At 37.3% G+C, this 288,358-nt stretch overlaps 1 protein-coding gene across 4 annotated transcripts; it reads right to left on the bottom strand.

Moving 5' to 3' along the window:
* Window positions 1-82,217: 82,217 nt before the first annotated feature.
* On the bottom strand, window positions 82,218-258,157 carry RP1 (RP1 axonemal microtubule associated). Of its 4 annotated transcripts, XM_036264024.1 has the most exons (16): window positions 258,052-258,157; window positions 252,001-252,624; window positions 251,077-251,245; window positions 199,510-199,673; window positions 192,876-192,962; window positions 190,043-190,175; window positions 171,485-171,636; window positions 161,309-161,387; window positions 143,799-143,874; window positions 142,652-142,728; window positions 142,516-142,547; window positions 142,218-142,347; window positions 124,366-124,469; window positions 116,109-116,285; window positions 99,948-100,160; window positions 82,218-82,664 (listed from the first exon to the last, which is right to left on the bottom strand). In XM_036264024.1, the coding sequence occupies exons 2-16, from the start codon at window positions 252,610-252,612 to the stop codon at window positions 82,446-82,448; spliced, it is 2,424 nt and encodes an 807-aa protein (XP_036119917.1). In that variant the 5' UTR covers window positions 252,613-252,624; window positions 258,052-258,157; the 3' UTR covers window positions 82,218-82,445. The 4 variants fall into 4 exon arrangements, with proteins under 4 accessions (XP_036119917.1, XP_036119916.1, XP_036119914.1 ...); XM_036264023.1 differs by lacking the exons at window positions 82,218-82,664; window positions 99,948-100,160; window positions 116,109-116,285; ... (8 more) ...; window positions 192,876-192,962; window positions 199,510-199,673 and adding exons at window positions 243,173-249,170; window positions 255,998-256,021; XM_036264021.1 differs by lacking the exons at window positions 82,218-82,664; window positions 99,948-100,160; window positions 116,109-116,285; ... (8 more) ...; window positions 192,876-192,962; window positions 199,510-199,673 and adding an exon at window positions 243,173-249,170.
* Window positions 258,158-288,358: the final 30,201 nt, after the last annotated feature.

Here is a 288,358-nt window from a genome sequence, read left to right as displayed (position 1 = left end):
AGCCAGCCATGTCATCAGATGTCGTCAACTGCAGTACTAGCTATCTAGCACCATGCGTTTCCCAGCAAAAATCACCCAGCTGAGCCACTTCAATGCACTGAAATGTGAAATATAATAATAAATTATTGTTTCGAGCCACTCAATTTTGAGGTGGTTTCTTGTGCAGCAACAGAAAACTGGACTAGCCACCAAAAGCATTTCATAGATAAGACCTCGCTATTGTCTTTGTACTTAAAAGTATTTTTACCAGGAGGTCTGGCTAGTAGCATGTATGCCAGGGGATTTGACAGATGCATTGCTTTTATTTCCCAGGTAAATGGGAAAAAATAGATTGCAGGCCTGCTGTTAACCTTTTCCCTTCCAAAGTTTTTCTTATTATTGGTAGGTTTATTTTCGGGAAGGCACAAGTGATTTGTTTTGGTGAACAAAGTCTCTATACATAGTGACATTAAATAGCCCCTTTCTTATTTCTTAACCTTTTTTATCTTCACCTATTCTGTGCAGACTTCTGTCATAGAGTTGGCATGCATTTGACTCTGTAGCTCAGAAAATGGACCCTGTGGTTGAATATAGAAACATTTGTGTCTAGACACATTTCCAGTTACTTGGCAACTGCCCGTTGAATACAGTGCTCAAAGAAATGTAGGAAAGATGCATGTAAATTAAGCTCTCACAATGTAATTGTTAGTTACGCAGACTGAAGAAAAACTCCACAACGCACAGTAAAAGTCACCACAACACACAATATAAACTGTGGGACGGGCACACTGCTTGATGACACACCAGACAGCAAGCACATTCCTTTATGTAAGAGCAGAACACAGTGAGATGCAGTGAGAGCGGAAAGCCCCCTCCTCTTTTATAGATCGCACCCCTCTAGTGCTCGGACTGCAAGCAGGAGTAGACTGAGAACCTGAGAAGACCAGCACCACTATGCATTAAATGTGTTTTCGACTCCTAGTAGAGAAGTTGTGCGTTGTGACAGAGGAAGGTGAAGGAAAAATGAAGCAGCAGAAGACTCAGGAGAACAAAGGCTCTAACATTAACCAGATCCTCTGCCTTTCCCAAAGCTCTGTGAGGGTCCTCCAGATTCCAGGTGGTGAATCTAAGAATTCCTTTCATCCACATTCCCTTTGCTCCAGAACAGACCTCAAAATAAATAAAATATTCTCCATCTTTATATTCATAGTGATAGGTTCACATGATCCATAGATTGACATGCCTGTCAAACACTGAATTCAACTCTGTTCATGATCCTGATGTCCCCTGCCCGTAGCACCCATCAGGCAGCCTCTGCCCCCTCTGAAGCTCCTTCTCACACAACTGATCCTAACCCTAACCCTTGCACCATCCTTCATCTATCTTAAAGGGCTCATTCTCACCTCCAGGACTTTGCCTGAAATACCTCTGCCAGAGTGTTTCTCCTCCTCCCATCTGGTGAACATCTTTGTCTCCAGGCTCAGCTCACAAGTCACCTTCTCTAAGAAGCATTTCCAGACACTCCTCCCAATAACTCGAATGAACCTTCTCTCTTTGCCTCTGTTGGACCCTGTGTGCACTTCAACTCTTAGATATGTGAATAGGCTCCATCAGTCTGTGCCATCTTACCCCTTTCAACCCACCTAGGTTATAAACCACTTGATGGGCAAGTTTGGATCTTAAATGTCTTCATAGTCCCATTGCCTGGTACAATACTTTATATATAGTAGTAGCCTCTCAAAAAATGAGTGTAGAATTTTTGAGGCTCATTAAAAAGTAGTTTGAAAAGACTGCATGTGTGAGAAAGAATGTTTGGGCCAGACTTGGCACAGAAGGATCATCTGTGCTTCACACGGTGTCAACTGGCGTGACTCAACTGCAGACCGCAGGGTCTGCTTCCCAGGTGGCCCTCTCACATGGCTGGAGAGTGGGTGCTGGCTGGAAGCTCAGCCAGGGCTCAGGGAAACAGCCGTTCGCCTCTCCATGCAGTTCTCTCTGTGTGGTGTGCGCTTTCTTGTGGTATGGAGGCTAGGTTCTAAGGACAAACAGCCCCAGAGAGAGAAAGAGAGAACCAGGCAGAGCAGTATTTTGTTTTATGACCTACTAGCATATAGCAGAAACATCACATAGCATGACATCTGCTGCACACTCATGGTTGAGGTGGTCTCAAAGACCCACGCAGGCTGATTCCACCTTTGATGGGGAATTGACAAAGTTCTGGAAGAGCACGTGAGACAGGAAATGTTATAGTTATAGACACTTTTAGCAAATACAGTCTGCCACAACTACCTTTCCAGACTGGCCACTCAACACTTCCCAGCCCCTCTCCTGTAAGGATCACTATTCTCTAGGTCAGTGGTTCTCAACTGTGGGTGATTTTGCCCCCAGGGGTATTTGGTGATGTTGGAGATATATTTTGTGGTCACAAGCTGAGGAGTAGGGTAAGTGTAATTAGCATTCAAGGATGATGCTAAACATCCTATGATATACTTAGTCTCCTACAAAAAAAAATTATTCAGCCTAAATGTCAATAGTGTTAAGGATGAGAAACCTTGCCTCACATTAAGTCTCAATCAATCTATTTTATCCCAAACTGTACTATGCTTTCTGTGATTTGTCTCTAAACACAGTTGGTTGACAGTAGGTTCTTTTGGCATAGCTGTTGGACATTCAGAAAAAGCTAAGATCACAGTATTATTGTTTTAATGTCAAATCCATTCCATTCAATAATTATGTTGAATTACGGGTATTTTGCCTGTCAGGGAAAGGTGTGAAACAAGGTTCTAGAATCAGTGTAGCACGAATGACTATCCAAATGCTGGTTATTTAATGCCTGGAGAGAATGAAGCAGAAGCCAAGCAGGGGCATTGGAAGCATTGCATCGTCGCACTGGCTGCTCACTTAACTCTTCTTGGCAGACCCATGCTGAAGGCTCTGGGCCCTGAACAGTAAGTCACAGGAAACATCTGTCTTCTGCTGAAAAAGTCCTGTGAGCTCAACCTCTCTCCTTTTGGTTCCACACTTGTTTATCCATTGACTTCAGTCTTCCCATTTAGCACCAGTGGAGTTTGTTAACCCAGTTTCAGGCAGTGCGTATTGGGACAGACGAGGGAATCCCAGGGACGGTTTCTCTGGCATATCTGCTATACACATTGTGGGCACTTATTTGAGCCACTGATCCCTCCAACCCACCCAAGTTCCCAGGACCCACAGGGTATCTTTCTATCCAGGAAATAAGACTAACACAATAGGTAGAATGTTCCAGCATGGATCTCAGGTGACCACCTCATTAATATTCACACAGCTACAAAAATTTGTGGCATAAATGATCATAGCAGGGGCAATCCAAAGTCAGTGACTAGATTTTGGATGCATGATGATGTTATAAAATAGTTTATGTACTTTTTTATGTTTAGCAGAGACTAATAATTAAATTTCAGTTTCTTTCCTGGAATAGACACTATTTGGATAGTGAGGCCAGTAAGCATGTACAGAAAATGGAATTAAGAAGAGAGAGAAAATATTTTAATAATATTTACCATAGACAATCCACCAAGGGGCTACAAAGAGTTAGCATTGCCTGTAAATAAATGACTAAGTCCTCTAAGAATTTTACAGCATCTCAAAGTCAGAAGCCCTTGAGAGCATTAGGGAGCTGAATCATTTAAAGTGACACAGTTTTGTATGATAATTAAGAGCTAAATTCCAATACCAGTTATTTCATTTACTAACTGGTTGACAAGACAATTTTCTAATACTTGTGAGCCAGTTTCCTGGGATAGTATTTCTAAAGCCCTTTTACTATACCAACATTAGATTCTAGATAAATTGCAATATAACAATCCCCAAATTTTTATTATAATACTTCATTCCCAAGAAAGTTAAAAACCACAAAACCTGCTCACTACTACTACTACTACTACTAAAGGGGCCATCAGCAAAAACTGAGTGGTGAGCAGTCAGTGGCCAAGAAGGCCGTGGTAAATGTTAGTACTCAGGCCCGGAGAATGGGAGGCCATAGCCCACACAAGGGTGGGAGCTGGAGCTGAGACTTTTGAAATGAGCCAAAAAGGGCTACACCCCTAAGTGAACATTTGAGCTCCACATAAATGTCAGCAAAAGAAGTTTAGCAGAAACCTAATTTATTTCCACAAAAGTTCTGGGTGAAAAAGATTAATGAGAATAATGACTAGAACAATAAATAATAATCTTCCAACAGTTAAAAGCACCCTTCCAAATGCAGATGGGATAAGGTTGAAAGCTAAAGACCTAAAAATATAGCTTAAAAAGAAAAATAACACAATAATGCAAAGACACACACACACACACACACACATTCCCAATGACTGAACAAAGTTACAAGAAGTTTCTTAAAGCAAGAACAGACTCTGAAGTCAAACGGTTAGTATTCAAATTCTTAATCTGCTATTATCCATTTGTGTGACTTTAGGCAAGTTTTAAAAGCTTGTTTCCTTTAGTTTCATCATCTGTGAAACAGAACAATGATATCATGTGTTTCATTGGTTAGTGTGAGGATTAAATACGTTAACGTATCTAAAACACTTAGACAATACATAGCAAATACTGTGTATGTTCACTGTTAATGTTACCAATACAGTCGTCCCTCACCACTTTCTCTCTGACTTTTGCGGCTTCACTCTATCACAGTTTTTTCAAATATATTCATTAAAAAGTTGATCAAGACAGTGAAAATTATACAGCGTGTGCTCAGTTGTCTGAGTCAATTATACACCTCTGTATTACAATTAAAGTTAAAATTACTGTACGTAAGGACTGTAGGCCTATGTATTCGAGCACTCCAGGGATCCTTCAATGCAAGGTGGAACCGCTAGAGTCTGGAATGGATTAACCATGATAAATGAGGGATGACTGTACTGCTCTATTCCACCTTGTACCAGGGACCTAGGTAGTAACTTAGGCCAAAAAAGATGTGTCATTATTTACATACGATATGGCAACCTTCACATATATAGACACACATCTACATACAGAAACATCATTGTATTTATTTTTATTGACCTCAAAATGAAATTAACTCAGTTGATTCCTTCTTTTATCTTTCTACCATTACACTAAAAATAGCATTTTGTCTACTTTCTTTCAATTGCAGCTACATAGAAAGGCATGAGTGACATAAACGTGCTTTATATAGTTTCAAAATCTAAGACTCACGTTTGCTCTTCAACACCCCAACCACAATGTACACTAACTCGTTAGAGTAGACCACTTAACTTCTCAAGTTTCTTACCACACCACAAATTAGTGTATTGATATAACTAGAAGACTACTAATGTATCTCTAGAATCATATACCAAGAAATATTAACAATCACTTCTTCAGAATTTAAAAATGAAATAAAATAAGAGTGCCATTCACAAATAATGCTAGTGTCTCATGAGCTAAGGTCTATGATTAATCTACATCTGTACTATAAAAATTAAAGACATTTAGCCATAAAAATAAGCTAAAGCCACAGGAAGAATAACAAGAAACATTTAATGATGGTTTATTATAATTAAAATTATACTGATAAAGTGTACCTAACAAACTCTTAGGTGTTTAAACACCTCTATTGTATAATGCAACTTCATTATATTTAGTATCACTGAAACTAATTACATGCCTAATCTTATTTTTAAAAGACTTTCAACATTTTCATCCTTAATCAGAATCTTTCATTTAAAACAATTAAACACTGTTATTCATATATACCTCACCAACTTCTGGACTCAACTGACAATTTTTCTACTTTGAATGTCATTTCAAGCTTTATTACTTAAGGGCTTATTGTAAGACACAGACCTTTTGAAGGCCCTTAAAACTACTGAGATTCTAGAACATTAGTAAAAGTATGTCCATGTTAACATTCTGACACACATTCAGCTTTTACCCCATAAATAACTAAGAAAACAAAAAGTAAAATATAAGCCTAAATACAATGTCTAATATCAATAAATGCAAATGCTACCTATCAGCATGGACATATTGTTTGCATCTCAGTGGCCATCCTAATCAATACAGGATTTTCTGAATATAAAAATGTTAGTACTAACTCTTGCCTAGTTTCCCATTACTACACCTAGCACAAACATTTTGAAACATGGAGGTTTGTTAATTGCTTAGAATATTGGTTATCTGCGTTTATCCATCTCATTCAGATCAGCTTTGAAATGTAAACATATTAATAACACAGTTGCAGGTTAATTTAAAGAGGGCCTAATAGAAAAGCTAATCTCAAAAAACTTTAAAAGAAAACTGAGAAATCAAGATACAAATTTAGTAAGGAAAGTGCAATTGATAGAGATTAAGCATTTAAAAAATAATTATTTCTCCTATATTGAAATTATTGAAAGGAAAAAACATTTGGAGCTAAAGTTATTTATGTTATTTTCTTTATAAATCAAGCAATAATTTAATGCCTATGCCTATATTTATTTTAAATATGTAAGAAATTGGGCAGGTCAGGTGATCTTGAAACAGAAATAGATTATTTCAGATGATTAAAAGATAAAAAATGGCCCTGGCCAGTAGCTCAGTGGTTAGAGCAGCAGGTCCTAGGTCCCAAGGGGTTGCAAGTTTGATTCCCAGTCAAGGGCATGTACCTGGGTTGCAGGTTTGATCCCTGGCCTCAGCTGGGGTTGTGTGGGGAGCAACCAACTGATGTGTCTCTCTCACATAGATGTTAGTCTTTCTCTCCTTCCCTTCCACTCTATCTAAAAGCCAATGGAAAATATATATATTTGGGTAAGGATTAACTAAAAGGAAAAAAAAAGATAAAAAATGGCAATAGCCATTTGTTTACCATTTGCTTCCTCTTGTATTTTAAGTTGATGATTTATTTGCATTTCTGCAAAAATAAAAGTGAAGTGCAGTTAATAATAGATCTGATAACATAAGTGGAAGAAAAAGAAGTTTAACTCTTTGACATAATGAATCCTTAGATTAATTTTTAGCTTACATTAGGGAATATAACATTGCAAAGACATATCTTTACATGTGCTTTTATTTTCATTGTGAGAAATAACCATAAATCTGATGTAAAGGGTAAACTATCAAAGGGGACATTCCGGGGGCAACTGGAGATTGTTCCATGACATCCAGTTGATCCAAATCATCTTGTACTTTCTTGTACTGAAAGTTTTATTTATCCTCACCTTGAAGATAAAGTTCAATTTCTGAATGAAGTATGCCATAAGACATAAAGGGAAACCATCTGAAGAAAAGAAAAAAGAAAAAAATATAAAATTAATTTTAAGGCTGGTTTCTGCATTGATTTTGAACATTAAAATGTACTGTTAACATAGTTTAAGTCAAACACAATCTTGTCTAGTTCCTCACTTGGATAAGAATGATATCACAACTGTGGCTTAGAGAATAAAGTATATAAATTGCTAAACCTGCTCACCATCTACCTCTTCAGGTTCGCTGATCCTCCATCACAAGCACTTGTAAATACACTGTGGTTCCAGTTGAGCATACCCCCATACAAAGGAAAGCCAAGCAAAAGGTTGAACCTAATACCTGGGTTAGGTTGGAAAGTGTGGCCTACTCATTGGTTTGAGGATAATTTGTCCTCAAACCAAAAGGCTTCTTACCCTCCTGTGCTTAAATGTTTGCCTCACATGCTTGCAGGGTAGATATTATTTTAATGTAACAACAGACCTCCTTTCAAAAAATTTGTAAGACAATGCTGGGGATTATAAAAGGGTGAGCAGTGGATCTATAGTGGAGGAGGGGCAGTCTACCTTCAAAAAGTATCCAGGATTTGCTGGTAGCCTATTCTGTCTATGAAATAGACCTTTTAAAGTCTTCTTTTACTACATCTTTACATAAAGAAAATGATCTCAACTTAAAAAAAAAAGTAAAAAATAAAAATGATGCCTGGACAGTGTGGCTCAGTGGTTGAGCATCAACTCATGCACCAAGAGGTCGCTGGTTCTATTACTGGTCAGGGCACATGCCCAGGTTGTGGGCCTGAGTCTCAGTGAAAGACATGTAGGAGGTGGCCAATTGATGTTCTCTCTCTCTCTCATCGATGTTTCTATCTCTCTCTCCTCCTTTCCTCTCTTGCTAAAATCAATAAAGAGGGGGAAAAAAGAATAAAAATGAGGCTGGAACATTTTGCAAGCATTAGCCGCAATATCAACTCTAAGGAACACTGAGCAGCATCCTGTTCTTACTCCTAAGTGTAACATGCCTCAGCTCTGCTCCACCTAGCTGACCAAGACTTTGAGAGGACAAAGCTGATCATGCTGCTCTGCTTGACAAGTCAAGTTAGTAGTCTTAAAATATCACTTATTCATATTTTACTTTTCAATTCCTGCATCTGTAAATGTCTTCCTATTTAAAATTTTTCTAGGTAGGCCTGTATTTCCAGTAACCTGCTCCCACCAGCTCATGATAATGTTATTTCCCAGTGAGTCTGGAGTGTATTAAACAGTACATCCTAACTTTTTTTTGATGATGTCCTGAATCAGCTTTCTGGTTTTTTGTTTTGTTTTGTTTCTTAAGTTTTGAAGATAGAATTAAACTAGGTCTATTATGTATGTTATTACCTTTTGATTACATTGCTGGACACTTTGAGGAGAAAAGGCCAACAACCAGAGCAATTAGTGACTAATGATGTGAGTTGTGCCTGGTGTGAAATTATTCTGGTGATAAACAAAAAAGATTGTTGCCACAGTTTCTTGACTGCAAAATTCTTGCAATCATTCAACATTTCCATTACATTCTAATCACCGAGGAAAACAGAAAAATGTGAGACCTGTAATGAACCAGAGAAGAAAATGTGTTTATATATCTGCTTTTAAACTTTATTTTTTTTAAAATATGTTTTTATTGATTTTTTTTTAGAGAGAGAGGAAACATGGAGGGAGAGATAGAAACATTGATGTGAGGAACATCAATCAGCTGCCTTCTGCACACCCCCCACCGAGAATTGAGTCCACAACCCAGGCATGTGCCCTGACTGGGAATTGAACCAGGACCTCTCAGTCCATGGGACAATGCTCAATCCTCTGAGCCATACTGACCAGGCTGGTTCTAAACTTTAAAATTATGCTACTAAACCTACATTGTTACTCTTATTTATGCCCTGAATGCAATTTTAATTTCAATATAATCCACCTTCTCCACTTTGTGGTAATTATCATTCACAATGGAACTGGAAAAGATTAACTGAGGGAGTGAATTGTCAAATCTCACCATGTAACTTCACACAATGCCGTATTCTGGCAACCAGCTAGCAGGTGGCCAGAAGAGAAGGAGGCTTCACCATTGATCGCATCGTGGTAGGGTAAGACTCTGGGGCTGATGGAAATCTGGGATGATTGTTCACTGATCTCTTGGTGTAATAGAAATAATAATATTATGACATCTAAAATTGTCTTTCTGTTCCAAATTAATAATTTATTTTGATATAAAAAATTGGGCACAGTTTTGTCTTTTTCCATCACCCACAGCAGTTCTAGCTTTCCTCTTTATTGTGATGAAAGTTTCCATATAGTAAAAACTCAGGTGAGCTTTAACATATCTGACGTTTCAAGTATTTTATGAACTACAACTATAAACAAATATGAGAAACAGCTTTCTCAAACTGGGTTGGGAGGCTTCATTTAATAAAATATACCCTTAGAATCCAAAAACATGAGTATAGTGTAAGGAGCCTCTTTGACAACTTCAAGCATACCAACATTCGCATTATGGGGGTGCCAGAAAGGGAAGAGAGAGAGCAAGACATTAAAAACCTATTTGAAATAACAATAACAGAAAACTTCCCTAACTTGGTGAAGAAACCAGACACAAGTCCAGGAAGCCCAGAGAATCCAAACAAATTGAAACCAAAGAGGTCCCCACCAAGAAACATCATCATCAAACTATTAAAGGTTAAAGACAAAAAGATAATCTTAAAAACAGCAAGAGAAAAGCAGTTAGTTACCTACAAGGGAGCTCCCATAAAACTGTCAGCTGATTTCTCAAAAGAAACTTTGCAGTCCAGAAAGGAGTGGCAAGTGGTATTTAAAGTGGTGGAAAGCAACAACCTACAACCAAGATTACTCTGTTCTGCAAAGCTATCATTTAGAATTGATGGACATATCAAGAGTTTCTCAGACAAGAAAAAGCTAAACGAGTTCATCACCATCAAACCAGTATTATATGAAATGCTGAAGGGTCTTCTTGAAGGAGAACAAAAATATGAACAATAAAATGGCAATAAATACGTATCTAGTAACAATGAAATCTACAAACAAAATGAGCAAGTAGAACAGAAACAGACTCATAAACACAGAGAACTTATTGTTGGTTGTCAGATGGGAGGGGGCTGGGGGAATGGGTAAAAAGGTAAAGGAATTAAGAAGTTCAAATTGGTTGTTAGACTGATGAACCTCAAAGGGAAGGGGGAGGGAGGGCGAGAAGAGATAAACCAAAGAACTTCTATGCTTATATGCATAACCAATGGACATAGACAATAATGTGGGGAAGGCAAGAGGGGGTGGGAGCAAGAAGGAGGGGGTAAATGGGGAAAAAAAGGGGGACATCCATAATACATTCAACAATAAAGATAAGTTTTAAAAGAAAAATATACCCTTGGGTTACATAATCTCTACTCTTAATTTCAGATCCCTCAATAGCACTTTCTTTCTATATACAACAAAATAACTTTAAAAATTAAAGGTGACTTAGTTGGTAGGAACATTGTCCCATACCCCAAAAGACTGTAGTTCCAATTCCAGGTCAAGGCACATACCTAGGTTGTTTGTTTGATCCCCATTCGGGGTGTGTACGGGGGCAACCAGTCAATGTTTCTTTCTTACATTGTCATTTCTCTCTCGTGTGCTCTCTCTCCCTTTTTCTCTCTAAATTTAATTTAAAAAATATATCCTCAGGTGAGGATTAAACAAATGAACCAAATCGGTTATATATCTCACCACAACACCTCAGACATCTAATACATAGAAAGATTCACATACATATATATACATATATAAAGGACAAAAGAAATAGTAAAGAACTTTAATGTGTAAAAATGATATAGTTGGCTCCGTTGCAAGATGTTTTAAAGAAAAACTACTGTATTATTATGAGAAATGTACTAGAATGACTTTTCCATAACCTTACCTTTTAGAACAATACTTTGTACCTTTCAGTCTCAACAGAGCATGCTCATATATATATATTTTCTCTAATATTACCTCAACTTCTCTTTTTTCATACTGGCACTAATATTTAGTGTCTTTATCTTTGTTCTGTTATTCAAAGCTGGTAGAATGTGTCCCACTTTTCTGTTCCAGAACAACTTCTAAAACAAAGCACACAGGAGGTTGGGTCAGGAAACTCTGTTAAAGATATCTTAAAATGAAAACCTGCAGGGTTTCAGGCACCTTTCCATTTCAATCATATGCAGCCACCTTCAGAGAGATTGCTAAGAACATGGGAAGTTATTTGTGCAGACTTGCCTGTGCTCTTTGAAACTTACTAGCATGTTGGATTTGTAGAGTAGTCTAAGACCAGAGTCTCTCTCTCCCCATAGAGACAGGGAAACTCCAGAGTCCGTTTGCTTGCTTCAGTTGTCAGTATTGACATCAACATGGACTCGCACTACTGGCAAAGCAAAGAGGAGAGAAGCAAGAGGAAACCCATTACGTGGGAATTTATACAAACAGAACCCAGATTTATTGGTCAGGCTACAGTAAAAAAAAAAAAAGAGAGAGAGAAATCACACAAGAATTCCTTTATTATGGACTTTCTGTATCTATTGAGAGATTTTGTATCTTTCAGTTATTAATTTTAACTGTAAATAGGTGTTTTCACATAGTGAACACATGCTCAGGGGACTTACAGCTTTTTCAGAAAGGGAAATAATAGATTTTTCTAAAAGGATTTTTTTATGTATAACATAGGAAAAGATTGCATGCTTAGTATTTTAGCAGCAAGGGTGACAATGTCATTGTACATGATGCTCAAAGTTTAGAATTATGTAAGGGTTGAAGAAGAAATACATCATAAGTGAGGTATGACGTCAGGTGGCCACTGGCCCCAGGCAAAGTCAGATGAAGCGCAGACATAACATTTTCCTTTGTCACAGCCTTAGCCCCTGGGACTATAGATGGACAGTAAGAACTTCTTTGAGATTACGTTTAACCCCAGATCCACCAGTGATTCATGCTATGATGTTGAAAAAGTCACTTTTCAATGGGGAAAACAACTCCCTTAGAAATAGAGAAAATATTCTGTAAATGAATAGTTCAGAAGTAAATTTAAGCAACTATAAAACAATTTGTATATGCAATATATGCTACTGGAAATTAATAACACTCATGGAAAAATAGCATGTCCTCCTTTTATGACAGGAAGCTCACAAACAACATCCCCATCTGCTTGGATTCAAGATAACCACACATTTGCTGCAAAATCTGTCTTCTTTCTCTTCACATGCTACATGGTCACCTGAAAATAGAAGAAACAATAACCAGATTGTGTGATTTCCAATTTCTCATAAACTCAGAATTTTAAATGCAGCCCAGAGATTGCCAAAATGTACTGTACACTCTGGTGGTGGTGGTGATTATCATTAGTAGTAATAGTGGTAGTTGTTGATTATTAGGTAATATTATTTGCCAGGTATTATGCCACATGCTTATTTTAATTATGTCCTTTAACCATCACCAATTAGAATTTATAAATTCTTATACTTTTATAAATATGAAAATGGAGGTTTGAAGACTCAAAATGGACTGTCTCTTCTAAGAAGCCTTCTGTGAGATCCTGATCTGAGTTAGCCGACCTTATTTTGTGATCCATGGCAACCTACTCATTCATGACTATGGCCCAACACCTAATATCTGACTGACTTGATAGAAGTAACATGTTCTCCTTAACTTGGTACTTCCACTAGCTTTCACAAGGCAGTCCTTAAACTGTTGAATGAATGATTCATGAATGAAATGTGTATTTGTCAACACAGGTAACTAAACTAAATAATACACCTCACCACTAAGAGGCACCACTGATTGTCTCTTTACTTGGTCTAGGCAAAATGACATGAAAAGAACATTGGATATGGAGTCAAAAAAACTGAGATCAAAATCTAGATTTTTATTTTAGTTTAGTTGTTTGAGAAATTCACATAACCATGTTGAGTACCAGGTTTTCATCCTTAAAATAATGACAATCTCACATGGTTGCTGTGAAGATTAGGTGAGAAATGTGCAAAACTTTATATAAACTGCAGAAACTCATTAACCTTCACTAAATTTATATATAAATGCATTCATAAATATAGCAGATTAATCTATTCTACCAAATTTGGAAATACCCATCTCTCTGTACTATATCATGCTTTATTTTTACAGAAATTAGATGGAAAATTCAGGAATGCTAAGAGATAGAGACCAGTCATAAAGATTCCTGTTTTTAAATCTACATCAGATACAATGTTAAGATAAAATTATTTTCGGCCCTCAGCGCGAGGTTTGGAAATTTCAGCGGCCTCAGTGGTCCTGAGCCTGAGTTGCTTACTGGTCACTGAAGAAACAGACGTGGTGGATGAATGACAGCTCCCCTCCCACAGCTGCTTTATGTTCTGGGACATCTTGTCAAACTTCCAGCAGAGTGAGATGGTATTTAATCTTTTTATTTCCCTCCCTGAAACCCATTTAACAAGTAGACTCTTTATTTGGGACAAAAAGAGATAAGTTACACTCTAAGCTATTTAGCAGGACATACTCCTCAACAGAGCAAGCAAACAGAATTCCTAAACAAAAAGATCTAACCAAGTGTGCTGGTAAGTTTCAGCTCCCCCTACTGCTTGCATTCAGATGATTCCAAGAAGTGGCACATAGACCCTTGGTCTCCTGGCAATGACAATTTTTACAGGGGATATTCACAGCACTGCACTGGGCATTGCTGGGGGCTCAATAAAATGAAACTGTCACTACCATCAAGAAGATTTTATTGATTATCTTGAAGTACAGACCCAAAATACTTTAACTACACAAGACTATATTACAGTAACATATTAATAAACACCAATGAAAACAGACTATGGTCTGTGGGGATTTGGCATAATGCAAAGATCAGGATACAATAAGAATAATTTTAGATGGAACCCAGCAGATGTTTCAGATAAACATGGGTCATAAACAGGTGAATGGAGGTCTTCTAGACTTAAGCATTCTCTATGAAGTATAGTTTTTTTTTGTTTTGTTTTTTTTATCCTCACCCGAGGACATTTTTCCATTTTTTGTTCAGATAGAGCAGGAGGGAGAGAGAGGAAGAGAGAGAGAGAAACATCGACATGAAGGGACACATCGAGTGGCTGCCACCCTCACGACCAACCAGGGGAGGGGACAAACTGCAACCAAGGTACGTGCCCTTAGCGGGAACCGAACCAGGGTCTCTCTGTACTGCAGGCCGATGCTCCAACTGCTGAGCCAAACCGGCCAGGGCTGAAGTATAGTTTTTATAAGGTCAATGAGGTGCCACTGTTTCTTCATCTTCAGAAGTACCCACTGATGAGAGAGTCTTAATCGTTTTGCTTAAACAGCAAAATCTTACTAACTTCGTTAAAAAGCCTTTGGGGCGAGGGCTCTAAATGAGTTTCATTTACCTTCAAAGTCATGATGCCTCAAAAAAAGCCAAGTTAATTTGTCTGTTTGTATCAGCAATTAGGAGTTGTAGCAGTGGTTCTGCATTGAATGAGATTTTTGCCCCTCTGCCCCCGTAGACATATGGCAATGTCTGGAGACAATTTTGATAGTTATAACTGGGGAAGCTGGGGAAAGTACTAAGCATTCTACAATATTCAGTACATACGTGCCCCCCCCCCCAAGAATTATCCAGCCCCAAATGTGAATAGTAGTGCTAAGGTTGAAAAGTCCTGGGATAGAAAGATAAATAATTGGTTTGTAAAAAACTCCATAATTAAACAGAGTGATGTTAATCTTGTGTTTGTTATTATTTTTACAAAAACATTTTTTTATTAAAGTAATAAAGGGTGCCTGGCCTGTGTGGCTCAGTGGTTGAGCATTGACCCATGCACCAAGAGGTCGCCAGTTTGATTCCTGGTTGGGGCACATGTCCACATTGTGGGCCAGATCCTCAGTGGGGGCCATGCGGGAGGCAGCCAGTCGATGTTCTCTCTCATCGATGTTTCTCTCTCTTCCTCTTCCTTTCTCTCTCTAAAATCAATAAAGAAAAAAAAAATTTTTTAAGTAATAAAAGGGGTCAAAATTTCTGGAAGACCACAATGAATGAAGGACAAGTGGAATAAACCTGGACTTGGATCAAAAGACCTTGATTTATGTCTGGCCCTGCTGCTTACTAGGTATTTGACCGTGGATAAAGGTTTTACACGATGACCTGTGATCTTCAGGTCCTAATTGGAAAATTCCGCATCATACTTGTCTCGCCAGGTTGAAGGCTGAATATTTTAGAGCAAGATTGTAATGAAATGAGATTGAAAACACATTATGGAAAACACAAATAGGAAATTATTTCCCAAAGCTATCTCAAGTGTGGGTTGCAACACCAAAGAATGTTGTAACAGAGATTCATTTTAGACATCTGATTTTGCCAGTTAATAAGTGGGTGGTATGTTTACCCAAGGGTCAGACTACTTTTTTTCACATCCATGTGACAATTATGTGGTATTGAGAATTGCTTATAATCAATTCAAAAACAAACCACAATATCCTCAGTCAGGATAATAACTACCTTGCTGTGTTATAAATGTTAAAACTGATGATCTACACCCTGAGTACTCAATAAATGCTTGGTGGTGATGGTGGTGGTGGTAGTGGTATAGTAGTAGTATCAACATTAATCACAGAAATTAGAGATCAGAATTCGTGTTATTTGGGATTGCTTGTGGTTGCTCACTCTAATATCCTCCTAGAGATGGCACAAGGAAAACCTCAGCCAAACGCTCAGTTCTTTAATATCAGAAAGAGAAATTCTATTCTAAATCCCCAAGTCCTAGGTAGAATGACCTGGACAATTTGGGAAGACAAAGAAAGGCCTCCTTTGCCTCTCCTCCCCAAAGCCAACCTGAAGGACCTTCTCCTGCTTCCTCTCCCATGGGCCCTCCCCTGAACTCTCTGCATCAGTCAGGAAAACCCCAGAGATCTCCAAAGTCTTTGAGAATACAAAGCTATCCTTTAACCCTTCTCTTTCACTTATCCCATCTTCCCAACCCCCGTAAAGCTCCCTGACACTTCTAGTCTCCTACAGTCTTGGTTGTATAATCCTTGCATACTTTTCCTGATGTGGCTGCCAGTCTCATCTGTCACATCAGGGAGGAACACATCAGAGAAAGGATGTCCAGGTCTCTAAACTGCAGGGACCAGCACTGTCCCTACTCCGTTCTATGGGTTTGCCTCTTCTGCTAATGTCTGCCCTGCTTATCCCTTAGAAGGTGGCCCTGCAGCCTTCCCCTACCTGTTCTTAGTGCCTATCTTTCATGCCAACCAGGACTCTCAGTGGAGTAAGGGTCAGGCCTAGAAATTTTGGAGAGAGGGCCATGACTGTGGCTGGGACACACCAGCCAGATCATGAGGGCAGAGTGAGCCGGCTGCTCTCCTCCTCGGCCCAAGCTCCACATCTTTCTTTTCTGCCTGTTAGGACTGAGGCTCAATACAATTAAGAAACAACAATAACTACCACCATTTATATTCTAATATACTGCATTTATATTCTACTTTGATTTATGAAATACTCTTTACTTATGTTACTTATTCTAAATTTAGTCTTATTGTTTCTTGGAGGAGAAGTAATCTAAAACCAAATCAACCAACACGTTCTGATAATTAAACTTGTGGCTCTTTGTCTCTGGACACTGGATATAAAAATAGAGTGTACGAGGATGAGAAAAGTTGAGAAAAGTGCTTTTAGAAATGCTACTCTGAAATTAAATAAAGCTTTGTTTTATAAAACAAAAATGTGTAATATTTCTATTCTTATTGTACATTCCATTTATCCAATGCTGCTTTAAAAAATAATAAAGGCAAACAGCCCCCAACACATTTGTTGGGCACTTAAAGTGTTTAGAGAATTATTACTATATCTGGTACTTGGGTCAGGCGAGCAAGCACTAATGTCAATCATTAGTATTTTCTTTTTGGAGTTGGAAATATGAAAATAAAATAAGGTTTAAGTTCTCAGAGAACACTCTAAGTGTTCTTACAATAAGATACAAAGTCAAATCTTGACTCTGAGTCTCCTTATTTCAGGCACTTTTCCTTTGATTAACACCCTATTTGTTACAAGGACTGTACAAGGGGATCAATTATGGTATTTACGACTGACTGAAGGAGCAACAAATGAAAGAATTTATCTTTGATTCAAATAAGCTGGCACAAGTTTTAGAATATTTTTATAAACTGCTGGAGTCTTTTGAGATTATACATTTGACTGGAGGTTTTGTAAGAAAAAGAAACAGATGCTTCTTATGTTCATTGAACTAGAAAATCCTCAAAAACAAACTATTTTCTTACTGCATTTTAGAACTTGCTTGCTCCTTTTCCGTGGTTCTTTCTAAAACCCTAAAATGAAGAAGAATTGAAAATGAAAAGAAACTGGAAATATTTATAAGATGCTTTAAAACTTCAAAAGTAATATCTTACCTAGTTTTGTTAACCTCAAGACTGCATGCCCATATCAAGTACGTTATTATATCATATCAAAAAGTAGTGGTTTAAAAATAACAAATGCACCAAAATTTATTTCTCACTTCCATTCAAAGGCTCAAAAGAATCAAGACGTTTCTTAAACATTCATATTTTATTTGAATCATTTATCCAAGTAACGTGTAGCCGGACACTTGGAGAGAGCACAGGGCTGAGAGTCAGCAGGTGCTATGGCCTTCAATGGGTTAACTCTGTGAATTGGCCCAGCCTCCAAAGCTCTCCAGGCGTCTCTTCTTTATACACACCAAGGCTCAGCCATTGCAGTATCTCCCGTTCCTTAAACACCAAGCAAGATGGGACGATTCCCCTTTAGTCTGCACTTTTACTTTACAAAGTCGTTTATGTCAATTATAAATATCTGTGAAATAAATAAAATGTGTTTTATTAATTAACTCATTCTACAAATATCTATCCAACATCTACTACACAGTAGGCCCTATTCTAGGAGTTGGGATTATGTCATTGAATAACAAAGCTCCTGTTCTCATATTGCTTAGCTTCTAGTAGACACACAGTAAACAAATAAAAAATATCAGACAAGTGATATGTTATAAAGAAAATAAACGAGGCTGATGTGATCAAGAGCAACACAAAATCTAAAGCTTATTTTAGATTGTGGCAAAGACCACAGTGAGGCAGGAGACCAGGGTGGTTTGAGCATAATGAGCAGGGGCACTGTGGTTTAAAAAAAGTCAAAGAGGTGGGCAGGGTACAGATTAAACAGAAAGAAGATATTCTTAAAAGATAAGTCTGGCTGCTCTTTAGAGACTAGATATTAAGGGGAAAACAGAAGAAGCTGGAAACCTGTTTTAGGAGAGTTTTTCAATAAAGAAGAGAAAAATGTGGCTGCATGGACTAAAGTGATGGTGATAAGATGAGGAATAACAGACAAACTCAAGGTATGTTTCAGCAATAGAGTCACCGGGAGATTTCGGAGGGATTGGATTTCGGGGGCTAAGAAAACAAAATGGTGCAGACACACGTGTTCAGTTCTCGCTTGGATGGCTATCTGAATGGTGATGCCATATACTCAGACAATTAAGACTGAAGGAGGGGCTGACAGGGTTGAGGCGATAAGAGCTCTGATGAAGCTTTATTTAATTTTTTTACTTTATGTTCACAGCTTGTGAGATAGTCAAGGCAAGTATTGTTGAGCCCTAATTTTTTTTAGTTGTAATTTTTATTAATTTATTTTTGCTACAGATGTGTCTGCTTCTTCCCCCCTAGACACTCTCTTCCCCATTTCGCTCTCTCCTCAGCATTGTTGTCTATGCCCATTGGTTATGCACACATGAATATAAGTTCTTTGGTTTATCTCATCCATCCCCCGCAACTTCCTCCTCTGAGGTTTCTCAGTCTGAACCGTACCCCCTTTCTTTTTTTTTATCTTCACCCGAGGACATTTTTCCATTTTTTGTTCAGGTAGAATGGGAGGGAGAGAGAGGACGAGAGAGAAAGAGAAACATCAACGTGAAAGGGACACATCGAGTGGCTGCCACCTGCACAACCAACCAGGGCCAGGGACAAACTGCAACCGAGGTACGTGCCCTTAGCGGGAACCGAACCCGGGTCTCTCTAGACCGCCGGCAGATGCTCTAACTGCTGAGCCAAACCAGCAGGGCTGAGCCGTACCCTTTTCTATGACTCTAGGTCTATTGTGTTAATCAGCATATTTTGTTCATTGTATTCCACAAATAAGTGAGATCATGTGGTATTTGTCTTTCACTGAGTGGCTTATTTCAGTTAGCATAATGTTCTCCATGTCCCTCCATGTTGTCTCAAAGAATAAGAAAGCTGCATAGTGTTCCATTGTGTATATGTACCACAGCTATTTTATCCATTCATATATTGATGGATACTTGGGCTGTTTACAAATCTTATTTATTTATTTATTTATTTATTTATTTATTTATTTAATTTTTATCCTTACCTGAGGACATTTTTTCCATTTTTTTGTTCAGATAGAGTGGGCGAGAGAGAGAGAGAGAGGAAGAGAGAGAGAGAGAAACATAGCCGTGAAAGGGACACATCGATTGGTTGCCACCTCATGCCCCAACCAGGGTTGGGGACAAACTGCAACCGAGGTACATGTCCTTAGCGGGAACTGAAACTGGGTCTCTCTGGACCGCAGGTAGATGCTCTAACCGCTGAGCCAAACCGGCCAGGGCTGTTTTCAGATCTTAATGATTATAAATAGTGCTGCTATGAACATATATAATTTCTGATTGGTATGTCAAGCCTCTTAAGATATATTCCTAGAAGTGGGATCACTGGGTCAAATGGCAGATCCCTTTTTAATTTTTTGAGGTAACACCATATTGTTTTCCATAGTGGCTGCACCAGTCTGCATTCCCACCAGCAGTGTACCAGAGTCCTCTTTTCTCCACACCCTCACCAGCACTTGTTCTTTGAAGTTTTGTTGATGGTGGCCATTCTAGCAGGTGTGAGGTGATATCTCACTGTTGTTTTAATTTGCATCTCTCTAATGATTAGTAACACTGAGCATTTTTTCATATGTCTCTTGGCCATTTGTATGTCCTGTTTGGAGAGGTGTCTCGTTAGGTCCTCTGCCCATTTTTTAATTGGTTTCTTTGTCTTTCTTTTGTTGAGTTGTATGAGTACTCTATATATTTTGGAAGTTAACCCTTTATCTGATGTACTGTTGGTGATTATCTCTCTCATATACAGTTGTCCCTCGCCATTTCATACTTCAACTTTTGTGGCATCACTCATTGTGTTTTTTTTCACAGGGAATGACTGTATATAAATAAAGAATCCTACTTTGCGGAAATTCATTTATCATGGTAGAGTCTGGAACTGATTAACTATGATAAACAAGGGCCAACTGTAGTGGGTTCCTTTTCTATTTTGATGCTTATTTCTTTTGTTGTGCAGAAGCTTTTGAGGTTGATGTAGTCCCATATGTTCTTTTTCTCTTTTGCTTCTGTTGCCTTAGGCATTGTATCAGTGAAAATTCTGCTGTATGTGATGTCTGAAATTTTGTTGCCTACATTTTCATCTAGGATTTTTATGGATTCACAGGTCACATTAAGTCTTTTATCCATTTTTAGTTTATTCTTGTATATGGTGTAAGTTGATAGTCTAGTTTCATTTTTTTTAATGTAGTTGTCCAGTTTTCCCGATACCATTTATTAAGAAGCTGTTTTTACTCCATTATATGCTCTTGCCACCTTTGTCAAATATTAATTGAGCATATTGTCTTGGGTCCATTTCTGGGTTCTCTGTTCTGTTTCATTGGTGCAGCCACTATGGAAAACACTGTGGTGTTACCTCAAAAAATTAAAAATTGAACTGCCATTTGACCCACTGATCCTACTTCTAGGAATATACCCTAAGAAGCCTGAAACACCAATCAGAAAGAATATACGTACCCCCATGTTCATATCAGCATATTTACAATAGTTAAGATCTAGAAACAGCTCAATTGTCTATCAGTAGATGAGTAGATAAAAAAGGTTTGGTACATATACACAATGGAGTACTATGCAGATGTAAGAAAGAAAAATCTCTTATCCTTTGAGACAACATGGAGGGACCTAGAGGGTATTATCCTAAGCAAAACAAGCCAAGCAGAGAAAGACAAATAAAAAATGATATCACTTATTTGTGGAATATAATGAACTAAACAAACTGATTAACAAAATTGACCCAGAGACAAACCTCAGAAGAGGGCATGTTGGGGGGGAAGAGATAAACCACAGAACTTATATGCATGTACGCATACCCAATGGACATAGACAACAAAGCTGGGGATGGGGCAGGGAGATGGGGAGGAGGGTGTCAATGGGGGGGAAAGGAGAAACATCTGTAACAAAAACAAATTAATAAAAATAATCTTAAAAAATAAAGATCAACTTTGATGTAAAAAAATAAATAAATAAAATAAATGCAGAAAAATTGCAATAGAAAAGACTTTAGAAAATGGTTCATATGACAGATATATGAAAAAAAATAAAAGCTCAGCTTCACTAGCCATAAGGGAACTATGAATCCAAACCACAATAAGATACCACCTCATACCTGTTACCATATCGATAATCAGTAAGACAAGGACTAACTACTGTTAAAAAGAATATGGAGAAAAAGGCACCCTTGTACACTGCTTGTGGAATGTAAATTGATACAAAACCATGAAGAACAATATGGAAGTTTCTCAAAAATTAGGAATAGAGTTACCATATGATCCAGCAATCCCTCCTCTGGGTATCAACCTAAACCTTTTAAAAATATTTCTTCATAAAGATATATGTACCTCTGTGTTCATTGAAACATTATACACTGTAGCCAAAACATGCAAATAACCTAAGTTTCTTTTCAGTAATGATTAGAAAAGAAGGTATAGTGTGTGTGTGTGTGTGTGTGTGTGTGTGTGTATGTGTGTATATATATATATAATGGAATACTACTCAGTCATGAAAAGGATTAATGTAGATTGTATGTGAGTTTATTCCGCACATGGATGGACTCACACAAGGGTTAACAAGGACATTCTGCACACAGATGCCTTGGAGTGCTGCTCAATCCTTGAGAACAATTCAGAGCGAAGTCCTGCACACAGGCTCACTCCTCCTTGCCTGCAAACAGGAAGGATGAGATATTCTTAAGAGCAGCACTGACCTTTGAGCAGGGGAAATAGATTAGTTATCTTGATAGGAACTGGGACCATGGCAACCCCTTTGGCTATAAAAATAAACAACTGCAGGACTTCGGGGCTGGAGTCTTATCTGTCTTTGTGTGTGTTTGTGTTTTTTGTTCATTTCACAGATCACAGACCCTCACTGCAACCGATTAATACTGTCATTTGTGGCAACTTGGATAGATCTAGAGAGTATCAGCCTAATTAAAATAAATCAGATAGAAAAGGATAAGAACCATATGATTTCATTCATTCATATGTGGGATATAAAACAGAGAGCAACAGGTCCTCCTGTCAAGATGGCAGAGGAGATAAATGTTATGCTTGCTTCCTCTTCTCCGGACCACATCAAAATTACAACAAAATTATAGAACAAACAACCTTGACAAGTACCTGAAGACTTGTTGAACAGAACTCCAATAACTGAGGATATTAAGAAGCCATGTTAAGACTGGTAGGAAGGATGGAGATGCCAAATGGGCTGGTCCCACTCCCATGTGCAGCAGTTAGGAATCAGCAGGAATATCTCATCTGTGGAGTAAACCCCTGAGGAAAATGGTTTCCAGCCCCACACGGGCTCTCCAGCTGAGAGCACCAATGCCAGGAACAGAAATCCCTACCACATCTGGCTGTGAAAATTGGCAGGGAAATCATCCAGGTGAGACAGAGGGTGGCTGTAGTCCCAGGCATCCTCTTAAGGACTGAGAACAGACTTATTCAGTAACAAACACTAGCTTTAAACTCCAGAGAAGGAACAGCAGCTCAAAAAGTGCCAGGGATATACAGGAGGAACTGAATTGTCTGGTTTGGGGCAAGTCCTAGAGAGCATCTCTCTCCAGTAGTTAAAGTACCAGCAGGAGCTATTGTCCCTTTGTTGATCCCTCCCCAACTCAGACCGCAGGCACAGGTGGATGCCAAGGCTGACTATCCATTAAACAGCTAATGCTACTCTCCTTTCACCCTGTTGATTCTCTGAGACCCTGTGCCACCCAGTTCACACACCTGGTGGTAACCTCTTTCTAAGGCTAATTCACACAAGAGATCAACCAAGGCATGTATTAAGGACTTTCCTAAAATATCTAAAAGGACCACAAACTACAAACAAGCAGTGGCTTGCCTTGGTGTGCTCTGTATACCTTGCTAAGTGGCCCCCAAGCCCAGCGCTAATGGCAGCTGACCTCAGTTCATAGCATAACCACAGCTGAACTCGGGCTGCACCAGAGCCACTGCCAAGAGGCCCCAGAACTAACACACCTGCTAGCCAGCTTCAGACCACAAAAGAGCACCATAAAATTAGTGCCACAAATGGCACACCCAAAGGGTAGACTTGGCAGGCACTAGGGCTCTGCTAAAATGAATCTTGCCCTGTGTGGTCAGCCCCCTCACAACAGCTTGTCAACTATAGTCACAGCCAGTCCTCAGCCAGTTTAAGAGACCTCTGTGACAACATTAAGCATAATAACATTCACATCATAGGGCTACCAGAAGGAGAGAGTGCTGGGATTGAGAACCTATTTCAAAAAATGACAGAAAACTTCCCTAACCTGATGGAAGAAATAGAGCAGGAGAAACAGAGTCCGGAGATGAACCCCAAGAGGCCCATACAAAGACACATCATTAGTAAAATGGCAAAGGTCAAAGACAAAGAGAGAATTTTAAAAGTGGCAAGAGAAAAGCAATTAGTTACATTCAAGGGAGCTCCTATATGTTTCCTCAACAGAGACTTTGTAGGCCAGAAGAGATTGGCAAGAAATATTCAGTGATGAAAAGCAAGGACCTACAACCAAGATTGCTTTATCCTATAAGACTATCATTTAGAATCAAAGGAGATATAAAGAGCTTCTCCGACAAGAAAAAGCTGAAAGAACTCATCACCACTAAACCAATAACACAAGAAATGTTAAACTTCTTCAAGAAGATTAAAAAATATTAAAAATATGAATAAGAAAATATTGCAAAGAAAACAATTCTCACTGACAAAAGCAAACATATAATAAAAGCTATTGAACAACCAACAAACACTAAAGCTAGTACAAAAGTTAAAATACACAAGTACAAAGATCATATGTAATTACAACAGTAAATGAAGAGATACACACAAACATACACATGTAAAAATAAAAAATAATGACAAAACCATAAACGTGGAAGGGTTGAGTAAAAATGGTAGTAATTTTAACATGTGTTAGAACTTAAGAAACCATCAACTTAGACTGCTATAAACATAGCTTGGTATATATTAAGTAAATAGTAACCATGAACCAAATAGTAACCATGAACCAAAAATCTATAAGAGATATACAAGCAATAAAGAGAAAGAAATCTAGCCCTGGCCGGTTTGGCTCAGAGGTTAGAGCGTCTGCCTGCGGTCCGGAGAGACCCGGGTTCGGTTCCCGCTAAGGGCATGTACCTCGGTTGCAGTTTGTCCCCGGCCCTGGTTGGTCGTGCGGGTGGCAGCCACTCGATGTGTCCCTTTCACATTGATGTTTCCCTCTCTCTCTCTCCCTCCCACTCTGTCTGTACAAAAAAAAAAAAAAAGGAAAAATGTCCTCGAATGAGGATAAAAAAAATAAATAAATAAAGAGAAAGAAATCTAAACAGAACACTACAGAAAGTCATCAACAAGCAAGAGAAGAGAACAAAAGAATAAGAAAGGAACCCAGAATTACAAAAGCAATCAGAAAACAATTAATAAAATGGCAATGACTACATACTTATCAATAATTACTTGAAGTGTAAATGGATTTACTGCTCCAATCCAAATGAAGTAAAGGTGGCACATATACACAATGGAATATTACTTGGCTATAAAAAAATAAAGATCTATCATTTGCAACAACATGGATGGACCTAGAGAATATTGTGCTAAGTAAAATAAGTTGGACAGAGAAAGACAAATACCATATTATTTCACTTAAATATGGAATCTAAGAAAACAAACAAGCAAGACAGAGGCAAACTTTTAGATACAAAGAACAAACTAATGGTTACCAGATGGGAGGGGGGTTGAGGGGATGGGTGAAAAACATGAAGAGATTAAGAAGTACAAATTGGCAGTTACAAAACAGTCATGGATATGTAAAGTACAGCTTAGTCACCAAGAAAATTCACATTCTGCTTCTCCCTCACCTCCATCGCCACCATACGGGCCCCATCATCACTCCCTCCTCTCCCTGCATCACCTCATTCCTTCTTCCTGACAGGCTCTGTAGCAACCAATTTCTGTTTGGCTTTGGCTTTGGCTTTCAAATGTTGTTAAGGGTCCAAAAGGCTGAAATGACCAAACACCTTGGTTCTGTTTCCTCATTCAATAGAATTTCACAACTCCATTTTAACCTTAAAGAGCTCAAAAATACAGTGATTGCAGTACAGTTTTCACTAGTTGCTAAATTCATTATACCTACTTTCATAGGACAAAGTTGTTAGATTAGATTTCCTTGCAGAAAGGAAAATTTTCTCAAGTCAAAGTGTTCATTTCACTGTGTGGTATACTTCCATGGAAATGAATCCATGTATAGCTTTCACACATGAGGATAATTTCATCAAAGTATGGATCATCTGCTTTTCTTATATTCCAGTACTCAATAGGAGTATTCTGTGGCATAATTTCACTTGATCCAAGACTTTATCATAAGTAGAATAAAACTGTTCATACTGGATCCAGGAGAAATAACTTATAAACTGGGGGGGGGGGGGGTTGTTGTTTTTTACCCCATGTAGTGTATATATTATATCTATGAACTATGATTTTAAAACAAAATTAGAAAAAAACTTTGATACCAGTTTGGTACCAAACCGATACTTAGGGTGGTGATATTTCTATGTATTTCAGTATTAGGTTTGCTGAAAAAAAAAGTCTAACACGCAGCTCACTTTAGCTGACTCTGCACTGTTTCTGCCATATGGAAACAGACAATTCCTGTCTATCCTCTTTATAGGAATAGACTTGCCTTGCATCTGTCAAACCTTATCTTGTTAATGCCACCCATTGTCTTAATTCATCAAAACTATCTTCAATTCTAGGTATTTCCAACAAACTGTTGACATTATTAAGCTTAACAAACATTATTATAGCATTAAGGTCACAGATACAATGAAACCATTAGGACAAATCCTGGAGATATAGGGGTGGGCAAAAGTAGGTTTACAGTTGTGATTATGAGAAATAGTTTATTCTGGTATTATTTATTTAATTATTGTATTATTTTCCATATAAACAATTGAAAGCCTACTTTTGCCCTACCCTATATATTTAATGTGCTAGGATGGGCAATGCACTGATGTTTGTTGTTTCAGTCAACAACCAAATCAGCTGTGTCTTCCTAAGATTTTACTACTTTTTACATAGCTAAAATTGTCAAAATATATTGTGTCCTTTGCTTTTGATTAAGTATAAGATTAGATTATCATAGAGTCAATGAGATAAACCCGATAAGAGTCAAATAATATGTGTTGTTGATACTACAATAATGTTTGCAATAATATTCTAAATGTTAATAAATTGACATCTTGGTGGAAACTAAAAATAAATAAAAATTTTAAAAGTATAACAGAGAATATAGTCAATAATTTTGCAATAACTATACCTGGTGTCAGGTAGGTACAAGACTATCGGGGATCTCTTTGTAAGTTTATAGTGTCTAACCACTACGCTGTACACCTGAAACGAATATAATATAGAATTTTAACTATAATTTAAAAATAAAATAAAATAAATTAAGCATTGAAAATAGATAGATAAAAGCAGAAATCCAACAAACAATACAAATGCGTAGATTAGACAGCAGGAAGGGTGTTACCGAAGGGGAAGCAGGGAAGAGAAGGAAGAGGTGTATGTAAAGGGAGGCAAATATATGACGGTAAAAGTAGAGTTGGTGGGGAGCACACAATGTGATATACAGATGATGTATTATAGAATTGTGCCCTTGAAACTCATGTAATGTTATTAACCAATGCCACTTCAATTAATTCAACAGATATTTTTAAAGAGTTAAAATAATTTTTTAACAACAACAAAAATTAGCCCAAAGGAGCAGATCTTCCATCATTTAGAGCCTGCCTGCTTTCCATGTCCCACAAACACCTCACCCAACAGCTGTTAACCTTTTAATAGGACAAGGACTTATAACTATAAGGCCCCAAGCTGCTGATCTGTCCTTTGGAGCTCTGTGACACAGGGACTTCTCACTGTGCTGCTCAGAGACATCACCTAGACACATAAACCCCTCTCCTCAGATCTTCTCCCCTGTGGGTTCCCTTACCTTCCTCCCCTTCTTAGCAGCAACCCATACCTTAGCCTCTGGACAGACTCCTGCCCTGAGGGACTTTCCTCACACGCACACCTGCCAAGGCATCACACAACACAGTATGTAAGTGCTACTGCTGCTGCCTCCTGGTCATGTCATTTTTTTTTTATTGGCCCCAAGGGCCTCAAATCTCTATAGTAATGCACAATACTCATTTTAAGTGATGTCAGATTTTACCTGAAAAATATAGTCCCATGGTATTTAGTTTGGAAATGCTGTTACACAGATTTCTTTACCACAGGGCATCTCAGAGCCTTATTAACATGAACTGCAATTATCCAAGACAGGAATTATAAACTCAGTGTTTCACAAACTCATTTCATCATGGAGCTATTTACTGGGAGCATCTTGTGACAGCAGAACCAGGGCCTGGTTTGCACATCAGAAGAAATGGCTCTGGGATGAGGTAGGAAAGCATTATAGTGGGGAAAATAAATTCTCTGTCTGTTTCACACAAATACTAGTTTCTAAATGCTATTCCCCATTGAAAAGGAACCAGGGCTTCTTGTGAAATAGCTATTTCCAGGGCTGGGGAAATGAAAGTGTTAGATGAGCCTGAAACATCTTTTTGTTCTAGACAGTAAAAAAGTCCTCAATGTATGGATGGTAACATATCAAAAGGAAATAGGAGCTGGCCAAATCTAGGATATTTTGGCATCAAAATAAATGATAATTAAAAACAGATTAAATCCTCAAATAACATAACCCATTAAGTTCATGATGGTATAAATAAAGAAATTAACTTTTTAAGTGGGGGGAGAAAGAAAAGTTCCATCTTGTAATATAACACCAATTAATACATGGACTGAACCACAAAGTTACCATTTGATAACCATCATAGTAATAATTAATTCTGGCAGAAACATCAATGGATGCTAAAATTAACGAGTGAAAATTTTATGAGACCTAAGTGTCTCCCCACATTATACTATTAATTAATCATTAATTAATAAAAACAAAATATGTCTGATTTTACGTTGAAGAATTGTGATAGACACCATAGCAACCGACTTACTGCTCAAAGGGAACGTCACCAGTAATGAGACAAAATGCCATGTGTATCTCTTGATACAATGCATTAAAAAGAACACACCATCGCTTCTGTGGAATGATCGCCTAAAATGCATAATTTGAACCTAATAATGACAAAGAGATGATTTTAAAAATTGAAAGGCATTTTACAAAGGAATAGACCTGTACTCTTCAAATACATCAAAGTTATGAAGACAAGGAAAGACAGAAGAATTCCAGACTGAAGGAGGCTAAGGAAACAAGATGACTCCGCCGCTCACCATCCTGATGGAATCCTTGGTTTTAGAAAACAAATATTTAAAAATGGGTGGGCAATGGGCATCATGCCTATAACTATCTCGCAACTAATTAAAAGCTATACACATGCATACATACACTTATATACATATATTTAAAGAGAAAATAATAAATCAAATGTGATACAGTGTTATTAACTAGGGATCTGGGTGAAATCAGTTCTATTCATTCCATTCTTAAAATGTTTTGATAAATTTGAAATTACTTTAAGGTAAAAAGTAAAAATAATTAGGCTGTAAGAAAAGTCCCTATTCCACATCACTTTGGTTGTTTAATTACAACTCTAGTTGCTCAATGCACTTGTAGAATTAGCAAAGTAATATTCTACCCACTTTGCTCTTCACTAAAACCTTTATTACTGACCTGAGGACAGAATATGCCTCCCTTGACACTGAGGGCTGAGGACTCACTCCTTTGAGTGCTTCTGCTAGAAGAGTCACTTCATAGTGATATTATTTTACCCCTGCACACTCTTCTCACTCAAAGGCCCAGAGAAAGCACAAGCGATGCTAGTGACTATAGACCAACTTGACTCATGGTCATGTCTTTTCTAAAATGTTCTAACTCATCTCCCCCAGTAAAGAATGTGTCATTTTGGAGATTCCTTAAGTTTTGCATGATCTTCTAAGATTATGTTTTGTTTCTCCTTTGATTCTTTCAATACTTCTGAATAAAACACTTTAAAGCTCACATATGATTTCCTCCCATTCTTAACAGCAGTTACAACAATGAAGGGTGAATATTAGATGTTCAGAAAAGACTTCTCACCTGCTGACTAGAACATATGACCTGTTCTCATACTATAATATTATAAGTTTTCATTATATCAGTTTTGTGCTAAGAAATGCTGCAATAACCAATTCAGCAAATTGCCCGACTCGGGTGTCATAGTGGTTGAGCATCGACCCATGCACCAAGAGGTCGCTGGTTCGATTCCCAGTCAGGGCACATGGCCAGGTTGTGGGCCCGATTTCTAGTAGGGGGCATGTAGGAGGCAGTCAACCAATGTTCTCTTTCATCAGTGTATCTATCTCTCTCTTCCTCTCCCTTCCTTTCTTTCTATAAAATCAATAAAGAAAAAAAAATTCAGTAAATTTAACATGTTCTCATTTACTTTCATTATATAATCAACATAAAGAATAAAAATTACACATAAGATTAAGAAGCATTTTAAATGAAAAATAATAAATCTGCTACATTATGTTAGTGGTATTCAAAATTTTTAAAACTCAAACTTTATTAAAAAATTATTTGTATTTATGTTTATAGATGTTTCTCCTTTTCCCCCATTGACACTCTCCTCTCAATCTTCCCCCCAGACCCGTCCCCAGCTTTGTGGTCCATGTCCATTGATTATGCATACAGGCATATAAGTTCTGTAGTTTATCTCTTCCCTCCCTCACACCTACTGAGGTATGTCAGTCTGTAGACTACTTCTATGTCTCTGGGTCTATTTTGTTCATCAGTTTGTTTTGTTCATTATATTCCACAAATAAGTGAGATCATATGATATTTGTATTTCTCTGCTTGGCTTGTTTTGCTTAGGATAATACCCTCCAGGTCCCTCCATGTTGTCTCAAAGGATAAGAGATTTTTCTTCCTTACATCTGCATAGTAGTCCATTGTGTACATGTACTACATCTTTTTTATCCACTCATCTACAGAAGGACACTTTGGGCTGCTTTCAGATCTTAGCAATTGTAAATAGTGCTGCTATGAACATAGGGGTATATATACTCATTCTGATTGGTGTTTCAGGCTTCTTAGGGTATATTCCTAGAAGTGGGATCACTGGGTCAAATGGAAGTTCAATTTTTAATTTTTTGATGTAACTACATATTGTTTTCCACAGTGGCTGCACCAGGCTGCATTCCCACCAACAGTGTACTAGAGTCCTCTTTTATCCACACCATCACCAGCACTTGTTGTTTGATGATTTGTTAATGGCAGCCATTCCGACACGTATGAGGTGATACCTCATTGCTGTTTTAATTTGCATCTCTCTGGTGATTAGTAATGTTGAGTATTTTTTCATATGTCTCTTGGCCATTTGTATGTCCTTTGTGGAGAGGTGTTTACTTAGGTCCTCTGCCCATTTTCTAATTGGATTTTTGTCTTCTTTTCGTTGAGTTTTTTGAGTGCACTATATATTTTGGAAATTAACCCCTTATCTGATGGTATCATTGGCAAGTATGGTCTCCCATATAGTGGGTTCCCTTTCCATTTTGATGATTGTTTTTTTTGTTTGTTTGTTTGTTTGTTTTTTTGCTGTGCAGAAGCTTTTTCGTTTGAAGTAGTCCTATGTGTTCATTTTTTCCTTTCTTTCTCTTGCCTTAAGCATTGTATCAGTAAAAACTCTGCTGCGTATGATGTCTGAAATTTTGTTGCCTGCATTTTCTTCTAGGATATTTATGGATTCACGAGTCACATTTAAGTCCTTTATCCATTTTTAGTTTATTCTTGTGTATGGTTTAAGTTGGTTTTTCCCCCATTTAATAAAGAGGCTGTCTTGACTCCACTGCATGCTCTTGTCATATTTGTCAAATAATAATTGAGCATATTGTCTTGGTCAATTTCTGGGTTCTCTGTTCTGTTCCATTGATCTATATGCCTGTTCTTATGCCAGTACCAGGCTATTTAGATTACAGTGGCTTTGCAGTATAACGTGATATCTGGTATTGTGATTCTTTCTACTTTGTTCTTCTTTTCCAAGATTGCTGAGGCTATTCAGCATTTTTTTTTTTTTTTTTTTTGGTTCCATATAAACTTTTGGAGTATTGTTCTAGTTCTGGGAAATACGTCATTGGTATTTTGAGGGGAGTTGCACTGAATTTATAGATTGCTTTGGGTAGTACAGACATTTTAATGATGTTAATTCTTCCAATTCGTGAACAAGATATATGTTTCAACTTTTTTATGTCTTCATCTATTTCTTTTTTCAATAACCTGTAGTTTTTTGTGAAGAGATCCTTTGCTTCTTTGGTTAAATTTATTCCTAGGTATCTTAAGTTTTTTCGCCATGATGGTAAATGGGATTGTTTTTTTAGTTTCTCTTTCTGTGAATTCATCATTGGTATATAAGAATGCTGTTGATTTCTTGATGTTAATTTTGTATCCTGCTACTTTGCCAAATTCATTTAATAAGTCTAGTAGATTTTTGATGGAGTCTTTAGGGTTTTCTATGTACAATATCATGTCATCTGCAAATAATGACAGTTTCACTTTCTCCTTTCCAATTTGGATCCCTTTTATTGTTTCTTCATGTCTAATTGCTATGGCTAAGACTTCCAGTACTATGTTAAATAAGAGTGGCGAAAGTGGGTATCTTTTTCTTGTTCCTGTTCTTAAGGAGAATGCTTTTGGTTTTTGCCCATTGAGTATAATGTAGGTTGTAGGTTTTTCATATATGGTCTTTCTTATGACAAGATATAATCCCTCTGTTCCCATATTACTGAGTGTTTTTATCAGAAATGGGTTTTGGATTTTGACAAATGCTCTTTCAGCATCTATTGATAAGATCATATGGTTTTTATCTTTGATTTTGTTTATGTGGTGTATCACATTTATTGATTTGCAAATGTTGTACCATTCTTGCATCCCAGAGGTGAATCACACTTGGTCATATGAATAATTTTTTAGCTGCATTCTGGATCCAATTTCCTAATATTTTGTTAAGGATTTTGGCATCTGTGTTTATCAGGGATATTGGCTTATAGTTTTCTTTCTTTGTACTGTCTTTATCCAGTTTTGGAATTAGGGTTATGCTGGTCTCATAAAATGAATTTGGAAGTATTCTGTCGTCTTGGATTTTTTTGAAAGAATTTGAAGAGAATGGGTTTAGATCTTCTTTTAATGTTCAGTAGAACTCCCTCATGAAGTCATCCAGGCCCGGGCTTTTGTTTGCTGGGATTTTCTTAATTACATCTTCAATTTTTGTTGTTATTATTGCTCTGTTCAAGTTTTCTATCTCTTCCCAGTTCAGTTTTGGGATACTGTGTGTTTCTAGGAATTTGTCCATTTCACCTAGATTGTGCAATTTGTTGGTGTATAATTGTTTATAGTGTGTTTTAATGATTCTTTGTATTTCTGTAGTTTCAGTTGTTACTTCTCTTCTTTCATTTCCGATTTTGTTTATTTGACTCCTCTCTTTTTGTTTCTTGCTGAGTCTGGCTAAAGGTCCATCAATCTTGTTTGTCTTTTCAAAGAACCAGTTCTTTGTTTCACTGATCTTTTGGAATTTTTTTACTCTCTATCAGGGGTTCTCAACCTGTGAGTTATGACCCCTTTTGGGGTCTAACGACCCTTTCACAGGGGTCGCCTAAGACATAACAGTAGCAAAATTACAGTTATGAAGTAGCAATGAAAATAATATTATGGTTGGGGGTCACCACAACATGAGGAACTATATAAAGGATCATGGCATTAGGAAGGTTAAGAACCACTGCATTGCTTATTTGTGCTCTAACCTTTACTATTTCTTTCCTTCTACTTGCTCTGGGTTTTTCTTTTTGTTTATTTTCTAGTTATTTAAGTTGTAGGGTGAGAAAGTCAATTAGAAATTTTTCTTGTTTCTTTTTTTTTTTTTTTTTAATCCTCACCCGAGGACATTTTTCCATTTTTTGTTCAGGTAGAGTGGGAGGGAGAGAGAGGAACAGAGAGAGAGAAACATCGATGTGAAGGGACACATCGAGTGGTCGCCACCCACACAACCGACCAGGGCCGGGGACAAACTGCAACCGAGGTACGTGCCCTTAGCGGGAACCGAACCCGGGTCTCTCAGGACCGCAGGCCGACGCTCTAACCGCTGAGCCAAACTGGCCAGGGCTTTAAACAATTTTTTTTTTATCCTCACCCGAGGACATTTTTCCATTTTTTTGTTCATATAGAAAGGAAGAGAGAGAGAAACATCGACGTGAAAGGGACACATCGAGTGGCTGCCACCCGCACAACCCAACCAGGGCCTGGGACAAACTGCAACCGAGATATGTGCCCTTAGCGGGAACCGAACCCGGGTCTCTCTGGACCGCAGGCCCACACTCTAACCGCTGAGCCAAACTGGCCAGGGCTCTTGTTTCTTGAAGTAGCCCTGTAGTGTTATGAACTTTCCTCTCAGGACTGCTTTCATTGTGTCCCATAGATTTTGTATTGTTCTGTGTTTGTTTTCATTGGTTTCCAGGAAGTTTTTAATTTCCTCCTTGATCTCCCTGGTAACTCATTTGTTGTTTAATAACATGCTATTTAGCATGTAAGTGTTTGAATGGTTTTGCCTGGTTTTGTTGTAATTGAGTTCTTGTTTCATGCCATTGTGATCTGAGGAGATGCTTGATAATGATTTCAATTTTCTTGAACTTGTAGAGACTTTCTTTGTGCCCTAACATGTGGTCTATCTTTGAGAATGTCCCATGTGCTTTTGAGAAGAATGTATATTCTACAGCTTTGTGGTGAAATGTTCTGTAACTATCAACTAAGTCCAACTGATCTAGTTCATCATTTAAGAACTCTATATCCTTGTTAATCTTTTGTCTAGAAGATCTATCCAGTGGTGTCAATGGGGTGTTAAAGTCACCTACTATGATTGTGTTCATAGTGATCTCTCCCTTGAAGTCCTTGGGAAGTTTTTAAATATATTTTGGTGCGCCTGTATTTGATGCATGAATGTTTACCAGGGTTATATCCTCTACTTGGATTGATTTTTTTAATATTATGTAGTAACCTTCTTTGTTTCTTATTATGGCCCTCATTTTGAAGTCTATCTTATCAGATATGTATATTGCTATACCAGCTTTATTTTATTTCCATTTTCTTGGAAAAATTTTTTCCATCCCTTCACTTTCATCCTGTGTGAGTCTTTTGTTGTGAGGTGGGTCCCTTGTAGACAGCATATATATGGGTCATGTTTTCTTATCCAATTGGCTACCCTATGTCTTTTGATTGAGGTATTTAAGCCATTTACATTTAAGGTTATTATGGATAGATACTTATTAGTTGCCATTTTTATTTTATGCCTGTTCCTTGCTATATATATAGATAGATAGAGATAGAGATAGAGATAGAGATAGAGATAGAGATAGAGATAGAGATAGAGATAGAGATAGAGATAGAGATAGAGATAGAGATAGAGATAGAGATAGAGATTTATTCTTCTCCTTATGACAGTCCCTTCAGTATTTCTTGCAGTGCTGATTTGGTGCTGTTAAATTTCTTTAGCTTTATTTTGTCTGTTAAGCTCTTTATTTAACCTTCAATTTTGAATGATAGCCTTGCTGGATAGAGTTGTCTTGGATTCAGACCCTTGCCTTGCATTATTTTGTGCACTTCATGCCGCTCCCTTCTAGCCTGCGGTGTTTCTATTGAGAAATCAGTTAACAGTCTAATGGGAGCTCTCTTGCAGGTAACTTTCTGTCTCTCTCTTGTTTCCTTTATGATTCTTTCTTTGTTTTTAATGTTTGCCATTTTTATTATGATGTGTCTAGCTGTGGGTCTTTTGGGGTTCATCTTGCTTGGGACTCTGTGTTTCCTGGACTTGTGTGACTTTTTCTTTCACCAGTTTAGGGAAGTTTGTTGCTATCATTTCTTTAAACAGGTTCTCTACTCCTTTCTCTGATTCTTCTCCTTCCAGTACCCCTATAATGCAAATGTTGTAATGTTTTGTATTGTCCCAAAGTTCCCTTAAACACTCTTCCTCCTTTTTAGTATTTTTCCCCATTTGCTGCTCTATTTGGGTGTGTTTTTCTACCTTGTCTTCTAACTTACTGCTTCAGTCTCCAGCTTCTTTTAATCTACTACTGAACCCTTCTAAGGTATTTTTTCATAACAACAATGTCATTCTTTATTTCCTGTTGATTTTTATGCATAGCTTTTACCTCTTTTATTAAGCTGAAGTAGTTCCTACTGAGCTCTTCATAATTCCTATCAAGTTGCTTGTAGTTCTCACCAAATTGTTTGAACAGCCTTAAAATCATTGTATTGAATTCTTTATCTGACAAGTTGCTTTCTTTCATTTAATGTAGTTCCTTTTCTGGTGATTCCTCTTTTTCTTTCATTTGGGTGTTGTTTCTTTGTCTGACCATTTTAGCAATCTGGTAGTTCTAGGCCTGGTGAGGGATGTTGGAGTGTGTAGGCTGGTCAGTGTGTATCAAATAAGGCTGCTGTGCCTCCCAGACTGTTTTGTTGTATGGTGACTCTTGCTTGTGTGGGTCCTGGAGGATTGACAGCTGGTGGCTAGTATTGGTCTGTCACACAGGTCTCAGCTCCCCAAGTCTTGCTGCTGCTTGGGCTGGGGCACTGCTCCTGATCAGCTTCTGCTGGTGCCGCTGGGGATGGGTCTCAGCTGCCGATCTGTGTTGCTGCTGCCTGGGGTGCTTGGGTCCCACTGGTTTGCTTCTGGATACCTGCTGCCTGGTGGGTCTCAGCTCCTGATGTATCACTGCTGGGGGCAAGTGTCAGCTCCCTGTGTGCACTGCTACTGCTGCTGCTGTTGCTAAGGTGTGCTCTCAGGTCCCAATTTTCTGCTGCTGTTGGGGGCTGAGTATGCTAGCTCCTAGAACTTTGCTGCTGCCAGGGAGAGGGGCTCCACTTCAAATTTGTTGCTGCAGCTGTCAGGGGCAGGTCTCAGCTGCCCATACCTTCTTGCTGCTCAGGCTGGGGCACAGCTCCTGATCAGCTTCTGCTGTTGAGTTTCCTCAAGATCATGGCTCTGAACTCTACTTCTGATAACTTGCTTAATTGCATTTCATTGATCTCATGTTCAATAGACTTCTCTTTTTCTTTCATTTGGGATTTGTTTCTTTGTTTCCCCATTTTGGCAATCTCAGTGGGTTTTGGAGCCTGCCAAATTTTCCCTGTGGGTGTTGGTGTTCTCCTGTTTGTGGCTCCCTCCGCTGGGTTTGGATGGGCCTGGGTGGGCCTGCGTTAAACACCACTGTCAAGTCTTACTTCCCTGGGTAGATTTGCAAGCCCAGGAAAAGTTCAGTTATCCTCTAGCTTGTTCCTGGTGGCTGGTAGTCTCAGTTACTCAGTGCCTTGGAATGTAGCCCTGGTGTTCTGCATAAGAGGATTTCCAGAGGGTGGGATAGATGCTGGTTGTTAAATAGCCTCAATTTGCATTTCTTTGCCTCACCTGGGAAAGGCTGAATCTCTGAGGGGGCAGTGCTGCTTTTCCCCACAGCTCTGGGAAGGAGCACACTGGCCACCATCCTTTATGGCCACAACTCAGCAAAAACTCTGAGTACCCTCTAAATCCCAAGTGTCCCCACAGAGTTCCAGCCCAGTCTGCCCTCCCTCTGCTGTAGCCCCCAGGTGAGTGGCTGTGGCTATTTTAGAGCTCTGTCCTGGCTCTCTGGGCTGTGGAGTGGGCTCTGTCTTTATTCCCCAAGGGCACTGCTCACAGCTAAGACAGCTGCTGTCCGTGGGCTCCCAGCCCGCCACCCTCTTGTATCTCCGCAGATCCTACCAGTGTCCCTGGTTATATGGTCCTGTCCTGCTGCTTTTCTGTTGTTGTTTTTTTCTGAGGATTTGTCTTTATTTTAGTTGGAATTCCTATTTGGTCCTGGGAGATCATCTGTGTAGATTCTATTCACTCTGTCTCCATTTTCACATCCTCTATGCCTATCTCATGCGCAGCTGGGTTGCACAGCCCTTTCTGGTGCCCCTGCACCCTGCAGGTCCCACGGGTAACTGGATAGCACAGTCCCTTTGGGAACCTGGCTCTATGCCTATGTTATGGGCTGCTGGGTCGCACAGTCCTCTCCGGTGCTTCAGCACCCTGCAGGTCCCACGGGTAATTGGATGGCACAGTCCCTGCTGGGTCTCACAGGCCTCTCTGGTGCTTCAGCACCCCACGGGTCCTGCGGGTAATTGGACAGCACAGTCCCTGTTAAGTCGCATAGGCCTCTCTGGTGCCTACGCACCCTGCAGTTCCCGTGGGTGGGCAGCTGGCTGGCACCAGTCTCTCTAGGGCTCAGGCTTCCCACTGCTCTTGTGGGCTACTGGACTGAACAGGCCTCTGTGGAGCCCTAGGTCCCACTGCTGATGGCTGGGGAGTGCTGCTGCCCCGTGGGGCTCAACTCCTGCTCAGCTTTTGCTGTAGTTTTTGGAAATGGTTCTCAGCTGCTGATCTGTGCATCTGTTGCCTGGGGATGAATATCTGCTCCCCAGCCTCTGTTGCTCGGGGTATATCTCAATTCTTATCAGTCTGCTACTGTGGGGATGGTGCTGGGCTCCAGGCTGTCTGATGCTTCTGCAACCAGCACCTTGGCAGCTCCTCCACTGTGCACTGGTCTGTGTTGACACAGAGTGTCCACTGGTCCAATGGTGCCAGGTGCACTGGTGGGCTCAGGTTGCTGGGTTCTAGCTGCTCCCACTGCCTCCTCCCAGGGAAGACCCAGGATCTTCCAAAATGGTGGGACCTCCCCGTGGCGCAGGGAGAAGCACCCTGAAGGGCCACTTACCATGGTAGCCAGCTGCTCTGTCCACAGCACAGGAACCTTCTGCTCCGCGTCTCTGCACTGCTCGAGTGTGGTCATCCACCTTCACATTCACTCATACTCTCTCACACACTGGCTCACTTTCTCACACACTCATCCTCCCTCCGTTCCTGCCCACCACCATCTCCCTAATTGGTATCAATTTTAAAAAATAAATTTATGATCCAATAACAGTGCTTAAGACCTCATTCCCTGGACTCCAACATACAATAACCATTTACTAAGTGACCTCAGTGTAATTATTTAACTTTACTGCATTCCAATGAAGATGGTGGAGTAGGTGAACACTCTACTCTCTTCCTCCCATGACCACATCAAAACTACAAATAAATTATAGAAAATAAACCTGGAGAACTATGTGAAGATTAGTTGAACAGAAGTCCTATAACTAAAGATATAAAGAAGAGGTCATGCTGAAACTGGTAGAACGGGTGGTGGTGTGAAATGTGCTAGCCCTATACCCACATGTGGTAGTTGTAAATCAGGAGGGATATTTCAGCTGCAGAGGTTCTTCCCTTAAAAGTGAAGGGACCCAGCCACACACCAGGCTCCAAAGCACCAGTGCTAAGGAGAGAAGCCCCCAAAACATCCGGCTATGAAAATCAGCAGGGATTCTGTCCATCCAGATGAAATAGAAGGCTACTGGAAAACCCAGGTGTCCTCTTATGGGGCCTGCACATAATTTGGCTCACTAGCAGGCACTCATCCTGAGCTCCTGCTGAGAGACAGCAGCTCAGGATGTGCCAGAGACATGCAGGTAGAAACTGAACTGTGTGTTTTTAGGGTGAGGGCTGAGGGACAGCTGCCACTCTACCTGTGTTCAGTCCTCTTCCCACATAACCAGTGGGCAGGTGCCATCTTCCTGGCATCGAGGCATTCCTTCCACACAGCCAAATCTGAATCTGCATTAGCCTGGTAAACTTTACCCCCTCCACCCAGATGACTCCTTGAGATCATGCCTCACCCAACTGCCCAAGGCTATTTCAAAAGCAGGCAGTCAGCCTCAGCCCACACTGCAGTCTTTCTTAAAAACTCTCAAAGGTCTGCAGGCCCCAGGTGAATAGTTGCTGACCTCAGTATGCCCCGTGCCTTTTGCCTAGTATCCCCAGTTGAGTACTGATGCCAGATCTGAATCTGCATTAATCTGGTGAACTTTACTCACCCTACTCTGGTGACCCTCTGAGACCCTACCTCACTCAACTCACATACCAACTGAGGCCCTTTCTACAACAAGCAGCAATAGATCTCAGGATTCCCTGTGCCTTATGCTGAGAAGCTCCATAGTACTGGTGGCAGCCAGCCTCATTTTATACCACACAACTCCAAGTCCAGCACAGGCAGCTACCAAGCACAGATAGCTTTGTAGCTAGCTCCTAAAAGGTGGCCCTGAGTCAGTCGTAGGTAGTGGCTGACTTGAGCCTACAGTGGAGCCCCTCTTAAAAGGCCTCAGGATCAACACACCTGGTGGCTGGTTTCAGACCACAACAAAGCACTGCTCAATTAGCACCAAAAGCAGCACACCCAAAAAGTGGTGTCAGCAGACACCAGAGCCCACTGGGGTATGAATAGTAGTTCATGCACTGTGGTCATGGCCAAATTTCACAGCCAGTCAGTATGAAAGTAAAACCTATCCACTGCAATGTGAACAGCAACCAAGGCTCAACTACAACATTAGGGCACACACAACTCACACAAGGGCGACTCCTGGAGAACCCATCTCAGTTGACTACACCACTGGGCCCCAAAGGACACCTACTACATAAGGTCACTATACCAAGATTGGGAGACATAACAGATCTAATACACAGAAGAAAAAATACAGAGAGGCAGCCAAAGTGAGGAGACAAAGAAACATGTCCCAAATGAAAGAACAAGAGATAATAAATAAATAAATAAACAAACAAACAAACAAACAAAATGGAAGCAGTCTGTCAGATATAGAGGTCAAAACACTGGTTATAAGAATGCTCAAGGAACTTAGCAAGAACTTCAACAAAAATGCAATAAGCACTACAAGAAACATAGACCATAAAAAAAGAAAACCAGTCAGAAATAAAGAATAGAGCAAGAATATATTAGAATCAAAATAGGCTAAATAAAGCAGAGGATCAAATTAGCAATTTGGAATACAGGGTAGCATAAAAATACACAATCTCAACAGCAAAAATAAAAATTAATTTAAAAATGAGAATAGTATGAGGAGCCTCTGGGACATCAAGTGTAACAATGTTCACATCATAGGAGTACCAGAGGGGAAAGAGAGAGTACAGGAATTGGAAACCTATTTGAAGAAATAATGACAGAAGAATTCCCAAACCTAATCAAGAAAATAGACACACAAGTCCAGGAAAAGCAGAGAGTCCCAAGATAAACCCAAAGAAGCCCACACCAAGACACACCATTAATAAAATGGTAAAGGTTAAAGACAAAGAAAGAATCTTAAAAACAGCAAAGAAAAAAGCAGTTAGTTACATTCTAGGGGCTCCTATAAGATTTTTCAACATAAATTTTTCAGGCCAGATGGACTGGCAAAAAATATTCAGTGATGAAAAGCAAGGAGCTACAACCAAGATTACTCTACCCAACAAAGCTATCATTTAGAATCGAAAGACACATAAACAGTTTCCCAGATAAGAAAAAGCTAAAGGAGTTCATCACCATAAAACCAGTACTAAATAAAATGTTAAAGGGTCTTCTTTAAGTAGAGGAAGAAAAATAAAGATAAAAATATGAATAATAAAATGGCAATACAAACAAATCTATCAACAATTGCGTCTACAAAACAGAATAAACAAACAAGCAGAACAGAAACAGACTCACAGATACAGAGAACATTATGACTGTAGACAGATGAAAGGTAGTTGGGGGAGTGGGTGAAAATGGTGATGGAAATAAGTATAAATTGGTAGTTACAGAACAGTCACAGGGATGTAAAATACAGCATAGGGAATATAGTCAATAATATTAGAATAACTGTGTATAGTGTCACATGGGTACTAGATCTATCGGGATGATCACTTAGTAAGTTAAAAATGTCTAACCACTGGACTGTACATCTGAAACTAATATAATATTGTATGTCAACTGTAATTGAAAAAGAAATTATATATTTTTTAAATTTTGTTCATATTAATAACAACAATTAAGTCATTATGTTATCTTTCTCATTGTTTAAGAATCTGCTTATTTTTTTTCATAATAACTATGAAGCATAAAGTGAAAAACATTACCCTCGGTAAATTTTGTTCACTAGTCCCATCATATCTTATCCTTATTTTATATCTCTCCAATGTTTCTTATTTCAACCTGAATAAAACGCAAAGAAGAAAAAGTTAGCAGAATGTTTTAAATTAAGCACATTACATTTTTTTCCTTCAGACCAAATGCTTTTTTGGTTCCTAATAGTTAAAAAGCTCTCAAGGACCCTTTCCGAGTCTAAAAATTAAGCCCTCTCAAGAAGCTATCATTAGATTCCATAGTCACGAAATATAAGGCAGAAATATCATGGAACTTGACTAAAAATATGCAGATGAAGTCAGATGAAAAAGTAGAATAAAGAACAAACATATGCTCAGTATTCTGACTACATTTCTCACTAGAAATCAATCTCTTTTTATCTGAGTTCCAATGACATAAAGATGAGTGTTCATGTTAAGAAAATAAGCAATTTTCATCAAAACTAAATGCAGTGAGTTCTACAAACTTAAGGAAAAGTACCAATAAGTCTAGAACTTCCTTCTACTCTGAAAATCCTCATTTGTCTCATAGGCTAAAACACAGATGTATAAAGTTCATGGAAGAGAAACAGACCTGCCCACACAGTATGCAACACTTGGCTAGTTTTTGATATAGTCCAAGAGTATTTGTAACATTGTGGAAAACTTACTTTGGAATCACTTTGAGTTCAATTGGTATCCTGGCTGTTTTAATTTGAGTAAAGGGTGATTTACATCTCTGGCCCTCAATTTCTTTATCTGTTGAGTGGACATAATGTCTACTGCATACAATTTTCAGTTCAACTAAATGTTTGTTTATCACAATAATGTAAGCATTGTGCAAGGCCACAGATATACAAAGATAAAAATAATGGCACAATCTCTAACTCGGAAATATTTATAATCTAGTGAGGGAGACAGATTTATAAATTGACATGTTCTGTATTGTAAGATATGTCTAGGACACGGAACTGTGAGATTAAAAAGGTGAAATGCCACCTTATTATTTAACAGTTTAAATAATAGTGAAGCCATCAGAATTCCTCTTTCACATGCTCATCACTACCACCATCACTTCCTCTATGGCAGTAGAATAAGAGCAGCCCTGGGACTGTTACACCACCAGGGATGGAAGGAATACACTGGCATTGACTGGGAGGAAGAAACAGAGGGCTCCTCATCCCCCAGAGCCAAGTTCCCCCTGCCTCTTTCTTATACCCAGAGTTGGGCTCAGCAGAACTCAAACTAGCTCTTCCAGCAGATGTAGAAAGAAGTAATCCCATAGTCTGAGCCTGGTTTCTCTCTGAAAGGTAAGCCAACTTTTAGATATACAATTTTGTCCGAAGATTCTGTTGGCACTTAAGGGTAAACTTACTCTTTTTACACATTCTAAGTAAAACAAATAAAAGGATAACTGAACAGTCAGGTGACTAAGTATATGTGACTTCATGCCTCTCACTCTGGGGAATGGAACTAGCATGCAATGAGCTCAGCTATATGCCAGACAGGGGCAAGTGCTTGACATGCATTGTCTCTTTCAATTTTCACAGTAGCCCTGTGAAGAATGAGGCTTTTGAAAGAGTCTAATTTAAAGGATGAAGAAACTCAAAGAGGTTAAGTAATTTTTCTAAGGATACACAGATGGATACATAGCTGGTAAATTCCAAAGTAAAATTCAAATCCAAGCTTGTTTGATCAGAAATATCCCGCTGTCCTAAAAAATGGCTATGTTCTTACTTCAGGATTGGAAAAAGGAAGAGATTCAGAAGTGGAAAATGATATGCTGAAAAAAATCAAAGGAGTCACTGCCCCCAGAAGAGAGAGAAGATAAGAATGAGTTGTCTAGTCCTAATTTAGAGTTCTCAAATTATCCAGAGGTCCGAGTTGCATTGTGCCTTAAACCCTAGACTGTGCTTCTCACACATCAGTGTATATACATATTACATGGGGATCTTGTTAACATGTAGATTAAGATTCAGTAGATCTGGTGTGGGGTCTCAGATTCTGCATGTCTAACCATTTCCCAGGTGATGCCCATGCTGCTGGCCTGAGGTCCATTAGGTCCTAAACCCTTAGGGGTCTTTCATACCCATCTCTGATCTCTACCACTAAGGTAGTAGCTTACAGCTGAGTATGTCCTTGCTTAGTAAGTCTTCTAGGAGAAACTAGAGGAAAATACACGCTGATGCCACTGACCAGGGGAGCGAGTCCTCAGTAACCGGCATGTTCATAGCACACTTTGCATCTACCAAGGACAGTGCATATCATATATATTCCCAGACATTATTTTAAAATTACAAGCCATTTTAGTAACTATTTTATGTCTCTCCTTTTACTAAAAAGGAAATTAAAGATTAGTGAGGAAAAGCAGTCTAAGTTCTCAGAACTAATGAGTAGATGATCTGGCTTTGAACCTGATCTCCATGACCCCAAGACTTCTGTTCTTAACCATTTGCTATATTCCCTATATGTCAATAGGATTTTAAAAATGTATATATAGTTTCTCTTTTGGTTATCAGACTACTCCAAAATTTAGAAAAAAGAAACAGGTACCAGTGCCTTTATATTATATATAAAACGAATGCTGGATTGGGGGAAAGAAGTGATGTATTCAAGGTCACAGTGAATATACGGAAAGCTGGAACTCCAATCCTCTTCACTTGATTTGCAGTCTAGTTTTATAACTGAGATTCTCAACCTTGATTGCACTTTAGAAACATGTGGGGAACTTCTAAAAATCTCAGTGCCCAGGCTGTTCCCTAGACAAAATAGATCAGCATCTCTGGAGGTGGAACCAGGCAGCGGTTGTTTTTAAAGTTCCTCAGGAGATTCCGATGTACAATCAACACTGAGAATCTGTACCATTCTTTCCGAGATTAGACCCTGGGTAAATTATTCCAGAAAAACATTGACAGGATTTACCAGCACACAAATATGTGTACCACAAGATATAGTATGTGTAATTATAGACCTCCGTAGCGTGGCCTAGTGATCTAACCACAGCATATGTTTAATGAATTCTAAACAGTCACCTTCAAATAATCTTTGGAAATGCATATGTGCATTAAGTGCTCCTTCATGACTGCATGACAGCTTCTTTTTTTTCCCACTAAAAGTTGAATGCAGAAGTAAAATGCCAGGTTCTAGTCTGAAGATCTAAAAGCCATGTGGGTAGCCCTGGCCAGTTTGGCTCAGTGGTTGAGCGTCAGCCTGTGTACCAGAGAGTCCTGGGTTCTGTTCCCACTAGGGGCACGTACCACCAAAAAAAAAAAAAAAAGAATATTTAAAAATAAATAAAAACCACGTGGATAGTGATTGGTAGGTACTGCAGCCTCAGACAGCCTTGGCTTCCAGTGACTTGAATTGGCCTCAATTATTGTGAATCCAGTCTTATGATACAAAGGAATATTCTCCAGGGAGCATAACTGCTGTTTAACAGTTTTTGCCCAGTTAGGGGTTGGGGGTGGTGATTAGTGAAGTGGAATGTAATTATCCTAATTAAAGTCTGTCTAAAACCCTAAGGAACTAGGCAGCCAGCGATACTCAAAACAAGCAGCCCTGTGTTCTCTGATGCTAATTAAAATAGAAAGATATTCAAATGGACATGGGCAGAGATTCAAAATATGGCCTCTAAAGATGCCAAAAAAAATTATTTCACACCATCCAGCTCAGCTGAGCAACATCCAAATGTATATGCAAGTGTACAGAAAAAAAGAGATTTCATTATCAGAAGAATCTCTAAATCTGGTTATAATTTGAGTTGAAGTTGATGGTTTGTGGGAGCAATTTCTAACCAATGGCCTAAAAAAGTTATCTTTAAAGAATGCAATTTCTTCTACAACTTTCCTTGTTTGTATAAGATATGTGAGAAAAAAAATGTTTTCTTTGATGATCAAAATAGGCATTAAGGAATAATTTATGGGAATTCTAATTGACCAGAAATTTATTTTATACAGAACAAACATGCGCACACAACCACACATTCTGTATTATAGAAATACCTTTGAAATGTTTAAAAAACTATATTACTGCTGATATTGTTTACCTGGAATTCATCCTCCTGTCTTGGAAGGTAGAGCTGCTCTGGGCTATTCCTGTTAAGACTTATTGTTCCAATGATTTCATCATCTCCATATATCCAGGGTGTGACACTGGCTTCAGTTTCTGTGTTTCCTGTCAGCACTAACACCTTTCATTCATCTTCTCATAGGAATGAGTCTCACTGCTCTGGGAAGGTCTGATTTCTTCTATGAGGGTAAAAAATAGCACTGGTGGCGGATCAGATGTGATGTCAGGCTGACAGGATTCTCTGTCACATGGAGCCCAAGGACATCAAAGCAGAGCAGGGAGGGGTGGGGCATGCCGGGAGGCACTGAACTGCTACAACTACAGAGAGCTGATTTGTGCTCATCTCCTTTCAACCAGGCTCCGGTCAACTGAAACGGACCTACTAAAGAAAATTCAATTATGACAATAAACATCTGAAATGCCTGGCAATCTCTTAACACTTGAACATGGATGCATACTGGAATTTGCAGTCTGTGTCCATAGATTTGTCATAGAGCTGCCTGCCTGGCTTACAGGATTTTAGACAGAGCTACTGCAATATAAAATAACGAAGAAAAGTGGAATTAAAACACATTTTCAGTGTGAAGGCCAATGCTCTAACCGCTGAGTCAAACCAGCCAGGGCTAAAACACATTTTCAAATGAGATGTAAAAATAGCAATTTGAGGAGACAGAAAAATTTTCTGGGGGAAAAAAAAAAGCCCTACTGAAAAAAGCAATGAAAGGATTTGAAACCACAGATAAAATTTTCACAAACGCAAGTGGTTTCTGAAGTGCTTAGAGTGTGCTAGTCTGTAGGGATAGGGACCACACAGCTGCAGCGTGTCCCAAGGCAGCCTCCATCAGCCAACAGGAGCGAACAGCAGCTCTGCATTTGTAAAAGATGCTATAAAGTGAAGTTGCCAACTTGCTGTCTTCTTTGGACTCCCGTTAGCCTATAGCCTCATGAAGGAGATACTGCGAATGCAGTGTTAGGAGCATTTCCTGAACTACACTGCATTGGTTGTCTACATTGCCCCAACAACTACATGTTAATTCTTAACTAGGATTTCCAGGTAGAAATTTATTACATACTTAGGTAATGAAATAAGTTTCCTCATGTCAAATGGCTAAAAGGAAGCCAAGACTCTTCATACATTTAATTCTGTGGATTGAAACAATAGGCAACCTTCGGAAGCACCCAGGGTCATAGTATAGCATTAACAATGATGACAACAAACCCAGTGAGTAGCTAGTTATTTTCTGTTACAACAAACAAATTTAAAAATTTAAAAACAAATTTAAAAATTTAAAAAAAACTATGCCCCCAAAAAATGTATATGCTAAAAAAAAAAAGGACTTACCTTTAATTTTTAAAGTTGCCTACTCTTTACTGTCCTACATTATCTTTATTATTAAATAGCAAGCATTTTTTTCAATTGTAATAATAATCACCATTTATTAAGCTCCTACTATATGCTGGGCTCTGTGTTGAATGCTTCATATTCATTTTTCATCCTATGAAGTAAAGTCAAATTAAGTTGTCCATTTTAAGATGAGTAAAAGAGGCAGAGGCTAAGTAATATTCCCAAATCATATAATAAGTAAATAATAAAATGTCTAACTCCAAGATCTTTGTACTTAAACAGTTTGGATGCATGTCTGTATTCATCTAAACACAATTTTGCAGGACACAGATTTTATTCAGTGCTAAGCACTCTTAAAAACTTAACATTCATTATCACGTCAACTTTATTCAATCATCACACTAGTCCTAGGAGGTACTGTCCCCTATTAAACAGGTAAACAAACCAAGACTCTGAGGTTAATTTGCTGACAGCTACACAGACAGTAACAAAAAAACTAAACTTCAAACCAGGCAGAGCAAATTTAAATCCCATGCCATTCTGGATGTTATATCAAAGATAGCTGACTTAAAAAGGTAACAATTTTTCCAACAAAATTTTATGGCACAATTTCATTTTCAAAACTCAAATATTTTATATGAACACCTGAGAGCCACGATGGCCATTTGTATTCAAATTCAGTAAGGAGGCTTGCAAACAAACTTGAAACTTCTTCAGAGAACAGTGCAATCAGATCTCTACTGATGAAAACTCTGTAGCACACCCATGAGTCCGTCCCAGAGAGCAATTGGTGATCTAGGTCAGTAGGATGCTAATTACCTACTTAATGTCTTGTGAATATTTTACTTTGCTTAAAGGATCATTTTCATTCAATTCAAGAAAACTTTTTTAGTCCCTATTATTTCCTAGGCACTGTGTTAGGTTCATTGCTCTCTCAATATTAATGGCAGAGATTAAAAGTTTGAAAGATAAGCCCACCAGTGTGGCTCAGTGGTTGAGCATCAACCTATGCACCAAGAGGTCACTGGTTCAATTCCTGGTCAGGGTACATGCCCAGGTTGTGGGCCCAATCCCCAGTGGGGGGGCATGCAGGAGGGGGCCAATCGATGTTCTCTCTCATCAATGTTTCTATCTCTCCTTCTCTCTCTCTAAAATCAATAAAGAAAAAGTATTTTAAAAAAAATTGAAAGATAAATAATGACAGTCTCACTCTGGACATTTGTACCTAGTAGGAAAGACAGATATATAAATATTTGGATTTCAAACATGCCAACACATGTATAGGAACAGTGGAAATACAACAAAGTTCAGATATAGTAGAGAATATAGGGAGTGGTTAACTATAGAGGGTGGGCGGGAAAGGCTCATAGAGGGAACCGTGGTTCTGGATGTAAAAGGATGAATTAGAATTTTTCATAAAGTGGAAGGGAAGGGTATTTCAAACAGAGGGAATAACGTGTCCAACATATACACAGGCTTGGAGTAGCAGGCATTATGGATGAACTACACAAAGTGATATGTGCTTGAACATGACAGTGAGATCATGAAAGGCACTGTGCAAGTTGAAAGTTGACACACCTTTTTGCAGACAACATGGAACAAGACAAGATTCTAAATTATGGTGGTGATATAAACTGAGTATTAGCAAGATCAGTCTGAAACAGGGTGAGCTGTATGTAGCAGGGAGAGATCCAGGCAGGAAGACCAGCAAACAATGTACAATGAACAAACCTTGGAATTGGTCAAGACAGCATGGTTGCTTGGTTTTAGGTTTTGGGGTATCTAAGTATGAACAGATGCATGTGTATGTCTGTTTTGTTTATTTGTTTAATTAAATCTGCAAACATATTGATGGTCTCTAAAGCCTCTTCTTCCTGCTCTAACATTTTCACAAACATAACACATTTTCACAAACATCACACATCATCAGGGTGCACTCATATTTCATAATTCATGACTTAATGTTGTATAATCTATAACATAAAACAATGTATTAAAGTTTGTGCTGTTATTAATTAAATATGAATTCCATCTAATGCCCTGATATTTTGGAAATGAATCAAAATCCATTAGTCTCAGATCATAAATTTATCCATTTGAGAACCATAAAAGCAGTTGCTTTTGTTGACTAGAGGTTTAAAATATTCTAAACTGGGAGAATACTTTATGGGGATTCTGAATTAATTATCTGACTCATTCAGGGGCTCCCTAAATAAAATCTGAAGTACCTAAATCTTATTCAGATGACTCAAAAATGTTATTCATGAAGGTGACAGAACATCTTAATGAAGCACCACTCAAGTTGACTCAGTCAAAATAAAATAAAATAAATCTAAGATACCTTTGTGCTGTTGATCTCCCAAAGCTCTGAAGAAAGAAAACAAAACTATACACAGGAATAAATAACAAATTAGCTGATTCCATAGTTCATGGGTTTATCAAAGTTGAGGTCAACTAAAGGCATGAATCACCATCAGAAAGTGAGGGTATTAAAAGACAACTTATATAAAGCTTTGTGTGCTTTTTCAGGACAATGTTTAAGAAAGCAGCTTTATACTAAAATGTAAAGCAAAAACAAACTAAATGTCCCTTAATTTTGATAATAGAGTATCACAAAAATGAGTATTATTTAATCCCATTTTTTAAAATGTAAAATCATCTGGAAAAAGTAAGTTAATGCATTGTCTCTATAGGTATTGTGAAATTTAAAAGTATTTATTTCTAAAAAATTAACATGAAGAGTCTTAATTTTTTCATTAGTCAGTTTCTTGACGTAGGCATTTATATAGAGCACAGGGAGCACAAAGCTGGTAAGGATAGCTAACAAACAGAAAATAAGATCAAATACTCAAGGTTATCTCAACATGCTAGAATATTGCACTGATACTAAGAAGATAAAAACCTAACTGCTATCAAAGTAAAGGCCTACACTTGGTTAAAAAAATCAGTTATATATTTTTTCAATTAAAGAATATTTTAAATACAATATCCTAATGATCTTTGTACATATCAAGGGTATAATAAAGATGTCTAAAGCATGTAACCCAAGCAAGATTCTATGATCATACATATGGAGTTCATATTAAAGAAATATCATTATTAGCCCAGCCGGTGTGGCTCAGTGGTTGAGCATAGACCCATGCATCAAGAAGTTGCTGGTTTGATTCCCAGTCAGGGCACATGCCCAGGTTGTGGGCCTGATCTCCAGTGGAGGGCATGCAGGAGGTGGCCAATCAATGCTCTCTCTCAATGATATTTCTATCTCTCCATCTCCTTTCCTCTCTCTCTAAAGATTAATAAAATAAAATAAAATTTTTTAAAGAAATAATGCCCAGGCCAGTTTTGCTTAGTGGTTAGAGCATTGGCCTGTGGACCAAAGAGTCCCCGGTTCAGTTCTTGCTAAGGGCAAAGACCTCAGTTGTGGTTTGTCCCTGGCCCTGGTTGGGGTCATGCTGGTGGCAACTAGTCAATGTGTTTTTCTCACATCAATGTTTTGCTCTCTCTCTTCCTCCCTCTTTCCCTCCCACTTTATCTGAAAAATAAATGCAAAAATGTCTTCAGGTGAAGATAAAAAAAATAAAAAAAGAAGTAAATAAAAAAAGAAGAGTTAATCTGGATTCCAAAATGGCAGCAGAGTGAATGGAAGCTACACAGACCATCTCCCAGGACCAAACTGGAATTACAACTAAGATAAAGACAAATCATTGGGAAAAAGCAACAAAAAAGTAGCTGGAGATGACCCATATAACCAGGGACAGGAAAAAAGAACACTAAATCAAGCCTGGTAAGTCTGTGGAGGCAGGAGAGGATGGGCTGGGAGTCCACAGACAGCAGCTGTTTTAGTTGTGAACAGCTTCCTTGGGGTTAAAATTCCAAGCTGACTCCTCAGTGCAGAGAGCTAGGACAGAGCACTAAATTAGCTAAAGCCACACACCTTGGGCTCTGGGAGAGGGAGGGCAGACTGGACTGAAACTCATGATATAGAGGCACTCATAGTATATGCTGAGTCACAGCCACACAGGATGGTGGCCATCTTACTTAGAGAGCTCCTTCCCAGAGCTCTGGGGAGAAGCAGTGGCCCCTCCCTCAGAAAATTAACCCCACCCAGCTGGGCCAGATAAATGCAAATTGAGGCTAATTAACAACAAACATCTGCCCCACCCTCTGGAAATCCTGTTATGCTGAACACCTGAAGCAGTTTTTCATTCAATTGAGGGCTACAACCAAAGGCTCATCAAATAACTGAGACTAATAGCCTCGAGGAAAAACCTAGAGGATAATTGAACCTTTCCTGGGCTTGTAAATCTACCCAGGAAAGTAAGACTTGACAATGGTGTTTAATGTGGGTCTTCCCATGCTCATCCAAACCCAGTAGGGAGAACTACAAACAGCAGAACACCAACACCCACAGGGAAAATTTGGCAGACCCCAAAACCCACTGAGATAGAAAAAATGGTGAAAAAAAGGGAACAAATCCCAAATGAAAGAACAAGAGAACTCTACTGAAGATGAAATAAATAAAATGCAGTTAAGCAAGTTATCAGAGGTAGAGTTCAGAGTCATAATCTTGAGGAAGCTCAACAGCATGAGTAAGGACCTCAACATCATGAGAAAAGATATAGAAACACTAAAAACCGACCAAGTGGAAATGAAGAATGTCATAGCAGAAATTAAGAACACACTGGAAGGACTAACCAGCAGACTATAGGAAGCTGAGGACTGGATCAGTGAATTAGAAGACAGGGTAGAAAAAATCAACCAATCAGAAAACCAAAAGGAAAAAAAACAATTAAAAAACAGGAAGACAGTTTCAGAGAACTGAGGGACAACTGGAAACATAATATTTGCATCATAGGAGTTCCAGAAGTATAAAATAAGCAAGGAATAGAGAATATATTTAAAGAAATAGTGACAGAAAACTTTCCTAACTTGGTGAAGGAAGAAGGCATTCAAGTTCAAGAAGCACAGAGAACCCCAAGTAAGAAGGATCCAAATCGGCCCACACAAAGACAGAGTAATTAAAATGCCAAATATTGGAGACAAAAAGAGAATCCTAAAGGCAACAAGAGATAAGCAACAAGTTATTTACAAAGGAATCCTCATAAGGCTATCAGCTGACTTCTCAACAGAAACACTACAGGCCAGAAGGAAATGACATGAAGTAATCAAGGTAATGAATAACAAGGATCTGAATCTAAGATGACTCTATCCAGCAAGGCTATCATTCAAATAAAAGGGCAAATAAAGAAATTCCCAGACCAAAAAAAAAAGATTAAGGGAATATATTTGCACCAAACCAGCACTAAAATAACTGTTAAAAGGACTGCTGTAATTAGTAAAAAAAAAAAAAAAGAAAAAAGAAAGAAAGAAAAAAAAAAGAAAAATATAAACACATGAACAAAAATGGCAACAAATAAGTACATATAAAAAATAACATTAAATGTAAATGGATTGAGTGCTCTGACCAAGATTCAGAGTAGCTGATTGGATAAGAAAGCATGACTCATATATATGTTTTATAAGAGACCCACCTCACAACAAAAGACTCACATAGGTTGAAAGTGAAGGGATAGGAAAAAAAAACAAAAAACTTCCAAACAAACGGAAAGGAAAAAAAGCTAGGGTAGCAATACTCATATCTGATAAAATAGATTTCAAAATGAAGGCCATAACTAGAGACAAAGAAGCTCACTATGTATTATTGAAAAGATCTATTTAACAGGAAATATAACCTTGGTAAACATATAGGCACTCAATGAAAAAGCACCAAAATATATTAAAAATCTTCTGGAGGACTTCATAGGAGAAATTCACAACAATACAATCATAGCAGAGCACTTCAACACCCCGCTGACATCACTGGATAGATCCACTAGATAAAAAATTGACAAGGAAACAAAGACTCTAAATAATGCACTGATCAAATTGATTTAATAGATATCTACAGAGAATTACACCCAAAACTGCAGAATTCACATTCTTCTTAAGTGCAAATGGGACATTCTCAAACATAAACCACATGTTAGACACCAACTAAGTCTCTACAAGTTCAAGAAGATTGAAATCATATCAAGCATCTTCTCAGATCACAATGGCATGAAACAAGAAATCAACTGCAACAAGAACATGCAAAGACATTTGAACACATGGAGGCTAAATAGCATGTTATTAAATAATAAATGGGTTACCAAGAAGATAAGGAGGAAATTAAAAACTTCCTGGAAACCAATGAAAATGAACACTCAACAACACACAAGCTGTGGGATGCAGCGAAAACAGTTCAGAGAGGGAATTTTATAGCACTACAGACCTACCTCAAGAAACAAAAAAAAAAAAATTTCTAATTGACTATCTAAACTCACAACTGAAAGAACTTGAAAGCAAACAGAAAAACCCAGAGGAAGTAGAAGGAAAAAAATAGTAATGATCAGAGCAGATATTAATGGCATAGAGACCAAAAAAAAAAAAAAGAATTGAAAGGATCAATGAAACAAAGAGCTGGTTCTTTGAAAGATAAACAAGATTGATGGACCCTTAGCTAGACTCACCAAGAAACAAAGAGACAGAACCCAAATACACAAAATCAGAAATGAAAGAGAAGTAACAACTGACAACACAGAAATACAAAGATTGTTAACAAACACTATGAACAATTCTACAGCAACAAATTGAACAATCTAAGTGAAATAGACAAATTTTTAGAAACACATAGTCTCCCAAAACTGAACCAGGAAAAGATAGAAAACTTGAACACATCAATAACTAAGGAAATTGAAGATGTAATCAACACTCTTCCAACAAACAAAAGCCCAGGCCTGGATGGCTTCATGGGGGAGTTTTTCCAAACATTCAAAGAAGAACTAACACCCATTCTCCTCAAACTATTCCAAAAAATTCAAGAAGAAGGAAAACATTCAATATTATTTTAAGAGGCCAGCATAATTCTAATTCCAAAACCAGAAAAAGACACTACAAAGAAACAAAACTACAGGCCTATATCCCTGATAAACATAGATGCCAAAATCCTGAACAAAATACAAGCATATCGCATCAAATAATACATTAAAAAATTATTCACCATGAACAAGTGGATTCATCCCAGGGATGCATGGCTGGTAAAATATTCAAAAATCAATAAATGTGATACACCACACAAAGAAAATGAAGAATACAAACCATATGATCATATCAATAGATGCTGAAATAGCATTAAACAAAATCCAGCACACATTTCTAATAAAAATTCTCAGCACTGTGGGCATAGAGGGATCCTACCTCCACATAATGAAGTCCATATATGAAAAAACTACAGGTCATACTCAATGAACAAAAACTAAGAGCATTTTCCTTAAGAACAGGAACAAGACAGGGATGCCCACTTTCGCCACTCTTATTTAACCATACTGGAAGTCTTAGCCACAGCAATCAGACATAAAGAAACAATAAAAGGGATCCAATTTAAAAAGGAGGAAGTGAAACTGTCATTATTTGCAGATGACATAATATTATACATAGAAAACCCTAAAGACTTCATTAAAAATCCACTATATTTAATAAACAAATTTGGCAAGGCAGCAGGATACAAAATTAACATAAAAAAATTGAAGGCATTCTTATGGCAATTATGGTCTCTTATATAGTGGGTTTCCTTTCCATTTTGATGGTTGTTTCTTTTGCTGTACAGAAGCTTTTGAGTTTGATGTAATCCCATGTGTTCACTTTTTTCTTTTGTTTCTCTTTCCTTACATGTTGTATCAGTGAAAATTCTGCTGTGTATGATTTCTGAAATTTTGTTGCCTACATTTTCTTCTAGAATATTTATGGATTCATGAGTTACATTTAAGTCTTTTATCCATTTTGAGTTTACTCTTGTGTATGGTGTTAGTTGGTGGTCTAGCTCTATTATTTTGCAAGTAGTCCAATTTTCCCAACACCATTTATTGAAGAGACTGTCTTTACTCCACTGTATACTCTTGCCACCTTTGTCAAATATTAATTGAGCATATTGTCTTGGGTCCATGTCTGGGTTCTCTGTTTTGTTCCATTGATCTATCTGCCTATTCCAGTACCAGGCTGTTTTCATTACAGTGGCTTTGTAGTATAACCTGATATCTGGTAATGTGATCCCTCCTACTTTGTTCTTCTTTTTCAAGATTGCTATGGTTATTCAGCAATATTTTTGGTTCCATATAAACTTTTGGAATGTTTGTTCTAGTTCTGTGAAATATGTTGTTGGTATTTTTATGAGGATTGAATTAAATCTATAGATTGTTTTGGGTAGTATGGACATTTTAATGATGTTAATTCTTCCAACCCATGAATATATTATATGCTTCCACTTTTTTATATCTTTCTCTATTTCTTTTTTCAATGACCAGTAGTTTTCTGCGAAGAGGTCCTTTACTTCTTTGGTTAAGTTTATTCCTAGGTATCTTAATTTTTTTGCTGTGATGGCAAATAGAATTGTTTTTTTTAGTTTCTCTTTCTTTGAGTTCACCACTGGTGTACAAGAATGCCATTGATTTCTTTCTTTCTTTTTTTTTAGTTCATTTATTTCTGTTACAGATGTTTCTCCTTTTTTCCCCATTGACACCCTTCTCCCCATCTCTCCCACCCCATTCTCAGGATTGTTGTCCATGTCCATCAGTTATGTGTGCATGCATATAAGTTCTGTGGTTTATCTCCTCCTTCCTCCCCCCTCCCCCTCTTCTGAGGGTTGTCAGTCTATACCCTACTTCCACGTCTCTGGGTCTACCCTGTTCATCAGACTGTTATGTTCATTATATTCCACAAATGAGTGAGACCATGTGATATTTGTATTTCTCTGCTTAGCTTGTTTTGCTTAAAGTAATACTCTCCAGGTCCTTTGCCATCGATTTCTTGACATTAATTTTGTATCCTGCTAATTTGCCAAATATATTAATTAAGTCTAGTAGATTTTTTATGGAGTCTTTAGAGTTTTTTATGTACAATATTATGACTTCTGCAAATAATGAGTTTCACTTCCTCCTTTCCAATTTGGATACCCTTTATTTTTTCTTCATGTCTGATTGCTGTGACTAAGAATTCCAGTACCATGTTAAATAAGAGTGGTGGAATTGGGCATTCCTTTCTTGTTCCCGTTCTTAAGGGGAATGCTTTTAGTTTTTCCCCATTGAGTATGATGTTGGCTATAGGTTTTCCATATATGTCCTTTATTATGTTGAGATATGATCACTCTATTTCCAAATTGCTGAGTATTTTCATCAGAAATGTGTTCTGAATTTTGTTGAAGGCTTTTTCAGCCTCCATTGATATAAAATATGGTTTTTATCTTTCATTTTGTTTATGTGGTGTATTACATTATTGATTTGTGAATATTGTATCATTCTTGCATTTTTCGGAAAAACCCCATTTGGTCATGATGAATAATTTTTTTGATGTATTGCTGGATCTGATTTGGTAATATTTTAAAATTTTGGCATCTGTGTTTATCAGGGATATTAGCTTATAGTTTTCTTTCTTTGTAGAGTCTTTATCCTTTTTTGGAACTAGAGTTATGCTTGCCTCATAAAATGAGTTTGAAAGTGTTCCATCTTCTTGGACTTTTTGGAATAGTTTGAGGAGAATGGGTATTAGATTTTCTTTGAATGTTCAGTAAAAGTCCCCTGTGATGCCATTCGGGCCTGGGCTTTTATTTACTGGGAGTTTCTTAATTTTATCTTTAATTTCCTTTGTTGTTATTGGTCTGTTCAAGTTTTCTATCTCTTTCCAGTTCAGTTTTCGAAGACTGTGTGTTTCTAGACATTTGTCCATTTCACCTAGATTGTCCAATTTTTCAGTGTATAATTTTTTATAGTATGTTTCAATGATCCTTTGCATTTCTGTGGTGTCTGTTGTTACTTCTCCTCTTTTGTTTCTGATTTTGTTTATTTGGGTTGTCTCTTTTCATTTCTTGGTGTGTCTGACTAAGGGTCCATCAATCTTGTTTATCCTTTCAAAGAACCAGCTTTTTGTTTCATTGATCTTTTGAGTTGTTTTTTTAGTCTCTGTGTCATTTATTTTTGCTCTGACCTTTACTATTTCCTTATTTTTTGACTAGTTCTGGGTTTTACTTTATGTTTACTTTCTAGTTCTTTAAGTTGTATGGTTCAAAAGTCAATTAAAAATTTTTTCATGATTCTTGAGGTAGGCCATGTAGTGCTATAAATTTCCCTCTCAGGACTGCTTTCATTGTGTCCCATAGATTTTGTGTTGTTGTGTGTTCATTTTCATTGGTTTCCAGTAAGTTTTTAATTTCTTCCTTGATCTTGTTAGTAACCCACTCGTTGTTTAATAACATGCTATTTAGCCTCCAAGTGTTGGACTGATTTTGTGTGTTTTTATTGTAATTGAGTTCTAGTTTCATGCCACTGTGATCTGAGAAGATGCTTGATATGATTTCAATCTTCTTGAATTTGCACAGACTTAATTTGTGTCCTAACATGTGGTCTATCTTTGAGACTGTCCCATGTGCACTTGAGAAGAATGTATATTCTACAGCTTTGGGGTGAAATGTTTTGTAAATATCAATGAAGTCCAATTGATCTAGTTCATCTTGTAAGGACTCAATGTCCATGTTAATTTTTTTTCTAGATTTATTCAGTAGTGTCAGCGGCATGTTAAAGTCACCCACTATGATCGTATTGTTATTGATCTCTCCCTTGAAATCCTCCAGAAGTTTTTAAATATATTTTGGTGCTCCCATATTTGGTGCAAATATGTTTATCAGGGTTATATCCTCTTCTTGAATTGATCCTTTCAATCTTATGTAGTGACCTCTCTCTCTTATTATGGCCCTTGTTTTGAAGTCTATTTTGTCTGATATGAGTATTGCTACACCGACTTTTTTTTTTTCATTTCCATTTGCTTGAAGAATATTATCCATCCCTTCACTTTATCCTGTGTGAGTCCTTTGTTGTAAAGTGGGTCTCTTGTAGACAGCATATATATGGGTCGTATGTTCTTATCCAAGCAACTACCCTATGTATTTTAATTGGAGTATTTAAGCCATTCACATTTAAGGTTATTATTGATAGATAATTATTAGTTGCCATTTTAATTTTATTCTTGTGTTCCTCTCTGTCTCTCTGTCTCTCTCTCTCTCTCTCTCTCTCTCTCTCTCTCTCTTTCTCCTTCTCCTTCTCCTTCTCCTTCTCCTTCTCCTTCTCCTTCTCCTTCTCCTTCTCCTTCTCCTTCTCCTTCTCCTTCTCCTTCTCCTTCTCCTTCTCCTTCTCCTTCTCCTTCTCCTTCTCCTTCTTCTTCTTCTTCTTCTTCTTCTTCTTCTTCTATAATCCCTTCAGTATTTCTTGCAGTGGTGGTAAATTTCTTTAGCTTTTTTTCCTTTTTTTCCATGAAGCTCTTTATTTCTCCTTCAATTTTAATGATAGCCTTGCTGAATAGAGTAGTCTTAGATTCAGATCCTTGCCTTGCATTACTTTGTACACTTCCTGCCACTCCCTTCTGGCCTGCAGCATTTCTATTGAGAAATCAGCTGACAGTCTAATGGGAGCTCCCTTGCAGGTAACTTTCTGTCTCTCTCTTGCTTCCTTGAAAATTCTTTTTTTGTCTTTAATGTTTGCCATTTTTATTATGATGTGTCTAGCTGTGGGTCTTTTGGGGTTCATCTTGCTTGGGACTCTTTGTGTTTCCTGGACTTGTATGACTTTGTCCTTTACCAGTTTAAGGAAGTTTTCTGTCATTATTTCTTCAAACAGGTTCCCTATTCCTATCTCTGATTCTTCTCCTCCTGGTACCTCTATATTGCAAATTTTGTTATATTTTGTATTGTCCCACAGCTCCCTTAAACTTTCCTCCTGCTTTTTAAACTTTTTTTCTATTTACTGCTCCATTTAAGTGTTGTTGTTTTTTTTACTTTTTTTTCTGTCACTGATTCCATCTTTAGCTTCTTCTAATCTACTATTGAACCCTTCTAAAGTATTTTTCATAATAGTTATGTCTTTTTTATTTCCTCTTGATTTTTATGCCTAGCTTTTACCTCTTTATGCATAGCTTCTACATCTTTTTTTAAAAGCTGAAGTAGTGCCCAGTGAGCTCTTCATAATTCTTATTAAGTTGCTTGTAGTTCTCACCAAATTGTTTTAGTACCTTTAAAATCATTGCTTCAAATTCTTTATCTGAAAAGTTGCTTTCTTCTATTTCCTATAGTTCCTATTCTGGTTATTCCTCTTTTTCTTTCCTTTGGATGTTGTTTCTTTGTCTCCCCATTTTAGCCATATGATAGCTCTAGAACCAGTTAGGGATGTTTGGATGCTAGGTAGTTCACTGTATATCAAATAGGGCTACTGTGCCTCCCAGACTGTTCTGTTGTGTGTCGCCTCTTACCTGCTGTAGATCCTGGAGGGTTGACTATTGGGGGCTGGTACTGGTGTGTCCTGATAGGTGCTGCTGCTGGATCACACAGGCCCCTCTGAAACTGTGTTCCCCACTGATTGCTGGTGCCACCTGTAGCTGTATCTATCAGGCCCTGCTGGAGCTGTGCTCCTTGCCCACACCATGGGCAGCTGGGTCACACAGGCCCCTCTGGAGGCCCATCTTCCCGCTGGTCCCATGAGCAGCTGTGTCTCACAGGCCCCACTGAAGCCCTGGCTCCCTGTTCATCTTGTAGGCAGCTGGGTTGTATAGGCCCCGCTGGATCCCCTGCTCCCTGCTGATCCCATGTGGGGCTGGATCACACAGTCCCCTCTGGAGATCCAGTTCCTTGCCTATCTTGTGGGTAGCTGGGTCGCACAGGCCCCTCTGGAGCCCCAGCTTTCCCTGCTCTTGTGGGCAGCTAGGTTTCACAGGCCCCTGTGGAGCCCCAGGTCTTACCGCTGGTGACTGGGGAGCACTGCTTCCCAGTGGGGCTCAGCTTCTGCTCAGCCTTTGCTGTAGTTTTTGGGGATGGGTCTCAGCTGCTGATCTGTGCATCTCTTGCCTAGGGATGGATGTCTGATCCCCAGCCTCTGTTGTTGGGGTATATCTGGACTCTGATCAGGCTGCTTCTATGGGGGATGGTTCTGGGATCCTGGCCGTTTGCAGCTTCTGCAGCAGGCACCTTGATAGCTCCACTACAGTGCACTGATCTGTGTTGACACAGGGTGTCCACTGGTTCAATGGTGCACTGGTGGGCTTAGTTTGCTAGGCCCTAACCGCTCCCACCACTTCCTCCCAGGGAAGACCCAGGATCTTCCAAAATGGTGGGACCTCCCCACGGCACAGAGAGAAGCGTCTAGAAGAGCCACTTACCACGGTAGCTGGCTGCTCCCATCCACAGCATAGGAACCTTCTGCTATGTGTCTCTGCACTGCACGAGTTTGGTTGTCCACCTTCACATCTACTCACACTCTCTCACACACTAGCTCACTCTCTCACTCACTCACCCTCCCTTCAGTCCTACCCTCTACCATCTTCCCCCAGGAGTTGCACTTTAAAAGAAACAGCCATGGCTTCCACTCAAGATGGCATTGTAGGTAAAAAAAAATAAAATAAAATAAAAATAAATCAAAATTGAAACTAAACTACAGAACAGCCATCATTCAGAACCACTGAAAATCTAGCCAAAAAGAAATCCTAAAGAAGCCACTTGAAGACTGATAGGATGGGTGGAGACCCAGAATAAACTGGTCCAATACCCACACGTGGTAGATAAATATTGGGAGGAATATTTCAATTGCAGAGGTCCTCCCTTAGAAGCGAGGTGTCCCAGCCCCACAACAGGCCACCCAGCCCAGGGTTCCAGTGCCAGGAAGAGAAGTCTCCATAACTTCTGGCTGTAGAAACCACCAGGGATTGTGGCTGAGTGTGATGGAGGCTTCTGGAGCCCCAGGTGTTCCACTTAAAGGGTCTACACATGGACTTACTTATTCTAAGCTCCAGGGCTGAGACAGCAGCTGGAAGGACAACAAGGACATAGAACTGAATTGTCTGGTATCAGGACAATATCTGGGGGTAGAGTGGGGTGGCAGCTTTCTACCTGACAGAAGTGATGGCAGAGGCCATTGTTTCTGTTCTGACCTGTTTCCCCACAGAGCTGGCAGATGGGCACCATATCTGAGTCTCCATCGAACTGATTCACAGTGTTATTTTTGCTCTAGTGATTCCTTGAAGTCTTTCCCACCCAACTTTCAAGCCCACACAGGCTGTTTTCAGTGCTTTTCTATATAGTCTTCAATCATGCTTCTGACTTTCCTAAAATCTCTCAAACAAGTAGCATCTAGCTTCAGTGTGCCCCCAAACTCTTCTTAAGTGGACCCAGGTCCAGCAATAGTGGTAGCAGGCCTCAGTTCACAACTTGGCTCCCTTGGGCACCTCTAAGACCAGCACAAGTAGCAGCCATCTGCAAATGACTTTGTAGCTCATGCTGAGTAGCCCCAGGAGGAACACAGGTGGCACCTGACCTTGGTATGCAAGCACACCCAGTGGATAGCTTCAGACCACATCAAAAAACCTCCCAACCACATTAAAGTGTCAGACTCACTGGACACCAGAGCCCTGCTGAAATAAGTCCTGCTCAGTGGCATCAGCCTCTGCATAGCTGATCCTCCATTATGGTCATTGTCCTTGCACCCAATTGGCTTAGGGTGAATTCATCGCATTGAGGTGCCAACAGTAGTCAAGGCTCAATTACAACAGGAAAGTGTACATAGCTCACCCAAGGGTCAGAAGGGTGAGGGTATGCACCCTAAAAGACACCTACTACATAAGGCCACTTTACCAAGCCCAGGTGACAGAGCAACTCTAATTAATACCTAGAAACAGACACAGGGAGGATGCCAAAGTGAAGAGACAAAGAAACATGTTCCAAATGAAAGAACAGAACAAAACAAAACTCCAGAAAAGGAACTAAACAAAATGGAGACAAGCAATCAATCAGATGCAGAGTTCAAAGCACTGGTTATAACAATGCTCAAGGAACTTAGATGAGGAGTAGATGAACTTAGTGAGAATTTCAACAAAGAGATAGAAAACTACAACTGGAACTAGAAAACATAAAAAAGAACCATTCAGAAATAAAGACTACTTGAACCGAAATGAAGAATACATTACTGGAATCAACAGTGGAGGTGATGGATCAAATCAGAGCAGAGGATCAAAGCAGAAATTTGGAAGATAAGAAAGCAAGAAACACTCAATCAGAATAGCAAAAATAATCCAAATAAATGAGGATAGTGTAAGAAGCCTTCTGGAAAACTTCAAGTGTACCAATATTTACATCATGGGGGTGCCAGAAGGAGAAGAAGAAGAGCAAGAAATTGAAAACCTGTGTGAAAAAAAAATGATGGAAAACTTCCCTAACCTGGTGAAGTAAATAGGCATACAAGTCCAGAAAAAGCAGAGTCCCAACCAAGATTAATACAAAGAGGCCCACACCCAGACACATCAAAACTAAAATGCCAAAGGCTAGAAACAAAGAGAGAAAATTAAATGTATTAAGAAAAAAGCAGGGTTTTTTTGTTTGTTTTTTGTTTTGTTTTTTCAAGGGAACTCCCATAAGACTGCCAGTTAATTTCTTGACTGGAACTTTGCATGCCAGATGGATTGGAAGGAAATATTCAAAGTGATGAAAAGCAAGGACATACAACCAAGATTACTCTATCCTGCAAAGCTATCATTTAAAATTGAAGGACCAATAAAGAGCTTCCAAGACAAGAAAAAGGTAAAGGAGTTCATCACTACCTAACTAGTATTACATAAAATGTTAAATGGTCTTCTTTAATAAGAAGAAGGGGCCCTGGCCGGTTTGGCTCAGCGGTTAGAGCGTCGGCCTGCAGTCCTGAGAGACCTGGGTTCGGTTCCCGCTAAGGGCATGTACCTCGGTTGCAGTTTGTCCCCGGCCCTGGTCGTTCGTGCGGGTGGCAGTCACTCGATGTGTTTCTTTCACATCGATGTTTCTCTCTCTGTTCCTCTCTCCCCCTCCCACTCTATCTGAACAAAAAATGGAAAAATGTCCTCGGGTGAGGATAAAAAAAATAATAAAAAAAATGTTAAAAAAAAAAGAAGGGAGGTTAAAATATGAAAAATAAAATGGCAATAAATACATAACTACTTACATTTGAATCTAAAAAACAAAATAAATGAATAAGCAGAACAAAAACAGATTCATAGACACAGAGAACATTTCCATGGTTGCTAGATGGGGGTAGCAGGGTTGGGGAAATGGGTAAAAAAAGGTGAAGGGATTAAGAAGTACAAATTGGTAGTTACTGAATAGTCATAGGATGTAAAGTATAGCATAGAGTATATAGTCAATTATATTCTAATAACTATGTGTGGTGTTAGATGGGTACTAGATTTATCAGGGTGATCACTTAGTAAGTTATATAATGTCTAATTACTGGGTTGTATACTTGAAACCAATATATGTCAATTGCAAAAAATTATTTAAAGTAAAACAATTAAAATTAATAAATAATAAACATTCATAAAGATAAAGAATTTAGAAAAACATACATTAGTAGGAACTATAAATTATATTCAACATAAGAGAATATACTAAAAAGAAACACTAATCCATGTTTTAGCATATTTATGTAATGAAAGGTTATACTAAGAAATGAGAATATACTAAGGAAAAAAAAAAAAAAAACAAGGAGGATGTTGACCTTATATAGGTCTAAAGAATTTATAGAGTAAGAATTCTGCACAATATTGAAATGTATTTTCAAGCGATTAGGATTATTTGAAATAAAATGGCTTATTTCTGCACTCTTCTTGTAAACTTCTACATTGCTTTTGCCAGACCAAAGGTCCCTTCAAATCTTCATTCTATGATAAATGAAAGCTTACACTACCTTCACATTGTAACTTACCACAATAGCGTGACACCAAAATATAAACCTATACTCCACTCTGGATGCTGAGTGCTATTTAAAAAAATTTTTTTTTTCCTTTATTGATTTTAGAGAGGAAGGGAGAGAGAGAGAGAGAAACATTGATGAGAGAGAACATCAATCAGCCACCTCCTGCATGTCCCCCGCTAGGGATTTGGCCCACAAACTGGGCATGTGCCCTGACCAGAAATTGAACCGGTGACCTCTTGGTGCATGGATCGATGCTCAACCACTGACCCACATGAGCCGGGCAATGAGTGCTATTTTTTAAAATTTATATTTATTGTTAAAAATATTGCAGGTGTCCCTTCTTTTCCCCTCATTGACACTCTCCTCCTGGCTCCCACCCCACCCTCGTCCCTTGGTTATGCATATATGCATATAAATTGTTTTTTTTTTAATTAACAAGAAACAGACATTAAAATCACAACACAAAGAACAATTACTATAATCCATTACCTAAAAATTTTATTTATAAGAATTATTCTACAGAAATAATACAAAATACAAATGAGTATCCTTACAAGTTATACTTGAAAAAAAGAAAAGAAAAATAAATGACTGGTAGTATTTAATGTTATTAAAAATGCTTATAATGCTTACTATCTTCTATTAACTAAAAGCAGATTATAAAATTTTATACCCAACACAATCTATGTGTGTGTATTTATATATATGCAAATATGTATGAATATTTAAAATATTCTTTGGAGGGTATTAAGATTAATTTTAAGTTTTTCTTTTATGCTTCATGTGTTTTATATTTTTTTCAGATTAAACACAATTCACTGTAACTATTTTTAAGGGAGACTTACTTCAACATGATAACAGATTTCATATTATTTTGCTCATGTATCTTTATTTCTTAAAAAGTGTTGGCATCTAAAGGGTTTAAAGAGAGGCTTTAAACAGAGACTATGCTATGGCTGAGAGTTTGGCACAGATAAGGCCTTGCAGGTAACGCCAATGAGACACCACAGGCAAAGGACTGGTTTGGCTACCACACTGCACAGCTCAACTTCCCTTGCATGGAGCAGCTCCGCCTCAATTTAGAGTTGAGACTTCAACCACATTCATCTTGCTGAGTCTAAGTTTCCTCATTAGTGAAAATAAGAGGCTACAGCAAAGATTTCTAAGACAAGTTTTAGTCAGAGCATCAAATTATGTCTTCTTTTTTTTTTTGGTTCCAATGTTTTTAGATGTTACGTTTCCAAACTTAAAATTATATCCCATTTTAATAATTTTAAAAATATTATTCCCCATAGAACTTATGAATAAAATGATATGGTGCCTTGGATGTGCTTTAATCCAATGGGGATGGTGTGAAGGACCAGAATGGGAGCAAGATTAAGCATATATTAATCATTTTTGAAGCTACATAATGGGTACATGAGACTTCCTTAGTTCATTCTCTCTACTTCTATATATGTCTTAAACTTTCCATAATTAAAAAATTTATTGTCATAGAAAGATTTCTTCCTCAATCTCTAAGAAAACTAGCATCAAAATTCAACTTGGTCCTAAGTAAAACCCTGCAAACTTAACGACATATACCTCTATTTACCTACAACAAAAGCACTATTTATCATATGTGTGTATTATAAGTTCTAGATCTTTGTCTCCCTTTGATGTAGATGAGAAAGGTTCCATCTTTCTTTTCTAATGCATGAGCATTTTGAATGCAGAGGACAAGTTTATTTTATCTATAATATCTAATCCCCCAAACTGCATACATCTTGCTCTATCCTGAAACTAGACTGATAAACATAATCTCATTCTTCAGAAAAGGATAGTTGGTTTTGATGACTTTAAAGTATAAAATAAGTTTTCTAAAGTAATTTTTAACTAATTTAATTTATTTTAATAAGAATGGCTAATTAACACAAATCTATCTCATATACAGCTAAATTGCGAAACAAAGAAGGTATTCCTCACAATTAATTACTGTAGATGTTTGATAGAAGTAAAAAGAAGAAAACTAGAGTCATGATCTAATCACTCAGTGATGAATCAGTTTTCTAAGTAATATTAATATGTGAAAACAGTTTTTCCTCTTCTGAAGGATACTTAGCAAAAAAACTTTTCTACTGCAATCTCAGAAGGCAAAATTGAAACAAATCATGGTCATTTTGTAGGTGGCATTTGCAGTAAGAAAGCTTTATCTAGCTTTCCAGGATTTAATGTCTAAACACAAAGTATATGCTATATCAATGCTTCAAATAGCTTAATAAATTAAACAGCTTAATTAATAAAGTTAAGTCTCCCTTTTCTCAGTTTTTGTCCCACTCTCCATTTCCAATGTCATTAATTAGTAATGTCATAACATGTATTACTGCCATTAACCACAATAAAAAAAAATTGTCTTTAACAATGAATTAATGACTTAAATTTTATTTTATGCCTACTATGCCCTGGGTATTTCCTCCACCTAATTTATTCGTTTTTAACCTTCCCTTTTTGTGGAAATGTTTAATATTTATCTGGCTCACTAGACTGTAAACTTCAAGAAGGCAGAGACCAAATATTTTTTGTTTGTCATGATATTTCTTTACATCTGACATTTAGGAGACACACAATGCATATTTGATGATTTAATAAGTAAAATAATAATTTGAAAAAGTCTATATTTATCATGACATCTACTTTTATCATTTTTGTAGATTACTTGGTCTGTCCTGCCTCAATCTAAAACTTACACCTTTGAATACTTAAAAATTTAACAATGGTATCTGATAAGTGGTTAATATGCAAAATATGTAAAGAACGCATATAAAATAATAACAAAAAACAAACAATCCAGTTAAAAATGGACAGAAGAACTACACAGACATTTTTTCTAAAGAAGGCACACAAATGGCCAACAAGTTATTGAAAAGGTGCTGAACATCACTAATCATCAGGAAAATACAAATCAAAATCAATGAGAATACATCACATCTATTAAAATGGCCATCATCAAGAAGACAATAGATAACAAGTGTTGGCAGGATTGTGCAGAAGAGAGAACTCTTGTACACTGCTGGTGGAGTTATACATTACTTCAGCCACAATGAAAAACAGTGAAGGTTTGTCAAAAAATTAAAAATAGAACTACCATATGATCCAGCAATTCCACTTCTGGGTATATAAAGAAATATTATTCAGCCATGAGAAAGAAGAAAATGTTGCCACTTGTGACAATATGGATGAAATTTGAGGATTATGCTGAGATACAAAACAAATACTGTATTATATCACTTATATGTAGAATCAAAAAAAGCCAAATTTGTAATAACAGAAAGTAAAATGATAGTTACCAAGGGCAGGGATAGGGAGTGGGAGAAATGAGAGAGATGTTTAACAGTACAACTTGAAGCTAGTAAATAAATAAGACCTGGAGCTCAAATATCTAGTATAGCAATTATAGATAACATCTTGTAAATATCAAATTTACTAAGAGACTAGATCTTAATAATTCTCATCATAAAAAGGAAATAATTATGTGACATGATAGAGGGTCTAGCTAACCCTACAATGGCAATCACAGTGCGATATATAAATGTATCAAATCAACATGTTGTGCACCTTAAATTTAAACAAAATTTAACAATAGTAACATTTTTAAATGTTTTTTCCAGAACAGAAAAATTTTCATAAAATACATACATTTTTCTTTTAAACTTTTACTCTTCATAAAAAAGTATGTACTGCCAGAGATTTCAGCCAGCACTCTATTATTAACCAAGTCAAATTAGTTGAGGTGTCCATCCTAGATAGAGGTACCATTTCTCCTGACACAACATTGAATTCTCCTTCCGTGAAGAATTTTAACTAAGCATGTGTTTCTCATGCTGTGTGATCTGTCCCACTGTTCCATGGCATGACATGGAAATATAAAACTGGGCCTTGTCCATGCAGCACAAATCAAATGGCTAATTTTTCTTTTCTCTGGTTGATAAGATAGTATCATAAGGTTCAGAAAGAGACATCTATTTTCTGCTGCTACCTGAAAAAAAAAGGAAGCACACCTAATAACTGATGTTCAGAGAGCACCTTTTTAAAGGTAACATTATAATTTATCTATATTTCAAGATGGGTTTTTTGAAAAAAAACAGTTCAGAGACAATGGTCACTATGTCAGTTTACCTAAAGATAACTAGATTCTGATGCACAGAATTTGTTAGATATAATTAATTTTATTTCCTAGCTGGATAGAAAGTAATACACTTAAGAGCAAGAAAAATTATCGAACAGACTAAGAATAGAAACTACAAATTCAAACCTCTGAGGCGTCGAGTACTTTACTTCCTCAGAGAAATGGAGATTTTTTGTTGTTGTTGTTGTTTAGACTTTGGTGAGAATTTGTTATTATTTATAAAGTATATTCATAAGATATTTTGTAGGTAATAGTGCAATACAATGTCATAATTGAATGCTACCTTCTTTTCAAGTCATGATTCAGGAGTGAACACTGAATTCAAAGTAAAGAAATAAACACATTTTTAAATATACTTATGTTCTGCAATACAAAACCAAAGCATTAAAAAAGTAAGATAACAGCTTAAAAGCAAGTTTATGGGGTATAATGTAACCTATTTTATAAAAATAATTTGGTGTGTTCTTCTGGAGGTGTTCACAAAGAACCAGTGCAGACAAACAAACCGAAAGAAGAAGGAGGAAGAGGAGGAGGAACAGAAGGAGGGGAGGAGAAAAAGGGAAAAAGCTCTTGCTTACTTGCCATTGAAGAAAGCAAGGGACCTCTGGCCTCAGATTCTGCTGGTATTTCTTGCTCGTTTTTCGACTCAATCTTTTCTTCTTTTTGGCTGAGTGTTGCAGACATACCCATTGGGTTTTCTCTGCCAACTGAAATTAAGATTTTAAAAGATGCCATCCTCTCAAAATCACTCGTTTCTTCTCAGAAAACTCACCATATGTTCAGCTATGCAAGTTTAAGATTTGCTATTGTTTCCATTTCAATGCCTAGTCAAATCTTTTTATTCTCTATCACTGTTGCCAGAAAATGACGTTTTATTCCTAGCAGCAGGCTGTGCATGAACAGTGATCCTATAAAATCTATTCACTGCTTTGTAAATCAAAGCTATAATTCAGAGTATGAATCAAATGACTTATTCAAGATATTTTTCTTATAAATTCTAAACAGAGTCTCTTTTGATAATCTGGTACTTTGCCTTCAAGAGGGTAAACTGACTAAAACATCATTTAAATAATACTTCATGTGACTTTACTAAAATATGAGAATCAAAGAAATATACCTACACCTATAAATAAAAGAAAAAGTTAGCTATTTTTCTGCCCTTTATTTAGAAGCAACTTGTTTTGGTGTCTTGTTCAGGAATAGATTATCTCCAACCTAGCAGAGTAATGACTCCAATTTGATAGCACGTGCTCACAAGTGCTTTTTGTATTTAGAATTTCAAAATTTAAGTTATTTGTGTTTTATTCTTAAGGATCAGTCATAGTACAGCCACTTTTTTTATCAGTTGAATCATGATTGCTTTCTTTTTGGCAATTTTTACTATTAATTAAAAATAATTGATTTTTGTTATACATATTTCTCCTTTTCCCCCCAAAACACCCTCCTCCCAATCCTGGCCCCCCTCCCGCCAGCATTGCTGTCTATGTCCATTGGTTATGCATACATGCATATAAGATCTTGGTTTATCTCATCCATCCCACCCTTCCCCCTCCTCTGAGGTTTGTCAGTTTGAACCATATTCCTTTCTATGTCTCTGGATCTATTTTGTTAAGCAGCTTATTTTGTTCATTATATTTCACAAATAACTGAGATCATGTAGCATTTGTCTTTCTCTGATTGGCTGATTTTGCTTTTACAATTGTATAGTGTTCCATTATGTATATGTACCACAACTTTTTTATCCACTCTAGTAATGGACATTTGGGCTGTTTCGAGATCTTAGCAATTGTAGATACTGCTGCTATGAACATAGAGGTACATATATTCTTTCTGATTGGTATTTCAGGTTTCTTAGGGTATATTCCTAGAAGTGGGATCACAGGATTAAATGGCAGATCAATTTTTAATTTTTTGAGGAAATACCATATTGTTTTCCACAGTGGCTGCACCAGTCTGCATTCCCACCAGCAGTGTACTAGAGTCCCCTTTTCTCCACACCCTCGCCAGCACTTGTTTGAAGATCTGTTGATGGCAGCCATTCAGGCAGGTGTGAGGTGATACCTCATTGTTGTTTTAATTTGCATCTCTCTGATGATTAGTGATGTTGAGCATTTTTTCATATGTCTTTTGGCCATCTGTAGTCCTTTGTGGAGAGGTGTCTATTTAGGTCCTCTCCCCATTTTTTTAGTTGGGGTTTTTGTCATTCTTTCATTGAGTTGTATGAGTATTCTATGTATTTTGGAAATTAGCCCCTTATCTGATGTATCATTGGCTATTATACTCTTCCAAATAGTGGGTTGCCTTTCCATTTTGATGGTTGTTTCTTTTGCTGTGCAGAAGCTTTTTAGTTTGATGCAGTCCTAAGTGCTCATTTTACCCTTTGTTTCTATTGTCTTAGGTATTGTATCAGTGAAAATTCTGCTGCGTGTGATGTTTGAAATTTTGTTGTCTACCTTTTCTCCTAGGATTTTTATGGATTCATGAATCACATTTAAGTTTTGTATTCATTTTGAGTTTATTCTTTTGTATGATATAAGTTGGTGATCTAGTTTCATTTCTTTTGAATGTAGCTTTCCAATTTTCCCAACACCATTTATTAAAGAGGCTGTCTTTACTCCACTGTATGCTTTTCCCACCTTTGTCAAATATTAATTGAGTATATTGTCTTCGGTCAGTTTCTGGGTACTCTGGTCTATGCCATTGATCTATATGCCTGTACTTATGCCAGTATCAGGCTGTTTTGATTACAATGGTTTTGTAGTATAACCTGATATCCGGTATTGTGATCCCTCCTACTTTGTCCTTTTTCAAGATTGCTGTGGCTATTCAGGGTGTGTTTTGTTCCATATAAACTTCTGGAGTATTTGTTTTAGTTCTGTGAAATATGTCACTGGTATTTTTTAAAATTCCCTTTCCACTTTCTTGGAAGATTTTTTTTCATCCCTTCGATTTCACCCTATGTGAGTCTTTTGTTGCGAGGTAGGTCTCTTGTAAACAACTTATATATGAGTCATGCTTTCTTATCCAATCAGCTACTCTGTGTCTTTTTTTTTTTTTTATCCTCACCTGAGGACATTTTTTCTTTTTTTGTTCAGATAGAGTGGGAGGGAGAGAGAGGAAAAGAGAGAGAGAGAGAGAAACATCGACATGAAAGGGACACATCGAGTGGCTGCCACCCGCACGACCCAACCAGGGCCAGGGACAACCTGCAATGGAGGTACATGCCCTTAGCGAGAACCGAACCCAGGTCTCTCTGGACCGAAGGCCAACGCTCTAACCGCTGAGCCAAACCAACCAGGGCAGCTACTCTGTGTCTTGTTGGGAGAATTCAATCCATTTACATTTAAGATGATTATTGATATGTACTTATTTATTGCCATTTTTGTTTATTTTGGTTATATTTTTCTTTCTATTTCTTCTACTAATTACAGCAGTCCTTTTAACATTATTTGCAGTGCTGGTTTTGGAGCTAATATATTCCCTTAGCCTTTTTTTGTCTGGGAAGCTCTTTATTTCAACTTCTATTGTGAACGATAGCCTTGTTGGATAGAGTAGTCTTTGATTCAGATCCTTGTTTTTCATTACTTTTATTACTTCATGCCATCGCTTTCTGTCCTGTAGTGTTTTATTTGAGAAGTCCTCTGATAGTCTTATTGGGTTCCTTTGATGGTTACCTGTTGCTTATCTCTTGCTGCCTTTAGGATAGTACAGCCATTTATTTATTTATTTATTTATTTATTCTTTATTGATTTTAGAGAGAGAGAGAAAAACATTGATGAGAGAGAACATCAATTGGTCATCTCCTGCATGCCCTCCACTGGGGATTTGGCCCACAAACTGTGCATGTGCCCTGACTGGGAATCGAACCAGCGACCTCTTGGTGCATGGGTCGATGCTCAACCACTGAGCCACACCAGCAGGGCAGTACAGCCATTTTTAAATGGTAGTAATTTATACTATGATTGTCAGATTTTAGAGGGATCATCAGCAACAAAAAATTATACAGATGTCTGATTCTACTTGATAATAAACCATAGCAGCTATTTCTTGGTACCACAATTGCAGTCAATAATTTAAGATGACTCATAAAATATATGTCAGAATGAGAAAGCATAACAACCTCATAGGTATGGCTAACAAATTAACAAAGCAGTCTTACGGAGTAATGGTGCAGACTATTATAATACTGGTGTCTGAAGAACTGCTTGAGACCATATGGTCATGTATATATCCTTCAAGGATTATGAGACACAGTTTCAAACAATAATAAGCTTTTAAACACCAAATCCTGTAAAAAAATGTTTTTCTGTATGGTTTCTTTATAATGCAGTGCTTAGATACTAGAGATTGATGCTAGTAAAGAAACTTTAAAACATTAAAAGGAAAATCAGAAAATTAGAAGTATGTATTCTAATGGTAAATTTTCTCTTAGATGGAAAGAAAAAGTATAATTTAGCATACATTTTATTATTATCCAATCAAAAGATCCATAATGCCCTGGCCAGGTGGCTCAGTTGGTTGGAGTGTTGTCTCATACACCAAAGGGTTGTAGGTGTGATTCCCTGTCAGGGCACATGCGTGGGCTGTGGGCTCAAGCCCCAGTTGGGGTGCATATGAGAGGCAATCAATGAATGTTCCACTCTCACACTGATGTTTCTCACTTGTTCTCTTTCTCTCTCTCCTTTTCTACCTAAAAATTAATAAAAGGATTTAAGAAAAAAAGAGAGATCCATAATTAAGGGTCTTTATTATTTACTAATAATATAGAAATCCAGGATTTACAAACACAAGACAAACTCTCTTCCAGTCACTGCCATCAGCATAAAAAAGAAATCAATGAATAGGACATGCCTCTGACATTAATGGGGCTTAGCGCGCAGAGGGAGAACACATAAATAATGGTGTGTACTGATGAGTGCTGTGACAGACACATGTACAGGGAGCCGAGGGAGCACAGAGCGGAAAACGATGTTCTTGTCTAGAAATCAGAAACAAGCACAGACAGGGCTGCATGACAGGTAAGCCTAAGCAAACTGTGAAATGGGAATAAGCATCTCTCATCTCTCTACCCTCTCACCACCGGCTTCTGAGGATTCTACCTCATCCTCAAAAACAATGTCAATATTTTTGTAAGTATAATAGTTGCTTTCATAGTAGGAGTTCAGGGCCTAGACGCCATTTTCTGGAAAAGTCATCTAAGATGTTCCTGTTCTTTGTACAGTAGGCTGCCCACTTTGTCTTCGGGCCTTGTTGTACACAGATGGAGGTCCAAAATCCAAGTATCTAATGGACCTCTGATGGATTCAGAACCTACTCTGAGTTGGAGTAACTCTTACCATTGTAGTCTCTTTGTCTCACTTTCGCAGTATAAAAGAAATGTGAAAATTATGAACCACAACATAAAATAAAACCTGTGATGAAAGGGAAAGAACCAGAATTGTGTAGCTGGAAATAGTACTGAAAGGCATGTATGATACATATAGCTATAAGTGAATGATTATTTTATTCACTGCAGACAGTGTCTCATTATAACCAAAAGTTAGCAATATAAAGATCCACCAGACAGAAGGGCTATAACTCTACAAAATAAATGAGAATACATTTTTGTGTTATTGAACATCAGCTATTTAAAAAATAAAACAACTAAAACTTACACGAGAACAATGTGTCATGTTATTATGGAATGTATATTTTAAATCCATAAAGTCTATTTTATTATCTAAAACATGTTTTGTCTTATTTTTTCTAAGTAATATCATAATATACACATTCAGGACCTGATGAATTGGGTATATGACAATATTTTATTTATATTTTAAAACCTGAAAAATCTGTTGATAAGTATGAAGCATAAATACATTTTCCAGCCTGGACTTTGTGGCTCAGTGGCTGAGTGTCAACCCAGTCACCAAGAGGTCACTGGTTAGATTCCAAGTTGGGGCTGAAGCCCAGGTTGTGGGCCAAAACCCCAATGTGGGGCATGCAGGAAATGGCCAATCTATGTTCTCTTTCATCGATGTTTCTGTCTCTCTCTCCTTCTCTCTCTAAAATCAATAAAGAAAAAAATTAAAATAAATAAATGTTCCAAACATACTTTAATGAAAACTCCCATAAGACCTGAACCTGAAATACCCCTAGTTGTAGTAAAAATGTTAACACTTGAACCATTTCTCCAGTCCTGCATTTTTTCAGGTTACCGATACCCCAAGCCTCATGATTTCTATACATAAGATGGCTGATACCATAAAACTGGGCTGGACTTAAGGCAAGAGAATTATTATGCATCATTATAGTACATAATTAAAATCTCTGTTATGATACTTATAAAACTTGGATATGTTCAGTGTTACCCAGATGGTCTAAAAAAGTAACAGTACATTGAAGTTAATGAAAAGTCACAAGTTATCTTGATCCAGTGTTCTTTAAATAATACCTAGCAGAGTGTGGTCTCATTAAATAGGATTCTAAAGGTAGGTTTATTATCTGGAACAATAGAAAGATTAAACTTCCAATCATCCATATATCCAGATAATCCAATGAGAACCTTCTCCACAGGCTCTGTATAGTAACTGATCACATAAGCAAATAAAGTCTAATCTCTTTATACTTTCTCCTATATATAAGGTTCATAGTATTTACTGTAAATGTGAATTCATGAACAATAGGATGAAGAGGTTTTGCTGCACAAACTAGCTAGCACAGCTAAATGTTGGTGGCATAAATGACTTTTATTATAACTTCCCAATATACATTTAATTCATTAAACCAAATCCTAACCAAATTGTAGATAAAGAAACCAAGTCACAGAGACGTTAAATGATTTGTCCAAAATGATTAAAAGAGAAAGTGAGCGGTGTCGCTTCTTTTCCAGGAATCTATCAACTACTTAAGTTGTGAAAGATACACCACGATGAATTAGAGTAGAAACCAATAAAATTCAAAACATAAAATCAATAGAAAAAAATAATAAAACCAAAATATGGTTCTTTTTTTTAATGGACTTTATTATTATTATTAATTATTATTTATTTATTTATTTTGCATTTATCTTCAGATAGAGAGGGAGGGAGAGAGGAAGGAAGAGAGAGAGAAACATCCATGTGAGAGAGTCACATTGACTGCCACCCACATTACCCCAACCAGGGCTGGGGACAAACTGCAATTGAGGTATGTACCCTTAGCAGGAACCAAACCCAGGATTCTCTGGTCCACGGGCCAATGCTCTAACCACTGAGTCAAACCAGCCAAGGAAAATTTGGTTCTTTTAAAAGATCAATAAAATCACTAAGACTATAATCAGGCTAAGAAAATAAACAAACAAAAATTACTAACATCAGAAATGAAAGAGGAGACATCACTACATATCTTATGGACATTAAAAGAATAATAAAAAAATACTATCAAAACTTTATAAGAAATAATTTGCCAAAACCCACACAAGGAGAAACAGACAATCTGAATAGGCCTATATCTATTTTAAAAAAATAAATCAATACTTAATCTTCCAAAACAGAAATAACCAGGCCCAGATAGTTTACTGGAGAATTCTACCAAACATTTAAAGAAGAAATTATACTAATTTACTACAATCTCTTTCAAAGCATAGAAGCAGAGGAAATGCTTCCTAACCCATTCAATGAGGTCAGTACTACTCCTAATATCAAAACCAGACAAAGACATCACAAGATAATAAAACTACAGACCAATACCTCAGAGGAACATAGATATAAAAATCTTCAACTAAGTATTAACATACTGAATCTCACAGTTTATAAAAGAATTAATACATCAAGACTAACTGGGATTTATGCCAGGTATGCAAGGGTTGTTCAACATTCAAAAGAGTGAACTATAATGTTACTATGGATTTTGAGTGATTATGATCTGTTATACAGGCTCATTAATTGTAACAAATGTACCATCTGATGGGGGATTCAAAAAAAATTCTCACCCAAGGATATGTTATTACCGATTTTTAGAGAGAGTAGAAGGGAGGGAGAGAGAAACTTCAGTTGGTTGCTTCCTGTATGTGCCCTAAGATATGCACCCCTGTCAGAGATCAAACCTGTAACCTAGGCATGTGCCCTGACCAGGAATTGAACCCACAACATTTTTGGTGCACAGGATGACGCTTCAACCAACTGAGCCACCCAGCCAAGATCCATTTGGTTTTTTTTGTTGTTGTTTGTTCGTTTTTATTTATTTAACTTTATTTTTGTTACAGATGTTTCTCCTTTTTTACCCCATTGACCCCCTTCTCCCCATCCCCCTCCCCCTGCCCCATTCCCGGCTTTGTTTTCCATGTCCATTGGTTATGCATACATGCATATAAGTTCTGTGGTTTATCTCTTCCCAACCCCCAGCACCCCCTCTTCTGAGGGTTGTCAGTCTGTACCCTACTTCCGTGTTTCTGGGTCTACCCTATTCCTCAGACTGTTATACTCATTATATTCCATATATAAGTGAGACCAAGACCCATTTGATGCAAGATTTTGATGGGGAAGATTATGCATTTGTTGGGGCAGGACGTATATAATCTTAGTGCCTTTCCCTCAATTTTTCTGTGAACTTTAAACCATTCAGCAAAAAAAGTATTTTTAAAAAATCTCACTAAGAAAAATTTATCACCAGAAGTTCTTCCTTTCTTTAATTATTGTAACCGTACTTAACCAGACTTGGCTAGCACTTACTGAGTACCAGACACTAGTCTAAGCATCTAAGATAGTTGAACTCATATAATTCTCACACCACCACAGAATCAAGGTACTCTTCAGTCTCATTTCATAGAGGATAAACATATTTGTGCAGGTCTGTGGGACTGTACAGCAAGCAATAGGCCAGACCGGGATATGAACACTGGCAGCCTGGCTCTTAGAGCCTATGAGCTGAAACTCCACATTTGCCTCTTGCTGTTTGGTGGGTGAACCTGGTCAGCAAGGCAGCATCATCACGGGTGGGACAGAGCAGTGCCCTCCATGTGCTCAGACACTTACAGCAGGAAAGGGGTTTCTAAGGACGCCTGGGAAAACAGGCACCTACTCCACGCGGAGGTCTCCACTGGAGTCTCTTGAAATGCTACCTTACTATTCTCCTCCGACCCCTATCTCATCCCTTATCCAGGTCCCTTTATTGCTGAAGGTGCCTGGCAGTTTCAACTCTGTCTTCCTGAACACTCTGAGGAAAAGTGACTGCTGTTAAAAAATAAAAAAAAAAAAAAAAAAAGCTGTGGAGTTGGACTGTTCTACCTTTGTATTGAAATACAGACAACTCAAAATTTTCAACAGTTTCTTCAAGGGGATTTTTGTTTTGTTTTGCTATGAGGCAAGTTCAATCTATCATATATAGTCTAATTGGAAAAGATTCTAAAAATAATAAAATGAACTTTTAAATAAACATTCTATCACTCTTCACAAAGTCCTGTAAGACGGAGTTCCTTAATACTTCCGAGTCATTGATCCCTTTGAAAATCTAAAGATCATGAGCTTCTTCCCATCTCAAATGCACACTTATGTATGTTTGCACACAATTTATTTATTCAAAATACACTTATAATTTCAAAAGGTTCACAGATTCAAGCTAAAAATTCCTACTGTAATGCCATGTTATTCTCATTTACAGATGACAAAAGAGAGGTTTAGTTATGTTAATTAACTTAGGGACATACTACTGCATATGAAAATAAAACCCAGATGTTCCTGACATGAACTCGCAATGACTTTATACTACACCATTCATTAATTCAACAACTTATTCTGCGCAGACATTTTGCTGCCCACACACATGGATAACCTTCCCCATTATCTCGCATCAGATGGGCCCTAGCTGGGTGGCTCAGTTGGTTGTAGCATAACTCATTTTTAAGTAAAAATCAGAAAGTTATTTCTATATATAGAAGACTGCAGCTCATTTTTTGTTTAAAAATATACTTTTAGTATATTTAGAGAAAAGGGTAGATAAATACGTAAAACACAAGCTTTCATAGAAAAAAAATAATGAAAATATATACAGAAAAATATAGTTTTTGTTTCTGTATAGATTACATGCGTATATTTTCAAAATTCTCCACAATTACATGTATTTTTATAATAAAAATAATAAAGAGAAAACATTATATAAACAGTTTACAGATGCCTATCAACCATTTTAATCAATATAAAATCAGTCCCAGCCCTACTTGTTATAAGATTTTAAAGTTAATTCAGTCACTGGAGATATTCAATTCTTTTTTAAAAAACATTATCAAATTAAAGGGATCCAAATTGGAAAGGAGGAAGTGAAACTGTCATTATTTGCAGATGACCTGATACTATACGTAGAAAACCCCAAAGACTCCATCAAAAATTTACTAGACTTAATAAATGAATTTGGAAAAGTAGCAGGATACAAAATTAACATCAAGAAATTAATGGCATTCTTATAAACCAATGATGAACTCACAGAAAGAGAAAATAAGAAAACAATCCCATTTAACATTGTGGCAAAAAAAATTAAGATACCTAGGAATAAACTTAACCAAAAAAATAAAGGACCTATTCGCAGAAAACTACAGGTCATTGAAAAAAGAAATAGAGGAAGATATAAAAAAGTGGAAGCACATACCCTGTTCATGGATTGAAAAAATTAACATCATTAAAATGTCCATATTATCCAAAGCAATCTATAGAGTCAATGCAATCCCCATCAAAATACCAACGGCATACTTCACAGAATTAGAACAAGTACGTCAAAAGTTCATATGGAACCAAAAAAGACCCGAATAGCCACAGCAATCTTGAAAAGGAAGAACAAAGTTGGAGGGATCACATTACCAGATTTCAGGTTATACTACAAAGCCACTGTAATCAAAACAGCTGGTACTGGCACAAGAACAGGCATATAGACCAGTGGAACAGAACAGAGAACCCAGAAATTGACCCAAGGCAATATGCTCAATTAATATTTGACAAAGGTGGCAAGAGCATACAGTGGAGTAAGGACAGCCTCTTTAATAAATGGTGCTGGGAGAATTGGGCAGCTACATGCAGAAAAATGAAACTAGACCATCAACTTACACCCTAAACAAGAATAAACTCAAAATGGATAAAAGACTTAAATGTGACTCATAAATCCATAAAAATCCTAGAAGAAACTGTAGGCAACAAAATTTCAGACATCATATGCAGCATAATTTTCACTGATACATCACCCAAGGCAATAGAAACAAAGGAGAAAATGAACACATGGGACTACATCAAACTCAAAAGCTTCTGCACAGTGAAAGATACAATCATCAAAATGGAAAGGCTACCCACTGTATGGGAGAGCATAATTGTCAATGATATATCAGATAAGGGGTTAATTTCCAATATATATAGAGTGCTCATACAACTCCACAAAAGGAAGACAAAGAACCCAATTAAAAAATGGGCAGAGGAACTAAATAGACACCTCTCCAAACAGGACATACAAATGGCTAAGAGACATATGAAGAAATGCTCATCATCACTAATCATCAGAGAGAAGCAAATTAAAACAACAATGAGGTATCACCTCACACCTGTCAGAATGGCCGCCATCAGCAAATCATCAAACAACAAGTGTTGGCGAGGGTGTGGAGAAAATGGGACTCTAGTGCACTGCTGGTGGGAATGCAGACTGGTGCAGCCAGTATGGAAAACAATATGGTGTTACCTCAAAAAATTAAAAATTGAACTTCCATTTGACCCAGTGATCTCACTTCTAGGAATATACCCTAACAAACCTGAAACACCAATCAGAAAGTTCTGTTCATAGCAGCACTATTTACAATAGCTAATATCTTGAAACAGCCCAAATATCCATCAGTAGACAAATGGATATAAAAGCAGTGGTACATATACACAATGGAGTACTATGCAGCTGTAATAAAGAAAGATCTCTTATCCTTTGAGACGACATGGAGGGACCTGGAAAGTATTATCCTAAGCAAAACAAGCCAAACAGAGAAAGACAAGTATCATATGATCTCACTTATTTGTGGAATATAATGAACGTAACAGCCTGAGAAATGGGGTAGTCCCAGAGATGTGGAAGTGGGGTACAGACTGACAATCCCCAGAAGAGGGGGTGGTGGGGGAGAGATAAACCACAGAACTTATATGCATGTGTGCATGAACAATGGACATGGACAACAAAGCTGGGGACAGGGCCGGGAGGGAGGGTGAGGGGGAATCAGTGGGGGGGGGGGGGGAGGAGAAACATCTGTAACAAAAATTAATAAAAAAAAAAACATTATCAAATAATAAGAGTGCAATCTCTAAAGACAATATAAAATACTATGTCTACTTTTCAAAGTCCTATTAAATGATGTAACCTGTGCTTTGCAGTACCTGACACAAAATAACCGCCTGTAAATGTTAGCTATTAGCAATGAATCAAGAACTTTCATATACACTTAACTCACTTGATCCCTAACAGCTCTGCTGGGTGGATAGGAGAGATGTTACTATTACCCAGCTTACACAGACACAGAAACCAAAGCTCTTTGATGTTAATATAACTGGTAAGTAGAGAAGAAAACTAGATCATCCAACCTGTAGTTATAGAACTACATTGTAGAGCCTGTAAAAAAGAATACTTTTGTTTTTACTGGTTCTATTGATACTAATATTCTCGGTTGACAATCATGGCCTTCTGTTATCTCTCTCTTGTGTATTGACACAGATTATTTTTTCCTGTAATCATCTTCTTTTCTAACTATTGCTATCTCTTTTTTTTCTCATCGTTGCTTCACTATCCTACCCTTTCCTTTGCATTAGTTTTCCTTTCTTCCTGTGCTTTTCCTACATGGTTGCTGTCCTCTGTTACCTATTTCTCACTACTTTTTCTTCTACTCCACCCTGTATCTTTTTGCTTTCTTCCACATCATCTGTTTTCCTCTAGAGCTCCTGAGACAGATGGCAAACCCTTTTTGTCGGGTAGGAGTACAACTCTGTGCCAGTCAGTGGAAAAACAGCACGGAGGGAGTGGTGGTGTGGATGGCAGTCAGTTAAGATGTCCTAGCCCAACAATTCACAAAATTTTAAATGTGGCAACTAAAAGCTAAAAAATAATTGATGCAGATAGCACAAAGAATGGGACCAGGTCATGTTAAATCAAGCTCTTATTTATTCTTATTTTAAACTATCTTCTGTAGTATGTTTTATATAAATATATATTTATATATTGCTGTACACACACGCACACACACACATACAGGGGTGGGCAAAAGAAGGTTTACAGTTGTAGTACAAATAAATAATACAATAATTAATAAATAACAATACAAAATAAACTGTTCCATATACTCAAAACTGCAAACCTACTTTTGCCTATGCTTGTATATACAATGCCATATATATATATAATACCCTACAGATTTTATAGAAATATATATACATATAAAGAAATGGTAGACTTTGTCTGGCCAGTGTGGCTCAGCGGTTGAGCGTCGAACCATGCACCAAGAGGTCACCAGTTTGATTCCCGGTCAGGGCACATGCCCAGGTTGTGGGCCCAATCCCCAGTGGGGGGCATGCAGGAGGAGGCCAATCAATGTTCCTTCTCATCGATGTTTCTGTCTCTCTCTCCCTCTCACTTCCTCTCTCTAAAAAATCAGTAAAGGAAAAAAATATAAAAAAAAAAAAAAGAATAGGTAGACTTTGATCAGAAAAGAGAAATTAAATAAAGTTCAGACAAAGAAAATCATCTAGATTTTGATTAAACCCAAATCAATGGAATTATATCAGGGAAAAATTAAACTGCAAACAATATTTTTGAAATAATTTAAGAATACAAGAGAGTTACTTTATTAACCATGGTGTTCAGCAAATACATTCTAAGTTTAAATTGTTTGTATAAAGACTTCAGATTCTTCAATTTGCTAGAGGGCCTAAACTTAGATATGAAAAAAACAGTTTAAAAATAGTCACGTTTTTGTCCTTTCCTTAGATGTGTTTTCTAAATCCTATTTTTAATTCAAGTACCATTTGTGTTGATCTTTTCCCCATCTCCTTTTCTACTGATTATTAAAAATTTATAGCAATGAAGCTGAGAATGTTTCTAGCAGCCCCATCTCCTCTCGGTATATATGGAGATATCCTTAAATATCAAAATACAAGCACACACACGTGCACACACACACACACACACGTGCACACACACACACACGTGCACACACCCAATTTAAAAAATTATAAAGGAGCTTGATGTAGCAAAAACTTCATACCTAACATTAAATATCAGAATTTGAGGTAAATGGTCTTTATTATGTTTTTTTTTTTTTAATGCTTCTAGAATGACAACCATAAAAAACCTAACAGCAAAAATTTGGTGAGAAAAAAAACATGATGAAATTATCAGTGTACATAAATCATCAAAAAAGCAAAACAACAAAATATTTCAGAATAAACGTACATTTGATGACTTGTGGATAGAAGAAAACGTTCCCATTCTTGTTATAAATAACTGGTTTCACCTGTCCATCTGATTGAAGTCCAACAAACAACCCTGGGCTCTTTGTAGATTCCAGGCTTATGGATGCATTTTGTAAGTTCTTCTTAATCTTAAAATGACAGTCAATATCTCCTGTGCCCTACAATCAATATAACATGATTTCATAAATATGAGCAAACAATGAAGGACAGAATTTAAAACCAGGCACTTCACAAAAATATATTTTGCTTCATTTTCAAATTCTCATGACAAATCTGGGAATTTTGCATAAATTGCACGATGCACTTCACCCTGTTCCATAAGATCCAGAGACAGAGCCATGTGAGTGGCTGAAGCAAGGTGCACAGCTTGGACAAAAGAGCTCGGAATGACAGTGGGCTCTGCTCAGGGGAGTGCGGGGCATGCTATATTTTGTTTCAGTGTTGCCATTTCTGAAGGGGAATAGAGAACAGTGAATTGTAAAATTTTCCTTTTGGAAAAATAATATAATGATAGAAAGAGGAAAAAAAGATAAGTAAATGCACAAATATTCCAGTTCATGTATAGGAAGACTTAATGTTGTTGGCAGTCCTTCCCCACTTGATCTATAGATTCAACACAATCTCAATCACAATCCCAGCAAGGTATTTTTTGGATATCGACACACCGAAGTTTATATGGAGAGGCAAAAGGTCCAGAATAGCCAGCGCAATACTCGATGGCAGGCTCAAGTACTGAGAAAACTAGTGGTTTGGAAGAGGACTAGACTTGCTGTAATTTGGCCATGGAGTTGGGACCAAAGGCTAGGTAGGCATCTCAAGACCCATGATAGAGCTCAAAATGCTCAGACAACAATATCAACCTCATTTGAAATTATACAATATAGAGATGTCCAGGAAGAAACCAAATAAGTTACACTGTCCAGTGTTCTTTCCCCAATGACCTTTTTTTTTTTTTTTTTTTTTTTTAAGGTTGTACACCTAGATAGGATCCAAAGATGAAGAAAAAAGTAGAGAAAAAAAATTAAAACCCTGACATTATTCATCTGCAAGAAACTGACCTTTGTATTGGATAGAAACCAAGATACTTATAAGCATTACTCTGATTAATTAAAAAAAAATTTTTATCATAATATGTTTAAATATTCATATTTAAACATAAACCAATTTCTGTGCAAGTCCACATTTTCTGGATTGAATTGCCATCAGTAAATTGAGTTCACATAAGTTACTCAAAGACTGTTATCCGGTTCTTCCACATACTGATCAACAATGCTCACTGTGTCATGGTAAGTAGAATGCAGCCTAGAAAAAATAAATCTTTGCTCAACTTTAAGTTTCCAAATTCAAGGCTTTAAAGAAATCTATTCCAAATAAGAAATCATAAGGAAGGTATTTTTAATTTGCAAAACCAAGCTTTTTTGAGAGATAAAATAGTTGCCAAAAATAATTCCAAAACTGTACTTTATGTACCTAGAGCCAAGACTAGAGAACTAGACACCATAGAATTCAAGTGATAAAGCCACTGAAAAGGTAGATACCATCTATGACACAGAAAATTTCCACACTACAGAAAGAAGAAGAGCCCATCTAGTGCTAGGAGAAGGAGGCCTGGGGTAAACATGCTAGAAAAGAGATGGGATGTCCTTATTCACATCCCACTTGGAGTTGATCCTAGGTATAGCAAAGAAATAAGGAGTAATGAAATAGTCATATATTTTAGGGTAGAAATTCAAGAAGTGAGGGGATATTTCAAGAAATTTATAAATTTTCCTTAGAGCATCCCAGTACTCAGCATATCATCAGAGCAACATGATAATATTCTAATTCCAGGATAATTGGAAATGTCTAAGAGAGAATCAGAGCAGATTATGCTGATATAGCTTCCTAGCTTTTCCATAGAAAAACCAGGGGATACAGAATCCCATGCCTCAATGGCAGGCTCAAGTACTGAGAAAACTAGTGGTTTGGAAGAGGGCTAGACTTGCTGTAATTTGGCCATGGAGTTGGAAACCTTGGGACCAAAGGCTAGGTGGGCATCTCAAGACCCATGATAGAGCTCAAAATGTTCAGACAACAATATCAACCTCATTTGAAATTATACAATATAGAGATGTCCAGGAAGAAACCAAATAAGCTACACTGTCCAGTGTTCTTTCCCCAATGATCTTTTTTTTTTTTTTTTTTTTTTTTTAAGGTTGTACACCTATATAGGAGCCAAGGATGAAGAAAAAAATAGAGAAAAAAAATTAAAACCCTGACATTATTGATCTGCAAGAAACTGACCTTTGTATTGGATAGAAACCAAGATACTTATAAGCATTACCCTGGTTAATTAAAAAAAAAATCAATCAACTAAACTAAACATACTAAAACATGCTAGAATTTCTAGGCAAACTGTGTGCTTTTGAGTAAAATTGTGCTTCATTACAGTAATCTCACAGTTATTCTTGTAAACTTTAGGTCTTCCATAAACTAGACCATATTCCACACAGAGGTCAGATTTAAGAACTCTGATATTGTTACCAGCACACCATCTCCTCCGACTTAGGATGGATATCCCATTAAAAACGGATGGTATTTTACATTAAATATCTTAGGCAATTGCCCATGACTCCCACAACTGAAAACTCTTGCCTGGACACATTTCTTCCTTGTTAACATTAAACTTGATACTAAACTCTAGTGGCACTTTCACTATGGAGTGTAATTATTATTTCAATTTTTCTTTTTTTTTCTTCTAGATTGCAACCTCCCTGAGGGCAGGGGGAAAGTCTTCCTATATCAACTGAAGAATTAGCAATAGATAGTTTCTGCCTCTCAGTAAAAACTAAATAAATGTTACTGCTAAAGGAAGCTCATTTTTGCTAATTTTTAAAAATATGTTTTTATTGATTTTTTTAGAGAGGGAAGAAAAGAGAAATAGATAGAAACATCAATGTGAAAGAGAAACATTGATTGGCTGCCTCCTGCTTGCCCCCAACTAGGGATCAAGCCTGCAATCCAGGCATGTGCCCTGACCAGAAATCAAATCAGGATCTCTCAGTCCATGGGACGATGCTCCATCCAGTGAACCACACTGGTGGGCCTTTTTTGTTAATTTTTGTCCTTATAATGTGTTCATGTTCTTTCCCTCTTTATTTTGATAATGGAAAGTGGGATTATTCCCTCTAAAATTCACCATCCCAGCTGATGGGGTTGAGGACACACTACTCTAAATATGACACCTCGGTATATTGAATATATCAAGCTAAAAGAAGTTATAAATCAGCAGGTACAGAAAGTATTTTTCTCACCTTCCTCTGAAGTAGGTGTAAAAACTTCATGTGAGAAGTACCCTTCCTATACCATGAGGAAAGGAGCAACCTTATCTCAGAAGACAGAGAGACACTGAAAGAAATCTAAATAAACAGGACTTTCTGTTTCACCCAGTTTACTACACTTAGTTCAGATCCTTTTTGTCCTCACATTTTTCTACAACTCTCCACTCTTCATCAAACCTAGCATAAGGTTTAAATAACTCCTTTAGTTTTTCACTTCCTTAAGAAGGTTCCTATGTCACATAAAACTTATATTACATAAGTTTGCATGATTTGCTCTTGTTAATCTGTCCTTTGTCACAGGAGTCCAGTCAAGAACTTAGAAGGGAGAGATACTTTTCTTTCCCTACACAGGAAATTTCTCCTGTTTCACTTACTATGCTCAAATCAATGTGCTTCTTCTGAGCCCTCACATAAACAGTTAAACTATACTTGGAACTGGATTACTAATTTGCTGTTCTTCTCTAGCTGACTGATGTGTGCATATTTGTACCTTCCAATACATTGTTAGAGCCTGAGAAGTGATATTTTTAACCTTTCATTAATTATAATTAGTAAAAAGAATGAAAATAAAATTTAATATAACTACATTTCAAAACAATAAGCCTTTAGAGTAGGGAATACTCTTTCCTTCTTTTATTTAAAGATCTCTGCTTCATCACTAACCCAAATACAAACTAATTAATTAGATGGAGATGGGAAGTTAAAAAAAAAAAAGAAGAGGTGGATTCTGGACGCAGAGGGTCATGTTGTACTGTACATGTTTGTTCTCTATACATCAACAACAAACACCGACTGACAAACCCGTGCTGGAATGCCTGATGCATGCTGGCACCATTGAAAGTGAAAATAACACCTGTACCAATTTCCCTCTATTGGTTCTTCTGCAGAAGGATTGCCTTCTAGTTACCATCAACAAGTGATATTTTAACTTCTCATTCATTCAGCATTTGTTGAGCACCTATCAAATGTCAAGACCAGTTGAAGAGTTTAGGATATTTTAATAAAGCAAACAAGAATCTCTCTTCTATGGTACCCACATCCTAGTAATAAATATTCCATGTACTGGATCACTACTATTGCTATTGATCAGCCTTCTCTTTTCCAGCATGAATCCTTTGACGAGTTTTTCCTATCATAAGCTCATTTGCTCCTGAGAAGGAGAAAATCTTTGTTGCTATCCTCAAGCCCATGTGTATATTCTTCAAATCATGTTATAAATATCAAAACTAATGCATAGACTATGGTCTACAATAACAGTGGAACGTAAAATCATTTTCTAGAGAAGTCAAACAAAATAACTCATTTCACAATTTTATTAAAATGAGTTTCTTTATCATTTTTTTATTAAGTAAAACATGACTTAGACTTCCAGTTCTCAGTTCTGTATGTAAGAAGCTTAGAAGTCACCACTCCCTCTTAACAAGTAAAAGCTAAAGAGACTGAAAAATCAATAAATATTTTTAAGATCTGCAAGAAAAGTGAGAATACAGGGCAAACTGCAGCCCCTAAGACTGGAAAGACAGACAGGCAAATACAGGGAGTCACAGCTTATTGGAGCAGAGACTCACCAGCAGAAACCAATAATGGAATCAGTACCTGGTACAAAATCTGAACCATAATTGATGAATTGCTGAAGGCTCAGTATGGATAAGTCTGTGAGTTAAAACTCTGGGGGGACCTAGTCATAGAGGGGCCCTCACATTTTTGTGAGTTTTACCTCTAGGAGCACAAACAGGTTCCCACAGTAAATATCAGAGAAAAATCCCCTCGTGAGAAATAGGAACCATTTTGAAATACATCAATGTGCTCTGTTCTTAGCAAGGACTGCCCATAGGAAACACTGGCCAACCAGAGCCTAGATGTTTGGAGTTTTACCACAGCCTAACTGGCCTGGAAAAAGGGAAATATCTGACTCCAGCCTACTCTAGTCAACCCGGAACCACGAAGCACTTATGAAATTCACAGTCCAGAAGCATAAACTCACTAAAATTTTTTTTTTTTTTTTTTTTTAATCCTCACCCGAGGATGTTTTTCCATTTTTTGTACAGATAGAGTGGGAGGGAGAGAGAGGAAGGGAGAGAGAGAGAGAAACATCGATGTGAAGGGACACATCGAGTGGCTGCCACCCGCACGACCAACCAGGGCCGGGGACAAACTGCAACCGAGGTACGTGCCCTTAGCGGGAACCGAACCCGGGTCTCTCCGGACCGCAGGCTGACGCTCTAACCGCTGAGCCAAACTGGCCAGGGCTAAAATTTTTATTTATCATTATTTATATAAAACTAAGTAAATTTTGCCCAGATGGTGTGGCTCAGTGGTTGAATGTTGACCCATGGACCAAGAGGTCATCGTTCAATTCCAGGTCAGAGCATGTACCCAGGTTGCAGGCTTGATCTCCTGTGGGGAGGGTGCAGGAAGCAGCCAATTGATGTTTCTCTCTCATCAATATTTCTCTCTCTCTCCCTCTCCCTTCCTCTCTCTAAAAGTCAATAAAAAACATATTTTAAAAAAAACTAACTAAATCTTTTGTCAGCAATGATAATGGGTTTTGGTTCTTCAGTTTGGCTAAGAATTCAGAGCCCAAAACTCTAATGCAAGAGAAAGTTTATTCAGCAAGCAAAGCAAAAGTACACTGGAAAGAAAGAATGTGTGAGCAGTTCAAAAGGCTGCTTTAGCCTTTTAGAAAGAAAGTCACAAAGGCAAAAGAAGTGAGCCAGCTGGGCTACATGGATTCAGGAAACAAGATACAGAGGCAAAAGGAGGGTCCTCAGAGCTTAGGAGAAGAAAAGCAAAGATACACACCTAAGAAAGAAAGAATGAAGGGGGAAGGTATAGACATCAGAGAGAGAGAGAGAGACAGAGAGAGAGAGAAACAGGGGGAGAGAGAGAGAAAGAGAGGAGAGAGAGAGAGAGAGAGAGAGAGAGAGAGAGAGAGAGAGAGAGAGAGAGAGAGAGAGAGAATGCCCTGGGTCCTTCATCTTAAGGGTTTTTATCTGTTTTCTAAAGGCAGAAATTTTAGGGAAGGTCTCAGGGGAGAATCTCAATAGAATACTCATCAATTTTCTAGGTGTGTCTTTTCAGGGCTCTGGTCTCTACTGATTGGTTGGTGCTAAGGTAGGGGGTCATTAGTCATTTCATATTGTCCTGATGTCAGTCATGGGGTCCCTTGGTTTGGTCTTGTTTTACTGCTTTTCTGGGCCTGGAGCTGAAACACAACTGAGGCTTAAATGTTATCTCTAGTTTAAGCAAACCTCTGTCTCTGTGGTCAACAGACCTGAGGTTGTGTTCCTAAGATTATTTGATGCTGATCAGAACCTCACTGTCCTGCAGGCTTAATGCTGAAGGGAGTGGTCATTGCAAGGGTGAAGGAGGCAGGTGGGTCAGGTTGCTGGATAAGGCCAGTTTAAATCAGCTTTCTGTCTAGGTTTCCCCATTCCACTTGCCAAAGAATTTTCCTGACTTTTTACTACCCTGCCTCACTTTCACTAAATTTTATATGTTTCAACCCACTGCTCTAGCATTGTATACACCTAGCCCATCCAAAAGTCATTCATATATGACTTTTAAAAACATGATTATCTTTAGGTTCAGTTATCTGCATGTGTAAAAATATATTTAGAGTAAAGAGGCTGAATAAGATAAATCTGTGATGAGAATCTTTTCTCATTTCTACAAACTAAACTCTTGTCCATAAACAAGAATCCTACTAGTGAGTGTGTCTGTTTGTCTGCGAGTGTCTTCAGTATGCTGATCACTTTTTAGCTTGTTTTTCCTATAACTCATACATCTTTTTCCCTTTGCATTCATGTCTAGTGACAAGGTACACCAATGTTACTTGGAGGCTTGTTTTCTATTTTTCTTTTTTTTCTTTATTGATTTTAGAGAGAGAGAAAGGAAAAGGGAAAGGGAGATAGAAACAGTGATGACAGAGAACATCAATTGGCCGCCTCCTGCATGACCCACACTGGGGATTTGACCTACAACCTGGGCATGTGCCCTGACCAGTAATCAAACTGGTGACCTCTTGGTATATGAGTCGATGCTCAACAACTGAACCACACCAGCTGGGCTTGTTATTCATTTTCAATTTAACAACCTTACAATTGTTCCTAGCAAATTGCATGCTATTTGTTGCGCACTTGAATCTCTACTATTACATCAAAATCTATTAAAGTGATTTATTCTTAGAGCATAACAATTTCATGGTAACAGAAATGGACATAATTGTTATAGGGTCAACATCATTTGATTTGAACATGTGTTTGCCCATATGAAATGTTTTTATATATACAATGGAAGACATCCTGGAAACTAATGCTTTTATTCAATTTAATTTATATAATAAAATGTTTGTTGAACAGTTCGCTGGGCTAAGGTTCTTGAGCATACCTTACCATTCAAATTTGAAGGCATCTTAAATGCCTTTGGAGACTGTGAGCATGCCTTACTATCTTTAAAACATATGCAAATGAGACAAGAAAGGTGAATGTTATCTTCTGTTTTCACATAATATTGTCACTCTAGCCTAGAGATTTCTGGTCTCTCCATGTCATCTCAAAAGATAAGAGATCTTTCTTTCTAACAGATGGATAGTACTCCATTGTGTATTTGTACCACAACTTTTTTATCTATTAGTGTCTTGATGGACACTTGGGCTGTTTCCAGATCTTGGCGATTGTAAATAGTATTGCTATGAACATGGGGATACATACATTCTTTTTGATTGGTATTTCAGGCTTCGTAGGGTATATTCCTAGAAGTGGGTCAAATGGCAACTCAATTTTTAATCTTTTGAGGTAACACCATAGTTTTTCCATAGTGGCTTCACCAGTCTGCATTCCCACCAGCAGTATACTAGAGTCCCCTTTTCTCCACACCCTCGCCAACACTTGTTGTTTGATGATTTGTTGATGGCGGCCATTCTGACAGGTGTGAGGTGATACCTCATTGTTGTTTTAATTTGCATCTCTCTGATGATTAGTGGTGTTGCGCATATCTTCATATGGCTCTTCCCCATTTGTATGTCCTTTTTGGAGAGGTGTTTCTTTAGGTCCTCTGCCCATTTGTTTTTGTTTTTTTTTGGTATGTACCCCTAGTGGGGACTGAACCCGGGACTCTGTGGTCTACAGGCCGACGCTCCAAAGCTGAGCCAATCCAGCCAGGGCTGCCCATTTTTTATTGGGGTTCTTTGTCTTCCTTTTGTTGAGTTGTGTTAGTATTCTATATATTTTGGAAGTTAACCCCCTATCTGATCTATCATTGGCAGTTATGCTCTCCTATACAGTAGGTTCCCTTTCCATTTTGATGGGTGTTTCTTTTGCTGTACAGGAGTTTTTTAGTTTGGTGTAGTCCAATGTGTTCATTTCTTTCTTTGTTTCTGTTGCTTTAAGTGATGTATCAGTACAAAAATTGTGCTGCGTATGATATCCAAAATTTTGTTGCCTACATTTTCTACTAGGATTTTCATAAATTAATGGGTCACATTTAAGTCTTTTATCCATTTTGATTTTATTCTTGTGTATGGTGTAAGTTGATGGTCTAGTTTCATTGTTTTGCATGTAGCTGTCAATTTTCTCAATACCATTTATTAAAGAGGCTGTCCTTACTCCACTGTATGCTCTTGCCACCTTTGTCAAATATTAATTGAGCATATTAATGGGTCCATTTCTGGGTTCTCTGTTCTGTTCCACTGGTCTATATGCCTGTTCTTGTGCCAGTACCAGGCTGTATTGATTACAGTAGCTTTGTGGTATAACCTGATATCCAGTAATGTGATCACACCTACTTTATCCCTTTTTCTTCAAGATTACTGTGGCTATTCAGGGTCCCTTTTGATTCCATATGAACTTTTGAAGTATTTGTTCTAGTTCTGTGAAATGTGTCATTGGTATTTTGATGGGGATTGCATTGAATCTATAGATTGCTTTGGATAATATGGACATTTTAATGATGTTAATTCTTCCAATCCATGAAAAGGTATGTGCTTCCACTTTTTTATATCTTCCTATATTTCTCTTCTCTATTTGTATTTTTTTTTTTTTATCTTTCTCTATGTCCCATAGTTTTTTGTGAATAGGTCCTTTGCTTCTTTAAGTTTATTCCTAGGTATTTTAATTATTTTGCCGCAATGGTAAATGAGATTTTTTGTGTCTTTTTCTATGAATTTATCATTGGTGTATAAGATGCCATTGATTTCTTGATATTAATTTTGTATCCTGCTACTTTACCAAATTTATTTATTAAGTCTAGTATATTTTTGACGGAGTCTTTAGAATTTTCTATATATAATATCATGTCATATGCGAAAATGACAGTTTCACTTCCTCCTTTCCAATTTGGATCTCTTTTATTTTTTCTTCCTGTCCGATTGCTGGGGCTAAGACTTCTAGTACTATGTTAAATAAGAGTGGTGAAAGTGGACATCCCTGTCTTGTTCCTGTTCTTAAGGGAAATGCTTTTAGTTTTTGCCCATTGAGTATAATGTTGGCTTTAGGTTTTTCATATATGGCCTTTATTATGTCACGATATGATCCCTCTATTCCCACATTATTGAGCATTTTTATCGGAATTGGATATTTTTGAATGCTTTTTTCTGCATCTATTAATATGATCATGTGGTTTTTATTCTTTATTTTGTTTATGTGGTGTATCACATTTATTGATTTGTGAATATTGTACCAGCCTTGCATTCCTGGGATGAATTCCACTTGGTCATGGTGAATAAATTTTTAATGTATTGCTGGATCCGATTTGTTAGTATTTTGTTAAGGATTTTGGCATCTATGTTCATCAGGGATATTGGCCTGTAGTTTTCTTTTTTTGTAGTATTTTTTTTTTTTTTCATTTTTGGAATCAAAATTATGCTGCCTTTATAAAACAAGTTTTGAAATCTTCCTTCTTCTTGAATATTTTGGAATAGTTTGAGGAGAATAGGTGTTAGTTCTTCTTTGAATGTTTGGTAAAACTTCCCTCTGAAGCCATCCAGGCCTGGGCTTTTGTTTGCTGGGAGACTCTTGATTACCTCTTCAATTTCTGTAGTTGTTATTGGTCTGTTCAAGTTTTCTATGTCTTCCAGGTTCAGTTTTGGGAGACTATGTGTTTCTAGAAATTTGTCCATTTTGCTAAGATCGTCGATTTGTTGCTGTATAATTGTTCATAGTATTTGTTAATGATCCTTTGTATTTCTGTGGTGTCAGTTGTTACTTCTCCTCTTTCCTTCCTGGTTTTGTGTATTTGGGTTCTCTCTCTTTGTTTCTTGGTGAGTCTAGCTAAGGGTCTATCAATCTTGTTTATCTTTTTGAAAACCAGCTCCTTGTTTCATTAATTATTTAAATTGTTTTTTTGGTCTCCATGTCATTTATTTCTGCTCTGATCTTTACTATTTCATTCCTTCCACTTGCTCTGGGTATTTCTTTTTGTTTGCTCTCTAGTTCTTTATGTTGTGAGGATGGATAATCCATTAGAAATTTTTCTTGTTACTTGAGGTAGGCCTGTAGTGCTATGAACTTCCCTCTCAGAACTGCTTTCACTGCATCCCATAGATTTTGTGTTATGTGTTCATGTTCATTGGTCTCCAGGAAGTTTTTAATTTCTTCCTTGATCTCCTCGATAACCCGTTCATTGTTTAATTACATGCTATTTAGCCTCCATGTTTTCAAATGTCTTTGCATGTTGTTGTTGCAATTGATTTCTAGTTTCATGCCATTGTGATCTGAGAAGATGCTTGATATAATTTCAATCTTCTTGAACTTGTAGGGACTTAGTTTGTGTCCTAACATGTGGTCTATCTTTGAGAATGTCCCATGTGCACATAGAAGAGTGTGAATTCTGCAGTTTTGGGGAGTAATTCTCTGTTGATATTCATTAAATCCAATTCATTTAGTGCTTCATTTAGAGTCTCTTTTTCCTTGATATTTTTTCTGCCTAGAGCATCTATCCAGCAGGGTTTTAAAGTCCCCTGTTATGATTGTACTACTGTCATTTTCTCCTTTGAAGTCCTCCCGAGGATTTTTAATATATTTTGTTGCTTCTATATTGGGTGCATATATGTTTACCAAGGTTATATCTCCCCATTAGATAGATCCTTTCAAAATTATATAGTGTCCTTCTTTGTCTCTAGTTATATCCTTCATTTTGAAATCTATTTTATCAGATATGAGTATTGCTACCCCAGCGTTTTTTTCGTTTCTGTTTGCTTGGAAGATTTTTTTCCATCCTTCGCTTTCAACATATGTGATTCTTTTGTTGTGAGGTGGGTCTCTTGTAAACAACATATAGATGAGTCAGGCTTTATTATCCAACCAGCTATTTTGTGTCTTTTTATCAGAGCATTCAATCCATTTACATCTAAGATGATTACTGATATGTACTTATTTACTGCAATTTTTGTTTAGTGCAGTTATATTTTTCTTCCTATTTCTTCTATTACTTACAGTATTTCTTTTAACATTTCTTGCAGTGTTGGTTTGGTGCTAATGTATTCCCTTAGCCTTTTTTTTGTCTGGGAATCTTTTTATTTGACCTTCTATTTTGAATGATAGCCTTGCTGGATAGAGTAGTCTTGGATTCAGATCCTTGTTTTTCATGACCTTGATTACTTCATGCCATTCTCTTCTGTCCTATAGTGTTTCTGTTGAAAAGTCAGTTGATATCCATATGGGGTTTCCTTTGTAGGTAACCTATTGCTTATCTCTTGCTGCATTTAGGATTCTCTCTTTGTCTTTACTTTTTGACATTTCACTTACTCTGTGTCTTGGTGTGGGCCTGTTTGGGTTCTTCTTACTTGGGGCTCTCTCTGCTTTTTTAATGTGAATGCCTTCTTCCTTCACCATATAGGGAAGTTTTCTGTCACTATTTCTTCAAATATATTCTCTAACCCTTGCTCATTTTCTTCTTCTTTGGGGATTCCTATGATGTGAATATTATTACATTTTCAGTTGTCCTTCAGTTCTCTTAATCTGTCTTCCTGTTTTTAAATTGTTTTTTTCCCTTTGGTTTTCTGATTGGTTGATTTTTTTCTACCCTGACTTCTAATTCATTGATCTGGTCCTCAGCTTCCTCTACTTTGCTATTTAGTCCTTCCACTGTGTTCTTTATTTTTGCTATGTCATTCTTCTTTTCCACTTGGTTGATTTTCAATGCTTCTATATCTTTAGTCTTGGTGTTGAAGTCCTTAGTCATGCTGTTGAGCTTCCTCAAGATTATGGCTCTGAATTCTACTTTGTTAACTTGCTTAACTGCATTTCATTTATCTCATCTTCGGTAGAAGTCTCTTGTTCTTTCATTTGGGATTTATTTCTTTGTTTCACCAGTTTGGCTATCACAGTAGGCTTTGGAGTCTGCCAAATTTTCCCTGTGGGTGTTGGTGTTCTGCTGTTTGTGGCTCCCTCTACTGGGTTGGATGAGTGTGGTAAGACCCACATTAAACACCACTGTCAAGTCTTACTTTCCAGGGTAGAGTTGTAAATCCAGGAAAGGTTCAGTTATCCTCTAGCTTTTTGCCTGGAGGCTATTAGTTGAGGTTACTTGAAGAGCCTTGGGTTCTCAGTTGAATGAAAAACTCCCTCAGGTGTTCATGGTAAGGGGATATCTCGAGGGTGGGCAGATGCTGGTTGTTAATGAGCCTTAATTTGCATTTCAGTGGCCCACCTGGGTGGGGTTGGATCTGCATGGGCAGGGCCACTGCCTCTCCCCAGATCCCTGGGAAGGAATAAGATGGCCATGGTCCTGCTTGGCCACAACTCAGCAAAATTTCTGAACACCGTCCAAATCCCGAGTGTCTCCACACAGTTCTAGTCCATTCTGCCCTCCCTCTGCCAGAGTCCAAGGTGAGTGGCTGTGGCTATTTTAGCACTCTGTCCTGGCTCTATGCACTGTGGAGTGGGCTTGGGTGTTAAACCCCAAGGGTGCTGCTCACAGCTAAGACCGCTGCTGTCCATGGGCTCCCAGCTCCCCTCTCGTGCCTCCACAATCCTGTTTTTCTGTTGCTTTTTCCCAACTATTTGTCTTTATTTTAGTTGTAATTCCAGTTTGGTCCTGGGAGAAGGTCTGTCTAGCTTCCATTCACTCTACCACCATTTTGGAGTCTCTAGAAAGGCTCTTTAAATTTTCAAATTTTTTTAGGAATAACAATCCAATGCAATAATTTCTAAGAACAGGGGTTTAGAATTTTAAACAGAAACACTGGGAAGCCAGAGACCACTACAGAATATTTGAGCCCCAATTTTAGAAGTCAGATGGACAAAAGTATGTTATAAACCAGGAAGAGCCTTCTTTAAACTGAAGATTTTCACTGATGTTAAGAAAAAAAATAATAAGATTTCTTTTGCAGCTCTCAAAGATTACACACATCTCACCCTCTGTGGTGGAGTTGATATTAGACTAGTACATATTTATTAATTACTGAAATACTTCTATTTCAGATGATAAATATCTGCAGTCTGAGCCCCCTAGTTCCTCCCTGGTACTCTGGCTGCTCCTGCATGGAACAGAGGTCACAGCCCACTGCTGGGTTGTTGGCTAGGGACTGAATCCCAGCACAACAAATTGTATCCTGATAACATGGCCAACCAATGCCTCACTTCCATCTTACACCTCCAGTTGTCCTTTGCTTCTTGTTCTTCCTCAAAGGTGCACTCCTAGAAATTACAATGTACTGAACCGGTTGCTAAATGTGGAATTTTGACTTATGCAAACCTGTTGTTTCTGGTTTACTCTTAGGCAGTTTCCATCCCTTACCAGTCTCATTTTCTTTCACCTCATGCTTCTGTTAACCAAAGAAGAGGTTTAGGCTGTGATAAAGAACAAAAAACATTTATTTGAGCAAAAATGATTGCAATCTGGAAGTCACAGATTCGGTTAGTAATATAAATTGCACTCTGAAGAGAACAAAAAAGACAAGGTTTTATAAAGGTGAAATCTAAAGTGTGACTCTCATTTAGGTCCCCCATGCAAATAAAGGATGCTGGCTAGGTGAGTCTGGATTGGTTAGTTCCAACATGCAAACAGGGGAAGCCACAACTACAAGGAGAAAACAAAACTATTATGACCATGAAGCAGTTATTCTAGGACATTTATGGCTCAGCCTTGAGCTGAGTTTAATAACTTAAAAGCACAAGACCTTCATGTACTTCACTTTTTAATGGCTTCCTGATTATTTTAAGTGACTTTCTTAGCAATGTTTATTCCATTTTATTTTCTCCATTTCCACTTCATGCATGTGTGTTGCTTTACAAGGCTTTAGAGGCATAACCTTAGCCCCCTGAATAAATTACATGCAATGAAGATATGACATGCTCATTTCAAAAAAGACCTAGAGAATCTCTGCATTGTGCTCTGAAATGTTCTAAATTCCTTATCTAGACATTCCAAATATCAAATTACATGTAATCAAACAGTTTATGCTCCTTCACCTTTATCAGCAGGCCTCACTGGATTTTCCATCCAAAAGTAAACTGAACAGATGCCTCTGCCTTTTTCAAGTTATTTCATGTGTTTAAGAAGTGAAATTTGGGTTTGAAATTCTAATACCTGATTTCCTGTTTCAGTTCCAAAGTGCAGAGGAAGTCTGAACCTAGCTTTACACCCAGAGATGTCCATCAGGAAAAAGAAAGGAAGGTGGGTTCTTAATGTTGATGTAAAGCCTAGCACAGACTGAGAAGACATGATTTCAGACCCACTGATTCACCTCATGAGCTGTCACAAAACTGGCTCTAGGAAAATTGCTGAAGAATATAATTGTTTGTTTTTTTTTAATGTCCTTAGCCCTGTGTATCCTGACCCTGGTCTCCTCATTGTGGTCAACCCAGTTTCTCCATTCCATTACCATAAACCCTCCAATACATGGGGTTAGGAGGTAGACTAATCTGGACTGACAGTTCTGAACACTGCCTCGGAGGTTTGGGGTAACTTACTTAACCAGGATCACATTTTGCTTTCTCATCTGAAAAATGAGCATACTGACAGTTTTCTGCGGCAGCGTAACACTTCTATGTATTAATCTGTAAGTTTCAACCTATCTTTCTGTGCTCACAAAGCTCTTTCAATTGAATGCCAAGGACGTTCCATTATCTCAGCCTAATCAGAGCTGAGTCACCTGCAGCACCAACAGGAAGAAGGAAAAGAAAAAAAAATATGAGTGTTTCGGGTAGGGCAGAAAGATTCAAGATTCTGCTATACACTTGCAGAGGAAATTTACTCACTTGGAGGGACAAGATAAACATCACACGCAGAAAGAAATGGAAGAGACAGACGAGGCCCACGGACTGGTAAGGGAGAAATGAAAGAACCATGAAAATCACCAGTAGACTTGAGTATGAGGCAGGTAAATGGAAGATCACTAATCACTGACCTGTCCCTTTGGTTGCCATCTAGGGAAGATATAAATTTCCAATGTTGGTTTATTTTCACTTTGGAGTGACACTTACCTGTGCCTCTACAAACTCTTCCTAACAAATTCAAAACACACACACCTTAAAACACGTCATAAAGTAACACACTATCTGTCTCATGGTTCTGAACTCTCCTACGACTCCCAGAAGAGAAAGGCTTGTATACTTTGTGGATGCTGGTGATATGACAGAAAAACTACTTCCTAATGTTCCTCCTTTAGGGTGACTGCATACTAATTATACTCTCAACTAGGCTGGCCATGATAATAATATTATCTGTTTATTTATTTATTTATTTATTTATTTATTTATTTATTTATTTATTTTAGAGAGAGAAAGGGAGAGGGAGGGAGATATCGATTTGTCATTTCACTTACTTATTAATTCATTGGTTGACTCTTGTATGTGCCCTGACAGGGGTCAAAACCACAACCTTGGTATATTGAGATGACACTCTAACCAACTGGGCCACCTGGCCAGGGCCTGTTACCTGTTTTTAATCTCACCAGTTTAAAGACCATCAGCCTAACACTCTGTTTCTTAAGCATGACCTTCTCTTCTGTGAAATGGGATATAGCCCACTTTACAACGCTCTAGTGAGTCAAGCAAGAACACTAATTAAATGTGTGTGCATGTGCTTTTACTCTTTTGCCCTGTGAACATCAAGGCAGATTCACCACAAACACAGGGACACAGAACCACGAATGACCTAAGCCTTCCCTCTTCCCCCCTCAGAAGCTCGTGCCAACCCTCCCAAAGAGCCGGAGCCACACTGGTGAGGTGAAAGGCGAGTGGAAGCACCTCTGAGTTTATCCAAAAGACACAGTTTAAACTAAACCATTTCAAATGAGAACAGATATGGAGATGGAGATGAAAAGAGACTTTACAGATGGTGTTTTGTTGAGTTATACACTTAAACAGAGCATTAATAGATAACATAAATGTATAAATTGTATTGCTGCTCAACTTATAGGAAAATTATAAATATATAAAAGACGTTATGTTAGTTGCTTCTCACATCCCCTCTCAAGTCTCAAGGTATTAAAGAAGAACCCTGAATATTTAGAATTTAAAATTACTTCCTTATTCAAAGTACAGGGTTTCCATTGATGGTAATTCTGGCACCAAAGGAAGCAATAAGGAAATATTATTGTACTGAGACTTTTTAGTACCGTGGTTCTCAAAGTGTGGTTTGCAGACCAACTCATCAACACCTGGTTGTTATTAGAAATGCAGGCACACAGCCCCCTGCAGTCTCAGATGGAATATGCTCTGACACAACGCCCAGGTGACATGTATGCACATTATCTTTCAGAAGCAGGCAGGGGTGGGGAACTTGCAGCACGCAGGCCGCATAGGCCCTGGAACTCAATACCAGCTAACAGCACACGCCTCACCAAATTAGCCTGACCGGATATAGCAGGCTGATTTTGAAGTTGATCATTTAGTATGGCCTCAGAATGATGTTATAAATATCCAAATGACCCTTGCCAAAAAAAGGTTCTCCACCCCTGGACGGGGCATGATTCCTCTCCAATCATATCAAGCATTCAGCTGCCCTCCCCACTCATTAAAAACATTAGTCTAGAGAAACCACGATATATAACATCCAATTTCCAGAATATTCATAGATTAAAACTAAAAAAGAAAATATTCAGAAAGTGCTATTCTCACATCTATTATTGGCAAATGTCTTAAACCTTTACTGAGAAAAATAAGAGCAGATGCTTACTGTTCCATCACACTGGCCATCCTTAATCCTCAGATACATGTGTGCATTTTTCACACTTTCAAACATGCAAATTCCAGCACTGATTTTATGCACTTTCCAGTAGGATTTTTCAGACCGGTTTCCCACTCCAGTGCAGCTGCCATCGGGCCGGAGACACAGGGCTTGGCAAAGGCTCGTAGCAAGTAGAACCACAGCACTGTTGAGGAACACACCCTTCAGAGCAACAAACAGAATGGAAAAGCAGTAACAAGCTCATGTTTTGCTAGATAAATATGGCAATAGAGTCCATTCTCTTACAGAAGCTGCAGTGATCAGGATCTTACCAGAAGCTTGGTGGTTAAAAATGAGGAAAAGAAAATAATAATAAAATCAACTGCAATGAAAAACTGAACAAAACTAAAGGAGGTTATCTGGTAAACTAATTTACATCAATCATTATTTATTGAGAGTGTATGTGTCAGTCAGATGTGACAGAGATTAAAAAAAGATACAAAACATATATATCACATAGAAACAGACACAGTGTGGTAATAACCAAAGGGAAAGGGGGCAGTGATAGGGGGAGGTGGGCAAACGGGAGAGGCAGGGGTGGAGATGGAAAGAGACTTTAGAGATGGTGTTTTGTTGAGTTATACACTTAAAATCTATATGGTTTTGTGAACCAATACCACCCCAATAAACTCAATTAAAAAAAAAAAAAAGATACAGCCTTGGACAGTTTGGTTCAGCGGTTAGACCATCGGCCCATCGACCAGAGAGTCCCAGGTTCAGTTCCTGCTAAGAGCACATACCTTTTGCAGTTTGTCTCCAGCCCCAGTTGGGGTCGTGTGGGTGGCAACCAGTCGATGAGTCTCTCTCACATCGATATCTCTCTCTTCCTCCCACTCTCCCTCCAGCTCTGTCTGAGAATAAATGCAAAACTATCCTTAGATGAGGATTAAAAAAAAGATAATAAACACAGACACTTCCCTTAATAAATTTACAATCACTATTTAATTTTTTTTTTCTTTATTGATTTTTAGAGAGAAAGGAAGGGAGAAGGAGAGAGAGATAGAAACATCAATGAGAGAGAACACTGACTAGCCTCCTCCTTCATACCCTAACTGGGGACTGGGCCCACAACCTGAGCATGTGCCCTGACTGGGAATTAAACCAGCGATCTCTTGGTGCATGGGTTGATGCTCAAACAATGAGCCACACCGGCTGGGAAACAATCACTATTAAAAGTAGTTTTAGGAGGTAAAAAATGGCAGTGGAGTGAATGGAAGCTACACAGACCATCTCCCAGGACCAAACTGGATTTACAATGAAAATAAAGACAAATCGTCAGGAAGGGGCAACCGAAAGGCAGCTTGGAAGACCACATAACCAGGGACACTGACTCAATCCTGGTAGGCTTGTGAGGACGCGAGAAGGGGCCGGGAGCCCATGGTCCGCAGCGGCCTGGGCTGGGATCAGCAAACACGGCTGGGACCACGGGACTCAGCTGGAAGCTGCTGCTACCTCGGCTGCGTCCAGAGACCACGGCTGGGTCCTGTGGCCTCGGCTGAGTGCTACACCCTCGGCTGGTGCCACAGACTCGGCCACCCTTGGCTGGGAGCAGTGCCCTCGGGTTAAAAGTCCCAGGCAGCTCCACGACGCAGAGTCCGGACAGAGACTAAATTGGCAGCAGCCACTCACCTTGGGCTCCGGCAGAGGGAAGGCAGACTGGACTGGAACTGTGTGGGGACTCTTGGAATTTGGAGGGTGCTCAGAGCTTTTGCTGAGTGCAGCCACGCAGGACTGTGGTCATCTTACTCCTACCCAGGGCCCTGGGGTGAGGCGGCACCCCTCCCTAGGAGATTCAACCCCACCTGGGGGCCATTGAAATGCTAATTGAGGCCCATTAACAACCAGCATCTGCCCCACCCTCGGGAAATCCTCTTACACTGAGCACCTGAGGGAGTTTTTCAGGCAACTCAGAAACCAAGATTCTTCAGGTGACCACTACTAATAGCCTCCAGGCAAAAAAAGCTAGAGGATAACTACCATTCCCTGGGCTAGCAACACTAAGCAGGAAAATTAAGATTTGACAGTGGTGTTTAAAGTGGGACCTCCCTGCCCCATCCAAACCCAGGAGAGGAAGCCACAAACAGCATAACACCAACACCCACAGGGAAAATTTGGCAGACTCCAAAGCCTACTGTGATAGCCAAACTGGTGAAAAACAGAAACAAAAGAACAATAGTCCTCTACCAAAGATGAGATAAATGAGGTGCAGTTAAGCAAGTTAACAGAACTAGAATTCAGAGCCATGATCTTGAGGAAGCTCAACAACATGTGTAAGGACATAGAGATGATGAAAATCAGCCAATTGGAAATTAAAAACCTCTGACATATCAGAAATGAAAAACACATTGGAAGGCCTTAAAAGCAGAGTAGAGGAAGCTGAGGACCGGATCAGTGAATTAAAAGACAGGGTAGAAAAAATCAACCAATCAGAAAACCAAAGGGGAAAAAAAAACAATTAAAAAACAGGAAGACTGCTTAAGAGAACTGTGGGACAACTGGAAACATAAATATTTGCATAATAGGAGTCCCCAAAGAAGAAGAAAATGAGCAAGGGATAGAGAATATATTCAAAGAAACAGTGACAGAAAACTTCCCTATTTTGGTGAAGGAAGAAAGCATTCAAGTTCTAAAAGCACAGAGAGCCCCAAGAAAAAAGAACCCAAACAGGCCCACGCCAAGACACATACTAATTAAAATACCAAAAATTAAAGACAAAGAGAGAATCCTAAAAGCAGCAACAGATAAGCAACAGGTTACCTACACAGGAAACCCCATAAGGCTCTCAGCTGACTTCTCACAAGAAACACTACAGGCGAGAAGGGAATGGCATGAAGTAATCAATGATGTGAAAAGCAAGACTCTGAATCTAAGACTACTCTACCCAGCAAGGCTATCATTCAAAATAGAAGGTCAAATAAAGAGCTTCCCAGACAAAAAAAAAGGCTAAGGGAATACATTAAACCAAACCAGCACTGCAAGAAATATTAAAAGGACTGCTGTAATTAACAGGAGACATGGGAAGAAAAATAGAACCACACTAAACAAAAATGGAAATAAATAAACATATCAATAATCACCTTAAATGTAAATGGATTGAATGCTCCCATAAAAACGCAGAGTAGTTGATTGAATAAGAAAGCATGACTCATCTTTATGTTGTTTACAAGAGACCGACCTCACAACAAAAGACTCACATAGGTTGAAATTGAAGGATGGAAAAACTCTTTCAAGCAAATTGAAAGAAAAAAAAGAAAAAGCTGGGGTAGCAATACTCATATCTGATAAAATAGATTTCAAAATGAAGGCCATACCTAGAGACAAAGAAGGCCACTACATAATATTGAGAGGATCTATCCAACAGGAAGATATAACCTTGATGAACATTTATGCACCCAATATAGGAGCATCAAAATATATTTAAAATCTTCTGGAGGACTTCAAAGGAGAAATCAAAAGCTATACAATCATAGCAGGGGACTTCAACACCCCGCTCACATCACTGGATAGATCCTATAGACAAAAAATTAGCAAGAAAATAGAGACTCTAAATGAAGCATTATACCAAATGAATTTAATAGATATCTACAGAAAATTACACCCCAAACCTACAGAATTCAAATTCTTCTCAAGTGCACATGGGACATTCTCAAAGATAGGCCACAGGTTGGGGCACAAACTAAGTCTCTACAAGTTCAAGAAGATTGAAATCATATCAAGCATCTTCTCGGATCACAATGGCATGAAACTAGAAATCAATTGCAACAACAACATACAAAGATATTTCAACGTATGGAAACTATATAGCATGTTATTAAACAATGAATGGGTCACCGAGGAGATCAAGAAAGAAATCAAAAACTTCCTGGAAACCAATGAAAATGAACACACAACAACACAAAATCTATGGGAAGCAGCGAAAGCAGTTTTGAGAGGGAAGTCCATAGCACTACAGGCCTACCTCCAAAAACAAGAAAAATCTCTAATAGACTAACCTCACAACTAAAAGAACTAGAGATCAATCAAAAAGAAAACCCCAGAGCAAGTAGAAGGAAGGAAATAGTAAAGATCAGAGCAGAAATAAATGACATAGAGACCAAAAAAACAATTCAAAGGATCAATGAAACAAAGAGATGGTTTTTCGAAAAGATAAACAAGATTGATAGACCCTTAGCTAGACACACCAAGAAACAAAGAGAGAGAACCCAAATACACAAAATTAGAAATGAAAGAGGAGAAGTTACAATGAAAAACACAGAAATACAAAAGATCATTAACAACTACTATGAATAATTATATGTCATCAAATTCGACAATCTAAGTAAAATGGACAAATTTCTAGAAACACATGGTCTCCCAAAACTGGACCAGGAAGAGATAGAAAATCTGAACAAACCAATAACAACAGAAGAAATTGAAGATGTAATCAAGACTCTTCCAGTAAACAAAAGCCCAGGCCCGAATGGCTTCACAGGGGAGTTTTATCAAACATTCAAAGAAGAACTAACACCCATTCTCCTCAAACTATTTCAGAAAATTCAAGAAGAAGGAAGACTTCCAAACTCGTTTTATGAAGCCAGCATAATTCTAATTCCAAAACCAGAAAAAGACACTACAAAGAAAGAAAACTACAGGGCAATATCCCTGATGAACATAGATGCCAAAATCCTGAACAAAATACGAGCAAATCAAATCCAGCAATACACCAAAAAACTTATCCACCATTACCAAATGGGATTCATCCCAGGGATGCAAGGCAGGTACAATATTCACAAATCAATAAACATGATACCCCACATAAATAAAATGAAAAATAAAAACCACATTATCATATCAATAAATGCCGCAAAAGCCTTAGACAAAATCCAACATCCATTTCTAATAAAAAGGCTCAGCAATGTGGAAATAGAGGGATCATATCTCGACATAATAAAGGCCATATATGAAAGACCTACAGCCAACATCATACTCAATGGGCAAAAATTAAAAGCATTTCCCTTAAGAACAGGAACAAGGCAAAGATGTCCACTTTCGCCACTCTTATTTAACATAGTACTGGAAGTCTTAGCCACAGCAATCAGACAGGAAGAAAAAATAAAAGGGATCCAAATTGGAAAGGAGGAAGTGAAATTGTCATTATTTGCAGATGACATGATACTATACGTAAAAAACCCCAAAGACTCCATCAAAAATTTACTAGACTTAATAAATGAATTTAGCAAAGTAGCAGGATACAAAATTAACGTCAAGAAATTGATGGCATTCTTATACACCAATGATGAACCCACAGAGAGAGAAACTAAGAAAACAATCCCATTTAAAATTGCAGCAAAAAAATTAAGATACCTAGGAATAAACTTAACCAAAGAAATAAAGGACCTATTTGCAGAAAACTACAGGTCATTAAAGAAATAAATAGAGGAAGATATAAAAAAGTGGAAGCACATACCCTGTTCATGGATTGGAAGAATTAACATCATTAAAATGTCCATATTATCCAAAGCAATCTATAGATTCAATGCAGTCCCCATCAAAATACCAATGGCATACTTCACAGAATTAGAACAAGTACTTCAAAAGTTCATATGGAACCAAAAAAGACTCAAATAGCCACAGCAATCTTGAAAAGGAAGAACAAAGTTGGAGGAATCACATTACCAGATTTCAGGTTATACTACAAAGACGCTGTAATCAAAACAGTCTGGTACTGGCACAAGAACAGGCATATAGACCAGTGGAACAGAACAGAGAACCCAGAAATGGACCCAGGGCAATATGCTCAATTAATATTTGACAAAGGTGGCCAGATAATACAGTGGAGTAACGACAGCCTCTTTAATAAATTGTGCTGGGAAAATTGGACAGCCACTTGCAGAAAAATGAAACTAGACCATCAACTTACACCCTACACAAGAATAAACTCAAAATGGATAAAAGACTTAAATGTGACTCATGAATCCATAAAAATCCCAGAAGAAACTGTAGGCAACAAAATTTCAGACATCATATGCAGCAGAATTTTTACTGATACATCACCTAAGGCAATAGAAACAAAGGAGAAAATGAATACATGGGACTACATCAAACTCAAAAGTTTCTGCACAGCGAAAGATATGATCATCAAAACGGAAAGGCTACCCACTGTAGGGAGAGTATAACTGCCAATGATATATCAGATAAGGGGTTAATTTCCAATATATAGAGAGTGCTCATACAACTCCACAAAAGGAAGACAAAGAATCCAATTAAAAAATGGGCAGAGGAACTAAATAGACACCTCTCCAAACAGGACATACAAATGGCTAAGAGACATATGAAGAAATGCTCAACATCACTAATCATCAGAGAGATGCAAATTAAAACAACAATGAGGTATCACCTCACACCTGTCAGAATGGCTGCCACCAACAAATCATCAAACAACAAGTGTTGGCGAGGGTGTGGAGAAAAGGGGACCCTAGTACACTGCTGGTGGGAATGCAGACAGGTGCAGCCACTATGGAAAACAATATGGTGTCACCTCAAAAAATTAAAAATTGAACTTCCATTTGACCCAGTGATCCCACTTCTAAGAATATACCTTAAGAAGCCTGAAACACCAATCAGAAAGAATATATGTACCCCCATGTTTGTAGCAGCACTATGTACAATAGCTAAGATCTGGAAACAGCCCAAGTATCCATCAGTAGATGAATGGATAAAAAAAAAGCTGTGGTACATATACACAATGGAGTACTATGCAGCTGTAAGAAAGATCCTTTGTCCATTGGTTACATACATGCATATAAGTTTTTTGGTTTATCTCATCCTTCCCACCTACAACCCTTCTCTTGCCTTAGGGGTTGTATCAGTAAAAATTTGGCTGCATGTGATATCAGAAATTTTTTTGCCTCCATTTTCTTCTAGGATTTTTATGGATTCACCAGTCAAATTTAAGTCTTTTATCCATTTTGAGTTTATTCTTGTGTATGGTGTAAGTTGATGGCCTAGTTTCATATTTTTGCATGTAGCTGTCCAATTTTCCTAATACCATTTATTAAAGAGGTTGTCTCTACTCCATTGTATGTTATTTCCACCTTTGTCAAATATTAATTGAGCATAATGTCTTGGGTCAATTTCTGGGTTCTCTGTTCTGTTCCATTGATTTATATGCCTGTTCCTGTACTAGCACCAAGCTGTTTTGATTACAGTGGCTTTGTAGTATAACCTGAAATCTGGTATTGTGATCCCTTCTATTTTGCAATTCTCTTTCGAGATTGCTGTGGCTATTTGGGGTCTTTTTTGGTTCCATATAAACTTTTGAAGTTTTTGTTCTAGTTTGTGAAATATGTCATTGGTATTTATATGGAAATTGCATTGAATTTATAGATTGCTTTGGGAAGTATGAACATTTTAATGATGTTAATTCTTCCATTCCATGAACAAGGTATAATCTTCCACTTTTTTTGTATCTTCCTCTATTTCTTTTTCAATGTCCGTAGTTTTCTGTGAATAGGTCTTTTACTTCTTTGGTTAAGTTTATTCCTAGGTATCTTAATTTTATTTGCAGCAATGGTAAATGGGATTTTTGTTTATTTTCTCTTTCTGTGAGTTGATTATTGGTGTATCAGAATGCCGTCGATTTCTTGTTAATTTTGAATCCTGCAACTTTGACAAATTTGTTTATTAAATCTAGTATATTTTTGATGGAGTATTTAGGGTTTTCTATATACAATATCCTGTCATCTGCAAATAATGAGTTTCACTTCCTCCTTTCCAATTTGGATCCCTTTTATGTTTTCTTCATATGTAATTGTAGTGGCTAAGACTTCCAGTACTATATTAAATAAGAGTGGTGGAAGTTAGCATCCCTGTCATGTTGCTGTTCTTAAGGGAAATGCTTTTAGTTTTTGCCCATTGAGTATAATGTTGGCTATAGGTTTTTTATATATGTTCTTGATTATGTCAAGATATGATCCCTCTATTTCCACATTGCTCAGCATTGTTATCAGAAATGGGTGCTAGATTTTTTCAAATGCTTCTTCAGCATCTATTTATATGATCATATGGTTTTTATCTTTCATTTTTTTATGTGGTGTATCACATTTATTGCTTTGGTTAATTGTACCAGCTTTGCATTCCTGGGATGAATCCCACTTGGACATGGTGATTAATTTTTTTAATGTATTGCTGGATCTGATTCGCTAATATTTTGTAAAGGATTTTGCAGCCATGTTCATCAGGCATATTGGCCTATAGTTTTCTTTATTTGTAGTGTCTTTATCTATTTTTGAAATTAGAATTATGCTGGTCTCAAGTCTTCCTTCTTCTTGAATTTTTTGAAATAGTTTGAGGAGAATGGGTTCTTTGAATGTTCAGTGAAACTCCTCCGTGAAGCCTTCTGGGCCCAGGCTATTGTTTGCTTGGAGATTCTTGATTACCTCTTCAATTTCCTTAGTGGTTATAGTTGTTATTGGTCTGTTCAGGTTTTCTATCTCTTCCTGGTTAAGTTTTGGGAGACTATGTAGTTCTAGGTATTTGTCCATTTCGCCTAGATTGTCTCATTTGTTGGTGTATAATTGTTCATAGTATTTGTTAACAATTTTTTGTATTTCTGTGGTGTCAGTTGTTACTTCTCCTGTTTTTGTTTCATTTCTGATTTTGTTTATTTGGGTACTTTCTCTTTGTTTCTGGGTGACTCTAGCTAAGGATCCACCAATCTTGTTTATCTTTAAAAAAAAAACAAACAGCTCTTTGTTTCACTGATCTTTTGAATATTTTTTTTTTTTTTTTTTTTTTAGTCTCTATGTTGTTTATTTATGCTCTGATTTTTACTATTCCTTTCTTTCTACTCTGGGTTTTTCTTCTTGTTTGCTTTCTAGTTCTTCAAGTTGTGAGGTTAGAAAGTCAATTATAATTTTTTCTTGTTTCCTGAGGTAGGCTTGGAGAGCTAGGAACTTCCCCCTCTGAACTGCTTTAGCTGTGTCCCATAGATTTTGTGTTGTTGTGTGTTCGTTTGCATTAGTTTTCGGATATTTTTAAATTTCTTCCTTGATCTCTTTTTCTTGTTTGTTTTCTTCAGATAGAGTGGGAGAGAGGGAGAGAGAGAGAAACATCGATGTGAAAGGGATACATCGAGTGGCTGCCACCCGCACAACCCAACAAGGGCGGGGGACAAACTGCAACCAAGGTACATGCCCTTAGCGGGAACCGAACCTGGGTCTCTCTGGACCACAGCCAACGCTCTAACCGCTGAGCCAAACCGGCCAGGGCTTCCTTGATCTCTTTGGTTACCGATTCATTGTTTAATAACATGCTATTTAGCCTCCATGTGTTTGAATGTTTTTGCAGTAATTGATTACTAGTTTTATGCCACTATGATCTGAGAAAATGCTTCATATGATTTCAATATTCTTGAACTTGTAGAGATTTATTTGTGTCCTGACATGTGGCCTAGCTTTGAGGCTGTCCCATGTGAACTTGAGAAGATGTGAATTCTGTAGGTTTGGGATGTAATTCTCTGTAGATATATCTATTAAATTCATTTGATTTAGTGCATCATTTAGAGTCTCTGTATCCTTGTTAATTTTTTGCCTAGAGGGTCTGTCCAGTGATGTCAGTGCAGTGTTGAAGTCCTGTGCTATGATTGTATTGCTGTCAATTTCTCCTCTTAATTCCTTCTGAAGTTTTTAAAATGTATTTTGGTGCTCCTCTCTTGGGTGCATATATGTTTACCAAGTTTGTATCTTCCTGTTGGATAGATCCTTTCAATATTATGTAGTGACCTTCTTTGTCTCTAGTTATGGCCTTAATTTGAATTCTATTTTATCAGATATGAGTATTGCTACCCCAGCTCTTTTTTCCTTTCCCTTTGCTTGGAAGATTTTTTTCCATCCTTAACTTTCAAACTATGTGAATCTTTTGTTGTGAGGCAGGTCTTTTGTAAACAACATATATATGAGTCATGCTTTCTTATCCAATCAGCTACTGAATGTCTTTAGATCAGAGCATTTAATCCATTTATATTTAAGTTATTACTGATGTTTACTCGTTTATTGCCATTTTTGTTTATTGTGGTTATATTTTTCTTCCTATTTTTTCTACTAATTACAGCAGTCCTTTTAACATTTTTGCAGTCCTGCTTTGGTGCTAATATATTCCCTTAGCCTTTTTTTTTCTGGGAAGCTCTTTATTTCACTTTCTGTTTTGAATGATAGCTTTACTGGATAGAGTAGTTTTTCATTCAGATCCTTGTTTTTCATGACCTTGATTACTTCATGCCATTCCATTCTGGCCTGTAGTGTTTCTGTTGAGAAGTCAGCTGATAGCCATGTGGGGGTTCCTTTGTAGGTAACCTGTTGTTTATCTCTTGCTGCCTTTAGGATTCTCTCTTTGTCTTTAAATTTTTGTATTTAAATTATTGTGTCTTGGTGTGGGCCAGTTTGGATTTTTCTTATTTGTGTCTCTCTGTGCTTATTGTACTTGTATGCCTTTTTCCTTCACCAAGGTAGGGAAGTCTTCTGTCACTAGTTCTTCAAATATGTTCTGTAACCTTTGCTCATTTTCTTCTTTTTCTGGATTCCCTATGATGTGGAAGTTGTTACATTTCATATTGTCCCACAGTTCTCTTATGCTGTCTTCCTGTTTTTTAATTGTTTTATCTTTTTGATTTTCTGATTGAGCAATTTTTTTCTACCCTGTCTTCTAATTCACTGATCTGATCCTCAGCCCCCTCTACTCTTCTGGTTATTTCTTCCAATGTGTTCTTTATTTCTGCTATGTCATTCTTTATTTCTAATTGGTTAGTTTTCAATGCTTCCATATCTTTACTCATGCGATTGAGCATCCTCATGATTATTATTCTGAACTCCCCCCCCCCCCCGATATATTGCTCAATTCCCTTTCATTTATTTCATCTTCAGTTAAATTATCTTGTTCTTTCATCTTGGATTTGTTTCTTTGTTTCACCATTTTGGCTGTCTCAGTAGGTTTTTGAGCCTGCCAAATTTTCCCTGTGGGTGTTGGTATTCTGCTGGTTGTGGCTACCTCTACTGGGTTTGGATGAGTGTGGAAGGACCCACGTTGAACACCCCTTTCAAGTCTTACTTTCTTGGGTATATTTGCAAATGCAGAAAAGGTTCAGTTATCCTGTAGCTTTTTGCCTGGAGTCTGTTAGTTTCAGTTACTTGATGAGGCTTGGGTTGTAGACTTTAACTGAATGCAAAATTCCCTCCGGTGTTCAGGGTAAAAGGTTTTCCAGAGGGTGGGGCAAGCAAATGCTTGCTTGTTGTTAATGAGCCTCAATTTGCAATTCTCTGGCCTGGCTAGGTGGTGTTAAATTCCTGAATGAGTGACTGTTGCCTCTTCCTGGGCTCTGGGGCTCTTTGAGTAAGATGGCTACTGTCCCATGAGGGAGTGACTCAGCACAAAACTCCCAGTACCCTCCAAATCCTGAGTCTCTTCACACAGTTGTAGTCCAATATCCCCTCCCTCTGCTGAAGCCCAAGATGAGTGGCTGTTGCTAATTTAGTGCTCTGTTCCAACCCTCTGTGCTGTGGAGTCAGATTGGGATTTTAACCCTGAGTGAGCTGCTCAAAGATAAAACAACTGCTGTCCCAGCCCACCCTCTTGCACCTCTACAGTTTCTACCAGGGTCGATTTAGTGTCCTTTTTTCTGTCCCTGGTTATATGGGTCCTCTCCAGCTGCTTTTCTGTTAGTCTTCTCAATGATTTGTCTTTATTTTAGTTGTAATTCCAGTTTGGTCCTGGGTGATGGTCTGTGTAGCTTCTGTTCACTCCACTGCTATTTTGGAATCAGAAATTAACACTTTAGAAAACTGAATCAAATATATACTTAAAGCATTGGCCTGTGGACTAAAGGGTCATGGGTTCCATTCCTGGTCAAGGGCACGTGACTGGTTGCAGGTTCCATCCCCAGGCCCAGTAAGAGTCAGGATCATGCAGTAGACAGTCAGTTGATGTGTCTCTCTCACATCAACGTTTCTCTCTTTCTCTCTCTCCCTTTCACTCTGTCTAACAAATCAGTAGAAAAATATTCATGGGTGAGGATTAATAAATAAATAAGTAAACAAATAAAGCTGAAATTATATATTTATTTCTCTAGAAAATTGTCAGGTTTTTTTGTTGTTGTTTTTTTAGGATCCATACTCAACACTGGGTTAAATGTGATGGATATTTTCCTACCCTGCTGAAGGAAGTTTGGTGGTAAAGAATTTAACATTACACAGAGGTTTTCCCTGGCCTTCAGAAAGTTAATCTTGAAACTTGACATAATGCCTGATAGGAGAGTTCTTATTTATTTGAGGGTCTATAGTAAAAATGTGATTTAGGGTAGGAACTTTGAGTCACAAGGTGCTAGTTGACTTCCTGAGAGACTGGAGACTGAAACCAGCTACACGAATTCCCTAAATAATGGAACCCCCTTAACGACTCTCGGCACTAAGGATCAGGTGAGTTTTCTTCCCTCATTGGCAATGCTCCATGCATATGGTTACATTTCAATGTTGAGAAAGTATTGTCTTGACTCCATGGGAAGAGGACAAAGTTTGGTACTTTTTCTAGACTCTGCCCTATGTATCTATTGCCTCAGCTTATTTTAATCTGTTATCCTTCTCTGTAATAAACCTTAACCATGAGTATAACAGAGATCAGTGAGTTCTAGTAGACTTAAGGACCCCTGAGCTCTAAAGTTTGTATTAGTAGTGAAAGCGGTGTATGAACTGTTCTCTCTAACTTCACAGTTGATTTACACTTCCCTGGATTAAAAATTAGTACAGTTCTCCCTGAATAGCCACAGCAATCTTGAAAATGAAGGACAAAGTAGGAGGGATCACAATACCCGATATCAGGTTATACTACAAAGCCATTGTAATCAAAACAGGTTGGTACTAGCACAAAACAGGCATATAGAGCAATGGAAGAGAACAGAGAACTTGGAAGTTGGCACAAGACATTATGCTCAATTAATATTTAACAAAGGTGGCAAGAACATACAATGGAGGAAAGACAACCTCTCCAATAAATGGTGTTGAGAAAATTGGACAAATGCATCCAAAAAAAATGAAACTAGACCACCAACTTACATCATATATGAGAATAAACTCAAAATGGATAAAAGATTTAAATGTGACTGGTGAATTCATAAAAAATCCTAGAAAAAAATGTAGGTAACAAAATTTCAGATATCACACACAGCAGAATTTTCACTGATACAATGCCTAAGGAAGAGAAACAAAGAAAACAATTAATGCATGGGGCTACATCAAACTAAAAAGTTTCTGCACAGCAAAAGAAACAAGCATCAAAATGCAAAAGAGAGTACCTCAGGGAAGATATTCCTGTCCATTTGGAAGATTAAGTCTGCTTAGCCGCAGTTTCCTAGAGTGTGTGAATGAGCCTGTTTACCAGTGAAATAGATCCCCACCTGCTTCAGCTTACCAGATAGATGAGAACAAGTGTATACAAATTCTGATTTACAAAATGGAGATAAGCAATTCATCAGATGCAGGGTTCAGAAAGCAGGTTATAAGGTTGCTCAAGGAACTTGGTGAGATATTCAAGGGACTTAGTGAGACGTTCAAGAAACTTATGGAGACCTTCAAGGAACTTAGTGAGAACATCAACAACATAAAAAAGGACCAGGCAGCATCAAAGAATGCACTAACTGAAATGAAGAATAACTTACAGGGAATCGATAGTAGAGTAGGTAAAGCCAAGAAGCAAACCATCGATTTGGAATATAAAAAAGCAAAAAACACCCAATCAGAACAGCAAAAAGAAAAATATCCAAAACGATTAGGATAGTGTAAGGAGCCTCTGGGATTACTTCAAGCATGCCAATGTTCACATCATAGGGTTGCCAGAAGGAGAAGAGAGAGAACAAAAAATTGAAAACATATTTAAAACAATAATGTCAGAAAATTTTCCTAATTTGGTGAAGGAAACAGACATACAAGTCCAAGAAGCACAGAGAAGCCCAACAGAGATGAACCCAAAGAGGTTCACACCAAGACACATTATCATCAAAATGCCAAAGGTTAAAGATAAAGAGAGAATATTAAAACCTACAAGAGAAAAACAGTTTGTTACCTACAAAGGAGCTCCCATAAGACTGTCAGCTGATTTCTCAAAGGAAACTTTGCAGGCCAGAAAGGAGTGGCAAGAGATCAAAGTGATGAAAAGCAGTGACCTACAACCACGATTACTGTATCCTACAAAGCTATCATTTAGAATCGATGGACATAGCAAGAGTTTCTCAGACAAGAAAAAGCTAAAGGAGTTTATCACCATCAAACCAGTATTATATGAAACGTTGAAGGGTCTTCATGAAGGAGAATAAGAACAAACATATGAACAATAAAATGGCAATTAATACATATATATCAACAATTGAATCTACAAACAATATTGAGCAAGCAGAACAGAAACAGACTCATAGATACAAATAACTTTTTGTTGCTTGCCAGATGGGTGGAGGTTGGGGGAAGGGGTAAAAAAGATGAAGAAATTAAAAAGTACAAATTGGTTGTCAGACTGAAGAACCTCAAAGGGAAGGAAGGAGGGAGGGTGGGATGAGATTAACCAAAGAACTTCTAATGCATATATGCATAACCAATGGACATTGGCAATAGTGTCGGGAAGGCAGAAGTGGGGCAGCACTGGGGAGGAGAGGGGATCAATGGGGAATTAAAGGGGGGACATCTATAATATATTTAAGAATAAAGAGCTCTGGCTGGTTTCGTTCAGTGGTTAGAATGTGGGCCTGTGGTCCAGAGAGACCTGGGTTTGGTTCCTGCTAGGGGCATGTACCTCAGTTACAGTTTGTTCCTGGCCCTGGTTGGGTCGTGCAGGTGGCAGCCACTTGATGTGTCCCTTTCACGTCAATGTTTGTTTCTCTCTCTCTCTCTCTCTCTCTCTCTCTCTCTCTCTCTCTCTCTCTCCCACTCTATCCAAACAAAAAATGGAAAAAGTGTCCTTGGGTGAGGATTAAAAAAAAAAAAATGAATAAAGATAAGTCAAAACAAAACAAAACAAAATGCAAAGGGAACCTACTATATGGGAAAACATAACTGCCAATGATACATAAGATAAGGAGTTAATTTCCAAAATATATAGAGTGCTCATACAACCCAACAAAAAGAAGACAGAACCCAATTTAAAAATGGGCAGAGGAACTAACTAGATACCCCTTCAAACAGGACATATAAATGGCCAAGATACATATGAAAAAATGCTCAACTAAGCATGAGAGAGATGCAAATTGAAATAACTATGAGGTATCACTTCACACATGTCAGAGTGGCTGCCATCAACAAATCATCAAACACAAGTGTTGGCGAGGGTGTGGAGAAAAGGGGACACTAGTACACTGCTGGTGGGAATGCAGCCCAAGTGTCCATCAGTGGACAAATGGATAAAAGAGCTGTGACACATATATACAATGGAGTACTATGCAGCTGTAAGAAAGAAAGATCTCTTATCCTTTGAGACGACATGGAGAGACCTGGAAAGTATTGTCCTAAGCTAAACAAGCCAAATAGAGAAAGAAATATCACATGATCTCACTTATTTCTGGAATATAATGAACTAAACAAACTGATGAACAAAATAGACCCAGAGTCATAGAAGTAGGGTACAGACTGACATTCCTTAGAAGGGGGGGGGGGATATACCATAGAACTTAATGCATGTATACATAACCAATGGACATAGACAACAAAGCTGGGGACGGAGTAGGAGGGGATAGGGAGGAGGAAGTCATTGGGGGGGGGGAGGAGAAACATCTGTAACAAAAATAAATTAATAACAAAAATTATCTTGGAGAACCCCATTAAATAAAAATGCTTTGAAAAAAAAAAAAAAAAGAATCCCCACATCCATAGTTCTAACCTCCAACTTCAATTGTCTATAGGATGTTACTCCCATCAGTTTCATTGCTGCTGTTATGATCCCTATTGCCTTTCAGTCTGGGTAAATAAAGGTAATAGGCATTAATGTCATTTAGTGGGAAGATACCTGATTACCCCACTTTGACTCAAGTCGAGGTTTTCTTCAACAGAGCAAAAGAAAGTAGCTATTTAGCAATAACAATTTTAATGACTTTTCTCCATTTACCTTGACAAAAACCACAAATTCTTTAGAAAGGTTTGCGTAGCCCGTTGACGATTCACCAGCTGTTTTGCCATGAGAATCAAAGATAACTGTGAGCCCACGAACCCGTGCTGACTCAAGGAGTGCACAGTGGTTGGGCTGATAAAGCACCCGCAGCTCAGTGGAGGCCTCACCTCTAGCCTAAAAGAAAAGAGGGGAAGCCTTTTGCATTAACAATAGAAAATAAATTTAAAATGTTTTGACATTACATGTATGTAGAGGTTTATTCCACTGTATAGAACCCTTGAACTATTTGTATAATTTTATGTTTCTTAATTCAATTGGTTTTATTCCCGAGCATAATTTCCAGTGTCCTTACCCAAAAATTTTCTTCTTCTCCTGACATGGTAGAGTGTTAGGTAACAATGAAAATAATTCCAGTGGCAGGATCATTTAATGAGATGTTTATATGTACCTTATCATTATTTATTTTTTATTTCTTCCTTTGTGTCTTCCTAAATCAGGACTATTTAACACCAAAGCTGAAATTAATGCACATGTAACACTAGGGTTTACTTTATAAAACTAAACAAAGAGAGGAAGTTATGCTACAAAAGACATTCCTGGCTTGGGGTACTGTTTGAGATCTTACCCATCTCTCCTCAGTGCCCCCAAGAGGCATTGGGGCCTGAAAATGAAAGAGTGTTGGGTGCCCCTTGAATGGTTTGACCCATATCACTAAGACTACAAACCTCGGCAAAGTTCCCTTGTTTAAGTGTGGTCGACAAGCAACAGAGCTATTCACTGACAAGAAACTATCTTGTGTTTGATAGTACATTACAAGTGACCGGTGGTTTGAAGCTAACAAGACTGTCCAGATAGTCTGAGACCCTATACCAGGTGAAATCATGTGTCTAACAAGAGAGTTTCATAATAACTAAGATGGACTCTCTCACCAACCATTGTCAAATAGGGGCTTGGAGATAGAGTTAATTTGATTTTAGAAAAATAAAGCAATGGAACATTTGTTAAAACTTTTTTTTTATGTATATATTTATATGTGAAGCGATTTTTAAAACATGGATTCTTTATGAACAGGCTCGGGTTAAACTATTTAATGATTAGTTGTGATTAGCATTAAACACATTGGTTTATAATTTCAGAAATTGACCATTTTAAAAGTGGGGGGAAGCATTTTTAAAATTATGAGAGATACCAAGTGAAGAAATAGACTTGTATTTCTGCCAAGTTTTCTTAGACACTGAGAATAAATTTTAATTGTAGTATAATTATAACTTTTCAAATTCACTGATTCTGGAATTTCCATCCAGGGATTTTAAAATACATTCAGTCTTAAGGACTTTGCTTCCCTGGGACAAATTAACAGTCCTATTTTCTACCTCTCAGCATTCATAGGATGATTTTGGGCAGTCACAGTCCAGAAAAATATACACAGTGTGCCTGGCTGAGCAAACAACTGAAAATGAAAACCAGCGCATGTGGCCATTGTCCTTGTGTGTTGGTTTAGAGCAGCAATTTTCAACAGGTGCGCCGCAAGAATTTTTTTTTTTTTAATTAATTTTTTTTTTTTTGTTACAGATATTTCTCCCTTTTTATCCCATTGGCACCCTTCTCCCCACTCCACCCCTGCCCCATCCCCGGCTTTGTTGTCCATGTCCATTAGTCATGCATACATGCATATAAGTTCTGTGGTTTATCTCTTCCCACCCCTGCCACCACCTCTTCTGAGGGATGTCAGTCTGTGCCCTACTTCCATGTTTCTGGGTCTACCGTATTCCTCAGACTGTTATGTTCATTATATTCTGTATATGAGTGAGATCATGTGGTATTTGACTTTTTCTGCTTGGCTTATTTCACTTAGGATAATACTTTCCAGGTCCCTCCATGTCGTCTCAAAGGATAAGAGATCTTTCGTTCTTACCGTTGCATAGTATTTCATTGTGTATATGTACCACTACTTTTTTATCCATTCGTCTACTGGTGGACACTTGGGCTGTTTCCAGATCTTAGCTATTGTAAATAGTGCTGCTATGATCATGGGGGTACGTATATTCTTTCTGATTGATGTTCCAGGCTTCTTAGGGTATATTCCTAGAAGTGGGATCACTGGGTCAAATGGAAGTTTAATTTTTAATTTTTTGAGGTAACACCATATTGTTTTCCATAGTGGCTGCACCAGTCTGCATTCCCACCCGCAGTGTATTAGAGTCCCCTTTTCTCCACACCCTCGCCAACACTTGTTAGATGATTTGTTGATGGCGGCCATTCTGACAGGTGTGAGGTGATACCTCATTGTTGTTTTAATTTGCATCTTGGTGATGTTGAGCATTTCTTCATATGTCTCTTGGCCATTTGTATGTCCTGTTTGGAGAGGTGTCTATTCAGCTCCTCCTCTCATTTTTTAATTGGGTTCTTTGTCTTCCGTTTGTTGAGTTGCAGGAGCACTCTAATGTATTTTGGAAATTAACCCCTTATCTGATACATCGTTGTCAGTGATGTTCTCCCATACAGTGGGTTGCCTTTCCATTTTGATGATTGTTTCTTTTTCTGTGCAGAAGCTTTTTATTATGATGTAGTCCCATGTGTTCATTTTTTCCTTTGTTTCGGTTGCCTAAGGTGATGTATCAGTGACAATTCTGCTCCGTATGATGTCCAAAATTTTGTTGCCTACAGTTTCTTCTAGAATTTTTATGGATTCACGGGTCACAATTAAGTTTTTTTATGCATTTTGAGTTTATTTTTGTGTATGGTGTATGTTGATGGTCTAGTTTCATTGTTTTGCATGTAGCTGTTCAATTTTCCCAACACCACTTATTAAAGAGGCTGTCTTTACTCCACTGTATGGTCTTGCCACCTTTGTCAAATATTAATTGAACATATTGCCTTGGGTCTATTTCTGGGTTTTCAGTTCTGTTCCACTGGTCTATATGCCTGTTCTTGTGCCAGTACCAGGCTGTTTTGATTACAGTCGCTTTGTAGTATAACCTGATATCTGGTATTGTGATCCCACCTACTTTGTCCTTCTTTTTCAAAATTGCTGTGGCTATTTGGGGACTTTGTTGGTTCCATATGAACTTTTGAAGTATTTGTTCTAGTTCTGTGAAATAAGTCATTGGTATTTCAATGAGGATTGCATTGAATCTATAGATTTCTTTGGGTAGTATGGACATTTTAATGACGTTAATTCTTCCAATCTATAAACAGGGTATGTGCTTCCACTTTTTTATATCTTCCTCTATTTCTTTTTTCAATGTCATGTAGTTTTCTGCAAAAATGTACTTTACTTCTTTGGTTAAGTTTCTTCCTAGGTATCTTCATTTTTTTGGCACAATGGTAAATGGGATTGTTTTTTCAGTTTCTCTTTCTGTGAGTTCATCATTGGTGTACAAGAATGCTGTCAATTTCTTGACATTAATTTTGTATTTTGCTACTTTGCCAAATTCATTTATTAAGTCTAGTATATTTTGATGGAGTCTTTAGGGTTTTCTATGTATAATATCAAGTCATCTGCAAATAATGACAGTTTCACTTCCTCCTTTCCAATTTGGATCCCTTTTATTTTTTCCTCAGGTCTCATTGCTGTGGCTAAGACTTCCAGTACTCTGTTAAATACGAGTGGCAGAAGTGGACATCCCTGTCTTGTTCCTGTTCTTAATGGAACTTTTTTAGTTTCTGCCCATTGAGTATGATGTTGGCTGTAGGTCTTTCATATATGGCCTTTATTATGTCGAGATATGATCCCTCTATTCCCACATTGCTGAGCATTTTTATTAGAAATGGATGCTCGATTTTGTCAAATGCTTTTCCAGCATCTATTGATATGATCATCTGTTTTTTATTATTCATTTTGTTTATGTGGTGTATCACATTTATTGATTTGCGAATATTGTACCAGCCTTGCATCCCTGGAATAAATCCCACTTGGTCATGGTGAATAATTTTTTTGATGTATTGCAGGATCCGATTTGCTAGTATTTTGTTCAGGATTTTGGCGTCTATGTTCATCAGGGATATTGGCCTGTAGTTTTCTTTCTTTGTAGTGTCTTTTTCTAGTTTTGGAATTAGAATTATGCTGGCCTCATAGAACGTGTATGGAAGTCTTCCTTCTTCTTGAATTGGTTGAAATAGTTTGTGGAGAATGGGTGTTAGCTCTTTTTTGAATGTTCGGTAAAATTCCCCCCTGAAGCCATCTGGGCCTGGGTTTTTGTTTGCTGAGAGTCCTGATAACATCTTCCATTTCCTTAGTTGTTATTGGTCTGTTCACGTTTTCTATCTCTTCCCAGTCCAGTTTTGGGAGACCATGTGGTGCTAGAAATTTGTCCATTTCGCTTAGATTGTCGATTTGTTGCCATATAGTTGTTCATAGTAGCTGTTAACGATCTTTTGTATTTCTGTGGTGTTGGTTGTTACTTCTCCTCTTTCATTTCTGATTTTGTGTATTTGGGTTCTCTCTCTTTGTTTCTTGGTGAGTCTAGCTAAGGGTCCATCGATCTTGTTTATGTTTTCGAAAAACCAGCGCTTTGTTTCATTGATCCTTTGAATTTGTTGGTTTTTTTTTTCGGTATCTATGTCATTTATTTCAGCTCTGATCTTTACTATTTCCTTCCTTCTACTTGCTCTGGGGTTTTCTTTTTGTTTGCTTTCTAATTCTTTAAGTTGTGAGATTAGACAGTCAATTAGAATTTTTTTTTGTTTCTTGAGGTAGGCCTGTAGTGTTATGAAATTCCCTCTCAAAACTGCTTTTGCTGCTTCCCATAGATTTTGTGTTCTTCTGTGTTCATTTTCATTGTTTTCCAGGAAGTTTTTAATTTCTTCCTTGATCTACTCAGTAACACATTCATTGTTTAGTAACATGCTATTTAGCCTCCATGTGTTGAAATGTATTTGCATGTTCTTGTTGTAATTGATTTCTAGTTTCATGCCACTGTGATCTGAGAAGATGCTTGATATAATTTTAATCTTCTTGAACTTGTAGAGTTTAGTTTGTGTCCTATCATGTGGTCTATCTTTGAGAATGTCCCATGTGCACTTGAGAAGAATGTGAATTCTGTAGTTGTGGGGTATAATTCTCTGTAGATATCTATTAAATCCATTTGGTCTGGGGCTTCATTTAGAGTCTCTGTTTCCTTGCTAATTTTTTGTCTGGAGGATCTATCCAATGATGTCAGCGGGATGTTGAAGTCCCCTGCTATGAGTGTATTGCTGTTGATTTCTCCTTTGAAGTCCTCCAGAAGATTTTTAATATATTTTGGTGCTCCTATATTAGGTGCATAAATGTTTATCAAGGTTATATCTTCCTGTTGGATAGATCCTTTCAATATTATGTAGTGGCCTTCTTTGTCTCTAGTTATGGCCTTCATTTTGAAATCTATTTTATCAGATATGAGTATTTCTACCCCAGCTTTTTTTTTCTTTCCATTTTCTTGAAAGATTTTTTTCCATCCCTTCACTTTTAACCTATGTGAGTCTTTTGTTGTGAGGTGGGTCTCTTGTAAACAACATATAGATGAGACATGCTTTCTTATCCAATCAGCTACTGTGTCTTTTTATGGGAGCATTTATTTATTGCCACTTTTGTTTAGTGTGGTTCTGTTTTTCTTCTCATTTGTACTGCTAATTACAGCAGTCCTTTTAACATTTCTTGCAGTGCTGGTTTCGTGCTAATGTATTCCCTTAGCCTTTTTTTGTCTGAAAAGCTCTTTATTTGACCTTCTATTTTGAATGATAGCTTTGCTGGGTAGAGTAGTCTTGGATTCAGATTCTTGTTTTTCATGACCTTGATTACTTCATGCCATTCCCTTCTGGCCTGTAGTATTTCTTGTGAGAAGTCAGCTGAGGGCCTTATGGGGTTTCTTTTGTAGGTAACCTGTTGCTTATCTGTTGCTGCTTTTAGGATTCTCTCTTTGTCTTTAATTTTTGGCATTTTAATTACTATGTGTCTTGGTGTGGGCCTGTTTGGGTTTTTTTTCCATGGGACTCTCTGTTCTTCTTGAATTTGAATGTCTTCTTCCCTCACCAAATTAGGAAAGTTTTCTGTGACTATTTCTTTGAATATATTCTCTATCCCTTGATCATTTTCTGCTTCTTTGGGGACTCCTATGATGCGAATATTTATGTTTCCAGTTGTCCCACAGTTCTCCTAAGCTGTCTTCCTGTTTTTTAATCATTTTTTCCTTTTATTTTTCTGATTGGTTGATTTTTTCTACCCTGTCTTCTAATTCACTGATCCGGTCCTCAGCTTCCTCTACTCTGCTTTTTAAACCTTCCATTGTGTTTTTCATTTCAGATATGTCATTTTTTATCGCTTCTTGATGGTTTTTAATTTCCAATTGGCTTATTTTCAGCCTCTCTATGTCCTTACTCATGCTGTTTAGCTTCCTCAAGATCATGGCTCTGAATTCTAGCTCTGGTAACATGCCTAATTGCTCCACATTGATCTCATCTTCAGTGGAGGTCTCATGCTCTTTCATTTGGCTTCTGTTTCTGCGTTTCACCATTTTGGCTATCACTGTGGGCTTTGGAGCCTGTCAAGTTCTCCCAGTGGGTGTTGCTGTTCTGCTGTTTGTGGCTCCCTCTCCTGGGTTTAGATGAGTGAGGGAGGACCCACGTTAAACAGCACTGTCAAGTCTTACTTTCCTGGTTAAAGTTGCCAGCCCAGGAAAGGTACTGTTATCCTCTATCTTTTTTGCCTGGAGGCTAGTAATCGAAGTTACTTGATGAGTTTTGGGTTGTCAGTTGATTGAAAAACTCCCTCAGGTGCTCAGCATAAGGGGATTTCACGAGGGTGGGGCAGATGCTGGTTGTTAATGAGCTTCAATTAGCACTTGAATGGCCCACAGAGTAGTGTTGATCTCCAAGGGAGGGGCTGCTTCCTCTCCCCTGAGCCCTGGGAAGGAGCAATATGGCCACCGTCCTGAGTGGCTGCCACTCAGCAAAAGCTCTGAGTGCCCTCCATATCCCGAGTGTCCCCAAACAGTTCCAGTCCAGTCTGCCCTCCCTCTGCCGGAGCCCAAGGTGAGTGGCTGTGGCTGTTTTAGCCTCTGTCCCGGCTCTGCACTGTGGAGCCGCCTGGGAGTGTAATCCGAGGGCGTCGCTCCCAGCTAAGGCCACTGCCGAGCTGCCGACCATGGGTTCCCAGTCCCCGTCTCGTGCCTTCGCAAGCCTACCAGGATTGAGTCAGTGTCCCTAGTTATATGATCCTCGCAAGCTGCTTTTCTGTTGGTTTTTCCTGTCGATTTGTCTGTGTTATAGTTGTAATTCCAGTTTGGTTCTGGGAGATGGTCTGTGTAGCTTCCGTTCACTCCGCCGCCATTTTGGAATCCTCCAATTGTTAAACTCTTAACTGAGCAGATCCCATATTCACTATATTCATGTTTATTAAGCACTTATTATGCCCAGGGCCTATGCTAACCAGAAGGTGCTGTAAAGTAAAGTACATAGGATACCTTGCTAAATCTGGAGCAGAGTGGGAAAGACTGTGGAGCCTAAATTTTAGTCACACAAATTATATACTTTTTTTTTCAATAATAATTATTTTCCCTTATTTAAATAACATGCTGTGAGTTAAAAGTCATCATGCAATATTAGATAACATTATATGAGGAAGCTGTAGCATGAGAGCTGAAGTCAGACTGCCGGTGCTCAATTCCAGCTTTCACACTTATTACCTATGTGACTTTGGACAGCTCACTTAATCCTTCTGTACTTCAGGTTCTACTTCTGTTAAATAGGAATAGTAATGGATTCTCTCACAGGATAGATGTAAAGACTAAATTTTATAACACATATTAAGCACATAGGACAGTGTATGACAGTTATGCTGTCTCACTTTTCAAAATATATAATATGCTTGGATTTTAAAAAGATAGCTTTCTATAGTAAAAGGTACATTTCAAGCATAAATTAAGCAATACAAAGTATAATTATGTGAAATTATTGGGTTTTGTTTCCTAATAATAGGATCCCTGACAGGGTCTTTGAAAAGTCAGACTGTTTCCTTTGGGAGGCTCATTAAAATTTTGAATGTTATCAGAGAAGTAATTTACTTTTTGTGTTTGGTCTAAATTCTAATTGTAGACATTTAGGGTGATTTATGCATTAGAATCTCAAAAATTAGTGAAACGAAACAGAATAAAGAACGTGAAAGTAAAAGCCAAAGGAAAATACAATTTGGTAATCTTATAAAAGTACCTTTTGCAAAAGTATATTATATATAGGTACAACACTATTGATACATGGCAAAAGAAACATTACTACCTACCATTCCAGTGGCAAAGCCTCTGTCAAGAGCAAGAGAAAGATGCTTTATTTCATGACTTTGGAATATGCATATATTTCCTTTGTTGAAAATAACATCAAAGAAACCTGTAGAACATTTTAAGTATTAACAAGTAATTCATACTTTTAAGATTTTTTCTTATTCAATTATACATTAAAATCTCCTTATAATACATTTTATAATATCTCTCAGTTAAATTTTTTCAATTAGTGAAAACATAGAATGCCAGTAGCCTTTGATTATCTATATGTTACTTGGCAATTTGGTAGACTTCCATAGATAATCTTGAATTCCTTCCCATGCCAATTGGTAAACCCCTGAGGCAACACCCTCCCTCCTCCAATAACATCTGATGGTCCCAGGAGGAGAAATAATCCTAGTATAAAAACCCATTTCCATTCTATAATTTCAGAGATTTGGGGTAAAATAAATACATATAATTTGGGCATTAATGACTGGCTCATATAATTATGATGACAAAGATTCTTTCATCATTTATGTTTTAGTTTTCAATGTACTTTTATATACCTATTTATCTTAAAATGTAAGCTTTTTCAGGGCATAAATTTTTGTCTACTTTGTGCAGTTATATAGTAGCACTTAGAAGAGTTCCTAGAACATAGTAGATGCTCAAGAAATATTCTCTAGATAAATTAGTTAATATCCCCATTTGGCAACTGAGGAAACTGAGATACAGAGAGATAAAGAACTTTTCCAAGATCTGTACATAATCATAGACTTGAAATAGAACCCAGGACTTCAGGTCTTCGTCCAATGTTCTTTGCATTAGCAATAATCCTTCCTTTGGTACTTACAGCCAACAAATTTTCAGTAACCCACTCTTGTAAAAATAATAAATGAAAATCATTTTTTCTTTTACAAATAGGTGATTCTTAATGATGAGTCAAACAAGCTAGATATAAAAGAATATGTATTGTCTGTTTTATTATATAAAGCACAAAAACAGGCAGAACTACTCTAGGGTCTTAGGAGTCTTCAAGGTAATGGTTACCTTTGTGGGAGAGTGACTAGAAAAAGGCATGAGATTGTTTTTAGAGTGCTGGTTATGTTATATTTCTTGTTCTGGGTTCTAGTTATATGGGCATGAGTTTGTGAAAATTCATAATAAAATATGTGTATTTTTTCTGCATATGGATAATATTGAAGGTGTTCAGAGTATGCCTCCCCAAAGATATGCCCTTATGGCATGAAGATTATTTTGAGCTGAAGGCAACTGAGAAAAAACAGACACAGTATTAACTCTTCATCCTCCCTCTATCAGCCTAAAAGCAGAACATAGATTTATTTTGTGAAGATATCTCCCAACCCCATTTCCCCAGCAGAAAGGGGAAGACAGGAAAGCTCACTAATTAGTGCTTACCTTGCATTAGCTTCCTCAATTACGTCCTTATCATAGTTAGCTGCCCCTAGAAGCTCAAAGTCCTCTTCCCTTGTCTTGTCACTTCTCTACAGAATTATTGTTATTTTTTTAAATGCTATATAAGCCTCAAGTTTTAACCATTCCTTTGAGTTCAAACCACCCGTTTGAGTTCATCACTAAGTTCTCTCCCATAAAATGATTTTAAAATAGGTGATTCCTTGAGCCATGATTTATTTCATTTCCTAATGAGTTGCTGAGCTTTGTCTGTATATGTGGTGTGTGTAAGTGTGCATATATATATATATATATATATATATATATATAACAATTTGATATAATATAAAATATGCAATGTACATTTTATATTTATAAAATGATTTCATGATAACAAAGTTAGATTTTTCTAAAATAAACTAATCATTCTTCTTCACCATTGTCAAGAAAGTCCATTTTGTATTAGCTCAAAACTTTGAGCCTAGTCAACATATACCAAATGAAGCAAGATTATGCTAGTTATTGGGTGATTTACATTCCTCAAATCCCAATTTTTAACATGGGATTGTTTATATATTTGCTTTAATTATTTGCTTTGTATGTATATACTCATCTAGAGTTAACAAATGCAATTAACTATTATATTTTTATTTTGATTAACTATATGGTCAAATGCTTTTATCTAAGGATCAGGTTTCATTAAGAGGTTAATTCTACTACTCCAAATTTTAAAAGGATTTCACTGTATATTGAAATGATCTTATATTCATTTAAAGTCATATTTCCAAAAGTGAAGAACTTGTAATTAGTTCAACAGACCACTCCAAATGGAAGGCTTTCTGCCTAATTAAGCTCTAATTTATTTTTGTCTATGTAATAAATTTTATCTTAATGACTAAAAATTAAGGGTGTTCACAAAATTAAACATCTTGATGTGTATTTCCAGATAAAATTTATGGACATTTTGAGGTGTGGGGTGTTATTAAATGAGGAAAGAACCAAGAAGCAGAAATTCTGATTTTGATTCTGACATCGACTTACTAGATAACTGTAGACAAATCACTGTGCATCAATCTGTCTCAATTTCCTCATCAAAGAAATGAGCACAAGAACTCTCAGAATATTGTTCAGATGATTCATTAATTGATTGAACTAATAAGTTAATGATGAAAGCATCTGAAAACTATAGGACTGTTCTTACAGACTTAATCATTAAAATCATAGAATTATATAAATTTTGTTATAAAATTTTTTTCTAAAGTTTATCAAGAGTAACAAATATAAGTTCTATGAAGGAATGGCACTTTGTCTATTTGTTCATTGATGTTAGTACTATGCCGAAGACTGTTTCATCCACAGTAAGCATTTTATAAATATGTATTGAATAAATGAACTCCTACCACTGAGAAACAAATTAAGCATTCCTATTTAGAGAAATTTAACACAACACAGAATGTCTTAGGATTTGGAAGCTTAATGCAGTGAGTTTTAATTAAAAATATATACAATCAAACCTTTGTTCTCAAATGTCTCCCATGTCAAACAACTTCTTTCTTGACCAAGTAGTTCAGGAAACAATGTCTGGGTTGTGGAACAAAACTTCGGTTTTGACCAGACAACCCTTTCATGCTGAGACATCAGTATGACAAAATGCATCTCTCAGGCAACAAAGACAGGAGAGAATGCTTTTGTTGTTGGTAAAATAGAAGATTAGCACAATTTTAAAATATAAAGAGGCCATCAAGAATGCTAATGTTGCTAAGGGTGTAAAAATGCCCACAAAACAACAGTCACAGACAACTGAAGAGGTAGAAACGTTGTTGATTTGGATAAATGAAAAGCAGTTAGCAGGTGACAGCACGTAGGAGGCAGTGATAAGTGGAAATATGAGGATGCTGCATACTGACCTCCTGAAAGACAGCCCTGGTACGGAGTGCCGAAAGTGATTTAAGGCCAGTAGGGGGTGTTCAATAAATTTAAGAAAACAAGTGTTTGTTTATCGATCAAACAGCACTGTTTAATCTATAATGACATGTACCGTACATAAGAAAGGTTAAAAGAGAATAATTTGTGGGTCTGGAACAGAGTAATTCAATTTACATTATTTTTAATGGGAAAAAATGATTCCGTTTTTGAACAAATAGCTTCTGAAACAGCTTTCCAGAACAAATAAAGTTCAAAAATTGAGAATCAATTATATATGAAGTATAAATGAATAGCTATAGGATAAATTCCTAAAGGAGAAGACTGAGTACTGTGAAAACATTAATTCCTTGCAAGTTAATATATAGATTTAATGTAATTTTAACATTTCCTTCAGGATTTCTTTTGGAACAAGAAAATAATTTCAAGTCAATTTAAAAGAAAAACCATAACTACTACCTCTCTGATAAATATTTTGTGCTGTAGTTTGGGTATTAAAATCTTGAGTTATTGTCTGAAATTTCAAAGCTCCTCTCCTTTTTAGCTCAGGTGCAGCTGCTAAGAGCTTCTCAGAAGGGATAGGACCATGGTTTCCTTTCTCTCTTTTGGTTTCCTGTCTGTCTTTCACTGTCATCCAACAGATTAAAACCAGACAACAAATGATCCGGACTGCCTGTTCCTACTTGTGCCAATTAAGCAGACAAGGCTGAATCGTATATGAGAGTTTAGTTCACTCCAATATTGCCAGCAATATGGGAGAGCAGCCAGGTTATCCTGCAGATATCTGCTCTGCACTCCCTCCACAGTTCATTGCTTATATTGGATATTACATGGGGAAGCAGGCAACTGGAATATCAATGGGTAACAGTTACAGATTACAGGCATGGGGAAGTGATGGGAGCTGGAGAATGTGGGCTGTCTGCCGTACACCACCTCCAAAGCTCCAAGGTTTTTAGTCTTTCCGTGATGGGGGTGGGGGTGGGGAGCACAGTTCATGTGTAAAGAGAATGGATGGCGTTCCTGAGGTAAACTCCCAGGGTGTACAGCTCCCAGCCAGGTCAGAATGGGCTTTCTTTAATCGAAACAAAGCAATCATGATTACCAGAGCAAGGATATTTAACATTTCTTATAACTATGGCTAGCACTCCACTATGATCAGTTCTCCACTATTCTCTCCTGTCCCTTTCAAGGTGAGATTAGTAGGTGATTTATTGCTTATGTGAGTTTCCATGAGGCAAAACTGCAGGCTCTCCTCTGTGAGTCTTTTCCATTTCTCCATCCAATAATGTAGAAGTTAAAATAGTGGCTCACGTGTGTCACACTAGATTTGTGTTCTTGTAATACCATCAACAGCCTTCTGATATTGAGGAATCCTGTCAAGTCAACTGCACTGGGCAGCTATTTGGAGTGGCCACAATGGAACTGCTTACATGTTTGATCTGTGCCTAGTATAAATCACTGGAAACCCAGGAATTCATGTCTCAGATTCAAGAGAAATTAGGGGCTCAAGTCAATCGCTGATCATTCCTACTCTGCTAAGCCTTCCTAAAGTTCTTCCCAGTGGCTCTAGGTCCACTCTTCTATAGCCATTCAACACACAGCTTTCCTAGAAGACAGCAGACATCAATCCCTAAATAGCAGATAGCTAAATCATCTAGCCATACTTCCATAAATACAGTCTGTAAAGACACAGCAAACCCAACTGGATTTAGGCAGTTTATCAGACCCAGCACATTTAGGCAGGTTTATATCAGTTCCCCTAAACCCTAGTCCCGTGGGGACAGTGCAGAGTGGGGTTAGGTAAACAGTTTGCACTCACACTGGCTCTGGGTCACAGCTGAGGAAATCTAAGTTTTGAAAACCCCCAATCTTTTTAAGGGCTGCTAGAAACAGGCCCAATCTTTGCCCACAGGGAGATATTATATTTACTACCTTAATTAGAAAAAAAATATTCCTGGGGAGAAGAGAGAGAGAGACTTTACCATCCCTGAAGGTCTTCATAGAAAGATGTTCTTTTATTTTGTAACATCTTACACAAACATTCTCAAAATGCACAGGAGATCCAGATTATTGTGAAGATATGTGAGAGACACAGGAAGGACTGTCTCCCAACAATGGTTCTCTTCATGTAAACACCTCAGAATTCCATGGGGAATGCCACACCTTCCTCCCCAGTTGGGAAGCGGGAAAGGACAGGGTGCTAGAACTCTTCCCTCCCTAAAACCGTCTTGAGTATTAATTCATCTTATATAAAATTAGTTCAGGTCATGATGTGAATTGTGGATTCCTGGCAGTAAGTGCTCAGTTTACCACTTCACATCTTCCTATTATACACATATGTTTGTTGGTTGGTTGGTAATAAGCTCCATTCAACCAGACTGCCAAGTGAAATAACGCCTTTGTGAGAATTGAAAAGAGTTGTCCCTTCCTCAAAGCACTTTGCCACCTTTTTGTTAGAAAATTGTTAATAAATATACAGTATAAATCCATAACAATTATAAATGTGAGTTGTACCCTTACTGTTATACAGTGCACAATGGCTCATTAATTCTTTCTTAAAAACTATGGTAAAATAGTATATCATAAAATTCACCATTTTAATCACTGTGAAGTATACAATTCAGTGGCATGTAGTGCATTCACACTGTTGTACAACCATCACCACTACCTAGTTTCAGAACATTTTAATCGTCGAAAAAAACCCTATACTCATTAAGCCATCAATCCTTATTCTCTGCTGCTCTCCCCTGCAGCAACCACTAATCTACTTTCTGTCTCTATGATTTTGCCTATTCTGGATATTTCATATAAATGAAATCATTCAATATGCAGTCTTTTGTGTCTGACTTTTCTCACTTAGCTCCTTGTTTTTATGGTCCATCCATGTTGTAGTATGTATAGTACTTCATTTTTCTTTATGGCTGAATTACATTCCATTGTACAGTTGTACCACATTTGTTTATCCATTCATCAGTTGATGCACATTTGGGTGGTTTCCATCTTTTGGCTGTTATGAATAGTGCCATAAACATTCATGTACAAGTTTTTATTTTCCTTCCCTTGGGTATATACTGGGGAGTGGACTTGCTAGATCACATGGTAATTCCATGTTTAATTTATTGATGAATTATCAAATAGTTTTCCAAAGCAGATGAATATTACATTCTCACTAGCAATGTATGAAGGTGCCAATTTCTCCACACCCTCACCAACACTTGTTAGTTTCTGTTATTTTTATTATATCCATCCTAGTGGGTGTCAAGTGGTATATCATTGTGGTTTTGATTTGTATTTGCCTAATACTAATGACATTGAACATCTTTTCATGTATTTGTTGGCCATTTATATATCTTCTTTGGATAAATATCTCTTTAGTTATTTGCGCATTTTTAAATTGGATTGTTTGTTTTTTTATTATTGTTATTTATTTTATTTTATTTTTGTTATAGATGTTTCTCCTTTTTTACACCAAAACACCCTCCTCCCCATCCCCCACACACGGTCTCCAGCTTTGTTGTCCATGTCCATTGATTATGCATACATGCATATAAGTTCTGTGATTTATCTCTTCCCTCCCCCAACCACCCCTTCTTCTGAGGGTTGTCAGTCTGTACCCTACTTTCACGTGTCTGGGTCTACCCTATTCCTCAGACTGTTATGTTCATTATATTTCACAAATAAGTGAGATCATGTAGTATTTGTCTTTTTCTGCTTGGCTTGTTTCTCTTAGAATAATACTCTCCAGGACCCTCAATGTCGTCTCAAAGGATAAGAGATCTTTCTTTCTTACAGCTGCACAGTACTCCATTGTATATATGTACTACAGCTTTTTCATCCATTCCTCTACTGATAGACACTTGGGCTGTTTCCAGATCTTAGCTATTGTAATAGTGCTGCTATGAATATGGGGATACATATTTTCTTTCTGATTGGTGTTTCAAGCTTTGTAGGGTATATTCCTAGAAGTGGGTTCACTGGGTCCAGTGGAAGTTCAATTTTTCATTTTTTGAGGTAACACCATATTGTTTTCCATAGTATTTGCAACAGTCTCCATTCCCACCAGCAGTGTACTAGAGTCCCCTTTTCTCCACACCCTTGCCAACACTTCTTTGATGATTTGTTGATGGCGGCCATTCTGACAGGTGTGAGGTGATACCTCATTGTTGTTTTAATTTGCATCTCTCTGATGATTAGTGACGTTGAGCATTTCTTCATATTTCTCTTGGCCATTTATATGTCCTGTTTGGAGAGGTATCTATTCAGCTCCTCTGCCCATTTTTTAATTGGGTTCTTTGTCTTCCTATTGTTGAGTTGTATGAGTACTCTATATATTTTGGAAGTTAACCCCCTATCTGATGTATCATTGGCAAAGATGTTCTCCCATATTTTGGGTTGCCTTTCCATTTTGATGGTTGCTTCTTTTGCTGTGCAGAACTTTTTAGTTTGATGTAGTCCCATGTGTTCATTTTTTCCTTTCGTTTCTGTTGCCTTAGGTGATGGATCAATGAAAATTCTGCTGTGTACGATGTCTGAAATTTTGTTGCCTACATTTTCTTCTAGGATATTTATAGATTCACGGGTCACATTTAAGTCACTTATCCATTTTCAGTTTATTTTTGTGTATGGTGTATGTTAATGGTCTAGTTTCATTTTTCTGCATGTACCTGTCCAATTTTCCCAACACCATTTATTAAAGAGGCTGTCTTGACTCCATTCTATGCTCTTGACACCTTTGTCAAATATTAATTGCGAATAATGTCTTGGGTCCATTTCTGGGATCTCTGATCTGTTCCACTGGTCTATATGCCTGTTCTTGTGCCAGTACCAGGCTGTATTGATTACAGTACCTTTGTAGTATAACCTGATATCTGGTATTGTGAACCCACCTACTTTGTCCTTATTTTTCAAGATCGCTGTGGTTGTTTGGGATCATTTTTGGTTCCATATGAACTTTTGAAGTATTTGTTCTAGTTCTGTGAAATATGTCATTGGTATTTTTTTTTTTTATCCTCACCTGAGGACATTTTTCTATTTTTTTTGTTGTTGTTGTTCAGGTAGAGTGGGAGGGGGAGAGAGGAAGAGAGAGAGAAACATCAATGTGAAAGGGACACATCGAGTGGCTGCCATCCGCACGACCAACCAGGGCCGGGGATAAACTGCAACCGAGGTACATGCCCTTAGTGGGAACCGAACCCAGGTCTCTCGGGACCGCAGGCCAACGCTCTAACCACTGAACCAAACCGGCCAGGGCTGTCATTGGTATTTTGATGGGGATCGCATTGAATCTATAGATTGCTTTGGGTAACATGGACATTTCAATGATGATAATTCTTCCACTCCATGAACAAAGTATGTGCTTCTACTCTTTTATATCTTTCTCTATTTCTTTTTTTCAATATCCTGTCATTTTCTGCAAATAGGTCCTTTTCTTCTTTGGTTAAGTTTATTTTTAAGTATTTTAATTTTTTGCCACGATGGTAAATGGGATTGTTTTTTCAGTTACTCTTTTTGTGAGTTCATCATTGGAGTAGAAGAATGCCGTTGATTTCTTGATGTTAATTTTGTATCTTGCTACTTTGCCAAATTCATTTATTAAGTCTCATAGATTTTTGATGCAGTCTTTAGGGTTTTCTATGTATAATATCATGTCATCTGCAAATAATGACAGTTTCACTTACTCCTTTCCAATTTGGATCCCTTTTATTTTTTCTTCATGTCTGATTCCCGTAGCTAAGACTTCCAGTACTATATTAAATAAGAGTGGCAAAAGTGGGCATCCTTGAAATGTTCCTCTTCTTAAGGAAAATGCTTTTAGTTTCTGCCCATTGAGTATGATGTTGGCTGTAGGTCTTTCATATATGGCCTTTATTATGTCAAGATATTATCCTTCTATTCCCACATTGCTGAGCATTTTTATCAGAAAATGATGCTGGATTTCGGCGAATGCTTTTTCAGCATCTAATGATATGATCATGTGGTTTTTATTCTTCATTTTGTTTATGTGGTGTATCGCATTTACTGATTTGCAAATTTTGTACCAGCCTTGCATCCCTGGAATGAATCCCACTTGGTCATGGTGAATAATTTGCTTGATGTATTGCTAGATTTGATTTGCTAGTATTCAGTTCAGGATTTTGGCATCTATGTTCATAAGGGATATTGACCTGTAGTTTTCTTTCATTGTAGTGTCTTTTTCTGGTTTTGGAATTAAAGTTATGCTGGCCTCATAAAATGAGTTTGGAAGTCTTGCTTCTTCTTGAACTTTCTGAAATAGTTTGAGGAGAATGAGTGTTAGTTCTTTTTATGAATGTTTGGTAAAACTCCCCTGTGAAGCCATCCAGGCCTGGCTTTTGTTTGCTGGGAGAGTCTTGATTACCTCTTCAATTTCCTTAGTTGTTATTGGTCTGTTCAAGTTTCCTATCTCTTCCCAGTTCTGTTTTGGGAGACTATGTATTTCTAGAAATTTGTCCATTTCACTTAGATTGTCGAATTTGTTGCCATATAATTGTTCATAGTAGTTGTGAATGATCTTTTCTCTTTCTGTGGTGTCAGTTGTTACTTCTCCTCTTTCATTTCTGATTTTGTATATTTGGGTTCTCTCTCTTTGTTTCTTGGTGAGTCTAGCTAAGGGTCCATCAGTCTTTTTTATCTTTTCAAAAAACCAGCTCTTTGTTTCATTGATCCTTTGAATTGGTTTTTGTGTGTCCATGTCATTTATTTCTGCTCTGATCCTTACTCTTCCCTACCTTCTACTTGCTCTGGGGTTTTCTTTCTAGTTCTTTAAGTTGTGAGGTTAGATAGTCTATTAGAAATTTTTCTTGTTTCTTGAGGTAGGTCTGTAGTGCTATGAACTTCCCTCTCAGAACTGCTTTCGTGCCCTGGCCGGTTTGGCTCAGCGGTTAGAGCATCAGCCTGCGGTCTAGAGAGACCCAAGTTCAGTTTCTGTTAAGGGCACGTACCTCAGTTGCAGTTTGTCCCTGGCGCTGGTTGGTCTTGCAGGTGGCAGCCACTCGATGTGTCCCTTTCATGTCGATGTTTCTCTCTCTCTCTCTTCCTCTCTCTCCCTCCCACTCTATTAAAAAAAAAAAAAAAAGAAAGAACTTTCGTTGCGTCCCATAGATTTTGTATTGTTGTGTGTTCATTTTCATTGGTTTCCAGGAATTTTTTCATTTCTTCCTTGATCTCCATGGTAATCCATTCATTGTTTAATAACATGCTATTTAACCTCCATGGGTTCAAATGTCTTTGCATGTTCTTGTTGCAATTGATTTCTAGTCTTATTCCATTGTGACCTGAGAAGATGCCTGATATGATTTCAATCTTCTTGAACTTGTAGAGATTTAGTTTGTGTCCTAACATATGGTCTATCTTTGAGAAGGTCCATGCGTACTTGAGAAGAATGTGAATTCTGTAGTTGTGGGCTGTAATTCTCTGTAGAAATCTATTAAATCTATTTGGTCTAGTGCTTCATTAGGAGTCTCTGTTTCCTTGCTAATTTTTTGTCTAGAAGATCTATCCAATGATGTCAGCGGGATGTTGATGTCCCCTGCTATGATTGTATTGCTGTTGATTTCTCCTTTGAATTCCTCCAGAAGATTTTTATATATTTTGGTGCTCTGATATTGGGTGCATATATGTTTATCAAAGTTATATCTTCCTGTTGAATAGATATTTTCAGTATTATGTAGTGGCCTTCTTTGTCTCTAGTTATGGCCTTCATTTTGAAATCCACTTTATCAAATATGAGTATTGCTACCCTAGCTCTTTTTTACTTTTCCTTTGCTTGGAAGAGTTTTTTTTTTTTTTCCATCCCTTGACTTTCAACCTATGTGAATATTTTGTTGTGAGGTGGGTCTCTTGTAAACACCATAGATATGATTCATGCTTTCTTATCCCATCAGCTGCTCTGTGTCTTTTTATCGGAGCATTAAATATATTTACATTTAAGGTGGTTATTGATATGTACGTATTTACTGCCATTTTTGTTTAGTTTGGTTAATATTTTTCTTCCTATTTTTTCTACTAATTACAGCAGTCCTTTTAACATTTCTTGCTGTGCTGGTTTGGTTTTAATATATCCCCTTAGACTTTTTGTTAGAAAAGCTCTTCATTTGACCTTCTATTTTGAATGATAGCTTTGCTGGGTAGAATAGTCTTGGATTCAGATCCTTGTTTTTTTTGTTTTTTGTTGTTTTGTTTTTTGTTCAGATAGAGTGGGAGAGAGGGAGAAGAGGAGAGAGAGAGAGAAACATCGACATAAAAGGGACACATTGAGTGGTTGCCACCCATATGACCCAAGCCAGGCCGGGGACAAACTGCAACCGAGGTACCTGCCCTTAGGGGAAACAAACCTGGGTCTCTCTGGACTGCAGGCTAATGCTCTAACCACTGAGCAATACCGGCCAGGGCCAGATCCTTGTTTTTCATGACCTTGATTACTTCATGCCATTCTCTTCTGTCCTATAGGTTTTCTGTTAAGAAGCCAGCTGAGAGCCTTATGGGGTTTCCTTTGTAGGTAACTTGTTGCTTATCCCTTGCTGGTTTTAGGATTCTCTCTTTGTCTTTATTTTTGGCATTTTAATTACTATGTGTCTTGGTGTGGGCCTGCTTGGGTTCTTCTTACTTGGGGCTCACTGTGCTTCTTGAACTTGAATGCCTTCTTCCTTCACCAAATTAGGGAAGTTTTCTGTTACTATTTCTTCAAATATATTCTCTAACCCTTGCTCATTTTTTTCTTCTTTGGGGATTTCTATGATGCAATATTATTGTGTTTCCTGATCTACAGTTCTCTTAAGCTGTCTTCCTGTTTTTCAATTGTTTTTTCCTTTTGGTTTTGATTGGTTGATTTTTTCTACCCTGTCTTCTAATTCACTGATTTGGTTTTAAGCTTCCTCTACTCTGTTGTTTAGACCTTCCAATGTGTTCTTTATTTCTGATATATCATTCTTCATTTCTTGTTGGTGGTTTTCAATTACAGTTGCTTGACTTTCAACATTTCTATGTCTTTACTCATGGTGTTTTTGTCCTACTCATGCTGTTGAGCTTCTTCAAGATCATGGCTCGGAATTCTAGCTCTGGTAACTTGCTTAACTGTTCCTCATTTATCTCATTTTGGTAGAGGTCTCTTGTTCTTTCATTTGGCATTTGTTTCTTTGTTTCACCATGTTGGCTATAACAGTGGGGTTTGGAGCCTAAAAACTTTTCCCTGTGGGTGTTGGTGTTCTGCTGTTTGTGGCTCCCTCTCCTGGGTCTGGATGAACGAGGGAGTACCCACATTAAACACCACTGTTAAGTCTTACTTTTCTGGCTAGAGTTGCTAGTCCAGGAATGGTTCTGTTATGTTCTAGCGTTCTGCCTGGAGGCTATTGGTAGTGGTTACTTGAAGAGCCTTGGTTTCTCAGTTGAATGAAAAACTCCCTCAGGTGCTCATAGTAAGGGGATTTCCTGAGGGTGGGGCAGATGCTGGTTGTTAATGAGCCTTAATTTTCATTTCAATGTCCCACCTGGGTGCGGTTGAATCTCCAAAAGAGGAGCTGCTGCCTCTCCCCAGAGCCCTGGGAAGGAGTAAGATGGCCACTGTCCTGCATGGCTATAACTTAGCAAAAGCTCTGAGTGCCCTCCAAATCCCGAGTGTCCCTACACGGTACCAGTCCAGTGTGCCCTCCCTCTGCCAGAGCCCAAAGTGAGTGGCTGTGGCTATTTTAGCATTTGTCTGGCTCTGGTCTGTGGAGCCGCTTGGGACTTTAACACCAAGAGCGCTGCCCACAGCTAAAGCTACTGTACTCCGTGAGCTCCCAGCACCCCCTCACGACTCCGCAATCCTACCAGGATCCAGTCAGTGTCCCTGGTTATATGATCCTTGCAAGGTGCTTTTCTATTGCTTTTTCCTGACAATTTGTCTTTATTTTAGTTGTAATTCCAATTTGGTACTGGGAGACGGTCCGTGTAGCTTCCATTCACTCCACTGCCATTTTGGAATCTCTACAGTGGTTTCCATTTGTTTGTTTTTGAGTTTTAGGAGCTTTGAATATATTCTAGGTAATAGGTCCTTATCAGATATATGATTTGCAAATATTTTCTTCCATTTTGTGGGTTACCTTGTCACATCTTGATAGCATTCTTTGATGTACAAGAGTTGTAATTTGATGATATCCAATTTATCCATACCTCTACCTTTATGCCAGTATTTTGATTACTGTAGCTTTGAAGTAATTTTTAAAATCAGAGAATGTGAGCCTTCTGACTTTGTTCTTTTAAATATTGTTTTAGCTATTCAAGGTCCCTCGCAATTCCATATAAAATTTAGAATTAGTTTTTCCATTTCTGCAGAAAAGGCTATGGGGTTTTGATAGGGATTACATTGAATTGTAGATCACTTTGGGGATCATTGTCATCTTACTAATATTAAGTATCTCAATCCATGAACATAGGACTTCTCCCCGCTTATTTAGGTCTTCTTTAATTTCTTTCAAAAATGTTTTATAGTTTTCAGGGAGGAAACTATGCATTGAATAATATTCAGGACTACCACAAGAAAGAAGATGAAAATTCAGATTAGATATAGGAGAGATTCTTCCCTTTTCATTCTAGGTCACAATTTAGTGTAAAGGAAAGGTGGAAGTCATCATAGTGAGAAAATATCAAGAGCAGTTATTTTATAGAACAGTGTCTGACGGGTATATTATTAATCTATTGCTATGTAAAATACTATTCCAAAATGGTTGCAGTCTAAAACAAATACATATTACTTTACAATTTCTGTAGGTCAGGAATTTGAGAACAGTGTATCTGGATGGTGCTGGGTCTCTTGTGAGGCTGCAATCAAGTTTTTGAAGGCTTGATCGGGGCTGGAGGATGCTTTCACAAAATGGCTCACTCACATGGGTATTGGCAAGAGGTTTCTGTTCCTCGCTCAGTTGGCCTCTCCATAGAGTTTCTTGAATGTCCTCCTGACATGGCAGTTGGCTTCCCTCAGAGTGAGAAATCCAAGAGAGAATGCAGGATAAATCTGTAATACCTTATTGACCTAGTCTCAAAAGTCACACACAGTCACTTCTATCATATTCTACTTGTTAGAGGAAAGTCATCTAATCCAACCCATACTCAAGGGGAGAGGAATAGGCCCCATCTTTTGAAGAGGGCAATACCAAGTAATTTGTGGATATATTTTAAAACTTTCACACTGAAGTATGTAGTCACTTCTTCCATGTGCCCTATTCTGACATCACATCAAAAAAGAACCTCCAGAGACAAAAAAACAAAAACCCACTAACAAAACTGGTACAACTATTTACACAGATCCTCAGAAAGAATATAAAAAACAATACTAACATTGGAAACTTCTAGTAGTGTGATATATTATACATTTTTTAAATGCATGGTTAACTTTTTAGGAATATAAGTCACATAAATCTGAATTTTTTTAAAAATGTATTGATTGATTTTAGAAACAGAGATGAAGGGGGAGAAGGAAAGGGGAGCATGGAGAGAGAGAGAAACATGTATTTGTTCCACCTATTTATGCATTCACTGGTTGATTCTTGTATGTGCCCTGACTGGGGATTGAACCTACAACCTTGGTTGTATCAGGATGATGCTCTAACCAACTGAGCTACCCAGCCACAAACTAAATTTACATTATACATTATTTTTTTGAAAGAACACTGATGTAAAATGAGAAAACTAGGCACAAAAAATATATCATATATATTTTATAGTAACTCTTTTGAAATTTTGGGTGATGGGAAGGTTTGTGAAATTGGCCCTGACATAAAGTAGCCATCTAGGGTTGAGAGTTAAAAACTGAATTGCTTTGGTTGTCTGATGCCTCCTTTATTCCCTAGGATCTCACAGTAAAGACAAGAAGACATGTTTGTGATTGTCATTGTCAATGTTGGTACAGTATTGTTTTTAATACCTATAAGCTTATAATCATAAAATGAAGCTCCCTGCAGTATTTCAAAGATCTTCTCATGCTTTGTGTCTGATTTAGTTTAAAACTGTCAAGAAATGGTTCACTAGCTTTCAGAGAGATGAGCATTCTAACTCTCAGAATGGAAATAGCTAAAATCACAACCAGCCTCATAACTAAATAGAAGAATTGATGCATGGTGATAAAAACAACATTACTTTATGGAGTGAACAATATAAGTCAATATATTTCAGAGAAATGTTCTTAAAATATTTTTCTGAAAAATGTCAATGGATCAGCATTGTTCATCACCACACCTTCCAGGAAGAGAAAAACTTTTTCATGAGTGTGAATTTAGGGACACTAAGCATAACATCAGGATAAAATGCTGCAAGCAATTATCACACATAAAAGACCTCCTGTTGCAAAAATGTCAGTTATGCCGAGAAAAATTATTCATACTACCCTATACCTGTCTTTTTTTAAGGACTGCTCGTCTTACTCTATATATGAAGACACTGGAAACAAGGGTAAAAGGTTTGTCTATTTTCATCATCTACCAGATAGTTTAGTGGTCTACATAGGGACTCACGTGTCTGGCAGTAGGTGCTGGAAACAATTCTCTCTCTCTCTCTCTCTCTCTCTCTCTCTCTCTCTTTCTTTCTCTCCTAGGAGAGTAAATGTAAAGACCATTTTCTTCCCTTCCTAAATAAAATTTGCTTTCATTCCAGAATAAGGATAGGTTTTCTCTGTCTCCGTCTCACTTTCTCTTTCTCTCAAAGGAAGGATGGGCAACCCTATATAAGATCAGATTTTCCTAATTTCTCTCCTTTAATGCAGCCACCCATACATGTAGAGACCATCAGGCCTTCATGTCATGATACTGTGGGACTGTGAGTTGGAAAATCAATGCCTGTAAGAAATAAACAGTCTTGGTTTTTTTACTCTGCTGTCATGTATTCAGCAGGTAGGGTAAAACATATATCCTCCAGTTTCTGATTTAACAATGGCAGGTTTTATTGTGACCACATTTGGAAACACAACCTACTATACCGAGTAAGGAAAAAGAACATCAGCATTGGCAGCAGGTACCGCAGGGAACGACATGAAAGGCCATTCTGAGTGATCTAAATAAATAACTGAGCTCAAGAAGGAACTAAGAGGTAAGAAAAATGTGCAAAGAATAGGTTAATTTTGGAAAGAAAAGCTACTAGGAAGTATTTTTAGACTCCTGCATATTTTCATAGAAAAGAAAGTTGGATTGTCCTGTGGCTCTCTAACATGAGGTAAAGGAGGTTACATTTTGAGGAAATGCTATATGAGTGAGCATCTCCATCCAGCACATCCTGGAAGCTGTTTGAAATGCACTGTTTCTAACGAAGTAGAGTAGTCCCTCATCCCCTACCCATGGGGATATGTTTCAAGACCCCTAGTGAATGTCTGAAACCACAGATAGTACCAAACCCTATATATAATGAGTTTTTTTCCTGTACATACATACCTATGAAAAATTAATTTATAAATTATGAAGAGTAAGACATTAATAATAACTAATAATAAAATGGAACAATTATAACAATATACTGTATTAAAAGTTATGTGAATAGCTTTGGAGCCATTATTAAGTAAGATAAGGGTTACTTGAACACAAGGACTGCCAAACCATGACAATCAGGTAACCCAGATGGCTCAGGCAGGCAGCGGATGCAGCATGGATATGCTGGACAAAGAGATGACTCACATCCTGGGCAGGACAGATCTGGACTGTGGAAGATTTCATCACACTACTCAAAATGGCACACAATTTAAAACATGAGTTGTTTATGTCTGGAATTTTCCTTTTAATATTTTTGTACTACAGGTAACAAACTGTACAAAGCAAAACCATGTATAAGGGGGATTACTGTAGAGCAGAGTTATATTCATAGATGCAGATGGCAAATTTTGCTTGAACAGTAAAGGTATACATTTCAAGAAGATTTGGAGGTTTGGGTCTATAGTCAAAAGCCTTCTATTATCAGTTTACTCCTTCTTCTTTAACTCTTATAGTCATGGCTTCATGACATGTTGATTTTAAACATCAAATCTAGTTTTTCTTTACCTAGTTTTTCTCTATACCTTTATCATGACACTAGCTAAAACAAGCAGTATTAGAATTTTTTTTATTTATTTGTGTTCCTCATTACATTTTGAATCTCTGAAATTCTTAGCTATTTCTGTGGCCCTAGAATTATTTAACATGGTGTTCTGAACATAATGGGCAGTCCGTATTTAATAGGAAAACTTGATTACTTCATGGCCACACCATGTAAGAACTACACTGCTGCTTTTTCTGAACAGTTTCAATGTTAATTGCCTACATTTTATTCTTCAGTTTAGTAATGACAAATATGATTTTCATGCTGTAATGTTCTGGACAATGACATCATCTGCCCAGATTAGAGCCTGTCATCTATTGATCACTTGTATTAATACAGATAGTGAATTATTTAAATGACCCAATACTGTTATAAAGCCATCTGAAAAAGAAGAAGCAAAACTGTCAATTAAACTAGGCCTGGAAATCTGCATTTTTCCAGCTCCCAAAAGTGCCACAGCACCACACGCTTTGCCCAGTGATTTTACCGTATTTGTCTCCCTTCTTTCCAACTGCATCAACTAGGCCGTCTGGGTGTAGACGGACAAACCCTCCAGTGAGCTTGTTGTAGAACTGAAGAGTATTTCCCTTCATAAACTTCCAACTTTCTGCAGCCCACTACATAGGAAAACAAAACAAAGTAAACCAATATTAAAAGACAAAGAGAAGACAATTACTAAGAAACACCCCTTGCTAAACATTATATACTGTTTTCTTTTAACACATCAAATAGTTATTTGAACACTGTTTGTACCTAGCAATTTAAGGCCAAAAATAAAATCTTACTGTTTCCTTTATCTTATGCTCCAGCTTCTGCCCTGAGGATATAAAGGAAATAGAATATTACTTTCAGCAGTGTCATGATTTCCTCAATCACCATACAACACAGTTCTTAAAAGAAATGTGTGAACATGACACTCACTTGCAAAGATGATACTGTTATCCTTGGCATACAGTTCTCTGACAATTTTTCCATCATCTTCCCCTTGATCCAGCCATCTGTGGAAAGAAAGTGTACCTAGTAGATTCTGGCTATATATTTATACTAACCCTGGGCAATTATCTAGCCAAGCCAGGCATAATGGATAAAGGACATTGAAAAAACAAAAAGCCATAGGCATCCAGTTAGTAAAAGCAGAGTAGAAAATGAAGAAGGAAATGCTTAAAATGACTATGAACGTGCAGGGGAGGTAGGAGGAACTACTAGCAGGTAAGGATAAAATATGTTCTTCCCTGATCCACCGGTGCATTATTCAATCAGCCTGCCTAGGTCATACATTTTACATCCACTGGAGCAAATTATTTTATCTTGTTCTTTGGCCACCAATTAGAATTCAAGCTATATCAGTTATTTTATAAATGGCTATTACTGGTTCTATGGGGAAAAAGTCAGGAATATTGTGAAAGAAAAAGCAAATCTATGCTTGGCTGTGGTGGCTCAGTGGATTGAGTGCAGTCCCATGGACTGAGAGGTCCTGGTTTGATTCCGGGTCAGGGCACATGCCCAGGTTGCGGGCTCGATTCCCCAGTAAGGAGTGTACAGGAGGCAGCCGATCGATGTATCTCTCTCACATCGATGTTTCTATTTCTCTCTCTAAAAAAATCAATAAAAACATTTAAAAAAAAAAAAAAAAAGCAAATCTATCACCACTCTTGGAAAAATAATCCAAAAATCAAGGCCTGATGACAGTGGGTCAATAATGTCATTTTTGTATAAAAACCCACATACATTTATTTTATACATTTTTTTAACCTAATTTGGGATCTAGTCCAACAGGAATATGTTTTCTTAACAAAGAATTTCATTCATTCTCCTTTCTGATATGTAAAGAGAAATTATATTTTAAAGATCTATCTTAATTTCCCAAGAGATATTTAAATTTATATCATCAAGAATAATGATAAACATAATGGATATCTTTCTAAATAGAAGAAGTAGTACATAAAATTAATGTTCATAAAAGTTACCCAACAGAGCAGGAATAATTGAATAAGCTATACATTACTCCAGAACTTGGAACTAACTAACGTGAAATGAATTTATTCAATGCAAAAGCACACTTACAAACCTGTGACAGAAGAAGGCATATTCGTGATTGGTTATAGGATCCCTGATTACAACATCATCAAGAAACCAACCATTTCCTAAACACAAATTAAAGAAAGAAAAGTGTGGTGTGAATATGTAGGTCCAGGTTTTACTTGAAGTTTTGAGAAAAAAAGTTCTACTTTCTAAACATCTAAAAAGGCCTTAGGAACTGTTACATTTTAATAGTTCAAATAAAGCAAGACGTAACAGAAGTAAGCTCTAAGAAGAATTTAAGACTATATTTTATACATGTAACAAAAGCACTATATTTCAAGGCCTTGTGTTTTGTTACCTACTTCAATATGATTTTCCAAACAGTTAAAAATAGAACAATTTTGCAATTGCTCTTGATTTCATAAACTGAATTTATAATCCTGGACTTAATATCTCTCAAAGAATACCCATCTGAACTGTTTTCAAAATGTTTTCTACTTCGAAAACATACACTTACAGGTTACAAAGTTCATATATATGTTTTGATAAGCTATAAAAAGAGGGTCATTCGAAAATTCTGTCCAAGCACACAGACTGAAGGTAATAATCTTTTTTAAAATGTTTAATTTTACATTAAATTTCAAACTGGAATTGGTTAAAATACAATTTAATTTTATTTATAGATAAAATAAAGTATTTTACCTAGTTATAGTGGCTTTAGCTATATAAAGAGCCAGCTCAAAATATATCCTCCCCTAATTAAAAGTCCTTGACTTGATGAGTTAACACTTATCGACTATTGGATAAAACTCTTTAACAAAGCATATTAGGGCCTTCAATACCTGGTCTCTGCTTACATTTCAGCTTCATCCCTCATCACATATACTCCCATCATTGAGCAATGCCAAACTTCTCATATTCTCTAGATTAGTGATTCTCCAACTTCAGCATGCATCAGAATCACCAGCAGAGGTTATACACACACACACTGCTGGGCCCCATACCAAATTTATGAATCAGTAGGCCTGGTATAGGCAACCTACAATGACTGCTGCTGGGATTTCTCAGGATGCAGGATCTTCAGTTCGAAACCAGAACAACGCCAATCAAACCAAAAAACTGATCATCGCAGAAAAGACCTCGAGAACTGAATTTTTAACAAGATCCCAGGCAATGCTGATGATCCAGGAATCACACTTTGAAAACCATGGCCATAGATATTAATGCTCATGATTTTATGCCTTTACACATATTGTGCCCTCTGCCTGAAATGTCATCCCTCATTTCATTAGTAAATGTTACCAAAAAAATATGTATTACTTGTCTCCTTTAAGGAAAAATGAAATACTACCAAAATTCTGAAATGGGTTTTATGAGCTACTGAGGAGTCTATAAAGAAAATTCTTGCAAATGGATAAAAAAGCTATAGTACATATACACAATGGAGTACTATGCAGCTGTATGTTCTCTTATCCTTTGAGACAACATGGAGGGACCTGGAGAGTATTATGCTAAGCAAAACAAGCCAAGCAGAGAAAGACAAATATCACATGATCTCACTTATTTGTGGAATATAATGAAGGTAACAGTCGGAGGAACAGGGTAGACACAGAGACGTGGAAGTAGGGTACAGACTGACAATCCTCAGAAGAGGGGATGGGGGAGGGAGGGAAGAGATAAACCACAGAACTTATATGTACGTATTTATAACCGATGGACATGGACAACAAAGCTGGGGATGAGGGGGATGGGGAGCAGGATGTCAATGGGGAAAAAAGGAGAAACATCTGTAACAAAAATAAATTAATTTTTAAAAAGTCTTGGAAGTGATGAGGTATTGATTTTTAAAAATGTTTGTAAGGCCCTCTAACTGAAGAGTTTCAGGTTTGATTCTAGAAGGTCAAGGGCATGTACCTCAGTTTGGTCCCCAGCCCTGGTCAGGGTCTTGTGGGAGGCAACCAATGGATGTGTTTCTCTCACATAGATCTCGCTATCTCTCTCTCTCTCTCTCTCTCCCTCCCTCCCTCCCTCCGATTCTTTAAAAAAAAATTACAATTTTTTTAATTTAATAGGTTTAGTTAGTAATTAGCTTTAATGCATTTATATGAAAATATATTATATACCCATTTTTAAACACATTTTTTTCCATATATAACAAAGACCCAGAACCAGAACTTTTCTAGTTCTTTTTAATCCTCATTCAGACAGAGCGGGGGAAAGAGAGAAAGAAACATTGATGTGAGAGAGAAGCATCGATTGATTGCCTTCCGCAAGACCCCAACCAGGTCTGGGGACTGGACTGCAACTGACCTACATGCCCTTCACTGGAATCGAACCCACATTTCCTTGGTCCGAGGGCTGATGCTCCAACCACTAGGCCACACTGGCCAGGGCTACTTCTTTTCTTTAGAACTAGAAAAGATGAGGTTCTGACAAAAGCCAGGCTGTCCCTGGGAGGATTAGGCAGAAAGAACAAGAGTCAAAAAGTTATATAAAGATCTATTGAAATATGCTACTTTTGTACACAAAACATGTAATAAATAGTTTATATTATTCAAAACAATGTTCACCACTTAATATAATATTTATTTTGTGTTGGACTGGGTTTAATAAAATAGACAAAAAGGGTACTAAAACTATGTATAACTCCAGCACCTGCTAAAAAAGAAATCAATTAGCTTGGTCTACACATTTTCAATCTTTTTCTGTGTCTAGATATAGTATGCCAATATGTAATTAAATTGGGGTCCTAATGTGTGAAGGTCTGGTGTTCTGCTGTGGCTGAGACAAGATCATGTGCTCACTACACTATTTCCTCTTTATGCTTATACAAGACTACATTTCCCAGCCTCTTGTGAAATTAGGTAAAGGGCCATATGACTCATTCCTTCTTAATGGAATATGAACAAAATTAGTATAAATCAGTTTCAGGGCCCCTTAAGAACATCCCCCACAATCCTCCGGCCAATTCACTTTCTGTGGTGACTTTGGAAGTCAGGTATAGCTAATCTGCTTAGCTGGCTGGAAGGCTTTCTAATTCACATCAGACAAGTGTGTAAAAAAATAAATAAACATGCTATGTTTTAAACCTCAGATTTTGGGGTAGTTTGTTACAGAAGCTAGTAAGAATTACCCAAAACATAAGCCTGATTTGTTTACTCCACTTTATAAATGAGCATTTCCTTATTTTTCCCAAATATTTTGACAACATAATTTTTAAAGTTGTGTAGTATTTCATAGGAAATGTATTATATACACTACATCCATATTTCAAAACAAACTTTTGGTCCGGCTGGTGTGGCTCAGTTGTTGAGCATTGATTCATGCACCAAGAGGTCGCCGGTTCGATTCCCGGTCAGGACACATGCCCGGGTTGTGGGCCAGATCCCCAGTGGGGAGCATGCAGGAGGCGGCCAATCGATGTTCTCTCTCATCGATGATTTTCTCTCTCTCTCCCTCTCTCTTCCTCTATCTCTAAAATCAATAAAAGAAAAAATTAATTAAAAAAACTTTTGTTACCATGCATAATAAAGTCATAATTTTGAGTATGTATTTTACATATATTTCTCAATATTTTTGGATAGCTTTCTAGAAGTAAAATTATTGAGTTAAAGTAAGGATTATTTTCAAAGAATACTTAGTAACATTAATCACTAAATACTGTATTATTTGTCAAAAATTTTTTTTTGCCCACCGCACCCCACTGACTGATCTTGGCCATTTGATTTGATTTAGCCAGTGGACAGAAATGCCCATATAGCTGGTTCTAGCTAAGGTCTTTGCCCATGAGAAGAACATGCCTCAGGTAGCATCACTCAACCTGGACCCATGTATGAAGAATATGGTGCAGACAAAACCCTATATCAGAGCCAAGAACTCAGCAAAGCCCAGCCAAAAACAGTTGAGTTTGGCCAAGATCAAACAAAAGACAATGTTAACATAAAAAAAATATTGTTGAATTTACTGAGATTTAGGACTTGTTTCTGTATACTATGGTTAGTCTTGTGAGTGTTTTGATTTAAATGCTACAAAATTTGACAAGAAAAAAATCAATTTTAAATATAGTATTTCTTCAAATAATACTAAAGTTTTATGTTTTGCCCCCCCCATTCTTTATATGATGAGTGATTTTTTAATGTATACTGGACAATTTGGATATGCTATTACAAGACTCTGAGTCCTATTTCTTTTTATCAGGAAATCCCCCTGTTGTGTGGAACATATGCTGTGTGTGTGTATATATACATTCAACTTCTGACATCTAACCAAGAAGAATGACACTGACTCACTGCGGACAGCTTGGTAGAAGTTCACCTCCTCCTCCTGCCCCACTAACAACTTCCCCACAAAAGTAAGGCATATCATAGTGCCTCACTGACTCTGAGCTTGGCAGTAAGGTCCCTGGTGTGCCCTCCCTTCTGCTTCCACAGATGGAGGAAGCGTGGGGCTGATTTACCCCTTTGCTGCTGCTCAGTGAAGGCAGAAGTCATCTCTCTGGTAGGTCCTATCACAAGGGGTGATGAGGAGGTAAAGAATGCCAACTAGCCCTGCCTCCACCACCCAGCTCTGCCTTGTTGATGTTGAGTAGGAGTGGAAGCTCAGGTTTCATTCCTCACTAATGACCAGAACACACGGGAAGTAGAGTGTTAACTACCCCATCTTATCCCACCTCCTTCCACCTTGTAATGCTAGGGAGAGCTGGCCACTCTGCCCCACTGGGATTCACTGATAGTAGGGTAGGGAGCAATGGAGTGCTGACTAGCCCCAGCTGGCACTGCTTTATTCATTTTCTTTGATGCCAGTTGGTGACAGATGCCCAGGGCTCCCTATGCCCCGATAATATGGGTGTGGGGAAGGGACGTCTAGTGCGTACTTGCCTTTTCCATCTTCTAATGGTTTGTGGTCCCTTTTTCTTCAAAGCCAGGAAGTAGCATCTTTAAACTTCTGTCTCACCTCTGTTTCCATCATCATATTCTCTTCTCTGACTTTGACCTTCCTGTCTCCCTCTTATAATGATCTTTCTGATTACATTGAGGCCACTTACACAATCTAGGATAACCTTCTATCTCAAGTAATTCTGGCCAGCTGGCTCTTGGTTAGAGCATCATCTCCATACACCAAGGGTGGGTTCGATCCCCAGTCAGGGCACATACAAAAAGCAACCTATGAATACATAATAAGTGTAACAATGAAGCAATGCTTCTCCCTCTCTCTCCAAATCAAAAAAAAAAATTTTAATTAAAAAAATTTTCAAGATATTTGAATCACATCCACAACGTCAATTTTCTCATAAAAGGTAACATTCACATTGCTAGGGATTAAAACGTGAATATCTTTTGGAGGTGTTATTTTTCCAGCCTCTCACAGAGAAAAACTTGAACTTGATAAAGAACAACTACAAAACACTTACAGCGAGTTTTATACTTAACAGTGAAAAACTGTATGCTTGCCGCTATAATCAGGAACTATGCAAAGATGCCCATTCTCACCATTCCTACTCAATGCAGTACTAGAAATTTCAGCCACTGTGCTAAAGGAAGAAAAATAAATAAAAAGGCATAAAGATGGGAAAGGGAAAAAATAAAACTGTTCCAGTTTGCAAATAACATGACTGTCCATGTAGATAATCTCAAGGAGTCTAGCAAAAAGCCTTCCAAGACTAAAATGTGAGTTGATTAAGGTCTCAGATGCAAGATAAATCACCACACAAAAATAAATCATATTTCTGAATGCTAACAATAAACATAAAAACTAAAATTTAGACCACAATGACACTTATAATTGCATAGAGATTAAATATTTAGATAAAATTACAAAAACATGTACAGAATCTGTATGCTGAAAGTTACAAAATTCTGAGAAATGATATGAAAGAAGACCTAAACAAAAGGAGAGACATATCCATACTCTGTTCATGGATTTAAAATCCCAACATAGCAAAGGCATCAGTTCTTCCCAAATTAATCTCTAGGTCTGACATAATTCCCACCAAAATTCCAGCAAGGTTTATATAGAAAATATATGATTACATATTTTTGTTATACTCTGAATAATGTATTTTATATCTCATATTTTCTGTATAAGAAAAACAGCCTCCAGTTATTTTATATTGATTTAAGTTCTAGTCACTTTATAAACTCTTATTAATTTGTCAATTGATACTCCTTGTAATTTATTAGACATTTTTATCACCTCTAAGCAATATTTTACCCTCTTTCAAAATTATAACTGTTTGAAAAAACATGTTATAGTAAAACTTTGATATAATGAACTAATTCAGGTGAGGGAATGTCTGTTAAAGACGAAAGTTATACAATAAAGCAGGTTTTCCGAATTCATATGTCAAAAAATTGATGAATTAGTTTACCTATTTTCACTTATTTAAACACATTTGGGTAATTAAAATAAGTACATATGAAAAGTTTAATTTCACAGAAAAGTTTTCTATATGAATTACAGCAACTTTAAATTTATACTGAATGGTCTAGGAAATAGAGTAAACAAATGCACAGGGCTGGGGCGTGGCTTAGTGCAGGTCAAAACATCAGCTGGCAGGTGTTAAAACTGCTGCTGAAAGTCACACCACAAGACAGCAGAACCAATTACTGCATGTGATGCGGTATAATCATGTGCTAATCATTCGTAAACATTGTTTACCTGTGGTGACCCTTGGATTTCATATGTATAGTTGTAGATACATAATATTTACTTATGTTGGTGAAATTACTAGTGTCATAATGCCTATTTGTTAAAATTTGTTTTAAATAACAGTGGATTAATATAAAAAAATAACCTGATAACTTAATTATAAGCAAATCTTGGTTAAAAGCATTTTAAAATTAACAGGGTGTTAGTTTTCACATATGACATATGGACTGGAAATTTTGTCCATTAAATCTGAAGTCCATAAATTGAGGTCTGCAAACTCGAGGGTTTACTGTATATTATAATTCTTTCCAAAGAATGACTATCTATAATGAGAAAAATCCTTGTTGTATTTCTAATATTAATGGATTTCACTGTTTAAGTAGTTATTTTGAATTAAATTATTCCAAAATATATTTTTCTGTTCCAAATTTTTCAAATAATTTTTAATAGTATTATTTGACTTAACTAATAATTTTTCAGAAAGTTTGACCTTCTGAGCAACGTGTTTTATTAATAGATTTTCTAATACTGAATTACCTTTCAGTTTCTTGGCATGAACCCTACTTAGTTGTTATGTATTATTCCTTAATTATACTTCTTGATTCACTCTGTACACATTTAACTTAGGATATCTGCACATACATTTATCATGAGGCTGGTCTACAACTGTTTTTGCTGAGAACAGACTCTATGGAATACACATGACATTGTCCCAGCAACTGTGAAAATCCTCAGAAGTAAGGCAACATCGATTTTATTTGAATCTCTGAGAAAGGGAAAATGAGAAATTTAACTGTCAAATTAAAATCTGTCTTAGTCTGCTTGGGCTGCTATAGCAAAATACCACTGACTGGGTAGCTTATAAACAACAGAAATTTGTTCCTCACAATTGTAGAGCCTGAATAGTATAAGACCAAAGCACCAGCATGGTTGCCTCCCGCTGAGGGCTCTCTTTCTGGTTCATAGTTAGTGCATTCTCACTGTGTCCTCACCAGGTAGAAGGGGCCAGAGATGTCTATGGAGTTTCTTTCATAGTTGTACTAATCCCAATAAGCAGCTTCCAAAGGCTCCACCTACTAATACCATTGCATACAGGTCATTAGGATTCATAGTATACATTTTGGGAAGACACATACATTCAAACGATAGCAAATATTTTTAAACAATTGTGAAAAAATTATTCAATAAAATTATTTGCTTGAATTTTCATTATAAACCATGAATATGCTAGACAAAAAAGATAGCTCCATTAGGATACATACTCTGAAATCCACAGGACTTCCTGTTCACACTGGGAATACAAAGGACAATGCAAGAAGCATTATCCTATATTTGGTACATTTCACAGCTCTATATGTTATACATTTTCAAGTTTCGATATCAAGATCATTTAAAGGTTTTCCATTCCATAATCTAAAACAGTCTATATAGATTTAGAAATGTCTGCGTCATGGACATTTCACAGAAAGCACTGATAAATCCAAATATAGCCATAGGTTTTGGAAGTAGATTAGTTTTCTAAAAAATTCATTGTTATTGACTATTTATATTTTCTCCTTTTTCTTGGAATGCAGACTGGTGCAGCCACTATGGGAAACACTATGGTGTTACCTCAAAAAATTAAAAATTGAACTGCCATTTGACCCAGTGATCCCACTTCTAGGAATATACCCTAAGAAACCTGAAACAATAATCAGAAAGAATATATGTTTGTAGCAGCACTATTTACAATAGCTAAGATCTGGAAACAGCCCAAATGTCCATCAGTTGACTAATGGATCAAAAAGCAGTGGTACATATACAAAATGGAGTACTATGCAGCTGTAAGAAAGATCTCTTATCCTTTGAGATGACATGGAGGTACCTGGAAAGTATCATTCTAAGCTAAACAAGCCAAACAGAGAAAGACAAGTGTCATATGATCTCACTTATTTGTGGAATATAATGAACATAAGAGTCTGAGCAATGGTAGTCCCAGAGACATGGAAGTGGGGTACAGACTGACAATCCCCAGAAGAGGGGGTGGGAGGAGAGATAAACCACAGAACTTATATGCATGTGTGCATGAACAATGGACATGGACAACAAAGCTGGGGACAGGGTGGGATGGTGGGGGAGGGGGAGTTAGTGGGGGGGAGGAGAAACATCTGTAACAAAAATAAATTAATTAATTAAATAAAAAATAAAATAAAATCTACTCTGACAGAAACTTTCAATTATACAACAGTATTGTTAACAAGAGTCACCATGTTGTACATTAGACCTGAGAACTATTCCTCTCAAAACCGTAATTTATACCCTTTGACCAACATCCTCTCATCTTCCCCACTGCCCAGACCCTGGCAACTACCAATCTACTGTTTCTATGATTTCAGGTTTTTATATTCCACATATAAGTGAGAATATACAGTATATGTCTTTCTCTGACTTTTTACTATCATCATAATGCCCTGAGTTTCATCCATGTTGCAAATGGCAGGATTTTCTTCCTTTTTAAGGCTGAATTATAACTTTCTATATATACTACGTTTCTTTATCCATTTATCTGTTTATGGATACTTATTTGGTTTGCATGTATTGGCCCATGAGAATAATGCTGCAGTGGACATGGAGTGTATCAAAGTGTGAGACAGTCATTTCATATCCTTTGGATATACACTCAGATGGGATTTCAGGGTCATGTGGTAGTTCTATTTTTAATTTGTGAGGAATCTCCATATTGTTTTCCATAGTAATTGTAAAAATATACATTCTAACCATCAGTAACTTACACATCTATTCCAGAATTTATCTCTTGCCTTTTTCAAGACAGCCATTCTAACAAGCTGAAGTTTTGATTTGCATTTCCCTGATGATTAATGATGCTGAGCACCCTTCATGTACAGGTTTACCATCTGTATGTATTCTTTGGAAAATGTTTATTCACAGCCTCTGCCCATTTTTTTAAATTAAATTGTTTGGGGATTTTTTGCTATTGATCTATATGAGTTCTTTATATATTCTGGATACTAACCCCTTATCAGATATATGATTTGCAATATTTCATCCCATTTAGTTGCCTTTTCATTTGTTTACTTGGCTGTGCAGAAGCTTTTTAGTTTGATGTAGTCCCACTTGATTATTTTTTCTTTTTTTGCCTTTGATTTTAGTTTCATATCAAAAAAATTATCACCAATAATGATGTCAAAGAGCTTACTGCTTATATTTTCTTCTAGAAATTTTATAGTTTTAGTTCTTAGTTGTAGTCTTTCATGTATTTTGAATTAATATTTAATAAAATATTTTATTTTTTAATTACAGTTGACATCCAATATTATATTAGTTTCAGGTATACAACATAGTGGTTAGACATTTATATAACTTACAAAGTGATCATCCTGATAAATCGTGTGGTGCTTGTTTTTCTCTGACTTACTTCATTCAGCACAATACTCTCTAGGTCCATCCATATTGCAGATGGCAAGATTTCATTCTGTTCTCTGGCTGAACCCTACTGCATTGTAGATTTGCACATCTTCTTTATCCATTCATCTACTGGTGGACACTTATCTTGGCTATTATAAATAATGCTGCAATGAACATATAGAGGCATATGTTTTGTCAAATTAGTGGTTTGAGATTCTTCAAATAAACACTCAGAAGTTGAATCACTAGGTCCTTCTTTGTCTCTTGCTATATAGCCTTTTTTTTAAAGTCTATTTTGTCTGGTATAAGTATTTCTACCCTATCTATTTTGTTCATTTGTTCCCATTTTCATTAAATATCTTTTTCTATCCCTTTACTTTCAATCTGTGTCTTTTGATCTGAAATTTCGTGTATGCAGCATATGTAACAGTCTTGTTTTCCTATCCATTCAGCCTCCCCGCATCTTTTGATTTTTATCTTTTCTTTCTTTCCTTTAAAAAAAAAAGTCTCTACGACATGGAGGGACCTGGAAAGTATTATCCTAAGTGAAAGAAGCCAAGCAGAAAAAGACAAATACCACATGATCTCACTTATGTACGTAATATAATGAACATAACAGTCTGAGGAATACAGTAGACCCAGAAACATGGAAATAGGGCACAGACTGACATCCCTCAGAAGAGGGGGTGGGGAGGTAGGGGGGTGGGAAGAGATAAACCACAGAACTTATATGCATGTATGCATGACCAATGGACATGGACAACTAAGCTGGGGACGGGGCGGAGGTGTGGTGGGGTGGGGGGTGCCAATGGGGTAAAAAAGGTAAAATATCTGTAACAAAAAAATAAATAAAAAAGAAATTATACTGGAAAAAATAAATAAATAAATAAATAAATAAATAAATAAAAGTCTCTAACATTTCTTGTAATACTGGTTTGGTGGTGATGAACTTCTTTACCTTTTTCTTGTCTGGGAAGCTATTTATCTGTTCTTCAATTCTGAATGATAGCTTAGCTGTGCAGAGTAATCTTGGTTGTATGTCCTTGCTTTTCATCACTTTGAATATTTTATGCCAGTTCCTTCTGGCCTGCAGAGTTTCTGTTAAAAAAATCATCTGACAATCTTATGAAAGTTCCTCTGTAGGTAACAAATTGCTTTTAAGGTTCTCCCTTTGTCTTTTACCTTTTTAATTTTACTTATGATGTGTCTTGGTGTGGGCCTCTAAGTTTATCTTGTTTGGGACTCTGTGCTTCTTGGACTTATATATCTTTTTGCTACCCCAGATTAGGGAAGTTTTTCATCATTATTTCCTCAAATAGGTTTTCAATTCCTTGCTCTCTCTGTTCTCCTTCTGATACCCCTATGATGTGATATGCTTAATGTTGTCCAAGAGGCACCTTAAACTATCCTCATTTTTTTTCCTTTTATTTCTTTTTGCTGTTCTGACTAGATGTTTTCTGCTAACTTAACTTTCAAATAGCTGCTTCAATTCTCTGCTTCATTTAATCTACTATTAATATCCTAATGTATTCATTTTTATTATTGTATTCTTCATCTCTGACTGGTTCTTTGTTTTCTATCTCCATTTTTATATTTCCTATCTCTTTGTTGAAGTTCTCACTGAGATCATTGAGCATCCTTATAACCAGTGTTTTAAATTCTGTATAGATTACATGTTTCCGTTTTGTTTAGTTCTTTTTCTGGAGTTTTGTTCTGTTGTTTCATTTGGGACACGTTTCTTTGTCTCCTCATTTTGGCTGCTTCCCTGTGTTTGTGTCTGTGTATCAGGTATAGCTGCTACATCTTCTAGTCTTGGTAGAGGGGTTCTATGTAGTAGGTGTCCTGTTGGGCCCAGTGGCACTGTCTTTCGGGTCACTTGAGCTCAATGCTGTAGGTTTGTCACTGGGTGGGTTGTGTGTGCCATACTGTTGTAGTTAAGCCTTGATTGCTGTTGTCATGTCAATGTGAGGGATTGACCCTGAGGCTGATTGCTTTTGAGGCCTTTCACTACAGTGGAAGAGCTATTGTAAAGGAGCTCCCCTACCGAGCAGTATTCACTTTAGTGGGGCTCTGGTGCTTTCTGAGTCTGTCTGTTGAGTGTGTAATCTGTGGAGGTGGTTGTGTAGTGCTCTGGTGTGGTTTGAAGCTGGCCACTGGGTGTGTTGGTTCTAGGGTCTCTATGGATGTGCAAGCCAAAGCTGTTGTCGGTGCCCTGAAAGGAGTCACTTGGGTAGGCCTGTGAGTTAGGTGGGGCAGGGTCTCAAAAAATCTCCCAGATGGGGTGAACAATGTCAGCCAGGTTGATGGAGACTCAGATATGGCACAGGCTTGTATCAGCAGAGGGAAAGCTCAGCCAAAAAAAAACAATGGTCTCTCCCAGCTCTTCTGTCTGGGAGAAAGATGCTCTTTCAGCCCTCACCCTGAAGCCAGACAATTTAGTTCTTTCCCATATGCCCCTGGCACCTTTTGAGTTATTGCCCCAGCACTAGAGTTTACAGAGAGTGGGTCTGTCATTGAGTAAGTCCATTCATGGGCCCTTTAAGAGGAACTTCTGGGATACAAAAGCCTTCGTCTCAGTCAGCCACAATTTCCACTGGCTTTCATAGAGAGAAGCTATGGAGACTTCTCTCCCATGCACTGGAACCCTGTTCTAGGACCCTGGTGTGAACCTGGGAACCCTTACTCTGCAGGGGGTACCTCCACAGACTAAATACCCTCCCAATTTTTAACTTCCACACATAGGTGTGGGACAAGGCTATACTTCAGGAAGTTCTCAATGCTGGGATACATTTGCCCACTCCTCCATCTTGTCTGCAAGCCTTGAGTTAATTTTTGTGTTTAGTGTAACATAGTGGTCTAGTCTCATTCTTTTGCATGTGACTGTCCAGTTTTACCAAAATCATTTATTGAAGAGACTGTCTCTCCCCATTGTATATGCTTTGCTCCTCTGTTGTAAATTAATTGACTGTATTGCATGTATTTATTTCTGGGCTCTCTATTCTGTTTTATTGATCTTTATATCTGTTTTATGCCAATGTCATACTGTTTTGATTAGTATTACTTTGTGTTATAGTTGGAAGTCAGGAAGCATGATGCCTCCAGCTTCATTCTTTTTTTTTTATCCTCACCCGAGGACATTTTCCCATTTTTTGTTCAGGTAGAGTGGGAGGGAGAGAGAGGAACAGAGAGAGAGAGAGAGAGAGAAACATCGATGTGAAAGGAACACATCAAGTGGCTGCCACCCGCACGATCGATCAGGGCCGGGGACAAACTGCAACCGAGGTACGTGCCCTTAGCGGGAACCGAACCCAGGTCTCTTAGGACCGCAGGTCGACACTCTAACCGCTGAGCCAAACCGACCAGGGCCAGCTTCATTCTTCTTTTCAAGATTGCTTTGGCTATTTGGGATCTTTTGTGGTTCCATACAAATTTTAGAACTGTTAATTCTATTTTTGTAAAATATGCCATTGGAATTTTGATATGGATTGCACTGAATCTGTAGATTTGCTTTGGGTAATATTGGCACTTTAACAATATTAATTTTTCCAGTACATGAACATGGAATATCTTTCCATTTATTTTCATCTTAAGTTTCTTTCATCATTTATCCCATGGATAAATCTTTCACTTCCTAGTTAAATTTATTCATAGGTATTTTATTCCTTTGGTGCAATTATAGATGAGATTATTTTCCTAATTTCTATTTCCGAAAGTTTCTTATCAATATCTAAAAATATAACAAATCTTTGTATACTGATTATATATCCTGTAACTTTACTGAATTTGTTCATTAATTTTATCAGTTTTTTGGAGTAGTTTTTAGGATTTTCTATATATAATACTGTCATCTGCAACTAGTACAATTTTATCTCTTCTTTTCCAATTTGGAGCCTTTTATTTTATTACCTTGTCTAATTGCTCTGGCTAGGACTTACAACACTATGTTGAATAACATGACAAAAGTGGGCATTTTGGAGGGACCTTTCTAGTAATTTAATAAATTATTAACTGGTACATCTCCCCATTTACTGAAAATACTTTCTATATTAAGTATTACTTCCCACAAACAAATTAACAGATATGTTTTATAATAATTTATTCAGCAACTTTCTCAGAAACATTGTACTGCTTATACTGAACAGAGATCCTTGAGTTAGAAGGACAAACTTACTACTACACACCAAAAAATAAAAAATAAAAGTATAATAATTTCAAAATGTGACCCGTCCCGCAGGTCGAGCAACGAGGACTCTAGAGGGGGAGTGAGGATGAGGAGGGAAAAGAAACAGGAGAAATGGAGACAAGACAGGGCTCTGATCAAGTCTCGTTTATTCTGGGGAGATCCACAGTATATATAGGGCAAGAAGCAGAAAAACAAGAACATTTGTTGCCAAGCAATAAGTTTGTGTTAACCACCCCGAAGCAATTTCAGGTAAATATCACATAAATATCCCGGGTGGAACAAAAGATAAACAGAGCATAACTGGCTGAGTAAATGGTTACTTAAAGGAATGCAGAAACATTGTATACAGAGGTATCCTGCCTTGGGGCAGGAGATGGCAGAGCAGATTTTAGCAAAATGGATGCCATGCAAATAGTCTCCCACAAAAATGCTTTCTGGTGAGTTAAATCTCACATATAAAGAAGCCCAGCTGATGTGGTTGAGTGGTTGAGCACTGACCCATGAACCAAGAGGTTGCTGGTTTGATTCCCAGTCAGGGCACATGCCCAGGTTGTGGGCCAAATCCCCAGTGGGATGCATGCTGGAGGCAGTCAATTGATGTTTTTTCTCATCAGTGTTTCTATCTCTGTCTCTCTCTCTCTCCCTTCCTCTCTCTCTAAAAATCAATAAAGGGAAAAAAATTAAAAGAAAAAATAAGCATAGCAGTTTGTAAACATTCAATGCACATATTCACACAGTGTAGTTCATCATTTTAACAGAGGGAAAAAATTATGATCACATAATACAGGGTCCTTCAACAAGTAAACCTTTTGTTTTTTGTGTATTACCTCTTCAATGTGTCCTCTCTTAAATTCCCTCTGCTACAAAATGCTAACACATGTTTGAAAATGTTATAATTTTTAATAAAATAATGTTTTTTATCCTCGAGAGTCTCCCTCTGAGATTTATTAAAAGAAGTAAATAAGAGAAATTATAAAATTATTTGATTACTAGTCTATTATAACTACTGAGATTCGTACCCCTGATCATTAAAAGAAACAGTAATTTACCCAGTTACACAAGTGTTTCCAAACTTCTCTGCAATCTTGGCCTACTAGTATTTCTTTCTTTTAATCTTTATTGTTGAGAGTATTACAGATGTTCCCTATTTTACCCTCATTGAGCCCCTCCGCCCTTCTCCACCTCCCTTCTGCTTTCCCCGTATTGTTGTCTGTGTGCTGCGACCTGCGTAGCTAGTCGGACTAGACCTGAGGAGGAGTGATGGGAGACTATGAAATACAGAGACTAATAGACCCTGATCTCTGATGGAGAAAGAGTGACCCTGAGCTAGCTCAGCAAGTTTATTATATAGCCAATTACAGGGGGAGAAGTTTAAAAGTTTTGTCTCCACACCCCAAATGTTTCTCATTAGTATCTAAGCTCAGGTTGAGACTGTTGATACATTCTTGCTCTTGGCTCATTAGGTTCCTCTGTGGGCTTTGCCAGCATACAAGGTATTCGAGACACCTTGGGCAGGATTCTTCTGCGGGAGCCTTTCCAGCACGCAGGGTCAACAGGAGGCCAGGGGCCAAAAGCTCCTTCCTGGGCGAGCCGTGCAAATACTGCAGGGCCTCTCGCTGGCACAGAAAGCTCCTGGGTGAGCTGTGCAAACACCGCAGGAACAAGAGACCAGTGGCTCAGCCGCCCTCCTCCGTCTGTGTCCCTTGGTTATGCAACATGGAAATAAGTTTTTGGTTTATCTCTTCCCACCGCACATCCTTCCCTTTGAAGTTTGTCAGTCTGTTTCCTACTTCCATGTCTCGTCTCTAGATCTATTTTGTTCGACAGGTTATTTTCATTTTATTCCATAAATAAGTGAGATCATGTGGTATTTGTCTTTCTCTGATTGGCTTATTTTGCTCAGCATAATATTCTTCAGGTCCCTCCATGTCATCTCAAAGGATAAGAAATCTCTCTTTCTTATAGCTGCATAGTATTCCATTATGTATATATACCTCAGTTTTTTATCCACTCATCTATTGATGGACACTTGGGCTGTATCCAGATCTTAGCAATTAATTGTAAATGGTGCTGCTATAAACATAGGGTACACATATTCTTTCTGATTGATGTTTCAGGCTTCTTAGAATATATTCCTAGAAGTGGGGTCACTGGGTCAAATAGCAGATCAATTTTAAATTTTATGAGGAAATACTATATTGTTTTCCATAGTGGCTGCACCAGTCTGCATTCCGACCAGCTGTGTACTAGAGTCCCCTTTTCTCCACACCCTCGAGAGCACTTGTTTGAAGATTTGTGATGGCAGCCATTCTGGCAGGTGTGAAGTGATACCTCAGGTCATTTAAACTTGCATCTCTCTCATGATTAGTTATGTTGAGCATTTTTTCATATGTCTATTGGCCATCTGGGATGTCCTCTTTTGAAAAGTTCCTATTCAGGTCCTTCCCCAATTTTTTAATTGGATTGTCTTCCCGGTGTTGAGGTGTATGTGTTCTTTACATGTTTTGGAAATTAACCCCTCATTGGATGTATAATTGACTAATATGTTCTCCCATAGAATAGGTTTTTCTTTTTATTTTGTTCATGGTTTCTTTTGCTGTGCAGAAGCTTTTTAGCTTGTCTTTTCCTACATTTCCTTTGCCCTTGGAGATATATCAGCAAATATATTTTTCAGAGATTTGCCTGAGATTTTAACTATATTTTCTTCTAGAATTTTTATGGCTTGTTGACTTACATTTAAGGCTTTTATTCATTTTGAGTTAATTCTTGTGTACGGTGCACATTAGTACTCTTGTAGTTTGTTAAAAGATTTTGTTTATCTTATGATTATTTCGTACACTAGCAGAAAATTAATTTATTGGGAAAATGTGGGTCACCTCACAGAACTGATGGAAAAAACTGAGGAAGAAGCATACACAGACAATGCAGCTGGGACCTTGCTGCCCGGACAGTGACCTGCACGTGCCACCTGTGGCCTCACTACTAGTATTTAAGAACTATCACTGTTGCTGTATCCACCAGTAGCCTGCTGAAACGCTTCCACATGCCACAGCATTTAATCCAAAATTCCTCCAATACTTATGCATCACTTTTTCTAGCATTCTTGGCAGAACAGCTACTTGGTCAAGCCTATGTCATTTCAAATAAAAATATATCTACTTTAAATTTTAAAAATATCTGAGGACACTTTTAATTTCAGATAGTCAATACTTAAAGATCAGTCTATTAAAAGTTTTGCACAACTACTCTCTAAATTTTTACAGGGTTTCACATGAGCATAATGGAATCAGACCTTGAGTATCTACCTATAAAAGACTTACCTGGGCCAAGCCCATCATGCCCTATGACAATCTTGCACAAATCCCCAAGGTGCACAGCTTCTAGGGAGAAGGTGTCAGTCTGTAACAAATCAAACAAGTATAGTTAGATCTAGACTATGAGTCTGATGTCGAACAAAAGTATAAATTTAGATATAGTAAAAAATGTGAAAAAAAATTAGGTTCATCCAGTAAATATTCAAATCTGTTTAAATTAAGTAAAGGTAAAACAACATTAATTTATAGAATATAATGTTTTCTAATATACCCAACTTCTCTTCACTACAAGTTTTTATTATAAAAGAATAAATTTGGGGACACTCTACAACCATATTTTTCAAATAATAACAATATAAATAGAATAATTATAAAATATACTAAAAGTTGCCATTCATTTGAACACACCAACTCTTTTCTTCCCTGGGATGGAATTTTCCAGGAATGTTTATGTGCCATTCACAAATATAATGTTTTTAAAGTAATTTTACAATATTGATGAAATAGCCCTGGCCAGTTTTGCTCAGTGGTTAGAGCTTTGGCCAGTGGACCAAAGAGTTCCGGGTTCATTCCCCAGTCAAGGGCATGTACCTGGGTTGCAGGTTCCATCTCACTGGCCCCAGTCAGGGTCGTTGGGGAGGCAACCAATCTATGTGTCTCTCTCACATCAATGTTTCTCTTTCTCCTCCTCCCTCCCTTCCACTCTGTCTAGAAACTAATGGAAAAAATGTCCTTAGGTGAGGATTAACAAAATAAATAAATAAATAAATAAATAAATAAATAAATAAATAAATAAATATTGATAAAATAGTATTTGAAATTTATAACATTTTTCTGAAGTCCCAATGTGCTGCTATTTGTGTATTTGTGTTTAAGCTCCAATGGCTAATGTATTCAGAATATGTGTAAAAGTAAGGAGGAACCCAGAGTTCTTTCGATAAAACTTAAGATAATAATGCAGATTAAAGTGCAAAAAAAACCCAAACAAACATGATGTATCATATCAATTGAAAATAATACAGAAACAAAACATAATCTTTTCGTTTGCATAATGTCTTATAATTTTTAAATATTTTCACGTATATATTATCCTTAAAAGTCACTCAGTGAGAAAAAAATATCCATTCTTCAGAAAAGAAGAAAAATAAAATCAGGATTAAAGCTCAGTTCCTCTTATATATAAAACTACTACATTTCTTTGTAACTACTCTGCCTCTCAATGAGTGGAATATAAAGAATATAAATAACAGAAAAAGCCATTAACATCCATTTTATATATATATATATATATATATATATATATATATATATATATACTGTCTGTGCCTGCTAAAGGTTAATAAACAATATTGTCATCTCTTTGTCCATGAAACAGATATGCTAGAAAAGGAGAAATTTCTATGTAATAACAGAAAATACTAGCAGAGAAAACTATTAGTTATAATATTTATGGCAACTGATGTAAAGAATGCTAAGAAATAGAAAAAAAATAATGAAAATATTTTCACACACTTAAATGCTGTTTGGGTCAGCAAAAAAAAAAAAAAAAGCTAAGATAACTAAAATATAATGGACCCTCCATGCTTTACTCAGTAAAAAAAATATATATATATATATTAATTGCATATTAATATTAGTAATAGTAAAAATAATGTAATGTATTCAGTTTCTACATTTGACAATGAAAGTTGTTGTGTTTAACAATATAAAGTTTAACAATATAAAGTTAGGTTTAAAATTAGACCGTGGGAAATTACTTCAGCAACATGTACTAGGCAAACCAAGCTTTTTTCTCCCATGGAGACACCATTTTAATAACAATAAATGGAACAGAGTACTTTTGTGAAACTGTAGACACCAGAAGGAAAGCTGTAGCACCAAGTCCAATGCATAATGAAGAAGCGACTCCTTAAAAAGAGGTAGAAGAGCCCGGCTGGTGTGAGTCTGTGATTGAGCATCGACCCATGCACCAAGATGTTGCTGGTTTGATTCCCGGTTGGAGCACATGCCCGCCCAGGTTGTGAGCCAAATCCCCAGTGGGGGGCATGCAGGAGGTGGCCAACTGATGTTCTCTCTCACTGATGTTTCTCTCTCTCTCTCTCTCTCTCTCTCTCTCTCAAATCAATAAAGAAAAAACAATAAAAAAAAAAAAAGGTAGAAAAGTTCATGACATTTTGGGTGTCCATGATTCTCCCACAACTTGGCATATGGAGGAAACCTTCTATACCACAGATCCTATGGTAGGACAGAAACAGAATAATAGATCATGCATACAAAATTCTGTTTTCTTTGGGGGCTGCCTAAGGAACTAATTTCTCTCTCATTTAACTTGGAATACTAATAGCAATGGCAGCATAGTTCAGAAGATAAACAGAGGCGAGTACTGTGGCATGTTAGTGCTACAGAGTTTCTGCAGTACAGCCAGGCAAATATGGAGGGCAAAATGTGCAACAGACTATGGGTACTGAAGAAGAAATACCAGCAAGTAGCTAAGGAAAATCAAGGCAGTTATAAGTACATATACAAGCCTAGAGAAGACACATAGCCAGAAAAAATTTTGAGAGGTTCTAGAAACTCTAACCACATTCATTGATGAAGGTCTTCCCCAGCACAGCCATTCCTTTAAGACTGAATAAGATAGGTTGTTTTTCAAATGCCCAAATGTCAACAAAAGATCACAAGGCATATAAGAAAGAGAGAAACATGATCTCATCAAAGAAACAAAATAAAACTTGAGAAATCAACCCTAAAAAAATGCAGAGCTCAGAGCTTCCTGGAAAAAAAATTTAAAACAAATGTCTTTAATATGTTCAATAAGCTGAAAGATAGCAAGGAAAATCACAAAACTAAATTAGAAAACAGATGCATGAACAAAATGAGAATATCAACAACAAAAAATTAGAAACAATAAGAAAGCACCAAACAGAAAATCTGGAACTGATAAATACAGTAACTGAATTAATAAATTCACTTGATAATTTCAATAGAAAACTTGACCAGGCAGAATAAATAGAGCAAACTTGAAAATAGGTCACTTGAAATCATCAAAAAGGGAGAAAAATTAAAAATATAAATAGAGAAAAGTGGAGAGCCTAAATGACTTATGCAAATGGAACAGTATATGCATATGGGAAACACAGAAGAAAAAGGGACAAAAGGTTTATTAAAGAAATAATGAATGAGAATTCACACATCTGGTGAGAGATGTAGACATTCTATTTTATGAGGCTCCTAAATTCTCAAACAGATTCAACTCAAAGAGATCTTCTCCAAGATACATTATAACCCATTTTTCAAGGCTAGCGTGACCCTGATACCAAAAAAAGAATACTACAAGACACAATATAATCAAATTGTCACAAGTTAAAGAAAAAGAGACAATCTTGAAAGCAACAAGAGAAAAGTGACTCATCATGTACTAGCAAACTTCTCTAGGCTTATGAATGGATTTCTGAGCAAAATCATGCAGATGCAAAAGCAATGGCATAATATATGAAAATTTCTGAAAGAAAAACCTGTCAACCAAGAATTCTATACAGATGTAACTGTCCTTCAAAAATGAAGAAAAAAATGAAGAATTTTTTAGATAAAACAGAAGCTGAAGGAATAAATTAACACTAGAATGCCCTATCAGAAATGTTAAAGGGAGTTTTTCAATCTGATAGCAGCATAAGCCAAAAAAATAAAATAAAATAAAATTTCCCAATGAAGGTAAGTACATGGACAAATACAGTAACTTGCACTGTAATTTTGCTGCATAAGTCTATCATTTTACTCTCATTCAAAGATATGTTTTTATTGATTTTAGAGAAAGAAGTGGGGGGAGAGAGAGAGAGTGAAACACCAGTGTGAGAGAAAAACATAAATAGGCTGTCTCCTGTATGTGCCCTGACTGGGGCTCAAACCTGCAGCCTACGTATGTGCCCTGACGAGGAATCGAACCCACAACCTTTCACTGTATGGGATGATGCTCCAACTAACTGAGCCACTTGGCCAGAGCTACTTTTAATTCTTTCATAAAACTAAAATACAAAAGCATATAAAATATGTTAATAGGTATACAATGTACAAAAGATATACTTTGTGACATCAACAACAAAGTAGGAAGGTGGAGCTCTTAAGGAGTAAAGTTTTTGTATTGAAGTTATCAGTTTAAAATTGTTTGTTGTAACTTTGAGATGTTTTGTATAATCAGAATAGTAACCACAAAAAAAAAAATCTATAGAATATACACAAAAGAAAAAAACCTCTCAAATACATGAAATAAATATTAATAGAACTCAAGGGAGAAATAGATAGTAACATAATAATAGGATGATATATCAATGCCCTACTTTCAATATGGATACAGAACTAGATAGAAGATCAATCAGGAAACAAAGGACTTGAACAACACAACCTAAGACACATACAGAACTCTCCATCAATACATACAGCAAATATACATTCATTCTCTCAAGAGCACATAGAATGTTTTCCTGGTTGATCACAGTTAATGTCACAAAACAAGTCAACTACAAATTATATTGAAATAAACCAAGTATCTTTTATAACAACAATGGAATAAAACTAGAAATCAATAGCCCCACCCCCCCCCAAAAAAAAACATGGAAAATCCAAAAATATGTGCAAATTAAACAGCACTCTTTTTTTTTTTTTTTTAATCCTCACCCAAAGATATTTTTTCCATTTATCTTCAGATAAAGTGGGAGGGAGAGAGAGAGAGAAAATAAAACATCGATGTGAGAGAGACAGAGCGACTGGCTGCCTCCCACCCAACCCTGACTAGGGCCAGGGACCAAACTGCAACCGACATATGTGACCTTGACCAGAATCAAACCTGCAACACTTTGGTGCACAGAGCGAGACTCTAACTGCTGAGCTAAACCAGCCAGGGCAAACAATACACTCTTAAACAAGCACTGGGTTTAAAAGTAATCACAAGGGACGTTAGAAAATATCTGGAAACAAACGAAAACATAACATAACAAAATTTATAGGATTATAGCAAAAGCACTGTTAAGAGGGAAGTTTATATCTATAAATGTTTACATTAAAAACAAAGACATACCTCAAATCCACAAACTAAACTTACAAATAAAGGAACTAGAAAAAGAAGAACAAACTAAACCAAAAGTTGGCAGAAAAACATATAATGAAAATTAAGCAGAGGTTAACAAAATAGAGAATAGAAAATGATAAAAAGTAAGAAAACGAAGAATTATTATTTTTAAAGATCAACAAAATGAACAAACCCTAGCTATATTAACTTTTTAAAAAATGAGAAGGCTCAACTAAAATCAGAAATAAGATAAGGAACATTATAATTGATGTCACAGAAATAAAAATAAGAAAATTTGACAACCTAGAAGAAATAGATAAATTCCTAGAAACACACAATCTACCAATAGAAAAAAATATGAATCATGAATAGAAATCTGAAGAGATGTATTAGTAAGGAACTGGAGGAGTAATTAAAAAAACAAAACAAAACAAAAAAAAACCTCCCATTACCAGATAACTCACAGGAGAATTATAAATATAAATAAAAATTTTTTTAAAAAATAATTAACACCAATGCTCCTCAAACTCATCTTAAACATAAAAGACAAGGGAACACTTCCAAGCTTATTCTATGAAACCAGCATTACTTTCATACTAAATACAGACATGACAAGAAAACTACAGACCAATAACTTTGATAAACATTGATGCAAAATCCTCAATAAAACACTAGCGGACCAAATTCAATGACACATTAAAAGAATTATAAAAATGACCACATAAAATTAATTCCTGGAATGAAAGAATTGTTCAACATATGAAAAATCAATGTAGTAAACCATTATAATGAGTAAAGTACAAAATCCAGATAAGTGTCTCAATTGATGCAGAATAAATGTTTCACAAGTTTCAGCACTTTTCCATGAAAAACACACTAAAAAAACTTAGGGTGAGAAGTAAATTACTTCAAAATACTAAAGACCATCTATAAAAAAATTCAGAGCTGACATTATACTCAACTGTGAAAGACTGAAAGCTTTCTTGTAATCAGGAGCAAGACAAAAATGTTCACCTTCACCCTTTCTAGTCAACGTAGTACTAGACGTTCTAGCCAGAGAAATTAGTCAAGAACAAATAAATAAGTCATCTTTTAAAGTGTAAAGAAGAAATAAAAATGATCTCTTTCAAGATAACATGATTTTCTCTGACAACCCTAAAGATTTCACAAAAAACTATTAAACCTAATAAATAAATTCAGCAAAAATGCAGGATACAAAAGCAACACACAAAAATCAGGTGTTCTCCCTTCAATTATGAACTACCATCAATATGAGTTTAGGTTTCTAAGTTGATGCTGTTGCTAAAAGAACACCTCAGTTGACATGCCGGGTTCTCCAGAATATATAAGACTAGGGACTAAACAGAATCCTGCTGGAAAGTGCAGCCAGGCAGAAAGTGCAAATCTGTTGTCTGGAATGTCAAACCTGAAAATAAAATATGTTGCTTTAAATACTTAAATAGTTTCTATACATTAACAATGACCAATGTCAAAATGAAACTGAGAAATTAATCCCATTTATAATAGCATCAAAAAGAATGAAAAACAGGAATAAACCTAACCAAGAACTTGAAAAACTTATACATCGATAAATGTAAAACACTGCTGGAAGATATGAAAGCTAACAAACATAAACAGAAAGACATCTTGTGTTCATGGATTGGTAGACTTAATATTGTTAAGATGTAAATATTACCAAAGCAATCTACAGATTCAACACAATATCAATCAATATCACAATAGCATTTTTGTAGAAATGGAAAAAATCTATATGGAATCTCAATGGATGATGAACAGTCAAAATAATCTTTAAAAAAACTTGAATGTTTTATACTTCCTGATTTCAAAATTTGCTGCAAAATTACAGAAACTAAAATGGTGTGGTACTGACATAAAGACAGAGATACAGACAAATAGCATGAAATAGAAAACCCAGACATAAACCCTCATATATATGGTCAAATGTTCTTTGACAAGGCTCCAAGACCACTTAATGGGAAAAAGAAAACCTCTTCAATATAGTGTTGGGAAAACTATATCTCCACACACACTTGAAGTTGGACCTTTGAGCATATAGAAAAAATTAATTCATAATGGATTAAAGATCTAAATGTAATAAGCCAAAACTAAAAAATCCTAAGAGAAAATATATGGGGAAAGTTTGAGAACATTAGATCTGGCAATGATTTCTTGGACATGACACCAAAAACATAAGCAAAATAGAGCAAAATAAACAAATGGGATTATATCAAACTTAAAAATCTTTTGTTCATATCAAAGGATACAATTTAAAAAGTGAAAAGGCAACTTATAGAACCAGAGAAATTTGCAAATCACATATGTGATAAGAGGTAAATATCCAAAATATATAAAGAACACCTGTAAGTCAACAACAAACAAATATCTTGATTTTAAAATAGCAAAGAACTTGAATAAAACTTTCTCCAAAGATAATATGCAAATGGCCAACAGCATTTGAAAAGACATCAACATCATTTAACATTAGAGAAATGCAAATCAAAATCACAATGAGCTATCACCTCACACTCATTAGGACGGTTACTATAAAACATACCACCCCCCCAAAAAAAACAAAACAGAAAATAACAAATGTTGGTGATACTATGTGTAAACTAAAATCTTTGTGCAGTGTTGATAGAATTGTCAAATGGTGCTATCATTATGGAAAACAATATGCTGGTTCACCAAAAAAATCAAAAATCAAACTTCCATGTGATTCAGCATTCTCACTTCTGAGTATATACCCTAAAGAATTAAATGGTGGGTAGTAAAGAAATATTTACACACCCACTACATTATTCACAACAGCAAAGAGTTGAAAACAACCAAAATGTCCATCAATGTGTTACTGGAGATCTGCCTGAGACAGAGGGGGCTCAGCTCTCCCCTTCTTGGCTCTTGCCACACTCGCAAGAAAGAATTCAGATGAGTGACAGAGAGCAGTTGAAGCAAAGCAAGTGAATGTATTAAGAAAATACTTAGCATGAAGCACAAGCAGGCAACTCAGCCAGTATAAGTGCACCACCTGATGGGGGTTCAAGGATTTTATATATTTCTCCCTACAGGTTTCAAGATTCCCCTGCCAGATAGACTAGATTTCAAGGTACACCTTTTACATTATTGTGGCTTTTCCCAGAATTTATTAGAACATCTGACAATTTTATCTTGGCAAGTCCTAAGACTGCTGACTTCTTAGTTCAGTGCGTGAGATAAACTCCCCCCTTTTCCCTCTTCCCCTCCTCCTGCCCTAGCAGCGATCTTTTCTGCCTAACATTCCCCCATCAAGTGATACCATCCATATGTTTTTGTTTTTGTCCCCCAGGCTTCATCCGTCCTTGGGTTTGGCTGGCACAAATGGCATTATTTGGGTCTTTGTTCTCTATCTCCCAGGCCAGGGTGATTTAAGCTATGTATGGAGAGGTATAAACCATTTGCTCCCAAGTGTCCTTTTTTGGAGAAGAGAAAGTCTTGTGCCAGCTGCCCAAACTGTTCGGCCTTGTTTAATTCTCTTGTCTCAGTTTCCCCATTCTACCTGCCCAGAAATTTTCCTAATTTCTTACTATCCTGCCACAAATAGATTAATGGATTTTAAAAATGTGATATATGCATACAATGGAATATTATTTAGCCTTACCAAGAAAGGAAACCCTTTTAAATTCTACCGCATGAATGAACCCTAAGGATACTATGCTAAATGAAATAAGCCAGTCACGAAAAGACAATTATTGCCTTGGCCTGTTTGGCTCAGTGGTTAGAGCATCAGCCATTGGACCAAAATGTCATGAGTTTGATCTGGTCAAGGGCATGTACCTCGGTTGCAATTTGTCCCTGGCCCTGGCTGGGGTCATGTGGGAGGCAACTAGTTGATGTCTCTCTCTCTCTCTCTCTCCCTCCTCTTCCCTCCCTCTCTATCTGAAAAAGCAGTTGAAAATATCTTTCGATAAGGACTTAAAAAAGACAATTACTGTATGATTCCAATTATGTGAGATATCTAAAGTAGTTCATAGAAACAGAAAGCAAAATGGTGGCTACCAAGACCTGGGGGAAGGGGAAATGATTTGTTTAATGATTATGTTTCAGTTCTGAAGGATGAAAATTTCTGTATATCTGTTGCACACCAATGTGAATACAGTGGAACCTTGGTTCTTGAACTTAATTCATTCTGAAAGGCTATTTGAGAAGCAATTTGTTCAGAAACCAAATCATTATTTCCCATTAGAAATAATGTAAAATGAACCAATCTGTTCCAGACGCCCAAATGATTCCCTGTTTTAACCTTTCTTATATGCAGTACATGTTTAATGTACTGTTTAATCTATAAATAAACAGTTTAAAAATAAAAAGAACATGAAATGTAAATGAAAATTTAAAAAAAGGAAATGAAATGTCCAGTCTAAAAATGAAAATCTACATACACACTAGAACTTACCTTTAATGTTGACAACTACTGATGACTGAATATGAAGAGGAGGGATGGGGGATGTTATCGTTTGGAAGGAGAGTCCCTTTTCACAAAAAATCAAGTAGCGATTCTTCTGGGGTTCTTTCTCTCTTTTGTCTCCTTGCTCCACTAGAACTTACTTCAGGCTCATTGGGCTTCTGTATCACTAAAAACCTATCCAATGATGTTCATTTTTGCCTGCATTTCAACACTTTCCTGAAGGAAACATTGCATTATCATTGCAAAGTTTATCCCACGGTTTGCTACTTCCTTGTCAGGGTAATATATCTCAGTAAATATTCACAACACAATTTCCTGAGATGTTAACAATGTGAGGTTTAGCAGTAAACTGACTCATACTCATGCATTCATCCTTTGTTTGTTGCCTGAGACACACATGACTGGTCATACAGGTATCAGCATGAAAGAGCTGTCGGGTTGAGAACCAACATTCTGTTATACATCTGGGATTGTTCTTTTTGTGAACAACTTGGTCAAGAACCAAATTGTTTGAGATTGGAGACATCTGAGAACTGAGGGTTGACTGTATACTTAAAACTACTGAATTGTGTACTTAAAATAGTTAAAATGGTAAATTTTGTTTCATGTATTTTACCACAATTAAAAATAAATCAGACAGAACTTTTTCGTCACTTACTTGTCCTCTTAAAAAATTGATGGAACTCTTCGATCGAAATAATTGTCTGGATCCTGTATCTCCCTTTTCCCCATGGATTGATATGTAGACATTCGCTACTGTCCCAGCATTCCAAAGCTCACCTGTTGCCACAAGCACTTCATACACTGTCACTGACAAAAGAAAAATAAGCTTCATATGCCAAGCATTACTTAAATGACAGAAGAACTATAATATGTATACACATATATGATCAAGAGTTCCAGTTTCAGGTAAGATAGAATGACACACTGAATACAGCTATAAAATCTTGACAGAATGCATCGAGCAGCTATATAAAGACTCTGAAAAATAAAGAGCAGCAGGAGGACTGGCAAAGAAGACCAGAATTTAAAGTACCAACAAGTGGCAGTGACTACCATTTTCTTATTTTTCACCTTCTGTTATCTCCCAGCTGGGACTCGACGTTTTAGGAACCTGGAAGTAGGCACTGGAGCTCAGGAGAAGCCCTCTTGGTCTGACTCAAGAAACAAGAATGCCTAACACATAGAGAAGGTGCAGACATTGTACCATTATTTTCTCTCATTTCTCCATCCTCTCACATCCCAGCAGCTGGGCAGAGAAGCACACAGGAGCCAACCCTCTATGGGAAAATAACTTTTACTTCAATGAAGAGGAGCTGGACTTCAACAGGGTGAAGCCAACATCCATTGCTTTCATTCCTCTCTCTATTTCCTCTTACTATTGCTTAGCCCTGGACATAGGAAGACTGCATTAAGTGTACAGAAAAACTAAAGCACCAATTAACCAGCCAAAAAAGAAACAGAAACAAAGATCCTATTTAGTATAACAAAGACTTTGAGATCTAAATCAACACATAAACCTCCATCCAGGCCCCAGACTCCCCACTGGATAGGAGACACGTGGGGCAGATCTAAATAGCACCACAAAGCTTTTAAAACTGAAGTGACATTGGAACCACGGCCCACAGATGACAGGTTAGAATATGTAACCTGAAACTAAGTGGTCGACTGCCTGTTAAATCAAAAAGAGGAACATTCTCCATAAGATTTAAATAACTTCCAGTGTCTCAAATAATAATATTCAAAATATTCAGGATATAATTCAAAATTATTCAGCATATGAAAGAAAATCTCAACTCACATGGGAATAGACAATGAAGACACAACCAAATTCAAGATGACAACTGTATTGAAATTATCTGAAAAGAGTTTTACAGCAACTATGATACAGATGCTACTGTAAACAATCATGAACACACTTGAAACCAATAAAAAATAAAAGTCTTAGAAAAAACAAACAAACCAGAAAACTTGAAGGAACAAATGGAAATTTTAGACCTGAAAAATGCAAAATTTAAAACTCACTGAATAGGGTCAAAGAAGTATAGAGAGGACAGAAGAAAGCATAATTAAACTTCAAGACAAATAGAAATTATCCATTCTAACAACAAAGAAAATATTCCTTTAAAAAGGGACCAGTGGAAAGTAATAATAATAAAAAAAAAAAATCCATGTCATGCAGTATTTGAAAAAGACAAGTGTAAAGGTCAAAAAATATTTTAAGAAATAATGGCTAAAATTTTTCTAAATTTGGCAAAAGATATACACCCATTCAGCCATTAGGAAAAAAAAAATTTGTGACAACATGAATGGACCCTGAGCACATTATGCTAAGTCAAATAAGTCAGACAGAGAAAGACAAATACTGTATAATCTCATTAGGTTGTAGTTACCAGAGAAGTGGGAGAATTAGATAAAAGTGGACAAAAGTACAAACTTCCAGTTATAAGATAAATAAGCACCAGGGATATAATGTACAACAGGATGACTATAATTAATAGTTGTATACTATATTTGAAAGTTGCCAAGAGAATAAATTCTAAAAATGTCATCACAAGGAAAAAAATGTTTTTCTTTTTTCTCTTTTGTATCTATTTGAGATGATAGATGTTAACTAAACTTGTGGTAATCACTTCACTGTAAGTCAAGTCATTATGCTGAACACCTCAAATTAATACAGTGCTTTATGTCAACTACATCTCAATAAAACTGAAAGAAAAAAAAATGAACAGGAGTCTTCGCTATTAACTGATATATTCAACCAGGGGGTAAATTATGGAAATTGAAATGCAAAATAGTTGTTTCAATAAAATAGCTTTCACAGGACATCAGCAAGATACTGGAATGGGAAGCTCCAGTCCCGTTTTCTTAGGAAGACACCAACTTAACAAAACAAACCAACTGCCTTAGTAAACTCTAGAAACTATAGGAGGTTCATGTACCGAGGCAAGCCCAAAGCCAAAAAGACCACATCAAAGCCCCTAAGAAAATTCGTAGCACTGAACATGCCTAAACCTCTCCTCCCCAGCACACTACAATACAAATGGCAGAAAATGTCCAACACCTAGCTTATCCTTGGGGAGTAAAGAAAAAAGTGAAACATATGTCCAACATTCTGGCTTTTCAAGTCTCTCTAAACTACTGGTTTCTGTCTTGCCTAATCAAAACACTGACAGGCATGAGCACAGGGTACGCTCTACTGAGAGCAAAAGCAAGCACAACAGCTTTGCGCAGCACCAGAGAGAGTGCAGAACTGCCCATGTACACCCAGGGAAGCTCCCGAGTAAACACACATAAACCTTTTCAAGTAGGAGATTACACACATAATCAAAGAAGAAGCAAAGCTTGAAAAGGATAGAGGAGTCTCAAGAATCTCTAGTAAGGCTACTTAGTGAAGGTCTTCCTGTATATGAAGCCAGTCCACAAAGACAGTTTCTAAATGCCAAAACTGCAACAAAAAATCACAGACATAACAAACAGAAATATGGCCCAATCAAAGGAACAATTTAAATCTTAAGGAAACCAACCATAAAGCAATGGAGATCTATGAATACCTGGTGATGAGTTCAAACAACAATCTTAAAGATGAACAATGAGTTAAAAGAGAACATAGACAACTAAACAACATCAGAAACACCATGTACCAACAAAAGGAGAATATCAAAAAAGGTACAGAAACTTTAAAGAAGAACCAAAAGAAATTCTAGAGCTGAATTGAGAAATTCACTAGACAGAAATTCATTCATTAATAGTAAACTTGACCAGTAGAAGAAAAAGTGAACTTGAAGACAGACACGTGATTTAAAATGATCAAATAAGAGGGACAGAAAACATAATGTACTCAAATAACTCTAAAGTAGTCAAAATCATAGAAACAAAGCAGAAATTTTTTTGCCAAGTGCTGGGGGAATAGGGGAGAGAAAATTAGTGTTTAATGGGTACAGAGTTTCACCTTTGGTTCCAGTTCCACATGTAAGGAGTTTAAAAGGTACTTCATCGTAACAAGTAAAAGCTAAATTGACTGCCCTGGCTAGTTTGGCTCAGCATCAGCCTGAGGACTGAAGGGTCTCAGGTTCAATTCCAGTCAAGTGCACATACCTGGGTTGCAGGTTCAAACCCTGGCCCTGATCAGGGTTCTGCAGGAGGCAATCAATTGGTCTCTCTCACCTCTCTCTCACATCTCTCTCTCTCTCTCTCTCCCTCCCCCCCTCCCTCCCTCCCTCCCTCCTTCATTTCCACTCTCTCTAAAAATCACTGTAAAATATCCTCAGTTGAGGAATAAAAAAAAGCTAAATAGACTGAAAAAAACAGTAACTCTTCTTAGATTTGTGAAAGAAGGACAGGGGGCAAACTACAGCTCCCCAGATGGGGGTACACACAGGAGAACACAGGAAGCCACAACTTATGGTAGCAGAGATTTATGAGCAGAAACTGCAACAGGAACTATTGCCAGGGTAGGAAAATCTGAATTGTAATTAACAACTGTTGGAGGTTCATTGCAGACAAGTCTGAGTGCTAAAAACTCCAGGGGGACTCAGTCACAGAGGCCCCCATACTTTTGTGAATTTTGCCTCCAGGAGTTCAACTGGATTCTGTCAGTAAATAGCAGAGAAAAAATTTCCTTCTGTTTCTGGCAGGAAGAGGGGAAAAGAGGAACATTCTGAAATACACCAGAGTATTCTCTTCTTAACCAGGCCTGTCCTCAGGAGAAATAAGTTAATCAGATCCTAACCTGGTAGGGTGTTATTGGAGCCTGGACGACCAGGGGAAAGGAAATACCCAAACTCTAGCCAGATCTAACCTTCAGCTTCTGAGAAGGGAAATATCCAACCCCAGCCCATTCTATCCTTCCACATGGGAAAAAGGAAATACCCAACTTAAGCCCACTCCAGCTATCCTGTCCAACCTAAGAAGGGATGGAAAAAACTGATGAATTCTTGTGAAGTTCACAATCCAGAGACATAGGCTCATTAAAAGACTAAAACCTAATTATAAGACTATTAATTCCCCCACCCCAGTTTTCCACCACAAATACCTATTGAACACATTCTTTTTAGCTGGTATAGCGTGTCCAGATATCAAGAAAATATTACAATGCGTATTAAAATACAAAACAAAACACAATTTGAAGAGATCAAGCAAGCATCAGAATTAGATGTGGCAGGGCTGTTGGAATGATCAGAATGGAAAATTAAAACTATGATTAATATGTTTTCTAATATATTACACAGACAAAATGCAGGAACAAATGGGCAATGTAAACAGAGATGGAAATCCTAAGAACCAAAAGGAAATGCTAGATATCAAAACATTGTAACAAGCAAAGAATGCCTTTGATGGATTTATTAGTACACACTACACTGCTGAGGAAGGACTCTCCAAGTTTGAAGACATATCCATTAAACCATCCAGAACTGAAAAACAAAGAGGATATAGAATGAAAAACGAGGATTGTGGGACAACAAAAAGTATAACATATGCCTAATAAGAATACCAGGAAAAAAAGACAGGAACAAAAATATTTAGAACAATAATGACTGAAATTTTTCCCAAATTAATATCTGACACCAAACCAGATCCTGGAAGCTCAGAGAATGTTAAGCAGAATAAATGCCCCCAAAGGGGGCAGGGGGCTACAATAGGCTTATCATTTTCAAACTATAGAAAGTTAAAGAAAAAAAAAACAAAACTGAAGGAATACAGAGGAAGAAAACACACCTTACAGAGAAAAAAAACAACATTTATTTTCTCAGAAAGCATGCAAGCAAGAAGAGAGTACAGTGAAACAGTTAAAGAGGTAAGAAAAAGAACAACAACCTAGAATTCTGAACCTTGTGAAATTATCCACCAAAAGTGAAGAAGTGAGGCTTAAGAGGGCCACGGTGTAGCAGGAGGCTGAGTGTCCTTGCTCCCAGCCACAGGCGGGTTTACAGCTAAAACACTGTGTGGTCAGCTTGAAAGAACAAGGGAAGTGTAGATGATTGGACATATTTTGTCTAAGGAGCACTGATGAAACACCACAAAGACTGGTAAGAGAGGGGTCGTCGTCCCTGGAGCCGGTGCTTGGCTGAGAAGCCTGAGCGATTGGCTGCCAAGCTCCCTCCCCTTGGGAGCATGGGCTGCATCCACACGCAGGGACCCCACACTCTGAACAACTGAGACTGGGAAGAGAGCCGCGCAGTGCCAGGCAGAGGGACCCAGGGGGATTCAGTCTACCTGAGAGGCTGGGTCAGCACCTCCCAAGGAAAGTGTGCCTAATGGCAGCAGCCCCAGATGAAGAGATTCACCCCAAGATCTGACTGCTGGAAAGCCTCCACTGCTCCAGTATAGAAAGGGGCCTGAGGGCTGTACCCAATAGTGATTTAAAAGGACCCTCTGCTTTCCTGAAAGGCTTGTACAGAGCAATAGATAGAGACTGGGCTGTGTGGCACAAGGAAGGGGCAGAGGACTCTCCCACCTCCAGAGCAGGTTTGTACCCCTCCCGCCTCCCATGGAGCATTCGGTCTGCTCCCTCCTGCGGTGCTGGGGGCAGGGCAGATAGGGGATTTGGGGCTAGCACTGTGGAGAGTTGAGAGCGTGAGCGAAACTGGGAGGCTCAGCCTGGCTCTACTGAGAACCAGTGCAGAAAGTCTTTGTAACCCCTTCTGCTTGGACCTGCGGTGCTGTGCCTGGCCCTTGCAAAGCAGGAGTTTTATTGTTTGTTTTTAATTTTAGATGGTATTCCAGGGCATCCCTCAGGAAAGCTTGTGTTGGAGAGACAGAGCTGGGCTTTGTGACGGCATTGTGGGGATCCAGGTGCCCTGTGAGCTCAGCCAGCCAGTCCCAGGAAGGAGGAATGAAGCATGTCTACACCTTCTGCAGGCTGGGAACACCACCCCAGAAGAAAAGGGTGTGGATCAGCTTTCTGAAGCACCAGATAATCTTACTGGGAACAGTTTGATAGGAGAAGAGAGAACAGCTCAGAGGACATTCCAAGAGTAAGACCCTCAGAGGCTATTGTCTGGGATGAGGAGAAAATGCTCAGCCCCTTGCCTGTGGGCTAGGCAGGCAGCATGCTCACCAAGTACTGTTTTGATCAATCCCACTGATCCCAGGGTAACTGAAACTTCTCCTGCAGAAAAGGTAGAAGGCTTTATCCAACCTGAACCAGCACCAGGCTACCTTAGGGGAAACTAGAGTTGGAGGAGTAGGTAGAGACTGAGGAGTTTGGCTTTGAAGCAGAGTTTAACTTCCCCTCATTGAGTGCCTGAGAGCAAAATCTCTAAGTAGAGGGCCCACTGGCCCCAGCTTCACTAGCCTGGCTCCACCCTAAAGACTCTCTTTGGAAGATATTGGAGGAAGACCAGGCAACTTCAAGGGGGAGGTGGAGTACCAGATGGGTGGAGGCAGTCCTCAGAGAGCCTCAAACTGACCACAGCAACAACAGGATGCTGAGAGCCAAACTGGGACAGCTCCTGACATTGGCTGACACCAAAGTACCTTCCAGAAGGCCTGAAATCATCATACAAAACAGTATACCTCAGACAACATAAGCTTTCAAGACAAACTTCACTTGACTGACTGTTTTAAATTTTTTGTTGTTTGATTCGTTCTGTTTTTCAATATTTTCCATATTTTTCTGCTTTACTGCTTTGATATTATTATTATTAAGAATTTTACTCTTGCCCTGGCTGGTTTGCTAAGTGGTTAGAGCATCAGCCTGTGTACCGGAGAGTTCTGGGTTTGGTTCCTGCTAGCAAAGGGCACATACCTTGGTTCAGTTGGTCCCAGCCCCGGGGGATTGTGTGGGTGGTAGCCAGTTGACGTGTCTCTCTCACATCAATGTTTCCATCTCTCTTCCTTCCTCTCTCCCTCTTGCTCTATCTAAAGATAAACGCAAAAATATCCTCGGGTGAGAATTTAAAAAAAAAATTTTTTTCTCTTTTCTCTCTTGTTTTATTCATATCTCTCTCTATTGGCTTCCTTCCTTTTCTAATTCTATTTTTTTATTTTCTTTTTTCCCTTTTTCTTTTCTATTCTTTTTTGCTTTACCTTTCTCTCTCTTCTGTTTATCTTTGCAAAACTGTTTTTGCCTTTCTTTTCCTGTCTTCTTGTTTGTTTTTCATTGTTTTCTTTTTCTTACTGCTCTTATTTTTTTGCTCTCCCTTCTTTCCTTTCACAATATTTTTCTGCCCCTTTTCTCCTCAAGTATGGACTTTATTTTTTATTTTACTATTAGAAATACTACACTTTCTCCCTTTCTTTTTTGTTTATAGTTTTTGTTCCCTTTTTTCTTTCCTAATTCTCTTTTCTTTTGTAGTTGTTTTTGCTGTTGTTGTCAGGATCTTTTGTATGTTCCTGTTTGTTTGGTTTGGTTTTGCTTTGCCCTATCAGCACCTGTACAACAGCTTATAGGATGTGGTTGTGGCTGAGCCTTACAGTTAGCCAGGAGAAACCATCCGCAAACAAGTCAACTACAATCAAGACCAAATTACAACAGGAGAAACCAAATAACCCACAAAAGGGTCATGCCTAGAGCATACAGCTCAATAGCACAAGAAAACCACACCTCTGAGTCCCACAGGACACATGCTATAGAAGTCCACCAAACAAAGACTGGAAATCACAGCAAGTATATCTAATACATGGATACAAACACAAAGAGACAACTAAAATGGGGAAACAAAGAAACAAACCCCAAGTAAAAGAAAATTAGGAACTGTCAGAAAAAGACAAAAGGTAAGCAAGTAATAATACAAAGAGTTCAGATTAATAGTTATAAAGATGTTCAACAAACTTTGTGAAAACTACCAGAAACTTAATGGCAACTACAAGGAACTTAGTGGAAGCTACATCAGCCTGAAAAAAATAGAAATTATGAATAAGAACCAGGTATAAATAAAGAATACTATATCTGACATCAAGAATATGCTGGAAAGAATTAAAAGCAGGCTCAATGAAGCAAAGGATTGAATGAATGAATTTGAAGAAAAGATAGAAGAAAAACAGTCAGCACAGCTAAAAAAAATACTTAAAAAGCATGAGGACAGTTTAAGGGAAATTTGGAACAACATGAAACTGAACAATATCCACATTTAAGGGTACCAGAGGGAGAAGAAAGGAAGCAAGGGATAGAGAATCTGTTAAAAGAAATAATGACAGGGAACTTCCATAACCAAGTGAAGGTTAATGTCACGCAAGTTCAATAAGCACAGGGAGATCTTATCAAGATGAACACAAAGAGACCCACTCCAAGACCTATCACAATAAAAATGGCAAATATTAAAGACAAAGAGAATCTTAAGGGCAACAAGAGAGAGACAGTCAATAAGGCTGTGAGATGTTTTCTCGACAGAAACACTACAGGCCAGAAAGAAATAGCATGAAGTGTTTAAAGTAATGAAAAGCAGAGACATGAATCCAAGACTAATCTATACAGCAAGGCTACCATTCAAAACTGAAGGTGATCAAGAAACAAGAAAAATTCCTAATTGACTTACTAACCCTACAACTTAAAGAACTAAAGTAAACAGAAAGAAAAACCCAGAGCAAGTAGAAGGAAAGAAATAGTAAATGTCGGAGCAGAAATAAATGACATGGAAACTGAAAAACAATTCAAAAAATCATTGAAACAAAGAGCTGTTTCTGTGTATGGGCCCTTAGCCAGACTCACCAAGAAACAATAAATGAGGACCCATATACACAGAATCAGAAATAAGAAAGGAGAAGTAACAACTAACACCACAGAAATACAAAGAATCATTAAAAAATACTATGAACAATTATATGCCAACAAATTGGACAATCTAGGTGAAATGGACAAATTTCTAGAAACACACAGTCTCCCAAAACTGAACCAGGAGAGATAGAAAACTTGAACAAATCACTAACAACAAAGAAAATTGAAGATGTAATCAAGAAACTCTAAGCAAACAAAAGCCCAGGCCCAGGCAAGTTCACAGGGGAGTTTTACTCAACATTCAAAAAAGATCTAAACTATTCTACTCAAACTATTCCAAAAAATCTAAGAAGAAAGACTTCCAAACTCATTTTATGAGACCAGCATAATTCTAATGCCAAAACCAGACAAAGACACTACAAAAAAGGAAAACTACAAGCTAATATCCCTAATGAACACAGATGCCAAAATCCTTAACAAAATATTAGAAAATCAGATCCAGCAATACATCAAAAAAATTATTCACCATGACCAAGTGGGATTTATTGCAGGGATGCAAGGATGGTACAATATTTTCAAATCATAAATGCGATATACCACATAAACAAATGAATGATAAAAACCAAATAATCCTATCAATAGATGCTAAAAAGGCATCTGACAAAATCCAGCACCCATTTCTGATAAAAATACTCAGCAATGTGGAAACAGAGGGATCATCCTTGACACAATAAAGACCATATATGAAAAACCTACAGCCAACATCATACTCAATGGGCATAAACTACAAGCATATCCCTTCAGAATAGGAACAAGACAGGGATGCCCACTTTCGCCACTCTTATTTAACATGGTACTGGAAGTCTTAAACACAGCAATTAGACATGAAGAAAACATAAAACATCTAAATTGGGAAGAAGGAAGTAAAACTATCATTATTTGTAGAGGACATGATACTGTGCAAAGAAAACCTTAAAGACTCCATCAAAAATATGCGAGATTTAATACATGAACTAGGCAAAGTAGCAAGATACAAAATTAATGTCAAGAAATCAACAAATTCTTATACACCAATAATAAACTCACAGAAAGAGAAACTTAAAAAATATCCCATTTATAAAAAACTTAAAAACTATCCCATTGCAAAAAAAATTAAGATACCTAGGAATAAACTTAACCAAAGAAGTAAAGGACCTATTAAAAAATAATAATAACAGGTCATTAAAAAAAGAAATAGAGGAAGATATAAAAAAGTGAAAGTATATATCTTGTTCATACTACCCAAAAGCAATCTATAGATTCAATGCAACCCCCATCAAAATACCAATGATATACTTCACAGAACTAGAACAAATACTCCAAAAGTTTATATGGAATCAAAAACAATTCCTGAATATCCACAGCAATATTGAAAAAGAAGAACAAAGTAGGAGGGATCACAATAACGAATATCAGGTTATACTACAAAGCCATTGTAATCAAAACAGCCTGGTCCTGGCACAAGAACAGGCATATAGGTCAATGGAACAAAACAGACACCCAGAAATGGACCCAAGTCATTATGATCAATTAATATTTGACAAAGGTGGAAAGAGCATACTGTGGAGTAAAGACAGCCTCTTTAATAAATGGTGTTGGGAAAATTGGACAACTACATGCAAAAAAAAAATAAAGCTAGACTATCGACTTACACCATACACAAGAATAAACTCAAAATGGATAAAAGACTTAAATGTGACTAATAAATCCATAAAAATCCTAGAAGAAAATGCAGGCAACAAAATTTCAGCCAACATAAGCAGCAGAATTTTCACTGATACAACTCCGAAGGCAACAGAAACAAAGAAAAAAATAAATACATGGGACTACATCAAACTCAAAAGCTTCTGCACAGCAAAACAAACAACCACCAAAATGGAAAGGCAATCCACTCTATAAGAGAGCATAATTGCCAATGACACATCAGATAAGGGATTAATTTCCAAAATATATAGAGTGCTTATATAGCTCAACAAAAGGAAGACAAAGAACCCAATTTAAAAATGGGCAGAGGACCTAAATAAACACTTCTCCAAATAGGACATACAAATGGCTAAGAGACATATGAAGAAATGCTCAACATCACTCATCATCAGAGAGATGCAAATTAAAATGACAATGTGGTATTACCTCACACCTGCCAGGATGATTACCATCAATAAATTAATCAACATGTACTAAGAGGATGTGGAGAAAAGGGAACCTTAGAACACTACTAGTGGGAATGAATACTGATGCAGCCCCTAAGGAAAATAGTGTGGAGTTTCCTCATAAAAAATTAAAAATAAACTACCTTTTGACCTTGTGATTCCACTTCTAGGAATATATCCTAAGAATCCTGAAACACCATCCAGAAAGAATATATGCAACCCTATGGTCATAGCAGTGTTATTTAGAATAGCTAACATCTGGAAACAGTTCAAGTATCCATCAGTAGCTGTGGTATATTTACACAATGGAATACTATGCAGCTGTAAAAAGGAAGAATCTCTTACCCTTTGAGACAGCCTGGAAGGACCTGAGGATTATTATGCTAATCGAAATATGCCAGTCAGAGAAAGACAAATGTTGCATGATCTCATATGTTAAATCTAGTGAACAAAATAAACTCATGAATAAAATAGAACCAGAGGAATAGATACATGGAATAGACTGGCGAATCTCAGAAGGAAAGGGGTTGGGAAAGGACAGAAAAAATTAACCAAAGAACTTACATGCATATATGCATTGCCCATGGACACAGACAATATAATGGTGAAGGCCTGGGACCAGACTGGAGCCAGGATGTGGGGGCCAATATAGGGCAAAAGAGGGGCACAACTTTAATACCCTCAGCAATAAATTTTATTTGTTTATTTATTTATTTTTACATTTTTTTATCTTTATTGTTGAATGTATTACAGACGTTCCTCATTTTTCCCCCACTGACCCCCTCTTTCCCACTCCCGTCACCCTCCTGCCCTTCCCCACACTGTTGTCTGTGTCCATTGGTTATGCATATATGTATATAAGCTCTTTGGTTTATTTCTTCCCACCTCCAAACCCCCTTCCCTTTGAGGTTTGTCAGTCTAGCAACCTATTTGTACTTCTTAATCCCTTCACCTTTTTCCACCCATTCCCCCAAACCCCCTCCCATCTGGCAACCAACAAAATGTTCTCTATATTTATGAGAATGTTTCTGTTCTGCTTGTTCATTTTGTTTGTAGATTCAATTGTCAATAGATATATATTCATTGCCATTTTGTTTGTTCATATTTGTTATCTTTTTCTTCAAGAAGACCCTTCAACATTTCATGTAATAATGGCTTGGTGGTGATGAACTCCTTTAGTTTTTTCTTGTCTGGGAAACTATTTATATGGCCACCAATTCTAAATGACAGCTTTGCAGAATAGAGTAATCTTGGTTGTAAGTTCTTGCGTTTCATCACTCTGAGTATTTTTTGCCACTCCCTTCTGGCCTGCAAAGTTTCTTTTGAGAAATCAGCTGACAGTCTAATGGGAACTCCCTTGTAGGTAACTAACTGTTTTTCTCTTGCTGCTTTTAAGATTTTTTTCTTTGTCTTGAAACTTTTGCATTTTGATGATGATGTGTCTTGGTGTGGGCCTCTTGGAGTCCATCTTATTTGGGACTTTCTGTGCTTCCTGGACTTGTATGTCTGTCTCCTTTACCAAGTGAGGGAAGTTTTCTGCCATTATTGTTTCAAACAGGTTTTCGATTTCTTGTTCTCTCTCTTATCCTTCGGGCACCTCCAAGATGCGAATGTTGGCATGCTTGAAATTGTCCCAGAGGTTCCTTACACTATTTTCTTTCTTTTTTTTTTTTGGATTCCTTTTTCTTTTTGCTGTTCTGATGGGGTATTTTTGCTTTCTTATATTCCAAATTGATGGTTTGCTTCTTGGCTTTACCTACTCTACTATTGAGTCTGTAAATTATTCTTTATTTCAGTTAGTGCCTCCTTCATTTCTGACTGGTCCTTTTTTATGCTCTTGAGGCACTCACTAAGTTTGCTGAGGTTCTCACTAAGTCCACTGAGCATCCTTATAAGCAGTGTTTTGAACTCAGCATCTGCTAGGTTGCTTATCTCCATTTCGCTTAGTTCTTTACCTGGGGTTTTGTTCTATTCTTTCATTTGGAACCTGTTTCTTTGTCTCCTCATTTTGGCTGCTTTCCTGTGTTAGTTTCTATGTATTATTTAATAAGAGTTATGAGGCTAGCTGAGACCAGTTGTTGCTGCTTGTTTGAGAGATTTTAGTAAAATCTGAAGCAGGATCCAAGATGGGCCAATCCTATGGTTAAGCAACTGGCAACAGCTTGGGTGGGCCTGAAAGTTGGGTGGGGCAGGGCCTCAGGGAATCACCAGGGCGGGGAAAACAGTGTGAGCCAGGTTGCTGGAGTCCCAGATATGGCAGCTGTCTGCCGCCCCAGGGAAGGGCTCACCAAAGAAACAAAGGCCTCTGACTGCATGTCTGTCTAGGAAAAAGCCCCCTCTCCAGCACTCGCTCCAGTGTCAGACAGCTCAGTTCTTCCCTGTATGTCTCTGGCACCCCTCAAGCTGCCTCCCCTCTAAGCTGCGAAGGAGTGAGTCAGAAAAATCCATGCACAGGCCCTTTAAGAGGAGCTGCCTTGGGTTCCAGCTGCCTCAGCCTCCCTGAGCCTCAGTTCCTGGTTGTTTTCCAGCCAGAAGTTATGGGGACTTCTCTTCCGGGCCCTGAAACCCTGAGCTGGGCACCTGGTATGGGACGGGGACCCCTCAGTCCTCATGGAGTACCTTCCCAGCCGAGGTGTCCTCCTGATTTTTTTCCGCCACATGTGGGTGTGGAACCAGCCCAACCACCTCCCCGCCTACCCCCTCCTACCAGTCTCGATGTGGCTGCTTCTTTAATTCCATAGTTGTAGGACTTCCATTTAGCTCAATTTCAGGCGGTTCGGAATGATGGCTGTTCTGTAGTTTAGTTGTAACTTTGATGTGGTTCTGGGAGAACACGATACCATGTTTACCTATGCCGCCATCTTGACCGAAAGTCCTCAATAAATATTTTTTTTAAATGAAGGAGAAATAAAGACTTTCTAAAACATATAAATTTTGAGGGAATTTGTTGCTGATAGACCGGCCTTACAGGAAATGTTAAAAGTTCTTTAAAGGGAAGTAAAATAATATAGGTCAGAAACTTAGCCCTGGCCGGTTTGGCTCAGTGGTTAGAGCATTGGCCTGCGGTCCAGAGAGACCCGGGTATGGTTTGGTTCCTGTAAGGGCATGTATTTCAGTTGCAGTTTGTCCCCAGCCCCGGTTGGGGTGTGCGGGAGGAAGCCACTCAATGTGTGTCTCTCAAATCAACATTTCTCTTTCTCTTCCTCTCTCTCCCTTCCACTCTATCTGAACAAAAATGGAAAAATGTCCTCGGGTGAGGATAAAAAAAAATGAAAGAAACTCAGATCTACATAAAGGAAGAGCATTGAAAAAGCATTCAGTGAAAAAAAAAGAAAAACTGATTTTTCTTTTTCTTATTGATCTAACAGATAACAGTTCTTTCAAGATAATAATAGCAACAACATATTTGCTTATGTATGTTTCTGTATATATATACAGAACATATGCTTATGTATGTTTATGTATAAGAGAAATGAGTTGAAACAATAATAAAGGGAATAGAAAGGAAATTATATTACTTTGTTTTTATAAGGTACTCACACTACCTGTGAAGAGGTATAATGTTATCTGAAAGTAGACTTGGAGTAGTTGTAAAAGGATATTTGTAAACTGTAGGGCATCCTCTATATAAATTTTTTTTAAAGTGTAACTGATATGCTAAGAAAGGAAAGAAAATGGAATGATTTTCTCAATTAAATACTCCATTATAATAACAACAGGCAGAAAAGAGTGAAAGACAAAACCAGGAAAAAAGAATAGGGCAAGAGATAGAACACAGTAGCAAATATAGTGATGATGACCCAATTATATCAATGGTCTAAATTAACTAATTAAAAGAAGAGATTGACAGTGTGGATCAAAAAATAAGACCAACTAGCCCAGCTGGTGTAGCTCAGTGGTTGAGCATTGACCCATGTACCAAGAGATTACCGGTTCGATTCTCGGTCAGGGTATATGGCCAGGTTGCGGGCCAAATCCCCAGTGAGGGACATGCAGGAGGCAGTAAATTGATGTTCTCTCCCATTAATATTTCTATCTATCTCTCCTTTTTATTTCCTCTCTCTGTAAAATCAATAAAGGGGAAAAAAGCTCAATTATATGTCATCTATAAGAATCCCACTTTAAATATAAAGACAGACATAGATTAAAAGTAAACAGATGAAATACACACACACGTACATATATCAGGCTAACACTAATCAAAAGAAGGCAGGAGTAGCTATATAAGTTTCATTCAGAGCAAATGTCTAAGCAAGGAGAGTTATCAGGAATAAAGAAGGGCATTACAAAATGATTGAAGGGTCAGTTCTCCAAGAAGACATGACAGTCCTAAATGTGTACATGTCTAACATCAGAGCACCCAACTACATGGGGAAAATTGATAGAACTGCAAGGAGAAATGAATCAATCCACTATCCTAGTTGAAGATTTCAACAACCCTCTGTCAGAAATGGACAGATGCACCAACCAAAAAATCAATAAGAATGTAAGTGAACTTAATAATATTATGAATCAATTGTTAATAATTCACATCATAGATTATTCATCAACAGCGGAATGCTCATTCTTCCCAAGCTTACATGAGATATTAACAAAGATAGGTCAAAGTCTGGGCCATAAAACCCACCTTCACAAATTTAAAAGAACAAAAATCATACAATGTCTATGCTCAGACCACAGTGGAATTAAACTAGAAATCAATAACAGAAAGATCATTGGAAATCCTACAATATGTAAAAATTAAATAAAATACTTCTAAATAAAACATGCGTCAAAGAAGAAACCTCAAGAAAAAATTTTAAATATTTTAACTAAATGAAAATGAAAACATAACTTATCAAAATGTGCGGGATGCAGCAAAAGCAGTGCTTATACAGGGATATGTAGCATTGAATGCATACATTAGAAAAGAACAATCTAAAACCAATCATCTAAGTTTCCACCTTAGGAAACTAAAAAATGAAGAACAAAATAAGAAGAAGAAGAAGAAAAATAATACCTAGTGCAGAAACCAATGACATTGAAAACAGGGAATCAATAAAATAAATGAAACAAAAAGCCGATTCTTTGAAAAGATCAATAAAATCAATAAACCTCTAGCCAGACTAAAAAAAGAGAGAATACAAATTACTAATATCAGAAATGAAAGAGAGAATATCACTATAGTTCTAATGCGAAATTAAAATAATAATAAAGAAACACTTTATGCAACTCTCCATGTGCACAAATCTGATAACCTAGATGAAGGGAACCAATTATTTGAAAAATACAATCTGCCAAAACCCACACAAGAAGAAATAGAATTTCAGCTCCATAAGATTAAAAAAGTTATAGAGATCTGTTGTATGACATTATGAATATGCTTAATACTCCCAAAATTGCAGTTAAATATTTTTAAGACAGTACATTTATTATAATGTGTTCATTACCATATTAAACATTTTAAAGAAATTTCAATACCTTGCACGGCCTGAGAGAGCCCACTTTTGCCCTGATTTTCTTAGCAACGCTTGTCGTCTCCAGGAAAATAATTCCATGATTATAAAACGTATTTTTCAGGGACAAATAATAGTATCCTGGTTAACCAGCCAAACACTTTTAGACTTCCTTTTACCTTAAATGACAAATACTTCTCTACTTCTTTATAGACTCAAAAATATACAATATCAAAAAAAAAAAAAAAAAAAAGACACTAATCCAGCCTTTCCTCATTGTACCACCTGAACTAATTCTCTCTCTAGTGAAGGCTGCTGCTTGCTTATAATGACATCATTTTATACACAGCACTAATCTTTGCTAGAATATTAGGTAAAACTATGGCAGTTAACCATCATTTGCTATATCTACCACTGACCTAGATAAGTAAAGGTCGACCAAGTTTATAAATAACACAGGAGAGGATATAGGTAGCACCTGAGAGATACCACATAAGAGGTTTCTCCAAGCCATGAGGAGAAACTGAAAATAAAAACTTATTAATAAACCATAGTAGCAAGTACTGCAGGATAGGCAAAGGAAATCAATATATATTTTCAGAATATGCCTCTTTTGAGAAGAATTATTAATTAAAATGAAACAAAGAAGCAAAGAGTAACGTCTGTGTCATTCATCACTAACAGTGGGTCGGAACAGGGAACCTGGAAAATGTCTCCTAGGGGAAGAGAGTGGGTTGATGAGGAAGAATGTTGACGAGAATACTTTGGAATAGTGAGAATAGTGCCTATACAATAGCGTTCACTTTTTAGCAACTGGAACTATTCATATCACTTCAAAAATATTTTAACTTTAGAAACTTAAAAAAAGAATTTATTACATCTTATTTAAAAACCACAAAGGAATCATCAGTCTCTGCAAATGTTACCAACCTATGTTCCCTAAAAATGTTACCCAAGTTCTGTACCTCAGCATAATATTAGATGTATGACATTGTGTAGATCTTGCTAATTTTCACATAATGTTTATTATTGTTTATTTCTTTAGAAAACTGAGATATCACATTTGAAGTAGAAAATTCTAGACTGGAGAAAAATCTATTTTGATCAATTGCCCATTTAATAATTCTCATTTACCTTTTTTCTATTCTCTTCTAAAACAGAGGGCAGCAGACATAACAGCAAATAGCTCCTATGAACGGTCACCCTGAATCCTGTGGCAGGCAGCAGTGAGTCTAATGCTGAGCAGAGCCTGTTTCTCAGTCACATTTATGCAAGGATTGAACACACCTTTGCTTTTGACCAAATGCTTAGAAAGTCATTGAGCAATTCTGTTTTCATTTTCTTTTTTAAATATTTTTTATTGATTATTTTTAGAGACAGAGAAAGAAAGAAAGAGATAGAAATATCCATGTGAGAGAGAAACATGGATCAGCTGCCTCCTGCATGTCCCCTACTGGGGATCGCACCCACAACCAAGCATGTGCCCTGACTGGGAATTGAACTGGGACCTCTCAGTCCATGGGAAGACACTCAAGCCACTGAGTCACACTCGCCGGGCGGTTTTCATTTTCTGATCAAATAAACTTTCAAAAGTAAGGTGGGAATCGTTCTTAGTCCTGGAGTAAATTCATTGGACATTCAAATTTCTCTTGACCTTCTAAGAATTAATTTTCTTGTTTTGATTAAGAGGCATTTCAGCAATCTTCCTACAGGGTTAACTGTTGACAAGAATATAGTTCTGAATGCCAGTGTATTAAACAACTAAAAAATATATAGATGAAACTGTAACACTAGCAGAGGTAGGAAATGAGCAATTCTTTAGTCATTGATTGTCATTTATTCATTTACTCAAGGTGTATTTATATAGTTCCCTGTCCTTCAGCATTTAGGCAAACAAGTTTCATTTGTGCTACCTGGAGTTGGATTCGCCCTACCTGGAAGAGTGGGTTGTCCTTTGTTTAAAACAGAAAATTCTCGACAGATCTCCCCATCCTCTTGATCTTGTGCCAACCATCGTTGCACAGGTATATAAAACTTTTCTTCAGTATTCATGTTCCACAATTGTATCTACAGTAGCAACAATATTACTTGTAAATAATGTAAGAATACTTTTTTATTTTACACTGATTTTATAAAATATTAGTATGAGCTTAGATTTCATGCACTACAGATTCAAACTAATAGTTACTTCTCTGGATTCTTAGCAATGAATGGAATTCAAGCAATAATTGTTTATTTGAGTACCTATTATACCATACCATATCTAATCATTTATCCTAGAGTAAACAAAGATGTTAATAAATTCTGGGATCAGATGAATGTCCAAAATCATCAAAAAGTAGAAATTATGTTTTCTAATTTTAAAATTTAGTGTTTCATAGTAGGGTACTATTACTATTTTTAAAGTTACAGTTAATCTCTTTTAAATTAATCTTTTAAATGCCTTAAATTTTCAACTTAATGTGTTTAAGAAATTATACTGTTATAAAGGTAGATATTTAATACCTAAATTTACTAATTCTGTGGGTCTCGGTAAGGTCCAGAAATCTGCATTCATATATTTATGTCAGGTGTGATTATAGTGTAATCACACTTTTATTTTATTTTATTTTTTCTTTATTGATTCTAAAGAGAGAGAGAGTAAGAAGAAAAGAGAGATAGAAACATCAATGAAAGAGAACATCAATTTGCTGACTCCTGCATGCCCCCCACTGGGTATCTGGCCCACAACCAGGGCAAGTGTCCTGAATGGGAATGGAACTCGTGATCTCCTGGTGCATGGGTTGATGCTCAATCACTAAGCCACACCAGCGGGACTGTAATCACACTTTTAGGAAGGCTCCCAGAAAACCATACAGAACCACCATTGGTTTTCAAGGCTGCTACTGCTGCCACCAGTTTTATTTAATTTGATTAGTTTAATTAAAGCTCAAGGAAGACCATTTGAGAAATACAAAATAAATCACCAACTGAAACTTTTTATTTTGTAATTTTCTGTAACTAAACTTTAAAGAATCAAGATTCAGGTCATAAGAGCAATGTGAATATTTTATGTGTTATGAAAAGATTGTATCATTTTTGCTAGAATGAACTCTCTTTTAATTCAAATCCCTTCAAGTTAGAGACTCATGTTGGCTTACTTAAAATTCTAAACTTCAAACTTCTAAAATATATTATAAGCATTAAACAGAAAATTCCCAACCAATTATCTAGCATCTTAATTTGGAATAATGAGTAAATTATATACAAGTTTTGTACCCTCAGAATAAAACATTGAATTAAGAATATCTTCTTTGCCCAGCTGGTGTGGCTCAGTGGACTGAGGGTCATCCATGGACTGAGAGGTCCTGGTTTGATTCCTGGTCAGGATGCCCACGTTTCTGGCTCCATCCCCAGCAGGGGGCATGCCAGAAGCAGCTGATCAATGTTTCTCACACTGATGTTTCTATCTCTTTCTAAAACACCAATTTAAAAAACAACATATTTTTTAAAAAAAGAATTATCTTCTTCACTGGTACTCAAAGACAGATGAAGTAAACCTCAGGCAAACAAGTTACCTTGCAATGAGAAAGAACTTGCCATAGAGCGAAAGACAATAGGAAATTTTCAGCCTGATTTTTTAATCTTTCTTCTGCAATATAATATAAACTTTTCAGATAACTTAACCACTGTATCAGCATTCTAGCTTCATAGTGAATATAATATTGCTTATTGGTTATTAATAAAATGAGATGGCAGAAATATTAATGATAATTTTCATAAGTTAGTTTAACTAGGAGAGAAAATCAAAAGATATTATTATATATGATCACTTACTAATTTTAATATCATACTTTAAAAGCTCTACATAGTATAAAAGAGTGAATTATTTTATATTGAAACCAGGCAGTAATTTTGAACTTTAAAATCAAACTTCTACCTTCTGTATTTTCATAGAGTAAGTTTTATTTTTTCATTCTGCCTCAGAATCATTCATGACTTAATGCAAATAATATGGCTTTATTAACAATTATGTATTTCTGCTAGTGGAATAAAAAAATACGTCCAACTTACAAGAATTTTTCACTTATTTTTTCACATTATAAAACTACCAAACTATTTTGCCAAGATAATCAGAAGTTTGGACATTCTTTGCATTTTAAGAACTTGTTTAAAGATCATTTGTTTTTGAAATGGCAAAATATAGACATACACCATACATAAAAATGAATGACAAGCTGTATGATCTCCAGTTCTGAAAATCTGCATTTAATGGCAATCATGCTAATAAAAAAAAAAATTAATTCTAAACAATGTAGAAAATGTACGCCATTTTTTTTTCTCCTAAAAGTATTCAGGGGGCATTATCTTATTTAGCATGAGCAAACTAAATTCAGGGGCTGGAAGTCCAGGTCTAGTAGATAATAATTTCACCAATGCTACTGTTCTACTCTAACAACTCTACTGAAGCAGATACCATCTACCTAGTTACCTTTCTGTTACTAATGCAACTATGTCTAGAAGCAATGTGAGCCAATCCAGAGTCCCAAGTATTTTCTTCTCTTTGCAAAGAGGCGAACGTATTGTTTGGCTGAGGTGCTTTCCTTAATTAATTAGGAATTAAGCTATTAATAAGTCCATAGGATACTACTGCCTTAAGGATTACACTGACTGAAAAGATCCAGGTTTTACTCCATCAACTCACTATAGGCATGAAATGTTCCCTTGAGGTTTGATTCCTGAATAGAAACGTATTTGGAAAAGACAGGAGTGTTGATATGTCTTTACCTGTTTACAGTGCCAGGAAGGGGAAATTCCAGAGTTTGTATGACCAATACGAATCTTAAAGAGTGTGCCAATGTTTCCAATTGTGATCTACAAAGTAACCAAGATAACACCTTTTGAAGCAACTCCACAAAATCCATTTAAAAACAGTTAACCTTAAGACATTATATATTGATAAAGGGCTCAATCCATCAAGAAGATATAAGAATTATAAACATGTATGCACCCAATGACAGAGCATCAAAATATATGAAGCAAAAATTGACAGAACTGAATGGAGAAATAGTCTACAATCATAGTTGGAGACTTCAATATCCTACTTTGAATAATGGATAGAAAAACTAGACAGAAAATCAATAAGAAAAAACGAGGACAAGAACAATGTCGACTAAGTCTAACAGACATATATAGAACATCCCACTCAACAACAGCAGAATACAGTTTTCTTAGGTGCACATGCAACATTCTCCAGGAGAGATTATATGTTATTCATGAGAACAAGTCTTGTAAATTAAAAAAGAAGAAATACTATCTTTCTTAACTACAATGGAATGAAACTAAAAATCAAAACAAGAGGGAAAACTGGAAAATCCACAACATAATGTGTAAAATTAAACAACACACTCTTAAGCAACCAGTAAGTCAAAAATATTGCCAGGAAAAAAATTAAATGCCTTGAGATGAATTTTTTAAAAATAACATACAAAACCAGAGTGAATTCAATAAAAACAGAACTTGGAGGGAAATTTGAGATGTCAGTCCATAAAATTTGAATGTACTTTGTAAAACCTGAGAACAAAGACAGGGTTCTTGGTAACTGAGATAACTGAGCTCAAAGTTTTAAAAACAGAGCCTAGTAGCCACTTCTGCACAGAGGTCTCTCCTGTAACCTGCACACTAGGGAGAAGTCTGCACTGAACTGTTTGCACTGTTTCTGCCATCTGAGCCAACCCTCATTAAAGAGTTCCTGGAAACCTATTTTAACCAATAGGGCTAAGGCTTTCTCCATCCCCTTGGAGGTGCACAGCTCCAACTGAGCAGAGCAGCTCTATTCTGACCAATCAGGACGGTGCCTTTTGGACAATCAAACTGCAAGGATTTGGAGTCCTCATTTTCATGAGTACAGACCAATCAAAAACCAGGGGCAGGAACTTCTGTTCATATAAACCAGCTCCATTCTGGCTCTGGGAGCATACTTTCCCCTGCAACCAAAAACTGAAGCCTGCATCTCCCTAGCTGAGCTGAACCACTGAAGATGGCTCTCAGGAGCAGGGTGGGGCAGGCCAGCGCAGGCCAGAGCAGACTGGCAGAGAATAGAGCAGATCGAAGCACAGCAGGGCACACCGGCAAGGAGCAGAGCAGGGATATCTAGCAGGAGGGACACCTGGCCCCAGGGCTGCATCACAGCCCTGCTGTTTCTATAGTTGTGCTGAATCACAATTGAGCTGTTCCACAGCTATGCTGTTTGTACAGTCTTACAGTGCCATATTCAAGCAGTGCAACTGCTCTCTCTGTAAATCATCTCCCTTCTGACTCGGAGTGCATGTTCCCTTTTCACCAAAAATGGCCTTTCCCCACCAGCAGCTAAAACACTGAAGACATCTCTCCAGAGCAGAGCAGAATAGAGTTGTCTAGCTGGAGAGCTGCCTCACCATAGGGCCACTTCACAGACATGCTATACTACAGCTGTATCATGATTGAGCTGTAACATTATTGGGCTGTTCCACAGCTATGCTGTTCTCATAGTCATGCTGTATCGCATTGAGCTGTTTTGCACTGAATTAAGTTTCCTTCTCTACAGAATCCCAAATTGGAGGTTCCTGTTGGTGTTGATTAGGCACCAAACAACTATGGGTTGACAACTTAAAGGAGGAATTCATTTCAGATGAGTTCCCATCAACTAGACTGGCAAGCTTGCTATGATAGATGTCTTTGGAGATTCTGATCTAATAAATCCAGAGGCTCTAAGCAAAAATAAGGAAGAGGGGGAGGGGGAGGAGAGGAAGGAGAAGAGGGGAGGAACAAAGGGGAGAAACTCTAGAATAAAAAACCTAGTGTAACAACTTAAGGGACTAGAAAAAGAAGAGCAAACCAAATGCAAAGCTAGCAAAGAAACGAAGAAGAAGGAGGGGGAGGAGGAGGGGGAGGAGAAAGAGGAGATTAGGGAGCACATAAAATAGAAAAAAGAAAGAAACAATGAAACCAAAAGTTGGTTCTTTGAAGAAAACAAAATAGACAAACATTTAGCTAGTTTAAGGGAAAAAAAGAAAGAAAACTAAAATTAATAAAATCAGAAATAAGAATAGGAAAATTATTACTGGCATTTCAAATTCTTCCATAAAACAAAACAGGCAGAACATATTTCTTAACTTATCCAACAAGATCAGCATTACCCTGATGACAACAAGAAAAAAACTACACATAAATATTTCCCTTATAGTTATAAAGGCAAAAATTTTTAAAACAGAACACTAACAAACTAAATCCAGAAGTGCATTAAAAGGATTATAAACCATACCAACTTGAATTTATCTCAGAAACGGAGAGTGGTTCAACATACAAATATCAATGTAATATACCACATAAATATAATAAAGAAGAAAATAAAACACTGTCATCTCAATTGACACAAAAAAGAAAGAAAGCATTTGACAAAATCGAACACACTCTTACTTTCATGATAAAGACACTCAACAGACTTGGAATAGAGGGATACTTTCTAAACATAATAGAGAGCGTTTATGAAAAACCTACAGATAATATTGTACTCGAAGGTGAAAGACTGAAAGTTTCTTCCTAAATCAGGAATAAGACAAGGAAATCTGTTTCTATGTTTTCTATGCAACATTGTACTGAAAACTCTAGGTAGAGCAATTAGCCAAGAAGAGAACTTCAAAAAATATACAACTTGGAAAGAAAGAAAGAAACTATTTCTATTCATAGGTAATGTGACCTAATAAAAAGAAAGTCCTAAAGGTTCTACAAAAAAAATACTATTAAAACAAACAAACTCAGCAAAGATACAGGATACTAGATCAGCACATAAAAATCTGTTGTATTTCTATACATTAGTAATAAGTAATATAATAAAGAAATTAAGATGACAATTCTATTTACAATAGCACCAAAAAGAATACAGTTCTTGCCCTGGCTGGGTGGCTCATCTGGTTGGAACATTGTTCCATCCACCAAAAGGGTTGAGGGTTCGATTCCTGGTCAGGGTACATACCTAAATTGCAAGTTTGATCCCCTGTCGGGGTTCAGACAGGAGGCAACCAATGTTTCCCTTTCACATTGATTTCTTCTCTCTCTTTCTCTCCCTTCCTCTCTCTCTCTAAAAAATCAATAAAACATATTCTTGGGTGAGGATTAAAAAATATATACTAAGAATCCTGAAACACCAATCAGAAAGAATATATTAAACCCTATGTTTATAGCATGATTATTTACATTAGCTAAGATCTGGAAACAGCTCAAGTAGCTATCAGCAGATGATTGGGTAAGCTGTGTGGTACATTTACATAATGGAATACTACATTTCTATAAAAAAGAAGAAACTCTTACCCTTTGCAACAGCACTGAGGGTCCTTGAGATTATTATGCTAAGTGAAATAAGCCAGTCAGAGAAAGACAAATACCATATGATCTCACTAATATGTGGAATCTAATGAACAAATAAACTGATGAACAAAACAGAACCAGAAGCATGAATACATGGAACAGATTGACAAATGTCGGATGGGGGGTGAGGGGGTGGGAGGACTGAATAAAGAAGATGAAGAGATTAGCCAAATAACATATATGCATAGTCCATGGACACAGACAACAGTGTGATGAAGGCCAAGGGATGGGGAGGCAGGGGTGGGTGGAGGAGGAAAGGGTGGGAATGGAGGACATCTGCAATAGTGTCAACAATAAGATATTTAAATAAAAAAATTTTAATTAATAGAATAATATTCTTAGGAATAAACTTAACAGTGGAAGTGTAACAATTATACAAGAAAAACTTCAAAATATTGCTGAAAGAAATTAAAGAAGATCTAAATAAATCTAAAGACATGCTCATGGAATTGAGGACAATACTGATAAGATATCAATTCTATCCAAGGTAATATAGAGATTCAGTGTAATTTTATCAAAACCCTGAAAGTATGTTTTGCAGAAATGGAAAAGCTGATCCTAAAATTCATATGAATTTACAAAGGGCCATAAATAACAAGAGCAATATTGAAAAATAAGGTCAAATAAGGTAAAAAATATTTTACCTTAAAAAAGAATGTACTAGTGATGCATGTTATAACATGGATGAACCTTGACAACGTTAAGCTAAATGAAAGAGGCCCAACACAAAAGGCTACATATTATATAATACCATTTATAAGAAATATCCAGAATAGGCAAATCCTTAAAGAGAAAGCAAATTAGAAATTGCTAGGAATTAGAGAAAAGAGAATGGGAAGTGAATGCATAATGAGGTTTCTTTTGGGGTGAATAACATGCTCCAGAAATAAAGAGTGGTGATGATTAAACGATACTGTGAATGTACTATATGTCACGGAATTATACACTTAAAATAGAATGGTAAGTTTTCCCTTAAGGAGTTCAAGACAATAGCAAAGAAAAGATCTATACAAAGAAACTATAAAGTAAAAAAAAAGGAGAGAGAAGGGGAAACAATGGTTTATTTGAGAACATTTACAAGAAAAGACTTCATTAGAACAAATAAAAACTATGATAAAAATCAGCAACAAATCACTAAACTTAATGAAGCCATAACCTCTTCAAACTAGATATAAACATAACAATTCCAGGACTCAGACAAGACTGAGCAAGACAACAGAAAAAGCTGAAATGTAGGTACAAGTCTCAGAAAAAAAGAAGCATAAAACTCTGAAAAAGATTTCCTGTGGAGAAAAAAATAACAATGGGGGGTTAAAGGTGCTCCTTTCTTACTGCAAATTTCAGAAAAAATGTAACCCTACACACCATGTGAAGTAATAATTTGATTCAAAAGTACAGTGCTGGTGGGAATGCAGACTGGTGCAGCCACTATGGAAAACAATATGGTGTGACCTCAAAAAATTAAAAATTGAACTTCAATTTGACCCAGTGATCCCACTTCTAGGAATATACCCTAAGAAGCCTGAAACAACAATCAGGAAGAATATATGCACCCCCATGTTCATAGCAGCACTATTTACAATAGCTAAGATTTGGAAACAGCCCAAATGTCCCTCAGTAGACGAATGGATAAAAAAGCTGTGGTACATATACACAATGGAGTACTATGCAGCTGTAAGAAAGAAAAATCTCTTATCCTTTGAGACGACATAGAGGGACCTGGAAAGTATTATCCGAAGCGAAACAAGCCAGAGAAAGACAAGTATCATATGATCTCACTTATTTGTGGAATATAATGAACATAACACTGTGAAGAAAGGGGTAGTCCCAGAGACGTTGAAGTGGGGTACAGACTGACAATCCCCAGAAGAGGGGTGGTGGTGGAGAGATAAACCACAGAACTTATATGCATGTATGCATGAACAATGGACATGGACAAACAAAGCTGAGGACAGAGCGGGGAGGGAGAGGGAAGGGGGGATCGTAGGGGGAAAAAAAGAAACATCTGTAACAAAAATAAATAAATTAATTAAAAATAAATAAATAAAAATAAAAGTTAATTTGAAACAATAAAATAACAAAACAACAAAAACATCTCAGACTCTTTTGGTATAGTTACTTCTAAAACCATCTCTTACACATGCAAAATAATGACAAAATCTTCATTTTTTACTTTTACTTGTAGTGACCATCAACATAGGGTTTCTTTATATTCTGACTCATAGATAGTATGGAAAAGATAGTTCAAAATAAACTATTAGTTTAGTTCCACATGTTTCAGCCTCTCCATATATAGGCTGAGCAAACAGGCTATAGTAAACCAAACACCAAGGATCACATGGAAGTAGGTATCCTGTAAGAATTTAAGATACTGAAGGACACTCTTTATTTATTGTAATTTTATTCTCTATCTCTACCAGTTCAAAACAGTCTCTCTATGTATCCAGTCATTCATTCAACAGACATTATTAAGCATATATAAAGTGCAAGGTGCTTGACTCGTTTCAAGTCTTGCCCTTCATGCTAACCTTTTTCTGATTTTAGTTTAACAATATGATACTGGTCTCCCCTGCTACTTGCTTGCTACCTGTTTCCTTTCTGTCTGTTTCTCTTTGCTACCTATTTTTCCCTAGCTCTTGATCTATGAACTAATAAGTTGATGACAATTTTTGTGCCATCCTTTATTTGACAACTTTATTTTTCCCTTTTATCTTGACTTTGAGCCTTGTCTGTTGAAGTGTCAGCCAGAAAGAAATAAGCCTTTGCTCTAGACAGCCACAAGTATAAAAACAATAAATGCTGGATATCTAGTATTTTCCTTATTGTATTGCAGTTTTATTTGTGTTAAATCTACTTAAACATGATTGAGTAAAACTGCCATGAATTATTTTTAATTGACCGTCTACAAGACACATGTAGCTATAATAGAAAGTGCCAAATTTAATAGATTGCATTCATTCCAAAGTACAAACTGTATCAGTTATATGATCAAGTTTTACTTGATTTTATTACTTACAGTAAATATGTCTTCATGGCCATCCTGAAATTGAGCTCCATCTGTTCCATACAGATATATGGGGGCTGAACTTCTATGTCGTCCATATAGTACAATATAAATCTGGGAGCTGGTTCCTGCATTTGGCAAGTCACTGGTGATTATGGAAACTTTCCAGTTACCACCTACAGAAGAACAGTAACACCCAGTAATTACACAACTTATAAAATGGAAGACTCAGAACAGCAGGTGATCATAAAGCTAAGAGAATTCAGGGCAGACATAATTTACCCTTCTCCATCTCCTCTGGGAAAGTCTATAACACGGATTTAAACTATTTTTTAAATACTACATGCCACTGAATTCCTATGTCCTACAATATAACTGTGAGATACCTGTCATTATCAGTTGGTCATCCTGGATTCCAAGAAAGTCACTAATATAACTTTTCTTAAATTCCCAGCATTTTGACAAAATATCACCAATATTCTTAGTTCTAAGATGTGATATGGACATTCAACATTATACTTTTCAAGATCATTTAAGTTTAGATACTTATTCTCCAAATTAAAATAAAATATCAAATAATTTACATAAGCATAAACGTTGGAACAAAATGTTAGAAGACATCCAAGGAGTCATCTGGTGTACGTTATTCACTTATTGTTTTAAGCATCCTTAATGAACAGATGAGGTAACTGAGTTAAAAAAAATGTTAAGTAAATTTTGTATCATAGAGCAACAAAAACAGTGCTAGAGGGGAGAGGAAGCAAGATGCCTGCAGTCTAGGGAAGTTCCGTCAGCTTGCTCCCAGCACCAGACCAGACTTGTGGCTAAATTGCAGAACATTCAACTTGAAAAACCAGCCGAAAACAGCTGATGTGCAATACTGTGAGGGGGAAACATGGAGAGGGGACGGGAGAGGATGCAGTCAGTGAGCCGACTTGCACAGCTGCACAGCATGCCTGGGAAGCTGAAGGGAAGTTGTGGTAGCACAGCTCCTGCCCCTGGGGAACATGGGGTCTCAGCCCCATCCATGCAAGGATCCCCAAACCACAGCAACAGAGAAAGGATGGGAAGCCCACATAGCACCGGGTGGTGGGAATCAGTGGTGATTCAGTCCACCTGGGGGACTCAGCCCACACTATCCCAGGCAAAAAGTGATTGCTTGTTTATACCACCAGCCTGGGAAGTTTCCTACAATTGGTGTCTGCAGGAGGGGCTGTGCAGCAAAACTCAGGACTGGCAGAGGGGTCTGCGTGGTTTATCCAGCAGTGAATCTGAGGGTCCAATTATTCTCTGTAAGCACATTTGGTGGAGGCAGGACAGAGGCCAGGCAGAGTGCCCTAGGAAAAAGGAGACATTCTCCCCACCTTGAGCAAAGAGCAGGTGCTCCTTCCCCCACATGTGAACAGCTGTGAGCTGAAAATCTGCACACCTGAGGCTGGGCTTGGCAGCGCAGGGGACTCAGACATCTGGCCTGGTAGGATTCCAGGCAGCAGCCAGGCACAGTGAGAGCTGACCATGCTGAGAGATTAGAGAGCCAAGTAAGGATGAGTTTTTGGTGTTTTGTTTTGTGTTATGGTCCGTGCCCCTAGATAGAACTGAACCCGGGACTCTCTGGTCCACAGGCCAACGCTCCAACTGCTGAACCAAACCGACCAGGGCTTTTTTTTTTTAAATATTCCTTTCTGCTTCTGATGATGATAAGTGGTTGCCAGTGACCCAGACAGAGTGCAGGGATTGGAAGAAAAGGAACTGCCTACATGCCCCTCCTAGCTAGGGGCACCACCCTCACCCGATGTGAGTCTCTCTGGGACCTGGATACCTCCACAGAGCACAGTTTTATGGGGGAAGAAAGAGCAGCTCAGAAAAAGAACAGTCAAGGTGAGAGTCCTGAGACAAACCCAGCCTCTGGGCTAAGGAGGCCTCACCCACTGGACTACTTGGGAAAATGCCTTGTAGGGCTTCATTCAAGTAGCCCAGGGCCAGGAAGGAACAACAGCTCACAGTGGCCTGCGTCAGAGAACTTTCTGGGAGGCCTGGGACCAACACAACAAGTGCCCAGGCCCAACAACATCGGAGCAAAATACATCGAGCTTGACAAATAAAAAGTTTGGTTTGGTTCAGTTTCTCATTCCCTTTCTTTTCTTTTTCTTTTTTATTCTCTTATTTCTATCTTTCATTTAAGTCTATTTTTTCTCTTTCTATTTACTTTTCTAAATTTATTTCAAATTTAATTTTTTCTTTTTTCTTTTCCCATTTTTTTTATTCTATACTTCACATTATTCAGTATTATTACTTTTTTAAGTTTTTATTATTATTATTTCATTATATTTTTTTTCTGGTATTTTTTTTTTTCATTTATCTTCAGGTAGAGTGGAAGGGAGACAGAAAGAAATATATAGAGATAAACATCAATGTGAAAAAGACACATTGAGTGGTTGCCACCCACACAACCCCAACCATGGCCGGGGACAAACTGCAACTGAGGTATATGCCCTTAGCGGAAACCAAACTCGAGACTCTCTGGTCTGTAGGCTGATGCTCTAACTGCTGAGCCAAATGGGCCAGGGCTCTTTCTGGTATTTTTTATACTTATTCTATTCTTCCTTCTTTGCTTTCATATTTATTCTTTTCATTTCATTCTTTTTCTCCTCTAATTCTTTTGGTCTTTGTGACTTGTTTGTTATTTACTCTTTTTATTATGGTTGTTGTTTTTATTATTATTGTTTTGTGTTTTTTATTTGTCTTATTATACTTTTATTCTGTCAGCACCTGTATAACACTTGGCACAACATGGTTGGGGTAGAAACTCACAGTAAACAAGCCTAAGGGCTGAGAGCACCCACAAGTAGGACAACAACAATCAAGACCCAAATTCAACTGGAGGGCTCACATAATTGACACAAAGGACATTCCTAGAGCACCCATTTCAGAATATGAAGGAGACTACACCGATGGTCCCACAAGAAGGCCACCCAACCAAGACTGGAAGGCATAGTAGAATACAGAAACAAACACAAGATACAGCAAAAATGGGGAAACAAAGAAACAGGCTCCAAATGAAAAAAAAAAAAAAAAAAAAAAACAGGAGGAATTTCCAGATAAAGAGTGAAATGAAATGGAGGCAATTTTTTTTTGACATAGAGTTAAAAGAAATGGTTATAAGGATGCTCAAACAAGTTAGTGAGAACTACAAGTACTTAATGGGAATTATATCAGCATGAAAAAGGGTATAAAACAATGAATAATAACCAGTCAGAAATAAAAAATGACATAGCTGATATAAAGAATACACTGGAAGGAATCAACAGCAGATTAGGAGAAGCTGAGGACCAAATAAACAAATAAGAAGACAAAGTAAAAAAAAAAAATCATCAAATTATAGTAGCAAAAAGAAAAGACACTTTAAAAGCATGAGGACAGTGTAAGGGGACTGTGGGACAAGATAAAACAGAGCAACATTTGCATCATAGGTGTACAACAGGGAGAAGAAAATAAGCAAGGGATAGTAAACCCATTTGAAGAAATATTCACAGAAAACTTCCTTAACCTAGTGAACAGAAAAGTCATACAAATTCAGAAAGCCCCGAAAGTCACAATCAAAATAAATGCAGAGACCCACTGCAAGACACATCATAATGAAAATGGCAAACATTAAAGACAAAGATAGAATTTTGCCTGGCCAGTGTGGCTCAGTGGATTGAGTGTCACCCCATGGACTGAGAGGTCCAGTTCAATTCCTGGTCAGGGTTCATGTCCGGGTTGTGGGCTCAATTCCCAGTGGGGGACATGCAGGAGGTGGCTGGTTGATGTTTCTCTCTCATATCAATATTTCCATCTCTCTTCCTAAAAAATCATTAAAAACATTTTTTTTTCAAAAAGTATTTTAATGACAGCAAGAGATAGTCAGTTATCTACAAGAGAGCTCCCATGACCAGTCAGCTGATTTCTCAACAACAACACTACAGGCCAGAAGAGGCTGGCATGATATATTCAATGTAATAAATTGTAATGATTTGAAACCAAGAAAACTCTATTCAGCAAGGCTATCATTCAAAATTAAAAAATAAATAAATAAAGAGCTTCCCAGAAAAATAAGGCAAGAGGGGTTTATTACCATCAAAATAGCATGGCAAGAAATGCTATAGAGACTTTTGTAAGAAGGAGAAATACAGAGAGAGAAAGAAACATAGGCACAAAGATTTAAAGTGACAATAAATAAGTACCTATCAATAAATAACCTTAACATTAAATGGATTAAATGCTCCAATCAAAAGACAGAGAGTAGCTGACTGGATAAGAAAATATGACCTATATTTATGCTGTCTACAAGAGACCTACCCCAGAACAAAAGACTCACACAGGATGAAAGTAAAAGGATGGAAAATAATTTTTTTCATAAAAATGGGAGGGAAAAAAAAGCTGGGGAAGCCATACTTGTATCTGGCAAAAATAGACTTCAAAATAAAGACCATAACAAGAGACAAAAAAGGTCACTATATAATACTAAAGAAATTGATCCAACAAGAGGATATAATATAACCCTGGTAAACATACATGCACCTAATACAGGAGCACCTAAATATATTTAAGAACTCCTGGCGGACATTAAGGGAGATACTGACAACAATACCCTCATAGTAGAAAATTGTTACACCCCACTAACACCACTAGATAAATCTTCCAGACAAAAAAAAATCAGTGACCTTAAATGATACAGTAAATCAGATGAATTTAATTGATTTTACAGAACATTTCATCCCAAAGTTGCAGAATAAACATTCTTCTTGAATACACATTGAACATTCTCCAAGACAGATCACATATTAGAACACAGTGTAAGTCTCTACAATATCAAGAAGAATAAAATCATATCAAGCACCTTCTACAATCACAATGGCATGAAACCAGAATTAATTACAAAAAAAATCCTCAAAAATATTTCAAAACTATGGAGGCAAAATAGCATGTTATTAAGCAATGAGATAAATAAATAACTAACTAAATAAATAAATAAATAAATAAATAAATAAATAAACAAACAAACAAACAAACAAGCTACCTGGAAACAAGTGAAAATGGACACACAACAACCCCAAAATGTATGGGACACAGTAAAAGCACTCCTGAGAAAGAAGTTCGTAACAATACAGGCCTACCTCAAGAAAAAAGAAAAGTCTCTAATAAAGAATCTAACCTTACAGCTAAGAGAATCAGAAAGAGAAAAACAAGAAAAGCCCAGAGTAAATCAAAGAAAAAAATGATAAAGACCAGAGCAGAAATAAATTACATACAGACTAAAAAATATATTACAAAAGATCAATGAAACAAGAGCTGGTTCTCTGAAAAGATAAACAAGATTGATGAGCCTTTAGCCAGACTGATCAAGAAACAAAGAAAGAGTAACCAAATAAATAAAATCAGAAATGGAAGAGGTGAAGTCACAACTGACACCACAGAAATAAAAAGGATTGTAAGAAAATACTATGAACAACTATACGTCAACAAAACGGCCAACCAAGGTAGAATGAACAAATTCCTGGAAAAATACAACCTTCCAAAACTCCATTGGGAAGAATCAGAAATTGAATAGACAGATAACAACTAATGAATTTGAAGTTAAAAAAAAAAAACTTCTAGCAAACAAAACTGCTGAACAGGATGGCTTCACAGGAAATTTTTACGAAACGTTCAAAGAACTAACACCTATTCTCTTCAAACTATTCCAAAAAATTCAAGAGGAGGGAAGACTTTCAAATTCTTTTTACAAGGCCAGCATTGTCATAATTCCACAACCAGATATAAACACTACAAAGAAAGAAACTTACAGGATAATATCCATGATTAAAATAAATGCTAAAATCTTCCACCAAACATTAGCAAATCACATCCAGCAATACATTAAAGAGATCATACACCATGACCAAGTGGGATTAATTCTGGGAATTTAAGGCTGGCACAATAGTGCCAAATCAATATATATGATACACCACAAAACAAAATGAAGTATAAAAACCACATAAGAAAAAAGATGGCAGCAGGCAGGACAGGAGGGAAGGTGAGTGGATGAGAGAGTGAATTAGTGTGTGAGAGAGTGTGAGTGGACATGAAGGTGGATGACTAAACTCGTGCAGTGCAGACACACGAGCAGAGGATTCCGGTGCTGTGGACAGGGAGTAGCCAGCTACTGCAGTAAGCAGCTCTCCAGGGTGCTTCTTCATGCACCTCGGGGAGGTCCCACCATTTTGGAAGATCCCAGATATTCCCTGGGAAGAGGCAGTGGGAGCGGCTAGGGCCCAGCAACCTAAGCCCTGGCACCATCAGACCAGTGGACACCCCGTGTCAACACAGACCAGTACACAGTAGTGGAGATGCCAAGGTGCTGGTTGTGGAAGCCATGGACAGCCAAGAGCCCAGCACCATCCCCACAGTAGCAGCCTGATCAGAGTCGAGATATACTCCTAGCAACAGATGCTGGGGAGCAGACATCAATCCCCAGGCAACAGAAGCACAGACCAGCACATGAGACCCATCCCCAAAAACTACAGCAAAGGCTGAGCAGGAGTTGAGCCCCATGGGGCAACAGCACTCCACAGCCACCAGCTGTAGGACTTGGGGATCCACAGAGGCTGTGCCACCCAGCAGCCCACAAGATAGGCATAGAGCTGAGTCTCTAAAGGGACTATGCTATCCAGTTACCACGGGACATGTAGGGTGCTGAGGCACCAGAGAGGCCTGTGCCACCCAGCAGCCCACAACATAGGTGTACATTCGGGTCTCCAAAGAAACTGTGTGATCCAGCTGCCTGTGGGACCTGCAGAGTGCTGGGGCACCAGAGAGGCCTGTGTGACCCAGATACCAACAAGATAGGTGTGGAGTCCGGTCTCCAAAAAAGCTGTGTGATCCAGCTGCCCACGGTACAGGTGGGAGCATGGCTCCAACAAGGCCTGAGTTATACAGTTATAGGTGGCACCAGCGACCAGCTGGGAACACAGCTCCAGAGGGGCCCATATGATCTAGCAGCAGCACCTATCAGGACACACCAATACCAACCCCCAGTAGTCAGTCCTCCAGGATCCACAGCAGGCAAGAGGTGACACACAACAAAACAGTCTAGGAGGCACAGTAGCCTTATTTGATATACGGTGGGAGGCATACACATCCAAACATCTCTCAGTGGGTATAGAGCTACCAGACGGCTAAAATGGGGAGACAAAAAAAGAACACCCAAAGGAAAGAAAAAGAGGAATCACCAGAAAAGGACTATAGGAAATGGAAAACAGCAACTTGTCAGATAAAGAATACAAAGCAATGATTTTAAGGGTGCTCAAACAATTTGGTAAGAACTATAAGCAACTCAATAAGAACTATGAAGAGCTCACTGGGAACCATTTCAGCTTTAAAAAAAAAGTAGAAGCTATGCATAAAGAGATAGAAGCTATGCATAAAAATCAAAAGGAAATAAAGAATGACATAGCTGTTATGAAAAATACCTTAGAAGGGTTTAATAGATTAGAAGAAGCTGAAGAACGAATCAGCAACTTAGAAGACATAGTAGAAAAAAACACTCAAATAGAGAAGAAAAAGAAAAAAAGAAAAGAAAAGGAGAAGAAAAGTTTAAGGGAGCTGTGGGACAATACAAAACATAACAACATTCACATTATAGGGATACCTGAAGAAGAAGAATCAGAGAAAGAAATAGAGAACTCGTTTGAAGGTTTGAAGCAATAATGACAGAAAACTTCCCTAAACTGGTGGAGGAAAAAGTCACACAAGTTGAGGAAACAGAGTCCCAAGCAAAATGAACCCCAGAAGACTGACAGCTAGACACATCATAATAAAAATGGCAAACATTAAAGACAAATAAAGAATCTTCAAGGAAGCAAGAGAGAGACAGAAAGTTACCTACGAGGGAGCTCCCATTAGACTGTCAGCTTATTTCTTAATAGAAATGATGCAGGCCAGAAGGTAGTGGCATGAAGTGTGCAAAGTAATGCAAGGCAAGGGTCTGAATCCAAGACTACTCTATCCAGCAAGGCTATCATTCAAAATTGAAAGAGAAATAAAGAGCTCCACAGATTTAAAAAAAAGGAAAAAGGAAAAATGCTAAAGAAATTTACCACCACCAAACCAGCACTGCAAGAAATGCTGAAGGGACTGTTGGAAGAAGAAGAAGAAATGAGAGAGAGAGAGAGAGAGAGAGAGAGGAACACAGGCATAAAATTAACATGGCAACTAATAACTATCTATCAATAATTACCTTAAATGTAAATGGCATAAATGCTCCAATCAAAAAACATAGGGTAGCTGATAGGATTAAAAAACACGACCCAAATATATGCTGTCTACAAGAGACCCACCTCACAACAAAAGACTCACACAAAATGAAAGTGAAGGGATGAAAAAAATTTTCCAAGCAAACAGAAATGAACAAAAGCTGGTGTAACAATACTCATATCTGACAAGAGAGATTTCAAAACAAGGGCCATAATAAGAGACAGAGAAGGTCACTACATAGTATTAAAAGGATCAATCCAACAAGAGGATATAACCTTGGTAAACATATATGCACCGAATACAGGAGCACCAAAATGTATTTAAAAACTTTTGGAGGACTTCAAGGGAGAGATCAATAGCAACATGATCACAGTGGGTGACTGTAACACCCACTGACACCACTGGGTAGATCTTCTAGACAAAAAAATTGAAAAGGATATAGAGTTCTTACAAGCCAAACTAGATCAGTTGGACTTAATTGATATTTACAAAACATTTCACCCAAAAGCTGCCAAACATATATTCTTCTCAAGTGCACATGGGTCATTCTAAAATACAGACCACAAAGCAAGTCTCTACAAATTCAAAAAAATTGAAATAATATCAAGCATCTTCTCAGGTCACAGTGGCATGAAACTAGAACTCAATTACAATAAAAACACACAAAAGCATTCAAACACTTGGAGGCTAAATAGCATGTTATTAAGTAACAAATGGGTAACTAACGAGATCAAGGAAGAAATTTAAAACTTCCTGGAAACCAATGAAAACAAACACACAACAACACAAAATTAATGGGATGCAGCAAAAGCAGTCCTGAGAGGGAAGTTCATAGCACTACAGGCCTACCTCAAGAAGCAAGAAAAATTCCTAATTTAATTTCTAACTCTACAACTTAAAGAACTAGAAAGTAAATGAAAAGAAAAACCCAGAGCTAGTAGGAGGAAGGAAGTAGTAAAGGTCAGAGCAGAAATAAACAACATAGAGACAAAAAAAAAAAAAAAAAGCAATTCAAAAGATCAATGGAAAAAAAGCTGGTTCCTAGAAAAGATAAACAAGAAATAAGATCGATGGACCTTTAGCCAGACTCAACAATAAACAAAGAGAGAGAACCCAAATACACAAAATCAGAAATGAAAAAGGAGAAGTAACAACTGACACCACAGAATACAAAGGATCATTGAAATATACTATGAGCAATTATACACCAACAAACTGGATAATCTAGGAGAAAAGCACAAATTTCTAGAAACACACAGCTTCCCAAAACTTAACCAGAAAAAGATAGAAAACTTGAACAGACCAATAACAACAAAGGATATTGAAGATGTAATCAAGAAATTACCAGCAAACAAAAGCCCAGGCCCAGATGGCTTCACAGGGGAGTTTTACCAAACACTCAAAGAAGATCCAATACTCATTCTCCTCAAACTATTCCAAAATACCAAGAAGATGGATCACTTCCAAACTCATTTATGAGGCCAGCATAATTCTAATTTCAAAACTGGATAAAGAATGAAAACTACAGGCCAATATCTTAATGAACACAGATGCCGAAATCCTTAACAAAATATTAGCAAATCGGATTTAACGATACATCAAAAAAAGTATTCATCATGACCAAGTGGGTTTCATTCCAAACATTCAAGGATGGTAAAATATTCACAAATCAATAAATGTGATATACCACATAAACAAAATGAAGAATAAAAACTATACAATCATATCAATAGATGTTGAAAAAGCATTCAACAAAATCCAGCACCCATTTTTGATTAAAAAAAAAAAGCTCAGCAATGTGAGAATAGAGGGATCATATCTTAACATAATAAAGGCCATATATAAAAAACCTATAGCCAACATCATACTCAATGGGCAAAAACTAAAAGCATTCCCCTTAAGAATGGGAACAAGATAGGGATGCCCACTTTCACCACTCTTATTTAACATAGTACTGGAAGTCTTAGCCACAGACAGCAATTAAACATGAAGAAAAAATAAAGGGGATCCAAATTGGAAAGGAGGACTGAAACTGTCATTTTTTGCAGATGACATGATATTGTACATAGAAAACCCTAAATTTAGGACTCCATCAAAAATTTACTAGACTTAATAAATGAATTTGGCAAAGTAGCAGGATACAAAATTAATGTCAAGAAATTGACGGCATTCTTATACACCAATGATAAAATCACAGAAAGAGAAACTAAAAAGACAATCCTACTTACCATTGCAGCAAAAAAAATTAAGATACCTAGAAAATAACTTAACCAAAGAAGTAAAGGACTTCACAGAAAACTACAGGTCATTGAAAAAAGAAATAGAGGGAGATATAAAAAAGTGGAAGCACATACCTTGTTCATGGATTAGAAGAATTAACATCATTAAAATGTCCATACTACACAAAGCAATCTATGGATTCAATGCAATCTCAATCAAAATACCAAGTAAAACAAACACTTCAAAACTTTATATGGAACCAAAAAGAACCTGAATAGCCACAGCAATCTTGAAAAAGAAGAACAAATTTGGAGAAATCACATTACCAGATTTTAGGTTATACTACAAAGCCTCTGTAATCAAAACAGCCTGGTACTGGCACAAGAACAGGCAGATAGATCAATGGAACAGAATAGAAAACCCAGAAATTGACTCAAGACAATATGCTCAATTAATATTTGACAAAGGTGGCAAGAGCATACAGTGGAGCCAAAACAGTCTCTTCAATAAATGATGTTGGGAAAATTTGGACAGCTACTTACAAAAAAAAAAAAAAATGAAGCTAGAACACCAACTTACACCATACATGAGAATAAACTCAAAATGGATAAAAGACTTAAATGTAACTCGTGAATCCATAAAAATTATAGAAAAAAATGTAGGCAACAAAATCTCAGACATCATACACAGCAGAATTTTTACTGATACAACACCTAAGGCAACAGAAACAAAGGAAAATATGAACACATGGGACTACATCTAACTCAAAAACTTCTGCACAGGAAAAGAAACAACCATCAAAACAAAAAGAAATCCCACTATATGAAAGACCATAATCACCAATGATGCATCAGATAAGGGGTTAATTTCCAAAATATATAGAGTGTTCATACAACTCAACAAAAGGAAGACAAAGAACCCAATTAAAAAATGGGCAGAGGCCCTAAAGAGACACCTCTCCAAAAAGGACATACAAACGGCCAAGAGACATATGAAAAAATGCTCAACATCACTAATTATCACAAAGACGCAAATTAAAACAACTATGACGTATCACCTCACACCTGTCAGAATGGCCACCATCAACAAATCATCAAACAGTAAGTGTTGGTGAGCTGTGGAGAAAAGGGGACTCTAGTACACTACTGGTGGAAATGCAGGCTGGTGCAGCCACTATGGAGAACACTATGGTATTACCTCAAAATTTTAAAAATTAAACTGCCATTTGACCCAGTGATCCCACTTCTAGGAATATACCCTAAGAAACCTGAAGCACCAATCAGAAACAATATATGTACCCCTGTGTTCATAGCAGCACTATTTACAATCACTAAGATCTGGAATCAACCGAAGTGCCCATCAGTAGATGAGTGGATGAAAAAGCTGTGGTACATATACACAGTGGAATACTATGCAGCTGTAAGAGAGAAAGATCTCTTATCATTTGAGATGACATGGAAGGACCTGGAGAGTATTGTGGTCAGCGAAACAAGCCAAGCAGTGAAAGACAAATAGTACATGATCTCACTTATATGTGGAATATAATGAACTAAACAAACTGCTGAACAAAATTAATGCAGAGACATAGAGATGGGGTACAGACTGATAAGCCTCAGAGGAGGGGAATTTGTGGGGGAAGAGATAAACCACAGAACTTACATACATGTATGCATGACTAATGAACATAGAAAACAAAGCCGTGGATGGGGCAGGGGGGGAGGGTGTCAATGGGGGGAAAATAAGAAAACCTGTAACAAAAACAAATTAATAAATAAAAATTTTTAAAAAACACATGATCATATCAATAGATGCAGAAAAAGCATTAGACAAAATAGCACCCATTTTTTAAAAATTGCTTTTATTAATTTTTGTTACAGATGTTTCTTCTTTTCTCCTCATTGACACCCTCCTCCCCATCTCACTCCCCCACCCCATCCCCTGCATTGTTGTCTATGTCCATGGTTATGCATACATGCATAAAAGTTCTGTGGTTTATCTCTTCCCTCCCCCCTCTTTTGAGATTTGTCAGACTGTACCCTACTTTTATGTCTCTAGGTCTACTTTGCTCATCAGTTTGTTTTTTTCGTTATATTCTACAAATAAGCGAGATCATTTAATATTTGTCTTTCTTTGCTTGTCTTGTTTCACTTAGCATAATATTCTCCTGGTCCCTCACAGTTGTCTAAAAAATAAAGATCTTTCCTTCTTACAGCTGCATAGTATTCCATTGTGTACTCTATTGTGTACCACAGCTGTTTTATTCACTCATCTACGGATGGACTCTTGAGCTGTTTCCAGATCTTAGCAATTGTAAATAGTGCTGCTGTGAACATAGGGGTACATATATTGTTTCTGATTGGTGTTTCAGGCTTCGTAAAATTTATTCCTAGAAGGAAGATCACTGGGTACAATGGCAGTTCAATTTTTAACTTTTTGAGATAACACCATAGTGTTTTCCATAGTGGCTGCACTAGTCTGCATTTCCACCAGCAGTGTACTAGGGTCCCCTTTTCTCCACAGCCTCAGCAGCACTTGTTTGGTGATTTGTTAATGGCAACCATTCTGGCAGGTGTGAGGTGATACTTCATTGTTGTTTTAATTTGCATCTCTCTGATGATTAGTGATGTTGAGCATTTTTTTATGTCTGTTGGCCATTTGTATGTCCTGTTTGAAGAGGTGTCTCTTTAGGTCCTCTGCTCATTTTTTAATGAGGTTCTTTGTCTTCCTTTTGTTGAGTTGTATTAGTACTCTTTATATTTTGGAAATTAACCCCTTATCTGATGCATCATTGGCAATTATGGTCTTCGATGTAGTGGGTTCCTTTTCCAATTTGATGGTTGTTTCTTTTGCTTTACAGAAACTTTTTAGTTTAATGTAGTCCCATGTGTTCACTTTTCCCTTTGTTCCTGTTGCCTTAGGTGTTGTATCAGTGAAAATTCTGCTGCGTATGATGCCTGAAATTTTGCTGCCTGCAGTTTCTTCTAGGATTTTTATGGATTCATGAGTCACATTTAAGTCTTTTATCCATTTTAAGTTTATTCTTGTGTAGGGTGTAGGTTGATGGTCTAGTTTCACTTTTTTGCATGTAGCTGTCCAATTTTCCCAAACACCATTTATTAAAGAGGTTGTCTTTACTCCACTGTATGCTCTTGCCACCTTTGTCAAATATTAATTGAGAACATTGTCTTAGGTCAATATCTGGGTTCTCTGTTCTGTTCCATTGATCTGTCTACCTGTTCTTGTGCCATTACCAGGCCATTTTAATTACAATGACTTTGTAGTACAACCTGGTATCTGGTATGGTGATCCTTCCTATTGTGTTCTTCTTTTTCAAGAATGCTGTGGTTATTTTGGGGCCTTTTTTGGTTCCACATAAACTTTTGTCTATTTGTTCTAGTTCTGTGACATATATTGTTGGTATTTTGATGGGGATTGCATTGAAGCCATAAATTGCTTTGGGTAGTATGAACATTTTAATGATGTTAATTCTTCCAATCTATGAAGAAGGTATGTGCTTCCACTTCTTTATATTTCCCTCTATTGCTTTTTCAATGACCTGTAGTTTTCTGTGAAGAGGTCCTTTACTTCTTTGGTTAAGTTTATTTCTAGGTATTTTAATTTTCTGCCGCGAATCTAAATGGGATTGTTTTATTAGTTTCTCTTTCTGTGAGTTCGTTGTTGATGTATGAGAATGCCACCTATTTCTTGATGTTAATTTTTTATTCTACTACTTTGCCAAATTCATTTATTAAGACTAGTAGATTTTTGATGAAGTCTTTAGAGTTTTCTATGTACAATATCATGTCATCTGAAAATAATGACAGTTTTACTTCCTCGTTTCTACTTTGGATCCCTTTTAATTTTTTTCTTCATGTCTAATTGCTGTGGCTAAGACTTCCAATACTATGTTAAATAAGTATGGTGAAAGTGAGCATTTCTGTCTTGTTCCTGTTCTCAAGGGAAATGCTTTGAGTTTTTGCCCATTGAGTATAATGTTGGCTGTAGGTTTTTCATATATTATATTGAGTTATAATTCCTCTATTCCCACATTGCTGAGCTTTTTTATCAGAAATTTGTGCTGGATTTTGTCAAATGCTTTTTCAGCATCTATTGATAAGATCATATGGATTTTACCTTTCATTTTGTTTATGTGATGTATCACATTTAATGATTTGTAAATATTGTACCTTCATTGCATCCCTGGGATGAATCCCACTTGATCATGATGAATAATATTTTTGATGTATTGCTGGATCCAATTTGCTAGTAATTTGTTCAGGATTTTGGCATTTATGTTCTTCAGGGATACTGGCCTGTAGTTTTCTTTCTTTGTAGTGTCTTTACCCGGTTTTGGAATTAGGATTATGCTGGCCTCATAAAATAACTTTGGAAGGCTTCCATCTTATTGAATTTTTTAAAAGAGTTTGAGGAGAATGGGTATTAGATCTTCTTTGAATGTTCAGTAAAGCTCCCCCGTGAAGCCATCTGGGCCTGGCCTTTTGTTTGCTGGAAGTTTCTTAATTACATCTTCAATTTCCTTTGTTGTTATTGGTCTGTTCAAGTTTTCTATCTCTTTCCAGTTCATTTTTGGGAGAGTGTGTGTTTCTAGATATTTGTTCATTTCATCTAGATTATTCAATTTGTTGGCGTATAATTGTTCATAATATGTTTCTATGATCCTTTGTATTTCTGTGGTGTCAGTTGTTACTTCTTCTTTTTCATTTATGACTTTGTTTATTATGGTCATCTCTTTTTCTTTCCTGGTGAGTCTAGCTAAGGGTCTATCAATCTTGTTTATCTTTTCAAAGAACCAGCTTTTTGTTTCATTGATCTTTTGAATGTTTTTGTTTTTGTTTTTTGTTTTTTGTTTAGTCTCTACATTGTTTATTTCTACTCTGACCTTTGCTATTTCTTTTCTTCTACTTACTCTGGGTTTTTCTTTTCATTTACTCTCTAGTTCTTTAAGTTGTAGGGTTAGAAAGTCAATTAGAAATTTTTCTTGTTTCTTGAGGTAGGCCTGTAGTGCTATGAACTTCCCTCTCATGACTGCTTTCACTGTGTCCCATAGATTTTGTGTTGTTGTGTGTTCATTTTCATTGGTTTCCAGGAATTTTTTAATTTCTTCCTTGATCTCCTTGGTAACCCACTTGTTGTTTAATAACTTACTTTTTAACCTTCAAGTGTTTGGATGTTTTTGTGTGTTTTTGTTGTAATTGAGTTCTAGCTTCATGCCATTGTGATCTGAGAAGATGTTTGATATTATTTCAATTTTCTTGAATTTGTAGATACTTAGTTTGTATCCTAACATGTGGTCTATCCTCGAGAATGTCCCATGTGTACTTTAGAAGAATGTATATTCTGCAGCTTTGGGGCGACATGTTCTGTATATATTAAGTCCAAGTGATTTAGTTTGTCATTTAACGACTCTGTCCTTTTTAATTTTTATCTAGAAGATCTATCCAGTGGTGTCAGTGGGGTGTTACAGTCACCCACTATAATTGTAGTGCTATTGATCTCTCCCTTGAAGACCTCCAAACATTTTTAAATATAATTTTGTGCTCCCGTGTTTGGAGCATATATGTTTACCAGGGTTATATGCTCTTGTTGGATTGCTCCTTTTAATACTATGTAGTGCCCCTCTTTGTGTCTTATTATGGCCATTCTTTTAAAATCTCTCTTGTCAGATAGGAGTATTGCTATACCAGCTTTTATTTTATTTCTATTTGCTTGGAAAATTTTTTTTCCAACCCTTCACTTTATCCTGTGTGATTCTTTTGCTGTGAGGTGGGTCTCCTGTAGAAAGCATATATATGGGTCATGTTTTCTTATCCAATCAGCTACCCTATGTCTTCTGATTGGAACATTTAAGCCATTTACATTTAAGGTTATTATTGATAGATAGTTATTAGTTGCCATTTTAATTTTATGCCTGTCCCCCCCCCCCCTCTGTTTCTTCTTCTTCTTACAGCAGACCCTTTGGCATTTCTTTTTTTTTTTTATTCTCACCCAAGGACATTTTTCCATTTTTTGTTCAGATAGAGTGGGAGGGAGAGAGAGGAAGAGAGAGAGAGAAACATCGATGTGAAAGGAACACATTGAGTGGCTGCCACCCACACAACCAGCCAGGGCTGGGGACAAACTGCAACCGAGGTATGTGTCCCTAGAGGTAAACCGAACCTGGGTCTCCCTGGACTGCAGGCTGACACTTTAACCACTGTGCCAAACTGGCCAGGGCCCTTCAGCATTTCTTGCAGTACTGGTTTGGTGGTGGCAAATACCTTTAGCTTTTTTTCTTTCTTTTTTTTTTTTTTTTTTTTAATAATCTGTGAAGCTCTTTATCTCTTCTTCAATTTTGAATGATAGTCTTGCTGGATAGAGTAGTCTTGGATTCAAACCCTTGCCTTTCACTACTTTATATACTTCATGCCGCTCCCTTCTAGCCTGCAGTGTTTCTATTGAAAAATCAACTGACAGTCTAATGAAAGCTTCCTTGTAGGTAACTTTCTGTCTCTCTCTTGCTTCCTTTAAGATTCTTCCTTTGTCTTTAGTGTTTGCTATTTTTATTATATGTCTAGCTGTGGGTCTTTTGGGGTTCATCTTGCTTGGGACTCTCTTTGTTTCCTGGGCTTGTGTGACTTTTTCTTTACCAGTCTAGGAAAGTTTTCTGTCATTATTTCTTCAAACAGGTTTTCTATTTTTTTCTCTGATTCGTCTCCTTCCAGTTCCCCTATAATGCAAATGTTATTACGTTTTGTATTGTCCCACAGCTCCCTTAACTCTCCTGCTCTTTTATTTTTGTTTTCATTTGTTGCTCTATTTGGGTGTTGTTTCTACCTTGTCTTCTAAGTCACTGATTCAGTCTTCAGCTTCTTCCAATCTACTACTGAATCCTTCTAAGATATTCTTCATAACAACTATGTCATTCTTTATTTACTCTTAATTTTTATGTGTAGCTTCTACCTCTTGTTTTAAGCTGAAGTAGTTCCCACTGAGCTCTTCATAATTCTTATTAAGTTGCTTGTAGTTCTCACCAAATTGTTTTAGCACCCTTAAAATTATTGCTTTGAATTCTTTATCTGACAAGTTGCTATCTTCCATTTCCTGTAGTTCCTTTTCTGGTTATTCCCCTTTTTCTGTCATTTGGGTGCTGTTTCGTTGTCTCACCATTTTATCAGTCTGTTAGATCTAGGCTTGTTGAGGGATATTCAAATGTGTAGGCAGGTCAGTGTGTATCAAATAAAGCTTCTGTGCCTCCCAGACTGTGTTAGTGTATGATGCCTCTTTCCTGCTGTGGGTCCTGGAGGATTGACAGCTGGTGGCTGCAGCACCCATTTTTTATAAAAACTCAGCAAAATGGGAATAGAAGGATCATTCCTGAACATAATTAAGGCCATATATAACAAAACTACAGCCAACATCACACTCAATGGGCAAAAACTAAAAACATTTCCCTTAAGAAGAGGAACAAGGCAGGTATATTTGCTTTCACCACTTTATTCAACATATTACTGGAAGTCCTAGCTACAGCAATCAGATAAGAAAAATAAAGGGCATCCAAACTGGAAAGAGGGAAGTGAAGTAAACAGTCATTATTCACAGATTACATGATATTGTGCTTATACAAGCTTAAAGACTCCACCAAAAATCTCCTAGTTTTAATAAATGAATTCAGCAAAGTATCAGGATACAAAATTAACTTTGAGAAGTTAATGGCATTTTTATACACCAATATTGAACTCTCAGTTAGAGAAATTAAAAAAAAAAAAAAACCCATTAACTATTTCTACAATAACAAAAAATAGGACACCTAGGAATAAACTTAATCAAGGAGGTAAAAGACCTATACTTAGAAAACTACCGGACATCAAAAAAAGAAATTAAGGAAGATACCAACCAGTGGAAGCATACACCTAGTTCATGGATTGGAGGAATTAACATGTCCATATTACCCAAAGCAATCTATAGGTTTAGTGCAATCCCTATTAAAATACCATTGGCATATTTCACAGATCTAAAATAAAACTTACAAAAATTTATATGGAACCAAAAAAGACCCCGAATTGCTGCAGCAATCTTAAGATAGAAGTACAAAATTGGAAGGATCAAATACTGGATATCAAACTATACTACAAAGCTTTATAATAAAAATAGTCTGGTACTGCCCGGCCAGTATGGCTCACTGGTTGAGCATCAAGTCATGCACCAAAAGGTCACTAGTTTGATTTCCAGTCAGGGCACATGCCCAGGTTGTAGGCCCAATCCCCAGTGTGGAGCATGCAGGAGGCAGCCAATCAATGTTATCTCTCTCTCTCCCTCCTCCTTCCTCTCTCTCTAAAAATCAATAAAGAAAAAAATATTTTAAAAAATAGTTTGATACTGGCACAACAATCATATAGATTAATGGAACAGAATAGAGAACCCAGAAACTGACCAACAACATTATGGTTAATTTATTTTTGACAGATGAGGCAAGAGCATACAATAGAGTAAAGACAGCCTCTTCAATAAATGGTGTTGGGAAAAACTCAACAAATACATGCAAAAAACTGAAATTAGACCACACACAAGAATATACTCAAAATGGGTCAAATAAATAAATACGAGGCATGATACCATAAAAGTCCTAGAAGAAAACAAAGGCAATAAAATCTCAGGCATGTTACGTAGCAGAGTTTTTGCCACTATATCTTCTAGGGCAAGAGAAACAAAGGAAAAACAAACATATGGGACTACATCAAATTAAAAGCTTCTGCACAGCAAAAGAAACCATCAACAAAATAAAAAGTGAACGCACAGTAGGAGAGAATATATTCTCCAATGATACATCTGATAAAAGTTTCATTTCCAAAATATATAAAGAACTCCTACAACTTAACAAAAGGAAGGCAAGAAAACCAATTTAAAATGGGTAAAGACTGTGAATAGGCACTTCTCAAAAGAGGACATACAGATGGCCAAAAGACATGAAAATTGCTCAATGTCACTAATCATCAGAGAAATGCAAATTTTAAACTACAATTAGGTATCACCTCACACCTGCCAGAATGGTTACTATCAATAAATTGACATATTACAAATGTTGGCAAAGATGTGGAGGACAGGGAACCCTAGTACCCTGCTGGTGGGAATGCAGACTGGTGTAGCCACTATGAAAAACAGTATGCATTCTCCTCAAAAAATTTTAAATGGACTGATATTTGACCCAGTGATCCCACTTCTGAAAATATATCCTAAGAATTCTGAAACACCATTCAGAAAGAATATATGCACCCATCTGTTCATAGCAGCATTATTTACAATAGCTAACATGATGAGCAAGTGAATCATCAGTAGATGAGCAGATAAAAAAACAGTGGTACATTTACACAATGGAGTACTATGCAGCTGAAAAAAAAAAAAGAAGGAAGTCTTAGCCTTTGCAGGCACATGGAGACAGTCCGAAAAAGAGAAATATCACGTTATCTCATTTATATGTGGACTCTAATGAACAAAATAAACTGATGAACAAAATAGGCCCAGAGGCATGGATGCATGGAACAGACTGACAGGTATCAGAGGAGAGGCGAGTTGGGGCATGGGGAGAGATTAACTAAAGAATTTATATGTATATATGCAGAGCCCATGGACACAAACAATGTGTTGAAAGTCTAGGGTGGGGTGGGGGCTGGGAGTTGGGGGAAAGTGGGAAGAAAATAGGGGACATCTGTAATAATGTCAACAATAAAAAATTTTTTAAAGATACAGAAAAAAATGCTAAAAATTTGCAAATGTTTGTTGGATACTGGAATGCTCCAAAGAATTTCAGAAGAAAGTTAGTCTATGTTATAGACTATAGTAAAGCCTTTGGCTATGTGGATCATGATTAGCTATAGGTTGCTCTGAAAGAAATGGGTGTGCCTCAGTACTGGATTGTCCTGATGTGGAACCTATATTGTGGACAGGAAGCCACTGTCAGGACACAATATGGAGAGACAGTATGGTTTCCTATAGACAAATGTGTCAGACAAGGGTGCATTTTATCTCTTTGTTTAATCTGTACACAGAAAATATCGTGTGAAAAACTGGGCTAGACTCAAGGAAGGAGTACAAATTGCTGGAAAAAATATCAATGACTTAAGATATCAAATGATACCAACTTACCGTCAGAAAGTACCATGATTTGACATGACTTCTGATGAAAGAGACAGAAGAAAATGCCAAACGAGGACTGCATTCGAACATAGAGAAGACACAAATCATGACTACAGAAGACATATACAACTTTAACACAGACAAAGGAGACATTGAAATTGTTAAAGATTTTATTTACCTTGGTTCAGTTATTAATTTAAATGGGGACTGTAGCCAAGAAATCAAGAGAAGGCTAAGACTCAGAAGGGCAGCAATGGAAGAATTAGGAAAGATCACCAAGAGCAAAGATATGTCACTAGAGACCAAGGTTAAGATAATCCACACATCGCATTCCCAGTTACTATGAATGGATGCAAAAGTTGGACAGTGAAGAAATCTAATAGGAAGAACATTGATTCATTTGAAATATGGTGTTGGAGAGGTCTGTAAAAACCCTGGACTGGCAGAAAGAGGAACAAATGGGTTCCAGAGTGAATTAATCCTGAAACATTGCTGGAGGCAAAAGTAACAAAACTGAAGCTGACCCACTTTGGGCACATCATGAAAAGACAGAGTTCTTTGGAAAAGACAGTAATTCTGGGGGAAACAGATGGCAGTAGGAAAAGAGGAAGACCAAATATAAAACGGACTGACTCCATAAAAGAAGCCACAGGCAAGAGCTGAGAGGGATTTTGAGCACAGGACATTGTGGAAATCACTCATTCATAGTGCCGCCAGGAGTCAGAGCCTACTCAATGGCACGCAACAAACTGATGACACTTCAGTTGTTTCTAAATTGTCGCCATTGTAATATCCCTCATACATACATCTTTTCTCCTTAGGGTTAATTCATAGAAGTGAATCAAAGGGAATGCATATTTAACATTTTGCATTGCCACATAGATTGTTTACCAATTATTACTCCCAATAAAGTGTGTGACAGAGCCCCCTTCCCCTCAAAAATTAAAAAACAGTGCTACAAAATATATGGTTCATGTTAAATATAACTGAGATTAACTAATCATTATAGCACATTGATAGTGTGCTATCAATCTTTACTTCCAAAGATTTCAAATTTAATTTTATCAGGTTTCTTTAATGTAAACATCAATAGTTGATTCAAAAGAAAATAGAAGCAATGAGAAATTAAAGAACATACACAGATAACAGAAGTAAGAAAATGAGGCAAAGTTTACAACTATGGACTTAAATAACATTCTACTCTTTAGACTAATTTCCTTTCTCCTATGTTTGAACCAAAGTGTATTTGCCATCTTGATCAAATTAGATTACCAAATCATCTTGGCAAACAATAAGTTAGTAAATAAAAACATTTCTTTAACAAACTGAAGCAGGATAGGCTATCTTTAACAATGGCAGAAACAGTTAAATTGCAATAACAAACTGGGAAAATTTCAGCTGTTTTCTAGAATAACTGATATGTTAGTGCTTGTTTGAATAAAATAAAATAAAGCCCTTCAGCTTCTGGCTGTCTTAGAAATACAGCAAAAGAGTTCAGGGGAGAGAGTCAATACTTGCTAAATGTACAAGGACCAAATCAATAGGAAAATAAATTGCATTTTCCAACAACTTAGATGGAAAAGGATAAAAAATATAGGAATAGAATTAAAATAAAAATAATAAAATGTGTCTGTTTCTCATAGGATTTTGTACATCTCTAAATCATCAAAACCTTAACCTTGGAAGTGAATATTGTAAAAACTGGAGTAGAATCTGCCCTGGCCGGTTTGGCTCAGTGGTTAGAGCATTGGCCTGCAGTCTGGAGAGACCTGGGTTCAGTTCCCGCTAAGGGCACGTACCTCAGTTGCAGTTTGTCCCCAGTCCTGGTTGGGTTGTGTGGGTGGCAACCACTCAATGTGTCTCTTTCACGTCGATGTTTCTCTCTCTCTCTCTCCCCCATTCTATCTGAACAAAATATCTAAAAAACGTCCTCGGGTGAGGATAAAAAAAAAAAAAAAAAAAACTGGAGTAGAATCTAAAGATCATAAACCAAGATCACCTTTTAGTTATAACTCGTACTTCAATAACTGATAGCCAATAAATCATTGAGTCATTACTAGGTGTCCAGTGTCATGAGGAGTAGATGAAAAACATAAAATGATGTCTTTGTCCTTCATTAGTTGTAATCTATATGAGATAGTAAGGGCAACATACCAAAAAGGTAAAAAATAAAAATTAAAAAAAAAAATCACAGCATTCTTTTAAAAAAAAAACAAAACATTTTTTATTGATTTTTAAGAGGGAGGGAGAGAGAGAGAAACATCAATGTGAGCAAGAGATGTCAACTGGTTGCCTCCTGTACATGCCCCAACTATGGATCAAACCCATAACCTCAGTATGTATCCTGACCAGGAATCAAACCTGAGAACTCCTGGTGGACAGGACAACTCTCCAGCCAACTGAGCCACACCAATCAGGGCCAAATCACAATATTCTTAATGTAAGATTTTGGTGATGTGAGGGCAGGGTAACAGAAAAACTAACAAAATAAATAAGAAAAAAGAAAAACAAAAAGCAGGGAAAAAAATCAGTAGAAATTAATCAAATAAGGTACAAAACCTTGTGCATATTTTTGTGAAGTAAAAGCCAAGAGAAAAGTACGACAGAAGATTTCAGAAATTTGTAGGGTACCTAACCCAGCCTGCTCAGCAACATCATGGAGAAAGAAGATGAATAAATAAAATTCTAAAAACCCTTTAATACTCATGCCCCATTAGGCCCCAATTTGAGAGTAGGTGGAGGGATGAGTAAATGAACTAGAGAAAAAACAGAATTCAGGAAGTGGACAAATAGTTTGATGAAAGACTCAAATTACCTAAAACATATAAAATAACTAGAAAATATGAATAGCCCTATTCAGACAGTCTAGTAAACCAGGACAAGCAGAATAGGGAAACTGAGACAGTTAAAAAGCCAAGCAGTTTGTAGCCATATAGTAAATCCTATCTTCTCTGAACCAAAGACACTTGAGAGTAAATGGATTACACTTTTCCTCCCCAACCAGAACATAAATAGCTTAAATCACTCTACTCAGGGAGATAGCAGAAATCCATTTAGTACCATTTGTGCCAACCACACCCAAGGACAGATGAAGTTAAGGGAATAAATCTCATTTTGGCACATCAGCATAAAACTGATGAATATTCTATTAATCCATGCCTAGGACCTCCCCTAAACTCCCAGCCTTTAAAAACCCTCAAAACAGCCAGGCTGGTGTGGCTCTGTGGATTGAGTGTCACCCCATGAACTGAGAGGTCCCGGTTCAATTTCCAGTCAGGGCACAGGCCCAGGTTGAGGGTTTGATCCCCAGTAGGGGATGTGCCGGAGGCAGCCGATCATTGGATCATTGTTTCTCCCTCACATCGATGTTTCTATCTCTCTCTCCCTTCATATCTCTCTAAAAAAAAAAAAAAAAAAAATCAATAAAAAATATTTTTAAAAGTCTTCAAAACAAAGGTCCCAACACGCACTCTCCCTCTAGGTGTGGAAGGTGGTTAAACAGACACGATAAGAGCAAGGACAATGGGCCAGGTACAGAGGTCACTAGGGCAGAAAGTCCTGGGTGCCTAGCAAAGGACAACTGTAGGGTGGGACCTATCTCCAGGGTGACCCTTCCTCCCCTAGCACATCCCTGGTCATGCAGTTTGGACCCCCTGACTTTTCCTCCCAAGAGACAACATCTAGGCCCCAATTATATTTCAGACCCAAGCTCAGAAAAACAGAAACATCAGGCCAGTGACGCCATGGCTGACTTCAGGACCAGCTACATTGGAAAATGACCCCCTGCCCTGGCCCCACCCTGTAAGGACACAACTGGAAACCTGATGAATATTCTATTAAGATCTTCCCCTGGGACCTCTCCTAAAATCTTCACTCTTAAAACCCTTAGAACAGAAACCCAGTGTGCTCTCACTCTCAGGAGCGTGCCTTCCCCTTCCCCTTCCCCTTCCCCTTCCCCTTCCCTTTCCCCTTCCCCTTCCCCTTCCCCTCCCCCCATCCCCTGCCCCCTACTCCCCACCCCCAGGCATGTTACCATTTCCTTCCTCAATTCCAAGCTCCAAGGGCCCTTCTTTTACCTCTATAACTTGTTTCCTAAGCCTGTTTCTTCTACAAATTATTTATACACCTGTGATTTTACAAGTAAATGTTCACTTATAATTTGGGCCTTGGCTCTGAATTCTTTTCTTAACCAGAACTCAAGTACCAAGGTTTCTGAACTCAGGTCTGGTGTGACCCCACTAGTCTAACACCCCTTGCTGTTCCCAATGCCCACAACATGGGGAGCACACCTGCACCTTTCCCTTCCTCCTCTTCTTCCCCCACTGGCATACATCTCCTAAACTCAAAGGGACCCCACAAGACTTGCAACCAGGGAGCAATGGGCAGCAGCTAACCCCCCAAACCTGTCTCCAAGGATCTCTTTTCTCTGACTTCTTAGTGAGCCAAAGCAGCCCAGCCTAAGTTCATTTCTCTGCCTAGTCTCTCTTCTGTTTCTTCTATCCTAGGCTCTTCCTTGTTTCACTGTCCCCAACTTTTTATTTTTAATTTTTTTTCTTTATTGAAAAATAGAGAGGACAGGAGAGGGAGAGAGAGATAGAAACATCAATGAGAGAGAACATCGACTGGCTGCCTCTAGCATGCCCCACAATGGGGATCAATCCCACAACCTGAGCATGTGCCCTGACCGGGAATTGAACTGGCAACCTCTTGGTGCATGGGGTGATGCTCAACCACTGAGCCACACCAGCTTTAATAAACATTCTCTAAAAATCACCTGGAATCGTATTGTGAAATCTTTCCTACACAATGTCAAGAACCCACATACTACACTAAGCAGACCCGCTTCAGGCCAGGTCCTCTTTTCAGTAACACTGTATTTTCTAAAAAATAATAAATTTACAGTTAAATTTTTTCTCAAAGAACTGAAGGCCCAGATAGTGAATGTTTTACCAAACTTTTCAAAACAAATACCAATCCTACACACAAACCTTTCAAAGTAGTTCCCAGCTCATTGTGTGAGATTAAGCATTAAATACTTTGATACCCAAGCCAGACAAATATATAGTAAGAAAACTAGAGAGCAATAACTCTCATGAATATAAATGAAAATGTTCTCAACAAATATTAGGAAATCAAGTCAACCACAACCTTTAGGTTTATCCCCGGAATGCAAAATGAAAACCATTTTAACATCTGGAAATTAATCAGTGAAATGCATCATATTAACATAATAGGAGAACATTTATCCGATCACCTCAACAGGTGCCAGTAAAAGCATTTGGCAAAATTAAATACTCATACACAATAGAAACTCATTATTGGAAATGACAGAAATGAGAAACACATTATTGGAAACTAGAATTGAGGCAATGCTTGTTATGCAATGGCATAGAACTTGGCTGAACTTGGCTTTATTCTTCAGTGGTGGAAATAAAACTATGGTTATGAACTTGGATATTTAGCTGAGATTTCCAGTCAAACTGTGGAAGGTGTGGTCTGATTTCTCCTTGCTGCTTATTTTAAATTCAAGAGGAAAGAGATAAAATGAGGAATGGGATGTTAAGCAAAAAAGAATCAGCACTGAATTATTTGGAAAATTCTCAACCTATCCAGATATGTTCTGGAAACAGAGCCAAGTCATGGCAGGAGAACTATTTGCTAAAGAGATGAGGCATGCAATTACGGATCCAGTCAATCATGCCAGCTGAAGTCAGAAGTAGAGACAGGTTAATCTAGGAAAGATCTGTAGAGAACTGTGTTGAGTGATGTGGACCACCCTCCCCCCCCCCCCCCCAGCCCATGACATTCACAGAAGTCCAACAAGGTTGTCAAGAATAAATTCTAGTAGATAAAAATGACAGAGATGGGATGAAATGAGGGAAGAATAACTCTGAGGATCAAAGATGGTAGAGTCACTGTCCTGGTGGGCTGGGAGAGCCAGGACACCAAACCTTGGGGTGAGGGAGGTGGACAAGAGGATGCTGCTGCTGACCTAGTAGGGCCCAGATAACAAAGCAATAGCACATAGAGGATTTTTCTCAGGTCTTGAAATCAAATGGAATTTCAGGCCTACAGGACATCTGACCCCTTTTTTTCCTTCTAATTTTTTACTTTTGGAATGAGAATATCTAATCTATGTCTGCTTCACCCCTGTTTTTTGAAAGCAGATAACTTGTTTTCTATTTTCACAAGTCTGTAAATGGAAAGGAGTTTTAGCCCCAGATAGACTATACGCAGTGCCTCACCCAAGCCTGATTTGATGATATCAAAGATGAGATTTCTAACTTTTTTAGATGATATTTAGATGATATTTTGTAGATGAAGTTGATGCTGGTATGCTTAAGACTTTGGAAAATGTTGAATGGTAAATGCATTTCCCACAAGCAAAGAAATGAATTTCCTAGAGGCAGAAAGAGAAGTCTTATGGGTCAAACTATGTCCCCAAAGGGATACATTCAAGTCTTTACTTCTAGTACCTGTGAATGCGACCATATTTGGAAACTGGGTCATTACAAATGTAATTAATTAAGATGAAGTCATACTTAAGTAGAGTTAGCTTAGTCAATTATGACTAGTTACTTTATAAGAAGAGGAAAAGAGACAAACAGAGGCACAGGCAGAGGGAAGAACGCCCGGCAGAGATGGAAGCCATCCAGTGCCAAGGAAGAGGAAAGGGAAGTCCTCCTCCTGGAGCCTGCAGAGAGAGCGTGACACTGCCGTCATCTTGATTCACACTCTAGCCTCCGGATGTGAGAGAATAAGTTCTTGTCTTTTCAAGCAGCCCTGTCTATGATCATTTATTATAGCACCCCTAGACAGCTAATACAAAAAGTGACTATATGTGCAAACTGTGCAATATAAATGAATACAATTAGCAACTAAAAGATATAAACTGCAGATATATAAAAAAAATGGATAAATGTCAAGATTTATGCTGCTCAAAATCCTAATAACAAGAGAGTATGTACTATATAATTCCACATAAATTCTTAGAAAGGCAAACTTATTTGTAGTAACAAGAAACAAATGAGTTCTTTTCCAAGGACATGGATGGTGGAATTATCTGCAAAAAGCATGAAGAAACTATTTGGGAGGATAGAATTATTCTATATTTTGATCAAAATGGTAATTACTCAGGTGAATTCAATTGTCAAACCTCATCATAATAAAAACTTAAAAATGTGTGCCTTTTACTTATGTAAATTATACCTCAACACACTTGATTGCTTTAAACATCAAGTAAAAGAAAACGTGTAAAAGCCATAACTAAAATGGTAAAGTTGAAAAAATATGCCACACAAATAAAAAAAATACTGATTTGCCTCATTTGTAAACAGCTCATACAATCAATAAAACAAAACTAAACATGGATTTCACAATAGAAAAAGGGACAAGAATATGACTAAGCAATTCATTTTTTAAAAACACATAAGTAGCAAAAAAATAGAAAATATGGGCAACCTTCCTTTTAAATAAGGAAAGGCAAACTAAAAAAAAATATTGTTTTTTCATATATCAGATTGGCAAAGTCTTCCGTTTTATCTTGTGCTGAGAGTGGGTCTTCTCTCACACTGTTTGACATCAGAGTAGTTTCCTGTACCCTTTCTGAAGGGCAATTTAGCTATGTCTATGAAAATCTACACTGCACATACTCTTTGATCTAAGTCTTACTGCTAGAATTTACTGTACAAATATACTCACAGAGATGTCAAACTATGTGTACTAAGGACATTCTTCTAGTGACTCCTTAGAATAGTAACTATTTAGACATAAACATGTATCTTTTCATAAAGAATAAGTCAAAAAATTATGAAACAGCCACAATAAAATGCAACAATTTTTAAACAATGACCATAGCAATATATGACACAATTTGGATAGTATAATCTCAATTGTGAAATTAAAAAGTATATGCAGGGATATATGTATATGTGCTAATATACACATTTTAAATTTATGGGAAAAATTGAAGGTGTATTTGAGTAGAATTTAAAAGTTAGAACTGAGAAAAGGTTAACTTTTCCTTTTATATTTGCCTATCCTATATGATTTTTAGCATGTCATACTATTTTTAACTTTTTTTTAATTCTCATCCAAGGACATTTTTCCATTTTTTGTTCAGATAGAGTAGGAAGGAGAGAGAGGAAGAGAGAGAGAAAGAGAAACATCGACATGAAAGGGACACATCTAGTGGCTGCCACCCACACAACCCAACCAGGGCTGGGGACAAACTGCAACCAAGGTACATGCCCTTACCGGGAACTAAACCCAGGTCTCTGTGGACCGCGGGTCGATGCTCTAACTGCTGAGCCAAATGAGCCAGGGCTACTTTTAACTTTTTAAATTAACTTTTAAAATAGGCATATATATAAAGAAGAAAATAATAGGTATAATTTTAAATAATGATTTGTATAATGTGGATGATGAGCTCTTTAGAAGTATCTGGATATAGGAAAATTGCATCTGAATTCTGACAAAACAAAATAATGTTTACCTGATGGTTATAAAAATACCCTCAATATTATCCTTTTTGATTTTCAGAGTTCCTTATAATCACTTGCCAACTATTTTTTCCTGTAAACTATAAGCAACTCACAAACCAAAAACAAACAAACAAACAAACAAAAACCTTGATGACCTATAAGCAAGCTAACCAGGAAGAACTGAACCATTTCTGGAAGCCAATATTTTATGTCTTCAAGGACCAGAATAAATATATATCTCTAGCCACAGAATGTCATGACTTTTCAATTAATTTGAATAGTATTGTAAGGAATAGAGAGGAGCAGAAAAAGATCTCTGAGGGTAACACAGAACCATCTTGTGATTTGCATTCTGAAATTTTGTTTTAGATAAGGTAACAACATCTCAGTCTCAGTCTCTTCATTTAGAAAATGGAAATTACATACTTATGTTTTTGGTTTTGTTGTTTTTGTTTTGAGATATATCAGAGAACACATGTTAAGCACATACTACAGTGTCTGGTACATAAGAGTCACTTAATAAATGGAAGTTATTACTATCATTGTAATTTTTATAGGATTACCTCTTTTCTATCAATGATACCATGCATTTTCAACAGAGGCAATATCACTCCCCAAAGGAGGAAAGTTGGTTCTTGGTGGACAAAAAGCCTAAATACTGCAATGGTTTGTAGCTTTCCTAAACTCAACCCTACCCCCCCCCCCAAAATTCCTTAGTATTTAATTTCTCTCATTAGATGGCAATAATGAAAAACAGTTGAGAAGAATAAATTGGGCTAATAACTCATGCAAAAAATACCTATAAATTATATATATACTGTTATCCTTTGTAAATTTTAAAGAATAAAATGTTTACATAAATGAAAATTAACCTCACAAAGTATAAAATTATAGGGAAAAAGTGCCTATTCCTCTCTACACACTTGTATGATTGCAATTTATATAAAAAGTAATAAAAAGAAACATGAAAGAAAGGGAATTAGCCTCCAGGACATAGTTACATAGCCAATGGATGACAAGAGTGTCAATAAGAAAATTTATATTGGTGGATGATAGCCAAACCCAAATCACAAATACTTGGGCTTAAACCACTAGAACTCTTATTCAAAGAAAGGCAATGTACAGGAAGTGTTTAATCTCAGCTACTATTGTTTAAAGAATATTGATTGTGTGAATCAGAAGTAGTCATAAAATAAATAATTTCTGAGCAGTAGGAGATATAGAACTAAAGGGAGAGAGTTGTTCTCTAATCATTCCAGAAAAGCCTTCATTTTTGCTTTCTGTCTCCTAAAGTAGCAAAATTACAATTTGAGAATTCAAAACAATGATGAACTACTCTACAAATAGGGCCACTATATGTGGATCTCTGTGACACTTCTGCACACTGCTTCTCAACACTAAACTGACTTGACTCTGTATTCATTCTATAGTCTCTATTTTCACCCAGGAATGGAAGACCCATGGTTAATTCACTAGCTATGTACTAGAAGCAGGGGGAAATTTCAAGCCAGGTACTCAGAGCGTTGGTGTCCAGCTACTGGGTAAACAGAGTTTGAAGATGAGGTAAACAAAAGATCATAGACTCACCAAAGCAATTTTGAAAGAGAACAAAGTTGGAAAATTTTACACTATATTGGAAGCTACAGTAATCAAGACAATGGGTTTTGGAATATAAATAAACACACAGATCAATGAAATAAAATAGAGAGTTCAGAAATATTCACACACATATATGGTTGACTAATTTTCAACAAAAGACTAGCTTTTTTGATCCAAAATATTTCACTGGGAAAAGACCAATCTTTTTAACAAGAAATGATAAAATAATTAGTTATTCATATGAAATAAAATGAACCTCAGCCCTTACCTACCATATACACAAAATAACTTTAAATGGGTTAAATAGACGCAATGTAAGAACTAAATACATAAAATTATCAAAATAAAACACAGGAGGAAATTTTCTCAGTGAGCTCGGCAGAGATTTCTTCAATAAACTCTAGAAGCTATAAATCATTAAAATTGTTTTACTTTAATGAAAATTAAAATCTTTTGTTCAGTGAAAATCTCTCCATCAAAAAAATAAAAGGCAAACTACCAATTGGGAGATAAATATGTGTAAAACACACATCTAAATACACTGTGCCCAGAATATGTAAAGAACACTTAATATCTTAGGCCTACAAATACCCAATAGAAATTAAGATTTAAAAGACACTATACCACAAAAAAAACATGAGCAGCAAACATCAATAGTCAATAGAAAAAAGTAAATTAAAATCACAAAGAAAGATCACTAAGCATACACTAAAATAGCTAAAAATTTAAAGACTAATAATACCAAGTGCAAACAACACTAAAATACAATGGAATTCTCAGACATTACTGATGAAAATGTGAAATGGTGCAACCCCTTATGAAAATAGCTGGCAACTTCTGATAAAGTTAAACATACAATTACCATATGACTTAGCAATTTCAGTCCTAGGCATTTGCATAAGAGAAATAAAAAGATATGTCCTGAGGGGTTTCAAGATAGTGGCAGAGTGAGGGAAACTTTCTTGCACCTCCTACCAAAACCAAACTGGAAATAAAACTAAACTGAGGAATATTTCCCCAGATTTACTAACTAAAGAATAGCTAAAGGGGAGACTTTTTTAACAAGAAAGGGCAGAAATCACCTTGACACTGCACTTGTATAATAATCAAATAATGTGGTCTAGGTTGAGCCTTGCAGTCAGCTAGTCTGAGGGGAGATCTCACACATAAATGGTATGACAATGACCAAGACCAAATTACAACAGGAGAGATCAAATAACCCACACAAGGGACATTCCCAGAGTATCCGGCTCAGGAGATTAAAGAAACTGTACCACTTGGTCCTACAGGACACTTAGTAAATAAGGCAACACCATGAAGACTGGAAGTCATAGTGGTTCTCTCTAATATACATAAAGAAACACAAAGAGACAGCTAAAATGGGGAGACAAGGAAGGAAGGAAGGAAGGAAGGAAGGAAGGAAGGAAGGAAGGAAGGAAGGAAAGAAAAAAGGAAGGAAGGAAGGAAAAAAGAAAGAAAGAAAAGAAGGACTCTCCAGAAAAGGAGCTAAATGAAATGGAAGCAAACAATTGATCAGGCATAGAGTTCCAAGTAACAGATACAAGGATGCTAAAGAAACTTAATGGAAACCACAGTGAACTTAGTGGAAACTACATCAGCATAAAAAAGAACATAGAAACAATGACTAAGAACTAGTTGGAAAAGAAAAATATCATATCTGACATCAACAATACACTGGGCAAAACTAAAAGTAGGCTGGATGAAGCAGAGGACCAAATCAACTATTTGGAAGACAGGCTAGAAAAAAACACCCAATCAGAGCAAAAAAAAAAAAATGTTTAAATGAGAATAATTTAAGAGAACTTTGGGAGAAGTTGAAACATAAAAATATCCATATCCTAGAGGAACCAGAAGACAAAAGTGAACAAGGAATAGAAAACTTGTTTGAAGAAATGACTGGAGAAGGAAACTGGAGAAGGAAAAAGTCACACAAGTTTATAAAGCACAGAGAGGTCCCATTCAAGATGAACCCAAAGACACCCACAACTAGACACATCATAATTAAAATGACAAAGGCACAAGACAGAGAGAATATTAAAGGCAGCTAGAGAGAAATGGTTAGTAATCTACAAGGGAGTTAACAAAAGGCCATCAACTAATTTTTTACCAGAAACACTTCAGGTCAGAAAGGAATGGCATAATATATACAAAGTAAAGAAAAACAACACATGAATCTAAGACTACTCTATCCAGCAAAGCTATCTTTTAAAATTAAAGGCAAAATACAGAGCTTCCCAGACAAAAAAAAAAAAAGAAAAGGTTGAAGGAGTTCATTACCATGAACCAAACCAGCATTGTAAGAAGTGTTAAAGGGACTGCTTTAAGACAATGAAGAAATATATATTGAGAGAAACATGGGTATAAAGAATAAATGGCAATTAATAAATACCTATTAAAAACAAACTTAAATGTAAATAAACTAAATGCTCCAATCAAAACACATAGGATAGCTGAACAGATAAGAAAACAGGACCTATATATGCTGTCTACCAGAAACCCACCTTAGAACAAAAGATTCACACAGACTGAAAGTGAAGGGATGGAAACACACTCCATGAAAATGGAAACAAACAAACAGAAAAGCTAGGGTAGCAAAACTCATATCTGATGAAATAGACTTTAAGACAAAGGTCATAAGAGACAAAGAAGGTTACAACATAATACTAAGGGGATCAATTCAACAAAAAACAGACCCTTGTAAACATATATGCACCCAATATAGGAGTACCTAAATATGTAGAAAAAAAAAACTTTTGGTGGACTTTAAAGAGATCAGCAACAATATAGTCATAGTAGGAAACTTTTAAATCCCACTATCATCACCGGAAAGATCTTCCACACAAAAAAATCAACAAGGAAACAACATACTGGATCAAATAGATTTAATTCCTATTTAAAGAACATTTCATCCCAAACCAGCAGAATATACATTCTCCTCAATGCACATGGAACATTCTCAAAGATAAGACACACGTTAGGACAAAAAATAAGTCTTAACAAACTCAAGAAGACAAATCATACAAAGTATCTTCTCATATCTCAATGGTATGAAACCAGAAATCAATTATAATAAAAAAAAAACAACAACACTCACACATATGAAGGCTAAACAGCTTGTTATTAAATAATGAATGGGTTACCAATGAGATCAAGGAATAAATCAAAAACTACATGAAAACAGCCATGGCCAGTTTTGCTCAATGGTTAGTGCGTCAGCCTGTAGATTGAAGGGTGGTGGCTTTAATTCCTATTCAGAGGCACATACCTGGGTTGCAGGTTAGATTCCTCAGCCTTGGTTGGGGTCATGTGGGATGCAATCAATTGATGTGTCTCTCTCATATCAATGTTTCTCTTTCCCTCCCTCCCTCCCTTCCACTCCACCTAAAAATCAGTGGAAAAATATCCTTGAGTGAGAATTAACCCCTGCCCTCCAAAAAAAGTTACCCAGAAAGTAATGAAAATGAACACACAACAACCCAAAATCATGGGATACAGTGAAAGCAGTCCTGAAAGGGAAGTTCATAGCATTACAGGCCTATCTCAAGAATCAAGAAAAATCCCAAATAAACAATCTAACTCTACACCTAAAAGAACTAGAAAAAGAACAAGAAAAGCCCAAAGTAAGCAGGAGGAAGGAAATAACAAAGATTAGAGGAGAAATAAATGACACAGAGTTTAAAAAAGCAATATAAAATATCAATGAAAGATAAACAAGATTGATGAACCTTTAGCCACACCCACCAAGATACAAAGAAAGAAGACACATATAAATAAAATCAGAAACGAAAGAGGCAAAGTAACAACTGACGTCACAGAAATACAAAGAATTGTAAGAAAATACTATGAACAACTTATGGCAACAACTGAACAAGCTGGGCAAAATGGACAAATTTATAGAAACATACAATCTTCCAAAACTCAATCAGAAAGAATCAGAAAATTGGAATAGATTGATAATAACTAATAAAACTAAATTGAAGGAAGGAGGGAAGGAAGGAAGGGAGGGAGGGAGGAAGGGAGGGAGGGAGGGAGGGAGGAAGAAAAGAACTAGCAACAAAATGAAAGTTCTGGACCAGATGGCTTGACAAAAGAATATTAACTAATATTCAAAGTAGAAATAAAACCTATCCTTCTCAAACTATTTTAAAAATTCAAGAGGAAGTAAGACTTCCAAAATCTTTTTATAAAACCAGAATTATCCTAACTCCAAAACCATATTCAGAAACTAAAAGAAAGAAAATAATATGCCATGCCAGTATCCCTGATGAACATAGATGCTAAAATCCTCAATAAAATATTAGGAAACTACATCCACCAATACACTAAAAAGATCCTACATCATGACCAGGTGGAATTTATTCCAGAGATGCAAAGTTAGAATAATATGCACAAAGCAATAAATATGATACATCACATAAATAAAATGAAAGGTAAAAACTATGTGATCATATCAATAGATGCTGATAAAGCATTTGACAAAATCCAGCACCCATTTCTGATAAAAATGCTCAGCAATGTGGGAATAGAGACATCATATCTCCACATAATAAAGAGCATATATGAAAAAGCTACAGCCAACATCATACTCAATGGGCAAAAACTAAAAGCATTTCCCTTAAGAACAGGAACAAGACAGGGATGCCCACTTTCACCACTCTTATTTAACATAGTACTGGAAGTCTTAGTCACAGCAATCAGACAGGAAGAAAAAAATAAAAGAGATCCATATTGGACAGAAGGAAGTGAAGCTGTCATGATTTGTAGATGACATGATACTTTACATAAAAAAAACCCCTAAACTCCATAAAAAATATACTAGATTTAATAAATGAATTTGGCACAGTAGCAGAATTCAAACTTAACATGAAGAAATTGATGACATTCTGATACACCAATAATGAACTCACAGAAAAAGAAACTAAAAAAGCAATTCCATTTACCATCGCAGAAAAAAAGATTAAGATACCTAGGAACAAACTTAACCAAAGAAATAAAGGATCTCTTCACAGAAAACTACAGGTCATTGAAAAAATAAATAGAGGAAGATATAAAAAAGTGGAAGCACATACCTTGTTTATGGACTGGAAGAATTAACATCATTAAAATGTCCATACTACACAAAGCAATCCATAGAGTCAATGCAATTCCCATCAAAATACCAACAACACATTTCACAGAACTAGAACAAACACTCCAAAAATTTATATGGAACCAAAAAAGACCCCAAATAGCCACAGAAATCTTGATAAAAAAGAACAAAGTAGGAGGAATCACATTGCCAGATATCAGGTTATACTACAAAACCACTGTAATCAAAACAGCTTGGTACTGGCACAAGAACAGGCAGATAGATCAATGGAACAAAACAGAGAACCCAGAAATTGATCCAAGAAGGCAGATAGATCAATGGAACAAAACAGAGAACCCAGAAATTGACCCAAGACTATGTTCTCAATTAATATTTGACAAAAGTGGCAAGAGCATATGGTGGAGTCAAGACAGTCTCTTCAGTAAATGGTGTTTGGAAAATTGGTCATCTACTTGCAAAGAAATGAAGCTAGACCACCAACTTACACCATATACAAGAATAAACTGAAAACTGAAATATTTAAATGTAACTTGAGTCCATAAAAATTCTAGAAGAAAATGTAGGCAACAAAATTTCAGACATCATACGCAGCAACATTTTCACTGATACACTTAAGGCAAGAGAAACAAAGGAAAAAATGAACACATGAGACTACATCAAACTAAAAAGCTTCTGCACAGCAAAAGAAACAATCATCGAAATGGAAAAAGAACCCACCATATGGGAGACCATAATTGCCAATGATGCACCAGATAAGGGATTAATTTCCAAAATATATAGAATACTAATGCAACTCAATAAAAGGAAGACAAAGAACCCAATTAAAAAATGGGCAGAGGAACTAAATAGACACCTCTCCAAACAGGACATACAAATAACCAAGAGACATATGAACAAATGCTCAACATCACTAATCATCAGAGAGATGCAAATTAAAACAACTATGAGGTGTCACTTCACACTTGTCAGTGGCCGCCATCAATAAGTAATCAAACAAATGTTGGCGAGGGTGTGGAGAATAGGGGACTCTAGTGCACTGCTGGTGGGAATGCAGACTTGTGCAGCCACTATGGAAAATGCTATGGTGTTACCTCAAAAAATTAAAAATTGAACTGCCATTTGACCCAGTGATCCCACTTCTAGGAATATACCCTAAGAAGCCTGAAACACCATTCAGAAATAATATATGTACCCCTATGTTCATAGCAGCACTATTTACAATAGCTAAGATCTAGAAACAATCCAAATGTCCATCAGTAGACGAATGGATAAAAAAGCTGTGTTACATATACACAGTGGAATACTATGCAGCTGTATGAAAGACAGATCTCTTACCTTTTGAGATGACATGGAGGGACCTGGAGAGTATTATGCTAAGCCAAACAAGCCAAGCAGAGAAAGACAAATATTACATCATCTCACTTATTTGTGGAATATAATAAACAAACTGATGAACAAAATTGACCCAGAGACATAGAGGTAGGGTACAGACTGACACACCCCAGAATAGGTGGTGTTGGGAGGAAAGAGATAAACCACAGATCTTATATGCGCGTATGCATAACCAATGGACATAGACAACAAAGCTGGGGAAGGGGCGCAGGAGATGGGCAGGAGGGTGTCAATGGGGGGGAAAGGAGAAACATCTGCAACAAAAACAAATTAATAAAAATAATTTTAAAAAATAAAATAAAGCTATAGAAATCAAATGAGTATGGTACTGCCATAAAAACAAACATATATACTAATTAAACAGAGCAGGAGCCCAGAAATCAACCCAAATATATATGGTCAACTAATATTTAAGAAGGGAGTCAAGAATATTCATTAGACATAGGATAGTCTCTTCAATAAATGGTGCTGAGAAACTGGATATCCAAATGCAAAAAAATAAAATTAGACTCTCATCTGACACCATTCACAAATATTAACGTGAAATAAATTAAGGACTTAAACATCAGACCTGAAACCAGAAAATTCCTCAAAGAAAACGGTCTTGATGCGGTCTTGGCAATGATTTTTTTCATATGATATTAAAAGCTCAAACAACATAAGCAAAAATCAACAAGTGGGACATCAAACTAAAAAGCTTTTGCACAGGAAAAAAAACAATAATTGACATAATGAAAAAGCAACCTACAGAATGGGAAAAATATTTGCAAACCGTATATCTGATAAGGGTTCTTTTTCCAAAATACATAAAGAACTCTTACAACTGGATAACAAAACAAGCAAACAATCCAATTTAAGAATGGGTACAGCACTTAATCTTTTTTTTTTTTTTTTAAAGAAGACATAGAAACGGCCAACAAGTACATAAAAAGGTGTTCAACATCACTAAGCAACACGGACCTGCAAATGAAGACCACAACGAGGTATCACTTGCACCTGTTAGAGTAGCTATTATCAAAAGGACAGGAGATGTCAAATGCTGGCAAGGATGTGAAGAAAGGCAGCCCTGCTGCACTGTTGGTGGAAATGTAAATTGGTAGTGCCACTATGGAAAACAGCATGGAGGTTCCTCCAAAAATTGAAAATAGAACTACCATATGTGCAGCAATCCCATTTCTGGGTATGTATGCAAAAGAGATGAAAGCACTGTCTCAAAGAGATATCTGCATCCCATATTGCCCATTGCAGCATTGTTCACAATAGCCAAGACATGGAAACAACCTAAGTGTTTATCAATAAAAAGCCCTGGCTGGTGTGGCTCAGTGAATGGAGCACTGGCCTGCACACTGAAGGGTCATGGGTTCAATTTCTGGTCAAGAGCATATTCCTGGCCCCAGTAGGGACATGTGCAGGAAACAACCAATTGATCTCTCTCTCTCTCTCTCTCTCTCTCTCTCTCTCTCTCTTTCTCTTGCCTTCTTCTTCCCTCCCTTCCTAAAAATCAATGGGAAAAAATATCCTCAGGTGAGGATTAACAAAAATAAAAAAAATGTGGTATGTATATGCACACACACACACACACACACACACACACACGATATTGTTCAGCCATAAAAAAAAAAGAAGGAAATCCTGCCATTTGTGGTAACTTCGATGGACCTTGAGGGCATTAGGCTAAGTAAAATAAGCCAGCAAAGATAAATGATTTCACTTATAGGTGGAATCTAAAAACATCAAACTTATAGAGACAGATAGTATAATGGTGGTTTCCAGGAGTTGAGGGGTGGGTGAAGTGGGGAGATGTCGGTCAAAGGGTAAAACTTTAAGTTATAAGATCAAAAAATTCCAAAATCTTATACACAGCATGGTTGATTATAGTTAACAATATTATATTATATACTTGAAAGTTGCTATCAGAGTGTGTTATGTTCTAACCAACAAAACAATAATTATGTGATGTGAAAGATGTGTTAACTAACCTTATTGTGGTAAACACTTCCTATTGCATATGTGTATCAAATGACTACCTTGTGCATCTTAAACAATGTTATATGCCATTTATAGCTCAATAAAGCTATGGTGGGAAAAAACTTGTCCTGCAAAAGAACTACTCTCAAGAAAGAAAGCAGTTAATAATTTTTTTTGCTTCATCAACTTTTACTGTTTTTGTTGTTGCTGTTATTGCTATGGTAATCTTTTATATAAATCAGAAAGTAAAAATTGATAATATATTGAAAATATGTATACATAGAAAAAGGCTGATGTATCTCCCCTTCAGGAAGAATTGTAATTGTTAAAACCTATCACTATATATTGCATTTAAAGTCTATGCTGGGTATTGTTTGCTGCTTATTTCCAGAATTATAGGATGAACAGATCTACCTTACACCATCAAGTATACCAAAACATCCCTCTAAAAGGGATCATTGTTTTGTTGTTTTTCAAAAAATTTTCCAGTCATAAACTGTTTACTACTTGGAAATATTTTCTTAATAACTTATCACTTAAATCATTGGAAAGTAAGGCCTCAGTATGTAAAAATTATGAAACACCTTGAAATGGACCAAAAAAATTACTGAAATGACTTATCAAGTAGTCTCAGGGATTATTTACTTTTCATTCTCTTAATTATCTTACAATCCTGTAAATTATAAAAATTAAAATAAAAAATAAAATAATAATGTAAATTATTCTTATCCATAGAAATATAAATTAGTTGTGTCCAATGGAATGTAATTCATTATTGTCCTGGACAGATCCATATTCACTGCAGCATTCTTTTTCTCACTACTTTCATGTGATACTTTAAATTCACCTTTGAGTCCACTGGAATATATTACTTGTTCCCTACTTAATTAATGCTTTCAATAAAATACTTGGCATGTGTTCATATTATATCCTGTATGGGAAAAGTATTCTACTTTATATTAAAATAATTTTGATTTACTATGCTACCCTTGGCAGTTACAAAATCCCATTTAGCCTCTATAGACAGGGTATACAAAGTCTTTTATGTTTCCAAGATAGATCTGTATACAGCACATCAACAAAACTGGGCTATTTGTGAGGATGAAATACAGGAGATGTTGCAGGGTCAGTTCCAGACTACTGCAATAAAATGAATCATAATAAAGACAGTCACACAAATTTTTTGGTTTCCCAGTGCATATAACCATTATGTTTATATAATATTGTAGTTTATTAAGTGTGCAACAGCATTATGTCTTTAAAAAACGAACATACTTTAATTAAAAAATACCTCATTGCTAAAAAAAATGCTAACCATCATCTGAGTGTGTTGGAAAAAATGATGCTGATGGACAAACCTTCCATTGTTATAAAATGTATCCACAGCGCACAATAAAATGAGGTATGCCTACACAGACACAGAAGTAAAAGTGCTTCTTTCTTGGGTCCCATGAGCCTCAGTATCCTTCAACTATACTAAAGATACTACTACCCATCTGAGGGGTTTATTGTCAGGACTAGATAGTATATATATGTGGCACCTAGCACAATTTTGTCACCACAAAGGTCTCAAAATATTTGTCACCTTTGCCTTTATAAAGGGTCATAGGAATACATGCTGAAATTATATGTCTTTTATATATTTTAGTACTCATGATAGCTAAATAATTCTTGATCAGACAAACACCAACTTTTAAAAAAGCATATCAAAGACATTAGCACTAATGGCCTTTAAATATATCTATGTAAAATATATTCAGCACTGTGTGGCAATGTCTGTGCTAAGAGTTTTAACAATCATTCCCTCAAGTGCAGTTCTCACAATAATCTTAAACAGGAAGCTTCTCATAAAGACTCTAAAGCGGTGGCTCTATTTCATAGACGAGAACACTAACAAAGTGAGTACTACAAACATGAAAAGTGGCGTCGAGACCTCAATTTATACCTTGCAAATTGGACGTGGTTTGTGTCACTGAAAGTTTAAAGAGTAAAGACACCTGAAAGGGGCAGGTAAAAGTAACCTCTTGCCCACTGAGACAGTGACTCCTTAACTTAATTTCAACTTAGGTTAGGATTACTGGTTGCTCCCATTCTTCCCAAATTCAGCTTTCCTTGGGATCAACTCTGATGATTCTTAACAGCTGGCATTTTTCTTCATATTCCCTCTACTTTTGAACTCTAGCTTCTCGCTGACAGCATATTTCCATTTATTCTTAACACCACTATACCTTCTGGGTTTAAGACTCAGGGATGCTTGCACCGTTGGGTCCTCAGCTTTCTTTGAAGCAGAAGCAAGCAGCCCTGAGACTGTCCCAATGCCTGAGGCACTCCCTTTAGTCATGCAGGCCTCCTGAGGGAGCTGTGCTTCCGGCAGCACACAGCACAGCTGACATCTGGTGGGCATGAACTGTAACTGCCACTCGGCTTTAGGATCCCAGACCCTGAAGTCAAGTATACTCCCTGAGCACAATAGCCTAGAATCCCTTCCTCGGCCCTGAGGCACTTCCTCGTTAAAGCAAAAACCAGGTCTGTGTAACATTCTTAAATTTTCTCTAATGTTTCATTTAGTCTTCTAAATTTCACAGTGTTACAATATTGTAATACAATCATTATGAAAATAAAAAACAGCCTTTGAATGTTTAAAAGAAAAAAAAAATCACTTCCATGGACATTTTTAAAGGTGATTGAAATACTGCTTCACAAAATACAAGAACGTAGATCTATCCCTCAACATTTTTGCATATTCTTCTACAAATATGTATCCAAGTTAATAAGACATAAAGAAAAGGCATTCAAAAGTATATCTTGTCTATTCAACACACATTTAATAGGTGCTTACCATATTCCAATATAAAATATGCTAGATATGGGACATAACAATAAGATGAGATTGGAATTCAATGCATATGAACATTGTTTACTTTAAATAAAAAGCACATTACATGGTCATTACTCCCAATTTATTTTCCCCAATATCAGCTGGGCCACCTATGCCATTGTTTGGTGTAGTATTACTAAAATATGTTACTATGACAAATTTTCTAAAAATCCTGGTTGTTATGAGTGATTTCTCCAATCTTCTTGATACATCTATATATCACACGCTTTCCATATTAAAAACAAAAATAATTTCCCTGTGTCTCTACTCTAGGAAAAGTGCTACATAATTTTTTAAACATTTTATCTTTTCTTCCTCATATAAAGAATAAAGATGCAGCAAATATAGCACTGATTTTCCAGAATGAATGACTGAATTCTAATCCTGACATGACATCTGCTGGGTACCCTGACAAATGTACTCTGGCTCCCTGTTTCTAGGTTGTCTCATCTGCAGAAAGGTAGTATCAGAGGCAGCAGTGTCTTTATAAGGAAAGATTACATATAATAAATCTGAAAGACTAACATAGTCCCTGCTACACAGTAGACACGAAATTAATGTTAACTCTTTTCCCCTTTCTATTATTTCTCCACAATTTTGGCCCTTTTATTTCACCAAAAGTATTAATTGCTCATTATAGGAGTTTACATAATAGCTTTCATATTTCAATTAGAAGCATGTATCACTTAATATAGAAAAACAAAACTCTATGTAGAAGCAGTCTTCATCTGGTGAAATTAATAGCAACTTATAATTTTTTATAGATTTATGACTCATGCTGAACATAAACCAAAAATGATCTTTATAAAATTAATTACCTTTTAGTGTGTTAATACCAAATTCATTATTTTAGCACCTCCATTTGCGGCTCCACAAAACATTAATTGGTCTACTTTGAGTCAGTTCCAGACAAGAGACACAGACTTTAACATTTTATAAGATTCATTTCTATACCATCACAGAGTCAGGAAGAGGAAGGAATCTAAAAAGATCCCCTGGTTAAATCCCAGGCAAAATACCAGACAATTCAGAACAGACAATGTATGGTTCATAGTATAATTAAATTTATCTTTCTGGGCAACATATTTTTATTTATACATAATTAATTTTTTTATTAATGCAGGTTAACATAGAAAGAAATTTGTCAAGTTCCTCTTAAGAGAAACACGTTTACAATTCTGAAAAATTTAAAGTCACCTCTTTTCTTTTCCAAGGTAAGTCATTCCAGTTCCTTCAATTTTTCTTCACAGACTATGCTTTAAATTTTTCCATTTTTTATGACCTATGTGGACTTCTTCACATTTTACTAATATTTAAAAGATTATAAGTTATAGGCAAAGTACTGGAGATGCAGCTTAGAAGTATAGCATCATTTTCTAATCATGAAGAAAAATGGTGAATCCTGTCCCACGAAAATGCTTGCAAGTTCATTTAACCGATGTTCTGAAGAAAACTAAATTTAACACATTTGGCACAAGAATCTTAAGAGATTGTTGTAGAGATCTTATAATCATACCTTTATCAAATCAGTACAGTTAATAAATGAAGTCCTTTGAGACTATATCTAATCTATTCACCAATACACTCAATATACATTCTGCACTGAACTGACAATTAAAAAAAAAAAAGATATAATTCTTGGACTTAGGGCATTTATAATGTCCCTGCAGGAAAATCACAGGGACAGAAAATTATTATACATTATCAAAAAACAAAACACACACACACAGAAACTTCCAAAATAACAGAATAAAAACTGAGTCTGTAATTGGAAAAATGAAGAGCAGAGGAATGATGAAAGTCTGATCGGATTATCAAAGGGCAAGCTTTCTAAGGTAAACTCATTTTAAAGAAGCAGAAGATTCTTAGAGATTATCTAGTCCACATCCATCCCATGTGCTTCATCTTATTACAAGGAAAGAAATCTCATAATGAAGAAAAGTTGTTGTGATTTGTAATTATTAATCTTCCTGCTCCTCACTGTTTTCAACATCAGTTAAATTTAATTGGTTTTCTTCTTCCCAAATGAAAAGTTTCTCACCTTCAAAAACATAAAATATTTTAAATACATTTCTGTTGTTAATATTTAAGAATATCTCAACTTGGCAAACTAGGCAGGCTTGACCAAGCATTTCAAAGGAGAAGTAATAGTTGATAGTTTTTCTTACTACTTGGTTCAGATTTGTTGTTGAGCTCTGGAATCTGTTGTTTAATAAGTTGTTATTCTCATCAACTACTTCGAAGATTTCATTCATCAGATTGCTGGGGTCTTGCGTATTTGAGTTCACATCACTCACAAGTAACAATGATGTGTGCAAGAAATTCACACAAAACTGTTTATTTAAATATAATTGAAATTTCTTTAAATTATTTTCTTCCTCTAAGTCCAATAAGTCAATTCTTTTTAATTTTCTTCTTTTACCCATCAAGTTAAATGTACTACTGAAATAAAATTGATCAAGCATATCATCAAGGGCATTATCAATAAATGTCTTTCTGCTACTTGCTTTATTCTCATCTCTGAACATGGTTTTGTTTGACTCTAGGAAATAGGGTTGTATTTTCATCCATAAATGTTTGTCCAAGGAATTTTCAATATCAGAATCTTTACAATATGCAAATCCTCGGTCTTTCTCATTTATAGGTTGGATAATAACTGTTAATATTGGGCAATGTTGACCACAAATAGCATAGAGTTTATCCAAAGAGTCACCTTCCTGAAGTGCACCAGCATTATTTCCAGGCAACGGTTGTTTTTTAACAGTATCATCGGAGATGGGATGCACTTTGTTGGCAGCCGCAAAGACATGAGTGACAGATGTACACACTCTCTCTGACTTATGATTACCCTTCTCCTCTGCATGGTGATTTGGTATTTTCTCCTCGTGACAAGTTTTATTTTGAACATCTAGAAAATCCTCACAAAAAGGTTCGAAGTCACTACAATGAGGCATGTTAAAATAAGTGTGTTTCAATTCAAGAGGTTGAGTCAGTTCCTCCAATTCTGAAGAGGATAGTTCAGCCATGTTTGGGCCTGAGGCCAAATTTCCAAAATGTGAATATGGTACCTCATTACTATTATTATCAAGTAGAGTATCCACTGATGTAGTGTCTGCATTGCCACATATGCCAGAATTTTCGGGAGATGACATTCTTAGCAAATGATTTTCTTTCAGAAGCCACTTGCCCTTGTCAATCAGTACTCCTTCTTCTATGTCCCCAAAACTTCTGTTATGATCATTTTGTTTTGTACTATGTTCTACAATGTCTCTCCCATGATAATTGGCCTTCATATCATTAAAGTAACATTTATCTTGTCTTTCCTCCTGAAATCTATGCAACTTAGATGAACCTCTGGATGCTTGTTTAGAAGAGCCAAATGACTGACCTTCACAATCATAAAGACCTACTGTTCTAGCACACTGAAATTCCATAGAATTGTAAGGACAAACCTGGGATCTGTTTAGCGACCCAGGGAAAAAAGATGGTTTTACAATCTCCACTTTACCATAAAGCTTTTCTATTGTTCTTTTAACAAATCCTTTATTGTAGTCTTTCTCTTGAGCAATCTCCTCACCACTGTCATTGGGGTCATCGCTGGACATTTTATATGATTGGTCATTCTCACGGTCTCGTGTATAGTCTGACCAATCAGAGGTCACTGTTCTCTTGAAGCCATTTTTAAAATCAAGAGGGAACCCTGAAGAACTTCCAATTTCCATGTTTTTCACCATCATTTTTACTCTCATTTTAGTTTCTCCTTCATTGAGCTCCTTTTCAGTATTTTGCTTAGAAGCATAGCAAAGCACTAAAGATGGTGCTGGTGCCAACCTCCTGACTGCCTCGCGAATTACACCATTCCTTCTTTCTTCTGTAATGCTCCTACTAGAGACTTCTATCAATTCCAACTTTTTACTAGCCTCTAACTCTTTTTGTTTCAATCCTTCAGTGGTTTGCTCTCCTGCATTTACCTTTGTATTAAATATATCAATGTCCTGCTTTTCTAATTCTTCAAAAGATTCCAGTTCTGAAATGTGTCTTTCACTTGATGTCTTGCTGTTGGTTATTGAGCCTGGTTCTTCAGATGTCTTTGATTCTCCCTTATTGAAGGATGTATATGCATTTTTATCCTGAAATTTCTTTAATGAACAACTTCTGGATTCATCTAGAGCACTAGGTTCCTTATCAAATTCTGGTTCAGTTGTACTTAAGAAAAAGCCACAGTGACCTAAATTGCTATTTTTGTGTGGCACCAACATATCAAAGTCATGTTTATATACAGGGTCTGCCAAAACATTTAGGTCTTTCTGAACATCATCAACTCTTTCTAATTCTTCAGTCAATTCCAAATTATCAGTATAGGTGACTTCTTTGGAATTTAAAAAGTCATTGATATTGCAGACTTTGATGGGAATGTGGGCCCCATCAGTTGGGCAAGCTGTCTCATAAGTATGGTTTTCCTCATGAGCACAAGTCTTATGGGAAGACACAGCATCAGTAAGTGAACAGACCTCTCCTAGGAAACAAGTCTGACTCATAGAGATCTGATCCATGCCACAGCCATCACTATGAGAAAAAATGTTATTAAGGTTACAAGTCTCTTTTGGAGGGTAAATCTTACTCACAGTGCACACCTCACATGGAGAGCAAGTCCCCTCTGAAACGTAAACTTCAGGAGCACAGTACTCACTGGCATTTAAAGAGAAGATGTTTTGTGTTTTTTCGCTTTTGGTGCACTTAGAAGCTCTCTGAATGTTGGGTGTGGAACAATTTGAAGAAAAATCAATTGGAACCACATCTTGTCCTTTCTCAGTGAGTCCAAAGGGGTTTGTAGTTGACTCCACTAAATTGGCAACAGCAGCCTTTAAGTCATCAGCTTTCTCCGTGATGGCAATGTGCTTTAGAACCTCCAACAATGTACATATTTCTGAAGTTCTGCTGGTAGTCTTGTGAGCATCACCTTGACAGAAGCAATTCACACTTCCCTTTAGGTTTAGCACCAGGAGCCAAGCTAGAAGGACATTAGTGGATGAATTACATATTGGGGAATGGAACGGAACATCTACAAGTGAACCTGGCACTTGAACAACACCGTTCTGAGTCTTGTGAATACTGGGAACTAAAGCTTGCAGTTGGCGAAGCAACAGTACTAGTAAGAGGTCTTTTGAAGTGTCCTCTTCCATTAAATCTACTTGGATGGCAGCCTCTCCACTTTGCCCTTTTGTAGCGAGGTTTGTGTCTTGGTAAACTAAGCTTGGTAAAGAAGGTCCTGAATTTTCAACAGATACTTCACTTTTAGTATTATGGTTATCAACAGCTGACTGTGACAAAGTACAACATTCATGCAGGGAAAGCAAGTAAGCAGCATTCAGAGATTCAACCTGGCTCTCGTGGAGATCTTTGGTAAGTTCTTCACTGTTACCTTTGTCAAAAGATTTACCTACCTCTTTACCTAGATTATCTCCTGTCAAACTGGCAATTTTAGTCACGTGCTGATTATTTGCCATGACAAAATTATTTCCTTTTTCAGAACTTCTGTGATAATTATTTCCTGGAAAACAATTGTTACAACTTACCACACTCCTTTTCTTTTTGCATATTGGCGCTTTCTTAGGCTGCAAAGCTGAATGTGGATTTATGTTCTGCATCCATCTCTGTACATAATTTTGAACTGAATGATGGGTAATATGCTCAGGAAAAACAGCTTTTTTCAAAAAAGCTAAGGAATTTACCCCTGTTGTAGTATGTTGTTTACTTACGATAGTTCCCGATTTCAATTTATCCCCTTTTTGTTTTTTCTGGCTTTTTAAAGTTATGTGTGAATTATTAACTTTTGAAACTAAACTCTTCTTTTCCATTCCTCTCAAATACCAAGATGCTATTTCTGCTTGAGCCTGTGGTCCACAAAAAATAGTGGGGTTTTGCTCAGGAAAGTTAAACACATGAAATAAATTTTGATTCTCAAAAGTACTTTTGCAATATCTGATTTCATTATGGGGAAATGCTTTATCTCCTTGACCAATTTCTTTTTTTGCAGAGCCTCCTAAACTTACTTTGTTTAGTGGTCTGGATTTTCTTTTAGCTAAAAGTCCTTGAACCTTAGGATTCTCAATAGTATTTAATTTATTTCTTTGGAATTTCTTGGAATTCACAGGATTGAGATTACTTTTGGAACAAAAATAATTTGTTTCAATTACCATATCACTTGCATGGAGTTCTTCCTTACAAAGCAACCCTCTTTTAATAGGACTGTGTGAATCTTGCAACATTGTTTCCTGTGCAATTCTACCCCTTGTGTTTATTCTCTTACTATTACTAGGGATTCCTTTAGTTGCAATCTCTCCATCCTGATGCCTATAACTTTTCACTTGCTGCTGAGATTTCATCTTTTTGCTGGTAACAGATGATGAAATCTTCTTTTCATTTTCTGGAAGTTTTGTTAAACTACACTGAGCAAATTCATTAATTAGTCTGTCAATTCTTCTGGTGAGAGTAGAGGGTCCTACTGAAGCTGGGATCTGAGAAATAGTTTTGTCAATTCCAGCGTTGTTACTTGAGGAATGAAGTGAATCTGCTAAAATAGGACATAACCTATCACCAGTGTTGCCATAAGTTCTTAAATTCTTCATACTAGTTTTGTTGTCTGGTGTTATTACACTATTAATTGTATCTTCCTCCACAATTACATTTTCTGGTATAGTATGTGAAAAGCCATTATTATGGGACAACTCTAACATCTTCTGACTTGTAATTTCTACAACACCAGCACTTACTGAACTTGATTTGAGTTGTCTGCTTTCTTTTCTGCTTTCTAATGATGATTCCATCTGCTCATTGTTATCTATCTGAACAAGCACTGGTTTGTTAGTTACTGATTGCATTTTACTGCAAGAATGTGTGAACATGTGATACTCAGATTTATTTTCCCCGTCTTTCCTTTCTTCACTGTAGGAAAACTGTCCAATCATTTTCTCTTGAACTTCAGTTTCAGATACTAAAGTCACACTCCCTATCATAGATTTCTTTTGTCTCACTCTCCTTGGTCCAGGTGTAGGAGGCCTATAAAAATGATGCTCTGCTTGATCCTGAGTTCCCTGGATGGCATTTCTGTCCATAGAAGAATTCTCCCAACTAGAAGAACTGTGAGTTTCAGCCTCTCGATCTGTCATCTGTGTGTGTATCTCTTCTGCCAAACTGTCCTCTTGATAATTGCCTTTCTCCAGAGGTGAGACATCTGCAGACAATGAACATGCTGCAATCTTTAAACCAGATGACAAATCATCTGTTCTTCCTGGAAAACTGCTTATCTCACTCTTTTCAGGACTATTAGAAAGACCAGCTCTACTGACACTGGATGTCCATTTTATGGTTTCCTCTTCTTTTATCTTAAATCGAACTTTCATCTCAACTGTCATAGTGCCATCTTGATTAAAAATAATTGATTTCTCAATATCATCTTCGGAAGGATATATTAATAAATTCTGAGAATCCTTTTTTTCTAAGGCCAAGTAATGTTCAGGAGCAAAGGAATGGTCTGAGTAGCAATCATTATTATGTATTTTGTCAGAAGCAGCAGAATAAATCTGAGACCTTGGGCTTGAAGGCACGTGTGTGCTCACTTGCAAGATTTTAAGAGCAAAAGATGCCATGCATCAAAAAATAATGTGGAAGATAGAGAAGTTATATATACATATATCCAACAGAAGAGGCAGCAAAGAAAGAAGAAAAGGAAAAAGGAAATAATTAGTATGAAAAATACCACATTTTCTAAATTTCACAGTAAGATGTCATTAATATGTTTCTCTCCTCTATGTATTCATTGGTTATTTGAGTTCACTGTGGTATCTGGTACATTTCTACAAGTTTTTTCTTAAAGAAAGAACTCATAATCATTTCAGTGAGGAGATTCTCAGAATTTTAATTCTGAGTTGAATAAGGCAATTTTAAAAATGAAAGTATAAAGCAGAAATTGCTAAGGATTCTAGCAAAAATAGATTTTTGTGCTGTTTAGCTTTGTTGTTTGATGTTCTTTACCAGTACTGAAATTGGAGTCTAACCAAGTGCTGTTCAGTTATTCAAACAAAGCAAATAATAATTTACAGTGGTATTTATTTTCTCATCTTTGTGTATCCAAGAGAGGCATCTATAACATAATGAAAGCTAAAGCATTTTTATAATTTAAAGTCTACATTAATCAAATAATAATTATTAATTTAGCATTCACTTTGTATAATCAGTGTATCTGATTTAATATAGAGCAGCAAAGGGGAAAAAAAGAAAAAGCTAGACATAAGGCCCAGATATCTCATTATCGTTATAATGTGTCTCTAGAGATAACCTTGGCACTCATACTTCTTACACTCAATCTAATTCCTATTAGTGTTTTGTATAGATTTTCATATGCTTGCCATCAGTTAAATACCTTTAACTTTTCAAAATATAAACAGAAATATTTTCTCTTATCAGAACTGTAAATGAAAATGTCTCACTCATAATTTTTAAAAGTAAAACTTAAGGAAGTCCTCAAATTCCCTGAAACCATCAAAAACCATTCTCAACAATCTCTATCAAACACAAAATAATAAAATCATTTAATAAAATGACCAACAAAAAAATAGTGCTACTATATGCATAACAAATATTCAGAAGCTAATGCATATAAAATAGAAACATTAATAATTACCTTTTGATTATATACATAAAATAACTAAATGACAACAATAAATAATAGATGAATATCACCTACTTTAGTAGTAAGTATAGGAATTAACACTACTTCCATTTCTAAATAAAATTAAGCTAAAATTTAAGTATAAATGGCAACCAATACTCTAGCATAGAGCCAAAGTACTTAGCACAATGACTAATGAGATCAGCTATGCTGCACAGAGAATTGACAGCCTATCCCACACTCTACCATCAAGAGGCCCTCCTCCTCCCCTATCCAAAGAATAACACCACACTGTGCAGCATTTCTAAGAAATTATAAACCTAGGTTATTGTTAAGCAACATAAAATGGCAATATGAACCTTTTTTTTTTTTAAATAAAGAAAAAAAATGAATCTAAGGGGCTGTGGTTTTTACTCCAGTAAGTAGAGAATGCTGTCATTAGAGATTTTTTAAAATACAGTCACCAACTAACCTACTGAGCTCTGCATGATACAATTTAGAGAAAACTCTGCCAGTACCAGAGATGTCACTTGCATATTTCATAGAATTCCTCTCTAAATAAAAACATGCTGGCTTTTTTTTTTAACGAAGTAGTATACGAAAGAAACTATACCTCATCAATTCAATGTAAACAAAAACATCACTGATTTATTTGGAAAAATCTTTTAAAAAAATTATGAGATAACCTTTATGACTCTTTCCAACTATATAATCAATTTCAGTTTAGAATGTTTTCTATCTCATTTTCTCTTCTACGATGAAAAGAATTGGTCATTTAAGCATGGATTTTTGTTGCTGTTGACCTAAAAAATCTCAATGCTAAATATAAATGCTATATATTTAAGTGACTTACTCTTTCTGTTTTCTGCCCTAGTATTTCCCTTGTACACACGATGAGAGATCCCTGGTAATCTAGCAGGAAGCAAGTATTTTTGGATGTCATAATTTCCTGGTTTAAATGGCTCCCTCCCTGCTGCCACCACAACTCCGGAGCTCAGAATCACCGCCTGCAGGTTGGGAACCTAGAAGAAACCAAAGAGTTATGGTCCTTACATGAGCAGCATAAAGTTTTATTCTTTTCATATGACATTATAGCTGATTTAATCAATTCAACAACCTCCTGAGTTTGAAAGAGATCATCACCAAGTATTTGTTAGGCAGCAATGATGCATACAAAATGAAATACTGAAGTGTGGGTGGTGGGAATTAGACCAACACCTAATTGAGCCTACATACTAGCTGGGAAAAGGCAGGCTGGTCCTCTGTTAAATTAAAGAAATCTTTTAAAGGTATGCAGGACTGCCTCTGCCTTCCCCACCAAAGTACCCAGCTGTAGCCCAATGTCTACCCTGAGCTAGATGATGAAGGGCCTGATGGATGTGCAGGACCAGAAGGGGAGCTCTTGTGGACACATTGGCAGCTGCAGGGGAAACTCCCCCTTACCCTCCTCAGCTGGGATCCTAGGAAATGCCTTTCTCTACCTAACTGAACATGACTCCTGGAGACTCCTTTGAAGAAATGTTGTCAGGTGAAAATCTATGCCAACACATTATATAAGTCAGTGCTCAGAGGAGGGCGCGTGAAGGAAAAACGAGCTCATGCTGGTGCCTCGTCAGCTTCCCACTGGAAAGCACAGGGCCCACCGCCCCAGGTGAAGCGAGTGCCTTCCCACAGGGGTGGGAGCACCAAGCACACGCAGGGGAGGCCACGCGAAGCCTTCCTCCCGGGTGCAGGCCCGCAGGACGCGAGCTCAGACAGCAGCTTCCAGAACGCTCACCTTCCTTCCATCCGTGGAGTATAGCTTGGTCACGCGGCACTGCATGACCTCCATCAGGTGCTGCAGAAAGGCCTCGAAGCTCTGGGTGACCCTCCTGCTCAGAAGAACCATGCGCCTTGCCTTCGGGTCTCCGTTCCTGAAAACCGCGAGCCTGCGCGGGGCACGTGGCACGCCCGGGGCAGCAGCAGCCGGGGAGCAGTGCGCGTGCGCGCTGATGGACATGCTGCTGTGCCAGGGCCTTCGGCAGCGGCGGGCCTTGTTTAGGTCCACTGGCTGCACCTTCCTGCTGTGGGAGCACAGGTACGACTCACCGTCCTCCAGCTGCTCCAGACACGTGATGCTGTGCCTTCCTCGGGGGGTGCTGATGTTCCGCACCCCAAAAGGTAGAGGCACCTTTCTTGACAAGCTATCCAGCAAAGCATCAAATGTCTTAAAGGAACGAGGGTTGACCACCACCCTGACCCCGCGAAATTGCGGATCTCCGCTCTTGTAGAAGCTGATCCTTTTGGCTACAACAGGATGAGTGAGGCTCATTTGTCGAGGTGAAGGAACTTGACCTTGGGAAGAAGTGAGATGAATCATGGAAAAACTTGTGGAAGGAGTGTCACTCATTGTGGCCAAGACCTAGATAGAGAAGAAAATTATTCATCTCCAGAATAACAGTACCATAAGAAATACATGATAATGATAATGCAAGCTAATTATAGTTGTAGACATCCAGGCTATTCCTGGGATTTCATTCATTCATTTATTTATTTATTCATTATATCTTTCTATTTTGAAAGATAATTTTAAGGGGCTTAAATTAAAAGACATAAATGAAACAGTTAAATAATGGTATTTCTAGTTTAAAGATAAAATCAGCCTAAAGACACTAACAAGTGAATAGGTAAATAAATTATGATATATACACTCATGCAATGGAAAGCTATGAAACCATTAAACGTGGCTTTGTTGCCTGGTCAGTGTGGCTCAATGGACTCCCATGGACTAAGAGGTCCCTGTTGGATTCCTGGTCAGGGAACATGCTCGGGTTGCAGGCTTGATTCCCCACTAAGGGGCGTGCAGGAGGCAGAAGATGAATGTATCGCTCTCATATCAATGTTTCTATCTCTCTCCCTTCCTCTCTCTCTCTAAAAAAATCAATAAAAACATTTAAAATTAATAATTAAAAAAATAAACATGGCTTTGTGAATCTGCATTTATTGGCATAGAAAAATGATCATGACCTATTACTAAGTGAAAAAGCAGTTTGTAAAATACATATGCTATGCCATTGCTAGTGTATTTAATTGGCCCTCCATATCCATGGATTTCACATCTATAGATTCTACCAACTATTGATGGAAAATATTCAGGAAAAAATGTTATGTTTTTGCTGATGTGTACTATGTAGTTAGGCCTACAATCGTTGCATCTGCACTGAATATGCACAGATTTTTTTGTCATTATTCCCTAAACAATACAGTATAACGATTCACATAGCATTTACATTATATTAGGTATAATCATCTCGAGGTAATTTAAAAAAAATTTTTTTAATTGATTTTAGAGAGAGAGGAAGGAAGAGGGAGAGAGAGAGATAGAAACATCGATGAGAGAAAACATCCATTGGCTGCCTCCTGCATGCCCCCCACTGGGGATTTGGCCCACAACATGGGCATGTGCCCTGACTGGAAATTGAACTGGTGACCTCTTGGTGCATGGGTTGATGCTCAACCACTAAGCCATTCCAGCCAGGCATCTCAAGGCAATTTAAAGTATAAAGAAGGATGTGCATAAGTTATGTGCAAATGCTGTGACATTTTATATATGGGACTTGAACATCCACAGATTTTCATATCCACAGTGTTCCTGAAAACAATCCCCCTATGGATACTGATGTTCAAGTTGTACATACAAGGGTGGGCAAAAGTAGGTTAATAATGATAAATAATAATACAATAATTAATAAATGAATTATACTACAAGACCAAATTCAGTTTCACGTACCCACAATTGTAAACCTACTTTTGCCCACCCCTGTATTTATTAAACTAGTGGAAAAAGTCCAAAAGTATGTACATACTGATATTGATGACAGTTATCTATGGATGGTAGAGCTAGGAATAATATTTGCACTTTTATACATTGCTAAATTTTATGAAGCTTTATAATTAACAGGTATTCTTGAACAATTAAAAAAATAAGAGACACAAATTAGAAACCATCCAATGAGAAAATTACTTCTGTGTGTCCTGACAGTCAAGGAAAAAGGGGGAATAGGAAAAATTTATAAAGTTCAAATTGTCTGTTGAATGGAATCAAATGAGTTCTTCTGGAAGAAAATGTTTTCTGACATTAAATTCTAGAAGAAATGTACCACATAAATCCTGAAATAATAGCCATATTAACATTGTGTAAAATGTTTCAATTACAGATTGTAGAACGCAGGGAAATTATCTAACACGCCACTAATCCTACTTTGAGAAACAGCACTAAATAACTTTGTTTTGAAACACTGACAGCATTGTTATAGGCTGCTAAAACTGGTGCAATCTGAGTGTTCCTACTAGTGGTTCTAAAATGAAAAACTTGCCCTGGCAGTTTGGCTTAGTAGTTAGAGTGTCGGCCTGTGGACCAATGAGTAGTGGGTTCGATTCCGGCCAAAGGCACGTACCTTGGTTGCGGTTTGTCCCCGGCCCTGGTGGAGTTGTGCAGGAGGCAGCCACTCGATGTGTCCCTTTCACATCAATGTTTCTCTCTGTCTCTCTCTCCCTCCCTCCCACTCTATCTGATAATAAGTAGAAAAGTGTCCTCAGGTGAGGAATAAAAATAAAATAATAATAAAATGAAAAACTTCCAGTGGGAATTTCAGAGTCATTTTCCGCCAATCACTGAGAGTCCGACTGACAAGTAAGCTTTTTTTGGAAGGGTTTATCTATTTCTGGGCTTGTTTTTATTTGTAGTATATTATAGGTATTTTCTATTGTTTTAAATAAATGTAATTATTAGTGTATTTCATATCAAGAAAGCCCTGCAGCCTTGAAGACAAATTAAACACACTAAATAAATGTGATCAGTATTATACAGATGAAAACAGCATGCTTGTCATTATAAATTAGCTATAACAAGTCTGGTCCAAATCACCTACCTAAATGTTTGCAAGCTGTTATCTAAGATTCTTCATATATCTTCAGTATAATTTATAAATCTTACTTATATGTAACTTAGGAAAGTGAATTCAAAGATCAGCCTAGACATTCGGTGTATCTCCCCTTTTCCCTCCCCAAGGGGTTTAAGTAATTATAGTACTTAAGACAATAAAGGCAGCTGTAGCAGGCATGCAGATCAGGAGCTGGGGAATCCAGCTTTGCCATGGGGTCAGCAACACTGCAACCTCTTCTCATCCTCTGCTGGTAAACTGTGGTCTGACCTTGAGCACATTGCTTAATTTCTGTGCCCTCAACAACTATAAGAGGGATGAATTCCTTCAGTATTTAAATAAAAGACTCCAGAATTCCTTTCCTCCAATTAATGTTTAGATTGCTTTACTTATATTTGTTTGAAAATATTTTTCATGAATGGTGTTTGAGATACAGTTTTACCTAATTTTGGCAAATTATATTTATCTATATGTAAGTACATAATGAAGCTTTTAATTTCAATAGTTTTCTGTCTAGATCTCACTATTTGGAGAGCTGTTGACCTGGTGATCATGATGGAAACATAGTTATATGAGCTGATAAGCTAAGGGTTTTGGTTTGTTTGTTTGTTTATTTATTTGTTGGGGGGTGACTAAAATAAAGAAAGGAGATTTGTGCTGGGACCAGGAAGCAGAACATGGAAGATAAGGATAATTGGAGAGAAAGGGCGGCCCCCACTGTTCCTATCCTACCACTGCCCAGCCCTGAGCACTGGTTTTGAGCCCGATGCGTGAAGAGAAGAGGCTGAAAGCACCATGCCCTGGGAAGAAGCCAGATGCCCACCAGTAAAGGAGCATTTTCAGAGAAAGTACCTGCAGCAGGATGGTTGTCAGCACCTTGATGAGGAGGCAGTAGCAAAACAAAAAACAAAAATACAAGTTTGTATGGTCCTGGTTGCATGTGAGAGGATTTCCATGAACTCTTAGAGTCACTGGGGAAAATTGTAAATAATGTTGAGATTTTTGCATACATGTAGATGAGGTTTAAGAGCAATGGTAAGGTGGGCATTGTGGGTATAGAATAGAACATGATGAAGATTCCATATTATTGTTGAATGAAAGGATCTATGTGCCTACAGTGAACAACACCATCCCTGGGGAAAAGTGCAAGCCAGATTTCTGCCAGAGGAAATGTTTCAGTCTTTGCCTTGATCATATGTATCTTTTACAGGGACCATGGTAAATTCCCAGAGTAATTCAATAGCACAATTGAGGAAGAGTCTGGGTACCATGAGAATATCAAAGAGAGATGTAGCCCAGAGAGGGTGGGAAGAGAGGGCACATGCATCCAGAGGAAAGCCCATGTGAAGCTGCGGTGCAGAGGCAGAGTGGTGGAGAGGCCCTCCAGGAAGAAGGTCGGAACGAGTGGAGAATCTCCCAGTGCACAGGAGCAAGACCAGAGACATGGTCAGTAAGTTTTGACACATGGTTAGTAAGTCATGAAACAGAGCTACAGCCTTCCCCAGCCTTTTGTTACCTTGACTCAGTTGTGCTTTAAAAACTAATCAGAGTACTGGCTGGGTAGCTCAGTTGGTTAGAGCATCATCCCGATACCTCAAGGTTGCAGGTTTGATCCCCGGTCAGGGCACATATAAGAAACAACCAATTAAACGCATAAATAAGTGGAACAACAAATCTCTCTCTCTCTCTTTGTCTCTCTTTCTCTCCCTTCCTCTCTCTCTCTCTACAATCAATACAAAGAACTAATCAGAATTTGGATGGAAATTTTAAAATGTTTCTTTACATATGTTTTAAATAATAAGATTTATTCTATCCCTTCTGAAATTGGGATACGGCAGTAATATAGTTAGGGGCTACCTAGGAAACAAAAAACTCAGTAGCCTAAAGCAGCTTAATTCTACCAACAGGTTAGGCTGAAGGGAAAGTGGACATGGAAGCAAGAGAAGCTGTAGAATCTTAAAGCCCCTCACTTTGCTCACCACTGACTTCTCTAGAAGTAACAAAGGACCTGGTTAACAGACTGTGCTGCCTCCAGCCCAAATTACATTGAAATCTGCTTCTAATGATTTGGCATCTTGCTACCAATATCTTCTCCTCTTCTCTTCATTCTCTTCAGTACCTAAGGTCAGACCATGAACTATCATGAATACTTGTACATGTATTGCTTCTTAAGTTTAAGCAGGTTTTTTGAAGCACCCTTTGGTTCCTTTGGATCAACCAAGGTTATGCGTATCTGTGTTATGATTAGTCTCAATTACCTGTGCTGCTCTGTGCTAAATGCAATAATTGCCTCTACCAAGAGAGTTGTACCTTCTCTACACTACTCATTTGACAAAACAAATGAGACTTACAATATAGCCATGGTTCATTTCACTAATTGTATTTTAAATGTCATTTTCTACCATGAAGTAGGAATTCTGACAGTTCAGAAAGAAGAATGATGGAAAACAAAATAAGAAAAATATATTCATAGTATTATTTTTATGGCAATTCAGAAATTTAATGTTGCAAGAAAAATTAGTTCATTTCACAGATTATCATAACTATGCACTAGAATTGAGGTGTGGGGGTTCAAAAAGAAAATACACCAATTATCCCCTATGGTAGTCACAGTATTGTTGAATTACAAGCAGCTTTCCTTATAACATATTGCATAGATTTCTCTAATCAGGAAATAGTGCTTTTATAATTAGAAAAAAAAAACTTTACTTATATTTGATTACACTAGAATTTCTTCATTTCCTGACAATGACGTTCCCTCCTACTTCAATATCAGCATATTGTGAAGGTTTCTGGCACATTAGGGTAAGAGATAATAATTATTAGATATAAAACAAAAAATAAAGTGTAACAAGTTAAACATGGATTATTTTCAAAATAAAGATTTCAAATAATTTTGTACTTACCAGAACTTGAAACTTCCTTATTTAAATTTTTAAAAAAAGAAAAATGTTTTAAGTTGTTTGGATAATTCACATGAAGTTCACTGGATATGTAACCTGCTCATTTCGTGCAAAGAAACACGTCTTTGGATTTATGGTTAGCGTATCCACTCAGGGATTTAGTACAGCCAATTAATTTAATTCAAGGCAATGCTAATCACCAGACAGGATTCATCTTAAAGGGGACCACAGCCAGAAACAAATTAGTTTCTAGCATGCTCCATAGTTCTGAAATCTGCCTAATTAGAGTTTTCCTTGTGTTATCTTGCTTACCTAGTGTCATTCTCAGAAAAAAACACTTCACCAATTTATAAACATTTCTCTCCCAGACAGCCTTAAGTCCTCACTTATTTATGTCAAAGAGGAAAAAAAATTATTATGCTACCAAAAATGAAATAGCTTGACAATTTATCATTCTTTGAAAAGTAATTCTGAGTCAATATTTCCTCATAGTGGTCATTAAAAAAGAAAAGGGACTTAAGCCTTTTTATTTTAATTTAAACACTCCTTAATACCTCATCAGTGTAGTTCTAATGAAAATGGCTGGGACTGTAAACAACTTGTCTCCTCAGCATAAGACAAGACAAATGAGAGAGGCAGAGCATGATGAAGTTAAGTAATTTTATGCTTCTGCATACACAGCACTCTTCCATTGCTTTGCTTATGGAAGCAGTCATGCTGGGAATTTGAACAGTTTCAGGACTTTCCATACCACAAGTCCCCAGATGGCCTCTACTGGCTACCTGTCGCCTAATCTGATTTGAAGATACCACACCTAATCGGATTTCTTACCAGGCTTCCTGCCTCAGCTCTGAACCACAAAAACAAGGTGAGGGGCCCTTCAGGAAGGAAGGATAAGGTTCAAACTTGTTCCTGAATATTGTCTCCAAACAAATCACAAAAGGAAAACGATTATGAAATTGTACACTTTGCATCATAAATACTGACTTTATAAGAAGTCACCCATTAAAAAGTAAAAAAGAGTAAGAAAGAAAGAACAGGAGTAAAAAAGGAAGGAATGGGGGGGTGGAGACAGAAGGACGGGAAAAAAAGACAGAAGGAAGGAAGGAGGGAGGGCCAGATAAGAGAAACAACAGTATTTAAGTTTGATTCAACCCTCCATTTATAATCATCACTTCCTCCACAAAGACATACTATTGAATCAGTAAAGAAATTTATAGCAAGAGGCATGAATGATGTTATTACCAGCTCCAAATTGAAGTGAAAATGTTAAGTTTGGAGGCCTGTAGAGTTAGAGTTGACAGGGCACCGAATCAGTAGGAACTTTGTTAAAGACTTTGACTTTAAGTTAGATGAGAAACCAGGGAAGGGTTTTGAAAAGAGGAGTAATGAACTGACTTACATTTCAAAGTAAGATATGTTGGATATTGTGTTAAAAATTGAAGTTAAAAATATGAGTAGCCAAGAAGGGAAATGGCGTAGTAGAAAGTACTAGTAGTCTGGACACTTGGACAATAATTGCACTGGAGGAAACTGTCTGAAGGGACTATGTTTGGAACTCTATTTGAATGCTTTCTGCTTCCAGAATAAGGCATGGCTGATAAATTATAGTTAATTAGCATGATAGATCCACTCATCTCTCATTCCCTAGCCCTGTGGCAGGCAGCTGTGGGGACAACAGCCTTCATTCCTGGAGCAGTTTGTAGGGACTAGGGTGGGCAGTAATGACCTTGCTCTTTAAATACTGGGGATCTGTGATATGATTGCTGATTACTGTTTCTGATCATGGAGGTGCATATAGAGGTGGATAGCTATTGTTGCAAACCCTGCTGGCTGAAGTGGTTAATGGGAATTAAAGAAACAACAACTGTTTGGTTTTTTCCCCCTTTTTTTTCCTTTTTGAAAGCATGCACTTAAAGACTAGAATATTCAAAAGCAACTACGCATGTTGGAGAATTTAGAAAGTCACCTTGCATGCCCCAGAAAAGACACAGCGAAAAAAACCTGGAAAGAGCTTAAGCTTTACCCCACTCTGATCTTTAGCAAAGACAGTGCGCAACAATTAAAAGGAATCCCACAAATCCTGGAGAAAGTAGAGAATTTGATTATCAGATGTTATAACATTGTAAGACTCAAATGCCCAGTTTTCAAAACAAAAACAATCACAAAGCACATAAAGAAACAGACAAGTACTGCCCATTCAAAAGAACAAAAAGAATCAATAAAAATTATCCCTGCAGAAGCCCAAATATGAGAGAAAAACTTTAAAACAACAGAATTAAAGATGCTCCAAGAGCTGAAGGAAGACACTAGCAAACACTAAATTGATGTATGAACAAAATGAGAATATCAGTAAAAAGAAAATATTTAAAGGAATTAAAAAGAAATTCTGGAATTGAAAAACAAAATAACTGACCTAAAAAATGCACTAGAATGGTTCAAAAACAGATTTGAGCAGGCAAAAAAATCAGTAAAACTTGGACAATTGAAATTATTGGGTCTGACGAACAGAAAGGAAAAAAAAAAATGAAAGAAGAGTGATCAGAACCTACAGAATCTGTGGGACATTAAGCAGACAAGTATATGCATTGTGGGAGACCCAAGAAAAGAGAGAAAGAGGGAAAGAAAAAGAGAGAGAGGGAGAAACTTATTTGAATAAATAATGGTTGGAAACTTCCTTAGATGAGATACATGAATCTATAAATTCAGAAGGTTCAATGAACTTCATGAAAGATAAACTCAAAGAGATTCAAACCAAGACACATTATAATCAAAGTGTCAGAAGACAGAGAAAAACAAAGAATAAGTGAGAGACAATTTTTCACATACAAGGAGTCTTAATAAGATTGTCAGCTGATTTCTCCTCAGAAACCTTAGAGGCCAGAGGCATGGTGATACATTGAAAGTGCTGAAAGAAAACAAAACAAAACACTTGCTTCCCAGACACTAAAAAGCTAAAGGAGTTTGTTACCACCAAACCATTACAAGAAATGTTAAAGAGCTTACTTTAAGAAGCCAAAGAAAAAGAAAAAAAAAGAGGAACATAGTTAAAAAAAAATAAAATGGCAATGAATATGTACCTATCAATAATCACTTTAAATGTAAATGGTTTAAATGTTCTAGTTAAAAGACTTAAGGTAGCTGAATAAATAAGAAAACAAGACCAATCTATATACTGTCCTCAAGAGATCCACCTCAGAATGAAAGATACACACAGACTAAAAGTAAAGAGATGAAAAAAGACATTTCATGGAACTGAAAAGGGGGGGCAAAGCTGGGGTAGCAACACTTATGTCTGACAAAATAGACTTTAAAACCAAGGATATAATAAGAGACAAAAAAGAACACTACATAGTGATACAGGGATCAATCCTACAAGATGATATAACCCTTGTAAACATTTACACACCCAACATTGGATATAAAGCAAATCTTGGTGGACATAAAGGGAGAGACTGGCAATAATACAGTTACAGTAGGGGATTTTTTTTTTTTTTTTTTTTTTATTCTCACCCGAGGACATTTTTCCATTTTTTGTTCAGATAGAGCAGGAGGGAGAGAGAGGAACAGAGAGAAAGAGAAACATCGACGTGAAGGGACACATCAAGTGGCTGCCACCCGCACGACCAACCAGGGCCGGGGACAAACTGCAACCGAGGTACGTGCCCCTAGCGGGAACCGAACCCGGGTCTCTCTGTACCGCAGGCCCACGCTCCAACCGCTGAGCCAAACCAGCCAGGGCACAGTAGGGGATTTTAACACCTCATTGACATCAATAGATAAATCTTCCAGACAGAAAATCAAGAAGGTGACAGTGGCCTTAAATCACACACTAGATCAGATGGATTTAATTATATCTTCAGAGCATTCTACTCTAAGGCAACAGAATATTCATTCTTTTCAAGTGTACATGGAATGTTTTCTAGGGTAGACCACATGTTAGGACACAAAACAAGTCTTAATAAATACATAAAAAGATTGAAATAATTTCAAGAATCTTCTCTGATCATAATGGTATAAAACTTGAAATCAACCACAAGAAGAAAACTAAAAAACACACAAAGACATGAATGCTAAATAAGATGTCACTAAACAATGAATGGGTTGACAATGAGATCCAGGAAGAATTCAAAAGATACCTTGAAACAAAAAAAATAATAATAACACAGCAACCCAAAATCTGTGGGAGCAGGGAAAGCAGTCCTAAGAGGGAAATCCATAGCATTACAGGCCTATCTCAAGAAATAAAAAAATAAAAATACTCAAACAATTTAACTTTACACTTAAAGGAACTAGAAACAGAACAACAAACAAGTCCCAGAGTGAATAGAAGGCAGAAAATAATAAAGATCAGAGCAAAAATAAATAAAAGAGAGTCTCAAAAAACAATAAAAAAGATCAATGAAACCAAAAGCTGGCTCTTTGAAAAGATAAATATGATTGACAAACCTTTAACCAGACTCATCAAGAAAAAAAGAGAGAGGACCTAAATAAATAAAATCAGAAATGGAAGAGAAGTAACAACTGACACCAAACAAATGCAAAGGATTATAAGAAAACATTATGAACAACTATATGCCAACAAATTGAACATCTGGAAGAAATGGATAAATTTCTAAAAACATACAACCTTCCAAGACTAAATAAAAAAGATTCAGAGAATCTGAATAAGCAAATTACAACTAGTGAAATTGAAACAGTAATAAAAAATAAAAAAATAAAAACCTCTTCACCTGAACCTGATGGGTTTGCAAGTAAATTTTACCAAGCATTCAAAAAGGATCTAACACTTATTCTTCTCAAACTATTCCAAAACATTCAAGAGGAGGAAAGACTCACAAGCTCAGTTGTTTGAGGCTAGAATTATCTCTCAAAGAAAGAAAAGTATAGGCCAATAACCCTGATGAACATCGATGCTAAATCTTCAACAAAATATTAGCAAATCAAATCCAGCAATATATTAAAATATATAACACGGTCAACTGGAATTTATTCTGGGGATGCAAGGTTGGTATGACATCTGCAAAACAATAAACATGATACATCACATAAAAAAACCGAAGGATAAAAACCACATGATCGTGTCAATAGAGGCAGAAAAAGCATTTGATAAAATCCACAGCCATTTATGATAAAAACTCAGCAAAATGGGAATAGAGCAAACATACCTCAAAATAATAAAAGCCATATATGACAAACCCACAGCCAATATTATACTAAATGGGTAAAAACTACAAGTGTTCCCCTTAAGATCAGAAATAAGACAGGGATGTCCACTTTTAGCACTCTTATTCAACATAGTACTAGAAGTCCTGGCCACAGCAATCAGACAAGAAGAAGAAATAAAAGGTATCCAAATTGGAAAGGAAGAAGTAAAACTGTCATTATTTGCAGGTGACATAATACAGTATATAGAGAATCCTAACGATTCCACCAAAGACACTAGATCTTATAAATTAATTAAGTAGCAGGATACAAATTAAATATCCAGAAATCAGTTGTATTTTTATGCACTAATAATGAACTATCAGAAAAGGAGACCAAAAGAGCAATCCCATTCACAAATGCTTGAAAAAGAATAAAATACCCAGGAATAAATTTAACCAAAGAGGTAAAAGACCTGTACTTGGAAAATCATAAGACACTGAATGAAAAATTAAGGAAGATACAAATAAATGGAAGCATATACCATGTTCATGGATAGGAAGAATTAACATTATTAAAATGCTCATAATACCAAAAGCAATATACAGATTTAATACAATTCCTATGAAGATGTCAATGGAATATTTCACAGAACTAGAACAAATTCTTCAAAAATTTGTATGGAACTACAAAAGACCCCAAGTAGCAACAGTGATCTTGAAAATGAAGAACAAAATTGAAGAAATCACACTACCTGATATCAAACTATATTATAAGGCCATAGTAATCAAAACAGCATGGTACTGGCATAAAAATAGACATATAGATCAATGGAACAGAATTGAGAGCCCAGAAATAAATCCACACCTTTATAGTCCATATTTGACAAAGGAAGCAAAAACATATAATGAGCTAAAGGTAGTCTATTAAGTAAATGGTGTTGAGAAAATTGGACAGATGCATGCAAACAAAATGAAACTAGACCACCTTTTTATGCCACACACAAGAATAAACTCTTAATGGATTAAAGGCTGAAATGTTAGACTCGAAACCATAAAAATCTTAGAGGAAAAGGTAGGCAGTAAAATTGTGGGCATTTCTCATAGCAATAATTTTTTCTGATATATTTTCTCGGTCAAGGGAAACAAAAGAAAAAATAAACAAATTAAACTACATCAAACTAAAGAGTTTTTGCACGGCAAAGGAAACCAGCAACAAAATGAAAAGACAAACCACAGAACGGGAGAACATATTTGCCAATGATACATCTGATAAGGGGTTAATATCCAAAAGTTATAAAGAACTTATAAAACTCAACACCAAAAAAAAGAACCAATCCAATTTAAAAAATGGGAAAAAGACCTGAATAGACACTTCTCCAAAGAGGACATACAAATGGCCCATAGATATATGAAAGGATGCTCAGTATCACTAACCATCAGAGAAATGCAAATTAAGACCACATAAGATATCACTTCACACCTGTCAGAATGGCTATCATCAATAAATCAACAAACAACAAGAGTTGGCAAGGACATGGAGAAAAGGGAGCCCTCATGCATTGTTGGTGGGAATGCAGAATGGTGCAGCCACTGTGGAAAGCAGTATGGAGTTACCTCAAAAAATTAAAAATCCAACTGCCTTATCACCCAGTGATTCCTATTCTGGGAATTTATCCAAAGAAACCTGAAACATTGACGAATATATGTACCACTATATTCATTGCAGCAATATTTATGAAAGCTAAGATCTGGAAATAGCCCAAGTATCCATCAGTAAAGATGAGTGGATAAAAAAGCTGTGGTACATTTACACAATGGAATGCCATAAAAAGGAAGAAAATTTACCCTTTGCAACAGTATGGATGGACCTGGAGAACATTATGCTAAGTGAAATAAGAAAGTCAGAGAAAGACAAGTACCATGTGATTTCAGTCATATGTGGAATTTAATGAACAAAATGAATTACCAAGCAAAATAGAGACAGATTCATTGATAGAGAGCAGGCAGACAGCCCAGGGTAGGTGGGGGAAGTGGAGGAATTGAGCAAAAAGGAGAGAAAACTCATGGTCATAGGCAAGAGTCTGGTGATTAGGGGGGTAAAGGGGGATGGGTGGAGGTGGTTGAGGGCATAGAAGAGATAAAAGGTGATGGAAAAAATAAAATAATTTTTTTTAAAATTAATTTTTTAAAAAGACTCAATCAAGACTTCTATATCCAGCAAAATTGTCCTTCAAAAATAGAGAGGGAAATTATAACATTACCATACAAACAAAAAATCAGGGAGTTCATTACCACTAGACCTGTTCTGTAAGAAATTATAAATGGAGGCCATAGCATAGAAATGAAAGAATGTTGGACACCACTCAATGAAGTGAAGTAATCAGTATGAAGCAATAAAGATCTCTGGTAAAGGTAAATACCTTCAGGTAAAGGGAAATGGGTAATTTATAAAAGTCAGTATTATTATAATTTTTATTTACAACCCCAGTTTTGTTGTTGTTGTTGTTGATCCTCACCAGAGGATATTTTTCCAATTGATTTTTAGGTAGAGTGGAAAGGAGAGAGGAAGAGAAAGAGAAGCATCAACGTGACAAAGCCACATTGATTGGTTGCCTCTCGCATGACCTTGACTGGGGCTGGTGATCGAACCTGCAACCCAGGTATAAGCCCCTCAACTGTAAATCAAACCCACGACCCTTTGGTCAACAGGCCAAAACTCTAACCATTGAGTCAAACCAGCCAGGGCCCCACTTTTTATTTTTTAGATGACATAAAATAAAAATGCATAAAAACAATCAATTATTTGTGTACACAATGCATAAAGCATTAATTTCTGATATTAATAAAAGGAAGAGGGGAAAACAGAACTGTATAGGAACAAAGAGATTTGGTGTGCTAATGAAATTAAGTTGGCATAAATTCAAATTAGATTGTAAAAAAAAAAAAAAAAATACAGATAGAATGATTAGGAGATTATTGTAATCATCCAAAAGAGAGGTGAGGATGACTCGGGCCAGGATGGCTGCTGTGGAGGTGACAGGAATAGTCAGATTTAGGACATTTCCCCTGTAGCCCTGACAGCGTTTGCTGATGAATTAGATGTAGATTGGATATAGATGAAAGTATAAATTTGGGAGTCATTACTGATAGTATTTAAATACTGATAGTATTTAAAGCCTGGATGAGAACTTCTAAGAAGTACATGTAAATAGAAAAGAGAAAGGTTCAAAATAAAAGCCTAAGGAATTCCAAAGTACAAGAGACACAGAGATGACAAGAACCTGCAAAGGAGAATGTGAGGAAAGGTTGCATTAACAGAGTGGTGACCTGGAAGCCAGGGGGAGCACACGTTTCAAAAAGGGGGCAGTGATGAGCTATGTCAAGTAAGAGGAGCACCGTGAATTGGGCATGGGCTTTAGTAGTGTGGAGTTTATCAGTAACCTTGACAAAAGCTGTTTTAGTGGGAAAACGGGGATAAAAACATCACTGGGGTAGGAAAGAGGAAATTGAAAAGAGATTGAGTGGAGGCACAATGTGGAGGTAATTTTTTTTCTAGTTTTTGTTGTTTGGTTTTCCTGTTTAATGTTACATATAGTACAATATCTGTGTATATGTTGATAAGAATGATCCAGTCAAAGGGAAGATTTGATGCTATAGGTAAGAGAGGAAAGAATTGCTGGAGCAGTGTCCTTGAGTGGATAATGGAGACATGGGATCTAATGCACATGGACGTATAAATCTTAGGAGGGATTACACACGTAAGGTCATCCCCAGTAACAGGAAAGGATATAGAGGGGAAAATGGAGATGACTTTCCCTTCTGAGTGCTTTTCTGTTCTCAGCAACCTCAGTTGAAAGGCCATCCACTGAGGGTACAAGTGAGGAGGAGGAAGTGCTCCAGATCTGAGAAGAGAGAAGATGTGGAATAGTTGTCTAATGGAGTGAAGAGTGACTGGCTGCACTGAAGACCTGCTTCAGGTTAAGGGTCACAAATGTAAACTGACACCAAGCCACACACAACATAGGCTGGCCATAGCATGTGATTCAGGCTGACTCACTGTATAGCATTGGTTTGCTGTGATCTGATAGGGTGGGACCATTCCTTGGTCCATACCCTTGATTTTCTCTGACATATATCCATCAAAGCTTACTGAACTGCTGAACCTCAGCATTGCCAGCCCCAAATGCAGAGTTTCCCCGGTGCCTCAACATGCCTGTCTGCATTCTAGCATCCTGTGAAGCCAAACAAAAGAGCCTGAGCTCTACCCTGTGTTAGATCCCGTAAATGTGACATTAGATGAGACAGGCCCAGCTTCTGTTCTCATAGTGCTTAGGGCCTAACAGGGAGACAAATTCAGCCCAAATATACTTTATTAACCAGAATGTTATAGTACAACATGATGCTTGGAAAAAAGAAATAACTAGCAAAGATTTTACTATCCACAGATTGTTGTAGTCATGATGTTTATTATTAGAATACTAACTATATTTAAGACTTCCTAATTTTCACTATGTTCCCCCTATATTTTTAAAAACATTTTAATAGGATTTGCCTATTTTGGACATTTGATATAAATGGAATCATGGTCAGCGTATATGCAAAACTATCGCATGCTATTCTTTCAGCCAAATTATTTAAGCTTTAGTTAGCCAGGAACAAATAACTGTCTAGAATGAAACAGAATACACAAAGGGTACCTACCTATCTCTGTACATTTAACATCCCACCATGGTCATCTATGGCTTTATTAGGTATAATTTCATGCCATTAAATTAACCAGATTAAAGTGGATGATTCAATGAAATATTTACAGAGATTTACAACTATTACCATAATATTATTTTATTTTTTCTTTATTGATTTTAGAGAGAGAGGAAGGAAGAGGGAGAAAGAGATAGAAACATCGATGAGAGACAACATTGATTGGGCACCTCCTGCATGCCCCCACTGGGGATTCGGCCCACAACCTGGGCATGTGCTCTGACCAAGAATTGAACTGACAACCTCTTGGTACATGGGTCGATGCTCAACAATTGAGCCACACCAGCCAGGTGTAATTTTAGAACAATTCAGAAACTTTGTACCCATTTCACCACCCCCGTACCAGCCCTAAACAACCAGGAGTCTGTTTTCTATCTCTATGGATTTGCCTGTTCTGGACATTTCATGTCAATGGAATCATATAATATTGTGGTCTTTTGTTACTCACTTCTTTCACTTAGCACCAATTTTTAGGTTTATCATATTGTAACATGTATCAATTCTTCATTCTCTGTTATTGCTAAATACTATCCATTTTACAGACTCTGATGTTTTGTTTTACTTTATTTATTTATTCACCAGTTAAAGGACATTTGGTTTGTTTCCAATATTGGGTTCTTATAGGTAAAACTTTTATGAACATTTGCATATGTCTTTGGTGGTATAATTTCTTTTTAAAAGAAAAAGTTATACATATCCACATGTTGAAAATACTTTTTATTTTTATTTATTTATTTATTTATTTATTTATTTATTTATTTATTTATTTAATTCTTACCCCAGGATAATTTTCTGTTTATGTTCAGATAGAGTAGAAGAGAGAGAGATAGACAGAAAGAGAGAAACATCCATGTGAGAGGGACACATCAACTGGTTGCATCCCACATGACCCTGACCAAGGTCAGGGACAAACTGCAACCGAGGTATGTGCCTTTGGCTGGAATTGAACCTACGACTCATTAGTCTGTGGGCTGATGCTCTAACCGCTAAGCAAAACCAGCCAGGGTGAAAATACTTTTAATTTTCTTTCTATTTACCTTGTTTGTTTATGGTAGAATTTCAAAACTTAATTTTTTATTGTGAAGATGTATTTTTAATATCTTCATTACTTACCTGTTTTGTCATTATACAAGTTATGTATTGGTTGTAAAAATCAATACTCTTGCCCTGGCCAGTTTGGCTCAGCGGTTAGAGCGTCGGCCTGCGGTCCGGAGAGACCCGGGTTCGGTTCCCGCTAAGGGCATGCACCTCGGTTGCAGTTTGTCCCCGGCCCTGGTTGGTCGTGCGGGTGGCAGCCACTCGATGTGTCCCTTCACGTCGATGTTTCTCTCTCTCTCTCCCTCCCACTCTATCTGTACAAAAAATGGAAAAATATCCTCGGGTGAGGAAAAAAATAAAATAAAAAAAAAAAAAAAATCAATACTCTTACATTATAAAGCTGAATGGCAAAACAAAATGGTCAGAACAGTTTATAAAAATTTATATTCCAGATCAAGATGGAGCAGACCACTTCTTATTCCTCTTGCTAAGTACAACTAAAATCTTGAGTATTATAGATAAAGACCAATATTCTGAAAGATACAAAGAAGGAGACAGAAGGGCTCTGGATCTCAGGACCCAAGGAATGATACAGTAATCCATTTTCTGGATTGTTTTTTGCCTAATGCATCCCAGAGTACTGGAGAAGCCAGAAACCCAGTAACACCTATGGAAGCAGATAAAAAGTATTCAAACAGAAGCCAACTATTTCTAGCCAAAGGTCCAAGAAAGTGGCAATCTTGAAAGGTAAAAGTAATAACTGTCTACCCCAGCCAAATACCACAGAGAAAAAACAACTCCAACCCAACCCATCAGTCTTGGAAAGCCTTAACTTCTATACTTTCCTAGCTGCAAAGCAGCATCTCTCTTTTCCCCATGCTGAGGCAGCGAGTTGCAAAGATAGAAGGAGGTGCCAGAACCACCTCAAGTGGATGGGGAAGTCATTATCTATTCTTCCAAACCCCACCTGCACCACCCAGCAGCCTCACAGGGTAAAGGGGTCACAAGTCAGAACTGGGAAATCTGGAGTGACTCCTTTGGAGCCACCCTTCAGGAGCTCCAGTGGGATGCCACTGAGCTAGAAGGCAAGTGCCTAGCTCCCTTCCTGAGGGCTGAAGGCCTGCACCACCTCAAACAAAGGGCTACCTGGATTAGCATTTCCCAAATCTGTTGGCACCACCTCCAAAGCTCATTCCCTCAGAGGGAAGGAAGTGCAATTCATAATAGAGACATTTGGAGCCAACCCCTCAGAGGTTTCCATCAGGCCTCTAGCAGTGAGCTGTAGGGGTAGAGAGCAGTGACAAGCTTTCACATTTCCCAAGAGCTGGCACTACCTCAAGCAGAGGAGAAAAACTTGATCTATCTGTACCTTCTGGCAGGTGCATCTTAACAAGGGAAAGGGGGCACAAACTCAGAACTGTAAAATCTGGTGTGACTCCCTTATAGCCTCCCTTCTAAGTTCTGGCATGAAGCTAGAAGGAGAATAGCTACCTCCCCTATTGAGGGCTGAGGACCTATACCACCTCAATCAAAGGGCAGTTTGGATTTGTGTTCTGAGATCCTTCTGGCCCCACCCTGCTAAAATAATATCTGCTGGGGAAAAGGGTGCAAATCAGAGCTTGGATATTGGATGTGACTTCCTTGGAACACTCCACCAGGGCCTCTGACAGTGCAATGCAGAGATAGAAGAAGGTAAAGAGCTACTGCCCACCACCCGCCAACCCCAGGCCCAGTGCTACCCCAAGCAGAGGGAGCAACCTTGTTCTATTCCTCCAAACTCCACCAGCACATTCCTACTGGTACAGTCTCACAGGGGAAAAGGGACACAACTCAGAACTGGGGTATCTGGTGTAAGTCCCTCAGAGCCTTCCCTCGGGGTCTTTAGTGGGGCAACACTGAGCTAGAAGGCAAGCAGCTAGTTCCCCTCTCAAGAGCAGAGGGCCCATATCACCCCAATCAAAGGACAGATTGGATTACCATTCCCAAATTGTTGGTGCCAGCCTGCTAAACTCATATCCAAGGGGTGAAAGTTGACCCCACCCACAAACTGGCCCAAAACAATCAGCTCTCAATTACAACAGAAGGGTCCATATAACCCACACAGGGGACATTCTTAGAGCATTCAACTTAGGAGATCAAGGAGACTTCAACACTGTGTTCCACAGGACACTTACTATATAAGGCTACCCCACGAAGACTAGGAGTCATAGTAGTTCTATCTAACACCGAGAAACAAATACATAACTAGAAATAAATACTATAAACATAACAATATCTGCATCATAGGGGTACCAGAAGGAGAAAAAAATTAAATAAGGGATAGAGAACTTGTTTAAAGAAATAATCACAGAAAACTTCCCTAATCTGGTGACAGAAAAAGTTACACAAGTTGAGGAGGCACAGAGAGTTCCAATCAAGATGAAACCAAAGAGACCCACACCAAGTTGTCATAATTTAAATGGCCAAGACTAAAGACAGAGAATCTTAAAGGCTACAAGAGAGTGACAGTTAGTTACCTACAAGGGAGCCCCCATAAGGCTGTCAGTGGATTTCCCAACAGAAACACTTCAGGTCATAAGGGACTGGCATGAAGTATTCAAAGTAATGAAAAGCAAGCTCCTACAATTAAGACTGCTCTATCTAGCAAGGCTATCATTTAAAAGTGAAAGTGAAATAACTTCTCAGACAAAAGAAGGCTAAAGGAGTTCAGTATCACCAAACCAGCATTGCAAGAAATGCTAAAGGAACTGCTTTAAAAAAAAGAAGAAATAGAGAGAGAAAGGAACATAGGCATAAAGAAAAAAATAGGATTAAATAAGTACATATCAATAATAGCCTTAAATGTAAATGGAGTAAATGCTCCAATCAAAAGACATAAGGTAGCTGAATGGATAGAAAAATATGACCCATATATTTGCTGACCAGAAAAGACCCATCTCAGGACATAAAATTTGCACAGGCTGAAAGTGAAGGGATGGAAAAAAATATCCCAGCCCAGTAGGTGTGGTTCAGTGGTTAAGTATCAACTCATGCATCAAGAGGTCACCAGTTCAATTCCCAGTCAGAGCACATGCCCAGGTCACGGGCCAAATCCCCAGTTGGGGCATGCAGGAGGTGGCCAATCAATGTTCTCTCTCATTGATGTTTCTATCTCTCTCCCTATCCCTTCTTCTCTCTCTAAAAATCAATAAAGTAAAAAATTAAAAAATATATTCCAAGTAAAGAGAAACAAAAAATGCAGAAGTAGCAATACTCATATCTGATAAAACAGAGTTCAAAATGAAGGCCATAACAAGAGACAAAGACGGTCACTACATAATATTAAAAGGATCAATCCAACAAGAGGATATAACCCTGGTAAACATATATGCATCCAATATAGGAGCATCAAAATATATTTTTAAACTTCTGGAAGACTTTAAGGGAGAGATTGACAACAATACAATCATAGTAGGGGACTTTAACATCCCGCTCACTGGATACATCTTCTAAACAAAAAAAAAATAACAAGAAAAAAGACACCCTAAATGATGCACTAGATCAGATAGATTTAATTGATATTTACAGAACATTTTCACCCAGAGCAGCAGAATATACATTTTCCTCAAGTGCACATGAGACATTCTCAAAGATAGACTACATGTTAGGACACAAACTAAATTTCTACAAGGTCAAGAAGATTAAAATCATATCAAGACTCTCAGATCACAATGGCATGAAACCATAAATAAAAAAATGCAAAAACATTCAAACACATGGAGGCCAGATAGCATGTTATTAAACAATGAATGGGTTACCAAAAAGATCAGGAAGAAATAAAAAAAAAAACTTCCTAAAAAATAATGAAAATAAACACACAACACTATATTTATGGGACTCAGCAAAAGCAGCCTTGTCAGGAAAGTTTATTGCATTATAGGCCTATTTCAAGAACCAAGAAAAAATTCTAACAAGCTATAACCCTACAACTCAAAAAATTATAAAAAGAAAAGAAAGAAAAACCCAGAATAGGTAGAAGGAAGGAAATAATAAAGATCAGAGCAGAAATAAATGACATAGAGACTAAAAAATAAATACAAAAGATCAATAAAACCATAGCTGGTTCTTTAAAAGGATAAACAAGATTGATGAACGTTTAGCCAAACTCGCCAAGAAATTAAGAGGACCCAAATGAAAAAAATCAGAAACGGAAGAGGTGAAGTAACAACTGACACCACAGAAACACAAAGGATTATAAGAAAATATTATGAACATAAAAACCATATGATCATATCAATATATTTTGAAAAAGCATTCCACAAAATCCAGCACTCATTTCTGATAAAAATGCTCAGTAATGTGGGAATAGAAGGATCATAACTCAACATAATAAAGGCCATATATAAAAAACCTAAAGCCAACATCATACTCAATGGGCAAAACTACAAGCATTTCCCTTAAGAACAGAAACAAGACAGGGGTGCCCACTTTCACCACTCTTATTTAACATAGTACTGGAAGTCTTAGCCACAGAAATCAGACAGGAAAAAAAAATAAAATAAAAGGGATCCCAATTGAAAAGAAGAAAGTGAAACTGTTATTAATTGCAGATGACATGATATTGTACGTGGAAAACCCTAAAGACTCCATCAAAAATCTACTAGATTTAATAAACAAATTTGGCAAGGTAGCAGGATACAAAATTAACATCAAGAAATCAACAGCATTCATATACAACAATAATGAACTCACAGAAAGAGAAACAAACAAACATTAAAAAAAAATACAATTTACCATTGCAGCAAAAAAATCAAGGTACCTAGAATAAACTTAACCAAAAAAGTAAAGGACCAATTTGCAGAAAACTATAGGACATTAGAAAAAGAAATAGAGGAAGATATAAAAAAAAATGGAAGCACATACCTTGTTCATGAATTGGAAGAATTTACATCATTAAAATGTCCAAACTACCCAAAACAATCTATAGATTCAATACAATCCCCATATAAATACCAATGACATATTTACAGAACTAGAACAAATACTTCAAAAGTCTATATGGAACCAAAAAAGACCCCAAATAGCCACAGCAATCTTGAACAAGAAGGACAAAGTAGGAGGGATCACATTACTGGACATCAGATTATACTACAAAGCCATTGTAATCAAAATAGTCTGGTACTGGCACAAGAACAGGTAGATAGATCAATGGAACAGAACAGAGAACCTGGAAATTGACCCAAGACATTATGCTCAATTAATATTTGACAAAGGTGGCAAGAACATACAATGGAGTAAAGATAGCCTCTTCAATAAACGGTGTTGAGAAAAATTGAACAGCTACATGCAAAAAAAAAAAAGAAAGAAACTACCTACCAACTTACACCATGCACAAGAATAAACTCGAAATGGATAAATGACTTAAATGTGATTCATGAATCCATAAAAATCCTAGAAGAAAATATAAGCAACAAAATTTCAGACATCATATGCAGCAGAATTTTCACTGATAAATCACCTAAGGCAAGAGAAACAAAGAAAAAAAATGACTACACCAAACTAAAAAGCTTATGCACAGCAAAATAAACAAGCATCAAAATGGAAAGAGAATGCACTATATGGGAGAGCATAATTGCCAATGATACATCAGATAAGGGGTTCATTTCCAAAATATAGAGAGTACTCATACAACTCAACAAAAGAAAGACAAGGAACCCAATGAAAACATGGGCAGAGGACTTAAATAGATACCTCTCTGAAAAGCACATAGAGATGGCCAAGAGACGTATGAAAAAATGCTCAACATCACTAATCATCAGAGGGATGCAAATTAAAATAACTATGAGGTATCACCTCAAACCTGCCTGACTGGCTGCCATCAACAAATCATCAAACAACAAGTGCTGGTGAGCATGTGGAGAAAAGGGGACTCTAGTACACTGCTGGTGGGAATGCAGCCACTGTGGAAAACAATATGGTGTTTCCTCAAAAAATTAAAAATAGATCTTCCATTTGACCCAGTGATCCCACTTCTAGGAATATATCCTAAGAATCCTGAAACACCAACCAGAATGAATATATGTACCCTATGTTCATAGCAGCATTATTTACAAGTGTTAAAATCTGGAAACAGCCCAAGTGCCCATCACTAGATGAGTGGATAAAATAGCCGTGGTACATATACACAATAGAATACTATCCAGATGTAAGAAAGAAAGCTCTCTTATCCTTTGAGAAAACATGGAGGGACCTGGAGAGCATTATGCTAAGCAAAATAAGCCAATCAGAGAAAGACAAATACCACATGATCTTACTTATTTGTGTAATATAATGAACACAATAAGCTGATGAACAAAATAGACCCAGAGACATAGAAAGGAGCACTGGTCATACTGACAGACATCAGATGAGGGGGGTAGGGGGGAAGGGATTGATAAACCAAAGAACTTATATGCATGTAAGCATAACCAATGGACATAGACAACAATGTTGGGGAGCTAGGGGGAGTGCGGAATGGGGAGAAAAATGTCTGGGGTGGGGGGGGGAGGAGAAACATCTGTAACAAAAATAAATTAATAAAAAATGTGGAAAAAAAGAAAAATACTATGAACAATTATATGACAACAAATTGGACAACATAGGCAAAATGGACAAATTCCTAGAATCATACAAGCTTCCAAACTCAACCACGAAGAATCAGAAAACCTGAACAGACCAATAACAACAAATAAATTGAAACAGTAATCAGAAAACTCCCAGCAATCAAAAGCTCTGGTCCAGATTACTTCACAGGGGAGTTTTACCAAACATTTAAGAAGAACCTATTCTCCTCAAACTATTTCAAAAAATTCAAGAGGAAGGAAGACTTCCAAATTCTTGTTATGAGGCCAGCATAATCCTAATTTTAAAACCAGATAAAGACACTATAAGGAAAGAAATATACTGGCCAATATCCCTAATGAACATAGACGCAAAATTCTCAACAAAATAGCAAATCAGATCCAGCAATATATGTTCACTGCAACCAAATGGGATTTATCTCAGGGATGCAATGCTGATACAATATTTGCAAATCAATATGTGATACACCACATTTGAGGTGACATGGAGGGACCTGGAGAGTACTATGCTAATCCAAACAAGCCAAGCAGAGAAAGACAAATATCACATGATCTCATTTGTGGAATATAATGAACTAAACAAAGTGATGAACAAAATTGACACAGAGACATAGAGGTAGGGTACAGACTGACAAACCCCAGAAGAGGGGGTGTTACGGGGGGAGAGATAAACCACAGACCTTATATGCTTGTATGTATAACCAATGGACATAGTCAACAAAGCTGAGGAAGGGGAGGAGGGGAGGGGAGGAGGGTGTCAATGGGGGAAAAAGGAGAAACATCTGTAACAAAAACAAATTAATAAAAATAATTTTTTTTTTAAAATATGATACACAACATAAACAAAAGATAAATAGTACCTGATCATATCAACAGATGTTGAAAAAGCATTTGACAAAATCCAGCCCCATTCTTTGTTTTTTTTTTTTATATTATTATTTTTGTTTTTGTTAATCCTCATGGGAGGATATTTTTCTATTGATTTTCAGATAGAATGAAAGGGAGGGAGGGGGAGAGGGAAAGAGAGAGACATTGAAAGAGACACATTGATTGGTTGCCTCCTACACGATTTCTACCCAGGCTGGGGATCGATCCTATAACCTAGGTACATGCCCTTGACTGAGAATTGAACCCAAGACCCTTCAGTCCACATGCCAATGCCCTACTGCTAAGCCAAACCCCAGCCCCAATACTTGATAAAAGCTAAAGCTCTCACCAAAGTGAGACTAGAGGGATCATATCTCAGTATAATAAAGGCTGTATGTGACAAACCAACAGCCAATATCGTACTCAATGGGCAAAAATTAAAGCATTTCCCTTAAGAACAGAAACAAGACAGGGATGCCCACTTTCACCACTCTTATTTGACATAGTACTGGAAGTCTTAGCCACAGCCATCAGATAAGAAGAAACATAAAAGATATCCAAATGGGAACAGGGAAAATGAAATTGTCATTATTCCTAGGTGACATGACGTTGTACAGTATATTGAAAACCCTAAAGTTAGAGGTTTTAATCAATTTGAAATTTACCTCTTAATTTTTCCTGAAATACAGCAGGCCAGTTTCTTCTATGTTTATGCTGTTTTATTGAAAAAAATATTCAAATTATTTTTCATCAAATAAATGGAGATGTATCATAAATGTTTCCCATGGCTTGATAAAATCTCCTTCTCGGCACACCAGCAAAGAATATGTTGGGTTTTTGTTTTTTTTTGGGGGGGGGGGGTTTAAAGTGGAACAAAAGGTAAATGAAACAAGGCAAATGGATGATAGTGCCAGTCCCTGCCAGAAACATGGTCCGGCTGTAAACACCAACGTCCTACAATGTACAGAGAGCCAGGGCTGGTCATGATCACATCCTCGATGGGGGTTAGGAATGGCCTGGTTGCTGTTCAGCTGGACAGTGAGCCTCTGCATAACTGCGTGCCCTCAACTTCAGCCTTCCCCTGCAACCTCTGCCCTGGGTCCACTCTGCGCTTCCATCTGCTGTTCTTCACCCCAGTTCATGCTCCACTTCTCTAGGGGACAGGAGCACCCCATTGACTGGACTGAGTTAGCACATTCCTGCTGTAACCTAGTCAGACCCCCTGCCTGATATGAGCTCTACTGATGAAGCTGCAGACTAAACACAAGTTCAGAGCCAGTGATGACTGCCCCATCCCCTTCAGCAGAGCAGCAGGACGGCCGGCTCTATGTGGAGAGTCCTCCCTGGATCCGGTCTCACTTATCCCCTTCACCTTCCAGCTTCTGCCTTTGGTCCAGTGAGCCCTGCAGCCCGTCACTCTGCTTGTAGTGGATATGGCAGCTTCTACCAGATGGCTACCAGATTAGCTGGATTTGTGAGTGATTATCAGTCAAGTTGCTGATGTGGGGGAGGGAGCCGACAGCTAATGCAAGTTGAATCCCAGGCTGAGAGACTGAGATTTACCACAACAGGACCAACACAGGTTTCAGAGAATGACAGAGACAAGACAAAAATGGCATTTAAAATTATATTCTAGTAGCAGCATACAGTATAATGTACACAGAGGATGGAAGACTGGGAAAGAAATGTAACATAAAACCAAACTTTTAATAAATGGCCTGGAATAAAATGGAGGTTCTGTAATGAAAGCAAAAGATGCTGGCCAAGCACTGTTCTAGGCACCACAGAGTCAGCCACAGAAGCAGCCAGCCTTTGCCCTCCAAGACCATCGTTCTTTGACATACGTTCTCCAGCTTTCTTCCTGTGCCTTCCTCAGAGAGGTTCGAGAGCCAGATACTCACCTCCCAACCTCTGTCAGCAGTCTAAGTGACCCTCTCTTGTCCAAGACAATGGAAGGAAGATCTGAAGGAGCACTTCTAGAGACTTTTGCTTTCTTGATAAAAGAAACAGACACACCTGGTGCCACCCTCTTTTTTGTCTTCAAACTTAGAACACAGAGGTAACACATAGAACTACTGAGAGGCAACAAGTGTGAAGATAAAATGTTAACACAACCCGGCCGGTGTGGCTCAGTAGATGGAGCGCTGTCCCATGGACTGAGAGGTCCCAGTTCGATTCCCAGTCAGGGCACATGCCTGGGTTGCAGGCTCGATCCCCAGTAAGAGGCGTCAGGAGGCAGCTGATCGATGTGTTTCTCTCACATTGATGGTTTTATCTCTCTCCTTTCTTCTGACTCTCTAAACCAAATGTTAACGCACTAAGGTTGGCCAAGTAGAAAGAGAGAAGGAGAATCCTGATAGCTGTGTGAGCAGCTGGACTAATGTAACCCCTTAACTCTTCCAATGAGAAAAATTTACCCCATTCCTGTTACCAACTGCTGGAACAGAACACTGCGCCAAGCAACCATATCTGACCCTGGGGGGCACATAAAAAAGGGAGTCTATTAAAAGAATATTGAAGGACTCATAGAATCTTTGAAAGGTCTAAAGAATAAAGTTCAAAGGTAAGATTCCAGGAACAACATGAAAACATTCCATAGAACTGGCCCGATGAGGAATCACCTGCGTGCCACAGAGCCCAAGGTGCTCCAGTTTACGTCCTTGCCACTTTTCCACGAGGAACACGATTGAATTTCAAACAAGATCAACCTAGCACAGTCACCTTTTCTGTCTCCCTAACCAGACAATCAATTTCCCAGAGCCTGCTGTTTCACCTTGCTCCCGTCCAAACTATACAAGTATCTGTTTCCTGAATGGAAACAAAATATGGTTTGTTCAGCTCCAACAGGAAGAAATAGTCTTTGCTGTGCAAAGATTCATAAGGTGAGTAATATCCTAAACTCAAAAAAAAATTCAGATGCTAAGAATCTAAAATGAATTGCAGCCCTAGCCAGTTTGGTTCAGTGGTTAGAGTGTCAGCCTGTGGACCAGAGAGACCCGGGTTCAGTTCCTGCTAAGGGCATGTACCTCGGTTGCAGTTTGTCCCTGCCCCAGTTGGGGTTGTGTGGGTGGCAACCAGTCAATGTGTCTCTCTCATATCGATGTTTCTCTGTCTCTCTTCCCCCCTCTTCCCTCCCACTCTATCTAAAGATAAATGCAAAAGTGTCCTTGGGTGAGAATAAAAATAAATAAATGAAATAAAATGAATTGCAAATATGCAATGTTACGGTGGGTGCAAAAATGATTAACATTCTCTTCAAACCCCTTTACTATGTAATCTGTAGCTCCACCCATTAAGAGGTGATGTCTGTTTCCTCCCACACACATACCCCACTCCCTGAATTTTCATTGCTTTGACCAACAGAATGAAGCAGAAGAGACATTATGCCAGCAATAAAACTAAACCTTAAGAGGGTTGGTATACTCCTTTTTCCTAAGAATCTTCTATTACCCACCCCATAAATAAGCTTTGGATGGCCTGCTAGATGACAAGAAGAACTTACTCCAGGTGCCCTAGTCACCCCAGGTACCCCAGGTAACAGCTAGCCAACCCTCAGAAACAGAGCCACCTACATGATCACAGATACATCAATAAAACCAGTCTAACCGAGAATATCAATCATCTGAGTCCAGACCACTTGGCTCATCCGAAGAAGTATAAGCTCAGTAAGTGTTTGTTTAAGCCACTAAGTTTGGGGTGATTTTTTATGTCATAAAAGCTAATGGACAGAATTACAGACAGCATAAACAAAGAAAATTAGTAAATAAGATAATTTAAGATCCAAAAAACTGATTTGAAAAAAATAAAGCAGAGAGCAATTTAGTAGAAAGGGAGGAAGTCCATGTAATTTCTCAGGGAATTTCTAACGGGGATATTTAAGGTTAAATTTATATCTGAAGGATAAAAAAAAATTGAAACATATAGAAGAAATGTATTCCAAACAAAAGGAACAAGTCAGCCAGTGTGGCTCAGTGGATTGAGAATCTTCCCATGGATTGAGAGGTCCCGGTTCAAATCCCAGTCAAGGCACATGCCCAGGATGTGGGCTCCATCCCCAGCATGGGGCATTCAGGAGGTAGCCAATTGATGTTTCTCTCTCACATCAATGTTTTTATCTCCCTCTCCCTTTATCTCTCTACAAAAAAAAAAAAAAATCAATAAAAACATTTAAAAAAAATAAATCACCTACTTCACCATCATATATTAAAAAAAAAAAAAAAAAGGAACAGCATTTGCAAAGGCCCTGAAATAGGAATGTGGACAGTGTGCCTTCAAAATATGAACAAAGTGGGCCCAGCCAGTGTGGCTCAGTGGTTGAGCATCGACCCATGCACCAAAAGGTGACTGGTTCCATTCCCGATCAGGGTACATGTTCAGGTTACGGGTCAAATCCCCAGTGCGGGGCATGCAGGAGGCAGCCAGTGGCTGTTCTCTCTCATTGATGGTTCTATTTTTTTCTCCCTCTCCCTTCTTCTCTCTCTAAAAATCAATAAAGAAAAAAATTTTTTTAAATAAATAAAATATGAACAGAGTGAAAAGTGATGAAAGATAACATCAGAGAAATAGGAAAAGACCTGATTGTTTAGGGCTCTCTAAACCAATGTAAGGGTTTGGGGTTTTATTCTGGTGAGGGAAACTGATTTGCATGTCAGAGACCACTCACTTGCTGGGAGGCCCATGGATCTGAGAGCAGTCGGAGGAGGCCGGGCCCTGCTCCGTAGTCACTACAGCAACAGATAGAAAATATCTGCTGGACTTGGCTGTGAGCATAAAACTGCTCTTAAAAACATTTGTTGTTGTTGTTGTTTAATTGGGGGAACAAATGGAAGAAAGGAATTTTTAAGAGATTAGTAGGAGAGACAGAAAGAGGTACGGGGAGGGAGGAAGTCAACAGTCCCTGACACGCCTCGCTGAGAGCGGCGTATGCCGGGCCGGGCACTGGAGTCACTGGGCATCCAGAGGAAGCAGCATGGAGGAGTGAAAAGAGGGGACTTTAGAATCCTGCGGCCCTGGAAGTGAATCTAAAGGCCACCACTTAGTCACTGAGTGTACCAGGGTGAGTTACTTATCTCTCCGAGCCTCCATCCTCTGGTAAAGGAACTATCTCGTGGGCTGCTGCGACAGTTCAGTGTGGTCTGGGCGACATGCCTCGCCGAGTGCTGTTTAAACAGCAGTCATTCTAGACGAGTGTGTTTAATTTCCTTTCCTTTGACCTCCCCAACAGAATATCTCCCCAACCCAACAGCTGGATAAAAGCCGAAAATCAAGGGATACTGAAACCAAGGTCGACCTCTGTCTGGATATGTGGTCAAGTCAACAATGGTCTTTCCTTCTGTAAATCTTACTCAATAACATTTTCCCTGAACATTCTCACTGAACTATACCGGCACCTCCAGGCAACTGACATTAGCTTCTGACCTAACAGGACAATTATAAAACTTCAGGCTAAACTGAAATGTCAGTTTAGTGTCCAAAGCCTTTTCTGTTGTCCATGCTTGTGATCCCTTCCTTCCTTTGAGGCCTGCTTTCTACTGTGCTGAGATCCTTACAGTCCAGCCCAACGCTTGCTCTAATCTTCAAGGCATGCTTCCTGCACCAGTCCAGATTCTGAGCCTAGTTCTGAAGCTCGGTGCCATAATTAACTTTCTCTGGGTCCCTCTTAATCCATACGGGTCTTTCCTATAAATTCTCCAATCATGCTTTTACTCTTCACATCCAACCCCCTTCCATGCGCTCAGAGCCAACTGCACTCTTCCATACCATTCTGCCCTGAGAGCACTACCCACCATGGGAGTATTGTTTCTGTAAGATGCTTCTTTAATCTTAGCACAGAGTATTCTTCTGCATTCGGACTGGCTTTCTATCCCAGGGAATAACTTAAATTGAAAAATGTTCTATAACTTGCAGCTATATTCACAACATAAAGTCACAAGTTGACCTGTCAATGAATATTAAATCCCTTATCAAAGATGGATTAACTCTACTGTAAAAGTAATTCAAAAATAGCAACAAACATAAGGCACCATGATTGGACAGCTTTGCTTTGTAGGAGAAGAAATTTGAAAGATAGGATTTAAAATACATTAAACTTAACAGTGTATGAAATGGCATTTTTGTTGTAATTTTATGCTTTGTAAGCAGAATCTATAAATATATCTAAAAAATTCCAAGAAGGCTAAAGAAAAAATATATATATATAAGAAAATACAGAGAGAGAGAGACCTTTCCATATATTCTCAGAAATTAGAAATGGAAAAGGCCCACCTTATTAATTTCCCTGCCAGCATCACTCATTCTCAAGTGTTTGTCCAGTCTCATTTTAGATGACCCAAGGGTCTTGACTTCAGACACTTCATTTGTAAAAGCCATTCTGCTATCTAATGAACCTTTATGAGTTGTCAGCCCTTCTGACTCTTCTGCCCTTCTGAACCTTCTAGTAGGTTCCACCGGTTTCCAGGCCTTTGCTGGCTACAATGCCCCGATATAGTGCTAGAAGGAGCATTTTCTCTTCCTTGTCAGATCTATCTATAAAATACCCAAGAAAGGTGAGCTCTCATCAAAAGCAAGATAGGCATTCTCCAAAGATCACTGGGACAGGAGAACTTGAGTCCTGATTTGTTTCCTTTTTTTGTTTGTTTTTGATACATGCCCCTAGCAGGAACCAAACCCCGGTCTCTCTCTTCCGTAGGCTGACGCTCCGACCGCTGAGCCAAACCGGCCAGGGCCTGATTTGTTTTCAATATGACAAAGTATCCAGAGGCTTAAGAGTGTCTAGTTACATGTTTCTTTCCAAAGTCCAAATAGTTTGCTGAAAGACATAATAAACACCAGTGATGAAATGGCTACTACCTGCCAGGATTTACCCTGGTGCTTTATGTACATTGACTCTGACCTTACAACAACCCTGCACGGCAGTTATTCAGCTCATTCTACGTACGAAGAAACGGAGACTTGCCTGTTGGAGCCAATAGTTCAGTCAAGTGCGTCTGGCTGAAATGCTTCCTTTTCCTGCTGCCCTGTGCCATTTCCTCAGCACCTTAGAGAGTGTGGGCGCTGGTTCCGGATGCCCCATGTCCAGCAGACAGTGTCTGCTGCCCCAGGCAGAATGTGAGGAGATGGGTGGAGCAGAGAACCACACTTCCCAGATCAGCTGCCTCTCAGTGTTCTCAACAAGCTCAGGGAGAACCAAGCCAGTATCACAGGTCTGTGGCAGAAATGAGGAACCTAGACTCTGAAGCTAGGAAATACCAGGGTATGGAGTGGGGTACAAAGACCCAAGCTTCCCTAAGTGGGGAGTGAATAGGACAAAGGAACAGCAGTTCCTAATACGTGGCAAACACATTTACATTGCTTACCATTCCATGTACCTGTGGCTTCAGGTACTTTGGATCCATCCACGACTTTGAATCAGGATCTGAACAGACTTATGGGGCCATGTGTTTTAAGGAACATGACCTAGAACTTCTCCTTGACCCAGACACTAAGAGGAATATCAGGACTCATTCCTGCAGCTGACTCAATCATCCCAAATGCCCAGACTAACAAAGGGTAACAAAATGCCATCAGACACCAAAGCCTTCCTTAACCATAGTGACAGGGAGGGGCAGATCTGCCCAGGAAGGTGACTCATTAATACTTCCCTTGCTTTTCAGCCTTCAAAATTGATCCTACATTTTAGCTTCTTGAATTTTTATGGGTAAAACATACAGACTAGACTCATCATCAGTTTGCTTAGTTTTCTTTCTCATTTGGAGGGAAATGTTGACAATCATCAAAGCAGCCTGTCGGCAGCTACTGATTTGCAGCTGTGTGTCTACTGAGATAACACAAGTGGAAATCTGGACACTTCAGACACCTGATTTCAGCTTCCTAGACAACAGCTCTGTTGATTAGATTGGGAGTTCTTGAAACAGCACACACTGACACAGCTTTTGCAAACTTGAATTGGAACTAATATTGACTATATATCCAACCTTAGCAATAGAGCACTGGAACAGAGAGAATTGTAAGGGTAACTAAGAATCTGCTTATTTGGGGAAATGATTTTATTTCCTTCACTTTAAAAGGACAAGAAAAAAAATCTATTTCTCAGAAGGGCATGAGGCAGACAGGAACTGGAATCCCAGCTCTGTACAGTATGTACCCCTTCTGTTAGGGCACTTAGCTTTCCCGAAACTGTTCCCTCCGCTGAAAAATGGCTACACTAACACCCACTGACACGGGGCTTATGAGTATTAAATCAAGTAACTTGCTTAGCACAGTGTTTTGTGTTTAACAAATGTTGGAGTCCTTCCTTTGACTAACTGCACAAAAGAATACAGCCGCTCATTTTGTGAAGCCATAATAGATTTTTATTTGAAAGGTGCCACCTCATCGATTAATTTCTCAAAGGATATTAGTTGACAAAAATCAGTTGAAATTTTACAAAAGCAATTCTGTATATCATTTCTCTTACCTCTGAGTTTAAAATATTTTACTCCCAGAGAAAAACTCAGAGGTAAGAGAAATGATATACAGAATTGCTTTTGTCAAATTTCAACTGATTTTTGTCAACTAATATCCTTTGAGAAATTAATCGATTCCTCTGAGCTAGTTCCTATTCTGTAATTAGAAAATATTCCTAATACGTCCTTCTTCTTTCTGAAAACGTCTACCAAGCTTCTCATCAGGAATTTATCCACGTCTGAGGTCACCAAGGCATCATGGGAAAAGCCAGTGGGACGCACTGATCAAAGGTTTGACAATGGACACACCTGGATTTGAGCCCCACCTGTACACTTTCCAGCCGTGTGACCTGGGTAATTACACAGCCTAACTTCCATGTCCTCATCTATACTATGGGAGGTTAGCATAAGCTATATCTTATATTATTATTTTGAGAATTAGATTAAATGAAGCAGAGTAACACTAGTAAGAAATCATGTTAGTCATATTATTAACAAAAAACTCATAACGCACGTAACTGATTCATAACATACTATGTAAGAAAGGAATGTAAATTTAAACATTATCCTCAAAAATTACATAAGCAAAATTCATTTATTCATATAAGGGAAACCATATAGACTACGAACTCTGAATGCGAATTCTAGCATTTATCATTCTCCTCCTTCTGTGAAGTCACATACAAATGATTGACATTTATTACCAAATATAAGCAGATAATCTTTTGTCTTAGATACCTTTCTCTTATTTAAAAAAGTTATCATTTCATATTTATAGTTATAGAATAGTAGATAGAAACACTAGAAATAATAGCATTACAGAGAAATCTAAAACATATTCTGATCAATCACTGTCTATCAAATGTAACCTTGGCCTGTGAATAACACCAGCCACACCTAGGATTGCCTCACCACCACATGCCTGGTGGCCAGTGCTGTGGGGAGTCTTCTGTAGGAAACTAAGCCCATGAATTTCCGGACCCAAAGTGGAAAGAGATTAACTCTTGGGATAAATCACATCCCAATGTTTCACTTCCAGACTTCTAAAACTTTTCCTGCAGTTTTGAATGTGAATGACTGTTACATGTCTGTAACAAAGATGATTAATTGCACTCTGATCCCAAATTAAAATGGAAACCTGTAGTTTAGAATCTCTTAATTGTGACCCATATGGCAACATTTTTTATTAACATAGCTGTCAGTGACTTTTCTGATATCTAAAATACTTTTGAAGAACGTTTTCAAAGCATGATTAGAAACCCAATGTAAATTAGGTTTCCATTAATAATGCAAAATAAGTTGAGACATACCCTCTGTAGCTGCTAATGACGTTGTTAAGCAAGTAACTGTTGCAAGGCTGATTACCAGCATTAATCAGTGGTAAGAGTGACATATTCATTCATTCTTTTCCTCCTTAGGACATGTAAATAAGACACAGGCTAGGTACTTTTTAAAACAGCAGAGAGTGACTGAAAAAGTGATATTTTCCTTCTCTCTGCTCACACCCTCAGATGAAAAAGAACTCTTCTCTCGCTAGTTAATCATGGTTCTATGACAATGAACATTTTCTATGCTTCCAGTTATCAAGTGTGCCATTTTTTAGACACTTCACGGTCTTTCTCCATCTCAATAGTTTTGTTACATTAGGAAACAACTAATTCAGGATACTTAAATTCCAAGTCATCATAAGATCATTATCTAGTGTAATAGTCTTAGAATGAAGGAATTGCTTTGGCAGAATCCCTGATTCACAGTTATGCATCCACTGCTTCGATTCATCTCAAGGTAGAGGACTCCTTGGCTTAGGACAAAGCCTGTAGTTAGCTCCAGATATAAGAAAGTTCTTACTGATGTTGAGTTAGACTGATCCTCAAGATGTCTACTCTTCTGTATAAGTTCTATACTGGACAGCAACAGGATTTTCAATGTGAATTGAGGAAATGTCTCCAAAGGCAGCCTTTGATGGGGAATCCCTTGTTGGGGTTAGCTGTTACTTCAGGCTCTCAGCGAGAAGGCAGGCTAAACAGAGTGGAGACCCAAAAATAGGCTCCAAACACCCAGCTGGGGTTCTGCGGCAAATTTCTTGTTTCTGGCTGAGCTAGCTCAGAGTGCAAAATTATGAGGAAATAATACATTGTTGTTTTAAGTCACCAGTTTTTTAAATAGCTTTGGTGTAATTTGTTATGCAGCAATAGAAAACTGAAACATGGGCATACACTCAATGTTTTAAATAAAACTTCATAGACAAACTCTTACAGAGCCATGAGACTGGTTCCCAGGCCCCATCTTATAAACAGGGCTGCATTTCCTAAAATTTGTTCCAAGCAAAGCTCCTCTACAGAACGGGTTCCTACTTTTACACCACTCTCTTACCATTCCCTCTTGGAATGCCAGCTCTTATCCAAATTTCTTTTTACCAAAACTATAGCCATCCTTCAGACCTGTTCCAAGTGCCCCTTCCTCTAACAGTCTTTCTTATCCTCTCTCACAGTGATACAGCCCACCACCCTCAACAGCCATGTACATTGAGTTCAGAACAACTTTTGGATACCAGATCTCTCTCTCTCTCTCTCTCTCTCTCTCTCTCTCTCTCTCTCTCTCTCTCTCCTTAGGCTCCCAACAGCATTATTTCATAGATTTTTTCAAGGCACTTTTGGTCTCTCTTTTATCATAATGATAGTGTGTACTTTCAGGATCCTCCAAAAAGCTCTCTGAGGAATGTTGTTTTCTTCATCTCTGCCTATTTCCAATCCTCCTACATCTGCCAGCCCTGGCCTGGCTCAGGTTAATGATGCCACAATGAGGCCTTTGCATTCACCTGAATCTCACACCTGGGATGCTGAGTGACAATAGCATCTGCATAAATCAGGCCCTATTAGTAGAAGATCACACTTTTGGAAAGAGCTCAGGGCCTAAGTCAAATGATCCCACTCTATAATGGAACCCCAAGTATACGATTTCCTATTTCGATTAATTTGAGCAGACTATTTAACCCCCTCTGTGTTATGTTACATTATTTTCATCTATAAACTGGCACTGTTCCAATATCATAAGGTTATTTTGCTTTAAATGATATCATGTATGCTAAACACCTAACCTAATGACTAATACATAACATAGACTACAAAATGTTGGAATAAAATACTTTGATGATTGACTCTATTGTGATGTTGCTGCAAATCCACTCTTTGCCTCATTATAACATTGTTCCATGAGACTTTTTAATTTGCAAAAAGCAAATTTCTGATCACATACTATTTGAATATAAATCTATATTTTTTAAAAAATTATTTCTTTATTGATTTTAGAGAGAGAGGAGGGGAGAGGGAGAGAGAGATTGAAATATCGATGAGAGAGAACATCAATTGGCTATCTTCTGCATGACCCCCTGGGGATTTGGCCCACAACCTGGGCATGTGCCCTGACTGGGAATCAAACCAGCGACCTTTCAGTG

The sequence above is a fragment of the Molossus molossus genome, unplaced genomic scaffold (genome assembly GCF_014108415.1).
Source record: "Molossus molossus isolate mMolMol1 unplaced genomic scaffold, mMolMol1.p scaffold_m16_p_16, whole genome shotgun sequence".
Taxonomy (NCBI): Eukaryota; Metazoa; Chordata; class Mammalia; order Chiroptera; family Molossidae; genus Molossus; species Molossus molossus.
The sequence above is the reverse complement of the archived record's forward strand: the minus strand, read 5'-3'. Positions and strand labels throughout refer to the sequence as shown.

What these genes read in the sequence shown, in the direction of transcription:
- RP1 (XM_036264023.1), bottom strand. Translation starts at nt 252,612, where the DNA reads ATGAGTGACACTCCTTCCACAAGTTTTTCCATGATTCATCTCACTTCT. An exon ending in ACTCCACGGATGGAAGGAAG is followed by an intron (nt 251,246 to 252,000) that starts GTGAGCGTTCTG and finishes GGTTTCTTCTAG; the next exon opens with GTTCCCAACCTGCAGGCGGT. An exon ending in TAGGGCAGAAAACAGAAAGA is followed by an intron (nt 249,171 to 251,076) that starts GTAAGTCACTTA and finishes AAATCTTGCAAG; the next exon opens with TGAGCACACACGTGCCTTCA.